At 48.9% G+C, this 288358-nt stretch overlaps 1 protein-coding gene and 2 long non-coding RNA genes across 5 annotated transcripts; 2 read left to right on the forward strand and 1 right to left on the reverse strand.

The window, feature by feature from the left end:
- Nucleotides 1–5080: 5080 nt before the first annotated feature.
- On the reverse strand, nucleotides 5081–206462 carry COL13A1 (collagen type XIII alpha 1 chain). Of its 2 annotated transcripts, XM_029060872.2 has the most exons (42): nucleotides 205729–206462; nucleotides 190874–190943; nucleotides 154188–154195; nucleotides 149506–149532; nucleotides 145804–145839; nucleotides 142659–142685; nucleotides 136101–136151; nucleotides 124441–124476; nucleotides 120446–120472; nucleotides 119583–119609; nucleotides 111795–111821; nucleotides 111662–111688; nucleotides 110918–110944; nucleotides 109098–109154; nucleotides 103425–103541; nucleotides 102680–102721; nucleotides 100364–100390; nucleotides 99836–99871; nucleotides 76865–76909; nucleotides 74372–74404; nucleotides 73743–73769; nucleotides 65054–65107; nucleotides 64597–64683; nucleotides 63169–63222; nucleotides 61868–61912; nucleotides 61024–61092; nucleotides 59813–59836; nucleotides 58022–58084; nucleotides 57275–57319; nucleotides 56112–56264; nucleotides 52813–52902; nucleotides 52171–52215; nucleotides 51092–51133; nucleotides 49867–49893; nucleotides 44844–44924; nucleotides 40196–40231; nucleotides 37447–37500; nucleotides 35558–35611; nucleotides 33314–33349; nucleotides 27067–27153; nucleotides 20458–20496; nucleotides 5081–5805 (listed from the first exon to the last, which is right to left on the reverse strand). In XM_029060872.2, exons 1-42 carry the CDS (start codon nucleotides 205999–206001, stop codon nucleotides 5773–5775), a joined length of 2265 nt encoding a protein of 754 aa, XP_028916705.1. In that variant the 5' UTR covers nucleotides 206002–206462; the 3' UTR covers nucleotides 5081–5772. The 2 variants fall into 2 exon arrangements, with proteins under 2 accessions (XP_028916705.1, XP_028916706.1); XM_029060873.2 differs by lacking the exon at nucleotides 109098–109154.
- LOC114810189 lies at nucleotides 94877–100640 on the forward strand. Of its 2 annotated transcripts, none has more exons than XR_003757911.2 (3): nucleotides 94877–95108; nucleotides 98314–98367; nucleotides 99707–100640. It is a non-coding gene; the product is annotated as an uncharacterized LOC114810189 (long non-coding RNA). The 2 variants fall into 2 exon arrangements; XR_003757912.2 differs by having other exon boundaries at nucleotides 100313–100640.
- LOC120638287 lies at nucleotides 144290–147029 on the forward strand. The gene is made up of 2 exons (XR_005659869.1): nucleotides 144290–144431; nucleotides 146715–147029. It is a non-coding gene; the product is annotated as an uncharacterized LOC120638287 (long non-coding RNA).
- Nucleotides 206463–288358: the final 81896 nt, after the last annotated feature.

Consider the following 288358-nt stretch of genomic DNA (forward strand, 5'->3'; position numbering starts at 1 on the left):
TGGGATTGGGGATTAGGTTCTAGACCCATGTCTGTGCCAATTTGTGGGTAAATTATTAAACACCTCTGGGCTCAGTTCTCTCATCTGCAAAAGAGAGACAATAGTACCTACCTTTCTCTACTGCTTAGAATTGCTTGAGGCTAAAATGAGGTAATTGATGTAAAAACATCCTGGAAAAATTAAATCACTATTCAAATTAAAGCCCTTATTTTTTGGCAAGCTAGTAATAATGGTAATAATAGCACTGTAATACGCACTGGGGTAATAAAAATAATCATAATAATGTTGGTATTTGTTAAGCACCTACTATGTGCAGAGCACTGCTCTAAGCGCTGGGGCAGATACAGGGTCATCAGATTGTCCTACGTGAGGCTCACAGTCTTAATCCCCATTTTACAGATGAGGTAACTGAGGCACAGAGAAGTCAAGTGACTTGCCCATAGTCACACAGCTGACAAGTGGCAGAGCCGGGATTCGAACCCATGACCTCTGACTCCCAAGCCCGGGCTCTTTACCCTGAGCCACGCTAGAATCAAGATAATTAGCTCCCATATGGTGGCTCATAGTCTAAGTAGGTGGGAGAATGGAATTAAATCCCAATTTTGTAGATGAGGGAACTGAGGCACAAAAGTTAAGTGACTTGCCCAAGGTCACACAGCAGGCAAGTGATAGAGCCGGGATGAAAACCCCGATCCTCTATCAGACCCATGTTCCTTCCACCAGGCCACACTGCTTTGCCAGATGAAAATATAGAGTTGTAGGTCTGAAATTACCCAGGAGAGAGAGAGAGAGAGAAAAGATAACCAAAGAAGCACCTAGTATCACAAAAGAAGTTTCAAAGATACATCAAATTTCTTTCATAGGAACTCAGTTGTTGAAGCAAAATGTTTCTCTATTTCTACTAAAAAAATGTTGAATTAGTTGAAGTGAGTCAAAAGGGAGTAGAAAATAATCTTGTCAATAATAATAAAAAAGATATATTACTGCACTTACAATATCAAGATACCACAAATGGGAAGATTAAAATATCTGATATTAAAGAGAACAACATCCAGACAAGTAGAAAAATTGTATAAAGATTTAAAAAAAAATCTCAGAAATGAGTTGACTGTAAGAGACCTATAAGTCCCATTACAGCATCTCTGTGGTAACAACATTTAAATAGAACATTTAAATATTTCACATTATATATGCACAACACAATTTGGTAAAAAATAAAGATGCAAAAATCAAGGAAACCAGATACAAAAAACCATAATTGCTTCAATAAATAATCCTCCTGATGGGAACTATGTTACTACTTCCACCTTTTGGTACTAAAGGGCTGAGTTATTCATTCACAAACAATTAAAGCATTTGTATAGTTTTCATACTAAAGGAGTGTGCTTACCGGTTTTCCTAGATGTTGTGATGTGAACTCCCAAATAGATGGTTCTATGAATTAGTATTTGATATAAAGTAGATATTTCTGTACAGCTGTTGGATCAGAAGCAGTGTTACAGCTGTAATTACAGTATAACCTTAACAAGCTTCCAGAACTTCTCAGATCTGAATAATATATTTTAGGGAGTAGAAACAAATGAAATTCTTGAAATTACCCTTTTGTTTTCTGCTTTGGCCAAGGAATTTTTTATTTCCCTGAGCCTCCCCCCCCTTTAAGTGACAAGAACCCCAATAAAGTTCTCCTTCCAGTCAGTGGGACTTTGCCCCTGAGAGAGAGTTGGTGATATGACCTTGAATGCCTATCCCCTGCAGAATAAACTCTTGAGGAATCTGTCTAGGAAACCAGTTTCATAAGAACTGGTTTGGGCCAGCCAAATCAGGGGGCATTTTGGGAAACTCAAAAGGAGAAGGAAGTAAAACCCTTCTACTATTTTCCCCATCTGGGGAGTTGTTTGACCAAAAATCGGACTCTTTCCGGTGATCATTTGAGTTGTTAGATTTTCCCCAAGCACAAAGGACTAGATATTAGTGGAAGTCACCATGTATTGAGCCTCCTCAGTGAAGAGGCCACACAGTAGAGCTGTCATTCAATTTGAAGTTGATCAATTGGAGATCGGCCCTCATAGACGATGCTTTACAGAAACACTGTCAGGAACATCCTCTGCACCCAGAGGATTTCCAACCTTATTTGGTCAACTGAAAAAACTCACACCATCCCTCCCACCTACTTCTTGACTTCTGTAATCTTAATGAAATAAATGATCCTAGAATGCCCATGAGATAGAGTCCATCTTTATACTGATCAGGTGCCTCTTGACTGTTCAAGACACCCAAATGTCATTTTCCAGTTTTGGATGATTATTCAGATAAAGCAACACCATGCTTAGGGAGATTGTAATATCCTAGGCAAAGATGGTAGGTTTTCGAACTCTAAAATCAATTATCTTGTGAGGGACATTTAGTGTGCTGTGTTATCTATCAAGAACTGCATATTTTCCAGCTATCCTTAAGTTTAAATCAATCTGTGCCCCTCTGGAAAATCTCATAATACCCAGAGGCCCATTTTTAAGAATCCATCACTCAAAAAGATGTGAAGGAAAAATATGTAGGGAGGAACACTTATTGAAGCAGTTTGTTATGATGTTATTATAGAAAAACAAATGGAATTATCACAAAATGGCACTCCACATTCCTTACTCCATCCATGTTGGAGACAGATTTATGAGGCAGCACTCAAAAGAGAACCACACACTTAGATTATCTTTACTCATTTTTTCTTCTCAATATGCCCACAGAGCTAATAACCGACATGCCAAAAGTTCCTCTTTAAGGAAGGTTTTGATCATCACATCTCGTTGAAATAGTTAACACCAGGTGAGGGAGTCTTGTGAACTCTTATGTTATAGGAATACAATTTGAAGCTCTCAGCTATAAGGCCCAAAATAACTTGAAGTAGAAGGTACTGTATACTGTTACAGTAGGGCAAGAGAGAGAAAGCCTAGCGTGTCATACAGTGGCGTGATTGGATATGGGTCGAAATTCTAAAACAAATACACAGCATACTACTTTACAGAAGTATAATAAGAGAAATAACACAGCTGTGGAAAGAGCACATTTAAAGTCTGCAATAAAAAGACCGAATGACTCTTTTACCAGAAACCAAGTTATTGTACAAATAGATAACTGAAATAGAAGAGCTTGGAACCTCCACTTAATATATAGAATTCTAAAAACTGGAGGTTTTGCTTCTAGAAGGAAAAAAAAAATGACATAGCCCTGGCTGAAGCTTGCTTGGAAACTTTGATTTGATCAAGGTGCCAGATTGCAGAGTGAGGAAAGAAAGAGGAAAGTGGTGCAAAAAGAAACAGCTACGTGAATACAACAGGAAAAGGAATCCTAGGAAAGCATAAAGATAGTACAGAGGTAAAGGGAAGGAATATAAAGTGGAAAAATTTCAAAAGGAGAGGAAAAAAAGAAAGGAAGCATGGAGAATAGAAGCAGAAGTAGGGATAAGAAATGGCAATCCATTTTTCCCAAGTTCTTAATCAGATTGAATTCCCATGCAGTGAAGCACTGTATCCAGGAACCAGAATGGAGAAAATTCCCAGATAATCTATTTGAATGCTATTAATTGATGCAATCTTTGAGAGTTTGTTGCCTCAGCATCCAGCTCACTGCTCTCAATGGGTGACTTGGGCTAGGTGATTCCTTTATATTCAATGTACCAATTTAATTAATGAGAAGCACCCGGGAAAGGAAGGACTAAGTGAGCTTGGGAGGGAGTATTTGTAATGTCCACATTCCCAAAGCCCTAAAAAAAGTGTCCAAAGAAAAATTCAACGATTTGAAAAATTTAAAAAAACCAAAACAAATTCAAAAACAAACTACCACATCCAAAAGACACTAACAGAAAAAACATCAGAACACTTCCAAACTATATAGATCATTTTTTTTTTTCATAAAAAAGGCACACTGCCTGCAGTTCTGGTCAGTATTTTTATACTAAAAATAATCACAAACAAATGAAAAACAAAATAAATTAACCCTTTCACCCACCTGGATTTCCTCCAGAAAACTCTTTTCCCCTGTGCTGAAACATAACACTTGAATTTCCCCCACAGATATGAAATCAGGCTAAAAGTGAGATGTTCCTTATTTTAAAAGGACAAACAAGATCTGCTCTAAAGGCATAAAGAAAGAATAGGCAAAATGCAGAAAGTAGGCAAACAGGTATAACTACCACCATCTTCTTTGTTGATTTAAGTTAGCAAATACATGATTTATTTTGAATGGAGGAAAGAGAAGCTATCTAAAAGCAAATGAAGCTTACCTCCAGCCATTTATTTCTTTCCAGTACAGTGGTAGCTTATCTTCCTTTTGAAAGGTGCAAATGTAACACACCTGTACTTCCACTTGGCCCCTGATTGCAGCATGGTTTAATAGAAAGAACCTGTGTGTACCTCAATCTGGATTTTAGTCCTAGCTGTGGTGCTGTCCTTTGTAAAGTTGCTTATCTTCTTTGTGCTCCATTTTTCCCATGTGTAAAATAGAACTAATGTTTGTTTCTCCCCTCCTCATGGGGATGAGGTGAGGATAAAGAAATCCCACGTGTAAACATTTTGGAAAAACAAAATCACTGTAAAATTCAAGGAGGTATTACAATATGATTACAAGCACTTAGTACAGTGCTCTGAAAACAGAAAGAGCGCAATAAATACCACTCATCGATTACAATGTTTCAGACTTCTTCATTTGCTTGCTAAGTCTACCAAACTATAGAAACATTATGAATCATCAGCTTGTGTTTGCAAGTGTCCACTTCTGCAATCTAAGTGTTTTGGTAAGATCGATGAAGTTTCAGTTCCAGATCAATAGCGGTGTCTTAAAATAAAATGTAAAATTATTTAAAGATCTACCAAAGATGCTGGATTTTGGATTTCCAAAACTGATCGGTGACTGGGAGATTCCTAGCTCCTGAACTTTTATATTTATCCCATAAAAGGAAGGCCCTGATTTGATTACCTCTCAAAAATAAGAAACCGCAATGCTCTCGGTGGAAAACCACGTTGGATTTTTGAGAAGATGGAAAAGATATTCCTGAAGCCATTGAGAGCCAACTAAAGTAATATGAAGTGCTGGCCCTCAGGAACCCCAGGTGTGATCTCAGCGGTGCTAAGCAACTACCAATGGACAAGGACTTTTATCTCATTCCCCAGGGTGTGTTTCACCTGCTTTGAAATTTCCGCAGGAAAAAATACCCTCTGCCTTTCTCTTTTGTCTTATGTCCTTTGGGAGGTTCAAGGTGGTGAAAGGGTTAAGGATGGAATCATCAAAGGAAATGGACGGAAGTTTGTAGGAACCGATCGCTGAGGACATGCCCCCGCTCCTCACAATTAGAGAAAAAACCCCCCAACAACCCTCTTTTCACTAATGAGGCAAATGTTCAAAAATGAACAGGCCCTCAGGTAACGAAAGAGTCCAGTGGTGTTTCTACCGCTCGCTGATGGGGCTGCCAGGAAGCAAGACAGAAGAAGCTTCTTGGATCCGATAAAGGGTCACTGAAAATGACCCAAAATGAGGAGAGACACTCTTGAAGTGTCCCTCTTGAAGTCTGCTCTGATCCCGGAAGGAAAGCACCAGAAAAACCCTCCAACTCATGGCTACGCCTCACCTGGCATCGTGCTAGCATGCTCACCCCCCCCCAAGTAGGCTCTTCCATGGAGTTCACAGCCAAGGATCGTCTCTGGGCTCCCAAAACATCTCCGGGGCAGGCCCATCTTCTCCATTCACCGCTGTGGTCGTTTCTCAACGCTTCTCTGCCCGCTTGTCTCACTTTTTGGCTATCAGCCATGGAGTCTGGCCCTTGAGGTGGCAGATAAGATGGTCAGGTTTGAACGTGGATCCTCACTGGTCTTAGCCGCACTAGCCCTGATTTACGGTCCTCTGTAATTTTTAGCATGTTCTTTAGTCTGTCTCTTAAGCCTCCCTCTTTTTCTCAACAAACCACCTTATACCTTTGATTCATGCTTAACCTTCGCCCTGCTGTTGGGATAGAAGCGTGTCCCAGGAGTCATTTTCCAGGGAAGACATTATTCTAAGGGCATGGCATATTACATCAGCCTCGTCCGGCCATAAGCCGGAAGAGCTGTACCGAGTTTGCGGCAGGCCTCCCTAGCCTAGAAAATTCGGCCGGATTCCCGGGGCTCATTGATGAAGAAGTTTTGAACAGGACAAAGGGAACCAAGATATTTTACTTTCAAGAATAACCTCTTTCTCCCTGACTGAAGACCTGCACCTTGTCCGTGGTATTGTCCCTCATCACTCGTGATTTTTCTTTTCGCTTGCTTGTCAACTCTGAGAAGCTCTTAAAACCTGACATTCGAGATTCATAATTATCCGTTCCCCAGCCTCCCACCCCACCTTCCGTAGTCTAAAAGCCCTCCAAGTCGAAATGTAGAAGTAGCTGTTTTAAGGTGGAAATGAGGCAAAATTTTACAAGGATAACGGAACGGGGCACTATGACTAACTTCTTCTGGCGAGACACCATAGGTTTGGGGAGTCGTACATTTGAGTACTGCCTCAATTCAACTGTTCTCCCGAGGGCAGGCAGGAAAGTTGGAATGTAGGGAGGGGAACGAAGAATTTGATCCAGAAATTCCATAGCAGGGGGCTGGGAATCCAACTAATGTTCCTGAAGGCGAAGGAAACAAAAATGTTCCAAGCTGGCAGGACCAGATTTAGGTTATATGTTTCTTGGATGAATCCAAAGAGCCTCAGGGGCTTCTGCTTGTTAAAATAACAAGTCAAAAGGGGTGAGACAACTTATGGGAAGGAGAACCTACAAGTGGAAATTCAGACTTTTGTCCTTTCTTTTGGGAAAAGTTAAGCGCCTACTATACGCCAGGCACTTTACTAAGTGCTGGGTAGATACAAGCTAATCAGGTTGGACTCAGTCCATGTCTCACATGGGGCTCACAGTCTTAATCCCCATTTTACAGATGATAACAGAGGCACAGAGACTCTCCTAAGTGACTCTCCTAAGCTCACACAGCAGTCAAGTGGTGGAGCCAGGATTAGAACCCAGGACCATCTGACTCTCAGGCCTGTGCTCTATCCACTAGGGCATGCTTCTTCTCAGGAGCCTCTTTCAGGTGGTAGGGGACTTCACTGACCTAATTATCTTGTTTCTACCCCAGTGCTTAGTACAGTGCCTGGCACATAGTAAGCACTTAATAAATGCCATGAATAATAATAATAATGTTGGTATTTCTTAAGCGCTTACTATGTGCAGAGCACTGTGCTAAGCACTGGGGAAGATAGAGGGTAATCAGGTTGTCCCACGTGAGGCTCACAGTCTTAATCCCTATTTTACAGATGAGGTAACTGAGGCACAGAGAAGTGAAGTGACTTGCCCACAGTCACACAGCCGACAAGTGGCAGAGGTGGGATTCGAACCCAGACCTCTCTCAAGCCCGTGTTCTTTCCACTGAGCCACGCTGCTTCTCTATGGCATTTCAAGGTAGTAGTACTCTGACTATAGGAGAGTAGACAATCTCCAGTGATTCTGTTAAACCTCTCTCCTTTCCTGAGACCGCTGTTCTCCAAAGCTTGCATACATTCCCTGGGTGCTGCATGACAGGGCCTATCGATTTATCTCCCCCAAATTTATCCATTTAGAAATGGGTTAGGCCATAAACACTATATCAAGATCCTTGGAAAGAGAGCGTCTCCTATTCTATTTTCACAAAGAGCAGGGTTTTAGCTTTGTATCAGTACTAAAGAGTGCACACTCACACAGCCTTGCGATGCAAAGTTCATGCAGAAAAAAGACCACACCACACAGTATGGCTGTTCACAGGAATTCAGAAAGCAGACATCTGTGATTCCCTTAGGAAGTGCCCGGGCTGGGTATTTAATTACAGCTTTTTAGTTTTTTTAAAGGGTGGAAACACTTGGATTTGTTCTCTCAAAATAAATAGAAATGATTCCCCAGTCTCACCAATGGAGCCAAAAATTACCTCTGGTCTGTCTTCCCCACGGTTCACTCCTCAAGAGCAGAAATCATATGTATCAAATCTGCTGTACTCTCCTAAGTTCTTCTTACAGCTCTCTGCACACAGTAAGTGCTTAGTGAATACCACTAATTAATTGATTGATTGACATGAGTCCAGTATGACCGGGAAAGGTCACATTAATCAAAGGTTACGTTAGTCATCACCGTAAAGTAGCCGATGAGAGAGGCACCTCATCCTGTTCTGAAAGAGGAAGCTGCTGCTGCTATTTCCTGTGAAGGGAGTAACACTCAACCCCAACTACCTCCTGGAGGAGAATCACAATTCTGCTCCCTGCCTCTATTAATATTGATAATAATAATAATGATTGTATTTAAGTGCTTACTATGTGCCAGGCACTGTACTAAGCACTGGGCTGGATACAAGCAAACTGGGTTGGACAAAGTTCCTGTCCTACATGGGCCTTACAGTCTTAATCTCTATTTTACAGTTGAGGCAACTGAGGCACAGAGAAGCGAAGTGATTTGCCCAGGATCACGCAGCAGACAGTGGCAGATGTGGAATTAGAACCCAGCTCCTAACTCAAAGGCTCTATCCACGTGATTGAGGTATGTGAGAAATTCACCAATCCCACCACTGAATCACAGGTCAGGACTTTCTTCTGGGCGATTTTTTCAAGCCAGGCGCTCGCCTACCTTCTGGTGAGTAAAGACCATAGAGAGAAGTTGCCGTTCCCCTCGGGGTGACTAGGAGAGAGGTATTTGGCAATGATTTCCCACCCAAAGGAAAGGGGTGGTTTCCAGTCTCATATTCATGAGCAGCCTCAGGTTTCTGGACTTTTCTAGACACATAGAAACATCGTGGCCTAGTGGATAGAGCCCAGACCTAGGAGACTGAAGGACCTGTGTTTGAATTCCAGCTTCACCACTTGTCTGCTCGTGCTACCTTGGATAAGACACTTCGCTTCTCCGTGCCTCAGTTATCTTATCTGTAAAATGGGGACTAAGTCTGTGAACCCTAGGTGGGACATGGATTGTGTCCAACCTGATTATTTTGGCACATAATAATAATGGCAGTTATGGTATTTGTGAAGCACTTACTATGTACCAGACACTGTACTAAACGCTTGGGTGGATACAAGAAAATCGGATGGACACAGTCCCTTGCGTCTCAATCCCCATTTTACAGATGAGGTAACCGAGGCACAGATAATTAATTATAGCATTTGCTAAGCTCTTACTATATTCCAGACACTGTATTAAGCCCTGGGGTGGATACAAGCAAATTGGGTTGGACACAGTTCCTGTTCCGCATGGGGCTCACAGTCTCAATCCCCATTTTACAGTTGAAATCACTGAGGCACAGAGAATTGAAATGACTTGCCCAGGTCACATCAGCGGACCAGTGGCAGAGCCGGGATTAGAACCTATGACCTCTGACTCCCAGTCCGTGGTCTATCCACTATGCCACGTTGCTTCAATGGATAGTAATAATAATAATAATGTTGGTATTTGTTAAGCGCTTACTATGTGCAGAACACGGTTCTAAGCGCTGGGGTAGACACAAGCGAATCAGGTTGTCCCACGTGGGGCTCCCAGTCTTCATCTCCATTTTACAGATGAGGGAACTGAGGCCCAGAGAAGTGAAGTGACTTGCCCAGTCACACAGCTGACAAGTGGCGAAGCCGGGATTCGAACCCATGACCTCTGACTGCAAAGCCCGTGCTCTTTCCACTGAGCCACGCTGAGCTCATAGTAAGTGCTTAATGAAAACCATTAAAAAAATGGTCCAAGTCTGATCGGGGTTCATTTTGAAGAGCGGAAAAGCTCTTCAAAGCGGGGTTTTAGCAAAGTTTCCCACAGCATATTGCCTTATAAAATTCTGCCAAGGCCCTCTTTAGTGGACAGAACTGTGAGGGGGCAAGCAACATTTCTTTCAGTTTCCTTCAGTTAGGCAGTTTCATAAATGTGAAACTCAGGAGGATCTTAAAGCGATCACTGAATCTAGAAGTTTTTAAATAGCTGTCGTACTTAATCAGAGTTGTACTTGGAAGGAAGGAAGTTTACTGTACTAATTTCCCTTCCATTTGCATAGAAAAAGATGAATTCTCATTATCGGAGAAAGTAGCATACTCCTATAAACCCCATAAATCAGGGCCAGCAGCACTGCCATTATTGCGCCTCAGATGGAACTGTGATTAAAAATTACCAGACAACCTCAGAACCTGCAGACTTTTCTGTGCAGAGTGGAGCCAGTGTTGAGGAAAAGGAGCCTAACGAGAAAGCTTGCCTCGGTCTCCCTAAACACGAAAATCTCTTTTCTGCCGTCGGCAAGGGTAGGCAGTGTGGAAGAACACGCTCGGACTGCTGCCATGAAAATGAACACTCGCTCATGAGTTTGAGGGAAATCTGGGAGACCCTAAAGACTGGAAGCAAATTAGACAGTGGGTTCTGCCTTTTTTATCCTTTTTCTTTGTGTGTGTGTGTGTGTGTATGTGTCTGTGTGTATCTGTGTGGTTTTTGTGCAGGAGGGTTGCCGGGTGGGACACCTGGTGTGTTTGCTGCAGGCAGATCCTTGTGAACCTTGAGTATGGGGACCTAGGAAGCCAGAGGACGGGGACCGATGAGATGGGTTAATGTGCTGCCGAATTGTACTTTCCAAGTGCTTAGTACAGTGCTCTGCACACAGTAAGCGCTCAATAAATACGATTGAATGAATGAATGTGGTTGGGGCCAATGGTCAGTTTAAACAACTGAATGAGGTACATTGCCCGGCTGTTTCCACTGAAGCACTGTGGAGCATGGCCTAATTCTGAGATTCTAAGCTCTATGTTGGGCCGAGAGGGTCTGATCTGATTATGCTCCATGTCCCCGAGCACGTAACACGGTGTTTCGACACATAATAAATCCCAGAGTTATTATTCCACTTGATCGGAAGCTTGTCAGATTGCAAACTCCTTGTGGATTGGGAATGGGTATTTTCTGCTGTATTCTTAATCAATCGGTGGCATTTACTGAACACTTACTGTGTGCAGAGCACTGCACTAAGCACTTGGGAGAGATCGACGCAAGAATGAAGTTGGTTGACTCATTCAGTGTTACCCTCGGGAGAAGCTCAAAGAATATCAGCGATTGATTTGAAACGGGCCCAAGGAGTAGGTCGGTTAGTTCAATCATCAGAAGCATCATGGTTGGCACATTCTATTTTTAATAATGAAAATCCACATCATTTAAAATGTTCTGTTTCGCTCCTGCCGTGAACCTCCATATTTATCGGGGCGCAGGGTCCAACTGCCGCCTGGAGGCAGGGCAGTCCCTGATAGCACCGTAACACGTTAATAATTTATTAAGCTCCAATACTTAACAGGTGTGCACAAATATCATGCAAATATGACAGCTGTACTCGCAAACAAATAAGAAGCATATCGTGAACAAAGAATTATACAAAAAAATTCCTTGGAAATAGAAAAGGGAAACTTTCTGTATTTTCTGTACAAAAAATGTCAAGGGCTCTTTTGGGATCATCTATAAAATGCATCATAACTTCTGGCATTTAAAAAAGAGGGAACTGTATAAAAATAAATATTCTATGTACAAACACACACAGGCCAATCCCAGGTTAGAAGCATCACTGCAAAAGAAAACATAAATTTGAATTAGTTTCATGGGGTTTTGGAAGGTTTTTCTAGAGTCCGGGGAGGAAACCGGGCCACATTCTGTAATATGAAAACACTTTCAGCCAGGAGAGGGGAAGGATAATATTCGTTCACCAGCTTATCCCGTCGGCTCATATATGTTTGTTCCAACTCTGACTTTATATCGGTTTCTATAAGCTTACTCTTTACGTATTATGTTTGGCAATTTGGATCCATTTGTCTTATCAGACTGTAAGCCCCTCAGTGTAGGAACTTCATCTTTTACTTCAGTGTATATTTGCAAGTGTCTAGTACAGTGCTCTGCACACAGTAGATGATGATGATTATGGTATTTGTTAAATGTTTACAATGTATCGTGCGCTATTCTAAGCTCTGAGGTAGATCCAAGCTCATCATATTGGACAAAGCCCCATCCCCCATGGGACTCACAGTCTTAATCCCCATTTTACAACTGAGGTAACTGAGGCACAGAGAACTGAAGTGACTTGCTCAAGGTCACACAGCAGATAAGTGGTGGAGCTGGGATTAGAACCCAGGTCTTCTGAATCCCAGGCCTGGGCTTTATTCCCTAGGTCACGCTGCTTCTCTAGCTAAGCAGTTGCTTAGATTATTATCCATCTCCCATTTTATCAAGAAGAAACTCCTCATCACTGATTCCAAGGCCCTTCTCCCGATCTTTCATAACAACTCTCTTTACCAGCTTCTTCCCGGTTTGCACTCTTCCCTCCCAGCAAGTTCGTCTTCTAACTGTTCCTCACTCTCAACTCTTGCCTCTGATTCGTTGCTCACACTGCTGGCCTGGAACTTTTTCCCCTTCCAAATCCCCCCAGACCACAGCTCTCCCCATCTTCAAAGCCCTCCTAAAATCCCATCTTCTCCAGGAAGTTTGGCCTGATTAATGGAAAATAATAATAATAACTGTGGCGTTTGCTAAGCCCTTACTATGTGCCAGGTGCTACATTCATTCATTTAATTGTATTTATTGAGCACTTACTGTGTGCAGAGCACTGTACCAAATGCTTGGAATGTACAATTCGGAAACAGATAGAGACAATTCCTGCCCAACAATGGGCTCACAGTCTAAGTGCAGGGGTGGATAAAAATAAATCGGGTTGGACACAGTCCCTGTCCTACGTGGGGCTCACGCAGTAATAACTCAACACCCATCCTTAGCACTTATTTATTTTATTCCTAATTCTGGCCCTCGTGTCTTTTTTTATACATTCATTTAATTATTTCATACTGCTGTATTTGTACTACTTCCTTCTATATGCTTGTTGTTCTTCCTGTTTTCTCTGCTTATAAATGCATTCATTCATTCAATCGTATTTACTGAGTGCTTACTTTGCGCAGAACACTTTACTAAACGATTGGAAAGTACAATTCAGCAACAGATGGAGACGGTCCCTACCCAACAACGGGCTCACGTGTCCATCTCTCCTTATAGACTGTAAACTCCTTGCGGGCAGAAGCATGTATCTTGTTTCTGCTGTACGTACTGATTTGTTTAATCCAGTGTTTAGCACTTAGGCAGTCAATCCATGGATGGATTGACTGAAGATGAGCCTTTGATTTTTAGTCCTGAAGATGCTCAAAAGCCCTTGCTTGCCTTTGGAGTGATACTGTAGTAATATTTATGCATGGGAAACGTCTTGGTTTTTCAATGATGAGACTCAGGGTAAAGACACCGAGCCAGCCCTCTGGAGCTTTGCATACATTTTTGCAATGTTCACAGCCTCTGTAGTGTGCTGTTTTGTTTATAAAATGGCGGGCTTTGTTTTCATAAAACACCCGAGCTATTTGTTTTAACGGAACTTTACGAACCACAGAAGCGACTATTAAAAAAGCTTACCGAGTAATAAAGGCTCCTGAATATTTATTTTTCATTTTTAAAGGTCCCCGCACATGGGGGCTGCTAGAGTTTTGCCTCTAGAGCCCATGGCTGCGAGACACATCCTTGGACTGCCTTTGCTTCCCCAACACTCTCCCGCCCATCCCCAACACCAGAAAATTATCTTTTTCCCCCCCAAATTGTAATTACTGCAGGAACTGGGGAGGTGGGACGAGGAGGCATAACCCCTTTAGATGAATCATCATTCTCAGAAGGTTAACCAACCAAGTCAGCCACCGGGAGCGGGCTCAGACTAAACTCCATTTTTCCTCAACCTCCACTCCTTTCTGCAGCATTGCTATTTTATTGCTATTGTTTTTAAGTTTATTGCTATTGCTCTCGTCTGTCCGTCTCCCCCGATTAGACCGTAAGCCCGTCGAAGGGCAGGGACCGTCTCTATCTGTTACCGATTTGTACATTCCAAGCGCTTAGTACAGTGCTCTGCACATAGTAAGCGCTCAATAAATACTATTGAATGAATCACTCTGACTTGCTCCCTTTGGCTCCTCCCCCCTCCCAGCCCCAAAGCACTTATGTACCTATCTGTAATTTTATTTATCTGTAACGATGTCTGTCTTCCACATTCTAGACTGAGAGCTCGTTGTAGTCAGGGAATGTCACCGTTTACTGTTGTACTTTCCCACGCGTTTAGTATAGTGCTCTGCATATAGTAAGCACTCAATAAATACGAATGAATGAATTAATTGATGAATAACGTACTGTGGTTGGAAGGGTTCTAGGGTGTACTTCCTCAAATAGCTTCAACCGCTTCTCTAGGAAATCGCTAGGACTAATAACAAACTGGCTCATGGGCTTTGAGTTTTTTGAAAGAAACGAATGTGACTGGAACTGTGTGCGGTCAACATCTGATCATCTGCCAGGGTACTGTCCACTTAGTGGATTCTCCGCTCTTGATTTCTAAGGTCCCATCAGCTGCTGATCACCAGAGACCCAGGTCTTCTCCCCTTTGAATCATCTCTTGGTTTGAAGGCCACTTCTCCCCTCATTAACTCTATTAATTGAGATCTGTATATCTAAAGAAAATAAAAACTTGTCTCAGAAATTTGAGAGAGAAGAAGGCTGGTTTTCTCTGTCTGTCTAAGAGGTTTGAAATGGTGTCCGACTATGGTTTCACAGAGACAGAATAGAAGCAGCGTGGCTCAGTGGAAAGAGCACGGGCTTTGGAGTCAGGGCTCATGAGTTCGAATCCCAGCTCTGCCACTTGTCGGCTGTGTGACTGTGGGCAAGTCACTTAACTTCTCTGTGCCTCAGTTCCCTCATCTGTAAAATGGGGATTAAGACTGTGAGCCCCACGTGGGACGACCTGATTCCCCTATGTCTACCCCAGCGCTTAGAACAGTGCTCGGCACATAGTAAGCGCTTAACAAATGCCAACATTATTATTAAGAGCTTGTCTTCTAATAATCAATCTATTAATAGTATGTACTGAGCACTTACTGTGTGCAGAGCGCTGAACTGAGCTCTTGGGAGAATTCAAGGCAGCGTGCCTTGTGCAGAGAGCGTGGGCCTAAGAGTCAGAAGGACCTGGGTTCTAATCCAAACTCTGCCACTTGTCTGTCGTGTGACCTTGGGCAAATCACTTTACTTCTCTGTGCCTCAGTTACCTCATCTATAAAGTGGGGATTAAGACTGTGGGCCCCACCTGGGACAGGGACTGTGTCCAACCTGATTGGCTTGTATTCACCCCAGAGTTCCATACAGTGTGTGGCACATTGCTTGACCTCTCTGTGCCTCAGTTCCCTCATCTGTATAATGGGGACGAAGACTCTGAGCCCCACGTGGGACATCCTGATTACCTTGAATCTTCCCCGGCTCTTAGAAAAGTGCTCGGTACATAGTAAGCGTTTAATAAATGCCATCGTTAATATTAAGTGCTTAATATCACAACAGAGTAGAAGTGGTAGACATGTTCCCTGTCCACAAGGAGGTTACAGTCAATACTTGTGCTTTGTATATGTTTTAATAACACTCACACATGGATGCAGTCTACCCCTCTGGGGTGTTATCTTCAAACAAGAAACAGCTGTGTGTGAGTGTGTGTGTATGTAAGTAATGGAACGTGAGCCCGAGTTTTGTCAATTTTAGTGATGATGGGCCACTTTACTGCAAGGGTTCATGGGTTCAATATACGCTATCACAAATAATAGGCTCTCATGGCCCTCCGTCTTTTAGGGAGGATCTATAGGCACTTCGGATTGTAGCTGAAGCACGAAACAACCTTTATTTAATGGAATATCGAAAAGAGAAATTGATATGGCTGAATTACATCCCATTTGTTCTGTGAGGATTAATAACAGCTAATTTTAGTATGTAGAAAGTGCTGTTTTGGGTTCCTTGGCAGGAAGTTCCTGCTGAATAGGTTAAAACTAAATGCTGACACCTTAGCCTGGGCCCTGTGTGGAATGGGGAATGGGAGGCATAAACTCTGGCTTCATCTGGGGGAGGACTCAGTATCCTCTGCACTGACCCCCTGGGGCAGTGGGAGGGTGAGGGTGGAGGTCGGGGAGGGTAGGATGAGATATTCAACCTGATCTAGCACCTGGTGAAACGTACCATCTGGGGGAAGGGCGGCTGCCGTGTACACAGTTCACGTGCACACAGGGTGATTGACGTGCTTAGGGGCACTAACGGCAATGTGTCCTTTTAGGGCTCGTATTGTCTGCCGTGTGACCTTGGGTAAATCACTTGGCTTCTCTATGCCTCAGTTACCTCATCTGTAAAATGGAGATTGAGATTCCTACATGGGAATGATTTGCTTGAAATAATGATAATAATTATGGTATTTATGTTCTTACTCTGTACCGAGCACTATTCTAAGCACTGGGGTAGAAACAAGGTAATCAGGTGGGGGCTCACAGTCTTAATCCCCATTTTACAGATGAGGGCACTGAGACCCAGAGAAGTTAAGTGGCTTGTCCAAGGTCACACAGTAGACAAGTGGCGGGGCTGGGATTAGAACCCACATCCTCTGACTCCCAAGCCTGTACTCCTTCCACTAAGCCACGCTGCTTCTCTAGCCACTCCAGTGCCTGGAACAGTGTCCGGCACAGAGCAAGCACTTAACAAATACCACGATCATTATTTATTGTTATTATTATCATCTGTAAAATTGGGATTGAGACTGTGAGCCCTACACAGGACAGGGACCCAACCCAATTTGCTTGTATCCGCCCCAGCTCTTGGTGCAGGGCCTGGCATATAGTAAATGCTTACCAAGTATCACATTTTTTTTTTTTTCGTGAGCCCTGTGGTGGATTGGATTGTCTCCAGGACCCAGAAACCAGGGCTCAAACTCCTGGCGATTCGGCAGAGCTTGGAAAAACCAGTTGGACAAGTTCCCCGAATTTGGAGCACCCTTTGGGGAAAGTGGGGTCATTTCATTGAATTGTTCCAGGATCCTCGGGCTGCCAAGGGGACCACCCCATGCTCCAGTCCCGTGTCTTTGTGAGAGCCATCGGTGGCAGAAGCTTCTCCAGCCTGCTGGTCAATCCATCATACGTATTGAGAGCTTACTGTGTGCAGAGCACTGTACTAAGCACTTGGGAGAGTAGACTTTAGACTGTAAGCTCATTGTGGGCAGGGAATGTGTCTGTTTATTGTTGTATTGTACTTTCCCAAGCGCAGAAGCAGTGTGGCTGAGTGGAAAGAGCCCAGGCTTGGGAGTCAAAGGTCATGGGTTCTAATCCCAGCTCCGCCACTCAACTGTGTGACTTTGGGGAAGTCATTTAACTTCTCTGTGCCTCAGTTCCCTCCTCTGGAAAATGGGGATGATGACTGTGAGCCCCACGTGGGACAACCTGATGCCCTTGTATCTATCCCAGCGCTTAGAACAGTGCTCGGCGCATAGTAAGTGCTTAACAAATACCATTATTATTATTATTATTATTACAGTGATGTACACACAGTAAGTGCTCAAAATAAATACGATTAAATGAATGGATACATTTCCTGCCCACGACGAGCTTACATTCCCTCCCCAGATGAGCTCCCTGCTTTAATAGCACAATTGGGAAGCCTCTGTGCCCCCTTACACAGTTCAGGGGTGAGTTTGTGCACCCCAGGAGCCCCAGATGAAGAGCTAGTTATAGTCTACTCTCCCAAGTGCTTAGTACAGTGCTTTGCACACAGTAAGCTCTCAATAAATGTGACTGAATGAATGAATCTCCTGTGAGTTAGCTGGAAGGGAGTCTCATATGTCCTTGTGTGTTTATTACAAAAGGAAACAATTTATTCTGACTGTGTCTAATCAGAGATATTTAAATGTGTCTGGTTTAAAGGCCGAGTCCTTTACTAGTGTTAGGGTTTGCTTCTGCCCCCTTCACTCCATGGAAACCGCCCTCTCTAAAGTCACCAATAACCTCCTTCTTGTTAAATCCCTCTCTATTCCATCCTAATCTTCCTCCACCTCTCAGCTGCCTTTGACACCGTGGACCAACCCCCCTCTCCTTGAAACCTTATCTAACCATGGCTTCATGGACACTGTCCTCTCCTAGTTCTCCTCAGCTATCTGGCCACTCCTTCTCAGTCTTCTCTGCAGGTTCTTCCTCTGCCTTCCACCCTCTAACTGTGGGAGTCCCTCAAGGCTCAGTGCTGGGTCCTCTTCTAGTCTCCATCCACTCCCTTGGAGAACTCATTCGCTCTCACAGCTTCAACTACCATCTCTACATGGATAATTCCCCAAATTGCCTCTCTAGCCTTGACCTGTGTCCTTCTCTGCCGTCTCCTGCCTTCAGGATATCGCTACCCGGATTTCCTGCTGACACCTCAAATTGAACATGTCCAAACGGAAGTCTGCATCTTCCCATCCAAACCCTGTCCTGCCCCTGACTTTTCCAACACTTTCGACAGCCCCACCATCCTCACTGTCTCACAAGCCCATAACCTTGTATTACTCTTGACTCATCTCTCTCACTCAACCCACATATTCAATCTGTCACCGAATCCTTTCGGTTCTACATTCACAACCTCGCTAAAATCTGCCCTTTCCCCTCCATCCAAAATGCTACTTCACTGATCCAAGCACTTCTCGTACCCCTTCTAGATTACCGCATGAGCCTCCTCGCTGGTGTCCCCGCCTCCCGTCTCTCCATGCTTCCGTTCTTACTTTACTCTGCTGTCTAGATCTTTTTTTTTAAAAAAAGTTCCGTCCACATATCCCCATTCCTTAAGAACTTCCAGCGTTTGCCCATCCACCTCCGAATCACACAGAAACTTCTTACCATCCTCTCTTAAGCACTCAACCAGCTAATCCCCTCCTGACAATAATAATAATTTTGGTATTTTTTAAGTGCTATATCTGCCAGGCACTGTGCTAAGTGCTGGGGTGGATACAAGCAAACTGGGTTGGACACAGTCCTTGTCCCACGTGGGGCTCACAGTCTCAATCCCCATTTTGCAGATGAGAGAAGTGAAGTGACGTGTGGGGCTCACAGTCTCAAACCCCATTTTACAGATGAGGGAAGTGAAGTGACTCGCTCAAGCTCACTCAGCAGACAAGTGGAGGACCTGGAATTAGAACCCATGACCTTCTGACTCCCAGGCTGGCTCTCTATCCAGTACACCACGCTATCTTACCTCAACAATCTCCTACTACAACCCAACCCACCTGTTTTTTTCTTCCAGTGCCAATTTATTCACTGTTCCTCGATCTTGTCTATCTCACCACTGACCTCCCTCTGGCCTGGAACTTCCTCCCGCTTCATTTCCCGCAGACCACCACTCTCCCTTCCCTCAAAGCCCTGTTAAAATCACATCTCTTAGGAAAGACCTTCCCCAACTAAGTCCTCATTTCTTCTGCATCCCTATGCACTTGGATCTGTACCCTTTAAGGACTCGGTATTCACCTTACCCTCAGCCCCACAGCACATATGTACATCCCCAAAATTTATCTCAACATTCGTCTCCCCACTCTAGACTGTGAGCTCGTTGTGGGCAGGAAATGTGTCTGTTTATTGTTATATTGTACTCTCCTAAGCTTGTGGACTCCACACAGAGTAAGCACTCAATCGATGCTATCGATTAATCGATCGATTGATTGTTTGTGTAAACCTGGACAAACCAGAGCTCTGTTTTGGCCTCTGGCTCTAGCGTGGCAGGCAGCAGTGAGAGCAGTTCGGTCAGGGTCCTTGGCTCCCCAGGGCAAGAGATTGAGAGTATGTTCCCCTTGCCCTTCTATTTGCCCCCTTTATTCACCCCCCCCTCAGCCCCTCAGCACTTATGACCATATCCATATCCATAATTTATATACTTATATTAACATCTGCCTCCCCTTCTAGACCGTATGCTCGCTGTGGGAAGGGAACGTGACTACCAACTTTGTTATACTGTTATGTTGTACTCTCCCAAGTGCTTAGTACAGTGCTCTGCACACAGTAAGAGCTCAATAAATACGACTGAATGATCGACGCATAGGGGACACGTTACCAACAGAAACGATCGTCCCCTCTTCTTTACTGGACAGGGAGCCGAGAACCCTTCATGATTCTCTTGATCCCATGACAACGACATGTCAAAAAGACCAGAGGAGGTTCTTGTCTGGAGTGGTTGTTTGGAAATGTAGGGGAGAGAGCGTGGTTCAGTGGAGAGAGCACGGGCTTGGGAGTCAGCGGTCATGGGTTCGAATGCCGGCTCTGCCACTTGTCAGCTGTGTGACTGTGGGCAAGTCACTTAACTTCACTGTGACTCAGTTACCTCATCTGTCAAATGGGGATTAAGACTGTGAGCCTCATGTGGGACAACCTGATTACCCTGTATCTATCCCAGTGCTTAGAACAGTGCTCTGCACATAGTAAACGCTAAACAAATACCAACATTATTATTATTATTATTAATAAATGTATTTCATTTTTTAACCCCTGACATTGTTAGAAAGACAAACACATATGTAAAAATGCAGCCAAAGCACTAATGTATCCCAACTCTCCAGAGCATTTTACCTTATTCCAGCATCCCTGAACTGGCAAGCCATCTTCTCCCTACGTCAGAGGAATAAAGCAGAAAGACCTCAGAACCTTAGATGGATATATAGCAGGAAGATGGGAAAACTAATAAAGCAATCATGAGCATTTCAAGTCTTGCTTAGACTGGAAAATCCACGCGGGAAAGGGACCATGTCTGACTAATTAACTTGTACCCACTCCAGCGCTTAGAACAGTGTTCGACACATAATAAGCGCCCGACAAATACCGTAAAAAAGGCCCGATCGGGGCTGATGACTATCCCAGATATATCTTTGTGAGTATGCGTATAGGTTTGTACACATGTTGCTTTCTTCTTGCTTCCTCTTTTATGCCTCGGTTTTCTGACAGGGAGTTACTGTCACCTTTCCCCTGTTCAAAGTCAGACACCCCAAATCCTTTAGCAAGACACATCAGCCTCTGCTAAGGGTCGCAGGAGACATCTAGCTGTCCTGGATTTTTCACCACCTTAATGCCTCCAATCCTCCCTCCCTCTGTCATCTCATGCCTCCTTCCCCTTTCCAGGGTAGCAGGGGCCGAGGGAGGGCATGGGATCCGGGAACTGTAGCCCCAGAGATGACAGTAGGAGATGGATGACTGCAGAAGTGCCATGGAACCCAAGAGCCATGGGAGAAGCTGCCATTTCCAAGTGGTCAAAAGTCACACACCTTGCCTTCTTCTCCCATGACCCCTTTCCTACTTCCCCAGAAACCATCCCAAAAGGGGTGGAGCACCCCTTCCAAACCATTTTTGGTTGGGAGCAAATCCAACACATGGAGAACAATCTGGGGGCACTTTCTGTTCTTCTTACTGGGGTGGAGTGGATGTGCATATAGGTCACTCGTCTGAGAAGAAATCCCTGTTTCAGCCCATTACTATCTTTGATTCAACTAGGCACACCACAGTGGGCTCCTGAACGGAGAAGGTGCACATGCAAGAGGGATGAATCAAAGATGGAGGCACCCCCCAAAATTATTGGGAACATTCAGGGAATATTCTTACATCACCTTCATTGAGCTACCAATACAGGAAAGTACTTACATTGCCTTTGATGAATTCAGAGTAGAGCTGGAGGTGGGGGATGGGAGTTATGCATGTAAAAACCTGGTTCGGCTTTATAATTAAGATGCAGCTAGGTCTCCTTGAAAGAAGGGAATCTGACAATTCCAATTTTAGGTGAGGCAAAGTGCAAGGATGTGGTGACGCTGCCTCATGGCTGGGCCGTGTATCACAACTCTAAAGCCCTGGGAAGTCCAAGTCTCTCAATTTACTGACAAGGGATTCAACCCATTTAGAATGTGCTCACTCAGAAAAGGAACAAGGTCTAGAGTTCATGTCTTCCTAGGATGAGTAATGGTGTATAAGAAAGTGGGCTCATATTTCGGTATGAATTCCAGAGTCGCCGTGTGAATATGCCTACCGGTTCTGTTATATTGTACTCCCCCAAGAGCTTAGTACAGTGCACTCAATACAGTATGCACTCAATACAGTGCACTCAAGACAGTAAGCACTCAATAACTATGATTGATTGATGTCCGTTTATTGTTCTACTGTACTCTCCCAAGAGCTTAGTACAGTGGTCTGCACACAATTAGTGCTCATTAAATACGATCGACTGACTGATTAAATCCACTTCCTGTCGGGAAGCAGGAAATGCTCTGTAGAGTTACTTTTAGTTGATTCTGTGCATTATCTGCAAGAGACTGCTTTTTTAAAACACCTCTTTGGCCGTGAGCTCGTCTCCTTCCCAACTTATTCCGCCACCGAGGCCCTTTCATCTACCTCCAGGCACCATTGATCTCGGGGCATCTAAGTCCTCTTCACCCAGTCAGAGCTAGAGAAGCAGCGTGGCTCAGTGGAAAGAGCACGGGCTTTGGAGTCAGGGCTCATGAGTTCGAATCCCAGCTCTGCCACTTGTCGGCTGTGTGACTGTGGGCAAGTCACTTAACTTCTCTGTGCCTCAGTTCCCTCATCTGTAAAATGGGGATTAAGACTGTGAGCCCCACGTGGGACGACCTGATTCCCCTATGTCTACCCCAGCGCTTAGAACAGTGCTCGGCACATAGTAAGCGCTTGCTTAACAAATACCAACATTATTATTATCCCATGCTGACCACAGGGGATTCAAGCTCCCATCCCGATTTTGCACTATTCATTCATTCAATCATATTTATTCAGAGCTTACACTGTACTAAGCACTTGGGAGAGTATAATATAACAATAAAAGGACACATTTCCATTATTTGCAACACGGCTCCCTCCATTGGCAAGAAAATAAGAGTTGTATTATTTTGAATGAAATGTCAAGCCAGGGTACTAGCGATACGATCTATGCTCCGAAACCACCAGTGTTTGCGTCAACCTTTGGATACTGGTTTAGAAGCCTCAGAGGGTCTCTCTGTGGGAAGATATCTGGCTTTTCAGGTGAATGAACTGGTCGGTTCCCAAATGCAAGAATTCAAGTAACCATTGGGGTATTGACAAGTTTTACCCAAAATATAATTAGACTTGAGCCTCTCTTGTCCTCACTGCAGCTGCTTTAAATGAGTTTTCTTTGTAGTTTTGAAATCGTGGGACTGAATCGTGCCCTAGTAAGAAGAGTGAACAATGTCCTCACACAGATGCAGCGTGGGAGGAAAAGGGCAAACATTCTTAAACCATCATCTTCAATAACACTTCATTTAAAAGGGTGTATTTTATTGTTGAAATGGGTAGAGCTTCCAGAATAAGATAAACACTTTTAAATGAAATGTTATTTGAGATGAGCGTTTAAGAACCCAATCATTTCCTTGGGGAGTTTTTCAGGGGTGGGGTAAAATCATTTTCCAGAGATTTCCCTTCCCCACCTTTCACATTTCTAGGGTTGTGGAAATTAAGTGCCACAGACCCTTCAACAAGGAATGGAGCCCTCTGGCAAGATGGGAGTTCCCATTGGTACACACTGGACGGGAGGCATGAAGAGTGTAGTGCAGTTCAGAGGGAAATGGAAAGTTACGGGTATGTGAAAGGAGCAGGAAGATCGAGAGCTATGATTTGCAGACCCAGAAGCTCATGGGAGGAGATTGGATGATGGGAGGAGTTTAGGGCAGGCCAATTTTGCAGAGGATAGGAGAATCTTGCTGATCATTAATGGGAAGGAGCTGGGTTCAGAAGAGTCCATGTTTGAAAAACGTCAGTGGCTTGACTGCATGCACGTTGCTTAGGAGACTGGGAAATCAGTATTTCAGCATGCTGGGGGAAAGAAACAAACTTCATTCAACATTCCTACTGTTGTTTGGGTGTGAGAAGACAGTGGATTGGATTAGAGAGGCAGTATGGCCTGGTGGAAAGAGCACGAGCCTGGGAGTCAGAAATCCTGGGTTCTAATCCCGGCTCTGTCGATCGCTCGCTGGGTGACCTCGGGCAAGTTACTTAACTTCTCTGTGCCTCAGTTTCCTCAGCTGTAAAATGGGGATTAAATACCTAGTGTCCCTCCTACTTCCACTATGAGCCCCATGTGGGACAGGGACTGTGTCTCACTCGATTAACTTCTATCTACCCAGCACTTAAAACAGTGCTTGACACATAGTAAGCCTTTAACAAACGTAATAATAACAACAACGACATCAGTAACAATAATAGATTATTCCTTATGCTTTTCAAGGGATTGAGAGAAATCTCCTTGCAGGTCATACTTAGAAGTGCCCTTGAGAGAGCAATCGCTGTGGATTTGGGAGATAATTAACTTTTCCCCATAGCTCCTTTGGGAAATAGTATGACCTAGTGTAAAGAGCATGTTTCTGGCAGTCAGAGGATCTGGGTTCTAATCCTGGCTCTGCCACGGTCTGCTGTGTGACCATGGGCAAGTCACTTAACTTCTCTGCACCTCATTTTTCTCACCTGTGAAAGGGGGATTAAATCCTACTCCCTCCTACTTTGACTGTCAGCTCCATGTGGAACAGGGACTGCCTCCAACCTAATTATGTTGTACCCACCCCAGTGCTTAGAAAAGTGCACACAGGAAGCGCTTAACAAGTACCATAATTATTAATTATAATTATTATTACTTTCTTTGAAGATAAACACCATCACTTATGCTGCATGTTTGAACTCTGATATCAGGAGGGGCAAGATTTCCGCCTGAATCTACTCACGGTCTATGAGAAACATATTCTCTATTGTGCTCTCCCGTGTGCTCTGCACACTGTAAGCACTCAATAAATACCATTAAATACCTGATTGCATACCTGCAAATGGGGGAAATGAAAAGGGAAAAGAGCCGAAGACTCTTAGAAGACTATCGTATGCCAAGCTGGGATATGTGGTGCCAGGCCAGAGTTGGCAGTTTGGGTCTACTCATGAGGAGGGCATAATTAAATCCCTCCATCGTCATCCTACTTTTCCCATATCTGCTCTCCTCGAGTGTCTCACATCCTCCAAATCTCCTCTTACCCTAACCTGTTAGGGTCTCTTCTGTCCCCTCCATCCGCAGGACCTGTGATGGTTTTTCAGGAGGGCAAATGCTGTTGAGTAAGGATGGCTGAGAGGCCTTTCAAAGAAGATTCTTTAAATAATAGAAGGCCTCTTGGAGTCTGGGACAAGAGTCATTTGTAACCCACGTGCTTTAACCACCTGATAGGACTGGTGGCAAACTTACCCTAGGCCCTGCTCTTCTAGTTTTTTATGGACTTTGTTAAGCGCTTACTCTGTGCTAGGCACCACACTAAATACTGAGGTAGATACAAGATAATCAGGTTGGACACAATCCCTGCCCAACACAGTTGGGGAGGGGAGAGATAGGTCATCCGAGCTTGTGAGGAAAGGGAGAGGGGAGGAATGAAACCTGGAAGGGAAATCCCAGAACAACCGAAGATTCAAATTAACAGTAAATACTATTGGTTGATTTTTTAAATGGTATTTTTAAGCGCTTACTATGTGACAGGCACTGTACTAAATGCTGAGATAAATACATGCTAAACAGGTTGTAGACAGTCCAAGTCCCACATGGGGCTCACAGTCTTCATCCTCATTTTACAGATGGGGTAACGGAGGCACAGAGAAGTGAAGTTATTTGCCCAAGATCACACCACAGACAAGTGGCAGAGCTGGGATTAGGACTCAGGTTCTTTTGATCCGGCCCATACTCTATCCGCTAGGCCATGTTGCTTCTCTAGCTGGCCTATCAGTCCCCTGTACAAGGCAAAAGTGACCAGACTACTTCCCAGGTTCTGGAGCTTGGATTGATGCTACATCTCCTGGCCAGGAGATTTCGTCAAAAATGGGGGCAATGAAGTGTCTCTTTTTCAAATGGAGGGAGGTGGGCAGCTAGGAGTATTTTAGCAAATTAGATCTCATGGCCCGGAAGGGGAAGGAAGGAGCGCACTTGCATAAAGATTATTGGTATTGGCTGGGCATCTGTGGGGCGGGGAAGTTGGGAAAGAGAAAATGGTAGTTTGAAGTAATGAGTGACAGACAGAGTAACAGGCTAAGGGTCGTTGCCTGGAGCAGGCAGGGACAGAAGCACAGGAAAATGGGATCATGCAGGGCGTATCGGGAACAAGCCCACAAAAGCAAACAGAACCAGGCAGGAAAGGGAAGGAATTGTCATACCAATGGGCACGGGGCATCCAATCCGTCCAGCCCTGGTAACCCCGGCTCCCCTTTCTCTCCTTTAAAACCTCGATGTCCCTGTTCACGAAATCAACCACGATGATTATTCTGGTCAAGACCTGTCAGCTCTGTCCCATGAAAGGAGAGGAGAGACCCCGGTGCTCCCCCTGCACGGCCACAGGACTCTCCAGCCACAACTCCGGCGGCCTCCACGTAGATGATTTTCCACTTGTTGGCTTCACCAACCTGCGGCAACCATTTCTGCTGACTTGGAGAGTTTCCACTCTGAACCTTCTGGGGCTAAGATTAAGAAAGCTCCTTTCGATGCCCAATTTCTCTCCCCAGTGAACAACATTTTCAGCAGGAAAAACCCTTCCGGGGGGGACTGAGATTTGTTACCTCAGGAGATCTTGTTATGCTTTGACCTCCTATTCTCTAGTGAGAGAGAATGTCATTTCTGGTCTGCTGCAGAGGTTAACGGAGGTATCTCGTGTTTGGAGGGGCGAGTGTACTGAAATGCCCCAGCCGCTTCACTGACTGCACTCTGCTCCAGAGTTGCACATAATAAGGGCTCAATAAATACAATTGATTGATTGAGACAGGTCATCTGGGGAGCCCAGCCCCACTGACCTGGGCCATGGCTGGCTCAAGACTCCTCCAGGGCATCAGAGGTCTCAAAGAAACAAAGAAGGAAATATTGGCTCTAACTTTGGGCATAAACAACATGCCCTGTTTCTAAAATTGAACCCCTAACTGGGGGACACAGATCCCATTCCTCTTAATTCCGTATTCCTAAACACCTTCAAAATGCCCAGATCTGGGGGTGGGGTGGGGTGGGGGCTGTTGTAACTTTAAAGCCCATTGAAAGCACTCGGGAGTTCCTTGGCACGCCACCGAATCATCAGTCTAACCATCACCCCACATATCGGATTAAAGTTTTCCTTCTTTCTTTCCACGTTGCAAACCTTAAAACAATACATTTGAGAAATCAGAACATACCAATGGACAGGGGGCATCTAATCCAGGCGCTCCTTGGTCTCCCTTATCCCCTTTAGGCCCCCTAGAGCCTTTCTTCCCCCTCTCCCCCTGCAAATAATAGTTAAGTCCGAGAAAAAAAAAAACATCAAAACTTTAGGATCATCCATTTTATAAAGGTCAGAAACAGAAAAAAAAAATTTTAAACTGCCAACAAAATGTTTTGAAAAAAATGGATTCTACCAATTTGAAAATTTTCTCTGCGGCCTGACCCTCGAGAATGTGACCAGAAGGGGCTACAGAAATCAGGTCAGTGGTATTGGTTTTGTGTTTCTGCTAGGCAGGGGTACCAAGGTCATGGGAAAATGGTCATTCTACCTCATGTTACTGGGAGGTTGTCCCTGGGCAAAGTATTCCACAGGCTTTGGACTATAAACATGGTCCTTCTTTCTTCCCTTGAGGGCTGCCCTTTAGATGTTTTGCTCCAAACTGTGGTCCATCCCTAAAGATATTTTGCTCCAAACTGTGGTCCATCCCTAATGGGCCCTATCACGCTTTTTTATGTGGACGGGAGATAGCTACTTTGGAAAGCAGCATGGTCTAGTGGAAAGAGCATGGGCCTGGGAGTCAGAGGACAACTGTAATTTATTTATATAAACATCTGTATTCCCCCTCTAGACTGTAAGCTCGGGTGAGTAGGGAATGTATTCATTCAATACTATTTATTGAGCGCTTACTATGTGCAGAGCACTGTACTAGGCGCTTGGAATGTACAAATCGGTAACAGATAGAGACAGTCCCTGACCTTTGACGGGCTTACGGTCTAATCGGGGGAGACGGACAAGAACAATAGCAATAAATAGGATCGAGGGGATGAACATCTCATTAAAACAATAGCAAATAAATAGAATCAACGTGATGTACATCTCATTAACAAAATAGGGTCCAATTCTGTTATATTGTATTCTCCCAAGTGCTCAGGACAGTGCTCCGCACACAGTAAGTGCTCAATAAATACCACTGATGGATTGGTTGACACGCGTCCTAATTTCAGCTCTGCCACTAGTGTGTCCTGATGGTGTGGAGCGTCACCCATCCCCATGAGCAGGAAATAAAGCTCATCTGATAGATGCACAGTGCCTAGCACAACATTTAAATATATTTTCTCTAACTAGTTTGGGACATTTTAATACTTTCTCTAGGAGAGATGAAAATATTCCTATCCACAGGAGTGTGATTTCTATGTATTAACCTTTTACTTTCACCAAATTTAAGTAGAAACTCTGACCATCTACACCACAGTGTGTCTGATTTGGAGAAAAATCTACTGCTATGTTGATGGATCATCCTTTCTGATGCTATTAATGATTTAGGTGGAAGTGACAGTACCCATGAGGGAATCTGATTTAGTGTCTAGTTGCTCAGGGTTAGAGGGTGCAGATAAAAATCAAGCAGCGCAGGTTTGAGGGGGAGGAAAAAGGAAAAGAAAAACTGGGTAAAAAATACATTTTAAGGTTGAAAAAATGGGAGAAGGGTTAACTGGGAAAAGCCACCCAGGGTTTAAGGCTGGGATGGAAAAGAGGATAATCCAGGAAAAAAGAGAAGGTTTTAGGCATATAAAAGGAGGAGGGAAGACTCGGATGATAAAGGCAGACAGGAGGATGGGATAAGGGGACAAGGTGCACCTGTAGGGGTAAAGAACACAGACATTCCCCACGCCTCTCCATGTTCCCAAACTAAGGAGAAAGAGCAGACAGAGCATTTATAAAGATGACGGGGTTCAGTTCCAATGCAGGAATCCGAGCTTTATCAGTTGGGTAGTTCACGGCGGCTTACTCCTTGGCAAACGCACCAGTTGCCTGGAATTTTCCTAATTCCTCCAGGGACTCAGCCTATCATCCCCCCTGAAGTTGGGTCAAAGGCTGCACTCACCAAAAAATTTCCCAGAGCATTGAAAGATTTTTGTCCTTCCCCTCCTCCAGTCACCGTGGGACCCACGAACCTGGTCACACCGAATGATGTCATGTTTGCTGTTTGTAACGCCTGGCTCTGTTTTGGCCACCTTGTCTCTTGCTCTTCGGAAAGATTCTGCTCAAAAACAGTCATTCCTTTTGTGGAGAACGAGCAGTGCACCATGTTGGTCTATCTTCTGCAGTTGATCCCCAGTTTTCAGCTGGGGCTTTGTTTTACCACGTCTTTAAAATATTTTCTCTGTCCTCCTTATTTTCAGTTTCCTAGGTTCAGTGCTCTATATGACACTTATTTGTTTTGCTTTATTTTATCGCTGTCTCCCCCTTCTAGACTGTGAGCCCGTTGTTGGGTAGGGATTGTCTCTATCTGTTGCCAAATTGTACTTTCCAAGCGCTTAATACAGCGCTCTGCACACAGTAGCCGCTCAGTAAATACGACTGAATGAATTTGGGTATCCTGCTGTTGTTCATCCCCCCACGCATTTCCTCAGAGCAAAGCTGTGTTTAGAGCTAAGAAGATGACTTAGTTCCAGAACTTGACTGGTTGTGATCCCCGTCTTGCCATGCGATGTCACGTTTAGCTCATAAATGGCACCGATGGGACTGCCCAGTGAGTCGGATTTGGCACCCGTGTACAGTCCAGCTTTCACAGTGCTGGCCTTCTTGATTCAGTTTTCTACTTCCTTGTCTACCACTGCGTCGTTGGTCAGTGTGTTGTCTAGGTGACATGATTCTGTGTCAGCATTTAGCTCCGTGCTGCCCGAATAAATGTTTGGTTGTATATAAGGGTGACACATTATATCATCTCGGTTTTCCTTCAGACGGATCATCAGCCCATAACGCCTGGCTGTTTCGATAGAGCGGTTTACAATCCTCTGCATGTCTTCTTGGGTGTGTGCCTCTGGGTTGCAGTCATAATAATAATGTTGGTATTTGTTAAGCACTTACTATGTGCAGAGCACTGTTCTGAGCGCTGGGGTAGATACAGGGTCACCAGGTGGTCCCACGTGGGGCTCACAGTTAATCCTCGTTTTACAGATGAGGGAACTGAGGCCCAGAGATGTGAAGTGACTTGCCCACAGTCACACAGCTGACAAGTGGCAAGTGGCAGTCATCTCCTCACAGCAATTCTAGAATGATTGTCTCTAGGACTCCTGATTCCGTTCCAAGACGGTTGGGTTGGGAGAATTTCTCAGAAGTACGGAAGCGTATTCTAACACCTGCTCCGAGATCTCTTGCTGCACCTCCCAGCATGCTGACATAAACTGGTGGGACTGGAGTCAACTATGCACCCACTCATTCATTCATTCAATCATATTTATTGAGCGCTTACTGTGTGCAGAGCACTGTACTGAACGCTTGGGAGAATACAATAGAATAATCAGACCTGTTTTACTGCGTTGGCAATGATGAATACCGCAGACTTTCTAGCGGGAAGGTGCCGCAGACTGTTTAGTGGGAAGAGTCCCCTCCAAAATGACTTTCCTAGAGCAGTCTTGACATCTAACCTACATTGCAGGAATTCTGGCATCCATCACATTCTGTCTATAAGAGTTTAAGAACTGAGGTCTTCATACTGTCCATTTCATGGTGACATGAAGAACTCTCAGAGTTCCTGTGAATTGTCTTTGGCAGCCAAATTTGACAAGCAGCATGGCTTAGTGGAAAGAGCACGGGCTTGGGAATCTGAGGTCGTGGGTTCTAATCCCAGCTCCGCCACTTGTCTGCTGTGTGACCTTGGGCAAGTCACTTAACTTTTCTGTGCCTCAGTTCCCTCATCTGTAAAATGGGGATAAAGACTGTGCGTTCCACGTGGGACAACCTGATTACCTTGTTGCTACTCCAGTGCTTAGAACAGTGCTTGGCATATAGTAAGCTCTTAACAAAAACCATTATTATTATTATTAATTTCCAGTTCCCCAGTATTCTGGTCATATCAAATCTGGTCATATTTGGTCTTCTTTGCACTTGGATCCATGACCTTTGGACATTTGATATCTGCCTCACCTCCAACCCACAACACTTATGTACATATCTTTAAATTATATATTATAAATGACATTTATTCGTATTAACATCCATCTCCTCTTCTAGACTGTAAGCTCGTTACGGGCAGGGTATGTGACTGCTGATTCTGTTGTACTGCACTCTTCCAAGAGCTTAGTACAGTAATCTGCCCATAGTAAACACTCAATAAATACCATTGATTGGTTGGGGAAAACTGGCGATTAAGTAAATTAAGTAAAGCTATAGGAGGGAGCCATGGGGGCAAGGGAAGATTTTTTTTTTAGGATAAAGGATACTCTCCCAAGTGTTTAGTACAGTCCTCGGCCCATTGTAAGCACTCAATAAATACCACTGATTGATTGATTGATGGATCAAATGTTTCATAAGGTCTATGAAAACTGGGTAGAGGTCTCTGTGCTGATCTGGGTCTGCCGCGTAGCAAGGATCAAGTCCGCTGTGACACGTTGCAGTCTGAAACCACCTCGTGATTGCAGAAACATTCCGTCAATGCTGTTTTTGCATAATCCAGAAGTATTATTGATAGGATCTCTCCGGCAGTGCGAAATGCCTCCATCACCATCTCGAGCCGATCCTTTGGCTTTCTTCTTGAAGATGGCGATGGAATTGCAGAGGTGGTATGCATTTCTTCCGTGGACCAAAGGTTGAGGAAGAGTTTAAACTTCAGTGCTGAAGCAGGATGTTCCCCTGCTCTCGTAGAGCCCAGCAGGTTCGCTGTCGGATCCGGATCCTTCTCCATTTTTCATGGTTCTGACTGCTGTGGTGAATTCCCTAGTAGTTTCCACCACCATATGCCCTAGGAGAAAGTCTCGATTTCTCCGCCTGCAGTTAAACTTTGAGAGGATAAATGAGGACTGCAGCGCATTCTGTGGTGAAGAGCCAAGTCGCCATGCTCCTGTCAGGATTTTAATTCATCATTTTATGGTAGGAAGAATCCCCTCCAAGAGGGCTTCCCTAGAGCGGCCTAAACATCCAACCTATATCCAGGGAATTCTGGCGTCAAACACACTCTATTTATAAGGGTTGAAGAACTGCGTTTCTCCTACCGGCCGCTTCATGTGTTTTGAAGCTTTCTTGCAGACGAGGACAATCCTTTAAGAAGTTTCCTGAACGGACAAGTCTTCTGAACAGGTAAGGAAGGAGATGACAGCTGGGTCATCCGATTATTCTTAGAAAGCAGGAAACAGAGACACCCAGTGACCAACAGAAGGCTGGTATTTGATTCCGGAAAGCTCCTTGCCTGTGAAATGATTGAATTCTTTCCAGGATTCCCTAGAGTTTACTCTTTTCCACCACTAAGTAATCCATTCTTAATTTGTTCGCTGGAGGGAAAATCTCAGACTGACTCTTTCAGCGGGTTATAGGGAACATTTTCCAGAGGAACTGCCAAGTGATCTGCTAGTTCATTAATCCAAATTGCTCCAAATTCAGTGCTTCTAACCCTCCACTCTACCCTTGCCTCTGCCTCTTGTTTGGACAGTCAAATCTTGGTAGACCAAACCTGTCTACTTTTGCAGGACCCAAAGGACTCGGCCTCTTCCATGAACAAAAACCAAACTGACAAAGCTCTAAGACCGTGGTTACGCTTTTATTAATAAAAGGAAGAAAGACGAACGCAAGTCTTAAGAAATGAAAGTTACAGGAGAAAAATTAGCTGGTGGAATGAGCCCATCTCTCGGGAATCATGATTTTGTAAGATAAGCGCTTTTAATCTCACATCAATGAAAAAAGGGGAACTTTCTCCCCGGGCTGAGATGGATTCTGAAGATTTAGTTGAACTAGGAAGGGAGAGGGTTAAAGAGGCATTTCTGGAAAAAACTGCAATGATTGCCAGGTACAGATAGATCCTCGATTCATGCTTCCATACTAGCTATCATTAATTTTAAGCCAAATACGTAGAGCATGAGCAGGAGTCAATAAGCTTCAATGGATGATGATAGCGTTTGACTAGTTTAGTAATAGATTCAAAGATATACTGTCAGGAAGGGGAACATTTTCAGCGCAATACAGAGAGAGTAGACACATAACTACTGCTAATGGACCATTAATGTGAGGGTTAATTGCCGAATCTCCGTGTCACACTAAAAATGCACCCTTTATTATGACTCAACTCCTTCTGCACAGTACATGATACTGCATGGCACTGTAAGACCCTTTCATTTAGAATGATTTATTGGGTAAATCATTTCTGATCTGTGTAGGTCATTTGGAACATCATTCCACCTCATCATGAAGACATTAGTAACCAAATAAAAGAAGCGCAGAGGCCGACTCACCCGGTTTCCTTTGTCACCCGGTGGTCCATGTAAACCCTGCAATAAATGAGAGAGGCGCAAACATATTAAAAAGAAAACTTGGAATGGAAATGGCTGCTTGGTGCGGAGGTGTTTTTATTGACATTCACTGACTAGATCTGTGAGACGGAGGACAATCTAATTATTCCCATTCCTCAGAAGGAAAAGCAAGGTACAGATTGTTGCAGTGAAGTAATTCTGTACTCATTCGATGAGTCGGGGCAAAGCTGAGAATACAACCTTTGCCTCCTAACACAGCCCCTTCATTATGCTCTCATTATGGAACGAAGCAGTCAAATCGATTAATAATTGGTCCTTAGAGTGTATTTACAAGGAGCAAAATGCATCACTAGGAAAGGAATGACTTAGTCAACAACTACATACCACACAGTCAATTCTACTATTCTAATATCAGAAGCTGCACGAGAAGCAGCCTGGTGTAACGGATAGAGCGCGGGCCTGGGAGCCTTTAATCCCAGCTCCGCCACTTGTCTGCTGTGTGACCTTGGGCAGATCACTTCACTTCTCTGTACCTCACTTCCCTCATCTGGAAAATGGGGATCTGAGACTGCGAGCCCCATGTGGGACAGGTAACTGAGTCCAACCCGATTTGCTTGTATCCACCCTAGAGCTTAGTACAGTACCGGGCACGTTATCATTATTATTATTAATAAACCATGTGCAATATGGCCTGCACTAATTTCCATATGACAAAGTTACCTTATGGACACAATTGCTGGGTGAGTGTAGATGCACTCTCTGTGGCTGATAGGAAATAATAAACATGACATAGGCTCTTTGGTCCTTCTGAGGACAGCTTTGGGAATCAAGAGTTCTCATCTCATTAATTCCCTTTGCGTCTTTGGGGAACTCACTGACCTCTGCATCTGTGCTTTTGTATAAAGCATGAATAAATCACGACAGACTTATCTTCCCTAGGTACCGTAAGGATTGAACAATCGATGTTTGGGGAAACTGCCCTGCCATTGGAAAACAGAAGTCCTAAGCGGTGTCAGGCAGAAACCTGTCCACTCGCAAATGAGCAGCACTGGGGAAGCAGATTTATCACTGAAAAAATCAAACTGACTCAGGGCGGGTCTGTATGCACGGGCCTGTCTAGAGAGGTCGATCACGCCTTACCAGAGTCCAATAAAAGTCAGTGTGCGCTCAGGTTGACAGTTCCTTTTTAAGAGCACCGATTTGTAAAATGGGGATGGGCTATAATAATAATAATAAGAATGATGTTGGTATTTGTTAAGCGCTTACTATGTGCAGAGCATTGTTCTAAGCACTGGGGTAGATACTGGGTAATCGGGTCGTCCCGCGCGAGGCTCGCGGTCAATCCCCATTTTACAGATGAGGTAACTGAGGCACAGAGAAGTGAAGTGACTCGCCCACAGTCACACAGCTGCCAAGTGGCAGAGCGGGGATTCGAACCCATGACCTCTGACTCCCAAGCCCGGGCTGTTTCCTCTGAGCTACGCTGCTTCTCTATGGCCAGGATGATCAGGAGGAAGCCTCCATGATGTAGTGACGGGGCCTAGAGGAAAGAGCACGGGCCTGATCCTGACTCCTCCACTTATCTGCTGGGCGACCTCGGTCAAGTCACTTAATAATAATAATAATAATAATTGTGATATTTGTTAAGCGCGTACCATGTGCCATGTACCGTACTAAGCACTGAGGTGGAAACAAGCAAATCAGGTTGGGCAGAGTCCCTGTCCCACATGGGGCTCACAGTCTCACTCCCCATTTTACAGATGAGGTAACTGAGGCCCAGAGAAGTGAAGTGACTTGCCCAAGGTCACAAAGCAGACAAGTGGAGAGCCGGGATTAGAACCCAGGTCCTTCTGACTCTCAAGACCGGGCTTCCGTGCTCCCCCAGGACCGTGTCTTTTCTACTCATTTGGGCCTCGGTTCCTTCATCTGCAAAATGGGGAGTCAACCCTATTCTCCCTCCTACTTGAGACTGTGAACTCCGCGTGGGACCCGATTAGCCTGCACCTACCCCGGCAATCGGCATATAGTAAGCACTTAAATACTATTATTACTTTCGCCCTACAGCTTTCAGTTACATAGTCTGGGATTCTCTCTTTTCTAAGCCCGAGTCTCGCTGTGAACGGTTCTGTGGCAGCAACAGCATTTTGTTCACAGCATTTTCTTCTGCTCTCAAGTCTCTACCTGGGGCCAAGAGACCGAGGGAGAGCCGGAAGCCGCCACACTTACAGGAAGTCCTGCCGCTCCTGTTGGTCCAGTGGTCCCAGGATCTCCTTTACTGCCCTGAAACAGTGACCAGCCAAAATATAATACTGTCAGTCTGTCTCATTCCAATTTTCTTACAAAATACCCAAAGCCACCTCAGCACCAGAACCAACCTCTCAGTTAGTTCCAGAAACTAGCCATCATTCTATCATTCATACGAAACAAAGGTATTTACTGAGTGCTCACTGTGTGAGGAGCACTGCACTAACTGTGGATGAGCGTACAAAAATTGGTAGACACGTTCCCTGCCCTCAAGGAGTTTACAGTCTGTACTGGGAGAGAGACATTAGAATAGACTAGGGATAGGGCAAAAAATAGATCGACCACACAATCAATGGTATTTACTGAGCCCTTATTGTGTTCAGAGCACTGTAGTAAGCACTTAGGAGAGGACAAAGTAGCAGAGTTGGCAGACATGTTCCCTGCCCACAGGGAGATTACAGAGGGGGAGACAGACATTAAAATAAATTACAAATATGTGCATAAGTGCTATGGGGCTGAGGGTGGGGCGAATGTCAAGTACTTACAGGGTACAAATCCTAGTATTCATTCAATCGTATTTATTGAGCACTTACTGTGTGCGGAGCACTGTACTAAGCACTTGAAAAGCACAATTAAGCAACAGATAGAGAAAAATCTCTACCCGACAAGTGCAAGGGTGATACAGAAGGCGAAGGGAGTAGAGGAAATGAGGGCTTAGCTGGGGGAAGGCCTCTCAGAGGAGATGACATTCATTCAATAGTATTTATTGAGCACCTACTACGTGCAGAGCACCGTACTAAGCGCTTGGAGCGTACAATTCGGCAACAGAGACAATCCCTGCCCAGTAACGGGCTCACAGTCTAAATCGGGCAGACGGCAAAGCAAAACAGAACCAAATAAAACAGGCAGTCTAGTGCATGTGATTTTAATAAGTCGTCGAACATGAAGGGGGAGGGAGTTCCAGACCAGAAGGAGGGCACGGGCAAGGGGTCGGTGGTAGGATAGATGAGTCGAAGTACAGAGACTAGGTTGCCATCAGAGAAGCAGAATGGGTGGGTGGGGTTATAGTAGGAGATCAGCAAGATGAAAAAGGAGGGGGTGAGCAGATTAAATGATCTGTTGCTCTACTGTCCTCTCCCAAGTGCTTAGTACAGTGTTTCGGACTAAGAGCTCAAAAAATACGACTGATTGATTGACTGGATGACTTGAAGCCGTTGGTGAGGAGTTTCTATTTGATGTGGAGGTGGATGGGCATCCACTGCTAAGGGCTTACCGATGACCGCTAACGATCCGACCACCATCAGAAAATCTTCCCAGATCTGGCCCTGTAAATCATACGTTTCTTTTTCTGTTGTTCAAATGCCTTTGATTCTTTTACAGTCTGGGCTTCTGTACCTTGTGCTTTCAGTTTCCTTGCAATGCGTGGGACTTGGATTGCAGCTGCCTGGACAGCCTCCCGTTCCTTTCCTTGTTACTATTCCCAGTCCCTCACAGAGTTCCTGAACACAGTAGGCTCCCATTGATTTCATCGGATAGCCCGACCAACTCTTCATTCAATCAAATGACTACTTGATTGCCCGACTGCCTGAATAATTGCTCGATAGACTCAGTGCCCGCCTGACTGACTTGCCAGCACTTAGTACAGTGCTCTGCACACTAAGCGCTCAATAAATACCGATGATGATGATGATGGTGATGACTCTCTGCCTGTCTGTTGGACTAGCTGTGTCCTGATGCCTGCTGGTGTAATTAACTGACCAAATTTTTTCTGGCTCTCGCTAGCCAAATCTGATTCAAGCCGCTGGGGGCAAGGTAGGGGTGGTTACGGTAGGGGAAACGGGGCACGGAGGGCAGATACATGATATACTTACCCTCTCTCCTTTTGGTCCTGCTGGACCTGGAACTCCAATTGGTCCTGGAGTGCCCTAAGATATTTGAAAAAAAAAAGAGAAAGACAATTTCATGAATCTGTTTCTTCCTAGAAGCTCCCTCAGAGCCGTGGAACAGCATGGCACCTGGAGGAGAAATCAGAGCCAAGGAAAAGGAAAATCTGGTGACATAAGGAGTCGTCGTCTGCCTACAATTTTCAGGGTTGGCAAAGCCAGGCAGATGTTCAATTAGGCAATTTCCTGGTTGGCGGGTGGGGGGTTCGTTTCTGGGGCTGGGACCAGAGCGACAACCCCTAGGGGCAGCCGGATTTCTGGAAATTGAACGCTTTTGTTTTCACAACCCCTTGCCAAGCTGAAAACTGTAGGAGGGAAAAAGGTAAATGAGTTCATTTTCCTCAAGCACTAAAGAGGAAGTTCGGTGGGGCCAAAGTGAAAGAGCCTTGGCACCTCGCTGGTGGGCCCCTCTGCATGCATATTGACAGGTCACCATGCCACAAAGACCGACGCAGAAGCACGTAGCCCGTGCAGCCCGAACATTCATTGCTAGCTACCCTTCAGCTCCACCCTCTCCCCCGTCGACACCAGCCTAGCCCGGATGGGAAAAAGGGAGGCCGGAGGGCTTTCACATTCAGATACGCCTCTTGCCGTCTTGGGTCAGAGCTTGGTAAATCGCCCAGTCAACTGTCCGAGCGTTTCCATGAGTACAGGACAAGGGGGACTCCTTCTAACCCTCTAAGCCAGGGCCCGGGCAGTCGGAAATGGAGTTGCCTAGATACCGAAGCACCGGAGGCTACGGGGGTAATTAAACCTCACTGTTACCAACGTGTCTTTCGACAAGGGAATAGCTACCTTGTTCCATCTCTATTTCGGAGCTAAAGGCCGAAGCATATCTGGGGGCAGGGTTTCTGTCTCAGGAGTCAGTGAGGGGGGCGGTGCAAGGAGGGGACGGGGTATTATTACAGGTTAGAAAAAAAAAAATCCACCCTCCACTCTAGCTACCTCTCTTGCACGTGTTACTGGGATTTTGTGGATTTTTTTTGAGAGCCTCTCATCAATCAAAATATTTATTGAGCGCTTACTCTGTGCAAAACACTGCACTCAGCGCTTGGGAGAGTACAACTGAATTAGAAGATGCATCCCCTGCCCATAACAAGCTTATAGTCTAGAGACTCTGATTCCCGTGATCTTCTCTGTCTTCTGCATGCGTTCGCCCAGACAAATTCTGGCCGCTCACACCTTCTCATAATTTAAAACTCACATGGCGTCTTGGTCCTCGAAAGGCCAGTGGAAGGTCTGAGTTAACGGAAATCCGGGGACTTGAGTAACTCAGTAGGGAAAGAGGGATAGGATTCCGGTCTTTGGCAGCCAACAATGGGACCCCATGAAAAGAACAGGAAGTTCTCCATGTTGCATCCAGCAGAGTACAAAGACAAAGGAGAACTTTCCATCCAGTGTTTTTCTGATTTGAGGCCTTGCTCCAGGGAATGCTTCGGATGCTCTCCGACAGAAGCAGCGTGGCCTAGTGGAAAGAGCCCAGACCTTAAGAGTCAGAGGACCTGGGTTCTAATCCTGGTTCCACCACATGTTTGCTCTGTGACCTTGGGTAAGTCGTTTCACTTCTCTGTGCCTCATTTCCCTCATCTGCAAAATGGGGATACAATGCCTATTCTCCCTTTTACTGTGAGCCCCATGAGGGACCTGATAACCGTGTACACACCCCAGTGCTTAGAAGAGTGTCTGGCACATAGCAAGTGCTTAACAAGTATCATTATTATTATTATTGTTATACAGAGCTACCCTCAGGCAGATATTACAGCTGCAGGTGCCTTCTGGAACCCGTTAACCCTTGCTAGTGAGGTGCTATTGATGCTGAAGTAGAAGTTATTTCAAGTAGAGTCTCTCTGTCTCTTTTTTTATGGTATGTGTTAAGTGCTTACTATGTACCAGACACTGTATTAAATGCTGGGGTACATAAAGCTCATCAGATTGGACACGGTCCATGTCCCACGTGGGGCTAACAATCTAAATCCCAGAGAAGTAAAGTGCCTTGCCCCAGGTCACGCAGCAGACAAGTGATGGGAGTCGGAATTAGAACCCACATCCTCTAACTCCCGGGCCCCTGCTCTATCCACTAGGCCATGCTGCTTCTCTACTGAAGCAGCGTCCTCTAAATCACCTGTCATTTCACAAGATCCCGCCCCTTTCCGGCCGCACACACATAAAATCTCGCCTTAGAAGACAGGTCGATTGCCGCACAGGACTTCCACGGGGAATGATGAGACGGACACAGCTCACAGTATGAGGACAAAAGTACATAGCATAATGGGGACATACAGACGTTTCAGCTAACACTGCTTGGGATGGGGGGAAGTCAGAGAGGCTCCGAGAGGCGTCAGCCATTCTGGGTCAAGGTGTTATTCCCAGGAGGGCACGATGGCTCTCCAAAATGGCTCCCAAAGCCTAAACCCACAAATGCAATTGTTCCGTCTCAGTTTCGGCTCCTGCGTGGCCCCTGATTTAGAGTCTGAACTGAGGCCACTTCAAAAAAGAGTTATGAAATCGGCCAGCATGCTTTGGGAGAGAGCCCCTGTGAACTTAGTTCCCCGACTCCTGTCTTGCAGTGGGGGGATAGGAGGTGATTTCTACCGTAAATGAGGGTTCGGGAGGAGGGGAGGGGACAGACAAGGCGAATCACGGTATTAGGCCGGAGAAATGGAGAAATGACACTCACCGGTGACCCAGGCCTGCCGTCCAAACCTGAAGCACCCTGGACAGACGGGAACAGATTAACAAAAGGAAGGAAGGAAGAGACGGGAGGGCGGGGCAGGAAGGGGTGGGGAGGAAGGGAAAGGAGGGGAAGAGGTGAGTGAAGCAGTGACTTCAGACAAACATAATGCTTGCAATAAAACAAAATGAAAAAATAAGCACTGGAGGACAGGTGACGATATTTACATGGAAACCAACAAAAACATGGAGACACTGACGGCAGCTGCAGCTACAGCTAACTGGTGGCTTGGACTCCACCGGATTTGAGGCCAACCCGGTCGTCTTAGAAACCGGGCAAGATACTGGTCTATTTCTTCTCCGGGCCAGGGGACTCCACCCTTGTTGAAAGATTCTGTACAGATTGGGCCAGTAGAAGTCCATCAGAAGGGTCATTTTCTTTCCTACTCACTAGCAAGAAGTCAGGAGAAAAGGTAAGGAAGGGCCCGTGGCCTAGGAAGATATCGCTCAGCATTCCTAATGAGTTAGAGAGAAATTTGGAGAACTTCAGCTCAAAGAAGGCGGGGAGACGGATCGGTTTCCAATCTGACCTTGCTTAAAACCTGTTCATTTGCTGAGGTATGTCAGTTCTACATTTTTACTTCCCGTGCTGTCAAAAATCGATAGTCAAACGGGACGCAAGTGGAATTCTGAAAGAGAAGCTGTTCTGGAGATGGGGTCTCGGGTGACGCCCCTTCTCCAGAGCTCCTGGAGACATCGGTCTTTGTATGGATTCTCTCCGGGAACTAGAAGAGAAGAGTTTTGGCTAGCGCAAGCCAGAAAAAAAACCTTGAAAAGGAGGAGGGTTTTTACCATGCGACACACACTACTGTTTTTGAATATCAAGGGCATCCTGCTTGAGGCTTGCCCTGCTGACAGCCACTAAGCCTGAACAGGGGAAAGTGGATGCTTGTTTGAAAACAAAAATTCGGGCAGAAGTCACGGTTCTTAAAGAACTCTTTTTCAACTGAATGAAAGCTTTTTGTTCCAAGTTTGCACAAAAAGGATGAGAACTGATTGAAGGGGTTCAGGGAGCATTTAATTGGCTGTTACACTGTGCTCTTTTTTATGTCTCCTGATTAGCCTAAGATTCTTCCTGATTGGCTACTGTAGCAGCCCACGACAGGAGGTTCGGAGCTATGACGGTAATAATAATTGTGGTATTTGTTAAGGGTCAAGCACCGTATTAGTTTTGTGGAATTCAGACCCTGCCCCACATGGTTCTGCCCTGCCCCAGTCACCGTCCCACACGGCAGAGGAGCAGCATGGCCTAACGGACAGAGCACGGGCCTGGGAGTCAGGTCATCGGTTCTAATCTCGGCTCTGCCACTTGTCTGTTCTGTGACGCTGGGCGAGTCACTTCACTTCTCTGTGCCTCGGTTACCTCATCCGTAAAATGGGGATTAAGACTGTGAGCCCCATGTGGGACAGGCGCCGTGTCCAATCCAATTTGCTTGTATTCTGCACAGCGCTTAATAATAATAATGATGGTATTTGTTAAGAGCTTACCATATGCCAGACACCGTGTTAAGCACTGGGGTGGATACAGACTAATTGCGTTGGACACAGTCCCTGCACCACATGGAGCCCCCAGTCTCAATCTCCAACAGATGAGACCACCGAGGAACAGAGAAAAGAAGTGACTTACCCAAGGTCACACAGCAGACAGGTGGGGGAGCCAGGATTAGAACCCATGACCTTCTGACTCACATGCACATGAGAAGCAGCGGGGCTCAGTGGAAAGAGCACGGGCTTGGGAGTCAGAGGTCACGGGTTCGAATCCCGGCTCGGCCACCTGTCAGCTGATGACTGTGGGCAAGTCACTTCACTTCTCGGTGCCTCAGTTCCCTCATCTGTAAAATGGGGATTAAGACTGTGAGCCCCACGTGGGACAACCTGATTCCTCTGTGTCTACCCCAGCGCTTAGAACAGTGCTCGGCACATAGTAAGCGCTTAACAAATACCAACATTATTATTGTTATTACATAGTAAGCGCTTAACAAATACCACAGTTATTATTACAGTCAAAGGGGGTAGGAGAGAATAGGAATTTAATTCCCTTTTCAAGGATGAGGAAATCGAGGCAGAGAAAAGCGAAGTGACTTGCCCAAGGTCACGCACGGCAGGGAAGTGGCGGAGCTGAGATCAGACCCCAAGACTCCTGACCCCCAGTCCTGTGCCCTATCCACAGGACTCGCTATTCTCTATTTGTCGCACTGCAAAAATGAAGTGAATCAGTGTTAAGTTGTTACGGACCCCTCCGGGTCTAGCCAGCGGTGTTCTTAGCTGGTTGGGTGGGGGTTCCGAGGGCCCTTATCTCCCTTGCTGTCACCACTGCGGAACAAGGAGCGTGCCTTTACTGAGCCTGGCATGCAGCAGTTGGAGGCAAGGAGCTAAAACAGTAGCCAGGGTGAAATGAGGTGGCACCTAGCTGCTGCCTCTCACTCAAAACGGTTTCCGGTCTCCAGCTCAGGGGAACTAAGCGGAATGCAGGCCCGGCCACTGGCCCGAAAGGGGCTGAATTTCCACGGGCTTCCAGGGAAGTCTGTGCGATTGAATTTGCGGGGCATCTCTCACTCTACTTTTCCACTCGGCCCCGCAGCTCCTTCCTTCCTGGTTCACTCTTGGACTATCGCTCCCCAGGCCGGGAAAGGGCCCACGGACCCGGCTACCTCCTGCAAGATCACTTCGTCGTTCGGGTCCTCAGCCACACGCGGGGGCTACGAAGAGGGACTCTCATCAAGACAGTCATCCCCTAAATTTGTATGGCGTTTATCTCCAAAGGCCCTCACACACTGTCTGGGTGCGCTCTCCTCTCCGACTGAGGTAGGGAAGGGCAGATCACGGCTCCATTTTGCCAGCGAGGCAACGGGACTGTGAATGTGCCTCTCTTTGCAGGTTACCATTATCATCATCAGCAAGTATATTTATTGAGTGCTTGCCGTGAGCAGAACACTGTACTAAGCACTTGGGAGAGTACAATACAACAGAATTGGTAGGCACGTTCCCTACCCTCAAAGGTAGAGGGGGAGACAGCCTATCTATCCTATCAAGAGGTTATCAGGGCTACGTTCCTATCAAGAGGATTCTTCCTCAAATGGAGTGTGGGAAGGTGCTCTGCTTCCATGTTATTATAGTGCACTCTCCCAAGTGTTTAGGATAGTGCTTTGCACACAGTAAGCGCTCAATAAACACAATTGAATGAATGAATCGTCCCAGTGTCAAAAATAAGTTTGAGCAGAAACTTCCCTCGATGGATCTTTCGCATCCACTTCCGTTTTCGACTTTTCATTCCATGGCATTTATAGAGTGTAGAATACGGGACTGTATAATGCCCAGTTCTATAATGTATAATGTCCACTCCCTCCGCTTGGGAAAGTATAATGCAATAGTTTTGGTAGACAAGATCCCTGCCCGCAAGAAGCTTACAGTCTATTCGTCCTCGTATCCACCTGTCCATTCTCTTTTTCCTCCTTCTGATTGATTTTGTGTCTGTCTCCCCGACCTGACTGTAAGCCCCTTGAGGGCCGGAAGCATGTCTTCCAACTCTATTGTTCTGCCAAGCACCGAATGCAGTGCTGTGCACATTGTAGGCACTCAGTAGATACTACTGTTTGGAGAAAAAGTATCATGCTCCAAAAAGAAAAATTGCTCTGGGTTAATAAAATGAGCAGTGGAAATTGTTGTTCTGGTCCTGAACGGGGAGGGGGACCCGTGGCCATCCCCACTCCAACCCTGCCATATCGCCAAGCGGGAACGGCAGATGCTGTCCGTCGCGTGACTTCTAGTGATGCACGGCTAATTTTTCTACACGTCACTGTTTATCTTTATTGATGCTCATGCCAGGAATGCCCTCCAACACAAGCAACAGACCAGTCTAGTGAATTTGGCTTAAAAAAATATACCAAACAGATCAAAAGAATTTCACCCTAAGAACAGGGAGGGTGGATGAAATGTGGAAAACCAACTGGAATCAACAGAGAAATTGTGTTAGCATCTGCGCTGCTGGATACCGGTCTGAAAATAGAACCTGTTCTCGGAGAACCTATAGGGTGTTTACTGTCGTTCCTCTTAAGGTGGGCAGTCAGGCTGTGCCAAGTGAAATTAGCTCTTTTTCCATGAATCTTGGAGAGATTCCCTTTTTGGATCAATGTCACCTTAGAGGATCCAGACTTGGCCTAGATGCTTCTGGGCTCCTCTCAGAGCTTTTGGAGTTGAGCTCTGGCATGCCCCGCACGAATGAAACCTTGCCCAGGGCCTACTGCAAGCCTGGGGCCCAGTGAGCCAACAAGATGGAATCCATTATAACCACTCAGACCTAGAGAGCTGGGAATCAAGGAAGTCCGGGTACCCAAATACCTGCTTCTAAACACCTCAGTCTTGACACCCCTTCATGGTTTTGAATCTATCATCAATCCATCAATGGTATTTATTGAGCGCTATGTGCAGAGCACTGTACTAAGCACTTGGGAGAGTACGGTATTTCAGAGTTAGGTCCTTCGTTGGTTTTTCAGTACAGCAGCCTTTTTCTTTCCCTCTGGGTCCCTTCTCGTGGCAGCGTCCAGACTGGTGCCCTGGCCTGGCTCCCAATTTCCTCTGGATCCTTGGATACTTACAGGCAATCCCAATGGACCTCGGTCTCCTTTCTCTCCCTGGGTGCCCTTCTCCCCTTTCGCTCCATCAAGTCCGGCTTCCCCCTGAAAGAGAGATGAATCAGGACCCCCCAGTCCCACAGGCCCAGTTCTCTAAACAGTTCACCCTTGGAGTTGACGCTGGCAGGGTGGTCCAGAGGGCTGGGGGATTTTGTAGTCCCATGCGCTAATTTCAGCTCTACCGCTGCTGAAGGCCAGAGACTGCAATCTGGGGACCTTTTTTTCAGTGAGCGGTCTGAGATGGCCGCAGGGGCTGGATCAAACTGTGGAGGAGTCCCCGGGACTCTGATTTACCTAGAACAGATAGTAGTGATAGGTGCGTGGGTGGGTGGGGATGTCACGTTAGCCAACAACACACTGATGTCTGGTTAAAGTCAGCATTGCCTCCGTTTGCTCAGGTGAAAAAGGAGGCGCCGGGCCTCTGGTTCAAAATGTTTGCAAGAATAAGAATATTAATGATTAATAATAACAATCATAATAATAATGATTAAGTGCTCATTATGTGCTAAGCACTGTACCAAATAATCAGATCCCACGCTGGGCTCACAGTCTCAGTCGGACGGAGCTCAAGTAACGGATCCCCATTTTGCCGACGAGAGAACTGAGACCCAGAGAAGTTAAGTGACTCGCCCAAGGTGACAGAGGAGACAAGTGGCGGAGCTGGGATCAGAACCCAGGTCCTTTGACTCCCAGACCCGTGGTCTTTCCGCTAGGCCATGCTGCTTTCCCTTGTACGAATCCTTTAGACCTCTGTGTTTCTGTAGATGGGTTGATTTTCTATGGATCTTTCTTGCTGCTAGTAAATTTGATTGCATTTATGGCGTAGTGGATAGACCCTGGGCCTGGAAGTCAGAAGGTCATGGGTTCTAATCCCGGTTCTGCCGTCTGTCCACTGTGTGTGACCTTGGACAAGTCACTTCACTTCTCTGGGCCTCGGTCACCTCATCTGTAAAATGGGGGACTGAGTCTGGGACAGGGACTGTGTCAACCTGATCTGCTTGTATCCACCCCAGCGCTGCATAGAGCGCCTAGCAACTGGTAAGCACTTAAATACCGCAATTATTATTATTATTACCATGTTTGCTCCCCATAGAGAGGCACTTCTAGGAGTAGAGCCCTGAGAATCAGACTGTCTGGTGAAATACCAGATACAGGCCCCACTAATCTCAGAGGTACATGGGGTGGGGTGGAGCAGGGCAGAAGCAGTACGGGGCCAAACAACCACAGGGAAAAGGGGACCCCTACTTGGCCACAGTGAGTCTTCCTCTGCTTTAATCTTTTTTTAAAATGGTATTTGTTAATCTCTTAACCATGTTATAGGCACTGTATTAAGCACCGAGGTAGATACAAGATAATCAAGTTGGACACAGTCCCCGTCCCACTTTGGGATCAGTCTTAACGATAATAATAGTAATGATGGCATTTGTACGCGCTTACTGTGTGCCAAGCGCTGTTCTATGCGCTAGGGGGGATGCAAGGTAATCAGGTTGTCCCACGTGGGGCTCACAGTCTTCATCCCCATTTTACAGATGAGGGAACTGCGGCACAGAGAAGTCAAGTGACTTGCCCAAAATCACCCAGCTGGTAAGTGGCAGAGCTGGGATCAGAACCCATGACCTCTGAGTCCCAGGCCCGTGCTCTTTCCACTGAGCCATGCTGCTTCTCATTTTACAGATTCCCATTTTACAAATGAGGTAACTGAGGCACAGAAGTTAAGTGACTTATCCCAGGTCACACAGCAGACAAGTGGTGGAGCGGGATTAGAACCCTGGTTCACTGACTCCCAGGCCGGTGCTCTTTCCACGAGGCAACACTGCTTCTCGAGGCCACGTTGCTTCTCGATCCCAAGTATTATGGATTGATTGTTGAGAGGCTACGGCACAAAGCTGGAGTAACGGCATCACAGTGGGGAAACCCAGAGCCGTAGGGGTAGGGGCAGAGAGAAGCAGTGTGGCCTAGTGGAAAGAGCACAGATCTGGGAGTCAGAGGACCTGGGTTCTAATCCCAGCTCCGTTACTCGTCTGTTGTGTAACCTTGGGCAAGCCACTTAAGCCCCATGTTGGCAGGGATCGTCTCTAGTGCTGAACTGTACTTTCCAAGCGCTTAGTACAGTGCTCTGCACACAGTAAGTGCTCAATAAATACGACTGAATGAATGAACTTCATTTCTCTGAGCCTCAGTTACCTCATCCGTAAAACGGGGATTCATTCTTTCAATCGTATTTATTGAGGGCTTACTGTGTGCAGAGTCCGTACAGGGCGCTTAGCACAGTGATTGACTGTGATTAAGTACAGGGAGTAAGACAGTGAGCCCTAACAGGCCAGCGATTAAGGACAGAGTCCGGCTACAGTTCACGGTTAGAACACAACATTTTCAGGGAGGTGGACTATCGCTCACTGCATTAATCAATCAATAGTATTTACTGAGTGCTTATTGTGTGCAGAGCTCTGTACTAAGCACTTGGGAGAGTACAATACCACAGAATTGGTAGACGGAGTAGATATTTCCCTGCACACAATAATTGCTCAAAAAATACGATCGAATACGACATGTTTTCTGCCCACAACGAGCAAGGGTGGCCAGCTTCTGTGTCTGAAGAGATTGTGTCCAACATGATTAGCTTCTATCTCAGTGCTTAGTAAGCGCTTAAACAAATACCATTAAAAAAAAATCCTCCAATTGGGCTGGGAGAGTTGCTGGGTATTGAAGATAAGAAGAAGAATTGAGGAGCAGAAATTCGTCTACTTCTGGGGCCAAGAGCTGAAGCCGCAGACTTCTTGCCGCAGAATTGTTTCTTCTCAGCTGGAATAAAGCTGCGTCAGGTAATATGAGCTAAACTCCATTTAGTGATTAATGGAGAAGGGAGGGCGAGGGTGCAATTCCTCTGTTCCTTCTTTGGGTCAAGCTTGTACCTTAGAGGTCTGGAACTTCGCCCCAAAGCCCAGGGTCTGTGCTCATAATAATTATAATAGTGTTGGTATTCGTTAAGCACTTACTATGTGCAGGGCACTGTTCTAGGTGCCGGGGTAGACACAGGGTCATCAGGTTGTCCCACGTGAGGCTCACGGTTAATCCCCATTTTACAGATGAGGTCAATGAGGCACAGAGAAGTTAAGTGACTTGCCCACAGTCAACCAGCTGCCAAGTGGCAGAGCCGGGATTCGAACCCATGACGGCCGACTCCCAGGCCCGGGCCCTTTCCACTGACCCACGCTGCTCATGGGACTTGGACTCTGTGGGACGGCACCCTCTCCTCTGAACAAATGAAATCCTGCGAGGGGCTTACGGCAAGCCTGGGCCCAGGTCATAATTGTGGTATTTGTTAAGCGCTTATTATGTGCCAAGCACATAGGGCTGGGGGTAAAGACAAGATATTCAGGTTGGACACATTCCCTGTCCCACGTACGGCCTCACGGACTTAATCCCTGTACTTAATCACAGTCTTAATCACTGTACTAAGCACCTTATACAGGGCTCTGCAGTACAGATGAGGGAACTGAAGTGACTTGCCCGGGGTTACTCAGCAGAGAAGTGGCAGAGCCGGGATTAGAACCCAGATCCTTTGGACTCCAATGCCTGTGCTCTTATCTACTACTCCACGTTGCTTCATACCCACAAGCTGGCCACCCTTGCTTGTTGTGGGCAGGGAACATGTCTACTCAGTCAATCGTATTTTTTGAGCACTTACTATGGGCAGGGAACGCAGTTGTACTCTCCCAAGTGCTTAGTACAGTGCTCTGCACACAGAAAACACTCAATAAATACTAGTGATTGATTAATACAATGAGCGATAGTCCACCTCCCCGAAAACATTGTGTTCTAACAGCGATCTGTAGCCAGACTCTGTCCTTCGTCACTGGCCCGGTGCTCGGTCTTTGCTGTCTCTTGTTTTTCTTCTTAACCACCTAGGTCAGCCCTCTGGCCACAGATGGGACTCAAAACTAATCGGCCAGCTGCCACTCTCATGGGATGACCAAGAACTACCCGTGAGGATACTATATGCTGAGACGCACTGTGACACCGTGGACTCGCACCCGTGTGGAGAGAACGAGATGACATCTCCTCCTCACCAGTAGCTTTAAAGCCCTCCATCACCTTGCCCCCTCCTACCTCACCTCGCTTTTCTCCTTCTACAACCCAGACCGCATACTTCGCTCCCTGGTGCTAACCTTCTCGCCGTGCCTCCATCTCTCCCGTCTCACCGCTGACCCCCGGCCCATGTCCTGCCTCTGGCCTGGAACGCTCTCCCATCCTCAAATCTGAGAGAAAATTACTCTTCCCCTCACCTTCAAAGCCTTATTGAAGGCACATCTCCTCCAAGAGGTCTTCCCACACTAAGCCCCACTTTTCCTCATCTCCCACTCCCTTTTGCTTCGCCCTGACTTGCTTCCTTTCCCCTTCCCCCCTCCCAGCCCCACAACACTTATGTATATACCTGTGATTTGATTTATTCGTATCGATGTCTGTCTCGCCCCTCTAGACTGTGAGCTCGTTGTGGGCGGGGACTGTTGCTGTACACTGTTGAATCATACTTTCCCAATGCTTAGTATAATGCTCTGCGCACCTTAAACACTTAATATGATTGAATGAATGAGAGAACATCACGCAGAAACCTCTGTGGAGGACCACCTGAACCTTGGGCATTTTTCCAGGGGTACCCCCGATGCCTTACTTGTTCTGGAGTTCTTGCCTCCCCCCTTCCCAGGCTCCCCGTTAACATGAACATCGCTTTCGAGCTGCGGAACTAGGGGGCAGAAGCTGAGCCAGAGTCCGGGTGCAGAAAATACCAGATGTATAGGAGTCCCAGGGCCATACTGGTGCCGGACACAGAGCGTTGCCTGAAATCTGGACTCCCTGCTATGAAAATGGATGAATGGCCACCCTAAGTCCACATGAAGTGTGACATCCGTTTCCATTTCCTGACAGGAGAGAGGCGGGACTGTAGGAAACTGCTCTTTGGACGAGAGAACAAAAGTAAGTGTCTTACCTTTGGTCCGGGAACACCTTGGAGACCCTGCATTTGGAACCAGAAACAGAGAATATTGATGTTGCATTTCTGAGACATCAGATCCCCCTTCAACTCTGCCTCGTCCAGCTCTGGTCCAGAGCCCGATTGCTTGCTCTGTGACCCTGGGCAAGTCATTTGAATTCTCTGTGCCTCGGTTTTCTCGACTGTAAAATGGGGATTTCAATACTTGCCTCTCCCTCTAAACTGTAAGCTCACTGTGGGCAAGGAACATCTTTACCACCTAAATTGTACTCTCCCAAGCCCTTAGTACAGTGCTCTGCATACAGTAAGTATGACTGATGGATTGATCCGTTGCAAATAGTCAGCCGACCCAACGAAAGGTGGGCACACAGATCGAATCTAGTCACTGCCGGGTTCTGTGTGAGATTTTTTTACATTAATGTCTGTTTTCTCCCTCTAAACCGTGGGCTCACTGTGGGCAGGAATGTATCTACTTCTCTGTGCCTCAGTTACCTCATCTGGAAAAATGGGGATTAAAAAATGTGAGCCCCATGAGGGACGATCTGATTACCCTGTATCTCTCCCAGTGCTTAGAGCAGTGCTCTGCACATAGTAAGCGCTTAACATATACCATAATTATTATTATCTCTTTGTTGTTATATTTTACTCTCCCAAGTGCTTAGTACAGCCCTTTGCACACAGTAGGCGCTCAATAAATACGATTGAAAGAATGAGTGAATGAATTAATGAATAAAGAATCCCGAGGCCACGGAGAGGGGAGTATTTTAAGGTGGAGGCTTGGAAAGTCCGAAGCAAGAGGGGCTTGTTTCAAATAGGCCTCTGTTTTAACCTTGGTTTCCTAGCCAACTTGTTAGCAGGAGAAGAGGATGGGGAGGATCAGATAGCCCTGGGGCAAAGGGTTAAATAAATGTCTGGGCTGGGCTGTTCCAGACGAGCCCCTGCAGTGTGGGAGAGCAGGCTTCCCTCGATCCTGATCCAACGGACCACATTCCACGGAAACGTCACCACGTAGCTATGCAACAGTGGGGCCAGGATTCCTCCACCGGGTTCACTCGCCGCTCACGCCACGATCCACAGCGAGTTGGGAGAGTGGGGATCTGGGGGGTGGGCGGGGATGGGTGGGAGGGGTGTCCCCCCAACAGGGACGGGCTCGTAGCAGATCAAGAGGTGACAGGGACTTCGCTGCAGCTAGGCTGGGCCCGAGGAAGCGAGCGGAACTTACTGCAGGTCCTGGGGGGCCTTCCGGCCCTGGGGGCCCAGATATCTGAAACGCAAAAGGGGAAGGTCAGGGGAGTGAAAAACGCTCCTGTCAGTACACCCCCTTGAAGCGGAGCCCAAAGAAAGCGATAGGAGCCGGGATTGTTCTGCTTCAGAAGAGGAGAGGCCGTATGACGCAAAGCAAAGCAAAGCGAATGAACTGGTTGCGTGCCGTTCCGCCAATGGACTGCGATTGCAGCAGGAAGGATTTCCATGGAAAGATTAAGTCCCAAAATGGAAACCAAGGAAAACATTCTGATTGGAAGAGAGTATGATCAATGGGCTGGGTTACCATTAGTAGATGGTGCTGGGGAGATTTCCATCTCTCGTATATATCTGCAATTTAATATCGGTCTCCCCCTCTAAGCTGTAAGGTCCTTGGGGTCAGGGAATATTTCCATCAACTCTGTGCCACTGTACGGACTGTGAGCCCGTCATTGTCTCTATCTGTTGCCTAATTGTACATTCCAAGCGCTTAGTACAGAGCCCTGCACATAGTACGCGCTCAATAAATACTATTGAATGAATGAATGAATGAATGATTAAGCACTTACCAGAGAATCAGCATGGTCTAACGGATAAAGCACGGGCCTGGGTGTTAATTCTGGCTCCGCTACTTGTCTGATGTGGGACTTTGGGCAAGTCACTTCACTCATTTGTACAGGGACTGTGTCCAACCTGATTAGCTTGTATCTACCTCAGCGCTTAGTAGAGTACTTGGCACATAGTAAGCACTTAACTAATACCATAAAAAAGGCCACTGATTAATTGATTGATTGAATGAGGTGAAAAGCAGGTAGGGGAGAACCATCGTGGCCAGGTGAGGTTTCTTCTTACGGCTTTTGTGAGTCTGAACCCACTAGAGAAGTAAGACTTTGGGAGCTGTGAAACCCTGGATCTAAGAACCATGAGTTTCTTTTTGTCCTAGGGCAACTGTGGGATTGGAGGATGGATTCCTCAACACTGCAGGGATACAGACCCTGTTAGGATCTCGAGACCTGTGGATGTCCCTGTTGTACAAAGATATGGGGCGATGCAACCTACCGGTGCTCCTGCGTCCCCCTTCTCTCCAACTTCTCCCTTCTCTCCCTGTGAACACAACAACACCCCGGGGTAAATTTCAGCAGCCTCGAACACCCGACATCACTGGCCACTTTCTTAACAGTGAGCTCTAATTTCAGAGGTCCTTTAGAGGGGAGAGAGAGAGAGCGGTTGGTTATTGGAGAGGCAGATCAACTGGCAACCAAAATTTCTTTCAATACATACCTCGGGCAAGTCATTTAACTCCCTTCGAGACTGTAAGCTGGTAGTGGGCAGGGAACATGGCTAGTCAGTCCATCGTATTCATTGAGTGCCTACTGCGTACGGAGCCCTACCAACTCTGTATTGTACTTTCCCAAGTGCTTAGTACAGTGCTCTGCACACAGTAAACTCTCAATAAATACACTAGACTGATTGATTAAAGTGAGCGATGGTCCGTCTCCGTGAAAATACTGTGTTTTATCAGTAGTCTGGACCCAGACTCAATTCTTAATCACTGCCCTGTTGCTCAGTCTTTGCTTTGGAACCAGGACTTGGAACTTGAAATGAGGTTAGCGGTCTTTCTCCAGAAAGCGGTATCCCCGGTCCTGGCCTGACCAATGCCCACCATGGGGTGAATACATAGTCTTGGTTAGATGCTCTTACTGTAAATCCCGGGAGGCCGATTGGGCCTGGCAATCCAGGAAGTCCTGGTATCCCTTGATCTCCTTTCTCTCCAGTTGGACCATCAAGCCCCTACAAAGCAGCAAAGGCCTCTGGTTAGTGAAACACTAGGTTGTTAGGCCCAAGGGATGATGGGCATAATGACTCCCGGGAGTCTACGGCTGTCAGTCCGTCGATCAGTCAATCGAATTTATTGAGCGCTTACAGGTGTGCAAGCATCACTGTATGAAGTGCTGGGGAGAGTACGCTACAATGATAAACAGACTTGTCCCTTGCCCACAGCGAGCTTACAGTCTAGAGGGGGAGACAGGCATTAATATAAATCGATAAATTGCAGTTGCAAATTCCAGTTGTGGGCATAATTGTAGCCTACCTCCCCACAGCTGTTTGGTTGGGGAATTCCAGCCTCATAACAGCCAATCCAGGTTTTAATAATTACCTCTTTGAAGCCTGCCTGCCACTCTCAAGCTCTATCCTGCTTGCATCCCTCAAAAGCCCATCCCGATCTTCACGTTCACAATGTCAAATTGGTACCTTTACAATCAAATACACTGAGGCACAGGGTAAAGTAAAATGCTGAAGGTCATACAGAAAGTTATGAGAAAATCCAGGATTACTTTTTAGCTTCTGGTCCCTAGTTTAATGGAACAAGAAAATAGCAGCGTGGCTCAGTGGAAAGAGCATGGGCTTTGGAGTCAGGGGTCATGAGTTCGACTCCCAGCTCTGCCACTTGTCGGCTGTGTGACTGTGGGCGAGTCACTTCACTTCTCTGTGCCTCAGTTACCTCATCTGTAAAATGGAGATTAAGACTGTGAGCCCCACGTGGGACAACCTGATTCCCCTATGTCTACCCCAGCGCTTAGAACAGTGCTCTGCACATAGTAAGCGCTTAACAAATATCATTGAAAAAAATAACAATCCCGGATCAGAAATAATAATAATAATAATAATGTTGGTATTTGTTAAGCGCTTATGTATGTATGCCAGGCACCATGCAAAGCTCTGGGCCAGGTATAAGCTAATCAGGTTGGACACAGTCAATGTCCCACAGGGGGCTCACAGTCTTAATCCCAATTTTATAGATGAGCTAACTGAGGCACAGAGAAGTGAAGTGACTTCCTCCAAGTCACACAGCAAACAAGGAGTGGAACTGCGATTAGAACCCAAGTCCTTCTGACTCTCAGCCCCCTGCTCTACTAGGCCATGCTGCTTCTCATAAGGGTATAAACTAGTGGGCTCAGACATAAACGACCTTTTTCCTTCTACTTAGACGGTGAACCCCATGCAGGACAGAGACTGCGTTCAACCTAATTCACTTATATCTACCCCAGCGATCAGAACAGCGTTTGACACATCGTAAGCGCTTAAATACCATAAAAAGAAATAAAACCGTCTCCTCCGAACTTTTCCATCACAGTTGATAACAGCACTATCGTCTCAGTCTCTGAGCCCCAGAACCTCAGCATTATCCTTGACTCTTCCTTCTCTTTCAATCCCCATATAGGGAAGCAGCGTGGTTCAGTGGAAAGAGCCTGGGCTTCGGAGTCAGAGGTCATGAGTTCGACTCCCTCCTCTGCCACTTGCCAGCTGTGTGACTGTGGGCGAGTCACTTCACTTCTCTTTGCCTCAGTTACCTCATCTGTAAAATGGGGATTAACTGTAAGCCTCACGTGGGACAACCTGATTACCCTGTATCTACCCCAGCGCTTAGAACGGTGCTCTGCACATAGTAAGCGCTTAACAAATACCAACATTATTATTATTATTATTAATAAACCCTGCCAGTTGTTTTTCTTCAACGTTTCCAGGATCTGCCCTTTCCCCTCCACCCAAACAACCCCTACCTCTGGTCAGGTTCTCATCATACCCCGGCTTGACTAGTGCACCAGCCTCCTTGCCGGCCTCTCTGCCTCTAATCTCTCCCCTCTCCAGGCCATACTGTGCTGTTTGGGTCATTTTTCTAAGATGTCACTCTGCACACATCTCCCTGCTCTTCAACAATCTCAAATCAAGCAGAAAAGTCTGACCATTGACTTACCAATGGTCAGCTTCAAAGCACTCGATCAACTCTCTCCTTCCTACTTATCTACTCGCTTCTCCCACCTCACAGGCCTTGTTGCTTTCAAGTCTACCTACTCCCTCTGTCTCACTCTTATCTCTTCCTCCACCAAACTAGGGCTGTAGCCCCATGTAGGACAGGGACTGTGTCTGAAGTGATTAATTCGTATTTAAAACAGTGCTTGACTCATAGTAAGGGCTTAAGAAATGCCATTAAAAAAAACCACAGCAAACCCCCCCCCCCTTACACCTGTCCCCTTCCCTGGCTTTCCCTTCCCCTTCAAATGTGACAGACCACGGCTTTTCCCATTTATAAAAGCTTTTTTGAAATAACACCTGCTTCAGAAGCCTTCCCCAATTAAATTCTAATGTCCCCAGTTTATAATACCTCAACTTTCACTTTAACACCACCTAAGAACTTTTATATTCATAACTTACTGTAGCATTCATGTACAAATCTTTGAACTGCTACTTCTTCCCATATGCAATTTATTTGTCTGTCTCCTCTGCTAGACTGCAAACTCCTTGAGAGCAGGGAATGCGACTATTGATTTTTTTAATTATGGTATTTGTTAAGCACTTAATACGTGCCAGGTACTGTACTAAGCATTGGGGTAGACTGGTTGGACATAGCCCACGTTCCACATAGGGGTCATAGTCTTAATCCTCATTTTGCAGATGAGGTAATGAGGAACCGAGAAGCTACTTGCTCTAGGTCACACAGCGAAGTGGCGGAGCCAGGATTCGAACCCAGGTTGTCTGACTCCCAGGCCTGCTTTTTCCACTAGACCACGCTGCATCTCATTCTACTCTAATGTTCCAAGTGCTTAGTACAGTGCAATGCACACAACTGACACTCCAAAAATACTAAGTGACAGACTGAAAGAAAGGAATAAGTGATGGAGGATTGTGGAAGCGGTCTTCTATTTTTGGTTTCGGCTATCTGGTGTTCAGTGGCAGTAGGAGTTTGAGAGGCTATAGTGTTTCTTTCCCCTCCAAGTGCTCTTATTTACACATTTGTAATTTATATTAATGTCTGTCTCCCTCTCTAAGCTGTAAGCTCATCGTGGGCAGGGAATGTGTCTATTTATTGTTGTATTCTCCTAAGCGTTTCGTTTAGTGCCCTGCACACAGTAAGCATTCGATAAATATTATTGACTCATGGACTGACTGCTGGAAACACACATCGAAGCACCTTCACCGTGCCCTCTCCCATTACTCACCGGTGAGCCAACCTGTCCTGCCTCCCCTTTCTCTCCCTTCACTCCAGGGTTGCCCAGATGACCATTTTCTCCTTTCATCCCTGGAGGTCCTTCCTTTCCTGGAGGCCCTTGGGGCCCAGGGGGTCCCCCCTCTCCTGATTTGCCCCGAGGTCCCTAGAACAAAAGACAACCAGCATTTTAGCTCAACCAATTGGGAAAACAATAAAAGGAAGGCACATATCCACGATCCACTTTCGATCCACTTTAGGAGAGACACGATCCCTTTTACCACAGGTCTTGGGTCCCACAGATTGTGAAGATAACCAGATGGGATACTTTGTTCACATGGTTTTCTACTGTGTGTTTTTTTAATGGTACTTGTTAAGCATTTACTATATGCCAGACACTGCACTAAGCTCTCCGGTAGATATAAGGTAATCGGGAGGGCCCACAGTCCCCTGTCCACATGGGGCTAACAGCCGAAATCTGAAGTGGAGGATTTAATCTTCATTTTACAGATGTGGTACCTAAGGTATGGAAAAGTGAAGTGACTTGCCCAAAGTGACTCAGCAGACAAGTGGTGGAGCTGGGATTAGAACCCAGGTCCAGTCCTCTGACCCCAAGACCCGTGCTCTTTCCACTAGGTCAGGCTGCTCCTAAAGTAGCTCTGAGGAGAGAAGGAATGGGGACCTGGTATGAGGTAAGAAGGTGGATCCAGTCTAGCTCAGCTTGCTGTGACCTTTCGAGGATCAGTCTGGAGGATCCCCGGGAAGCTGGCTGTGTGGGGGACATTCCAAGAGGTGAGTTTTACTAGACCTGGCTCAGAGAATCAAGGGCTGGAACAGATTCCTGATTTCATAGGGTTAGGAAAGGGAAGGGAGCATCGACCAACTCTGCTTTTAAGTATTCTTCCCAAGCACTCAGTACAGTGTTTCTGCACACATTAAGAGCTCTATAAATACCGGGTGATGAATTTCTTCAGCTACGTCTGATTTGGGACCACAGAGGCCCATTTAGGATCTATTTGGCTGAACTGGAATTCACAATGCCACCCTGGTCCAGAAACCCTCCCTCCTACCCCCTCAATGCTCCCACAAATGAGGGTCCCTCCCCTGATGCCCAACCCAGCTATGGTCTCTGGTTTGCTAAAACCCAGGAAAACGCAAAGGAGATTTCCTTCTTACCTTCTCCCCATCATGCCCCGGAGGCCCCGGCAAACCGATTTCACCCTACAGGACAAAAGAGAGACCGTTTTCTAAAACTCCCTTTCCTGTTATCTTTGTAGGGAATGTGTCAGCGCATGTTACATGTTCCGGGAAAATTGCCCCCAGAGAAAGAAACTGGAGACCCTGCCCCAGGGATTAGTAGTGGAGACCCCCTGGAGCCTGGAAACAACTGTGATAGGAGGTGATGCCTTCCAAAATTTCCATGGAGAATGAGGCCGTTTGCTCCGACCGCAGGAACTCTCCTCCTACGGGAACCAGGAGATGCTGCAGATGGTAGGTCCGGGAGGTTCTTCTGAGATTAAACTAACTCACAGCAAAAGACTGGGGCACTACCTAGGGTGGGCTTGGGTCCAACTATGTCCTCCACGGGGGTGGGCATTATGGGAGGGGTGAGACACTTAGGGGAAGCAGGACAGCCTAAGAGACATACCAGGAGGAGAAAAAATGATTGTACAAGGACCAGGGGATTTCTACTTTGGGAAGATTTATAGGGCCCGTGGGAAATGCCAAAAGATTTACTAAAATCCAAGGACTCTGGAATCTGGGGAAACTAGAGAAAAGGGAGGGCTTCCAGTCTATTAAAGGGTGGGGAGGAGGTGGGGAGCAGGAAAAGGAAAAAGAAGAGGAAAAGGAGAAGGAAGAAGGGGGCTGGCTTACAGTCATTTTGTTCTGAGAGATCTTTCGACGATTAGAGGAAAGTTTTACCTTCTGTCCGGGGGTCCCTGGGGATCCAGGTGGTCCTGGTTGCCCTGGGAGACCAGGAGGACCCTAGGAGCAAGGAGATGTATCTTAAGGAAAGTCAGGAGGCTTTGTTGGAACTAAGGAGCATGGAAAGATGAGGTGATTTGGAGAAAGTGTTCTTGGGAAGCTTACAAGGGGAAAAAACTATTCAGTACAGGAGAGGGCTCAAGAGTGTTTCAAGGACAAGGTCCAAGGAGGGCCACAGTACCTACCAATACATCACTGGCAGAAAGGGGATGGGATCAGGGTGGTTGAGGTGGAGTCAGGGATGATTGGGGCTGGGGGTCTAGAAAGGGTGTTGGGCTGAGTTTTACATCCTGGAGATCTCAAGGACTGTGAGGAACTGGTCTGGTCAGGACTTGCCAGGGAAGCTACTTTTGCCAGCTACCCTCTGGCCCCAGCTGTAGATCAACATAAAAAAGTAAATTCGACCATAAGGAGAGGGCTCACTCTGGGTCCTGGGGGGTTCTTTCTAGCTAGTCTAAAACTGGTCAGGAATATAGAATTTCAAATGATTACTTCCCTTTGCTCAACATTTGAAGGTGGATTTTACCAGGACAAATTGCACTTTAGTGCAAGCTGATCCTTTCAGAGTCATAAATTTCCCAGAAGAAATCTGGAACCCCATTAAGGCCATGCGAGTGGTTGCGCTGAATGGGTTCAGAGGCTGGCATTTCCCCTGTTAGGGGAAAGGGCCTGGGTTATACAACAGAAAGTACTCTTATCATCTTGTTACATGGACAGGATTAATTTTACAAGACCCACGGGGAAAGAGAGGGTGCTTGGGGCACCCGTGTATCTGATCAGATACATTGACTGTAAGCTCACTGTGGGCAGGGAATGTGTCTGCTATATTGCTCTGTTGCACTCACCCAAGTGCTTAGTACAGTGCTCTGCACACAGTAAGTGTTTGATAAATATGATTGACTGACATTAAAGAGCAGGTACTCAGGCACTAATGTACCTGATCAGATACACGAGTGTAAGCTGGCTGTGGGCAGAGAATCTGTTTATTATATTGTTTTATTGTACTCTCCCAAGCGCTTAATTCAGTGCTCTGCACACAGTAAGCACTTGATAAATATGATGACTGATTGACAGTAAAGAACAGATGCTTGGGGCATAGAGAATATATTTGGGGCCTCAATGGGCCTGATGTAAAAAAACATGTCCTCGAGGCACCAATATATAACTAATACCTAACAAATCCACCTGCTAGCTGTGAGCTGGGAACATTTCAACAGAGTGTGTTGTATTTTACTCTCCCAAGCACTTAGTACAGTGCTCTGCACACAGTAAGTACTCAATAAATACCAATGACTGATTGTCTTGATTCTATTTATTGCTCTTGATTCTATTTACTGCTAATGCTCTTGTCTGTCCGTCTCCCCCGATTAGACTGTAAGCCCGTCAAAGGGCAGGGACTGTCTCTATCTGTTACCGATTTGTACATTCCAAGCGCTTAGTACAGTGCTCTGCACATAGTAAGCGCTCAATAAATACTATTGAATGAATGAATGAATGATATGGACAGGGCTAGAGAATCTCCCTGTCTTACATTCAGACCACATTCCTGTTCACACCACCTTGGTAAATTACAGGAACTCAACACCGTCTGTTCGCTTCCCTTCACCCCCATCTGGGGGGGGGAAGCTAACCCTAAAGGGTGTGTTCTCTCCTCCTTCTGACTCGCCCGCACCCCACACGTCTCCCTAATGGGGTAAGCGAAATGGTCAGTGACAAGCGTGGACTCACCATCAGAGCCAGGGTGCGGATTTCCTGAAAAATCAACAATCACAAAGTCAACCTGGGTGCAAAATCAACCATCATCAACTTCCAAAACACCCAGCAGTGATGTGTGCTGAAGGAGCTGCCTCCACGGAGGTGGGAGGTGCTAGACTGATGTAGGAGAAGAGTTGGGGGTACAAGCTAAAGGTGGGACTACAGACTGATGTGTTTCTGGGCAGCGAAAATAATTATAATTGCGGCATTTGTGTTTTAAGCACTTGCTCTGCGCCAAGCACTGTACTAAGTATGGGGGTAGATACAAGATATTATTATGGTATTTAAGTGCTTACTATGTGCAAAGCACTGTTCTAAGTGCCGGGGGAGAGTCAAGGTAATCAGGGGCTCACATGAGGGGCTCACAGTCTTAATCCCCATTTTCCAGATGAGGTAACTGAGGCACAGAGAAGTTAAGTGACTTGTCCAAAGTCACACAGCTGACAAGTGGCAGACCGGGCTTAGAATCCACAACCTGACTCCTAAACCCGTGCTCTTTCCACTGAGCCATGCTGCGTCTCTAGCAGCAAGATATTCAGATCGGACCCAGGTCCCGTCGCACATGGACCACCCAGTTTAAATAGAGGGAGTAAGATTTAATCCCCGTTTTACAGATGAGGAAACTGGGGTACAGAGAAGGTCACACAGCAGACGAGTACAAGAACCGCTATTATTAATTATTGTTATTATTATTATTAAGTGGCAGAGTCAGGATTAGAACTCAGGTCTTACGACTCCCAGGCCTGTTCTTTTTCCACGAGGCCGTGCTGCTTCCCTGGGACAGGGTCAGCTGTCTGCAGTTAGCACCATTCCACTCCTCTTCACTCCACTTAGGCCGGTGCCCTGGGTAATGCCCCTCCCCACCCCCCAGGCCCCTAACCACATTGGCATTCATCGACCATCTCCAGTGGAAGACGGGGTTCCGATAAGCATAAAAAGTCAAGGTGTTCCGAGCTGACCCAGGAGCTGGGCTGGCTCTCGGGTACCGGTTTTACAAAGGAGCAGCTCCTCAATCTTTTGGGTTCCTTCCGGGGTGCCCTCCCTAGCCCCCTCCCTTCTCCTTCCTGGACTCTCGTGTCCCCGGCTCATGAGGTCCTCGGCTTAGGGAGCAAAAAAGACTCAGTCCACTGGGGGATAAGGACTGAAAAGCAATTGCGGCGCTGGCCACGGGAAAGGAAACCCACCTGGAGAGCTTCATTGATGTTGCCGTTGTAATCCACCATTTCTCCTTTGCCTGGATCTCCCTTGGAGCCCTGCGAAGCACATTAGATCTCCAGTCAGGCCCGGCTCATCCCCAGATGGGCTGGAGTGGCCCAGTGCCTGGTCCTGCAGTGGGAATGGATCCCAACTGGGTGTGGCAATAACAGGAGGAGTGACTTGGATGTTAAGGAGGTGAAATCTCACTGCTGCCTACCAGGGCATGAGAAGGACAATGTGTCGGGATCAAATCCCTAACTGGCTGCCCACGAGACGACTGAACTGGATTTTATCTCTAGGGGAGAGTGTTGGGAGAGAATTTCCAGAAGTCCAGGGGCGGGAGCCAGGACAATGCAGGGGACATTGCTCACCAGCCCCTTGGATTCAGGGATCGCGTCCTCCCACTCTAGTACTCTCAATACTCTGCACACTGTGAAGACTCATTAAATAACACCGATTGCTCGACTCTCCTGAAACCCCTCCCTCTGGTAGCCCCTAATCTTGATCTACAAGGGAGAACTTCTTTCTTTCTACACCTACAGGCGTGCTTCACTCCCCTCCTGCCCCACAGCTGCCCGGTCTGAACTTTACAGAGTGATCAAGCTCTGCCGAGAATCTCCACCTGGAAAATCAGAGGGGATCCCGAGGTCCTAGGGCTGGCCCTGTGGACGAGAGAGGCGGGAGGCACAGGGGATTTGGAGAGAGCAGAGGCAGCGTCCTGAAGCTGGCTATAAGGGCTGCAGTTTGGGATTCCTCTTCCAAAGGTGCCTATTTGGTGCTTCAAACATCAATCTAGAGCAGGAAGGCCCTGATTAGGGGGTGTGGACTCACCTTTAGGCCAGGAGGTCCCTGTTCTCCCGATGCTCCCGGTTCCCCCTGGGCCAGAGAAAGGAGAGAAGGTTGTGGATGATTAGAAGAGATGCTCAATTCCCTGAAGGACAACACATGAGTAAACATTTTACCAAACCACCCCCCTTCCCAACACAGCCTATGCTTTGCCAGGGGAGTGTCTGAAAGGGCTGTATCACCCAAATCATCATCATCGGTGGTATGTACTGAGCACTTACTGTGGGCAGAGCACTGTACTAAGCGCTTGGGATAGTAAAATTCAACAGAGTTGGTGGACGCATCCCCTGCCTGCAACTAGCTTGCAGTCCAAATCACTGCTTTATGATGTTGGGCAAGTCACTTTAATTCTCTGGACCTCATTTTCCTCAACTGCAAAATGGAGATGAGATGCCTGCTCTCCTTACCTAATGATGACACTTACCTGCTGTTAAATGCTTTATTGTGTTCTAAGCACCGGGCGTATATACAAATAAATCATGGCTGGGCCTCTGTCTCTATCCCAACATAAGGCTCACTGCCTAAATAGGAGGGAGGCCAGGTATTGAATCACCATTTACGGATGAGGAAACTGAGATACAGAGAAGCGAAGTGAATTGCCCAAGGTCCCACAGCAAGTAATTGGCAGACGAGGGATTAGAATCCAGGTCCTCTGCCTCCCACTAGACTGTGCTGCTTTTCAGATTTAGGGCCAGGGCTTTATCCGATTATCTGGTACTCGTTCCAGTGTTTCATTGAGAAACAGCATGGCTTAGTGAGAAGCAGCGGTGGCCTTAGTGGAAATAGCACGGGCTTGGGAGTGAGAGGTGATGGGTTCTAATCCCGGCTCCGCCACTTGTCAACTGTGTGACTTTGGGCAAGTCACTTAACTTCTCTGCGCCTCAGTTGCCTCATCTGTAAAATGGGGATTAAAGCTGTGAGCCCCACGTGGGACAACCCGATCACCTTGTATCCCCCCAGCGCTTAGAACAGTGCTTTGCACATAGTAAGCGCTTAACAAACACCACCATTATTATTATTATGTATGATCCTTGGTAAGCGCTCACTGAATATTGTAACTAGATAAGAATGCCACAAGTAACTAAAATCACCAGTCTAATAAGAGTCACCAAGCACAGATCGAAGGCAACGGGGCCTCACCTTGTATCAACCGACTCCATGCGTCTGCATAGTAAGCGTTCAATAAATACCATCGATTGATTGTTAAGGCAGGTTCCAGCCTCTACCCTGAGGCATTAGGTCTGCATCTGAACTACTTAAATTTTCTGCCCCTGGTTCCTCTGTACCTTTTGTCCCTGGAATCCTGGGGTTCCCGCTTGGCCGGATTGGCCAGCTTCTCCCTGGAAAAACAAGAAGGCTCTGAGTGGGACCGAGGCAGAATTGCTCAGGCTTGGGGTTGGGCTGAGTGGAAGGCATAGACAGGCAGTTCTAATGGACCTTGTTTGCTGCTGCCTGTTTTCTTGCTGAGGGATTTGGGGTGACAGCTTCTCTGGACCTCAGTTTCTCATTTGTCAGATGGGGACTCAGTACCCCGCGGGAAGGGATTGTCTCTATTGTTGGTCCAAGTGCTTAGAACAGTGCTCTGCACACAATAAACGCCCAATAAATACGACCGAATGAGTGAATAAATGAGCAAGCAAGGTGGTGGGCTCACGGTTCATTCGTTCATTTATTCAGTTACATTTATTGAGCACTTACTCTGTGCAGAGTCCTGTACTAAGCGCTAGGGAGAGTACAATATAACAACAGACACGATCCCTGCCCACGAGTTTACAGTCTAGTGGGAGAGACAGCGTGGCTCAGTGGAAAGAGCCTGGGCTTCGGACTCATAGGTCATGGGTTCGACTCCCAGCTCTGCCACTTGTCAGCTGTGTGACTGTGGGCACGTCACTTCACTTCTCTGGGCCTCAGTTCCCTCGTCTGTAAAATGGGGATTAAGACTGTGAGCCTCACGTGGGACAACCTGATGACCCTGTATGTACCCCAGCGCTTAGAGCAGTGCTCTGCACATAGTAAGCGCTTAACAGATACCAACATTATTATTATTATTATAAATAAATTAGAGATATGAACATAAGTGTTGTGGGGCGGGCGGGGGATGAAACTGATGAGAAATGAGCCATTGAACTTCCTGAAAATAAAAGAGTGAGAGAGGCTGGAGAGTCAATCAAAGCCCATCATGGGGGAAGAGGCCACAGGTGAGTGGCTACTACTTCTGACCTGACTCATATTAGTGTCCTAATAACCCAGAAAACCTGGCTCACCAGTCTTTGAGGGATCAGGGCTCCTCAGAAAATAATTTTAAAAAGGAAGTCCCCACGGGGGTAGGGTGCAGGGGAGGGAGGAAAACAGTCCCTGGGGTCACAAACACCCCATGGAGTTCCTGTGGTATTTACTCTTGTCCCTGCCTTTTCATGTTATTTTTCTCTTTTTGAGTTATTTAATCTTCCCTTAATATATCCATTGCCGACCCTCTTAAACCTTATTCTCCTACTGTGATTTCCTTCAGGACCAGGGACCATGTCTAATTATCTTCCATTTCCCAGTGCCTAGTACATAGCTCTGCACAGAGCAGGTGCTTCAAAACAACAATTATTCCTACTATTACTACTACCCCAGGAAAAGAAGTTCAGGCAGAACGAAGGGGAAGCCTTTCGTTCCAGCCCCGATCCCCTCCCCGAGCCTGCCCGCCACATCCACGGGGGGTCACGAACCTTTGGTCCCGGGGGGCCGGGTAAGCCTGGGGGGCCGGGTTCCCTTTGGCCTAGTCCAATGGCGTTGCCGGCATCTCCCTTCTCTCCCTGTGGACGAAACAGAGTCACCCGTCCAGAAACTGGAGGAGAAGGAGGAGGAGGCAGTGGGCGAGTTTTCCGAGGGAACCAGACCCTCTGCTGAAGGTTTGGACCCCAAACAACTCATTCTTTACTTCACAGAGGCACTTCCGTTGCTCCGGTTCAGGCCTTAAGCCAACCCAGAACTTCCATTTTCTGGAGATTCTGGCCACCCCCTCCCATTACCATTCCCTCCATCCCCTCCACCCTCCGGGAAAGCCTCTCCCGCCCATCCCGTGCCCAGGGAGAGTACGGCAACGGACCCTCGACCTGTGTGCCAGCAGAGAGGTCCATGCCCTGGGGCTGGATTCCAAGGGGGAACAGGTAAATGGTTACACACCTTCTGCCCCACGTATCCAGGAAGTCCAGGGAGGCCAGAGCTTCCTTTTTCACCCTGTGGGAGGAATACAGACTTCTAGTAAGAGTCGGGGACCATGAGGTCTTAGCAGAAGGGCTGTCTTGGACCTCTCCAGTGTTCCACCGGACCCCTCCCACACTCTCCCCTGGTTTAGCAGTTCGGCCTTATAACTGGCACACCGCATACAATTTCCGGGCGTCTCCTCGCCTTTTCATTTTCAGCTGCCGGCTTTTCAATCCGACTCTCGTCCCGCGAACACGAACGCCTTCCCGTTTTTCCTTCCTTTCATTCATTCATTTAATCGTATTTATTGAGCGCTTGCTATGGACAGAGCACTGTACTAAGCGCTCGGCATGTACAATTCGGAAAAAGAGAGAGACAATCCCTGCCCAGTGACGGGCCCACGGTCTAAACGGGGGAAAAATTGAGCGCTTACTATGGGTAGAGCACTGTACTAAGCGCTTTTCCCACAAGGGGCTCACAATCTCAATCTCCATTTTAAAGATTAAGTAACTGAGGCACAGAGAAGTAAGTAACTTGTTCAAGGTCACACAGCAGACAAGTGGCAGAGTCTGGATTAGAACCCATGACCTTCTGACTCCCAGGCTCATGCTCTATCCACTCTGCCATGCTGCTTTTCTTAACCCCTCTTTTCCCTGGCTCCTTTGTCTTTTGGGACTCTGCGCGACCCGACCCCCATGAGATCTTAATTTTGTCTCTCTGCAGCCTCTTTGCTTGGGCAGATACACGGCTACTTTCACATGCCACTATTTTCACAGTGCCCAAAAAACAAGGGTTTTGGAGTGGGCTATCTACCTTGGCAAACCTGCAGAGAAAAGACATCATCATCAATGGCATTTATTGAGCGCTTCCTATGTGCGAAGCACCGAACTAAGCGCTTAGGAGAGTACCACCCAACAGAGTTGGTAGATAGGTTCCCTGCCCACAGTGAGCTTACCGTCTAGAGGGACAGATCTTCATTTAAATAAATCATTTATAATATACATTAAAAAAATTTATACATAGGTGCTTTGGGGTTGAGGGTGTGACAAATATCAGACGTCCAAGGTCAGAGATCCAAATGCATAGGGGAAGGGGAAGAGAGCCAGGAAAAAGAGGGGTTAACTGGGGATCCTCTTGGAGGACATGTGACTTCAAGAGGACAGTCAGCTAGTGAACAAGGGTGCAGGAAAGATGCCAGCCAAAAGAATCCATCCTAGGAAGGTATCTTGAACAAATCCCTTTAGCCTCTCTAGAATCGATCAGTGGTATTTGAGAAGCAGTGTGGCAGAGAAGCAGCATGGCTCGGCGGAAAGAACCTGGGCTTGCGAGTCAAGAGGTCATGAGTTCGAATCCTAGCTCTGCCACTTGTCAGCTGTGTGACTGTGGGCAAGTCACTTCACTTCTCCGGGCCTCAGTTCCCTCATCTGTAAAATGGGGATTAACCGTGAGTCGCACGTGGGACAACCTGATTATCCTGTGTCTTCCCCAGCGCTTAGAACAGTGAGATTAGACTGTAAGCCCGTCAAAGGGCAGGGACTGTCTCTCTCTCTCCTACCGATTTGTACATTCCAAGCGCTTAGTACAGTGCTCTGCACATAGTAAGCGCTCAATAAATATTATTGAATGAGTGCTCTGCACATAGTAAGCACTTAAATACCAATATTATTATTACATTATTTATTGAGTGCTTGGGACAGTACAATGTAACAGAGTTGGTAGGCACGCTCTTTGCCCACAATTATCTGTGAGCCCATTGTTGGGCAGGGATTGTCTCTATCTGTTGCTGAATTGTACATTCCAAGCGCTTAGCACAGTGCTCTGCATATGGTAAGTGCTCAATAAATACGATTGAATGAAAGTAGATTATAGTCTAGAGGGGGAAAGGTAGGCTGCGAACCCCTTGTGGGACAGGGGTTGTGTCTGACCTTTCATTCATTCATTCATTCACTCATTCAATAGTATTTATTGAGCGCTTACTATGTGCAGAGCACTGTACTAAGCGCTTGGAATGTACAATTCGGCAACAGATAGAGGCAATCCCTGCCCACTGACGGGCTTACGGTCTAATCGGGGGAGACTCTTGTACCTACCCCCGCACTTAGGACAGTGCTTGACACATAGTAAGTGCTTAACAAAGACCATGGTTACTGTTATTATTATTATTATTACTATATTATTATACCATGATTTTTCTGGAGTCAACGTCCCTCCGAGTAGGCTTTGCCTCCTGCTGGTAGTTTTGGGGAAGTAATGGTGCTCGATTGAGGAGAAAGAGTAGATATTGCTGCCAGACACTTTGTATCAATCAGTCGTATTTATGCATTCATTCGATCATATTTATTGCACGCTTACTGTGTGCAGAGCATGTCCTGAGCTCTTGAAAGAATACAATATAACAATATAACAGACGCATTCCCTGCCCACAGCGAGCATAGGGTCCAGAGGGATTCCTACCTTTCCCTAGTTCCTGCTCATCACCCAAATCTCCACACGCACATGCCCTAGGCAGAGCTCTTTAACTGACTCTATGCCAGATGGGAAACCTGCCGGGAGAGCAGGGAGGACTGTGGACGTTGAAGGGGGGAGAAGAGAGTGGAACACGTTTTCTGCCATCCGGTCAGTCCTGTAGACTCCTTCGCTATTTTCCGAGGATGGATTTTTTAAAATGGAATTGGTTAAACTCTAACTGTGGGTCAAGCGCTGTCCCAAGCACTGGGGTAGATACAAGTTGATGAGATCTAGCGAAACAAGCTTTCTGCCGTCCGGTCGGTCCTGTAGACTCCTTCGCTATTTTCCGAGGATGGATTTTTTAAAATGGTATTTGTTAAACTCTAACTGCGGGTCAAGCGCTGTCCTAAGCACTGGGGTAGAAACAAGTTGATCGGATCTGAGACAGTCTTTCCCCCAACTGTTTTTTTAATGGTATTTGTTAAACTCTTGCTACATATCAAGCACTGTTCTAAGCACTGGGGTAGATAAAGGGCAGTCAGGTCCAAGACAATCCCATCACCCCTTTTCGGTGGTATTTTTTAAGTGATGATGACGATGATGGTATTTGTTAAGTGCTTACTATGTGCCAAGCACTGTTCTAAGCGCTGGGGTAGATAGAAGCAGCGTGGCTCAGTGGAAAGAGCACGGGCTTTGGAGTCAGGGCTCATGAGTTCGAATCCCAGCTCCGCTACTTGTCGGCTGTGTGACTGTGGGCGAGTCACTTAACTTCTCTGTGCCTCAGTTCCCTCATCTGTAAAATGGGGATTAAGACTGTGAGCCCCACGTGGGACAACCTGATTCCCCTATGTCTACCCCAGCGCTTAGAACAGTGCTTGGCACATAGTAAGCGCTTAACAAATACCAACATTATTATTATTACAAGGGAATTAGGTTGTCCCACTAGGGGCTCACGGTCTTAATCCCTATTTTCCAGATGAGGTAACTGAGGCACAGAGAAGTTAAGTGACTGGCCCAAAGTCACACAGCTGTTAAGTGACGGAGCTGGGATTAGAACCCACAACCTCTGAGTCCCAATCCCGGGCGCCTTCCCCTAAGCCATGCTGCTTCTCTGATTGAGCACTGTTCTAAGCACTGGGGTAGATACAAGAAAAATCAAGTCCGAGACAGTCCTTTTTTTAAAAAAAATTTAAATGGTATTTGTTAAGCATTTACTATGTGACAGGTACAGTACTAAGCACTGGGGTAGATACAAGATATTCAGGTTGTTCACAGTCCCTGTCCCATCTGGAGTTCATAGTCTTAATCCCCATTTTATGGTTGAGGTAACTGAGGTCTAGTCTTTGTCTCTTGGACCTTTTTAACGTCTTTTTCTTTCATGACCGTGTCCAGTCCTCTCCCCTGCCTATAGTTTGGACTGTGAGCCTCTGAGGGACAGGGTCCACGTCTAATTCCCATCTGTGAATTCTTTCCCACTGCTTAGTACAGTGCTCTGCACACAGAAAGTGCTTAGACTGTGAGCCCGTCACTGGGCAGGGATTGTCTCTATCTGTTGCCGAACTGAACATTCCAAGCCCTTAGTACAGTGCTCTGCACATAGTAGATACTCTATAAATACTACTGAATGAATGAGGCCCAGAGAAGTAAAGAGACTGCCCAAGGTCACACAGCAGACATGTGGTGGAGCTGGGATTAGAACCAGGTCCTTCTGACTCCCGGGGTCTATCCCTACCCCTGCTCTATCCGTTAGGCGATGCTGCTTCGCACGTGGGACTCACAGTCAAATGAGGAGGGAGAACAGCTAGTGAATTCCCACTTTGTAGTGGAGGAAACTGAGGCACAGAGAGGTTAAGTGACTTGCCCCAAACCACAGAGCAGTCTAGTAGCGGATTCAGGATTAGAACCCAGGTCCTCTGACTCCCAGGCCTGTGCTCTCTCCACTAGGCCACAAAATCTCCAAGCGTTGAGCTCTTCTCTGACAACGACTATACCTCTAATAATGATAATGTTGGTGTTTGTTAAGCGCTTACTATGTGCCGAGCACTGTTCTAAGCGCCGGGGTAGATACAGGGTAATCAGGTTGTCCCACGTGAGGCTCGCAGTTAATCCCCATTTTACCGATGAGGTCACTGAGGCACAGAGAAGTGAAGTGACTTGCCCACAGTCACACGGCTGACAAGTGGCAGAGCCGGGATTCAAACTCATGACCTCTGACTCCCAAGCCCGGGATCTTTCCACTGAGCCACACTGCTTCCTTCTCAATAGGGGGAGGAAGACCATTTCCCTGACATTCATGCTTCCTATTCTTGTTCTCTGGGAAATAATCTAGGATATCCACCTGCTCCATCCACATCCTCTTCTGGGACCAGGAAATTATTCTGGGGGCAGCTCGGGGCCACGCAGTTGTAGTGGGACGGGGCGGGGGATTTAATCCAAGTGCTGGGTCGTACTTTCATTCAATCGTGTTTTTTCATTCAGTCGTATTTATTGAGAGTTTACTGTGTGCAGGGCACTTTCCAGGTGCTTAGTACGGTGCTCTGCACACAGTAAGTGCTCAGTAAATACAGTTGAATGCATTGAAGGAATGCTTATTTAAGCTCTTGGCACACGCTAAGTACTCAAGAAAAAAACACTGATTGATCGATTGATTGATTTTAGATTGTGAGTCCCCTGAGGTATAGGGACCACATCTAATTCCCACCTCAGTATTCTCTCCCAGCGCTTAGTACAGTGCTCTGCCTGCATTAAGCACTTAATAAATTTTATTATTACGACTGATGGGTCCAGAGTGGTGCCCAAGGTGACTGTCCTGCCTATGGTTGAGGAGTTTTCCTAGATCGGAAACTGAGCCCTAATGCAGGATCTTCCAGCCGGTGGTCTGGCAGAGATTGCCTGTTCCCTAATCTCCTCCCCCATCTTCTATTTCTGGGTTCCTCCCCTGATTCTGGTGCTCCTAAACCAGCTAGGAGATCAAGGTCAGCAAGGTTCGGGTGGAGAGGGATGCCGAGGTCAAAAAGAACAGAGGAGAGAGAGACAATCAAGAAATGACTACCCCGAGTTAGCAGCGGTTAAATTATACTAAAAAAGCTACATGACCCTAGATTTGCAGTCTAGGCAGGTACGTGCAAATTATATGCGAGAGACAGGCAAAATCACAGGTCTTTGTCACTAATTGTCGTCTCTGATGGACCAGCACTGTGTTTCTCACAGAGGAGCAGGGTAGAGAAAGAGCGTGCAGCAACCCTGCCAACGGGCCCTGGACCAATCATGCAACCCTTACCTTCATCACCCGCACTGCTGCCTTCCCCCCCACAACCCCAAACTGTTGCATTTTGTGAGATCCCTGACTCAAGCACTTAGTACGGCGCTCTGTGCACAATAAGCTTTCAATAATTACGATCGATTGACTGATTGATTGGTTCACCCGTATCTATCAACCGAAAGAGTAGCTCCTCCGTCCCTAGAGTCTTCGGCTAAATGGGACCCCCAGAACTTCTCTAACTCGTCTGAGCCAATAGACCAGTTGGAACCTTCTACCCCAGAAAATCGCTATGTGAAACTGCTAACCGGAAGGCAGATAGATGATGGGAGTTTTCCAATCTTTTCCCTTCTGGTGAAGCAGCCTGAAGGCTGGGAAAGGAGAGACCAAGTGGAGCAGCATGGAGCTTATGAATGCTGCAAGTTCATTGTGGGCAGGGAAAATATCTGTTTATTGTTATATTGTACTCTCTCAAGTGCTGAGTTCAGCGGTCTGCACACAGTAAGCGTTCAATAAATACGATTGATTGACTGTGTACCCCCTGGGCCAATAGCCGCTTGGTCACTTATCCCCTCTCCCTTCCTTCCCGGCCTCTTCCCCCTCCCACCAGTCACCACTCTTCCCAATCTAAATAGGAAGAGCCCTGGATCCCCTCTAGACTGTAAGCTCGTGTTATGCTGTACGCTCCCATGCACTCGGCAGAGGGCTCTGCACACAGTACGCGCTTGTTAAACGTGATCGATTCACTGATTGGATCTGAACTCCGGCCTTATACGGGACTTGGGGATTGTACCGCATTCTCCCAAGCACCCAGCTCAGTGCTCTCCACCTAGCAAGCGCTCAATAAATACCATTGCTTACTTGACCGATCGATTAATTGAACTGTAACTGGGCATGTGGAGAGGAGCCGGGGACAGGAGGGTTCGTGAGCTCACGGGAGGACACATCGTTTCCTTCCGCGCTCTGCTTCCAGCCCCGGCAATAAATAGCTTTTGAGGAAGCCAGGTAATGCTAATCCCAAGGTATGGAAACATCTCTGATGTCAACGCCCCCAATCCTGGGCCAGGCTTCAGTTTCCGCCTCCCCTTGCTCACTCGCATGCTCGCCCGCCAAGCACACGGGGTGGGGGCCGGGTGGGGGGCCCCAGCAGCAGAAGCAGCTGAACCCCACGGCAGGCAGACAGGCAGGGGAGGCCAGTGGAAGGTGGCGATAAGGGGGCAGGCCAAAGCCATCCACGGGAGCCACATCTGAACAAACGCACTCGGAATCCGTATCCTACCCTCTGGCCCCTTTTCCCTGGCAAACCTGGGGGCCCCGCCATGCCCGCCGTGCCGGGATCTCCCTTGCGGGGAAGAAGAGACAGCTGTCAGTCACCAGAAGAGAAGAGGGGAAGAGGCAAGAGGGGAAGGGGAGGAAGGCGGAGAGACGGGCATCCATTTGAAAGTCAGAAAAGCGAGGACAACTCAAACCAAGGGGCACAGAAATTCAAATAACTTCTTTCCAGAAGCCCGAACCGAGGGTAGGTGGCTCGAACTTTCTCTGGAGGTGATTTGAAGAGCCTCCATGGGTAAAGACTGGTCACCTTGGGGCCATCCCTGATATCTATCACCACCAAAGGGACTGGTGAGAGATAAGAAGGGAGGGGCAGCTCCTCCAGGATCCTTTTTGGGGTGGGAGCTGGCAGCCCTACTTATGGCCCCTCCGGTGGGAATAATAATAATAATAATGTTGGTATTTGTTAAGCGCTTACTATGTGCAGAGCACTGTTCTCAGCGCTGGGGGAGATACAGGGTAATCAGGTTGTCCCACGTGAGGCTCACAGTTAACCCCCATTTTACAGATGAGGTAACTGAGGCCCAGAGAAGTGAAGTGACTTGCCCACGGTCACACAGCTGACAAGGGGCAGAGCCGGAACAACCGGCATGTGGACCCTTCTGTTCTAGTGGAGGCTTGGGCAGACCAGAATGCAAGATCAGCCTCGCCACCCGGGATCTGGACAAGCTAGCCTCCTGGGCATCCCACCCAGAACCGCCCCCCATCCCACCGTGGTTTCCTCCAAGATGGCCTCTTGGTATGGGTCAGGCCCGCCTAGTGGTTCGCCAGGTCGGGCTGTCGGAGGAGTTAACCGTGTCTCTCCCAAATTTATTCTCCAGAACCAAGGGCAGAGCATTCTCTTTGGACTGGATTTTGTTTTTTCCCTTCTGGAACCGGGTTCCAGACCCCTGGAAGGCACCAACCCTAACATCCAAGATTATTTTGCATACCCTCTAGAGGAATGCAGAGATGCTCACTAATAGCCAAAGCACCATGGGTCTAATGACAATCTAGAGACTATAGGGAGAGAGGGGTGAGGGAGCGGGAAGGAAAGAGGAAGGGAAGGAGGAAAGAGAGGGAAGAAGGGAGAGGGAGGGCGGAAGGAGAAAGAAGAAAGGAGTGAGGAAGGGAAGGAAGAAAGTGGGAGGGAGGGGAGACAAAGAGACAAAAAGAGAAAGGGAGTGAGAGGGAGAGATAGGGAGAGAGAGATGACGAGAATGGGAGAGACGGAGTGAAGGGTGGGTGGAGAGAAAAACGAGAGTTTTTTTGACTAAAGAGAGAGCGTTCCTCAGGATTAAGAGAGAATGGGAGTGAAAGCGAGAGACAGAGAGAGTAGGAGAGTGGCGGAAGGGGGAAGGAGAGAGAGAGAGAGAGAGAAACAAGAGTTTCTTGACCATGGAGAGGATTCCTCAGGATTAAGAGGCAATTAAGTGTCATGTAAAATTGTAGTTGCAACTCAGCCATGGCCCAGGCAAGGGCAAAGGGAAGATATTTACGGCTCACAAATACCCAGCAGGTTTATCACGGAACCTTTCCTGGTGCCTTTCCGAGCTTGTTCTTGGCCCCAGGAGCTCTCTGAAAAGGCCAGGAGTAAAACGACACCGCCGAAAAATGAAGCAGCCAGAAATATTCTCTCAGCATCCATACCTTTGTTCCTGGAGTCCCCGGCTCACCCTGCGTAGGGAAAAGATGGGGGAGAAAAGAATGAAATAGGGAAAAGAAACCTAGTAAGTCCCTATCCATCAAGCCTCTTCTAGAAAGCCTTGTTCTAAACTATTTTGTTTTCTAAGACTGACCTTGGACCCTGAGCAAAACAATTTTAGGTTTCTTATTCATCCTCTTACCCAGGCTTGCAAAAAAATCTCTTATCCGTGGACCCTGTAACAATTTCTGCCTGAGGAATGGTTAAAAAGCCAGTTTCAATTCTTCTACTATTTATTAGAAACTTCCTAAAGGAGGAGTGAGTGTTGACTATTATTATTATTATTTATTTAGTCATTTATTTTTTGGTTTGGGGAAGTAGGGGCTGTTGGGGCTAGTAAACCTTTAATTCTTACTTGTGAGGCTGATTTCATCATCATTGATTTAAATGTCCAATGATGACCATGGTTACTTCACAGTCCAGAAATGGAATTACTGGCAGAAAGTCCCCTGGTTGTTTCTACCTCGTGGCTCTTCCTGCTCCTCCTTCCACTAATCAATTCAAATCCTGGCTCTGCCTTGCTTCCACCCTACCATCCTGTCCCAAACAGGATGGATTTCAGTGTCAAACTGACCTTCATCCCTGCAGCAGCTGTTCCGGGAGATCCCTGAGAAAGAGAAAAGAGAGGGACTCTTATTTAGACTGTAAGCTCCTTGTGGACAGGCATAGAGTTTAGTGTCCCAAGCACTTAGTACATTCTCTATACACAATAAACACTCCATAAATACCACTGATTCATTGACTTGGGAGGATAAGGAAAATCCTTCTCTGGGAGAGACACCAGGGTTCGAGTTTGTGTAGGTGGGTTTGCGGGTTGGGGGGAAGCGGGGAAGGGGAATCTATCTGTTCTTTGGGCAAGACAACTTTGGTCCTCCTTCTCCGTCCTTGTCTTTTATATGATTTTGTGTTCTTAGTGTTTTTATTTTTTCATTACCTGTCTGCCTCAGTCCCTTTTCCCCCTGTATTCTTAGACTGTGAGAGTAAGGGACTTCGTCTAATTCTCATCCATGCAGTCAGTCAATCGTAATTATTGAGCTCTGTGTGCAGGGCACCGTACCAAGCGCTTAGGAGAGTACAATATAACAATGAACAGACACATTCCCTGTCCACAACGGGCTTACAGTCTAGAGAAGAGAACAGTCTCTTTCCCACTGCCCTGTAGAGTGCTTCCACAGACAGCCAGGACAAAATGCTTATTTTGTGCAGGGAATGTGTCTGTTTATTGTTTTCTTGAACTCTCCCAAGCACCTAGTATAGTGCTTTGCGCACAGTAAGTGCTCAATAAAGACAATTGAATTGCATTAATGAATATTACTACTACGATCACTTCCCCACTCTGATGCTCTGGAAGGTCAGGGTGGTCCCGGCTAATAAGAGAAATGATGCTCCCTGCCCATAGTAACTCCTTGAAAGTAGGGGCCATTGACCCAATAAAAGCACTCTAGGTCCACAGGAGAAAGAAATCACCTCCCCCACCCGATGACCATCCCTTCAGCCCAGCCAAGCTGTGGAACCTAATCCCCGGACAGCCGCGTCAAGGGTAGTTATTGGCCTGCTTGGCGGGCGCTCCTGCGGGTGCTATTTAGTTTCTTGTGGAAGGCCCAGGGCTTCTGAAATCTCAACGAGAGATACTGAGCCCCGTGCTGGGTCCTGGCCCGGTCCCCGGATCCCGGGGTGAGAGGGGGACGGGCTAGCCAAGCCAATGGGGCAGCAGGGAGGAGTTGGGGGGAGGGTCGGGGGCAAAGGGAAGGCGGGCAGAGGGGAGGGAGGGCAAGGCGGTTGGCTACCTGGGAGATCTGGGGAGCTGGGAGTAGCAGAAGACAGGGTGAGGGAGGTCAAGTTATAATAAAAATAATAATAATGGGGTATTTGTTTAGCACTTACGATGTACCAGGCACTGTACTAAGCGCTGGGGAGGAGACAAGCACTTCGGGTTGGACCCAGTCCCTGTCCCACATGGGGCTCACAGTCTCAAAGGCCACTTTACAGACGAGATAACTGAGGCACAGAGAAGTGAAATGACCCACCCAAGGTCACAGAGCAGACAAGTGGCAGAGCTGGGATTAGAGCCCAGGCCCTTCTGACTCCCAGGCTCATCCTCTATCCACTACACCATGCTGGTCAGACCCCAACAGTGGGGGTGGGGGGGAAGGCAAAGTAGTTAATAGCCAATACAGCACCGGAAGGATCTAGTGTAGGAACGTAGGAGAGCGAGAAGGACGCTGAAATCTCTGAAGTAAAAAATCCGAGAGGAAGGTTAAAAATGAACAAATAATGAGGGAACATGCAAAAAGAGTGGCTCCGAAGCCCAGAGGGCAGAGGCCCGGTGGGACTCGGTAAGAAGGAGGAGATAGTTTAAAGAAGCTTTCTTTTTAGGTATTTGCTAAGCGCTTACTATGTGCCAGCCACTGTACTAAGTGCTAGGGTAAGATTGTTTGGACAAAGTCCTAGTCCCACATGGGGCTCGCAGTCTTCTTTCTCCCTCCCCCCGCTCATCCAGAGCCTCCCTGGAGGGAAATCCCCACACTTAATAATAATAATAATAATAATGATAATGTTGGTATTTTTTAAGCGCTCCCTAGGTGCCGAGCACTGTTCTAAGCGCCGGGGTAAACACAGGGGAATCGGGTCGTCCCACGTGGGCCTCACAGTCTTAATCCCCATTTTACAGATGAGGGAACTGAGGCACCGAGAAGTGAAGTGACTTGCCCAAAATCACACAGCTGACAAGCGGCCGAGCCGGGATTCAAACCCATGACCTCTGACTCCAGAGCCCGTGCTCTTTCCACTGAAGAACCTGTGCCTCAGCGATGAGAAATTCCCCTCCAAGGCAGGAGTCCCGCTGCTCACTGGACAGCCCCCGTCCCCAGACCCTGAGCCATGTCAATTTGAGAGAGGAGGGAGAAGGATAGAGAACGGGGAGAAAGAGGATGCTCTTTGTACCAGAAAGCAGCCTAGGCTGGCTCAGAGAGAGCAGCCCAGAGGAGGTTTAGCGTGAACCTCCGGTTTTGGGCAGGGAGGGAAGGAAGGCAGAGACACACGACTCAGTCCAATCATGGTGGAGTACCTTGGCTCCATGCTTTCCCGGGATCCCTGGCATGCCCCTCTCCCCCTGGAGCAAGAAATGAAAGCAAAAAAAGTAAGAACTGAGCAACTGAGCAATCCTTCCATTGCCCAGGGGCATCTCATCGATGGCTGGTTGGGAAATTCCTTTTAGATCATCAGCTCCATGAGGGACCCTGTAATAATAATAATTATAATTACAATGATAATAGTGGTATCTGTTAAGCAGTTACTAGGCGGCAGGCACTGTCCTAAGCACTGGGGTGGATGCAAGTAAATCAGGTTGGACACAGTCTCCGTCCAACACGGGGCTTACAGTCTTAATTCCCATATTCCAGTTGAGGTAACTGAGGCACAGAAGTGATTAGACTTACCCAAGGTCACGCAGAAGACAAGGGTTGGAGCCAGGATTAGAACTCAGGTCCATCTGACTCCCAGGCCAGTGTGCTCTATCCACTAGGCCTTAGGTACGACTAGTCGGTGGTGCTCCGTCCACACTAGAGATCGACTGAAGACCGCTCTCTGACAGTTGTCTCCCAAATGGCAGTGTTTCCAAATTCCTGTGACCTGACCCCCGCTCCACTGGGAGCTCACCAGGTAACTAACTCACCAGCTGGGAAACTCAAATTTGCGGGACCCTCAGCTTTTCCAGAACCCCTGTCCACCCCAACAAGGTGAGTTGGCGGAGGCCTGTGCGCTCTCCAGGACCCCAGATTTGGATTCAGAACCTCGCACAGGAAATCCACCTGGAGAGGGCAACCATCCACAAGAGCGGCAAAGAGAGCACCTCCACGGAGGCTGCTTTTTTTTCTATAATATTTAAGTGCTTAGTATGTGCCAGGCAGTTTTCTAAGTGCTGGGGTAGATATAAGATAATATCAGGCCGGGCACAGTCCCTGTCCCACACGGGGCTCCCAATCTTAATCCCCATTTTACAGATGAGGTAACCGAGGCACAGAAAAGTGAGGTGATTTGCCCAAGGTCACACAGAAGACAATGGTGGAGCAAGGACTAGAACGCAGGTCCTCAGGCCCGTGCCGTAGCCACTAGGACACGCTGCTTGCCTGGAATCCATCCTTAATAATAATGTTGGTATTTGTTAAGCGCTTACTAGGTGCAGAGCACTGTTCTAAGGAATCTGTTGCCAGAGTCCTCATTTTGCACCCACAGTTTCTCCCCCTCTGCTGATCAATCAATCAATCATATTTATCGAGCACTGACTGTATGCAGAGCACTGTATTAAGTGCTTTGGAGAATACAATTTAACAATAAATAGCCGCATTCCCTGCCCGTAATGAGCTTACGGACTAAAGGGCGAGACAGACATTAATAGAAATAAATTACTGACATATAAATAAGTGCTGTGGGACTGAAAGGGGGGGGATTAATAAAAGGAGCAAGTCAGAGAAATGCGGAAAAGGGTGGGAGGAGAGGAAATGAGGGCTTAGTCAGGGAAGGCCTCTTGGAGGAGGAGATGTGCCTTCGATAAGGCTTTGAAGGATGGGGAGAGTCATCGTCTGTGGGAGATGAAGATAGAGGGCATTCCAGGCTCTGGATTCTAAATATTTTGTGGGAAGGGACCGTCGCAGGGGGCTCTGTTGTTTTGTACTCTCCCAAGTGCTTAGTGCAGTGCTCTCCACACAGTAAGCACTCAATAAGTTCCACTGATCGATTGATAGATTGATTGACTGTTTAGATGAATGGCCCTAACGAAATGAGGAACCTTGGCTCTCAAACTATGGCCTCTCTGCAGTCGGGTCTGGGAGACAGGTCAGTGAAGGTTTCCCAAGCCGCATTCATAAACAAATCCTTACGCCAAAGCAATAATAATAATAGTAACGGTTCGGTGCTTACTGTGTGCCAAGCACTGAACTAAGCTCTGGGGTAGATGAAAGATACTCAGGGTGGACACAGTCGCTGTCCCTCACTGGGCTCACGGTCAAAGCGGGAGGAAGAACAAATACTGAATCTCTATTTTACAGATGAGGAAACTGAGGCACAGAAGTGGTGACGTGCACCAAATCACACAGCTGGCATGACTCCCGGGCCTGGGCTTTTCCCAGTAGTGATATATGATAATTATATATACAATACAATACCATATATTATATTTATAGTAATGATAACTCTTATTAGAGCATGGGCCTGGGAATCAGAAGGTCACGGGTTCTAACCCTGGCTCTGCCACTCGTCTGCTCTGTGACCTTGGACAAGTCACTTCACTTCTCTGGGCCTCAGTTCCCTCATCTGTAAAATGGAGATGGAGACTGTGAGCCCCACGTGGGACAGGAACTGTGTCCAGCCTTATTTGCTAGTATCCACCCCGGCGCTTAGTAAGATGCCTGGCACGTAGGCACTTAACAAATGCCAGTATCATGTGACTATAATTGCGTCGGACACAGTCCCTGTCCCACGTGGGGCTCCCAGCCTCAATTCAAATTTGACGGATGAGGTAACTGAGGCCCAGAGAGGTTAAGTGACCCGCCTGAGGTCACACAGTGGACGGGTGGCGGTGTGGGGACTCCCAGGCCTGTACGCTCTCTACTAGGCCGTGCTGCTTCCATCTCTCAGGACCCAGACTGTCCCGTGACTGCCTCTCCGTGGCTCAGTGGAAAGAGCACGGGCTTTGGAGTCAGGGGTCATGAGTTCGAATCCCAACTCTGCCACTTGACAGCCGTGTGACTGTGGGCAAGTCACTTCACTTCTCTGTGCCTCAGTTCCCTCACCTGTAAAGTGGGGATGAAGACCGTGAGCCCCACGTGGGGGACAGCCCGATTCCCCTGCGTCTACCCCAGCGCTTAGATCAGTGCTCTGCACGTGGTAAGCGCTTAACGGATACCAACATTATTATTATTATTATTCTCCCTTCTGATGATGGGAAAGTTTTCTCAGACGCTGAAGCTCAGCATCTTCCTGGAGTCCCCTGACAGCTCAGGCCTGGAACGCAAGGTTCGGAACCGGCCCTTTTCTCTTGAAAAGGCTGCAACTTTCCAAAGGCAGAGTCAACTTGCCAACAGGCAGTGGGCCCAGTGGACTTTCGGGGAAAACTCTGGGGAGTCAGAGAGGCACTGAGCCCCCCGACTTCTTGGGGACGGAGGTTTCCGCTCAAGTGGGGCGACTGGCATAGAGTAGATGCCCCGTTTATGGTTTGGCCGCAGGACCAAGTAGTCACACGTCTGCAGAGGGCAGCACAGGACTTCAGTCTGAGCCTCCGCACTTCAACCATCACTTCAGCCCCATTCAATAATAATAATAATGTTGGCATTTGTTAAGCGCTTACTACGTGCAGAGCACTGTTCTAAGCGCTGGGGGAGACGCAGGGGAATCGGGCCGTCCCCCGTGAGGCTCACAGTCTTAATCCCCCTTTTGCAGATGAGGTAACTGAGGCACAGAGAAGTGAAGTGACTTGCCCACGGTCACACAGCTAAGTGGCAGAGCCCGGAGTCGAACTCATGACTTCTGACTCCGAAGCCCTGGCTCTTTCCAACTGAGCCACGCTGCTTCCGTTTACTGAGCGCATACTCTGTGCTCAGCACTGTACTAGGCGCTTAGGAGAATAGGGTACAACCCGTTCCCTCACCACAGAGAGTTTAAGTGGTTACTGTGTGCCGAGCTCTGTACCGAGCTCCTGGGGGAGATGCGAGAGAAGCTTGGTGGCAAGAGCACGGGTTTGGGAGGCAGAGGAAGTGGGTTCTAATCCCAGCTCCGCCACCTGTCTGCTGCGTGGCCTTGGGCGACTCACTTCACTTCTCTGGGCCTCAGTGACCTCATCTGTAAAATGGGGATTAAGACTGTGAACCCCACGTGGGACACCCTGATTACCTTGAATCTGCCCCAGTGGTGAGAACAGTGCTTGGCACATAGTAAACCCTTAACAAACACCATTATTATTACTATTATTATTGTTATTATTAATAACTCTGACACAGGTCTAATGTAACATGAGGCTCACAGTATAACTAGAAGGGGAACATGTATTTAATCCCCATTTTACAGATGAGGAAATGAGAATGAGGCACAGAGAAGTCAATGACTCGCCCAGGGTCACACAGCAGGCAAACGGCAGAGCTGGGATTAGAACTCAGGTCCTCTGACTCCCAGGTCTGTGATCTAGTCACTAAAACTTACTGCTTTATACCTCAGATCTTCTCCCTTTCCTATCCCAAGTCTCTCCAGTCTTTCTCCAGCCACTAGATCAGACAGCCCCAGCCCTGACCAGTTTTCTAAAACGAGAATGACTGTTGTCACTGATATTTAAAACGTTCCTCAGAAGGTATGAGCTCCCTCACTTTAACCCTCTTCCGTCACCCTTCTAGAAAATGATCTCCCTTCCTAAATACAACTAGGGACTGTCTCTATCTGTTACCGATTTGTACATTCCAAGCGCTTAGGACAGTGCTCTGCCCATAGTAAGCGCTCAATAAATACTACTGAATGAATGAACCTCACCAGGGCAATTCAGGAGATTATTCAGGCCCTTGACTCCTCTTCTCCCTCCCTATTTTTGCTTACTTTCTGGACTCGAAGGAAGGACATGGGAAGAGCCCTAAAAGTCACGTCAGTCAGGAGCTCTGGGCAAGGTTTTTTGGGAGAAAATGAGTGGATTAGAGACTGTATATATAGTCCTCATTGACAGGAAACACGTCTACCAATTCTGTAGTGGTTTTTTTAATGATATTTGTTCAAGTACTTGCTCTACGCCAGGCACTGTACTAAGAGCTGGGGCAGACACCAGCTAATCAGATTGGACATAGTCCACGTCCCACATACGGGCGTCACGATCAATCCCCATTTTACAGTTGAGGCACAGAGAAGGGACGTGAATTGCCCAAGATCACACAGCAGACACGGGGCGGAGCCGGGGTTAGAATCCAAGTCCTTCTGACTCCCGGGCCCAAGTTCTATCCACTAGGTCATGGTATTTCTCAGATGTTGCATTGCTGCGTTGTCCTCTCCCAAACACTTAGTACAGTGCTCTGCACACAGTAAGAGCTGAATAAATAACACTGATCGATAATGAGGCTTTTGAATTTCTGGCATATTTTGATTTTGTCTGTTACCCCAGTCAGTCAATCAACCAATCAACCCCATTCCCTCTTTCCTTTAGATCATCAAACATTGGGGTACACTTTGCTCCCTAAACTTTGCTTCTTGGAAGCCCCGGGAAATGGGAGTGTTTCTGGAGCCTTCTGTCTCTCCTCCCACAAAGAGATGATTTCTAATGATAATGATAAAAATAATACTGGCCACTCTGGCATTTAAGTGCTTACTATGTACCAGTGATTGTTTTAAGCCCTGCGGTACATATAAGATTATCATTTCCCCCAGCCTAAGTAGGAGGGAGAACAGATAATGAATCTCCATTTTGCAGATAAGGAAACTGAGGCTCAGAGAAGTTAAGTGATTTGCCCAAGGTCACACAGCAAGTAAGTAGCAGAGCTGGAGTTATAACCCAGGCCCTCTGACTCCCAGGTCTGTGCTCTTTCCACTGGGTAACACTGCTTCTCACATCTCCCACCTCTCACCCATCACCTTCCTCGGAGAAGGAAGAATGAATCATCACACTGGCTTGCGGCCAAGTTTGGGTTTGTCTGGGTTTTAAGGAACATTGCTCTCCACCCCCTCGCCCCCTCCTACCTCTCCTCCCTTCTCTCTTCCTACTGCCCGCCCCGCACGCTCCGCTCCTCCGCCGCTCACCTCCTCACCACCCCCCCGGTCAGGTCTGTCCCGCCGTCGACCCCTGGCCCACGTCCTCCCGCGGTCCCGGAACGGCCTCCCTCCTCACCTCCGCCAAACTGACTCTCTTCCCCTCTTCAAAGCCCTACTGAGAGCTCACCTCCTCCAGGAGGCCATCCCACACTGAGCTTCCCCTTTTCCCTCTGCTGCCTCTCTTCTCCCCCTTCACCTCCCCTCAGCTAAGCCCCCTTTCCCCCCCTCTCGCTCTGCTCCTCCCCCTCTCCCTTCCCCTCCGCCCTGTGCTCATTTGTATATATTTTTATTACCCTATTCATTTTGTTAATGAGGGGTACATCCCCTCGATCTTATTTATCATGATTTTGTTGTCTCGTTCTTGTCCGTTTCCCCCGATTAGACCGTGAGCCCGTCGGTGTCTCTATCTGTTGCCGAATTGGACATTCCAATGCTTAGTACAGTGCTCTGCACAGAGTAAGCGCTCAATAAGTACTATTGAATGAACGAATCAACATTGAGCCACATTCTCCCCTTGCAGAGATACCTGTGTCCCCCCAAAGCTAACGAGGAAAGACTCCTCCTTCCTTTCCCTTCTTTTACGGCCAGAATAGCCAATCACTGCAGAGAAGAAAGGCAGCGTGGCCAAATGGAAGGAGCACGAGACTGGGAGTCGGGAGACTTGGTTTCCAATCCCAGCTCTGTCACAGATCTGCTGTGCTACCTTTGATGTGCCATTCATTCGATAGTATTTATTTATAGTATTTACTGAGTGCTTACTATGTGCACAGCACTGTACTAAGCGCTTGGAATGGACAAATCGGCAACAGATAAGAGACAGTCCCTGCCCTCTGACGGGCTCACGGTCTAATCGGGGGAGACGGGCAGACGAGAACGACGGCGATGAATAGAGTCGAGGGGAAGAACGTCTCATAAAAACAATGGCAAATAAATAGAATCAGGGGGATGTACATCTCATTAAACAAAATAAATAGGGTGACGAAGATATATACAGTCGAGCGGATGAGTACCGTGCCGAGGGGGTGGGATGGGAGAGGGGGAGGAGCAGAGGGAAAGGGGGGAGAAGAGGGTTTAGCTGCGGAGAGGTGAAGGGGGGGCGGTAGAGGGAGTAGAGGGAGAAGGGGAGCTCAGTCTGGGAAGGCCTCTCGGAGGAGGTGAGCTTTAAGTAGGGCTTCGAAGAGGGGAAGAGAGTGAGTTTGGCGGAGGTGAGGAGGGAGGGCGTTCCGGGACCGCGGGAGGACGCGGTCCTGGGGTCGACGGCGGGACGGGCGAGACCGAGGGACGGCGAGGAGGTGGGCGGCGGAGGAGCGGAGCGTGCGGGGGCGGCGGTAGAAAGAGAGAAGGGAGGAGAGGTAGGGAGGGGCGAGGTGACGGAGAGCCTCGAAGCCTAGAGTGAGGAGTTTCTGTTTGGAGCGGAGGTCGACGGGCAACCACTGGAGGTGTTTAAGAAGGGGAGTGACGGGCCCGGGTCGTTTCTGCGGGAAGATGAGCCGGGAAGCGGAGTGAAGAATAGACCGGAGCGGGGCGAGAGAGGAGGAAGGGAGGTCGGAGAGAAGGGTGACACGGTAGTCTAGCCGGGATATTACGAGAGCCCGTAGCAGTGAGGTAGCCGTTTGGGTGGAGAGGAGAGGGCGGATCTTGGCGATATTATAAACATGTAACCGAAAGTCTGTTTCCTCACATGTAAAATGGGGATCAGACATCTAGTCTGTCTCTCTCTTTGACTGTGAGCCCTAGGTGGTACGGGCAACTGTAACTGATTTGATTCTCTTGATTTTGCCCCAGCTCATAGTCCAGGGTTTGGCAACTATTAAGCTCTTAATAATAATGTTGGTATTTGTTAAGCGCTTACTATGTGCAGAGCACTGTTCTAAGCGCTGGGGGAGATACAGGGTCATCAGGTTGGCCCACGTGAGGCTCACAGTTGATCCCCATTTTACAGATGAGGTATCTGAGGCCCAGAGAAGTGAAGTGACTTGCCCACGGTCACACAGCTGACCAGGGGCGGAGCCGGGATTCGAACCCATGATCTCTGACTCCGAAGCCCAGGATGTTTCCACTGAGCCACGCTGCTTAATAAACAGCGTTATTATTATTATTACTTGGAGGAATCCCCAGGGGCATCCCCTGGAGCCATCTACGGGGAGTGACACGACTGTCCTTGGTCCATGTCCCGCGACAGAACTGCCAGGGGCCCACGGCTACGGGTCCTTTCCCAAATGTCACGTCTCACAGGTCCAGATGGGAATGAATCAGAGGAGGGGCCTCAACAATAATTAATAATAATTGTGGTATTTATTAAGCGCCTGCTAGGTGCTGGACGCTGGACTAAGCTCTGGGGTAGACACAAGCTGATCAGGTCGGACACAGTCCCTGTCCCTCACGGGGCTCACAGGCTTAATCCCCATTTCGCGGATGAGGAGTGGAGAAGTGGAGTGACTCGCCCAAGGTGACGCAGAAGACATGTGGCAGAGGCAGGATTAGAACCCACGACCTTCTGACTCCCAGGCCCGTGCTCTATCCACCAGGCCACGCTGCTTCTCGAATATAACAGAATTGGTAGACACGTTCCCTGCCCACAACGAGCTTACAGTCTAGGGAGAAGTGCCCAAGGTCCCACGGCAGGCAAACGGCAGAATCAGGATCAGAACCTGGGTCTCCTGCCTTCCAGTCCTGTGCTCTTTCCACTAGGCCACGCTGCTTCCCATTAAAAAATCAGAGACGTGCCCCAGTGAGGACTCAGATGTCTAAACCCTGCTGTCCCGCTGAGCTGAGGCCCGGAGTGGGCGGAAAGATCAGTCGGAGCCCAACGGAAAGCCCCTAGTTGAGGTACTTAGCCTGGAGCAGCAATTCGGACGGGATCACACTGACTCACCCTTCTCCGGTGGAAGAGGAAGGGCCGGGGTCGGGGACTGTGGGAGGGAGAGAAGGAGGTGGAGAAGAGCCCTCTAAGAGGCCTCGGTTTTATAGCGAGAACGACAAGAGCAGATTGTTTTGACGCGGAGCCCAAGTGAGGAGCGGCCGGGCTGTTTTTCAGTTGGTTCACACTGTTTTTCCTTTAGAAGCGCCTACATTCCATCTCTCCGCTCTGTTCCTGGTCCAAGGGCTTAATGGGGCCGAGGAGGAGTTTTACTCAGCTCTCAGGTTTTTAAATCAAGGCAGCATGGCTTAGCAGGAAGGCCTGGGGGTCAGAGGACGTGGGTTCTAATCCACTTGCCTGCTGTGTGACCTTGGACAACTCTCTCGACTTCTCTGGGCCTCAGTTTCCTCATCTAGACTGGAAATTTCCCCCTCTAGACTGTAAGGTTGCTGTGGGCGGGGGTTGGGTCTGTTTATTGTTATATTCTACTCTCCCAAGTGCTTAGTACGATGCTCTGCACACAGTAAGCACTCAAATATGACTGACTTACTGACTCATCTGCAAAATAGAGTTTCAGTGCCTGTTCTCCAGACCGTGAGCCCCGTGTGGGACAAAGACTGTGTCTGACCAAATTAACTTGCATCTACTCAAGCGCTTAGTACAGTGGTTTGGTATTTAGTAAGTGTTTAATAAATACTATTAATATTATCTCTGTTTGATTTAATATGACACTGAGGAGTTCCCAGCCTGGGAGTCCTCACCAAAGACATCAGCTGGGGGAAGGAATTGGGATCTGGTAATTTTGGCTTTCAATATAGAAGATGAATCAAAATTTGATCGATCCATTCTTGAGTTCCGCCTGGGCAGGTGCCGAGAGCAGTAGAACTAAAGCTAAGGTCGGATGGATTGGAATCATTATTGTTATTATTGTGGTATTCATTAAGCATTCATTATCATCACTGATGGTATTAATTGAGTGTTTATCGTGTGCAGAGCACTGTACTAAATGCCTGGGAGAATACAACATGACACTTCGAAGCCCATATCATTCGCCTCTACCACCCACTCCAGTTACTTGTCGCCGTCATCTACCGCCCTCCCGGTCCCACCTCCGACTTCTTCAACCACCTTGACCCCTTTCTCACCTTCCTCCTCTCCTTCTCTCTGCCCACTCTGATCCTCGGAGACTTGAACATCCATACGGATGTACCCGACGACTCCTCTGCCGCCCGCCCGCTATCCCTCCTCGACTCTGCCGACCTCCTCCTCCACCATACCGCGCCCACTCACCGACTCGGTCACGCCCTCGATCTCGTCATCTCCTACCGCTGCACTATCTCCTCCCTCACCAACTCTGAAATCCCTCTCTCTGACCATAACCTTCTCACCTGCCTCATCTCTCACACTCCCTCCCCCTGCAAATCTTCGCTACTGCCCCACAGAGACCTCCGCTCTCTCGATCCCATCCGTCTTTCCAATAGCATCTCTCCTCACCTCGCCGCCCTGTCCTCTCTTCCCACTCTCGACGATCAGGTCTCCGCTCTCAACTCCACCCTCTCTACTCATCTCGACTCTCTCGCCCCCCTTTCCCTCCGCCGCTCTCGCTCCGCTAACCCACAGCCCCGGATCACCTCCTCCGTCCGCCTCCTACGCTCCTATGCTCGAGCTGCTGAGCGCCGCTGGCGAAAGTCCAAGCACCGAGCCGACCTCACACACTTCAAATTTATCCTTTCCTGCCTTAACTCTGCCCTCTCCTCCGCCAGGCAAAGCTTCTTCTCCTCCCTCATCGACACCCATGCCCGTCACCCCCGCCGATTGTTCCGGACCTTTAACTCTCTCCTTAGGCCCCCTGTTCCTCCCCCTCCCCCATCTCTCACCCCTAATGATCTGGCCACCTATTTCCTCACGAAAATCAACACGATCGGGTCTGAGCTCCCCAAAGTCACCCCTCCGCCTCTCCCCTCCCCCCCAACGACCCCCTCCCCTACTTTCCCATCCTTCCCTGCAGTATCCTCAGAGGAGATCTCCTCCCTCCTCGCAAGTGCCACCCCCTCCACCTGCGCCTCGGACCCCGTTCCCTCTCACCTTCTTAAAACCGTCGCCCCTGCCCTCCTCCCTTCCTTAACTTCTATTTTTAACCACTCGATCTCCAAGGGCTCCTTCCCCTCTGCCTTCAAACACGCCCACGTCTCCCCCATCCTAAAAAAACCCGCTCTTGACCCCACTTCCCCCTCCAGTTATCGTCCTATCTCCCTACTACCCTTCCTTTCCAAAATCTTAGAACGAGTCGTCTACGATCGATGCCTAGAATTCCTTAACTCCCATTCTCTCCTAGACCCCCTCCGATCTGGCTTCCGTCCCCTCCACTCTACCGAGACCGCTCTCTCTAAGGTCACCCGTGACCTCCTTCTTGCCAAATCCAATGGCTCCTACTCCATTCTGATCCTCCTTGACCTCTCTGCCGCCTTTGACACTGTCGACCATCCCCTCCTCCTCCATACCTTATCTCACCTTGGCTTCACGGACTCTGTCCTCTCCCGGTTCTCCTCTTACCTCTCTGGCCGATCATTCTCGGTCTCCTACGCCGGAGCCTCCTCCCCCTCCCATCCTTTAACTGTTGGAGTTCCTCAAGGGTCAGTTCTCGGCCCTCTTCTGTTCTCCATTTACACTCACTCCCTCGGTGAACTCATCCGCTCTCACGGCTTATGACTACCATCTCTACGCAGATGACACGCAGATCTACATCTCCGCCCCTGTCCTCTCCCCCTCCCTTCAGGCTCGCATCTCCTCCCGCCTCCGGGACGTCTCCACCTGGATGTCGGCCCGCCACCTAAAACTCAACATGAGCAAGACTGAGCTCCTCATCTTCCCTCCCGAGCCCGGTCCGCTCCCAGACTTCTCCGTCACCGTGGATGGCACGACCGTCCTTCCCGTCCCGCAGGCCCGCAATCTCGGTGTCATCCTTGACTCGTCCCTCTCGTTCACCCCACACATCCTATCCGTTACCGAGACCTGCCGGTTTCACCTCTACAATATCGCCAAGATCCGCCCTTTCCTCTCCACCCAAACGGCTACCTTACTATTGCGGGCTCTCGTTATATCCCGGCTAGACTACTGTGTCAGCCTTCTCTCTGACCTCCCTTCCTCCTCTCTCGCCCCGCTCCGGTCTATTCTTCACTCCGCTGCCCGGCTCATCTTCCCGCAGAAACGATCTGGGCATGTCACTCCCCTTCTTAAACAACTCCAGTGGTTGCCCATCGACCTCCGCTCCAAACAAAAAGTCCTCACTCTAGGCTTCAAGGCTCTCCATCACCTTGCCCCTTCCTACCTCTCCTCCCTTCTCTCCTTCTACCGCCCACCCCGCACGCTCCGCTCCTCCGCCGCCCACCTCCTCGCCGTCCCTCGGTCTCGCCTATCCCGCCGTCGACCCCCGGGTCACGTCCTCCCGCGGTCCCGGAACGCCCTCCCTCCTCACCTCCGCCAAACTGATTCTCTTTCCCTCTTCAAAACCTTACTTAAAAATCACCTCCTCCAAGAGGCCTTCCCAGACTGAGCTCCTCTTCCCCCTCTACTCCCTCTGCCATCCCCCCTTTACCTCTCCGCAGCTAAAGCCTCATTTTCCCCTTTTCCCTCTGCTCCTCCACCTCTCCCTTCCCATCCCCACAGCACCGTACTCGTCCGCTCGACTGTATATATTTTCGTTACCCTATTTATTTTGTTAATGAATTGTACATCGCCTCGATTCTATTTAGTCGCCATTGTTTTTACGAGATGTTCTTCCCCTTGACGCTGTTTAGTGCCATTGTTCTCGTCTGTCCGTCTCCCCCGATTAGACTGTAAGCCCGTCAAACGGCAGGGACTGTCTCTATCTGTTGCCGACTTGTTCATCCCAAGCGCTTAGTACAGTGCTCTGCACATAGTAAGCGCTCAATAAATACTATTGAATGAATGAATGAATGAATGACAGAGTTAATAGACACGTTCCCGGTCTACAACAAGCTTATAGTCTAGAGAGATTTATTGCATATCAAGCAGTTTATTATGTGTCAAGCACCATTCTAAGCACTGGGGTAGATATAAGCTAATCAAGTCGGACACGGTCCCTCTCCCACGTGGGGCTCATGGTCTAAGCAAGAGGGAGAACGGGTATTGAATCCCCAGTTTCCAGATGCAGATCTACTTCGAGTTCCCTAATGGCCCTATCCATTCATTCAATAGTATTTATTGAGCGCTTACTATGTGCAGAGCACTGTACTAAGCACTTGGAACGTACAATCTGGCAACAGATAGAGACAATCCCTGCCCATAGACGGGCTTACGGTCGACCCTATTCAGACTGATTCTTAGAGCTGAGACACCCTATTTATTTTGTACATCACCCTGATTCTATTTATTTGCCATTGTTTTTATGAGATGTTCTTCCCCTCAATTCTATTCATTGCCATTGTTCGTCTGCCTGTCTCCCCCGATTAGTCTGTAAACCCATCATAGGGCAAGGATTGTCTCTATCTGTTGCCGATACGTACATTCCAAGTGCTTAGTACAGTGCTCTGCACATAGTAAGCGCTCAATAAATACTATTGAATGAATGAACGAATACTCTCCATTCTCTTAAAGGCCAAATGATAAACCATCAAGTCACCGACCCCTCCCCGTCCCCCCAGACCGTAAGCTCATTATGGGCAGGGAATATGTCTATTATTCTACTGTACTCTCCCAGGTCCTTAGCATAGTGCTATGTACACAGTAAGCACTCAATAAATATGACTGAATGAAAGAATGAAATCACAGTCACTGATTTCCAAGCTTCATCTCAGCATCAAAGCATCTCCTTCCCACCTTCCTCTTGCCAGGGTTATCTCCACCCCTGCAACCCCCCGTCTCATAAGCCTGTGACTTCGGCATTATCCTTGACTCATCTCTCTCTAAAATGTAAGCTCCTCGTGGGCAGGGAACGCGTATACTCTGCTGCTGTACTTCAACTCTGTCGGGTTGTTCTCTCCCAAGCACTTAGAACAGTGCTCTCCACACAGTAAATATTAATCAATCCATCCATCCATCAGTCGTATTTATTTGAAGCTTACCGTGTACAAAGCGCTTGGGAAAGTACAATGTAGCAATATAACAGCCAAATTCCCTGCCCACAATGAGCTTACAGTCTAGAGCGACTGTAATATCGAAATCAATGGTATTTATTAAGCGTTGCTGTGTCTGAAACACTGTATTAGCATTTGGTAAAGTACAATACAGTCAAGTTGGTAGTCACGTTGCCTGCCCACGACAAGCTTGCAGTCTAGAGGGAGAGACAGTCATGAATATAAATAATTTATAATAATATATAATTTAGAGACATTAGTGCTTGGTGTTGAGGGTGGGGTGAATATCAAATGCCCAAAAGTCAAAGTGAGGTCTCAATAAATACCATGAATTGATCTTTCTCATTCAATCACCCGATCAGCAAATTTTCTCTGTTCTACCTTCACAGCATCGCTAATACCCACCCTCTCCATCCAAACCACTCCCGTACAGTTTCAAGCACTTATCCCATCGCACCTCGACTAGCGTGTCAGCCTCCTCGCTGATCACCCGGCCTCTGGTCTCTCCCCACCCTGACTCTTACTTGGCAAGCAATGAAGTCTTTCCACTCCACAAGAACCTCCAGTGGTTACCCATTTACCTCTGCATCAAACAAAAACTCCTTACCGTCGGCTTTAAAACATTCAATCGGCTCACACCCTCCTGGCTAAACTCACTGATTTCTTATTATAACCCAGCCCTCACACTTTGCTCCCCTAACACCTTCCGAATCCTGTACCTCCATCTCATCTATCTCACTGCCCATCCCTTGCCCACATCCTCCCTCTGACCTGGAATTCCCTCCCCCTTCATTTATGACAGACCATCACTCTCCCCACCTAAAAAGCCTTAGTAAAATCCCATCTCCTCCAAGAGGCCTTCCTCGACTAAGTCTTCGTTTCCCCTCCTCCTTCTATGTCACCTTTGCACTTGAATCTGCACTTAAACGCTTGATGTTCACCCCACCCTCAGCCCCACAGCATTTATATACATTTTCAGAGTTTATTTTAATGTCCATCCCCCTTACTAGACTGTAAGCTCCTTGTGGGCAGAACTGTTCTATTGTATTCTCCTAAGCGCTTAGCACAGAGTAAGCACTCAATAAATACCATTGCTTGATTGACTGATTGTCAGGAGTCAAGTGATCAGAGAGAAAACACCCACCTTAGTGGTGTCCGCAGGTCACACCAGAAGAGTTTTGCAACAGAGAATCTTTTTCGTTGAGCCGGTGGTGGGAGGGGAGTAGGGAGGGTTGGGAGGGGAGGGGAGGGGGCAGGGGGGTGTCAATCACCATGTTCTTTTGTGGGGAAGACCATTCCTCCCCCTCCCATTCACCTCTGATCCTTCATCATTAACAACAAAGAGCAGGAGGGGAAAGGCCTAAAGGAAGTTTGGGAGGCCTAAATGACCTTGGGCAAGTCAATTTACTTCTCTGTGTCTCCGTTTCCCCATCTATAAGTTGGGGATTAAATTGCTCTTCTCCCTCCCCCTTAGACTACGAGTCCCAGAGACAGACTGTGTCAGTTCTGACTGCATCTACCTTAGCACAGTGTTCGACATATGATAAGCACTTAATAAATATTGCAATTATTATTAAGTGAAAGAGCTCTCCGGTGAGGGGTCAGATGATAACAATAATGATTATAATAATGATGGTATTTATTAAGCACCTACTATGTGTCAAGCACTGCACGTGGCTCAGTGGAAAGAGCCCGGGCTAGGGAGTCAGAGATCATGGGTTCGAATCCCGGCTCTGCCAGCTGTGTGACTGTGGGCAGGTCACTTAACTTCTTTGTGCCTCAGTTACCTCATCTATAAAATGGGGATTAACTGTGAGCCTCACGTGGGACAACCTGATTACCCTGTATCTTCCCCAGCGCTTAGAACAGTGCTCTGCACATAGTATTCATTCAATAGTATTTAATATTTAATTCAAGAGTAAGCGCTTAACAAATACCAACATCATCATCATCATCATCACTGGGGTAGGTACATGATAATCAGGTTGGACAGGGCCCCGTCCTACATGAGGCTCACAGTCTAAGTGGGAGGGAGAACAGGTATTAAATCCTTATTTTACAGTTGAGAAAACTGAGGCACAGAGACGTTAAGTGACTTGCCTAAGGTCACAAAGCAGGCAAGTGGTGGAGCTGGAATTAGAACTCAGGTCCTCTGGCTCTCAGGCCTGTACCCTTTCCACTAGGCCATGCCGATTACTCCTCCTGCTCATCAGGCCTTAGAGGGAACCCTCCTTCTATCACTACTGAGGTTGAGAATTTGTGCCTTTATTATTCAAGAATCACTAATAATAACAACAGTAAGAATTACATTATTTGACAACTGTGTGCCAGGCACTGTACTAAGTGCTGTGGTGGATACACGCAAATTGGGTTGGACACAGTCCCTGGTCCCATGTGAGGCTCACAGTCTCGATCTCCGCTTTACAGATGAGAAAATTGCGGCCCAGGGAAGTTAAGTGACTTTCACAGTCACATAGCAGACAAGGGACGGAGCTGGGATTAGAACTCAGGTCCTTCTGGCTCCCGGGCCCTCCCTCTATCCGCTACACCACGCTGCTTCTTTGCTGCTATCCAACCCACCATGAGGCAGGTCCCCCATTTCGCTCATCGGTGAATTGAGGGCCAAGAAAGTGATGGAGTAAAGCTCTCCAGCAATCCAGAAGTTTATACTCCTCTCCCAATCACGTCACGTCCAGCTGCTTATCACGACATATCACTGAGTTGCTCTCATTGAAAGGGGAAACATCAGTAGGGTCAATCATTGAAATATCGGGGATCCCAGACCTGGAAGGGACCATCGTCCCTCAACTCTAATCCTAACCCAAATCCACTGCCCAACTTCAGCCCGATGCATTTTTGTAGGCTGATTTTTGTCAGAGACGGAGTTTAGACTTCCCACGTAAGCTCACTGTGGATGGGGAAAGTATCTGTTATATTGTTATACTGTACTCTCCCAAGTGCATAGCACGTGTACACAGTAAGCGCTCAGTAAATACAGTTGATCGACCGACCGTCTGATGAAGCGTGCTTGCCGATGCTTAACCTTCAGTTGTTTGGTTTCTGGTGATTCATCATCAGAAAGGTGCATGATACAGGATTCCACCTACCAGACCACATCCCTAATAGTGGCTGCGGGGCTGCTCAACTCCCTCTACATTCCAGGGACCACTTGTAAGCTTTTTAATGCTACCTGGGTCACTAAAGGTTAGGGGGGTTGCCATGGTGCTGTTTCATCTCCTACTGGCAGCTCATCTTTGAACTGAAGTGCACCTCTTCTATTATAGTTAGGTTCTACGGAACACTGAGGGCAGCGAAGCCTAAGAAGCAGCGTGTCCTGGTGGAAAGATCACGGGTCTGGGCATCAAAGGATTTGGGTTCTAATCCCAGTTCTGCCACTTGTCTCCTGCATCATCTTGGGCCAGTCATTTAACTTCTCTGTGCTGCAGTTACCTCATCTATAAAATGGGGATTAAGACTGGGAGCTCTATGTGGGACAGAGACTGGGTCCAACCTGATTATCTATTATTTACCCCACCGCTTAGTACAGTGTCCGGCATGTAGTAAGTACTTCACAATTACCCTAAGAGAAGGGCAGTGACCACAGGAGAGAATTGGCTAGCTGTGTTAGGCAGCTCTCAGATCTCAGTGTCACCCATAAAATCCATCTTTGAATTACCTTCAGATGGTCCAGTCCCAAAGCCCTTGGTGCTACATTTCATTAAAACACACAGCACACACTCTCGGGCTTAAATATCGTACCTGTGTCAACAGTTAGCGATCAAAGCTTACAAACTACCCCGGTTTCAAGATACGTACTGTATTTAAAATTTACAATCTGACAATACCCTTTGAGCCTCATGAAAGCCGGCCAGGGCCGTAATGTATTAAACACACCATACGTCCCGTAACATGTTTGAAAAAGTTCGGCATTGTACATATTAATCAAATAGATAACACATGGACGGAGAGTTCTAGTGGCTGGCAAGATGGGATTGGCTGGGCCCGGAATCGGGGGCTAGAAGACCGAAGCGTGCCAAACCCCACCTTTGATCTCCCAGAATTGAAGGGGATCTGTCGTGTCCGCTAACCAGCCTTTGTGAGGAAAACCCCCAACCCGGTTCCCATCAAACGCAGAGATGTAACAACTCATTAGCCAACTTCACAGACAGAGAAATGCTTTTGGTAAGAGTCAAATTCCACCCAACGAAGGAAGGTGGCTTTTTCTGTTTGAGCGCCTAAAGGCTGGGGCAGAGGGAGCCTGTCTGGGGGCAATCCAACCACATGTGGATAATCCATCAACAAACCACAGAATTCACGTCCATTGTTCTCTTCTACTATGGCATTTAGAACACCGAGGACGTCAAACCACATTCTGCCTGTTCCCTCCCTTTCATCCTCATCGAATCCGACTCTCTCTGTCCTGGAAGGGAAAATAAATACTAACCCACCTCTCTTTGCTCATGCCTAACCTCGTGCCTGGAGGAGAGAGGCCTTAAGAGAGGAAACATAAAAACAGAAATGCTGAATTTGGTAAAGGAGCTGGATCTTGGAAGGAAACGACGGATAAAGTTTTCCTGACCTCGGTGAGTACGTCACCTCAGTAGGCTTCCCCTTCTGCTATGCTTGGGTCGCCTAAGGCTATTGGTTCAAAGGTGGGCACCGGCCCGACTTTGGCTATTTTATTCATCCTCACCTCGCACGATCCTGTCCTCTGCTCTGCTCAGCAGCAATTCTCCCTTATTGACTCCCATGTCCACTGCCTTCACTACCCATTCTAGACCTTAAACTTCCTCCAGAAATCCCCAGTGCCATCATCCCCCCTCCTCTTCCCCGCTGATGACTCTGCAAACCACTTTTCTGATAAAAATCAACCCCATCTGGTCCCAGATCTCCCCTTCCCCACCCCGGCTCTCTCTCACCGTCACATCCACACTCTTATCCTTCTGAGTCGTCGCTCAGATCAATCCATTCAGTCATATTTATTGAGCGCTTACTATGTGCAGAGCACTGTACTAAGCACTTGGAATGTACAATTCAGCAAAGATCACTCACCTGCTTTCACCTTCACTCGCACCTCTGACTCCATCCCTTCTCACCTAATAAAAACATCTGCACCCATTCTTCCCTCCCTGACCGATGATAATAATAATGATATCATATATATTCTTGTTGGTATTTGTTAAGCGCTTACTACGTGCAGAGCATTGGTCTAAGCGCTGGGGGAGATACGGGGTTATCAGGTTGTCCCACGTGAGGCTCACAGTCTTAATCCCCATTTGACAGATGGGGGAACTGAGACCCAGAGAAGTGAAGTGACTTGCCCACAGTCACACAGCTGCCAAGTGGCAGAGCCGGGATTCGAACCCATGACCTCTGCCTCCCAAGCCCATGCTCTTTCCACCGAGCCATGCTGCTTCTCTAATAATGCTGATTATGACGACGATGGCATTTGTTAAACACTTTCTATGCTTTCAAAGCACTGTACTAAGCGCTGGAGTATACATGATGCAATCAGGTTGGACACAGTCCCTGTTTCACTTGAGGCTCCCCCACCTAACTTTCCCATCACAATCAGTCAATTGTATTTATTGAGTCCTTACTGTGCGCAGAGCACTGTACTAAGCACTTGGGAGAGTACAATATAATAATATAACAGGCACATCCCCTGCCCACAGTGAGCTAACAGTCTACAGGGGGAGGCAGACATTAATATAAATAAATAAATAGTTGACCCCACCACCATCCTTCCAGTTTCCCGAGCCCGTAACCTTGGCATTATCTTTGACTCCCGCCTCTTCTACGATCCCCACATTCAGTCTGTCGATAAATCCTCCCCCTTCTTCCTACTAAACATTTCCAGAATCCACCCCTTCCTCTCCATCCAAAAAGCCACCAAGCTGGCCACTTGTCATCTTCTGGCTCCACAGCTGCATCAGCCTTGTGTCTGCTAATTCTGTTGTACTCTCCCAAGTGCTTAGTACAGTGCTCTGCATGTAGTTAAGCGCTCAGTAGATATCACCCAACGATCGATTAGCTTCCTCGCTGGCCTCGTACCTCAGCCTGCTGCCCAGATCGATTTTCATCAAACATCATTCTGCACTCATCTCCCCGCTCCTCAGAAACCTCCAATCGTGGCCCGTTCCCCTCTACGTCAAGCAGAAATTCCTGGTTATTGGCTTCAAGGCATCCAATCGGCCATTTTCCTCTTACTTATCCACTCTCTTCTCTTACCAACCCTTCAGCAGGCAGGCTCTATTCTTCCCCCGCCAATTTTCCGCGCCTACTTCTCATCTCTCTGGCTGCCAATCTCTCCCTTACATCCTCCCTTTTGCCCGGAACGCCCTCCCCAGCGCCTTCAGCCGACCACCATTTTCCCCATCTTCAAAGCCTTTCTGAAGAAGAAGTCGCATGGCCCAGTGGATAGAGCATGAGGCCGGGAGTCAGAAGACCTGGGTTCTAATCCCTGCTCTGCTACTTGTCTGCTGTGTGACCTTGGGCAAGTCACTTCCCTGTGCCCTCGTTACCTCATCTGTAAAATCGGGATTAAGACTGGGAGCCCCATGTGGACATGGACTGTGTTCAACCTGATTAGCTTGTGTCTACCCCAGCACTTAGTACAGCACCTGGCACGTAATAAACGCTTAACAAATACCATTAAACAAAAAAAGCACATGTCTTCCAGAAGCCCTTCCTTGATTAATTTCTCATCTCCCCCATCCTATAACCCCCATAAAACATCACTTCAGGCCTTCTGTGCCATCTAAGCACTGGGATACTCACTTCCCATCCCACTCCCATAGCTTTTATGAATTTATATACTCTACTATTTCCTCCTATCTCTAATCTATTTTAGCGTCTGTCTCCTTCCACTAGATTGCAAAATCCAAGAGAGCAAAGATCATACCTACTAATTTTACTGTACTCTCCCGAGGGCTTAGTACAGTGCTCTGCACACAGTAAGTGCTTGAAAATACGACGGTTAGATAGATCGATTAGCTCACAATCAAGACAGAGTTAATTTGTAGAAAAATAGAGTCCACCTGGGACCTTGCACATCAATCTAATGACATGATTACTATCAATCTGGGCCTAGTTCCGGTAAAAATTTCTAATCTGGGTTTGAAACGAACTCAGTAACCAAAAGGTGGGCTTTTTCGGATGGGTATGGGCATGACTGGTCTGGCCAGCTTCAGTTCCCCACCGCGGCTAATCCATGACTACATCCCATTCAAACCTCAAAGGAACACCTGTCTTTTGGGGGGTGAAGAGAATAGGAGTTCCTCGATTTGGAGCTCGGTGCAATAAATACCACTGATGGATCGGCTGAGGAGACCAGCCAGATCCTTTGCCGGCTGCGGGAGACACATCTGCTTTCACCTGGATCGCACGCCCACCTGCTCCCACATCAGGGACTGCCAGCGTCTCGGCCTGCTGTGAAGCCTCACTGCTGTCGGACGGAGCAGGCTTGGGTCGCTAATGGGAAAACCGACAGTTTGCTGAACCGGAGGCTGTAAATTTTGTGCGTCCGGACGAACGGATGGAGGTCCACAGGGCCTATAATTTTCCCTTCCTGACGTAACACAAACTGCTCAGTTTATGCAGAACTAATTAAAGAGCTCTCAGGTCTGGCCGTGTCACCCACCCAGAGGCCATAAAACAACGTGGTGACGGCAGACTGGCCTTTTCCAGCCCGCGAGGAATGCGCTTCTCTTTCTTTTTACCCCCTTTCGAACTTTCTCCCTCCCCGTTTCCGCTTCTTGACTTTTCCCTTTTCCATCCCCTCTCCAGTTAGGCCGGAAGAGTGCTGACGGGCCACGGAAAATATCAGCGGGTTCAAGAGAGGTCAGTACTAGTCAGTACTACTATACTGCTATTATAACTACTAAACTACTACTAGTAATAATGATTGCGGTATTTGTTAAGCACTTACTATGTGCCGGGCACTCGTCTGCTGTGTGACCTTGGGCAACTAACTTTACTTCTCTGTACCTCAGTCACCTCATCTGTAAAATGGAGATTAAGACTGGTAGCCCCGTGTTGGACGGGGACGGCGTCCAACACAGTTTGCTTGTACCCACTCCGGCACTTAGTACAGTGCCTGGCACATAGTAAGTGCTTAACAAATACCACAATTATTATTATTAAAACCCACAGGAACTGAGGAATCGGGTAGGGGGTTGGCTGCTTCTCACCAAGGGTGGCTTTGCCAAGATGGTGCAGTGCCCCAAGACCGCCCCCTCCAAAGTTTCTGACTTTTACCACTTTTGATATTTGGGAAATGTTGAATTTTCATCAGTTTTTCTTTTTGCTTCAGTTACATTCCTGTCGTACTGTGGGTCTGTGCCCCCACCCATTTAGACAATGGTGGGTCAGAGACTGGATGGTAATTGATTTTCATGTAATCGCTCCGGGGCTTAGCGAACTCTTGTACTAATTAACGCTTCGCACGTGATCAGATCTCAGTCAATGTTAGAAGTCCTAGTAATGATAATAGCAACAAGAAACAGCATGGTCTAGTAGATAGTGCACGGGCCTGAGTCGGAAGGACCTGGGTTCTAATCCCAGCTCTGCCCCTTGTCTGCTGTGTGATCTTGGGCAAGTCGTTTAACTTCTCTGGGCTTTAGTTATGCTTCATCTTTAAAATGGGGATTAAGACTGTGAGCTCTATGTGGGACAGGGACCGTGCCCAACCTGATTATTTTGTATATCTACCCCAGTGCTTAGTACAGTGCCTGGCACGTAGCAAGTGCTTAACAAGTACCTTAAAAAAATGACGATGACAACAGCAATCATCATCATCATCATCATCATCATACTCCTGTTTCCACTGTCAGAGAGGGAATTCTGGGCTGGGGGAGTGGGGTCTGTTCCATTGGTCGGTTCCATTCTGCAGAGTCTTCCCTTTGTATTGAATAATAATAATTAGCAATAATTGTGGTACTTGTTAAGCACTTCCTACGTGCCAGACACTATACTAAGCGCTGTGGAGAATACAAGCAAATCAGGTCGGACACAGTCCGTGTCCCACATGGGGCTCACAGGCTTAATCCCCATTTTGCAGATGAGGGAAGTGAGGAACAGAGAAGTTAAGTGACTTGCCCAGGGTCACACAGCGGACAAGTGGCAGAACAGGGATTAGAACCACGTCCTCTGACTCCCAAGTCTGTGCTTTTTCCACTAGGCCACGTATTTCTCGAGTCCCCCACGGTCACCCTGTATCATCGGCTGTGCTCCAGTACATGTCACCCCGCCCTTCAGCATTGACATCAAGCATCCCTCATCCCGTTGCCCCAGTGCCCTTCCTTCTTACCTTCCGTCCGTGGACGCCCTGGATCCCAGGGTCTCCCTGCAACAGCAGAGAAAAGAACCTCAAGCAATATTCCAAGGAGAAACGGCAACACGCGCCCTTTCCCCCAAAAGGCTGAGGGGCGGCTCCATGCTGGACCACCCAGCTTTTGCTTCCTTCGGCGTGATTTGCTCTGAACCCGAGGGCTCGATTTCTGTGTGCCCGGGGAGTCCTCACGGGTAGCCCCCCCTGGATCCCGGGACAATGCCTCGCAAAAGCAAAGCAGTTTTACCAGGTAGATTGTAGCCCGGAACCATGCCTGAGAAGATGATAAGATTTTCAGGTGGAGGTCAACCTGGTCCCCAGCCTCAGACCGAGAGAGGAAAGGGTTGGTAACGGCGGCGGGGAGGGGGGCGATAGCCGGACTGAAAATCGTACTCGAAGCCAACGGCCCCATTCTCATCCCACGAGCTCGGCCCTGGCCTCCCTTCCTCTCCACAGTCCCGCACCCAGCCCGAGCTGAACACCTGGATTCCTGGAGTTGAATCTCACCTTTGGTCCTGGAGGCCCAGGTAAGCCCTGAAATGACAGCAAGAAGGGTTGATTAGTAGAGTTTCATGACCTCGGTGCTTTTGGACAGCTATGGCGGGGAGTTGCTGATTGGGGTGGAATGGGTTAAGATAGAGAAAACCGGTTGCCTGCGGCTACAGGGTCTCCCACAGGTTTCCGGAAACCCTAGAGGTGCCTCTGAAGGGGGTCTCGCTTGAGCCAAAGCATGTTCACTTTGGATCCGAACCCTCAGATTAGGGAACTGGAATCCTCCTAGCACTCATCTCCCTCTTGCCTGCTCTGCTTGCCTCAGTTCCTTCTCTAAAACTTCGGACATCTTCAGAAGCAAGAGGTCCATGGCTGAAAAACCTCAAAACCCTCCAGTGGTTGCCAATCAACCTTTGCATGAAGCTCCTCACTCTTGGCCTCAAAGCTCTCCATCCCCTCGCCCCCTCCTACCTCACCTCCCTTCTCTCCTTCTACATCCCACCATGTACACTGCGTTCCTCCGCCGCTAACCTCCTCACTGTGCCTCGTTCTCGCCTGTCCCACCGTCGACCCCTGGCCCATGTCCAACCACTGACCTGGAATGGCCTCCCTTCTCAAATCTGCCAAACTAACTCTTTTCCCCTCTTTAAAGCCCTACTGAGAGCTCGCCTCCTCCAGGTGGCCTTCCCGGATCGAGCCCTCCCTTTCCATCTGCCCCTCCTCCCCTCCCGTTCCCCCTCCTCCCTCCCTCTGCTCTTCCCCCTTCCCTTCCCCACAGCACTTGTGTGTATTTGTATACATTATTTATTCTTGTCCTTTATTAATGATGTGTATATATCTATGATTCTGTTTATCTATTTTGATGGTACTGATGCCTGATTACTTGTTTCGTTTTGCTGTCCGCCTCCCCCTTTTAGAGCGTGAGCCCATTGTTGGGCAGGGATTGTCTCTATCTGTTGCCGAATTTTACATCCCAAGCGCTTAGTACAGTGCTCTGCACACAGTAAGCGCTCCATAAATACAACTGAATGAATGAACGAATGAAGGGTTTTCCAAGAAGAATAAACTAGCCAAGGGTCCACTCACATTGGAGAGGTAAGTCCCCTCCTCTCTGAGTCTGGTGAGATTCTTCCTGGAAAGATGAAGACTCTACCAGCCACATATGGCTTAGTGGAAATAGTACACGCCAGGGAGTCAGAGGACATGGGTTCTAATCCCAGCTCCACCGCTCTCCTTACTGTGTGACCTCAGGCGAGTCACTTCACTTCTCTGCACCTCAGTTGTCTCATTCCAGAAAGGGGGATGAAATACCTGTTCTACCACCCCCTTAGATTACGAGCCCCAAGGTGGGCTGACGTCTGTGTCTGGTTTGCAATGTCTAAGTCCCGGTGCTTAGTACAGTAAAATAAGCACTTATGAAATACCACTATAATTATTATTTCCTCATCTCGAAGTCTGAGATAGCTAGGCCCCGACAAAACTATTCCCAATGAATTGTTCTTCTCCAATATCAGCTCAGCATTTTGTACCAACTTAGCACTCCTGCTTACTTTCTTACTTACCGTTTTGCATCCTCTTCTATCTTAGCACATTTTCATCCTATTCGTAAATAACTAGGCATCAGGCCCCTCCTCCCCTCCGTTTTCCCCTCTTAGATTGTAAACTCGTTCTGGGTGGGTTTCGTATCTCCTGCATCTATGATGGTCTTCCAAGCACTTAGTTCAGAGCTTGGCAATCTGTAGGTGCTCAATAAATACTGTTGATCTTAGACAGTGCTAGGATCAATCACTGTACTAAACACTTGGGAAAGTACAATACAGTCGAATTGGGAAGAGGAACAAAAGGAGCTGGAGGTGACTGAACAAGCTGGGGTTGGAAGGAGGGTTGGAAGGTCATAGATATGGGAAACCAGAAGGTCAAGGGCTTGGAAAACTTAGTCAACTCTCCCTCTTCCCACTTAGGGAAATAGGCATGGTATAAATATGGCCCTGATCATGGCTCAGTGGAAAGAGTACGGGCTTGGGAGTCAGAGGTCATGAGTTCGAATCCCGGCTCTGCCACTTGTCAGCTGTGTGACTGTGGGCAACTCACTTCACTTCTCTGTGCCTCAGTTACCTCATCTGGGGATTAACTGTGAGCCTCACGGGGGACAACCTGATTACCCTGTATCTACCCCAGCGCTTAGAACAGTGCTCTGCCCATAGTAAGCGCTTAACAAATACCAACATTATTATTATCAGAGTCCCTTCCGTTCCCCAGATTCTAGGATTCCATGCCTGCCATCGCAACCCTGAAACAGCTCAGAGGGCCCAGAAACTGACGCCCACTTACCTTTCCATCTTTGCCCGGCTTCCCCGGTTCTCCTGCTCTGCCCTGTGGCAGGAAAGAAACCTTTCACATGTTACGGAGATCCTGGGACCCTGATCCTTCCCACCCACGTCCCCTCCCCCTCGATCACCAGTGTGCCAATGGACTGATTTTTTGACTGGGCCTCGGGACTCAGACGAGACGCCACTTCCTTCCAAGGTGTTCTGGGGGAGGGGGGGAGGCTTTTTTTAGTCCCCTTTCTGCTGAGGCCAGCATAGTGGCAGGCTGACTGTTACTTCCTGCCTAACCTGGCATGTGGCAAGGCCCGGAGCAGGGGAAATGACACTCCTGCCAGTCAGCCTCCAACACATGCTTTCATAGCAATTAACTGGACAAGCCAAGAGGCTGGTTTCTGAGGCAAATGGTCTGTCTTCCCCATCCCCCACACCTCACCCTGTCTCCTATTCTGGAGTTCTGCTGGACAGCCAGGTATTCTGGAACCTGTGCTGAGCCTACAGAGGGAGTGCTCACAGACATCCTATTGCCTATCTGGTCTGGCCGGAGTGAGCCAGATTGACCTTTCCCTTGCCTTGGCCCCATCCTGGCTAGGCAGGGCTGTTCCCGACTCCAGGTTTCCCCCAGTGCCAAGGAGAGGGCGTTGGTTCCTCCTGCTTATCCCGGGGTCAGAGTCTGCAGGGACATTTCCAGGGGGAATCCTGAGGGGATGGGCATCAGGAGGGAAGGAGATGGACAGAAAAAAGACACTCACGGGGGGCCCGACTGGCCCCGGCTGTCCGGGGTTCCCCAGAGGTCCCATCGGTCCAGAGGGCCCGGGAGGCCCGGGTGGTCCTGGTGGTCCCTGGATGCCCGCCTGCCCCTGTTCACCCTGGGAATTGAGGAAACAAGCAGTCATCTGAAGGCAGCACCACGGCAGCTATTGAGCCAGTGCTGCGCCATGCACCCGGGGAGCGAGCCCCAGCCCACCCATCAGATGAGGATGAGGACGTCGGTGACGGTGACGATGATGAATGCGATGGTGGTGACGGTGAGGAGGGCGGCGGTCATGCAGTGGGCGGTGGCACAGGGAGAAGAGAGCCAAGGAAATCAAGAGAGCAGGCTACGGTGATCACTAGGGCCTTGGACAGGAGAAGTTTCCAGAAACTGGCCTGGGGGACCGGCACTTGATCCCCGGAATCCCCTAAACACCATCTGCCCAGGCAGCGGTCCAGACCCCTGGCAGCCTGAATCCGGATCATGGCCGGGGGCAGTTCCATCCGCTCAGTGGAAGGGGAGGAAGAGGGCCGCTTGATGGATATTCAAGTATGTGTATACTCACGTGCACGTATACATTCACACGTATGTGTGCAGGGGGGTCCCACTGTGCCACAGATACTATCCCAGAGGCAGCTGGGGCCCAAAAGGACTCTTATCTCGCCCAGGGGAGCAGTGGAAATGCAGAGATTTGGATGTAATAATTACTGTTCCATGGTCTCTGGGGAGATGGGCCTCACGCCCCAAGCAGCCTAGTCACTTCCTGCTGCTTTCTGGTAACCCCGACCTCAGATTGGACCCTTTTACCTGACCAGCTGAGCCACTGAGTTCTCCGCCCCCTCTGGAAGCAGTTCAGTGAACCAAGGGAGAATCCCGGCACGCCACCCACATTCCCGGAGTCATCAGAGGACACAAGCCCTTTGGGAACCTCTAAGAGCTTCCTCCCACCCAACCTCCCCCGAGTCGTTACGACGACCTCGATGCCAACCTGGGAGAGAGGCACCTGGCTCGAAGCGGAGCGGGGCTCAGGGAAGGCAGGGGCTGAGATAGTGCCCAGCCCCCTCGGGTAACCTCCCCATGATAGGTAACATTAGCTTCAGCTTTGGCACAGGCTGTAGGACCTGTCTCTTTCTAACCAACAGGGATTGCAAGGGAGAGCTGGGGTGAGGCAGGTAGCCAAGTCCCGGCAACGTTGGAAAGACGAATCAGGTTACGTCCACGTGGGGCTGTGAACTCTCCAGGTGAAGGCTCTCTACAGGCAGATTCAAGGAGTTTTGGGGTAATAATAATAATGATGTTGGCATTTGTTAAGCGCTTACTATGTGCAGAGCACTGTTCTAAGCGCTGGGGGAGATACAGGGGAATCAGGTTGTCCCACGTGAGGCTCACAGTCTTCATCCCCATTTTACAGATGAGGTCACTGAGGCACAGAGAAGTGAAGTGACTTGCCCACAGTCACACAGCTGACAAGCGGCAGAGCGGGGATTCGAACCCACGATCTCTGACTCCCAAGCCCGAGCTCTTTCCGCTGAGCCACGCTGCTTCTCTACCATCATTAACAACTTGTTGTGCCACTGCAGACCCGCTTCTCTTTTTAACCACAGACCGAAGATGCACATGGCACGTGCAGATGAAATGCGTGTTTGTTTCTAGAAGGAAATTTTTAGAACGAGGCCGGCCCCTCTTTAGCCAATAATTCCAGCTGCCCTGGAATATTTGGTTTCTTTAGGCGACAGTGGTGGCTCCCAGGATAGGGTGGTTTGGCTCATTCCCTTCTCTGTGGGCTTCTCCCCCCACCCGTTCCCAAGGAAGCACCGGGGCTGCAGGATCGGAAGGGATTTTGAAGAATCCACTGGAGGACGCCCTGAAGGATGAGGTGGAAGAGAGTGCTCCAGAACCGAGCCAGGGTGGATGTCTGGGGAGGGAGGAGAGGGTGGTACGAAGGGTCTGGAATCTCCCTGGCACCTCCCTCACCCAGCAGAGTCTGTGAGCTTGCATCCGCGCTTAGTGCTGAATGATGCTTAAATGAATACCTCCAGCCCACAAAGGCCCTCTGGGCTCTGTAATGGGTATGGCCCAGCGCGAGGTCAGATAACACGCTTATCCGATGTGGCTGGAGTTTTAGCCTTTGATTGCAGCTATTTTACTGTTCTGTTGGACACTCATTAGCTGCCTGGTTATTCAGAAGAAAGATCCACGCCCAGGATGCAGTGGAAATGGCATCCGGAGCGACGGTCGTATCCAAAATCAGGACTGCTTTGTTCCATTTCAGCCACCCTGTCTCCTCTGGACAGTGAGTGCCAAAGAGCGGGTCCTATTATAATTATGGTACTAAATGCTTACTATTTGTCCAGGGCTGAGGGGGATGCAGGTTAATCGTCCTGGACCAGTCCCTGTACCACATGGAGTTCAAAGTCTAATTAGGAGGGAGAACATTTTACAGATGAGGGAACTGAGGCACAGAGAAGCTAAGTGACTTGCCCAAGGTCACACAACAGATACGTGGCAGAGCCGGGATCAAAACCCGGGGCCTCTGATTCCCAGCCCTGGGTTCTATCAACCTTTTAGGTAGATTGAGCTACTGCCGCGGCAACCAGTTACCACCCCCCACCCCGACTCCTGCCCCCCGGCTTTAGTGAGAGGCTCCATCCTGTGACACCCTTTGACACCACTGCCCTGGCATCCCTGCCCACCCCCGACCCTTCCCTCCGACACTTTGCTCTTCACCTTTCTCGCTCTTAAAGTCACAGTTAATTTCCCTGGACTGATTCTTGACTCTTGCCACCCACACAACCCTCCCGACTCGAGGGCCCCAGGCTTTGCCAGTATCCTTCAGAAACCCCTCCCTCGGGATGCCCAGGATGCACAGCACAGGCAAGGAAGAGAAAGCATCTACCTGGAAGGTGCGTCTTTTAATGACTGGGGGCGGAGCCAGTCGCACTGAATTGAGGAGAGGCAACAGCTGGAGAAGAAGACCGAGGATCAAAGGGTGAAGGCCGAAGGCCACAGGCAGAAGGGTGTTAAGAGTCACAGAAGGGCAGATCAATCAAGAAAAATCGGTGGGGAGGAGGAGAGAGAAAGAGAGAGAGACAGAGAGAGATTGAGATTAACGAGAATAAATCACAGTGGAGAGGTAGAAGTGAAGGGTTTTGAGGAGGATCACTTTCCTGTAGGGGACCACCGGGCAAACCTCAGTGCTCTGCTGCGGGTAATATTTATCAACCCTTTCCTGGCTGTGCTCATCAATATCTTTCTGTTTCCTCCCTTAAAACCCTTCTCTTTCCCTCCTTCCAGCCTATCTGAATTCTCCCCGGAACTTCCACCCAACCTTGCCCTCTTGCCCCATATGGGGGCCATCCCTCCGTACCGAATTCCCAGACTAAAAGGGGATTCTCCCCCTTGTTTGGCTGGGTGATCCTGGCCTGCTCAGCTCCAGCAATCAACTTTGAACTCAGATCTCCTGGGCGCAGAGTAAAATCCAGCTCAATCATCCCTTTTGGTCCAGCCCCATCGTCTTCCTTTTTTTCCCCTCTCTCCAAGACATCTGCATTTGGGGAGAGACTGACTGAGCCCAGTTATACCGGGATTGATTCCTGCTTCTCAGTATCAGTTTATTATTTTTATCAATAATAATCATAGCCATAATGGTATTTTTAAAGTCTGGACTACGTACCAAGTACTGCATTAAGCACTTGGGTAGATACAAGATAATCAGGTGGAACATGTCCCCGAGTGGCTGGCTGGCTGACTGACTTAGCTGGCTGTCTGACCGATGGACGGGCTGACTATTGAATGACTGATTGCCTGGCTGGCTGATTGATTTATTGACCGACTGGCTGTCTGTCTGAGGCCTGACTGGCTGGCTGGTTGGCTGACTGCCTGATTTACTGACGGACTAGTGACTGACTGCCTGGTTGGCTAATTATCGACTGACGGAATGGCTGGCTGACTGACTGGCTGGATGGCTGGCCAGCTGGCTGGTTTACTGACTACTGACCATCTGGCTGGCTGACTGGTTTACTGATTGACTGACTGACTGGCTGGATGACTGACTGATGGACTGACTATTGACTGCTGTTGACTGACCGTTTGGCTGACTGACTGGCAGGATGATAAGTTGACTAGCTTGCTGATTTACTGTTGACTGGCTGACTGACTGGTTTACTGACTTTGTGCCTCAGTTCCCTTATCTGTAAAATGGGGATTAAGACCGTGAGCCCCACCTGGGATATCCCGATTACCTTGTATCTATGCCAATGCTTAGAACAGTGCACATAGTAAGCCCTTAACAAATACCATTATTATTATTGATGGCTGGCCGGCTAACTGATGGACTGACTACTGACTGGTTGAAAGACTGGACGACTGGCTTCCGCATCAGATTCCGCACTCCAAGCAGAGAGGTTTACCCCCGGGTCTCCTCAGGAGAGCGGTCCCATGTTTCCCCACCCTTCGGACGTGGCTCTGCTGGAGCCAAGGACCCCGCCTTGCTGTAAAGTGAACACGTCATCCCAGTATTGCACCACCATGGCCCTGCCCTTCCTCGGGTTTAAACGGAGGGCACTGCTTGAGGTTAACCAGTCCAGGGAGGGACCACGATCAACAGCAGATTGTGGGATGGGAAGGCTATTAAGGTGTCGTTGAATTTCGCGAGGGACCTAAATTGATATTTTACACTGCTCTGGCTTTGTGGGTGTAAAAACATGAGAAGATGAAAGGCCAAAATTCACCCCTGTTGGGAAGGTTGGTGGGACCCATGTCCCAGAGGAGCACAGGGCAGAGAGGCAGCAGGGAACGAGGGTGAGTGAATTCCCCGTGACTTGGGTCAGTTTGATTGGACTCCAAGCAGTGGGGCTCCTTCTCCCCTGGATAAATCTTTCCAGCAGCGGTGGCAGGGAAAGGGGAAGGTGGGAGATGATAACCCTGCCGTTCGTGTGCCAGAACAATCTCTGCTAAGGTCTGGGTTCTCCTGCTAGTCAAGATCTTTGAGGGCACTACTTACTCTAGTGGACTGCACGTTTGGTGCTCTGCATGCAAGAAGCACTCAATAAATACCGTCGATTGCTGGATCGATAGAGTGAGTGCAATGAGAAGGAAATAGAAGCGGAGGTGGGGTCGCTTTGAACCTTTTCCTAGTGACTGCAATCTGGGGAAATCCATGGGGAGTGCTGGAGGGATGGGAAGGAAATCGGGGGGAAGAATCAAGTGATGTCATGACCTGGAACCTACTCAGTTGGTCATTACTTGGGATAAACTGGGCTGGGGAGGGAAGGGAGTGAGTGTGTGTGTGTGGGTATTTGTGTGTGCCGGTCTGTGTGTGTTTACACACTAAAAGCTCTGAGGACTTTCCTCACGTTCTTGTGGTAGGGCAGTGACTTCTCTCATTTCACCTTGACCTGTGCCTGGATTGACCTTTTTGTCCAGTCAGTCAGGTCTGGGTCCTCACTGATTGGAGGAGAAGGACATTCCTAGATAGTTCCACTACCTCCAGGCCCCACAGACTTACAGGAATTGATCTTGCTCTTTCCTCCTTCTCCCGCTTCTTCCCTAGGCTCCTCCCCAACCCCCGACGCAACTCCCTCTCCCCACCGCCCCTCTGCGGGCCAGGAAACGTGCAATGTTGGATCGTTCACAGCGAGGCGGGGTCAGGCCCGGCCGCGGGCCCACAAACCTTCAGGGTTAGGATCTGGTTGGAGCGCAGGGCTGCCAGAGTACTGCTGAGGGAGTCCTAGCAGGGAGGACATTGGAGACACAGCAACACAGAGCACAGTCAAAAAGGGGTAGCCACCACACGTGGAGGCGTCGACCGGTTTTCTCGATTTCACCTCAGCCCCACCCCCTACCCCTTCAGCGGTCTGGGCCACCCACTGACTCCTAGGGCTGAGAGGGGGGAGAGCCCCAGGGGGGTAAGACCTGAGGAGACCCCAGCTTTCGACCCCTCCCCCGGAAACACCCCTTTCCTCAGCCTCTGTAGACCCCGAGATGGGGAGTCCCCGGAAAAGGGACCGTCCAACTGAACGGTTGCCAAGCGGATGCTGCTCTCCCTATTCAATCTTCAACAGAGATGCAGTTTGAAGGGGAGGATGGTAGGGACTTAGCTTCCTGAGTTGGGAATTGGAGGGAGGGATGGAAGGATGGAGTGAATCTGGAGCGTGTTTGGGTGCACCCGCATGGGTGTGTACCCACATGAGTGTATGGGGCCTGAGGGGGTCTTTCTTCATGCTCTCGGATCAGGACAGTCTCTCCTCCCAGTTCACCTTGACCTACGAAAGCTGGGTATGGAGCTAAGACCATCCCAGAGCCCAGACTTCAGCTGGGGCAATCACTGCCGGCCTTCTTTCGTCTTACCCTTTCTTTCTCTGTTACTTTTTTTTAAAGCGTAACAATCGTGTGAGCCGACCCTTCTAAATAAACATAGCTGACCTTCTATTATGGTAACGGGGCCGGAACCCACGCCACCCCCCTGCCCCCATCCTCCCCACCCCCCGGCCCCCTGCCACATGCTCCCTGAACTCACACCATTCACATGCCACTAACAGGTGGACTCTCTCTCTACCCAGCCTTCCCACCAGAGCCACCATACCCCTCATGCAGTCTGGGGCCAGAGCCCAAATCTAACTGTCTAGGGACTTCTCTAAAAACGCCTCCCCTCGCCATTCCCCCGCCCCCACTCCTCCTTTGGCCGAGGGGATGGGTTCCGGCCCCCAGGGAATTATCAGGGCAAAGGACTGTTTCTAGTTTTGGTTTGGGCCCCGATTGGATTCCATACGGGTAATCTCTGCTCACCAGCACACACCCATTCACTAAGCCCCCATGATCTGCTCTCCCTGCCCCTGTCAGCAGCGCATGCCTCAAAGGACAGGAATAACAGAGAAGCAAGTGTGCGTGAGGGAGTGTGTGTATATATATGTGTGTGTGTGTCCATCTAGCAGGTAGGCAGGGAGATGCCTTTATCCTAAATCCACCGAGTGATCACTTCTATAAACATAATTCCTCTCCACCGCGGGGACAGCATCTACCAACTCTATTGTACTCTCCCGGGGGCTTACCACAGTGCTCTGCACTCAGTAAGTGCTCAGCAAATACCATCCATTGATTGACTGATGGGGAGCCGGGGCTAAGCAGTAAAAAGGGGTCCCCTATGTGGCAGAGGGGAGGCGTTCCTCTGGCCACCTCATCCGTGCCTGGGCTCCAACGGTAGATGGGGATGGGAAGGTTCGGTGTTCTTGTCCTCCTGGTACAGCTTTGACTCGACCCACTTGGGTCACTGGGGGTGGAGGTGAGGGTTGTGGGGGGAGTGTTGGGGTACGCTCAGTCCTGGACTCCCACCCTAGAGAGACATCTCCCCTTTGCATAGCAGGCTGCGGGCCTCACCCCTCCCTACTGCAGGGAGGAGCAGAGTACCGGACCCTCCTGCCAACACGGGAAGGAAAGGTCAGCCCCAAGGATGGACAGGAAGTTCTAAGGAGAAGAAGAGAGAGATACGCTTACCCTGTGCGGGTAGTCCCCACATTGACCCTGGGAAAGGAAAAGGAAAGAGAAGAGATTGGTGGGATGCGGTCACCTCCTTGTGGCTTGACAATTTAATGAGCCAGCTTCCCCCCTCAAGCAATAGACACTGCACAAAGCCTGTCCTTGCCCTGGGTCACAAGGACAGAGCAAACAATTGCCTTCCTAGTTCCTGGCATCAGAAGTGTGCAAGCCCCTTGAGCTCTCCCTGACTTATGCTTGCTGCATCTCTGGGACTCCTTTTCCCTATGCCGACAGCTTCAGCAGTCCTCGGCTCATTTTCCCTGGCTGGAGATACATTCTGGAGGGCATCAGGATATCTCTGTCTCTGTCTCTCTCTCTCTCTCTCTATTCCCCCTCCCCTCTTCTTTTCTCTCTCTCTTATCCTCTCTGTCAGGGTGGTAGTTTCTTTGGACCACTTTCAGGCATTTAGGGCTCCCCTACAGGGGACTCTAATCAAGGCCTTGAGGAATCACTGTTTTTAAATGTTGGACTCACCAAAAAAGCCCAGTGTGATACCTGGAGAACCCGCTGACTCGCAGTTAGGAAAGCCTTGTTTGGGGCGGCAAACTGGCCTAATCTAATTGGGCAGGGGATTCCCTGCCAGAAAACCAATAAGAGACGGCAGGACATCATGCTTTGGTCATTTCTCTACCCGTGAGCTGGTTTTATATTTCTTTTGAAAAAAAAAAAAAAGAAAGCCTGGAAAACCACCATCAGAGTTACCTTTTCTCCTTTTTGTCCTGGTAGTCCCTGCAAAGAAATGGATTAGAAAGTAAGTAAACAGGAAGCAGAACGCACCTCCGACCCACCGCCCACCAGAGTTGGCTTGAAAAAGCTGGTCAATTACGAGACTCACCGGTTGCCCCTTGGAACCAGTTATGCCCTAGGGGGAGAAATGGACACACAGTTCAATTGTAGAAAAGGGCGGGCATTCAAAACCGAGAGAAATAGAAAGCTCCAGAGAGGATGATCCTGTTACTCTTGAGGGAGATAGAGTGAAAGGTTTTCTGGACATTTCTCTGAATCCTTTGGAGTAACAAAGAAGGAGAACGTTCTCTGCAAAGAAGTGGATGCCTCGCTCTGCTCTTGGGGCCTTGATTTTTCCCTGTTGATACGTAGATTTCAGAGGGACCGCTGGCTGGGATGTGTGACAGATTTCTGTGAAAGAATCCAGCCCATGTGACCCATGGTCAGAATTGGACCTTTTCCCTTTCAAAGGTCCTTCCCCAACCCTTTCCTGTGTCTCTAATTGGCCCAAACCACTGGAGGTCTCTCAGCTTTCCTCTTATTTTCCTGAGAAATGCCAAATACTTATAGGCAGTGAGTCAGGTTCTGCATATCAAACTGGTTGACCAGCCGGCTTTGGACACACTGGACAGCTTTATTATTATCAGTATTATCATCATTATATTTATTAAGGTTTTACTATGTGGCAAACACCGTATTATGCGCTGAAGAAGGTACAAGATAATCAGGTTGGGCACAGCCCTTGCCCCACATGGGATTCACCGTGTAAGAGGGAGGGAGTAGGGTTTGACCCCCATTTTACAGATGAGGAAATCGAGGCACGGACAAGTTAAGCGACTTGCCCGAGGTCACACAGCAGACAAGTGGCGGAGCTGGGAATCAAGCCCAGGTCCTCTGACTCCCAGATCTGTGCTCTTTCCACGTTGCAGCTTCCCATATGGAGCAGGTTAACAGGGAAGGGAAAAGAGTTTGGAGAAAAGAGACAGCATGGGAAAAAGGAAAGGAGGAGGAGAGACGAGGGGGAGGGAGAAGTGGGGGAGAGAGCGGAGGAGGTAGACAATAAACAGGGAAAGACAATCACCTTGCACAGTGGTGTTGAATTAACGGTTCCAGGCCTTCATGCCAAGCCAAACAGGAGTCTAATTGCTCGGCAGCCTGTCCTATTTTGATAGATTACGATGAGGAAGACAAGGGGCCGGGGGAGGGAGACAGAAAACTTTATTTTGGCTCAAGGCGCAATGAGCTAGTATCTTCCTTTCCCTTTCTGTTGGCTCTCGCACCCACGACCGCGTGCACGCTGCAAGACGTTGCAGCGAAAGAGGGGAGACCGACCGGAGAGAGTCTGGGTAGAGGCAGAGGTGGGTCCTTCAGGGAAGAACGTGTCTCATGGGGATTCTTTTCTTGAAGGCGAAGGAGCGGGGGGGGCACCAGGGGGTAGAGGGAAGAGGCTAAGGCCCTGGGGAAGCGGGCGAGGCTCTGGGGAGGGTGTTCAGCCCAGCGTTTAGCTGAGGATTCTTTCCTTCACAACACCCAGCTGTGGTCCTGCACGTCAGGGGCAGTGAACAACGGGGACTCATTCAATAGTATTTACTGAGCGCTTACTATGTGCAGAGGACTGTGCTAAGCGCTTGGAATGCTTCCAGCTGTGGCCTAGTGTATCAAGCACCGGCCAGGGAGATGGACTTAGATTCTAATCCTGGCTCTGCCATTTGTCTGCTGTGTGACCCTGGGTAAGTCACTTAACTTCTCTGTGCCTCAGTTACCTCATCTGTAAAATGTGGGTGAAGATTGTGCGCCCTATGTGAGAAAGAGACTGCCCAACCCGCTTTTCTTGTATCCTGTGAGCCCCACGTGGGACAACCTGATTCCCTTGTGTCTCCCCCAGTGCTTGGAACAGTGCTCTGCACACAGTAAGCGCTTAACAAATACCAACATTATTATTATCATTATTATCCCAGTGCTTACTATAGCATCTGGCACAGAGTAAGTGTTTAACAAATACCACAGTTATTATTATTGTTCCAGCGGTAAAGTGCTATTTATTGAGCCTCTACAGAGCGTTCAGTACGGTACAAAGCATCTGGGAAAGCATAAGCAAGCCAAAGACCCATTCCTGTACTTCACACTCTCCCAAGCGCTCAGTACACTGGTCTGCACATAGCTACCTGATCAATAAATACCATTGGTTAATTGATTAATTCCTGCCCACAAGGAGCTTATACAATCGTGGCTCAGCGGAAGGAGCATGGGCTTTGGAGTCAGAGGTCATGGGTTCGAATCCCAGCTCTGCCACTTGTCAGCTGGGTGACTGTGGGCAAGTCACTTCACTTCTCGGTGCCTCAGTTCCCTCATCTGTAAAATGGGGATTCAGACTGTGAGCCCCACGTGGGACAACCTGATTCCCCTGTGTCTACCCCAGCGCTTAGAACAGTGCTCTGCGTATAGTAAGCGCTTAACAAATACCAACATTGTTATTATTAATAATGGAGGAGACTGGCAAACAAAATATTTATAAATAGCACAAGTAGAAGTAAATAAGATCAGATAAGGAGAGGGATAGATACAGTCCAGGTGAAAAATCAGAATGAATCAGAACAAATAATTGAATACATGTAAATCTTGAGCATGGTATAAATGCATCTGTACTCGGGATTGCGGCTTGGTTTGATATGATTTGAGGTGTTGGGAATAAATTGAGAAGTTTTACTGAAGGAGGAGGGATATTAAGAGGGTAAGGCTAAGGTCGACGAGAAGCAGCGTGGCACAGTGGAAAGAGCACGGGCTTGGGAGTCAGAGGTGGTGGGTTCTAATCCCGACTTCGCCACCGATCAGCCGGGTGACCTTGGGCAAGTCACTTGACTTCTCTGTGCCTCAGTGACTTCATCTGTAAAATGGGGATGAAGACTGTGATCCCCCACGTGGGACACCCTGATGACCCTGTACCTACCCCCGCGCTTAAAGCAGTGCTCGGCACATAGTAAGCGCTTAACAAATGCTATCGTTATTGCTATTATTACCCCCTCTCAGGCCTGCGCCTGGAGAGTTTCCAGTCCTCTACCGGTCTTCACTATGGGAGGGAGAGTCAAGCAGAAGCGTAGCCATTCCATCCCTAGCTTGGGCAGTGGCTAGCGAGTGGAAGGCAATCTGCTACGAGTCAAAACTCACCCGTGCTGGGCAGCAGCAGTATGGGAGAGAGTCGAGGGTGGGGATTCGAGTTTACTGCATGGAAGGAGGCCATGGCAAACCACTTCCATGTTTTTACCATGAAAACTCCCTGGATCCACTACCAGAACGATTGCAGATGGAGGTGGGGCGTCCTGGGAGAGATGCGTCCATGGCGTCACTATGGGTCGGAGACGACTTGACGGCATGAGACAAGACGAGAAGGCTAAGACGAGGACATCTGGGGGAAGGAATGGAGTTCTAGAGTGAGAGAATAATCGGACGAAGGGGTCCGGGTGTGAGTGAGTCCAGGGCCGGGTACAGTTGGAAGGTGAGAATGGGAGGAGCAAACAACTCAAGCTGGCGGATGGCCCTGAAGCCAATGGAAAATAATAATAATAATGTCGGTATCTGTTAAGCGCTTACTATGTGCAGAGCACTGTTCTAAGCGCCGGGGTAGATACAGGGTAATCAGGTTGTCCCACGTGAGGCTCACAGTCTTAATCCCCATTTTACAGATATGGGAACTGAGGCACAGAGAAGTGAAGCGACTTGCCCGCAGTCACCCGGCTGTCAAGTGGCAGAGACGGGATTTGAACCCGTGACCTCTGACTCCCAAGCCCGGGCTCGTTCCACTGAGCCACGCTGCTTTTGTTTGATGCGGAGGGAGATGGGCATTCCTTGGAGATTTTCGAGGATTTAAAAAAATATTTGTAAGGTGCTTACTAAAAGCTGGGGTAGGTACAAGATAATCAGGTTGGACATGGTCCCTATCCCACATGGGGCTCATAATCTAAATTCCCAATTTACAGAAGAGGTAACAGAGACACAGAGAAGTTAAGTGGTTTGCCCGAGGTCAAAGAGCCGACGAGTGGCAGATCCGGGATTAGAACCCAGGCCCTTCGGATTACCAGGTCTGTGCTTTCTCCACTAGGCCGAGCTGCTTCTCAATGGAGGAATGGAGAGTTGCAGGCTGAATAAAGTTTCTGGAAGACGATCCGAAGAGCAGTATAATAATAACAATGGTAGCATTTGTTAAGCACTTACTGTGTGCCAAGCAATGTTCTAAGTGCTGGAATAGATACAGAGTAATCAGGGTGTCCCTCGAGTCAGAGGTCATGGGTTCGAATCCCACTCTGCCACTTGTCAGCTGTGTGACCGTGGGCGAGTCACTTAGCTTCTCTGCGCCTCAGTTACCTCATCTGTAAAATGGGGATTAACTGGGAGCCTCACGTGGGACAACCTGATCACCCTGTGTCTATCCCAGTGCTTAGAACAGTGCTCTGCACATAGTAAGCGCTTACCAAATACCAACATTATTATTAATCCCCATTTTACAGATGAGGTGACTGAGGCACAGAGAAGTTAAGTGACTTGCCCAAAGTCACACAGCTGATAAGTGGCGGAGTCAGGATTAGAACTCACGACCTGACTCCCAAGCCCGTGTTCTTTCCATTAAGCCATGCTGCTTCTCTGTGGTGTGAGGCCTGAAGGGGGAGATGCTAGCGGCAGGGAGATCAGCGAGGGGGTCAATATAATAGTGTTGGTATTTGTTAGGCACTTACTATGTGCACAGCACTGTTCTAAGCGCTGCGGGAGACACGGGGTCATCGGGTCGCCCCACGTGAGGCTCACAGTTAACCCCCATTTTCCAGATGAGGTCACTGAGGCCCAGAGAAGTGAAGTGACTCGCCCACGGTCCCACAGCTGACAAGTGGCAGAGCCGGGACTCGAACCCACGACCCCTGACTCCGAAGCCCGGCCTCTTTCCACTGAGCCACGCTGCTTCCAAAATGCCAGTCCAATCGTGTTATGACAAGAGCTCGAAACCGGGCGATAACGGCTTAGGTGAAGAGGAAGAGACGGATCTGGGAGAGGCTTTAGAGGAAGACTTGCCTGGATTTAGCCATCTGAGAGTTGAATTCGAGAGCTGAAACAGTGTGGAATTGAGTAGGAGTCCGGAATCGTACAGGGATAGGGACAGGGAGGATAGTGGTGTAACTGACAGAGTTGCCAAACTGGGGAGAAGCAGAGGATTAAGGGGAGAAGGCGAGAAGTTCAGCTTTCGGCTGGAGTCCCTGCTTACCTGTGAAATCGGGAGCAACGGACATTAAAGACATTCTGGTCTTTGCTCATGACCAGAAACTGCGTCAGTGGGTCAGAACCTGGACCTTCCCTTCCCCAGAATGCTTTGATTCCTTATCAAGCACTGGTATTTTTATCGTGCGCAGAGAACTGTAGGGAGCTCTTGGGAAAGTATGATACGACGGAGTGGGTAAACACCGTACCAGTCGTGGTGTCCGTACAAACTAAACAGCATCGCTTAGTGGACAGAGGATGGGCCTGGGAGTCAGGAGGTCATGGGATCTAATCCCGGCTCCGCCACATGTCCCCTGTGTGACCCGGGGCAAGTCGCTTGACTTCTCTGGCCCTCAGTTCCCTCATCTGTAAAATGGGGATTTAGAATGTGAGCCTTAATAATAATAATAATGATAATAATGTTGGTATTTGTTAAGCGCTTACTACGTGCCGAGCACTGTTCTGAGCGCTGGGGGAGATACAGGGTCATCAGGTTGTCCCACGTGAGGCTCCCAGTTGATCTCCATTTTCCAGATGAGGTAACTGAGGCCCAGAGAAGTGAAGTGACTCGCCCACAGTCACCCAGCTGACAGGTGGCAGAGCTGGGATTCGAACTCATGACCTCTGACTCCCAAGCCCGGGCTCTTTCCACTGAGCCACGCTGCATCTGTAAAATGGGGATTTAGAGTGTGAGCCTTAGGTTGGGCAGGGGACGATGTTCAACCTGGCTACCTTATTATAACTATTCCAGCGATTAGAACAGCGCTGGGCACATAGTAAGTGCTTAACAAGTACTATTATTATTATTAATTATCATTACAGAGAAGAGCTTACAGTCCACTGGGCTACACTTCCCAGTCCCAGCCTCTTACAGATGGGGATTAAGACAGCGAGCCCCATTTGGAGTGTGTCTATCCTTGTGCTCAGACGCAAAGAACAGTGCTTGGCACATAGTAAGTGCTTAATAAATGCCATTATTATTACTGTTGTTATTTTAGATGCCTGCCAGTTCTCCAGCCAAAGCCGGCAAGCCCTTAATACCAACCTGCACACGGCGTGTCTGCGGATGCAGATCATCCTGATAATTCATATTCCTATTGCCTAGCTATTTCTGGGAGATGTTTTCCTGGCCTAAAGTAACTGGATAATTGAGCCCTGGGTTCTAATCCCGGCTCCTCCATTTACCCGCTGTGTGACCTTGGGGAAGTCACTTCGCTTCTCTGTGCCTCAGTTCCCTCATCTGCAAAATGGGGATTCAATCCTGTTTTCCCTCCTACTTAGACTGTGAACCCCATGTGAGACCTGAATATCTTGCCTCTACCCAGTGCTTAGTACAGTGCTCGGCACTTAATATCACAAGTCTTATTAGTAGTATTATTGAGAAACACTGTGGCTTAGAGGAAAAAGCTCGGGCCCGGGAGTCAGAAGATCTGGGTTCTATTTCTGGCTCCACTGCTTGACAGCCCTTTGACCTTGGGAAAGTCACTTCATTTCTCTTTGCCTCAGTGATCCCATCTGCAAATGGGAATTAAAGCTGTGAGTCCCATGTGGGACAAGAACTGAGTCCAACCTGTTTATCTTGTATCTATCCCAGAGCTTAGTACAGTGCACGGAACATAGTAAGCATTTAACAAATACCACAGGAAAGTAATCATAATAATCATGTTGATATTTGTTAAGCGTTTACTACGTGCAGAGCACTGTTCTAAGCGCTGGGGTAGACACAGGGTCATCGGGTCGTCCCACGTGAGGCTCACGGTTGATCCCCATTTTACAGATGAGGTCACTGAGGCCCAGAGAAGTGCAGTGACTCGCCCACAGTCACACAGCTGACAAGTGGCAGAGCCGGGAGTCGAACCCATGACCTCTGACTCCGAAGCCCGGGCTCTTTCCGCTGAGTAGCATATTTTTAGGCCTCTATCACCTGGATAATGTTCATCTGTAGAGTGATATCCTGAGCATCTTTGAGTGACTGGCCTGGGGAAGACTTCTGCATTGTGATCCGGCTATGTAAATCCCCAAACCAGGTCCTCTCCCTCCTCTCTCCTACCTAGTTCCCTCAGAAGAATGGGTGGAGGGAAATGTTGTTTTTCTCTTGCAGCCACCCAAGACCACTGATTAGAACGCCGTGACCATCCTTCCCAGAAATGCTGGCTTCTGAGCATACAGCAGGCAGGAGAAAATTCCAGCCCCCGTGGTCGGCTCTGAGCCAGACCTGGAGCGGCTGGAAACGCGAGGCGGTGATATCCAAGAAACCCCAGCTGGGTCATTGAGGAGAGGGAGTTTGAGGGTTTAATGCACTTCATTCAGATATGTCCACAACTGCTGCGGGGCTGGGAACGGGGAGGAATCAAGGGAGCGAGTCAGGGCAATGCAGAAGGGAGTGGGAGAAGAAGAAAGGAAGGCTTAGTCTGGGAAGGCCTCTTGGAGGAGATGTGCCTTCCCTCAAGCTTTGAAGATGGGGAGAGTAATCGTCGGATTTGAGGAGGAGGGAATCTGATTTCCTTCATTCACAAGCACTCGGCCTTTCTGGAGAGGCCGAAACACTTTCTGAGACTCCCCATGTCCTCCCTGTCAGAGGATTAGAGATCAATCCACTCCTCAGCTCAAATCAGTCTGTCTCATCCCCATCCCGGCAGAGATAACGAGAGCTTACCATGTCTCCCTTTGGCCCGGGGTAACCCTGAAAGAAAAACAGTGAAGTGTTCAGCAAAGATTGTTCTCAAACCCATAGGTTCTCTTCCATATCCCCTCAGGCATCGAGTCCCTCGCTCCCCCGTGGCCTAAAAATTCTAGTGTATCTTCTCTCACCCCTCTTTCCTGCCACTCGGAGAACGTGGAAGTATCTGGGAGGGTGAATGCTTATGCAGTGGCTGGGGTTCATCTTGTTGGCTCTAAACTTGGGAGCTCAAGTGGCAACCTTTGGGGTCGGGGGTACTCCAGACTTGGGGGGCATCTCACAGGCTCCAACAGAAGTTTTTATCCCCGCATCCCCTGCGGCCCCCAGTTTGAGAACTAGGAATATTCATATATTTACCGAGTGTTTACTGAGTGCAGAGCACTGTACTAAGCGCGTGGGAGAGTACAATAGAACAATAAACAGACACATTCCCTGCCCACAACAAGCTTACAGTCTAGAGTGGGAGAAAGACAATAATATAAATAAATTTACATTAACATGCAGATATGTACATAAGTGGTGAGGAGCTGTGAGCGGGGACGGATAAAGGGAGCAAGTCAGGGCGACGCAGAAGGGAGTGGGAGAAGAGGAAAGGAGGGCTTAGTCAGGGAAGGCCTCTTGGAGGAGATGTGCCTTCAGTAAGGCTTTGATGAGGGGGAGTGTAATTGTCTGTCAGATATGAGGAGGGAGGGAATCTGAGTTCCTTTCAGACCTTTGCCCTGATTTTGCAAAACAAAGTCCTCCAGAGACAAGGGGCTAGAGATGGGGTAGGGAGCCAGAGAGCACGGGGATCGGGTCTTAGAGGAGAGGAGTCATCTGTGGGGAGAAGGGACACTCACCGGCTTGCCGTCCAGACCAATTGGTCCCTGAAAAAGGAAAGTCACAGGCATAAGGGACTGAACATAGAGTCCAGAATACCATTTGTTAGGTTACACCGGATTAAAACACTGGTCCTCCCAGCCCTCTGCCGCGTCTCCAACCGACAACGTAATGGACAAAGCAATCGTGTGATGGCTGCCTTTCTTGACATCCCTCCTCCCAGTTAGGAATGGAATTTCTTACAACCTCAACTTTCCCCTCTACATCCCGACCTTTGTTTCTAGTAAGCCATTCTGGACCTCTTGTTTATGAATTCGTCCAAACACCTCCTGAACCTGCTGGTATTTTAGGCTCCTCGGCTTCCTGTGGGAACCAATTCCATATGCTTTTACCACCCGCCGAGTGAAGACTCGCTTCCTTTTGTTTGTCTGAACCTTCCACCTTCAAGCTCCAGCGGGTGCCCCCCTGCCCCGGCGTTGTGGGATTAGGCGAGCGACAATTCCCATGTCGGCCCCGCCCACCCCCATCCTGATTTTCATCAACCTCAATCCGGTTCAACCCTTCTCAGCCTGCATCTTCCCTGGATGAAGAGTTCTAACCTTTCAGCCTTTCTTCATGCTCCTGCAGGTTTCTCCCCACTTTCCCCATGCCCCCAAACCCTGGGAGGTTGACCTACAGGATTCAGAGAGAGCCTCTCCTCTTGACCGACCTCTGAAAGCCAAGAGGAAAAGAAAGGAAGGGCCAAGAGAGAGCATGAGTGAAGAGTGAAGTATCCCCCCATGCCCCAGGATCCCGGTGACCTGGGAGAGGTAGGCTCTGCTTCACTCTGATGTGGCACAGAAGCAGATGGGTCATTTACTAAATCGATCATATTTATTGAGGGCTTACTGCGCGCAGAGCACTGTACCGAGCGCTTGGGAGAGCACCAAGAAGCAGCGTGGCCCAGGGGATAAAGCACGGGCCTGGGAGTCAGAAGGACCTAGGTTCTAATTCATTCAATAGTATTTATTCAATAGTATTCACTGAGCGCTTACTATGTGCAGAGCACCGTACTAAGCGCTTGGAATGAACAAGTCGGCCACAGACAGAGACGGTCCCTGCCGTTCGACGGGCTTACGGTCTAATCCTGGCTCTGCCACGTGTCTGCCGTATGACCTTCGGCAAGTGACTTCACTTCTCTGTGCCTCAGTTCCCTCGTCTGTAAAATGGGGGTTAAGACCGTGAGCTCCATGTGGGACAGGGACCGTGTCCAACCTGATTGGCTTGTACCTACCCCAGTGATTAGAACAGTGCTTGACACATAGTAAGTGCTTAACAAATACCAACAGTATTATTTTTATTATTACAAGACATCAGAGTAGGTAGACACATTCCCCGCCCACAAGGAACTTTCAGGCTGCGATCCACTCCGGAGGGCCATTTCTGTCTCAAGTCTTTAGCAGGCCAAGGGACCCAGGTGAGACCAGATTGGTTTTAGGGCTGACCTGAGACTGGATGAGAATGGGTCCCCAAAACTGGTCCTCGGGCAGATCCCGCCCCCCCCAAGGCATTCCCAGAAGCTGATAAGGTGTCCCCTGGGTCTTTAGGTCTGGGATGGTGCCGTTGGCTGACTAATATATCTAATCAGCTATTCTTCTGTCTGCATAAGAGAAGCAGCGTGGCTCAGTGGAAAGAGCCTGGGCTTGGGAGTCACAGGTCATGAGTTCGCATCCCGGCTCTGCCACTTGTCAGCTGGGTGACTGTGGGCGAGGCCCTTCACTTCTCTGTGCCTCAGTTAGCTCATCGGTAAAATGGGGATTAACTGTGAGCCTCACGTGGGACAACCCGATGACCCTGTATCTACTCCAGCGCTTAGAACAGTGCTCTGCACACAGTAAGCGCTTAACAAATACCGACATTATTATTCACTCCCAAGATTCTCGTTCCTCGTCCATGCCGTGGTCCTGTAGGAAGGATCTATAGAAAATGGGCGTGGAGAAAGGGATAGGAGGGAGTAGTCTGCCTATGGGATCACTGCCCAGCTGATTCACCCTAGCCAAGTACCTCCTAGGGGCTGTCCAGCTGCCATTTTATTGATGCCCCTGGAGCTCTGCTGTGTGGTCTGGGATAAGTCTTCCCCACTGTCCTCATCCCCACCTTCATTCCAGGTTTTCAGGGGAGAGGATATCTCCCTTTGGATCAGGCAGGTAGGGAACTCAGTGACTACTGCTAAGAGTGAGCTTTGGGATCTTGAGTCTAGCCCAACCCCCGCGTCCCTGAGAGTCGGCGTCCCTGAGAGTCGGTCTTGCTCTGAGAGGAAGCACGGACCCTGCCTTGGCAGAGGACCCAAAACAACTCCAATTTCCTCCAAAGAAACCCACCCATCTACCTCCCAAAGTTCCTAAAGGGGGTTACTGGAGAGAGAAGTGGGGAAAGGGTGGGGGAAGGAGAGAGGAAAGCACTTGCCCCAGAGAAGCAGCGTGGCTTAGCGGATAAAGCACGGGCCTGGGAGTCAGAAGGAGCTGGGTTCTAATTCCACTGAGCGTGGCTCAGTGGAAAGAGCCCGGGCTTGGGAGCCAGAGGTCATGGGTTCAGATCCCAGCTCTGCCATTTGTCAGCTGTGTGACTGTGGGCAAGTCACTTCACTTCTCCTTGCCTCAGTGACCTCATCCGTAAATTGGGGATGAAGACCGTGAGCCTCACGTGGGACAACCTGATTACCCTGTATCTACCCCGGCGCTTACAACAGTGCTCTGCACATAGTAAGTGCTTAACAAATGCCAACATTATTATTGAGAAGCAGCGTGGCTCAGTGGCAAGAGCCTGGGCTTGGGAGCCAGAGGTCGTGGGTTCAAATCCCGGCTCTGCCACTCGTCAGCTGTGTGACTGTGGGCAAGTCACTTAATTTGTCACTTAACTTCTCTTTGCCTCAGTTCCCTCATCTGTAAAATGGGGATTAAGACTGTGAGCCTCACGTGGGACAACCTGATTACCCTGTATCTACCCCGGCGCTTACAACAGTGCTCTGCACATAGTAAGTGCTTAACAAATACCAACATTATTATTTTTATGTCTGCTGTGTGACCCTGGGCAAATCACTTCACTTCTCTGGGCCTGAGTTTCCTCATCTGTAAAATGGGGATAAGAATGCGAGCCCCATGTGGGACAGGGACTGTGTCCGACCTGATTTACCTGTATCTATCCCAGTGTTTAGAACAGTGCTCTGCACATAGTAATTGCTTAACAAATACCAACAATATTATTATTATTTTTATGTCTGCTGTGTGACCCTGGGCAAATCACTTCACTTCTCTGGGCCTGAGTTTCCTCATCTGTAAAATGGGGATAAGAATGCGAGCCCCATGTGGGACAGGGACTGTGTCCGACCCGATTAACGTATATCTACCCCAGCTCTTAGAACAGTGTTTGACATATAGTAAGCGCTAAACACGTACCATTATTATTATTATTAGGGGGAAGGTTGAGGGGGAGAGGAGAGGGCCATGAGGATTCTCAGATTGCTCGCCCCCCCTGCCAAACTTGAGGAGATTTAGTTATTCCTTACATCAGCAAGCTCCTGCCCGCCTCAGCCACTCGACATACAGTTGGGTCAGGAGTGGAGTCCCCCACACTGAATCCCAGGTGAATCTCCCAGACTCTGTTATTATAATGTCACGCCGTAGTCCTGACTTCAGCCTGGTATTCCACTTAATGGAACCTGGCGATTTCCCTTTTTTTCCCCCGTCGACCCTTAAAATAGTTTTTTTGAAACAATCCAGGCCTGGCTTTGGGTTATTCGCTTTTTGGTGTTTTTCGAGAGTGGGAAATAGGGTATTTCATTTCTTCTAAAAAAAAAAAGAGAGCCATGAAAGGCAAAAGAGGAAGCGGCCTCAGGAAGCCCTTCCAGTGATCTCGCCCAGCTCAGGAAGGGAAGGCAGAGAAAGCCTCCAGTTAGGAGGTAGGAGCTGGTGCTGGGAATCACAAGGACTGACACAGAGCAATGCAAGGAGCTGGTACATCAATAATTCTCACTTACCGGAAATCCGGGAAAACCTCTTGTGCCGGGCTGGCCCTAAAAAGGACGAGAAGGAGAGCGAAAGTGAGATAGAGACCGGGCCAAAGTAGGTTTAAGAGGAAGAGCTGGGCTTTCTGGTGACCTCAGTCCTCCACAGATAGGCCTCGCGGTTTCCTGCTCACCAAACGACAACCCTGGATCAGATGTAGAGCGGAATCATCAAGACAGTGACTGCAAATAGAATAGAATGATCAGGGAGCGTCTATGTGCGTCTCTCACTCACACACTCTCACGCACTCTCCCTCTCACTTTCTTCTCACTTTAAACTCGAGGGGGAAGAAGGCAGCCCTGACCGGAGCATCTGAAATTGGGTTGGCAGGGAGGGCAGTGGAAGTAAGCATTTCCTTTGGAGATCTGGGATGCTAAAGACTTTTCAGCCAGGGCCTAAGTTTGTTGAATGGGATGTCCTCACCTGGAAACCCGCAGGGAGGCATGATGAGAAGGTTTAATCTAGGGCTGATGGTGAGGGAGCAAAAACCAAGATGTCATCAAAATCTCCAACAGTTTCGTTTCTGAATGCTATCGGACCTACTAGGGTTCCTCCTTAGAAAATGAATTTAGAGGATAGACAGCCCAGATGAAATTTGAAGTTGTTTCTGAGGTGATTTAAACTAATAGCTCCTCTCCTTTTTTTTCCCTGTGGCATCTGTTAAGTGCTTACTATGTGCCAGGCATTGTACTAAGCACTGGGATTAGAGCTCACCTCCTCCAAGAGGCCTTCCCAGACTGAGCTCCCCCTTTTCCCTCTGCTCCCCCTCTACCCTCCCTTCACCTCTCCGCAGCTAAACCCTCTTCTCCCCCTTTTCCCTCTGCTCCTCCCCCTCTCCCTTCCCCTCCCCTCAGCACCGTACTCGTCCGCTCAACTGTATATATCTTCATCGCCCTATTTATTTTGTTAATGAGATGTACATCACCTTGACTCTATTTGCTATTGTTTTAATGAGATGTTCATCCCCTCGATTCTATTTATTGCTATTGTTTTGTCTGTCCGTCTCCCCCGATTAGACTGTAAGCCCATCAGAGGGCAGAGACTGTCTCTATCTGTTACCTATTTGTACATTCCAAGCGCTTAGTACAGTGCTCTGCACATAGTAAGCGTTCAATAAATACTATTGAATGAATGAATAGATACACGCTAATCAGGTGGATCGCAGTCCACGTCCCACATGGGGTTCACAGTCTTAATCCCCATTTTACAGATGAGTTTACTGACGCTCAGAAAAGTTAAGCGATTTGCCCAAGGGCACACAGCAGACAGTTGGTGGAGGCAGGATTACAACCCAGGGCTTCTGACTCCCAGATTCACTCACTATCTACTAGGCCACGCTGCTTCTCTTCTCTGACTGACTTCCCTTTCCCAGCATCAATTCTGCACTTTGGATCTGAGATCTGAACCGGAAAATAACTGTTGTATTTAAGTGCTTACTACTTGTCAAATGCTGTACTAAGTGCTGGAGTAAATGCAAGATAAGTTCCACCTGGGGCTCACAGTCTAAGTAGGAGGGAGACCAGGTATTGAATCCCCATTTTGCAGATCTACATCTCCGCCCCGTCCTCTCCCCCTCCCTTCAGGCTCGCATCTCCTCCCGCCTCCGGGACGTCTCCACCCGGATGTCGGCCCGCCACCTAAAACTCAACATGAGCAAGACCGAGCTCCTCATCTTCCCTCCCGAACCCGGTCCTCTCCCAGACTTCTCTATCACCGTGGATGGCACGACCGTCCTTCCCGTCTCTCGGGCCCGCAATCTCGGTGTCATCCTTGACTCGTCCCTCTCGTTCACCCCACACATCCTATCCGTTACCGAGACCTGCCGGTTTCACCTCTACAATATCGCCAAGATCCGCCCTTTCCTCTCCACCCAAACGGCTACCTTACTATTACGGGCTCTCGTTATATCCCGGCTAGACTACCGTGTCAGCCTTCTCTCTGACCTCCCTTCCTCCTCTCTCGCCCCGCTCCAGTCTATTCTTCACTCCGCCGCCCGGCTCATCTTCCCGCAGAAACGATCCGGGCATGTCACTCCCCTTCTTAAACAACTCCAGTGGTTGCCTATCGACCTCCGCTCCAAACAAAAAGTCCTCACTCTAGGCTTCGAGGCTCTCCATCACCTTGCCCCTTCCTACCTCTCCTCCCTTCTCTCTTTCTACCGCCCACCCCGCACGCTCCGCTCCTCCGCCGCCCACCTCCTCGCCGTCCCTCCGTCTCGCCTATCCCGCCGTCGACCCCCGGGTCACGTCCTCCCGCGGTCCTGGAACGCCCTCCCTCCTCACCTCCGCCAAACTGATTCTCTTTCCCTCTTCAAAACCCTACTTAAAAATCACCTCCTCCAAGAGGCGTTCCCAGACTGAGCTCCTCTTCCCCCTCTACTCCCTCTGCCATCCCCCCTTTACCTCTCCGCAGCTTAAGCCTCATTTTCCCCTTTTCCCTCTGCTCCTCCACCTCTCCCTTCCCATCCCCACAGCACTGTACTCGTCCGCTCGACTGTATATATTTTCGTTACCCTATTTATTTTGTTAATGAATTGTACATCGCCTCGATTCTATTTAGTCGCCATCGGTTTTTACGAGATGTTCTTCCCCTTGACGCTGTTTATCGCCATCGTTCTCGTCTGTCCGTCTCCCCCGATTAGACTGTAAGCCCGTCAAACGGCAGGGACTGTCTCTATCTGTTGCCGACTTGTTCATCCCAAGCGCTTAGTACAGTGCTCTGCACATAGTAAGCGCTCAATAAATACTATTGAATGAATGAATGAAGAAGAGGCATCCGGGGTCCAGAGAAGTTAAGTGACTTGCCCAAAGTCACACCGCAGACAAGTGGGTGGAGAAGGGACCGAGTTCCTGACTCTCAGGCCCGTGCTCTTTCCACTAGGTCATGCTGCTATTCATTGTTGACCCAGAGAGGGTTTCCACTGGGCCACACTGCGGAACTGGATGGGCCGCAGCCGTTTTTAATGGGTTAGGGAAACCAGTCTGTCCGTCGCAGATTCCACCAAGTACAAGCAATTAGTCCTAGAGGGTATCGGAGACACAACTAGCCTTCAAGCCACGAGATCTCTCGCCCAGCATCCTATAGGTCTTATTTGCAGTCACCACTCCCTGTGATTTATCTGGAGACAGACTGGAATCTAGTAGGCCGGAACTTCAACCAGGATCTCGGTCGGCAGTTTCTATTTTTCAGGCTACAGTGAGGGTCATACGGCCAATACGTTTCCCTCTCGTCCTCTCCCAGACCCTTCCCGTTAGATGCTTCTGTGAAACAGCTTGGCTTAGTGGACAGAGCACAGGCCCGGGACTCAGAAGGACCTGGGTTCTAATCCAGGCTTCACCACGTGTCTGTTGTCTGACCCGAGGCAAGTCACTGCACTTCACTGGCCTTCGGTGAAAACTATCCAAACATCCAACTATCATCTCTACACATATGACACCCAAATCTACATCTTCTCCCCTGTTCTCTCACCCTCCCTCCAGGCTCGTTTCTCCTCCTGCCTGCAGGATATCTCCACCTGGATGTCTGCCAGCCAACTCAACATGTCCAAGACTGAGCTCCTTATCTTCCCTCCCAAACCCTGTCCTCTCCCTGATCTCCCTTTCACTGTGGAAGGCACTACCATCCTTCCTGTCTCACAGGCCCGCAACCTTGGTGTCATCTTTGACTCTGTTCTCTCATTCACCCCACACATCCAATCCGTCAGCAAAACCTGCTGGTCTCACCTTCACAATATCACCAAGCTCCGCCCTTTCCTCTCCATCCAAACGGCTATCGTGCCGGTACAAGCTCTCATAATAACCCGACTGGATTATTGTGTCAGCTCTCTGATCTCCCATCCTCCTGTCTCTTCCCGCTCCAGTCTATTCTTCATTCCGCTGCCCAGATCATCTTTCTACGGAAATGTTCTGGGCATGTCACTCCCCTCCTCCAAAACCTCCAGTGGTTGCCTATCAACCTCCGCACGAAACAGAAACTCCTCACTCTTGGCTTCAAAGCTGTCCATCACCTTGCCCCCTCCTACCTCACCTCCCTTCTCTCCTTCTACAGCCCACCCCGTACACTCCGTTCCTCTGCCGCCGCTAACCTCCTCATGGTCCCTCGTTCGTGCCTGTCCCGCCGTCGACCCCCTGGCCCACATCCTACCGCTGACCTGGAATGCCCTCCCTCCTCACATCTGCCAATCTAACTCTTCCCCTCCTCAAAGCCCTATTGAGAGCTCATCTCCTCCAGGAGGCTTTCCCAGACTGAGCTCCCCCTTTCCCTCTGCTCCTCTTCCCCTCCCAATTCCCCCTTCCCCTCCCCACGGCACTTGTGCATAATTGCATATATTATTTATTACTCTATTTATTTTGTTAATGATGTGTATATATCTATGATTCTATTTATCTTGATAATATTGACGCGACTACTTGAAGCAGCGTGGCTCAGTGGAAAGAGCACGGGCTTTGGAGTCAGGGCTCATGAGTTCGAATCCCAGCTCTGCCACTTGTCGGCTGTGTGACTGTGGGCGAGTCACTTAACGTCTCTGTGCCTCAGTTCCCTCATCTGTAAAAAATGGGGATTAAGACTGTGAGCCCCACGTGGGACAACCTGATTCCCCTATGTCTACCCCAGCGCTTAGAACAGTGCTCGGCACATAGTAAGCGTTTATCAAATACCAACATTATTATTATTATTACTTATTTTGTATAATTTTGTTGTCTCTCTCCCCCTTCTAGACTGTGGGCCCGTTGTTGGGCAGGGATTGTCTCTATCTGTTGATGAATTGTACATGCCAAGCGCTTAGTCCGGCGCTCTGCACAGAGTAAGCGCTCAAAAATACGATTGAATGAATGAACGAGTCCTACCCGGGGCTCAAGGTCTTCATCCCCATTTTATAGATAAGAGAACTGAGGCAAGAGAAGTGAAGTGACTTGCCCAAGGTCGCACAGCAGACAAGCGGAGGAGCTGGGATTAGAATTCAGGCCCTTTTGCCTCCCTCGCCCATGAACTATCCATCAGGCCACACCGCTTCTCAGTTGGCGAATTCCAAAAGTCTCTGGGAACGCCTGCGAGCTCAACCGCAGTTCTCAGCTGTCCCAAATTTTACACAGCAGAGAGCCATGGAAGAGGGTGGAGGGGAAGGATTTATGGGGCCAGGTTTACCCAGAGCCATTTCTTATGTTATGCTACCTGCCGGGGGGCATGAAATATTCCCAGTGACAGGGCAGATTTGCAAGCTCCCGCCCAGGTCAGTGTCTGTGTGGCTTCCTTCCCAGCTCAGGAGGCTCCCGGGACCCTTGAGCAGGGCGGAGTCCGGTCTCTCTGGCTTTGGAGGGTGTGAACCCAGCCACTTCACAGCATTTTCCTGGGGCCGGAGCAGAGATAAGTTATAAATTCCAGGATCTGCCCAGGGCAGGCTTCCAAACGGGTGAGAAGGGAGGGCAACCCATTCATAAATCAAAATCAAAATCCCATTCAGGCCTCTCCCATGGCCAAGTGAGTGCTAAGAATAGGGTCAAGGAGAAAACCCGGAAACGGTGCACGTTGGCCTCTAATATCTTTCTTGTAAACTTTCGACTCCTCGTGTCGGCGCCCGGCCGAAGGAAAAGTTCATAAGCAGAAGATTCCAAGAGCCCCTTCCCCTTCCCCGATATTGTTTATACTGAACATATAATCACACGATTCGCAACCTGATAGAGACTCTTCAATCAGCATGATGCATCTCTCTTCCTCAAGGGGCTGAAAGAGGTTTCGAACGAAAGGAAACTCTCCCTGACAGAGTGCTCACCCTTGCCCCAGAGGCTACAGGGAAATGGCCAAGACACTGATCCACAGTGAGGTGCCATGCTGGCGTCTTCCTCCTTTCCTCCTTGGGGCCCTGTGGTCAACGGATCGAGAGGAAGGGTGGTATCCCGGCCAGAGCACGGGCTGTGGGCGTCAGAAGACCTGAGCTCTATTCCTGTCTCTCCTCAAGAGTCTTGACTTGCTTCCTTTCCCTAGGCCCTGAGAGATAACTGGCCTTCAGAGCCAAAGGCCGTTCTCATGGGGATGGGAGCGAGGCAGAGGAAAGCAGCCTCCGTGGAGTGGAATCATCATAAAAAAACACAATTCTTTGTTCCGGGAAGGAAGCCAAGCGGTTTTTATATTTTGTACGTGGCATCTGAGTTCTACTTTATGTTTCCATGAACACATGGGTCATAGTCACGTGTATGTCCTGTCCCGGTTCTCCTCCTGTCTCTCTGGGCCGTTCATTCTCAGTCTCCTTCGTGGGCTCCTCCTCCCCGTCTCATCCCCTAACTGTAGGGGCTTCTCAAGGGTCAGTTCTTGGTCCCCTTCTATTCTTCATCTATACTCAGTCCCCTGGTGAACTCATTCGCTCCCACGGCTTCAACTACCATCTCTGCATGGATGATACCCAAATCTCCTCTCCTGTTCTCTCTCCCTCCCTCCAGGCTCGCATCTCCTCCTGCCTTCAGAACATCTCTACTTGGATGTCCTCCCGCCTCCTAAAACTCAACATATCCAAGGCGGAGCTCCTTATCTTCCCTCCCAAACCCCGTCCTCCCCCTGACCTATCCGTTACTGCGCTACCATCCTTCCCGTCTCACAAGCCTGCAACCTTGGTGTCGTCCTCGACTCCTCTCTCTCATTCACCCCACATATTCAATCTGTCACCAAAACCCGCCGGTCTCAACTTCACAACATCGCCAGTATCCATCCTTTCCTCTCCATCCAAACCGCCGCCACATTAGTACAATCACTCATCCTATCCCAACTGGATGACTGCATCAGCCTCCTTTCTGACCTCCCAACCTCCTCTCTCTCCCCACTTCAGTCCATACTTCATTCTGCTGCCTGGATTATCTTTCTACGGAAAGGATCTGGGCATATCACCCTGCTCCTCAAAAATTATCCGGTGGTTGCCTATCAACCTCCATATCAAGCCCAAACTCGTCACTATTGGCTTCAAAGCTTTCCATCATCTTGCCCCCTCCTACTTCACCTCCCTTCTCTCTTCTAAATCCCAGCCCGCACACTCCGCTCCTCTGGTGCCGCTAACCTTCTCACTGTGCCTCGTTCTCAACTGTTCCGCTATCAACCCCTGGCCCACGTCGTACCTCTAGCCTGGAATACTCTCCCTCCTCAAATCCACCAAGCAATCACACTTCCCCACTTCAAAGCCCTACAGAAGGCTCATCTCTTCCAAGAGACCTTTCTAGACTAAACCTCCCTTTTCTTCGGCTCCCCCTCCCCTCCCCATCGTCCCGACTCGCTCCCTCCTCCCAACCCCATAGCACTTGTGTATATATATACATGTATATAATTCTATTTATTTACGTTAATGCCGGTTTACTTGTTTTGATAAGTATATCTCTAATTATATTTATTTATATTGATGCTGTTGAGGCCGGTTTATTTGTTTTGATGTCTGTCTCCCCCCTTCTAGACTATAAGTCTGTGTGGGCAGGGATTGTCTCTCTTTATTGCTGAATTTTACTTTCCAAGTGCTTACTACAGTACTCTGCACACAGTAAGCGCTCAATAATTGAATGATTGATTGAATGAATTTATGAGTATACGTATACCCACCCACATATACATTCTTGTTATTGTCATTATTATCATTACATTTGTTAAGCACTTACTGTGTGCCGAGCACTGCTCTAAATGCTGGGGTAGATACTAGATAATCAGGTTGGACACAGTCCTTGTCCCACATAGTGCTCACAGACTAAGTAGGAAGGAGCGCTTAGTTAGGGCCTGGCACATAGTAGGCACCTTACAAATACCATAATAACAACAACAATAATAATAATAATTGAATCCCCATTTTACAGTTGAGGAAACTGAGACACAGAGAAATGAAATGACTCGCCAAAGGTCAACGAACAAGTGGTAGAGCTGGAATTAGAACCCAGGTCCTCTGACTCCCAGCCCAGTGCTCTTTACACTAGGCCACGCTGCTATATTTAGTTGTCCTGGGTACTCGCAAAAGATACTACTGACAGTGAAAATCACCTTTCGGTGCAGGTGAGACCAAACAGCGAATGGAGAAACTGCATTACATCCACGAAAAGACCGTCCAAGGATTTGGATGGTGAAGATGGATCACTGGGCCCAGCTTCTGCCAAATGGAGAGGCCGTAGCTTCTTTCCCTGCTGGAGGAGGGTGACTAGGATGCTTAATGTGCTCCTTCCTAGAAGTCAGTTCTGAGAAAGAGAACTTGGCTACAGATAAAATTGGGTCCAGTCTGACCTCCGAATGCCCGGTCTGCACTCGGTAAATATTGGTGATGATAATGATACAGAGTAAGCACTTTACAAATAACATTTTTTTATAAATGATATGCTTTGGCCATAGCCAAGAAATTAACTCGTGCAAATCATGTGACTGCCATATTGAAACAGTCTTCCAGCCCTACCAAGACAGAAAGGCAGCAAAGGCATGAACTGGAATCGGATCTAACGAGTCTGTAGCCCTTAAGGAATCTTATTGGGTCACGCTTTATTGCTCAGAGCTGACTTATTCTTGTACTTATTTAGCATTCACTAGGTGCCAAGCATTGTTTAAGCACTGGGGTGGATACAAATTCATCAGGTTGGCTCAGTCCCCGTCCCACATGGGACTCACAGTCTAAGTAGGAGAGAGTAAGACTGAATTACAGATTTTACAGATGAGGTAACTGAGGCTGAGACATTAAATGACTTGCCCAAGGCCACAGAGCAGACGAGTGGCAGAGCCGGGATTAGAACCCAGGTCCTCTGACTCTCAGGTCTGTGCTCTTTCCATTAGGCCACACTGCTTCCATGAATGCACACGTAAAGCATCCTAGTCACCCTTCAAACTCGGCTGACCACCCTCCATCAGGGAAAAGAGATGTGGCCTCTCCATTTGGCAGAGGCTCACATCCCTGGCTCATTGTGGGCAGGGAATGCGTCATATTGTGTGGTACTCTGCCAAGTCCTTTGTAAAAATGCTCTGCACACAGTAAGCACTCAATAAATACGATCGATTGATTGATTGCTTAGCCATCCATCTTCATCAGCAAAACCTTGCCCTTCAGGACAGGGAAATTTCAAGATCCCGGAAGCGGCGTGGCTCAGTGGAAAGAGCACGGGCTTTGGAGGCAGAGGTCATGGGTTCGAATCCCGGCTCCGCCATTTGTCAGCTGTGTGACTGTGGGCAAGTCACTTCACTTCTCTGTGCCTCAGTTACCTCATCTGTAAAATGGGGGTTAAGGCCGTGAGCCCCACGTGGGACAACCTGATTCCCCTGTGTCTACCCCAGCGCTTAGAACAGTGCTCTGCACATAGTAAGTGCTTAACAAATACCAACATTATTATTACTATTATTCTTTCAATGACACCTTGATTTGGCTCCCAGCTGTCATGCTCCATGCTTAATCCTGAGTCCTCTATACCGTAAGCTGACTGTGGGCAGGTAATGTGTCTGTGATGCTATACTGTACTCTCCCAAGTGCTTAGTACAGTGCTCTGCACACAGTAAGCACTCAATAAATACAACCGACTGACTGACTGACGTAATTCCAGCCTCCTAAACCACACTGCTGTTCTGCAAGTCTCAGGCATCATCCTACAGCTGATTCCAGGAGTATCCTAAGAAAATAGCCAATCCCATTCAGGGGGAGAATCTGAGCAACCTAAGCCTTAGCTGGCTACCCCGTGCTTCCCTCACCTACCTGTCAGAGAAACCCAGGAGTGCCACACGTCCCCACCTTCTTTATGGGCAGCTTTTCCTAACCTATCTGGCTTCCTGCTGCCCACACTGATTGCCGCTGACAGATGAGCTGTAGCGTCCTGGCTCCAACAACTTCAGTCAATAAAAAATACCGTCCGCTCTTGGCCACCAATAGACTGGAAACCACTGTCTTCCCGAAGGCCGGCAAGCCCGCGATTGTTTCCCCTATGGTTTAACCATTTATCAAACTCTGAAGAGTGAAGGGCAGGTGGCCCCACAAACGGGCTGAGCTGTTTCTCATTAGCAACACTTATTTGGGGGCTTTTGTAGCTAAGAAGAAAACCAGATGTTACCCCTAGTCCAGGCTGCCAGGGTCTTACCCCACTTGACCTTGACTTTTTAATGGCAAACAGAAGTCTCCTATCCATCCTCCACTTCTTTCTGAAGAGAGATGGATGCTGATTTCCACGGGAGGGAGAAGTGTCCACAGGGAAGAGAGTGTTGCTGGCTGTCTTGCTCCTGCTCTTGTCAAAATTCCGGGAGTTCCGAGGCAGTGAACGCAAGTCAGCGGCTCTCCTGCTTAGACTGTAAGCCCCACGTGGGACAGGGATTGTGCCTGACCTAATTTACTTGTACCTACCCCAGCGCTTAGATCAGCATTTGACACATAGTAAGTGTTGAACAAATACCGTAAAAAAAAAAAAATGAGTTGCAGGCTCTTGCCATCTGGGCGTTTCCAGCACAGGCATCGGTTCCCTAAGAACATTTCTTACCTAACAGAAAGTTTCTTTCTGCATCTTGGAAATTCAGTCACAACCTGAGGTATATGAGACTGAGGGATTATAGCAGTCAGCGCCCATAGCTTTCATATGCTAAGGTAAAGATCACTGTGGAAAACCTGCAACCCAGCTCTTAGAACAGTGCCCGGCACATAGTAAGTGCTAACAAATACGATTATTATTATTATTATTAAAAAGTACCAGTCATTGGCAAATGCTTTCCCTGAGACAATCTAACTGTAGCCCATGGCTACCTCCAACTTTGTGAAATTGTTTCTGGAAGAATGGAATTGCTTCTCTTGGAGAAAAATGAGCTCTCTAAGATCAGGGCAGAAGTTTTGCTGTTGCCTGGGCTCTCTAGACCTCTTTAAACCGAGGATCAGGAAGCAGCATGGCTTAGTGGATCGATCATCGACCTGGGAGTCAGAGGGCCTTGGGTTCTAATCCCGACTCCACCACTTGCCTGTTGTATGACCTTTGGAAAATCATTCCACTTCTCCATATCTCAGTTTTGCATATCACATCTGCAAAATGGGGATTAAGACTGTGAGCTCCATGTGGGACAGGGACTGTGCCCAACCTGATTAGCTGTACCTACCCCAGTGCTTAGAACTGGGCTCGATACAGAGAAAGTGCTTAAATACCATCGGTATTATTATTATTATGACCCGTGGATCAATGGGTGAGAACTGGGATGAATGGGAACGGTAGAAGCACCAAACTAAAGAACCTACCCTGGAGTCAGTGAGCCTCAAATGAGCCTCACTAGCCCATCAAGCCCCCTCCAGAGCCAAAGGTGGGTCTTCAAAAGGGCAGGGTCCAGGTGCTCAGTGTTGTTCAACTCCTAGCCAGCCTTTAGGTTTTTTAATGGTATTTGTTGAGCGCTTAGTATGTGCCAGGTCTCTGGCAGGAAGGAGGGGGACCACCAACCACTGGAGTTTCAGGGCTGAAGGATTCATCCTTCTGAATGCCAGCAACAGGCCATAATTTGGTTATATTTAGACAAGGAGTTTTCTTTCACAACAGAGACCATCTGGCCCCAACTGCAAACCACCTCACATGTGGTGGCCGCTCCTGCCAAAAGGACAGCGGTGACACGGTCTCCCACTTGGTCTCTTGGGGTAATTTGCCCACATCCCACCATGATCCAAAATAGAGAGAAAATCACTTACAGGAGGGCCGCGTGGACCTATAATGGACATCCCCGCATCTCCTGGGGCTCCCTGTTGAGAGACATGGGGGGAGAGGGAGAGAGAGCAAGGACGGGAGGCAAGAACAGATGAGGGAAAAAGAAGAGCAGAAAGAATGACACTGGGAAGGGCGGAAAGGGGAGGAGGAAAGGGAGAAGATGGAGAGAGAGAGAGAGAGAGAGGAAGATGGAGAGAGAGGGAGAAATGTAGGGAAATAAAGGGAGTGAGATGGTGAAACAAGAGGAGAGGTAGAAAGTAAAGAAGAGAGAGAAATGGAGGATTATAGTGTGACAGCCAAAGGCAGTGAATAAGATGTGAGGTTGGGATTTAACAAAGATGTTTCAGCCAGAGAATAAGAGAGAGGAATTTGGAGAGAAAGGAGATGTCAATCAGCAATGTTCATATGCTCAAGACCCCTTGGTTACAACACATCACCTTGACCCAAGCTGCGTCCTTGAGCCTTTCCCCTCCCCAACCCCCAGCCTGACTGCTACCCTTCCATCTTCCTGAGAGCTGCGGAAGGCTCAAGGGCTAGTCCTGCCCCACAGAACCGGGCGGGGAAGTCCCGGGCCTGGCCCCTGCAGCTCAACCAATAATGGGGCATGTCACTGAGAACAAGGAGCGAGGAAAATGTTTTCACAGCGGTGGATGGGAGGGGATGTCAAAGAGAATCTTCAAAAGCCACCCTAGGCCACCTCTTGCTGTAGTCTCTAGCAGATAGCCTCAGCTGGAGAAGTGTGGCTTTTCCCAGTTCTGTTCCTTCCTTGCTTTCTCAGCTGTTCCCCCAGCGAAACGCATCGTAGTGTATCCAGTCTGACTATCCAGCTGCATGATTTGGGACCCCTGCGGATCGGTATTCCCGCCTCCTAAGCCTCTTTTCTTCTAAACAAACAACTTCAGGGCTAACTCCACAAGTGTTTAAGGTCACCCTCCTCCCAGGTCAAAAAGTCCCTCCGTTTCACGGCTTTCGGCGAAGGAGCTCCTAGCTCACATTAAAGTGGGGATAAGAGAGCAGGGGTAGTCGGGTAGGGGGTAAATACACTTTAAAACTTTAAAACATTTTAAAACTGAGAAGCAGCGTGGCCTAACGGATGAAGCACGGGCCTGGGAGTCAGGAGCACCTGGGTTCTGATCCCAGCTCCGCCACTTGTTGGCTGTGTGAACTGGGGCAAACCGCTTCACTTCTCTGGTCCTGTTACCTCATCTATAAAATGGGGATTAAGATTATGAATTCCATGAGGGACAGGGACCGTGTTCCAACCTGATTAGTTTTGTATCTACCCCAAGTACTTAGTACAATGCCTGGCACACACTAAGCACCTAACAAGTACCATAAAACATGCACAAGAAACCGTAAAGGCTGGCTGGGAGTTGAATAACACCGAGCAGCCCTGATCTTCCCAAGAACCCGAGGTTTACAACCAAACTTCAGCCTACTGCGTCAGAGCTGGAACAGTGACCCCCCTTATCGAAGGAAAAGATGAGAAGGCATCCAGAAATGGTTTAGAACTGGGTGGGATCGGGGTGGGGGGCAGGTGGCAGGGGGAACGGGAGAGAGGAACCAGGTGAGAAGGGGAGATCATTAAGCTGAATGTGTTTCTTTGCCAGTGGGGCACCATAGTCACCTACTTAAAAATAACAATAATAATGATGTGCCAAGAACTGTTCTAAGCACTGCAGTAGATACAAGGTGATCAGGTTGTCCCACGCGGGGCTCACAGTCTTAATCCCCATTTTACAGATGAGGTAACCAAGGTGCAGAGAAGTTAATAATAATAACAATGTTGGTATTTATAAAGCGCTTACTATGTGCAGAGCACTGTTCTAAGCACTGGGGTAGATACAGGGACATCAGGTTGTCCCATGTGAGGCTCACAGTTAATCCCCATTTTACAGATGAGGGAACTGAAGCACAGACAAGTTAAGTGGCTTGCCCGAGGTCACACATCAGACAGTGTGTGCTCAGACACATCAGACATCAGACACATCAGACATCAGGCAGAGCTGGGATTAGAACCCACAACCTCTGACTCCCAAGCCCGGGTTCTTTCCAGTAGGCCACACTGCGCTGCTTCACCTACTTCACTATGGGCAGAGACAGCAGCAGCTGTGGCATCCCATCTGTGACCCAGGCCAGGTAGTAGAGGCCAAGGTCAAAGTGTGAATCTAAACAAGCTCTCACAAAAAATAATATTTTCGGTATTTGTTGAGGGCTTACTATGGGCCAAGCACTGTACTAAACTTTGGGGTAATCACAAGATAATCAGATCCCATGCTGAGCTCACAGTCCAAACAGGAGGGAGAATCCCCATTTTTTAGATGGGGGAACTGAGGAACAGAGAAGTTAAGTGACTTGCCCAAGGTCACCCAGCAGGCGAGTGGTGGAACCAGGGTTAGAGCCCAGATCCTCTGACTTCCAGGTCCATGCTCTTCTCACTAGCCAGTGCCGCTTTTCACGGAGGCTAACTCAACGTTCGAGGTGGCCACCCCTCCTCGAGCCCCCAGTGGGACAGAAGCAAACCCCTGCAGTAGTTCTAGAATTAACATGACTCCTGAGTTGTTTCCAATAAGACCAAATCTCGTATAGATGGGTGGGAGAAGGACGGGGAAGGCATCTCTTGAACCACTACACTCTAAGTGCTTACTAATTCTACAGTACTCTTCCAAGTGCTTAGTACAGTGCTCTGCACAAAGCAGGTGCTCAATGAGAAGCAGCGTGGCTTAGTGGAAAGAGCGCGGGCTTGGGAGTCAGAGGTCTTGGGTTCTAATCCCGGCTCCGCCACTTGTCAGCTGTGTGTCTTTGGGCAAATCACTTAACTTCTCTGCTCCTCAGTTCATTCATTCAGTAGCATTTATTGAGCGCTTACTACGTGCAGAGCACTGTACTGAGTGTTTGCAATGTACAATTCGGCAACAGATAGAGACAATCCCTGCCTATTGCCGGGCTTACAGTCTCAGTTACCTCATCTGTAACATGGGGATTAAGACCGTGAGCCCCACATGGGACCTGATAACCTCGTATCTACCCCAGTGCTTAGAAGAGTGCTCGGCACATAGTAAGAGCTTAACAAATACCGTTATTATTATTATTAATATTATAGACAATGGCTTGAACACAGCATGATTTCAGTTGAGCGGGGCCCCCGGATCTATATTGCCCTGAGGGAAAGGAGGAGCAGATTATGAAGAGGTGCAGGCACTTTGGAGAGGAAGCTGGGGGAAGAGGGATGTTGTGTGTGTGTGGGGGGGGGGGGGGGTGGGTGTGTGTGAAAGAGAGAGAGAGAGAGAGAGAGAGCGGGAAGAGAGCTCTTTGGAACAGTTAACCTTAAACAAAGTGGAGTGGAGTAATTTCGGAAATGGCTTGGAGAATTACTTTTCATGAAGGAGAAAACTGAGAAAGTTGGATAAATAAACTCTGGGCCAACCAAGGAAAACTCCAGTTAGTTTGTAACTACTTCAGGAGCAAGAGCTGGCTCTACAAAGTGAAGAGGACAGCACACCGGTTTCCTGAGCAGTGGAAATTTCCCAACTATTTGGCTCTGGAAGCAGCACGAGCCGGGGATGAGCTGGACCTACCGAAAGGCCTTCTCATCCACCTTGATCGGCAAATGCTGAACTTCAGAAGTGGCCTGAGCCTCCTGGTGTCTGGTCCCCTGAGTCCCACTATGGCTCCGGGGATGCTGTGGGGGCTAGCTGGAGAAGCTCCAGGGAAGTACAAGTAGGATGGAAAATGGACCAAAGGAACCCTTGAGGAAAAGGGGCTGGAGAGAAGCAACGCCCAGCTTTCCAAGAAAGCTATGGGCCATCTCTGGTCCCGATGACTGCGTGGGATGGGGTCTGTCTGTGGGCAAGCGGGCAATCCCGCCAGAGGTACCCGGGGCTCAGGCTCATTGGAGAGTGGCAGAGTCCTCACTGGCCAGGAGGGCCAATCTTGAATTGAAATGACGTGAGTTACTTCAAGCATTCTTCTCTATCAAGTCCTCTCCACTCAGAGTTGGTACCAAATAGTACCTTGAATTTAAGAAGTCCTTTCTTCAAGGAAACCAAAGCATATCCTTTACCACCCTGCCTTCCTCTTCTCAACTTCCCTGAACTGAATTTTCCTCTCCATTTTACGGATGAGGAGACCAAGTCCCAGAGCGGGGGACTGACTTTGTTGAGGTCATGCAATGAATCAGAGGTGGGATTGGGCCTAGAGTCCAGTTTCCTGCTTTATGGCCCACAGTTCCTCTCACCTGACTGCCCTCCAGCCTGAAAGGACTCACTTCCACCATTCTGGAATACTTCTGTGTCCTCAGAAGCCTACTGTGCCGTTTCCCATGGAGCCTGACGCTCAAGTGGAGCAGACAGGACGGCTTTTCTTGTCTTAATCTCCTTGGCAAGGGTTTCCTCTCACAGTGAGGGAAACTGGGTCATCAGAGTTTCTAAACATGACAGTCTCCGCCTCGGCTAGGGGCAGCCTTCCAGACCTGCCATTGTGAACAGCAGAACGGGTTGGCGAAAGCTCCCGCCCCTCCCCCGTTCAGATGGGCCTCATATCTCCCGTTGCAAGTGAGAGGGGTCAAACATGGAAAATGGAGGAGGCTGCAGGCCTTGTTCCAGCTCCCCAAGGATGATGCCATATGTCTGCCTCTGGAATCAGGCCTTGCTGAAGTGCCAACATCTGAACTGTCCACGGAGTTGGAGCGGGCTTCTCTCGTCCTAGCTCCCCGTGCACATCTTTGAAGATGGCAAGTGAAGCCCAACTTGTGGGATGGGGAAAGGCAGCAGGAGACCTTGTGGAGAGAGACCAGGAACAGGAAAGACCAGCTGGAAGCCCCGAGCTGTGGTGCCCCGTCTGGGATACCGGCACTTACACTGTTAGTAAACCGGGACAGACAAAACAAAATCAACGAGTTGGGGTGCCTGGGTGGGCAGAGACAGTGGAAAGGTCTCGTGACTGGGGCCTCGAGAGCAGGTGGGGATGAGGCTGGGTCTCCCAACCAGGTTGGATCTGGGCAGGCCAAATGATTTTTTCTGTGGGGATAATTCCACAGTGGGCCCAAATCTACCTGGAAACAACCAATATCAAGCGCTAAGCTTGACCCCAAGGGGACTGCCTGAATTTTGGCGGACGGACTCATTTTGACTTTTCATTCATTCATTCATTCACTCGTATTTATTGAGCAGTTACTGTGTGTAGAGCACTGTACTAAGCTCTTGGAAAGTACAATTCAGCAATAGAGACAATCCCTGCCCACAACGGGCTTACAGTCTAGGAGGGAGGAGACAGACATCAAAACACGTAAACAGGCATCAGTAGCATCAATATAAATAAGTAGAATTATAGATCTATACACATCAAAACAAGTAAACAGGCATTAATATAAATAAATAGAATTATAGATATGTACATATATACAGCCGCTCTGAGTCACACCTGAAGACTTTCCAGTAGTCTACCAGTCTTGGCTATGGGAGGGAGAGTAAAGCAGAGGCCTGTCCATTCCTTTCCTACCTCGGGCAGTGGATAGCAAGCAGAAAGCAATCTGATACAAGTCAAAACTCACCCATGCTGGGCAGCAGCGACATGGGAGAGACCCGAGGGTGGAGACTCGGGTTTACTGCGCGGAAGGCGGCAGTGGTAAATCGCTTCCGGGTTTTTACCAAGAAAACTCTATGGATTCACTACCAGAACGATTGCAGATGGAGAGCGGACATTCTGGGAGAGATGTGTCCGTGGTGTCGTTATGGGCTGGAAACGAATCGACGGCATAAGGCAAGACACATATAAGCAAGTGCTTTGGGCGGGGAGGAAGTCCTGGCTCCTTACTCTGTGGCCCCTGGGACACTTTCAGGGGGTCCCTAGAGCTCAGTCAGGCTGGCTACACAGAGAGGGAGAAATCCCGATATCCCTGGCTGTGTAGTATAGTTGCCGGTTGGGTAGAGGGAGGGACCTTAGCCTAGGAAATCTACCTGTCCGAACCAACCTTACCCAATCATTTTCACTTTCAAACAGACCCTTGTATCACTTACCCCCCAAAAAACCCCACCCTTCCCTCGGCCCTACCGCACTTCCCAGCTGTCACTCCGTCCCCATCTCCGGCTTAACAAACCCTTCCACACTGACATACAGTACAAACTTCAAATCCCATTCGCCGGTTCATTCAATTCAGTCAATCGTATTTATTGAGCGCTTACTGTATGTACTGTACTACATGTTTGGGAGAGTACGATACAACAATAAACAGACACATTCCTTGACCTCAACGAGCTTACGGTCTAGAGAGGGAGACAGACAATATAAATAGACAAAATTACAGATAAAGGTTCGCTGGCCCCAAGTTGAGTATTACTGGGGGTAAGGCATTTATGGCTATCTATGACACTTCTTCCATCTACCCCAATCCATAGAGTGGATTATGAAGACCAGGTCTAAGGATTCATCCCCGCTTTCCCTCCTCCCTCCACTTCCCCAACTCTCTTTGTTTCTGAGAGGTGGGAAAGGAGGGTGGGGAGAGGGAGATCGGAGAAAGAAGGAGCTAGAAAGAGCTGACTCACCTTCTCTCCGGGTTGCCCCTTTAGTCCCTGGGTCAGTTACATCAGCCACAACCCCATGCAAAAGGAAGAGGGAGAGAAAGAGAGAGGAGAGAGAGAGAGAGAGAGAGAAAGGGGGAGAGAGAGATTGAGAAACACACATAGGAATCAGCATAAGGACTAAATCAAAAATGCCCAACCGCCAACAATACAGGATGAAACAAACAAGGTAATGTTGCGTGCCCCGTTTCACGTCCAAACAAGCTCTAAACCACGGCTCTGCCTCTCCTATTCCCGGCTTCTCTCCCTCACTGCAGCCCACCAGCATTGCCTGGCTTTGAAATTCTTGCTCTGGATTCCTGCTAGTGGTGGAGGGGCCTGAACTGGACCAAAATGCAGGTCAGAGAAGGGCAAATGAGGATGAATAAAAATGGAGACCGCCACTCCACAGAAGTGGAAGTCTAGGAGTGTGGGTGTAAGCTCACTGTGGGCAGGGAATGTATCTACCAACTCTGTTATAGTGCACGCTCTTAAATGCTTAGTACAGTGCTCTGCACACAGTAAATGATGAATAAATATGAATGACGGATATATATATATATCCATCATTTATTCATATATGTTTAATTGTACGTTCAGTTATTTTTTACTACTCTCATGTACATTTTTATGTCTGTCTCTGCCATTAGGATGTAAGCTTCAAGTTCCCTGCCACTTCCCTATTTTGTCCCCTCCAGTGTTTAAGTAATAATAATAATATTGATGGCATTTGTTAAGCGCTTACTATGTGCAAAGCATTGTACTAAGCGCTGGGGAGGATACAAGGTACAGTCCAGTGCTCCTACTGGGTGCTCTGTAAATGCTGTTATAAGAAGTGCTCCTACTGCCTCCATGTACAATTTGAATGTAGAAGGGATAATCAATCCCAATCAATCCTTCCTATCTGAGAAAGGCTGACTGAGGGAATGTATCTACCAACTCTGTTGTATTGTATTCACCCAGGTGCTCAGTACAGTGCTTCGCACATAGTAAGCGCTCAATAAATACCATCGGTGATAAGGATGAAAGAAGTCAGAGGTGCCAGCTCTTGTCACCAGGTCAATCAGCAAGAGAAAAGTGTCAGGAGGGGACTCTACTAGCTGGGCAAGACCACTGGGCCAGGAAACCATGAGGCCAGCAGGATATGCTTGCTGTCAAAGCGGGCAGCCAAGTGGAACGATGAGCTGGCCAAGCAGGTGGCACGGCTTTGGAGGATTCCAGAGGGACACATAGGTGCCAGCTCCGTGGGGGCAATCAGGGCAATGCCCCGGGCTTACAGCTGTGGAGACATAGCGTTTGTTTTCACCCGCAGCTGTGTGGGCTAATCCCAGGAGTCGGACAAAATCCGTGCGTTTGCTGCCAAGTGGGGCTGAAGAGGATTTGAGGGCAGGGATAGTGTCTATTTACCCTATCGTACTCTCCCAAGTACTCAGTACAGTGCTCTGCACACAGTAAGCATTCTATAAATAGCACTAATTGATCAAATTGCTGAATTTCTAAGGGGGGTCGGAAAGTCCCCAAATTGTGCTTTTCTGATCCATTAGCTCTTTGAAGTTGCCTGTCTTTCCAAGCCCCACTCTGTCTCTCTCTTCCCCCAAACCTCTCCTTCTTGTCACCCTATACTCCAAATGAAAAATTAGGACCACTGGACAGTGGTTAAGAAGGAGCAACAGGAAGGTCTCCAGAGAAAGGGAAGAATCCTCATCTCTACCACTACATGCCGGAGAATCAATTCTCAAGAACAGTGCTTGGCACCTAGTAAGCACTTAACAAATACATAATTATCATTATTCTTATTATCCAGTGGGTATGCCCAGGGAGCTAGCTCAGCAGGAGGCTGGCAGAACTCAGCCAAGGCGATCGCTCTGGATCCTGCAGAAGGGGATTGGGGAGGGATGGCGTGGAGGGGAGGGGTGGGTGAGCGACCCAGGCTTCTAGGTCATTTTCTGCCCACCCCCTCCCTATCCGGGAGAAGGGCGGGAAAGGAGAGAGAGGCTTCTACTCTCCAACAATTATTGAGCACTTACTGTGTGCAGAGCACATACTAAGTGCTTGGAAGAGAGTGCTATACAACAGAATTAACAGACCCGATCCCTCCCCCTGGTGATTTGATTCATTGGGTCAGGGCTCTCCAAGCAAGAACTTCACCCCACTTTGGTCCCTGGCAAGCTGCCTGCCTTAACTCCCTCTGCCAGGCCTGGATGAGATTTTTTTTGGATTATTTTTAGCCCCAGGACATCCAGAATCTCAGGGATCTGTGCTAAATGCAGCGGCTCCTCACTTACCTTCCCTCCCCAACCCTAAATGCCATGCACAGTGGGGATGAGCACATAGAGGAGGCTGCAAGCACTCAGTCGGCTGCCAGCAGCAGAGCAGGTCAGATCTCAGAGGGCAAGCCAAACGAGGAATAAGGGTGAGTCTGCGGCCAGGGCCGGGCGTGTGTGGAGAGGACAGTGGAGCAAGGAAGAGGCTGCCTCCTTCTCGGGGCAGCGTTCGAAGTCAGAGAATGATCAGAGGAGTGATGGAGAGAAGGAAGGACCCTCATGGGAGTAGGGTTATCACCATGGTGGCCACTGCTGCATTGGTCATATCTGATCTTGGGGGCCCAATGGAGCCAGGTGTGGGCAGTGAGGCTGGGCACAACGTGGACCCACAAGGGACTGGTTGAGGTAGCCGGGAGCCTGGGGTGTCGGAAGTATCAAAGGCGGCACCAGAGGCCAAATGTACCCTTGGTTTGTCACTGTGGACATGGGGGATGAGCAGCGCATTGGAAGCAAGTGCCTTCTCTGAGGAGAAACTCCTCTTCCTGGAAAAACTCTCTCCTCACAGTCCTCATCTTATGCTCTGCCTTTCTGTTTCTCTTGAGAAATGTCTCTGCTCTCATCCTCCTCACAGGCTTAACTGTAGGCTTGGAGGCCGCTGGTCCAGGTTGGAGGTCAGGGGGATGGGAACCAGGACACTATCACCCTGGAAACATGGCCCGGGGTCATGGGGCCCTCCCCCAGTCTGACCCCACAAGCAGGTTAAGGAGAAGTGGGGAGGAGGTTTCCCTTCTCTTGGATCAGGGGTGAGGCCGGAGCAGTGGGGAGAAGCAGGCATGTGACACAGGCAGAACACAACTAGAACTCACCATTCGTCCCGGGATCCCAAGGCCACCTTTCTCTCCCTGACAATTAAGGCAAAAATCAGATGGGAGGTGGACACAGGCCAGAACACATTCTCAATGCAGAGTTCTACACGGGCACATTAACCAAGTGATAGAACATAGAAAGATTTCACTTAGGCCCCAGTGAACTGGATATTTCAGGCAAAAACGCCTCAGAAACCCCACCTGCATAGTATTCCTGAATCATGTGCACTTCATGTACACTTCTGGGTCAGAATCATCTAAATAATTTGCACATGTAAGATGGGAGAAAGCCACAGAAGAAAGCTTGAAGATGTGTTGTGTGCACAGACCCTCTGTTTATTCAGCTATTTCACATATGGATGGATCTGAGGACGTTCACGTACATCTAGAGAGAAACACTCCCGTGGCTTTTTTTTTTTCTTGTTTTAATGATATCTGTTAAGTGCTTACTATGTACCAGGCACTATATGAAGGGCTGGGGTAGAGACAAGATCATCAGATTAGATATCAGTCCCTTACCCCCATAGGGCCATAGTCTTAATCTCCATTTTACAGGTAAGGTAACCGAGGCACAGAGGAGTCAAATGACTTGCCCCAGATCACACACAGCAGAGAAGTGGCACAGTCGGAATTAGAACCCATATCCTTTGACTCCCAGGCCTGCCGTTCTACATCCATGGGCTTGAATCCTGAGAAAAATAATCAACCCTCTGCTTGTCAGCTGTGTGACCTTGGGCAAGTCACTTAACTTCCCTGTGCCTCAGTTCCCTCATCTATAAAGTGGGGATGAAGACTGTGAGCCCTACGTGGGACAACCTGATGACCTTGTACCTACCCCAGTGCTTAGACCAGTGCTTGGCACATAGTAAGCACTTACCAAATACCAACATTATCGTTATTATGTTCTACAGACTCTTCTGAAACAGCACCTGGGGGCTCCTTATTGTACAGATGGGGAAAACTGCTTGAAGGGGGAGAACCCCAAGGAGAGAGAGCAACTCCTCCAGAAAGCATCGCCACCAACAGCCCAACCAAGAAAAAGGGATGGAAAAGGCGATGCCCGTCTGGGGCGGCGTTGACTCACAACAGCTCGAAGAAAGCGGCTTTGACTGTTAGCCAGGGTTGACATAGTCCCCTTCTGGAAATATGCTTACCACTTTTTTTTTCCTTGTGTAAAAGAACATTTTTTGCGAGCCCATGAATGCAACCCTTGTTCTCCCTGGGAATGGATTGGAGTTCTTTGTTAGCTTGGAAAAAGGCAAATGATGAGTCCAATGTGGTTGGCGAGAGATGGTATCCAAACTTGTGTCTCTGACAGGTTAATGGCAGTTGCGGAGGTTGAAGTGCTACGAAGGCCGTGATACCATTCCCTCGAACCACAGAGGCGGCCCCGGGGCATCGGCTTGCTGGCACCCAAGATGTCCACCCGCATCAGCCTCTTGCTTGGGCGTGATATTTCATGATGCGAGTTTGGGGATTTTTAATTTATTTTTAAAACGAATGCTCTTTACAGCCTCAGCCATAAAACCCTAGAGTCAGGCCCAGGCCTGAATTAGTTAACAGAACTACGTGCCGGATCTGCTGTGTTGTGGATCTCACCCTAAATGATTTTTAAAGATGGCTCTGGTAGGGGAACAGAAATCTGCCCACGTCCATTCTGCTCATCGGTTGATTCGTCGGAGTTTCCTGGAGCAAATTCTAAATATTTCCCCGGATGATTTCCCCTGGAGCCCTCGCCCCTGTTTTGAAGGGCAGGGATTCTTAGCTTTGATCTAGTAGTGCAGCGGTTCAGTTGGGTCAGAGATGGGAACAACTACAGGGCAGGGCAGTGTCGATTTTAGCGTTCGGTGCTACTCTCCCTTTTAGAAAAGCAGCATGGCCTAGTAGAAAGCACACAGGCCTGAGAGGCAGAGGAATTGAGTTCTAATCCTGACACCTGCTGCGTCACTCGGGGCAAGTCACTTAACTTCTCTGTGCCTCAGTTCCCTTGTGGGGTTTTAATACTTCTTCTCCCCCCCTACTTAGACTGTGAGTCCCATGGGGGACCTGATTATCTTGTAATTGCTCCAGTGCTTAGTCCAGTGCTCGGCACATAGTAAACGCTTAACGAATACCGCGATTATCGTTGCAGTAGAGGGAAGTCCAAATGAATGCTAAATTTGTAAGCTCCTCCCACTGGACTGTAAGCTCCTTGAAGGCAGGGATCGTACCCACCAACTCTACTGTGTTTTCCTCTCCTAAGGGCTTAATCCAATGCTCTGCACTTAGTAAGTTCTCGACCTACACCACCGATCGATTGATAGGTGGGTTTCCTTGGAGGGTAGAAGGCTATTATCCCACACGCCACTGACTGCTACAAAACCCTACAGCAGGTGTTATTAGATCCTAGCTTAACTGCCAGCAATCTGAGAGGCTGGTTCGGCCTCAGATGGAAAAACTGGCCCTCGCGCTATACTCTGCCAGGATTCCCTCAGGAACCAGCCCAGAAGGTGGATTAAAACGACACACAGAATCTGCCCTGAACAGTTCTCTCTGTCACTGCCCGGTTTCTGGGGCAGATGGATGGAGTTTTTTTGAAGCTGGATACTGACCGGTGACTCTGTGGAAATCCATGAGGATAAGTGTGGTACGAGAGGAAAGAGACTTATACATTGAACAAAGAGATCTCAGCCGCAAGGAAAAACTCCTTAGCCGTGACACGGAGACTAAACGAGGGGACGGGGAACAAGTCGAAAGAGGTGAGTCTCCATTCCTGGATGCCATTTAATCAAAAATATGCAAGCAACCACTGGAAACACAGCATGGCCTATTGGAAAGAACACGGCCTGAGAGTTAGAGGACCAGGGTTCTAATCCTGACTCTACCGCTCGTTTGCTGGGAGACCTTGAGCAAGTCACTTAACTTCTCTGTTCTTCAGTTACCACATCTGTAAAATGGGGATTAAGACAGAACCCTATGAGGGCCAAGGACTGAGTCCAAACTGATTATTTTGCGTCCACCCCAGTGCTTAGTACAGTACCTGGCACATAGTAAACACTCAACAAATACCATAAAAAAGTAATCCGACCATCTCTTCCGATTAGACACTTCCAGGCCTGGAGATGGGGGATGGTTTTTGGGGGAGGGGGCGGGGCAGCCTGGAATAGATGAATTCTAGAGGTTCCTTTAAGTTCTACGATCCTCTTGAGGTATCATCACTCTTTTACATCCATCCTCTCTGGTTATGAGCAGCATCAGCCTTTAAGAAAATCCCTAATTTTTAGGGCCCCGACCACATGCCCTTTCTACTCCGAGCACAGAGGAGACATGTTAGCAGCAATGAACACTGTCTGATGAAGAAATAACTGGCACCTATCCTGATGAGGGCCTTTACTTATTCTAGAGACTGTCTCCCCACCGACAGCCACTCTAAGTAGACACTGGCGAAGTCTCATCAGATCTCAGCCATGTTAAAATACACCACAGGTCCAGGGTCTTTTCTGAAAGGGCCTTCGGAAAAAGGCTGAAGAGGTTGGTGCGGTGAAGGAAGACAAAGGATATGGTTGGAGCCACAACCTCTTGGGTCACTTTCCTCCCTTCTCACAGGGAAGGGTCTGCTGTCTCCGTGGAAGACAGAAAACGGAGTGAGAGCTAGAGAAAAAAAAGGGGGGGGGGGGGAGAGAGGGAGGCGGCAAAGAAATCAAAGATAAAAAAGCTACTCACCGGAAGTCCAGGTCTTCCTGTGGGACCCTGAAATAAATCCCCCCAAAGGAGCAATATCAGTATGAAGGCAGGTCGACGAAGCAAGTCCAAGAAGCAAGTCAGACGAAAGGATTGGAAATTAAAACACGGTGGCATGATTAAAGCTGTTCCTTTCCCTTCCAATTCCTGCAGCTGCCCTGGGTTGGAGCTCTTTCTGCTCATGTGGGGAGGGGTGGGGTCAGAGCATCCTGGGCTGGGGGCTTGGGTCATCTTTCTTCAGGGCTCTGCCTGGTGGCCTCTGTAGCTTGGGTGGGGAGCAGGGGGTCAGATTCCCAAAGCTCTAAAAGGGGCCTACATTGTTGTCTCTTAATGTCACCACTTCAGGCTCTCAGGCTGATGCTCCACTGCCCACTTCTCTAGAGAAATGGGCACGAGAGGCCAGAAATCTCTTCCAAAGCTTCTTGTCTTATCTTCTTGCCTACAAAAGGCTTAATGGGGAAGGGGCATCTTTCATGGCAAAATAAGATAGCACCTTCTCTTTCCTCCCTAACCCAGTCGCCGAGACTGACCAGATTCTCAGGACTTGAAGGGTCCCTCAAGAGGTCACTTAAACCAGACTAACCCCGAGTCAGAAGCATTTCCAGGGTCATTCGGAAACGAGTGTCCCGACCATGAAAGGCAGGCACTGGATCACGTGGGTTAGAAACTCTGGATGTGTCTATCAACTCTGTTATATTGTAGTTTCCTAAATCAATCAATCAGTGGTATTTACTGAATGCTTATCATGTGCAGAGCACCGTACTAAGCGCTTAGCAGAGTACAATACAACAGAAGTAATGGTCACGTTCCCTGTCCACAATGAGCTTCCAAGTAATAATAATAATAATTATGGAGTGTGTTAAGTACTTAATAATAATGTTGGTATTTGTTAAGCGCTTACTATGTGCACAGCACTGTTCTAAGTGCTGGGGTAGATACAGGGTAATCAGGATGTCCCACGTGAGGCTCACAGTTAATCCCCATTTTACGGATGAGGGAACTGAGGCCCAGAGAAGTGAAGTGACTTGCCCACAGTCACACTGCTGACAAGTGGCGGAGCCGGGATTAGAACCCATGACCTCTGACTCCCAAGCCCGGGCTCTTTCCACTGAGCCACGCCGCTTACTGTGCGCTTAGCCCTGAGGTGGATACAAGCAAATCGGGTTGGACACGGTCCCGATTCCCATTTTAAAGATGAAGTAACTGAGGCACCGAGAAGTGAAGTGACTTGCCCTACACGTGGCAGAGCTGGGATTAGAACCCGAGGCCTTCTGACTCCCAGGCCCATGCTCTATCCACTAGGCCATGCTGCTTCTCTGACCTAAGAGAAGCTGAACTGTACTAAGCACTTGGGAGAGTGTACTAGATCAGAGTCGGGAGGACACGTTCCCTGACCGCCACGAGCTTATAGTCTAGAAGTGAGTGGCGTCAGTCTGGATGGTGAGGTAACAGCGGATACAAGCAAGGTACCAGAAGAGAACGCCAGGTGAGCGCTGAGCTGTGACAGACAGCCTGATGGACGAGAAGCTCCTTGTGTGGAGGGGAAAGCAGCGTTGACTAATGGAAAGACCCCGGGCCTGGGAGTCAGAGGACTCGGGTTCCAATCCCAGCACCGCACCTGCCTGCTGTGTGACCCTGGGCAAGTCACCTTGCTTAAGGGACGCTTCGTACAGTGCTCTGCACACAGTAAGCTCTCGTTAAAAAAGATTGATTAATCCAGCTGGGCAGTAAGCGAGTCCCGCTGAAACGCACTGATTTACGATCCTGGCCATAGCTGCTGCCTGCCCCTAAGTCCTCTCCCCCTCCCGCAGTCAGAACGTCGGGCAGGACTCCCACACGCCCTCCGAGGGAGACGGATGCCTCTCCCTGACCTGTGCTGAGACACAGGTCTCCCCCTTTGAAAGCTTTATTGAAGACACATCTCCTCCAAGAGGCCTTCCCTGACCAAGCCCTCTTTTCTTCTTCTCCCACTCCCTTCTGCGTCGCCCTGGCTTGCTCCCTTTATTCATCCTCCCTCCCAGCCCCACAGCACCTGTGTACATATTGGTAATTTAAAAAATCATATTGTCTGTCTCTCCCTCTAGGCTGCAAGTTCGTTGTTGACAGGGAATGTATCTATGTTATTATTCCATTGTGCACGCCCAAGAGCTTAGTACAGTGCTCTGCACATTGTAAGTGCTCAATAAATATGATTAACTAACTGAGGTTTGCAGACGGGTGTCAGAGCTCAGAACAACTAAAATTTGTTCTAGCCACTCATGGGGGAGATGGGTGGGAGACAGTGAAAGCTTCTGTTGCACTGCGACAAGGAAAGGGAAATAAGCATATTTTCAGCAGGTGGCCCTGCAAAGCTCTTCTGATGCAGAGTTTATTCTGGAAAATTGATGAGAGTGCCCCGATCCCCCACCCGAAGCCCTCCATTATGAATTACGTCTTTTCATTTCAGTCTGATTTATCCGATCTCAACGTGATTTATCCGTCAGGCAAACCAAGCACGTTTCTCGGCATGGGTTCAATTTGCCGTCCAGACAGCACGTGGAATGTCAAGGAACGGTCCTCATTAAAATGGGAAGGTCTTGTCTCCGGGTTGTATATCAAAAGACAAAATAAATATTGAGGTTTTTCTCCCTAAAAGAGGGGATTTGCACATTCTTGCTGTTTTCAATAAGGCTCAGTGGTGAGTGCCATTTTGCCAATTCTGATAAAACCTGACGCCGGAATGTTTGGCCTTTCAATTCCCTTTATAGAGACCCTAAATGGCCTTTGTGTCTTTTGTTGCCATATCAAAATTGTGTTTCTCAAAAAGACATCGCTACTGTATTCCAGTGTATCAATTTATTCCAAGGAGATGCTGCCCCTTGGTCTCTCTTAAGCTTCTTTCTTCTGATACAACCCCCCAGAGGCCTCTTAGTAACTTGAGTGGATGGAAAGAGTCATTCCTATGGTAATTTATCCACTTTCTCCAAGGTCTAACTTGATTATTTAAACTCTTTTTATCTGTCCAAACTTAGTAGGCTAAGACAGAAGCTGCCCACATAAATTCTCTCAGAAAATGACACTTGCCCAACCACCTTCAGACCTCTCCTCACTTTCCCCCATCTCTAAGCCACACGAGGTTCAATTTAGAGACTCGCACACCCAACAGTCATAAGTGAGGGAAACAGCATGACCTAATGGAAAGAGCATGGGCCCGGGAGTCAGAAAGTCATGGGTTCTAATCCCAGCTCCACCACTGGTCTGTTCTGTGACCTTGGACAAGTTACCTTTAACACCTCTGTGCCTCAGTTGCCTTATCTGTAAAACGGGGATTAAGACTGTGAGCCCCATGTGGGAAATTGACTGTGTCCAACTTGATTAGCTCGCATCTAGCACAGTGTTGAGTACAGCCCTTAGTACGGTGCTTACCACAGCGCCTGGCACATAGTAAGTGCTTAACCAGTATCATTTAAAAAGCATTAAAAAACCAGACAGAAAACATATCTTGTTTGCAACAAGCGGGTGCAACCCAAGCTACAGATCTTTCCCCGGGTCCTTCCACTGGGCAAAGGGAGTCTTTATCAAATGGCGTAGTGGGATTTGGGGATTTAAAAGCAACGTGTGACTTTGTGACTGATGGAGGGAGCCTGGGAATCGGAGGGCCTGGTTTCTAATCCTGATCCCTCCACTTGCCTTCTGTTTGAACTTGGGCAAATCACTGAATTTCTTTGTGCTTCAGTTTCCTCATCTATAAAATGGGAATTAAATCTACTCCCTCCTATTTCGACCTTGAGCCCCATATGGGAAAGGAGCTATGAGCAACCCTATTATCTTGTATTCAGCCCAGTGCTTAGTATAGTGTTTGGCACATAGTAAGTGCTTAACAAGTATTATTATTATTATACTTCTCCCAGGTGATAAGAACAGGAAAGTCTGGCTCTCCACCTCAAGGAACTTATAAAAAAATAAATTGGCACCCTCTTTTCCATTCTAAGATTCAGCAGCATATCATGGGACCAAGGGCTATGACTTCTGCGGCGTGGCTCAGTGGAAAGAGCACGGGCTTGGGAGTCAGAGGTCATGGGTTCGAATTCTGACTCTGCCACTTGTCAGCTGTGTGACTGTTGGGCAAGTCACTTCACTTCTCTGTGCCTCAGTTACCTCATCTGTAAAATGGGGATTAAGACTGTGAGCCTCACGTGGGACAACCTGATTACCCTGTATCTAACCCCGCCCTTTAAACAGCGCTCTGCACATAGTAAGCGCTTAACAAATACCAACGTTATTATTATTATTCTACTTCTGTTGTACGTTCCTATGCATCCACTTCAGGGCTCCACACTCGGCAGGAGCCTAGACCAGCGTCCTGCACTCAGTAGGAATCCAATTCAGGGCTTTCAATTCCCTGTAGGCATCAGTTCAGTGCTCTGCACACAGTAGCTGTCCAGGACAGTGTCCTGCACACAGTACGTGCTCAGCCGATTCTACTGAAGGTGATGAAGATGATGGACCCAGGTGAAGTGCTTGGTTCCGAAGTGGTTCCGAAAGCCTCTCTCTACTCCTGAGGGGATCGTCTGCTGGAGATCTGCCTTCCCGTTCGCTGACCCCCCCACCTCAGGACCCCGTTACCGTCAAAGACATCAGAACAGTCACGATCATGCTTGGGAAATCAGGGCTTCTGTACTTACAGGAGGTCCTACGGGAAAGAGGAGGAGAGAGCACCAGTCAGCAGCGTCTCTGTGAACAAAATGAGAACTCGAAAAAGAGAAAGCCCTGGCTGTCCACCAGCCCTGGGGGAGAGTTTCCAAAAGTAATCAACTGCAAAAAGACTTCCAGGTCCAGGGCCACTTCCCTCACCTGCTTCCATCCCACCCACCCATCTCTACCTTCCTTCCTCCTGCATAATGCTGGAGGAAGAAGTCCCAGCAGTAAATACTCTTTTAGTTTCCCTACTGCAAAGAGTCCATTAAAAAGCAAACAAAAATGAGGGGAGGAAAGGTAGGGTATAAAGGACTAATTGTCTAAATAGGTCTGGGACATTAAAGGCCAGTCTTTGCACATGCTCAAAGTGATCTCATGTTGCCCTTTTAAGCCACACATGGACGAATTTCAGCCACCATAAATGATGTCTTCTTGGAGTTTGAAAGATGAGTGTGAGTGTGTGAATATGTCTGTTATATCCTTGATCTTCCTCCCACTAACACTATTTACGAATAATTTTTTGCCTGCATGCTTATGAGATTGCAGGATCCTCAAATAATAATAATAATGATGATGATGATGACGATGATGATAGTATTTAAGTGCTTACTATATGCCAAGCACTGTTCTAAGCACTGGGGTAGATATAAGGTAATCAGGTTTTCCCACATGGGGCTCCCAGTCTTCATACCCATTTTACATAAGATGAAACTGAGGCACAGAGAAGTTATGAGACTTACCCAAGGTCACACAGCAGACAAGTGGCAGAGCCGGGATTAGAACCCATGACTCCCAAGCCCGAGCTCTTTCCACTGAACCGCGCTGCAGGGAGTGGGTGTCTTCCTTCTGCTTAAAATCTCTCCCAAGTTCTTAGCACAGTACTCCACACTCAGTAAATGCTCATTTAATATAACTGATTGATAATGTGTCTAAATTTCAATAAGTTGAGGGTATGTGGCTACTTGTTTTTTAATAGCATTTACCGGGGGGGCCTACTCACATTAGATGCTTGGGAAAATACAATACGAGAAAAGGTCACGATCCCCGCTCTTGAGGAACATACAATGGAATGGGAGACAGGCACAGTATTCATACATTGTGTTCCTGAAGCGGGAGGAGGAAGAAAAACACAGAGACAATTGGTAACAGCAGGAGCAGAGAAATATAAATAAATGAAGGAACAAATTCCTGGCATACGTAAATTGCTATCTACCTCCATGCTAAGGAAGGCTGTTGGGAAGATACGTGGTGGTCTAGTAATTAGTTGGGGAAGCTCTACAGGAAGAGGTGGGTTTTCTGGAGGGCTTTGAAGATGGCTGTGATCTGTGTCAGTATTTATTTTCATGGCTGTATTACAACCTCCTTTTCTCATTTTCCCTCTCTCCCTCGTTCTCTGTTCTATCTCCGGCCTGTTTCCTCCCCTGCCCCCCCACTCCTTTCCCTTCCATTCTATCTGCTTCAGCGAGGTTGACCTCACTCTGAAGCTGAGGGAGAGGAGGAAAAAAGATGGGGAAATTAAAGACATTTCTGCTGAACATGAGTCACCAGACCCAGAAGGCACGTTTGAATCCCAGCTGGATGCAACGTGCCTGTTCTGAGGTTCTAGTGACCCGCTGCCTCTGACTCCACAGCTCCTGTTACCGATTCTTTCATGTTCCGCCAATAAAGGATCCTCGTGTTTTCTTTCTCCGCTGACTTTCCTCAAGCCCTTTTCCTTCTTTCCTCCTCTGTCTACCGGTTCCCTGCCTCCGCCCCCAAGCCCTATCCAGGAGATGGGCCTGGAGGGAGAGGTCTCGGCCTGGCCCTCAGAGACCTCGGAGACGGATGTCCCGCTTTAGGGGAAGAAAAGATTGCTCCTGGAGGCAGCGACCGGCTCGGGAGTGGATATCAGCATGAGCCAGAGCTGGGCTGTACCCAGCAGGGGCCTGGAATCTATTTCCATCTTGCTCCAGGTTGAGGTGGGCTGGGGGCAGTTAGGGGTGGTAGACCGGGAACTTCGGGGAGTACGGGTGTGGGTGGAGCGGAGGAAGAGTGTGGTCTCTGAAGGAGGTCTCCCCCATATTCCACTTCCTGGCACTGGGTTGGGAACCAAGCGGGACAGGCTTGGATGGATGGATGGTTCATTCATTCATTCCCTCATTCATTCAGCATAGTGAAAAGAGCATGAGCCTGGGAGCCAGAAGGACCTGGGCTCTAATTCCGGCTCCACCACTTGTCTGCTATGCGACCTTGGGCAAATCGCTTACCTTCTCTGTGCCTCAGTTACCTCATCTGTAAAATGGGGATTAAGACTTTTAGCCCCAAGTGGAACAGGGACCGTGTCCAATCTGGTTAACTTGCATCTACTGCAGCACTTAGAATTGTGCTTGACACATAGTAAACGCTTAACAAATACCATCATCACCGTTAACTCATCGCTCACCTCTTTGAGCTGTTATGATGGCTTAGTTTGCCCTAGCTGAAATCATTTGCTTAGTATGGCGCTCTGCACACAGTAAGCGCCCAATAAGTACGATTGATTGATGGATTGATTTAGAAAGGTTGGTGCAGTGCAGCTGATGAACGTCGGGACCGCTGGACTGTGCAAAACCTGAGTCTCCTGGTCACTCAGCTGGGAGGGGGTCGGGAGAGGGGTACACATCTCTCCACCCTCTTTACAAAGTGACTCGGAAGATTCACGTCAGAAAGATAGCAGCCACTGGACGGGACTCAATTCTCTCTTCCCTCTCCACGGACGTCCCATCTTGTACCACATCCCGTCAGGTTAGCTGACCGATCTGTGATTGCTCTAGAAGAGGCTTTACAAAGTTAAATGCTCCGTTTTTCAAGTTTTCTTTGGATGGATTTCAACCCTATTAGCAAAGGAGGGTCAGGGTGGGGACAGGGTGACGATGCCCTCTTCCACCCCCAGACCACTCCCCCTCCCTGGAGACCACCCAGGTGTCCCCACCCTACTGTCCTTGGGGTCCAGGTTCAGGAGCCCATTGGGTAGGGATGCCAGACCGCCGTGGGACCTCTGTGATTTCTTTGTCTGTTCTCAAAGCCACAGGCTTGGGGCTGCTGCTGCTTGGCAAGCACCTCTGCTCCCGCCCCTGGAAGCAGCTGGGAAACTGACGTTGAGATTGTAGTGAGGCCTGCCAGGCCCCTGTCATCGGCCCTGGATGCGCTTGAGCTATCACTTCGCAGCAGTCTGCCCTCCCTCTCTCCCCTTCACCCTCTTCCCTTGACCCTTCAATAGACTCCCATGGGCCACCCCCACCAACGAGAAGCAGTGTGGCCTAACGGATAGGATACGGGCCTGGAAGTCGGAAGGACCTGGGTTCTAATCCCAGCGCTGCCACTTGTCTGCTGCTTGGTCTTCAGCAAGTCACTTCACTTCTCTGCACTTCACTTTCCTCATCTGTAAAATGGGGATTACCTGTGAGTCCCATGTGGGATGTGGATTGTTTCCCACCTGATGATCTTGCACCTACCCCAGCATTTAGTACAGTGCCTGGCTTCACAAATATCCATTAGAAAACAAAACAAAACATGTAACACCTGGCTCACCGGCTGCAACCCAAACAGGGCTGTACCCCTGCGGCTCATAGGAATGAAGAAGAGGGCTTGTGAGCTGGAGCTGCTGGCAAGGAGCACTTCTCCACTGAGGAGCAGCCCCACAGAAATTATTTAATCATTTAGGGAAGCAGCATGGCATAGTGGATGCCATGGGAGTCGGAAGAACCTGGGTTCTAATCCCAGCTCTGCCGCTTGTCGGCTGTGTGACCCTGGGCAAGTCATTTCACTTCTCTGTGCCTTAGTAACCTCATCTATAAAATGGGGATTACGACTGGGAGCCCCATGTGGGACAGAAACTGTGTCCAACCTGATTACTTTGTATTTACCCCAGTGCTTAGAACAGCGCTCTGACACATAGTAAGCCCTTAAAAAATACCATCATTATTATTCAGCGAAACTTCCCCTGCTAGACTTTGAGCTCCTTGTGGACAGGGAACCTGTCTACCAACTCTACTGTGTGATACTTTCCCAAGCATTTAGTAACGTCTTCTGCACACAGTAAGCACTCAAATACCATCAATTGACTTACAGATCCAAAGATATTTTCTTTTCAAATACACGGAGTTGCAGCTGGCTTCTGCCCAGATGTAAGGCCGTTGTGGGCAGGGAATGTCTCTCTTTAATGCTGCATTGTACTCTCCAAGCACTTAGAATAGTGCTTTGCACAGAGTAAGTGCTCAACAAATACGACTGAATGAATCCCCTTTCTCAGGTCTGTGGACCTTGCAACTCTTAAAGTGGGAGTGCTCAGGACACTTCACCTAAAACCTCTCGGCTACCATTGGGCAGCTCCAAACTTCCACCCCCTTGGGCTGATTGACCCGGTCGCCTGACTGGGCCAAACCAGTCTAGAAGCATCCCTGTAATCATTCATTCATTCAATCGTATTTATTGAGCGCTCACTGTGTGCCGAGCACTGTACTTAGCACTTGGAAAGTACAATTTGGCAACAGAGACAATCGCTACCCAACAACGAGCTCACAGTCTAGAAGAGGGGAAATCCAAGGGTTCAGGTGCTGGTGTCCTGATCGGCCTCAGGAACCTTTCATCCTGGAGAGGATTTGGAACTCAGCCCGGGCACTGGAGCCCAAACCCTGGAGTTCCAGTGGAGATAACAGGCAGAAAGAGGAGATCTCCTGTGACTGAAGCGAGACAGTGTTCCCACTTTATATTTGACGATCGTCAGGGTCACTGGGTCAGCATTAGGTTTCCGGGCCCAGGATTGGTACCTGGAACCAATCAATCAGTCAATCAGTTGTATTTATTGAGCACTTATTGAATGAAGAGCAATATACTAAGTGCTTGGGAGAGTACAAAGCCTTACCATTGGTTTTAAAGCACTTAATCAGCTCGCCCCACCCTACCTCACTAATCTCCTACTACAGCCCAGCCTGCTCACTCTGCTTCTCTAGCACCAGTTTACTCACTGTGCCCTGATCTCATCTATCTCTCTGCTGACCCATTTCTCATGTTTTCCCCCTAGCCTGGAACTCCCTCTCCTTTCACATACACCTGCCCACCACTCTCTCCACCTTCAAAGCATTAACTAAGGTCATATCTCCTTCAAGAGACCTTCTCCGATTAATCCCTCTTTTCCCCAGCTCGCTCTCCCTTCTGCATCATCTATGCACCTCAATCTCTGACCTGGGTTTACATGATATTCTCCCCACCTACAACTCCGCAGCACTTATGTACATATCTTTAAATTATATATTATTCATTACTTACTCATATTAGTGTCTGTCTCCCCCTCTGGACTGTAAACTTGTTTGTTATGGGAAGGGAACGTGTCTGCTAATTCTGTTGTACTCTCCCAAGCACTTTAAACAGCGCTCTGCAGATAGTAAGCTCTCAATAAATACAACTGTCTGCTTGAATACAGCAGAGTTGGTAGACGCGTTCCCGGCTCACAGTGAGCTGACAGTAAGAGAAGAGACATGGGGAGGCAGCACGGTTGATGCAGATGTTTCGTGGATGCCTTGATTCTGCTCATCAAGTCCCACACTTAGTGACCTTGCAAGCCAAACTAGAGAATTTCCCAGTTTCTTTTTCCCATTAAAGTGTTCTGAACCCTACTTACTGACTGCCTGTGGTGGATTTAAAGAAAACTTGCTCCTGGCACCTTTTCTCCACCTCACTGGATGCGTTCCGTGGGCCAGGGGAAGACACGTTCCCAAGCTTGGAAACCGACGGCAGCCAGCGAGGCGGTTGCCGGTTGAACCCAGGCGCCTGCCCACCAGACTGGATGGGGGAATTAGCACAGTTTGAAGCTTCCACGCCAACCTTGAACCAATCTTATCTGAGTCCGGATAAGCCCTCCTTGTTTCCCATTTCCTTGGGCCCCCCCCAGCCCTTCCTGGTTGGGCCAGAATTAGAAGAGGAAAAGCAGGAACTCTTGGGAGAGAGTCAATTTGTAGGATTAATTGTGGTATTTTTTAAGCACTTATTATGTGCCGAGCACACCTTTCCTCATCTCCCGCTTCCTTCTGTGTCACCCTGACTTGCTCCCTTTGCCCTTCTCCCCCATCCCAGCCCCACAGCACTTAGGAACATATCGGTAATTTTATTTGTATTGAAATCTGCCTCCCCCCATCTAGACTGTAAGCTTGTTGTGGGCAGGGAATGCGTCCGTTTATTGTTGTATTGTACTCTCCCAAGCACTTAGTACAGTACACTGTACACGATAAGTGCTCAATAAATACGATTGAATTAATGAATGAATATAAGATAATCAGGTCCCACACGCGACTCAAAGTCTAAGCAGGAGGGAGAATGGGCATCGAATCCCCATTTTGCAGATGAGAGAACTGAGGAACAGAGAAGTTAAGTGATTTGCCCAAGGTCACACAACGGGTAAGTGATAGAGCTGGGATTAGAAACCTGATTCTCTGACCCCCAGGCTCTTGCTCCTTCCACCAGACCACGCTGCTTCCAGAAGTTGGCAAGCCCGACTTTGAAGACTGTGGTGCTTGGTGTCTCTCCTGGCTCACAAGGGCCTCAATATGCCTCAGAGTCACTTTCCTGTGGCCTCCCATTGGACAGATGGATCAACTCCCTCCCTTCCTCCTCATATCCAACAGTGAGTTCCCTCCACCCTTCAAAGCTTTATTAAAAGCAAACCTCCTCCAAGAAGCCTTCTCTAAGCCCTCTTTTCCTCTTCCACTCCCTTCTGAGTCACCCTGACTTGCTCCCTTCATTCATTAATGCCTTTGTCCCCCCCTAGACTGTAAGCTTGTTGTGATATATTGTTTGTTATATTGTTATATTGCACTCTCCCAAGCACTTAGTACAGTGCTCTGCACACAGTAAGCTTTCAACTGACTGACTGAGGTGAGCAAGTGGGTGCTGAGGCCTTTCCATCTGTGCCCTTTACCAACAGGCCATGTACTGGTTTTTTTTGTTTTATTTTTGCAGTGATACTTTTGAAGCACTTACTGTGAGTGTTAAATACTATCCTAAGCCCTGGTACAGATGCAAATGAATTAGGTTGGATACAGTCCCTGCCCGTATGGGGCTTACATTCTAAACAGGAGGGAGAATAGGAGAACCGAGGCATGGAGAGGGTAAGTGACTTGCCCAAGGTCACACTGGAGATCAGAGGTGGAGCCAGGATTAGTACCCAGGTCCTCTGACTCTCAGGCCCGTGCTCTTTCCACCAGGCCATTCTGCTTCTGCTCTGATTTATTTAGCTGGATTAAGACAAGTGTCTATGTCCTGCTCAAATCTATCACAAGGAACCACCATCCTTTGAAATGATCTGGGCAGTATATTCTTAAACTACTTCATCTAGTTCTGCACTCTATCCCTTCATCCAGCGCTTAGAACAGTGCTTGGCACATAGTAAGCGCTTAACAAATGCCAGTATTATTATTCCCAGCTTGAGCCCCCAGATTAATAATAATAATTGTGATATTGGTTAAGCGCTTACTATGTGCCAGGCATTGTACTAAGCACTGGGGCAGATACAAGCAAATTGGGTTGGACATAGTCCCTGTCCCACATGGGGCTCACAGTCTTAATCTCCATTTTGCAGATGAAGTAACTGAGGTGCAGGGAAGTTAAATGACTTGCCCAAGGTCACTTGCAAAGCAACAGGTGGCAGAGGTGGGATTAGAACTCAGGTCCTACTGACTCCTAAGCCCATGCTCTATCACTAAGCCATGCTGCTTCCCTTCTACCCGGCTTGGAACGGTTTCAGTCCAGGCCGTGAACTGATCCGCCAGGGAGGGGGCAGAGGGCGTCCGAGTCGTTCGCCAAGGGATCCAGTTACTCGCTGACATTCAGGCCGCTGACCACCGACACCTAGCCAGCTTGTCCTTGCCATCCTGTGATGAAATCCCTACTAAAAATGTCAACGGGAGATCGATCGACCTTACTCAGCACCTCCAGCCCACAGTCTCCTGTTATCGTCATTATCATCTTATAGGTGGCCAAATGGGAGTCCCCGAGGGGGCTGAGGTAACTGGCCAAGGACAGCAATAATAACTGAAGCATTGATTAGGCACTTGATGTGTGCCAGGCACTGTGCTGAGCGCTGGAGAAGATACAGTGCAAGCAGATTAGACCCAATCCCTGTCCTACTTGGGGATCGTAGTCTATGAGACCGTCAAAGTCCACTGGGGTGATAAAGGACCAGCTCTGAATTGTCTCACGCATCAACATGGCACTTAGCGTAGTGATTGATACCGGGTAATAATAATGATAATAATAATTCTGGTATTTAAGTGCTTACTACGTGCCAGGCACCGTCTAAGCACCGAGGTGGACCCAAGCAAATCAGGTTAGACACAATCCTGTCCCATGTGGGGCCCACAGTCTCAATCCCCATTTTACAGATGGGGTAACTGCGTGGCTCAGTGGAAAGAGCGTGCGCTTCGGAGTCAGAGATCAAGGGTTCTAATCCCGGCTCCGCCGCTAGTCAGCGGTGTGACCTTGGGCAAGTCACTTAACTTCTCTGGGTCTCAGTTACCTCATCTGTCAAATGGGGATTAAAATTGTGAGCCCCACGTGGGACAAACTGATCACCTTGTATCCCCCGGCGCTTAGAACGGCGCTTTGCACATAGTAAGTGCTTAACAAATACCACCATTTATTTTTATTTAACTGAGGCACAGAAAATGAAATAACTTGCTCAAGTCACACAGCAGACAAGTGGTGGAGCTGGGATTAGAACCCATGACCTTCTGAGTCTCAGGCCTGTGCTCTACCCACTACACCGTGCTGTAGTTACTCCATAATATAATCAGTCATAATAGTGATGATAATAATGGCATTTGTTAAGCGCTTACTATGTGCCAAGCACTCTTCAAAGTGCTGGGGTAGGTACACGGTAATCAGGTAGGACACAGTCCCTGTCCCACATGGGGTTCACAGTTTTCATCCCCAGATGAGGTACAGATGAGGTAAATGAAGCACAGAGAAGTGAAGTGTTGTCCCAGGTGACACAGCAGACATGAGGCAGAATTAGGATTAGAACCCACAACCTCTGACTTCCAGGTCGGGGCTCTTTCCACTAGGCCATACATGATAGGGAGGAGGGGGAGGAGAGGAAAGAAGGAAGGTGAGGTTAAGCAGGAGAAATAAGATTATCTAGTCTTATTGACATTTCATTTTCAACATTTCAAAGTAGGCTGAGGCACATTAGAAAACTCACTGGAAAGAGCCCGGGCTTGGGAGTCAGAGGTCGTGGGTTCGAATCCCGGCTCTGCCACTTGTCGGCTGTGTGAGTATGGGCGAGTGACTTAACTTCTCTGGGCCTCAGTGACCTCATCTGTAAAATGGGGATTAACTGTGAGCCTCACGTGGAACAACCTGATGACCCTGTATCTACCCCAGCGCTTAGAACAGTGCTCTGCACGTAGTAAGCGCTTAACAAATACCAACATTATTAAAAAAACACCCCCTTCAGGAGATCTTCCCTGATTGATCTCTCCACTCTCTGCCAGTCTCTCAGCCTCCTCGGCAATCAGTAAATCATTGTATGACATTTATTGAGCATATATGTTGTGTAGAGCACTAGACTAAGCACATGGGAGAATATAATAGAGAGAAAAGACATGATCACTGCCCACAAGGAGTTTATAGTCGAACAATTCATGCCTTTGTCCATTTGTTACTAATTAGTTTCTCCACTTGTGCATTAATTCTATCTACTTATTCTCATCTAGTAATAGTGTTTTAGCATTCACTCGGTATGGCATACGGTACTTGGCCCTTGGGAAGAGCAGAATAAAGACGTGACCCATTCCCTGCCTACAAGGAGATTATACTCTAATAGGGGAGACACTCATAAAATTATTTACAAGTAGTGTAGCCCAAATAAATAATAAATTATTATTAAAAATGAATCACATTGTATAAATTGTATTTCATGGTACTTATTTAACAAAAATATATTCATTAATTTTGTCTGCTCCCCTCCTCCATTACATTATGAGCAGCTTCTCACGGGCAAGAAGAACATCTTCAAATTCTACTACATCCCCCTCTTGTTATCTACGACTATGTCTTGTACATTGCACAGCCTCGGTCCCTGCTTTCGTTGATCATGATGATGTTGATGTGGGTTTTAATCCCGGCTCTACTAACTGCCTGCCGTGTGATCTTGGCCAAGTCACTGACCTTCTCCCTACCTCGGTTTCCTCATCCAAAATGGAGATTCAATACCTGTTCTCTTTCTCCTCTGGGCTCTGAGCCCCATGTGGGACAGAGATAGCGTCCAAACGGATAAACTTGCATTTTATCCCAGGGTTCAGTAAAGTACTTGGCACCTAGTAAGTGCCTAACAAATACGATAATGATAATAATAATAGTAATAGTAGATTGGCCCAATCTGTTCAGCTTTCAATCTCCATGAGGCTCAAATAGGAGGAAGAGGGCACGGAGTTTCTGGAAGATGTGGGGAAAGCCATAGACGGCCTGGGGCTGGCTCTGTTTTTCCCTAGCTGTGGAGTTGGGAGATCCCTGAATTAGTTGCTTTCAGGCTCATCAGAGGAAGCAGGTTGGGGCAAAAGGAGCAAGAGAAAAGAAGAGACATGTGGCCAAGCCCCAAGCTTGGGCAGCTCGGACGACACAGATCCCTCAGGGGAGGAGGGTGCAAGGGCTCTTTGAGGGCAAGACCAGAGCGAGGTCAGTTATGGGCGCAGCAGGAATTCCCCTGGCCAGGCCGGAGGACCTGTCTGGTGAAGACTCGGGCTTCCCAAGAAGTGCTTATCCCTCCCAGCGGGATCTCTCTTTCCCACAGAAGCCGGGGCTGATTTTTTAATTAAGGAGAAGAGGAGGCTTTCTCAGCACGGGAGCTGAGGGTAACCCAAACCCGAGAGGCCCTGCACGGCAGGAATGGGGCCCATGTGTTCCCAAGCATCTTCCTGTCCTCCCAGTCCTTCTCTCAGAATCCTCTCCCCGAGAGCCCTCACTGACCCAACCAGCTGCAAGAGCCCGAGGGTGAGGGTTGTAGGGGGAGAGAGAGGGGTGGTGGGGTGGTGGGAGAGTTTGGGTCCCTTTAGAGGAAATAGCTGGGTGGTCTTTGAAATCCACTCTCAGACTGAGGCAATGTCAAAATATAATAAACAAGGCCTGCCTACCCCTTTTGCCCTCTCAGCTGGACAGGTTCCAGTTTGACTGATACAATCTTTCCCTTTAAAGGCACTGGGGAGGGATTTATGGATATCCAGCTCCCCCATCTTGACCGCTGACCACCCCTTCCCACCTTTACCCTCCAGTGGGTGGGGAAGGATGGGGCAAAGAGGGAATCTGCCGCCTGCTGTCCTTGCCCCACCCCCTCTGGGAATCCTGATTCAACCCAATTTACCTGTAACCACCTTAGAACTTAGTACAGTGCCTGGCACAAACTGAGCATTTAATTCCCCCGCCCCCCAGCCTGTACGTTCTTTGTGGGCAGGGAATGTCTGTTTATTGTTGTACTGAACTCTCCCAAGTTCTTTCTACAGTGCTCTGCACAAAGTGCTCAATAAATACGATGGAATGAATGAATACCACAATTATTATTATTAATAATTATTAATCATCCCCACCCCGTATTCTCCCGATCAGGGTCAGGGGCCCAGCCACTTTCCAGAAGACAGAAGCAGCAGAGACTGAAAACTGATAAGAGAAAAGAGGTTCCAGGCCAGGACTGAGGCCTACTGGGGGAAAGATTGGCATAGCTGGTATCTCTGGACCAGTGTCAACCCCTACCCTTGTCCTTCTTTCCCCACCCTCTTCTATTTGCCTCCCCTCACTCTTCTTCTCTCCTTCCTTCCCCCCCCCCAACTTCCTCTCTTTCCTTCCCCTCCCTGCCTTCTTTTCTTCCTTCCCATCTCTTCCCCTGCCCTCCTGACCTTCTCTCCTTCCTTCCCCATCCCTTCTCCCCTCCCCACCCCTTCCTTCCCTATCTCCCTTTCCTCCTCAGCACTTCCCTCCTTCCTTCCTTCCTTCCCTCCTCCCCTCCCCACCCCTTCCTTCCCTTCTCTCCCACGTCAAAAGTCTCACGGTGGCCACCTCTTTAGTGAAGATTCATAGACTCCATGGCCTCTGAACTTTGCTATACGACTTTGGGGAAGAAACGCCCATGACTGAACCCCTGTTAACCATCTGTCTCCCCCTCTAGACTGCAAGCACCTTATGGGCAGGGAATGTGCCTGCTGATACTGTTCTATTGTGCTCTCCCAACTACTTAGTACAGTGCTCTGCACATAGTAAGTGCTGAATAAATATCACTGATTGATCGATTGCTTGGTTGAGAACCCCTATGGAGTGGGGAGAAGAAACTTGTCACGGGTAAAGGTGCATCCTCCACATAATTAGAAGCTAAAATGGTTATTTATATTATTCCACGCACGCTACTGAAATCAAAGGGAATAGAAGGGAGACGTCCAGTAGAGATCCAGATCTTCAGGCCCACTGTGATGTCGGATTTGAATTTGTCCTATCGGAGCTTTTTCACTCCTGGGTTAGTGTTTGTTTTCACGACTGCTTTTCTACCTCGAGCCCCACCAAATAAACAGGCAGAATACCCCATGTACAAGGGCTAAGGTGGAGCTCAAGCACCATGTATAAGGGCAGGATAGGGAAGGGGATCATGGGGGTGGGAAGGAGTGAGGAGGGGACAGAAGAGAGATGGATGCATGGACAGGGAGGGATCTCGTGAGTAGTGACTCCTGCTTTGACAGAACGCACCTGTCCTGCCCTTATAAAATCCCTGTCCCTCAGCATCCCCATTCTTTCCTGTCTAGAACAGTGCGGCCTAGTAGAAAGAGCCCGGGCCCAGGAGTCGGCGGGCCTGAATTCTAGTCCTGGCTCTGCCAATTTTTTTCTTCTTATTTACTGAGTACTTGCTGTATGCAGGCCACTATACTAAGCACTTGGGAGAATACAACAGAATGACAGATACATTCCCTGACCACAACGAGCTTACAGTCTAGATGATGTAAATACACTTGCAACTTGCCTGCTGTGTGCACTTGGGCAAGTCACTTAACTTGTCTCTGCCTTAGTTTCCTTTCCTGTAAAATGGGGATTAAATATCCATTCTCCCTGCTGCTTAGACTCTGAGCCCCATGTAGTACAGGGACTGTGGCCAACCTGATAATAATAATAATTATGGGATCTGTTAAGCGCTTATATGTTCCAGGAACTCTATTAAGTGCTGGGGTGGGTACAAGCAAATCAGTTTGGACATTATCCCTGTCCCACATAAGGTTCATAGTCTTAATCTTCATTTTACAGATGAAGTAACTGAGGCACGGAGAAGTGAAGTGACTTGCCTAAGGTCACACAGCAGACAAGTGGCAGACCTGGCATTAGAACCCAGGTCCTTCTGACTCCCAGGCCCGTGCTCTATCCACTAGGCCACGCTGCTTCTGTGTCTACCGCTGCACTTAGTATTGATTGGCACATATTTAAGCACGGAACAAGTCCGGCAATTATTGTTATTGTTGATCAGGAGATTCAAGGGCAGGTTTGAGGCCAGATCAGCTTTGGCCAGACACAACCCTGGTAATCTTTTTACCTGGATGACATAGAAAAACAGGTAGGGAGACACACTCACACCCACCCACCCACACCCACCATGCACAAATAAAGAGGAGGACAGAGCTTGGTAGAATGATGAAAGATGGGAAAGTCAGAACAGCGGAAGCAGAAGGAGTAGTTAGGGAAGCAGCAAGTCCTGCAGCAAGGCCTAGGGGAGAGAGCTCAGGCCTGGGAGTCAGAAGGACCCGGGGTCTAACCCAGCTCTGCCACTTGTCTGCTATGTGACCTTGGACAAGTCACTTCACTTCTCTGTACCTCAGTCATCTCATTTGCAAAATTGAAATAAAGACTGGAAGCCCCATGTGGGACATGGATTGAGTCCAAATAGGTTGCCTTGTATCTACCCCAGAGCTTAGAACAGTGCCTGATCCATAGTAAATGCTTAACAAATACCATAAAAACAAAGAAACAAAAAACAGAGAGACACAAAGAGACAGACCTAGAAGACCAACGTGTCTGTCGCAAGCTGAGACTTTTCTGCTCTGTTCCCTTACTGGATTATGGCTCTCAATAGGAAATCGTAGCTAAAGATGACTTGGGACAGGGATAAACTCTGCCTCTGTTTCCATTCAGAGAGGTTTGGATGAAGGCAAGCCAGAGGATGCCAGAGGAGTGAATTCTGCTTCATTCATTCGTTCAGTCATATTTATTGAGCACTTCCTGTGTGCAAAGCACTGTACTAAACACTGGAGGGCCCAAATACGTCTGGAGTTAAGCTTCCATTCTCAGTGTTAACGGACCATTGAGACAACGCCGCTCCTTTAAGAAGGACCAGTGGTGAGAAAGGCAGCCTAGGGGAGGAAGGTTAAAATGATTAAGTGGTGCTAACACATTTAGGATGTGAAAGAAGTATTTTCTTGGCCATCCATCAAAGGAAGGATCGAATGTTCCTGAACTTGGAAGGAGGAGAAGAGGGGGAAGGAAAGAAGGACTGAGGGAGGGGGAGGGAGGAGGGTGTAATATGTCTGTCTCTCTCTGTCTCTGTCTCTCTCTGTCTCACCCACTTACAAACCCCCATTAAGGAAATGGCCTGGCAGCTGGACTGAAAGGTGATCTAGAGGAAGAAAGAGGCATCAGTCCTCTTCCTGTTGATCAGTGCGTTGGGACACCCTTTAGATAGCAGCCTAGACAGAGCCTTCCCCAGTGTCCTCCCCACACCTGCCATGTGGCATCCTCTCAGGCCTGAGATGCCAGGCCCTGGGGCTGCTCAGAGTGGCTGAAACTGAACCTGGCGACAAACAGGACACTCAGAATCCCACGTCCCTCTTTTCACTCATTCATTCAGTCATATTTATTGAGTGCTTACCGTGTGCAGGGCACTGTTCTGTTTGGGAAAGTACGATGCAACAATAAAGAGTGATATTCCCTGCCCGCGAGCTTACAGTCTAGAGACTGTAAACTCTTTGGTGGGGGGAAAGTTTCTTCAACCTTGATAGGAAAACGCCAGGCCCCGGGGGCTATTCAGAGAAGCTGAGTCGGAACCAGGCCACAAACAGGAAACTCAGAATCCCAAGTCCCCTTTTGTCCGAGAAGGTTTTTTCAAACTTGACTTGGAAAATCCTCCATGAAAGATTGTTTCTCTCCTGTGGTCCAGAGGCTCCACCCTTTCAAATGGTTGACAGGGGGCTGCTGGCCCCCACCGTGCCTTTCCCCTGTAATCAATGGAATTTCTTGAGTGCTTGCTGTGTGCAGAACACTGTACTGAACTAAGCATTTGGGAGAGTGTAATACAGTAGAGCGGTAGGCATGATCCCTGCCCACGAGAAGCTGGGACGATCTTCGTTCATTCATTCAATTCCTTGAACCGTATTTATTAAGCACTTAACTGTGTGCAGAGCACTGAATTAAGTGCTTGGGAAAGTACGATACAACAATAAACAGTGACATTTCCTGCCCACAATGAGCTCACAGTCTAGACTGGGGGAGAAAGACATCAATACAAGTAAATAAAATTACAGATATGTAAATAAGTGCTTTAGGGATGGAAGTGGGAAAGAACGAGGGGATAAATAAAATTACAGATATGTACATAAATGCTTTGGGGCTGGGAGGGGGAAAGAGCAAAGGGAGCAAATCAGGGTGACGCAGAAGGAAGCGGGAGATGAGGAAAAGTGGGGGCTTAGTCTGGGAAGGCCTCTTGGAGGAGATGTGCCTTCAATAAGGCTTTGAAGTGGGAGTAAGCGTCTGTAGGAATGGAGGAGGGAGGGTGTTCCAGGCCAGAGGCAGGATGTGGGTTAAGGGTGGGCAGCGAGTTGAGGCACAGTGAGAAGTTTAGCACTAGAGGAGCCAAGTGCACACGACTGGATTGTAGAAGGAGAGAAGCAAGGTAAGGTAGGAGGGGGCAAGGTGATGGACTCCTTTAAAGCCAACGGAGAGGAGTTCCCACACTGTGCCCAATCTCACTGCAGTGACATCATCAGCATCCAACTCTGCCGGGTGTCAAAAAAACTTGAGGCTCTCTAAGACTGTAAGCTCGCTGTGGGCAGGGAATGTGTCTACCGACTCTGTTCTTATATTGGACTCTCCCAAGTGCTTAGAACAGTGCTCTGCACACAGTAAGTGCTCAATAAACACCACTGATTGATAGGCTGGTTCACAGATTGACTCTGCCAACTGTCCAGCCTGTTAGAACAATCGCTGCTCCACTCCTCCTCATGCCCTTCACCACCACCACATCACCATCTTCATCATCCCCAGAGCTGCCATTCACAGGGATATGTATTAAGGGTCTTCTCTAAACACAGAAAAAATGAGATTCCTGCCCTCAGGGAAACCTGTTTTCAAATCATATTTGCTAAGCGCTTACTATGTGCCAGGCACTGTACTAAGCACTGGGGTAGATACAAGCTAATTAGATTGGACACAGTCCATGTACCACATGGGGTTCACTGCCTTTAGTCCAATGGGGAGACGACAAACACACTGGGTGAACATACAGTTAGAGAAGATGCATAAGCTGAGGTGGAAATGACAACCCACATACGCAGCGTGGCTCAGTGAAAAGAGCCCGGGCTTGGGAGTCAGAGGTCATGGGTTCAAATCCCAGCTCTGCCACTCGACAGCTGTGTGACTGCGGGCAAGTCACTTAACTTCTCTGTGCCTCAGTTACCTCATCCGTAAAATGGGGACTAACTGTGAGCCTCACGTGGGACAACCTGATGACCCTGTATCTACCCCAGCGCTTAGAACAGTGCTCTGCACATAGTAAGTGCTTAACGAATATCAACATTATTATTATATACTGTATATAGACACCCCTCATCTATTTCTAGCAATTACTACCATTCATGAATATTGACAGGCTATCACCAATGCTATTTATTGAGTACTTACTATGGGCAGAGCACTGTACTAGGCACTTGGGAGAGTACAATACAACAGAGTCGGCAGACATGTTCCCTGCACATAAAGAACTAATAGTCTAAAGAGACAGGCAATAATATCAATTAATAATTTATAATATATATAATTTAAAGATACGAATCCTACTAAATTTTCATGAACAGAGACTTTTCAGTGAAACTCACAAACACACACTGATAAAGTCCCTGATAGGAGGACCCCATCTTCAAATACAAACCACAGTTGTGTGTAAATCTATTTCTATATGTTTGTGCTTCTTTGGATATGTCTATCTGGAGAGATATGTTGCCTGTCTTTTTGGTCTCCTCTATTAGAGTGGAAGGACCACAAAAGAACCTGTCCATTGTCTAACACAAATTCCGAATCCCCAGGAAATAATTCAGGACTACCTGCCTGGTGGGTGCTCCAGAAACACTTGTTCTATACACAATAAGCACTCCATAAGTATGATTGATTGATTGACTGATGGATTGATTGTTGACTGAGCTGCCAGATGGAAAGTGTGAGAGATGAAGTTGCAAGGACCAGTGTTGGGAAGGAATCGGCCTTTCAAAAAGTAATTTCCTGATCCAGAAACCTCAGAAGCTGAAAGCGGCTCCAGAGAAGCAGCGTGGCTCAGTGGATAGAGCCCGGGCTTGGGAGTCAGAGGTCAGGGGTTCTAATCCTGGCTCTGCCACTTATCTGCTGTGGGACCTTGGGCAAGTCACCTAACTTCTCTGTGCCTCAGTTACCTCATCTGGAAAATGGGGATAAAAATAAATGGTGGTATTTGTTAAGCGCTTACTATGTGCAGAGCACCGTTCTAAGCGCTGGGGGATACAAGGTGATCAGGTTGTCCCACGTGGGGCTCACAGTTTTAATCCCCATTTTACAGATGAGGTAACTGGGGCCCAGAGAAGTTAAGTGACTTGCTCAAAGTCACACAGCTGGCAAGCGGCAGAGCCGGAATTCTGTGAGCCCCAGGTGGGGCAACCTGATCACCTTGTATCTACCCAGCGCTTAGAACAGTGCTTGGCACATAGGAAGCGCTTAACAAACACCACCATTATTTATTATTATTATTACCCAACGCTTAGAACAGTGCTCGGCACATAGTAAGCGCTTAACAAATACCAACTTTATTATTATTATTACTGATAAGCGAGACCAGCCCCCACAAAGTGGATTCTGACCACCGAGACCAGTCCCCAAAGTGGGTTCTGACAACCGAGACCAGCCCCCACAAAGTGGATTCTGACAACCGAGACCAGTCCCAAAAGTGGGTTCTGACAACCGAGACCAGCCCCCAAACTGGGTTCTGACAACTGAAACTGGCCCTAGAATTGGGTTCTGCCAACTGAGACTAGCCCTGAGAAGTGAGTTTTGACAACAAACTCTTTGAAATGCGGCCACCTCTGAACCAACCCTAGCAGGCCCCAAACCTAAGAAGGCTGAAGGCCTACAATATGGGGTCTCAGGGGCAACTCCGCTCCTATCATGACCCCGCTTTGAACGCCCTCACTCCACTCATCAAGCCAGGAGCTGTATTGTCATCAGACTCCTTCCCTGCGACAAGACACAATCTGCTCTTACTCTTTAGCTTCTTTTTGGCTGGTGGAGCAGGGCTGTACACCCCAGTTGGGACATATAAACAGTTTATCCTCCAGGGCTAGCTGTAGCACCAGGTGGTGGGGCGGTTTTAACCTTGCTTTGATTAAGACCCATCACATTGTAAGCACCTCTCTCTGGTGTAAACACATGAGCCAGACATCTGCCTGGAGCCCCCAGCTGCAAACCCCCTCTCCACCCAGCGCCAACCCCTACCTGCCCCTGTCTGCCAACCTGTTTGCCTGCCCTCAGTTTCTAGACAGAGTGAGAAACTGTGCCTGGGAGCCAGAAGGACCTGGGCTCTGCCATCTGTCTGCTGTGTGACCTTGGACAAGTCACTCCACTTCTCTGTGCCTCAATTACCTCATCTGTAAAATGAGGATTAGGACTGTGAGCCCCATGTGGGACATGGACCGTGTCCAACCTGATTACCTTATATCTACCTCAGTGCTTAGTATAGTACAAGGCAAATGCCATTAAAAAATGAAAGATGGAAAACAAGCGAATGTTCCTCCTACGCCACCCGAGTTCCCTTTTTTGGTAATTTCTTCCTAAATATTTGCAAAGATGCACTCGTTATTCTTGCTTTAACTTTTTTGAAACAAATGATGCTTCTTAAAACACTGGTCGACTACAGGCAGGTCAGAGTTCAGGGGCAACGTAAGGATAGCCGGAGGCGAAAAGACTCCGGGACCTGAGGCAAGTTTCAGTTCCTAATTCTTACGGGAAGTCAACTGGTCAAAAACTGTAACAAGACGATTAAGGGATAAAAATGAATAAAATGGCAAATTAAGCTATGCCTTCATTCCTTTAACTCATTTCTGAGGATGTTTTGGCTCTCTCAGTTCGTCTGTGACTCTGGCAAAAATTTTGCGGGGGATTTTAGTAGCAGTAATAATATTTGCTAAGCATTTACTTCGGGCAGAGCACTGTATTAAGCGCTGGAGAGAATACCCAGGTGGGAATTAGACATGGTCCCTGTCCCTCGAAGGCTCACAATTTAAGATTAACTGTCAGGCAGGGCACTGGTCCCGTGATGGTAGAGAATTCTGTATTTATGGATTGGAGATCCAAATACCTAGCTCAACTAGAAATCTTGGACCTATGCACTTCTGTGTCCGTAACCCCTAAGAACTTTGATACTAACTCCTCCCCACCCCTCAACAGCAACTTCTTATACTCTGCCATTTCTCCTATTTGTAATTTATTTAAGTATCTGTTTCCCCTACTAATCTGTAAGCTCCTTGAGGGCAGAGATTGTGTCTACCGACTTTAGTGCCTTGTACTTTCCCAAATGTTTAGTATAGTGCTCTGCACACAATAAGTGCTCAATAAACACCATCGATTTACTGAGCTTCCTGAATCATGACACCCACATTTTCTCCATACCAACTATAATAATTTTAACCCTTCCTTCTTGATTGGCTTAAGACAGTCTCACCTGGGTAGTCCAGAGGCCTCCCTGGAATTAAACAAGGGATAATCAAAGAGAAGCAATCAAACAATGATAATTATTGAGCTCGTCAGTTCAGGAAAACCTGTAGATGTTCCCTATGGTGGCCATGGCCCCTTCACACACTCGTCCTGCAGGAGGCTCCTCTCCAGCCCAGAGAAAATGGTTTCGCGACAAGCTGGCAAATGGCCCTTCCCTAGCCCTATCCTTGTCTTCCCCCCCTGTTTGGAACTCCCTTCCTCTTCCCATCCACCAGACTACCACTCTTCCCATCTTCAAAGCAGCACGGTGAGTGGAAAGAGAATGGGCCCGGTAGTCAGAAGACCTGGATTCTAATCCCGGCTCTGACACTTGTCTGCTGTGTGACCATGGGCAAGTCACTACACTTCTTTGGACCTCAGTTACCTCATCTGCAAAATGGATGTTCAATATCTTTTCTCCCTCCTACCTAGACTGGGACTCCCATATGGGACCTGATTATCTTGTATCTACCCCGGTGCTTGGCGCATAGTAAGCACTTAACAGATACCATTATTATTATGATTTAAATCACATCTCCTCCAGGAAACCTTCCCTGACTAATCGCTCATTTCCCTATGCTACTTCCCTCTCTACTTGAATTCACGAACCTCAAGTACTTAGGTACTTGTACTTTCCCAAGGGCTTAGTACAGTGCTCTGTACCCAGTAAGCACTCAATAAATATGACTGAATGAATGAATCCTTGTACTGGGTAGCCTTCCCTACCTGCAATTTATTTTAGTATTTGACCTGCTAGATTGTAAATCAATTAATCAATAAATTGTATTTATTAATAAGAAGAAGAAGAAGAATTGCGGTGTTTGTTAAGAGCTTGCTGTGTGCAGAGCACTTTCCTAAGTGCTTGGGAGAGTACAATATAACAGAGATGGTGGACACGTTCCCTGCCCACAGTGAGTTGACAGTCTAGAGGGGGAAACAGATATTAATATAAATTAATGAATTACGGTACGTACTTAAGTGTTGTGGGGCTGAGGGAGGGGTGAATAAAGGGTGCAAACGATGATGATGGTATTTGTTAAGCGCTTCCTATGTGCCAGGCGCTGTTCTAAGCGCTCCAAGAGGAGGGGTAACACAGAAGGGAGGGGTAGAAGAGGAGTTGAGGGCCTAGTTGGGGAAGACCTCTTGGAGGAGTTGTGTCTTTAATCAGGCTCTGAAGGTGAGGAGAGTGATCACGTGTCGGATATGAAGGGGGAGGATGCTCCAGGCCAGAGGCAGGATGTGGATGAGAGGTCGGCCTGGAGATGGACAAGATCGAGGTACAGCGAGCAGCTTAGCATTCGAGAAGTGTAGTGCGTGGGTTGGGTTGAAGTCGGAAATCAGGGAGGTAAGATAGAAGGGGGCAAGGTGAGTAAGGCAAGGGGGCATGTACTTTAAACTCCTTGAGGGCAAGGGACTGTCTACTTACTCTATTCTACTCTCCCAAGAGCTCAGTACAGTGTTCTGCACATGGTAAGTGCCCAGTAAATACTACCGATTGATTGACTGCCCACTGGCTCAGGCCCATTTAATAATCAGGGACCCAAATGGGAGTCTGTCAGAGGGCCCCACCTCCCTTTACCTCTTGACTCACTTTTGGGGAAGTGAGGAGGGGGTTGAGGGTGGGGAGGGGGAAGGCACCTTTCTTTGCAGATCACTAAGGGCCCATGGCTCTAAAATGGGAAGGCTTGGAAACAAAATGATTGCTTTTGCACAGAAGCAGCGTGGCTCAGTGGAAAGAGCCCGGGCTTGGGAGCCAGAGGTCATGGGTTTGAATCCCGGCTCTGCCACTTGTCAACTGTGTGACTGTGGGCAAGTCACTTCACTTCTCTATGCCTCAGTTCCCTCATCTGTAAAATGGGGATTAACTGTGAGCCTCAGGTGGGACAACCTGATGACCCTGCATCTACCCCAGTGCTTAGAACAGTGCTCTGCACAAAGTAAGTGCTTAACAAATATCAACATTATTATTATTATTTTTCAAGGAGAAAGGTTTAAATGGGACTGTGAGTATTTCCAGGTGTGAATGAGCCATGGGGCTGTTAAAAACACAAATTTAGGTCTGTACCCATGACTGCTAAGACCCGTTTAGAGGATCCCTTCGGGACGTCCACGTGAGGGAGCAATATTATCAACCCTATTTTAAGGGCGAGGTACTTGAGAGGAGCAGCATGGCCTAGTGGAAAATGCACGGGACTAGGAGTCATAAGACCTGAGTTTTAATCCCGGTTTGGTCGCTTGCCTGCCAGGTGACCTTGGACGAGTCATTTAACTTCTCTGTGCCTCAGTTTCCTCATCTGTAATGGGGATTAAATATCTGGTTTCCCTCTCCCATAGACTGTAAGCTCCTTGTGGACAGGGACTTAGAACCATCTGATGATTTTGTATCTACTCCAAGGTAGCTCATAGCTTAAGAAATACCACAATTCTTCTTCTTCTTATTAATATATGACTAGATATGATGCAATATTAGCTGCCAGGGAGGCAGCTGGGGCATCACAGCATGTATAAACTTAATTTTAAAAACTTTCTCACAAATAGCCCCTCTCAGTCCATAACTCTCAACTCCTCATGGGACACATATTGAGTGCCAAACTGGCCAAACCAAACAAGCTCTGCTAATTAAAACAGCCCACAGCTCTAGACTGTAAGCTTGTTTTGGGCTCGAAACTTGTCTCCAACTCTGAGCGTGGCCTAGTGGATAGGGCACAGGCCTGGGAGTCAGAAGGGCCTGGGTTCTAATCCCGGTTCCGCCACTTGACTGCTGTGTGATCTTGGGAAAGTCATTTTGCTCCTCTGCGTCTCAGTTACCTCATCTGTAAAATGAGTATTAAGACTGTGAGCCCTCGTCCTCCGCTGTCCTGGAACGCCCTCCCTCCTCATCTCCGTCAAACTGACTCTCTTCCCCTCTTCAAAGCCCTACAGAGAGCTCACCTCCTCCAAGAGGCCTTCCCACACTGAGCTTCCTCTGATCCCTCTGCTGCCTCTCTGGCCCCCCCCTTCACCTCCCCTCAGCTAAGCCCCCTTTCCCCCCTTTCCCTCTGCTTCTCCCCCCTCCCTTCCCCTCCCCTCAGCACTGTGCTCATATATATTATATATTTTTTGTATATATTTTTACTACCCTTTTTATTTTGTTAATGAGGTGTCCATCCCCTTGATTCTATTTATCGCGATTAAGTTGTCTTGTTTTTGTCCGTCTGTCTCCCCCGATCAGACCGTAAGCCGTCAGTGGGCAAGGATTGTCCCTATACGTTGCCGAACTGTACATTCCAAGCGCTTAGTCCAGCGCTCTGCACATAGTAAGCGCTCAATAAATACTATCGAATGAATTGAACGAATGAAATGTTGGACCCGGACTGTGTCCAACTTGATCAGCTTGCAGTGTGTGGCACATAGTAAGTGCTTAGCAAATACCATAGAAAGAGTCAACTCCGCTGTGTTGTACTCTCCCAAGAGTTTGGGTACAGTGCCCAGCTCTCAGTAAGCACTCAGTAAATACAGATCGACTGCTCGACTGATTGACCCATCGCGTCCTAAACAGTCCCCACAGCAGCCGCCCCCTCAAGCAGCCCCACACAAGAATCCCGATGCAAATCTCCCCTGGTTCAGGCTGGGCAGATGGAAGGGGAGGGGAGAGCAGGGGGCATTTTTGCATTTTTCAGGGGGAAATAGGAGCTGTCCCCATTCTTGAGGTCTGCAAATCCTTTAAACCCAACCCTCCTTTCGTGGCCTTAGGAGATGAACCGAGTAGATGCCTGGAGACCGAAAGTGTGTTGTGGAGCGGTGTAAGGCAGCCATGCGGCCATCTATTTATACACACGAAGCTCTCTATGACAACATGAGAGTGGAGGGGCACAGCCCCCTCTCCCACCCCACCCTCACCCTTCTAAGGCTGCTGGCCTCTGGTGTCTGAGCACTGGAATGATGTGTGACGAGCGAGCGTGGCTGTGTGGGAATGACAGAGGGGACGAGAGTGTCATTTTACAAACTATGCCCGGCACTTCTCTGTGGCCCCAGGCCAGGCAAACTGACAAATCACACTTCCTCTCCACCCTGGGGTTTAAAGACACAGATTTTTTTTCTGGGATCTACCCCAGCCCCTCCTCCATCTCACCTCCTCTCCTCCACGACAGCTCTCAATCATCAATCGATCGATCAATGGCATTTAGGGAGAGGATAGTAATACTTCTTAAGCACTTACTGTGCGCCCAACACTGTTCTAAGCGCTGGGGTGGATACCAGTTCATCAGGTAGGACACATGGGGCTCACAGTCTTAATCAGCGTGGCTCCGTGGAAGGAGCCCGGGCTTGGGAGTCAGAGGTCATGGGTTCGAATCCCGGCTCTGCCACTTGTCAGCTGGGTGACTGTGGGCGAGTCACTTCACTTCTCTGTGCCTCAGTTACCTCATCTGCAAAATGGGGATGAAGACTGGGAGCCTCACGTGGGACAACCTGATGACCCTGGACCTCCCCCGGCGCTTAGAACAGTGCTCTGCACATAGTAAGCGCTTAACAAATACCAACATTATTATTAATTGCCGTTTTCCAGATGTACATTCCAAGCGCTTAGTACAGTGCTCTGCACATAGTAAGTGCTCAATAAATACTACCGAATGAATGAGGGGCTGAGGCTCAGAGAGGTAACTTGCCGAAGGTCACACTGCAGACATGTGGCCGAGCGGGGATTAGAACCCAGGTCCTTCTGACTCCCAGGCTCGTGCTCTATCCACTAACCCATGTTGCTCCTTACTGTGTAAGCTTCTTATGGGCGGGGAACGTGTCTGCTTACTCTGTCGTACTGTATTTTCCCAAACGCTTAAGACAGTGCTCTGCACATAGTAAGCACTCCATTCATTCCATGGTTCAGTGGAAAGAGCCTGGGCTTCGGAGTCAGAGGTCTTGGGTTCGACTTCCGGCTCTGCCACTTGTCAGCTGTGTGACTGTGGGCGAGTCACTTCACTTCTCTGGGCCTCAGTGACCTCATCTGTAAAATGGGGATTAACTGTGAGCCTCACGTGAGACAACCTGATGACCCTGTATCTCCCCCAGCGCTTAGAACAGTGCTCTGCACATAGTAAGCGCTTAACAAATACCAACATTATCACTGAGCGCTTATTGTGTGCAAACACTGTACTAAGCATTTGGTAAAGTACGATACAACAATAAACAGACACCTGCTCATAAATACCATTGATTAAGCCACTGCAGAGCATTATGCCAAGTGTTTGGGAGACGACAATACAGTAGGGCTGAGGAGATGGGAACCCTGCTCTTTTGGAGCTTAAAGCAGCATGACATAGTGGGTAGAGCACGGGTCAGAAGGTCACGGGTTCTAATCCCGGCTCCGCCACATGTCTGCTGCGTGACCTTCTGGAGTCACTTCACTGGGCCTCAGTTACCTCATCTGTAAAATGGGGATTGAGATTGTGAGCTTCAAGTGGGACAGGGACTGTGTCCAACCTGATTTGTTTGAATCCACCCCAGCACTTACAGTGCACACAGTAAGCACTTAACAAATACCATAATTATTATTACAGTCTACTGGGGGTGGGGCGCAGGGGGTGGGCATTAAAATGATGCTCTCTGGGGCCCCCAGGTTAAATGCTCGGAGTTGTGTGGGCCCCATGGCCTGCTCTTCTCTGCACCACTAACTGAAATGGCCACTGACAGAATGGCCCTGTAGATATGGGATGACAGGATGTCACAGGCTGAACTGTGACACATGAGCCATGTTGCAGAATTATGCAGGAGGCTACCTGAACTTCAAGCATGTCTGGCTACTAACTAATCCCCAGTTAGTTACTAGTTATGCGACCCCCTGAGGTTCAAAGCCTTATTAAAAGCACATCCCCCTCTATTCCCCCTTTATTCACCCCTCCCTAAGACCCACATATGTACATATCCATAATTTATTTATATTAATGTCTCATCGTGGGCATGGAACATGTCTACCAACCCTGTTATATTGTACTCTCCCAAGTGCTTGGTAGAGTGGACAGCTAACAGTAAGCACTCCTTAAATACCATTAATTGATTAATTAATTGAGTGGGGAAGGGGGCTGTCCCCTCACCCTTTTCCCAGAGCCACGGCCTCCCTTCCTCAGGTGTGTGTTTACATGAGCGCTGCTTCCTAGTTGTGGAACTTGGCCTCGGGAGGCCAGGTGGAAGAAGGCTGGATGCTGAAAATGGGAATACTAGATGGGCAGGCACCCAGTGCCATACCTGTTCCAGACAAGGGACAGACCAGAGGAAAATCAGACCTCTCAATATGAAACCGGTTGACCATTTACTGGTATCTACCCCACTGTGAGTGGGTAGGGCATGAGTTTGGGAGTCAGAAGACCTGGGTTCTAATCCCAGCTCCTCCACTTGGCTGCTGTGTGACCATGGGCAAGTCACTCAACTTCTCTTTGCCGCAGTTACCTCATCTGTAAAATGGGAATTAAAAATGTGAGCACCATGTGGGGCCTGGACTATGTCTGACCTGATTATCTTTTATCTACCCCAGCTTAGAACAGTGTCTGACACACAGTAAGCACTTATCAAATACCATTTAAAAAAAACCCCTCCACCAGGAGGCCTCGATAGATCCAACGGGGAGGGCCTGGGTCCCTGTGTCTCTTGGAATAATGATAATAGTAATAATAATAGTCATAGCAGTGGCATTTTTTCAGCACTTACTACATGCCAAGTATTATATTAAGGGCAGGGATAGACACCGATGAGGTCACGACCATCTGATTTACTAAAATCACATCTCCTCCAAAGGGTCTTTCCTAACTAAAGCCCTCACTTCAATCAATCAATTGCCTTTGCTGAGAGCTTACTATGTGCACTGTAGTAAGCACTTGGAAGAGCACAATAAGACAGAATTAGCAGATGTATTCCCTGCCCTATCGAGCTTACCTCCCATCTGTGTCACCTATGCACGGTGATGCCCCTGAAGTACTTTGATATTCACCCCTCCCCCAGCCCCACAGCACTTATATACATACCCATCTGGAATTTATTTTAATGTCTCCCTCCCTCTCTAGTCTACAAGCTCTTTGTGGCAAGGATGATCTCTACCTACTCTGTTGTACTGTACTCTGTCAAGTGCTTAGTACAGTGCTCTGTACACAGTAAGGGCTCGATAAATACCACAGATTGATCGACTGCGATCGGACACAGTCTCTGTCCCACGTGGGACTCGGGGCCTTCCTCACCAACAGAGCAAACTTCGAGCTCCCACTAAAGTCATGACTCCAGTTGGCCCAAGTCCCAGAATGCGTTGCATGACACAAGCGGCACACCCAGGGGGAGGAGTGGGGAAGGGGCAATTGGGAGAAGGACAAAGGGGCAGGGTGGTCAGGTAATCTGGTCTGGCATCTGTGAAAGGATGAGGCAAAGTGCCAGTCCCACTGTATTTCATGCTGCTGCAAGGCGAAGTGAGGATTTCTTCTCTTTCAACAGTGAAAGGTAAAGGACACACACCCACGATTCAGTCTTCCTCCCCAACACCTCCATCCCTACCCCTGACCCCCTACCGGGATCTCTGCCTAAAAAAACTGAGGCTGGGCAGGGCAAGGTTCCTGTCTTTTTCCCTTCTTTCCAGGTTAGGGTTTCTAAACTTCAAATAAGCTGGGAAACACCAAAACCTCTGAAAGCGGGGAGCGACTCAGAGGCCAGGATCTTCTTAGTACTAAGCAATCAATCAATCATATTCATTGAGCATTTATAGCGTGCACAACACTGTACTACACACTTCCCTGCTCACGGTGAGCTTAATTAATTATGGCATTTGGTAAGCATTTACTATGTGCCCAGCACTGTTCTAAGTGCTGGGGAAGATACAAGGTTATCAGGTTGTCCCTCGTGGGGCTCACAGTCTTCACCCCCATTTTACAGATGAGGGAACTGAGGCCCAGGGAAATGAAGTGACTCGCTCAAAGTCACACAACTGACAAGTGGTGGAGCCAGGATTAGAACCCATAATCTCTGACTCCCAAGCCCGATCCCTTTCCACTGAACCACGCTGTTTATAGCCTGGAAATTCTCAACAATATATAGCAATATGACAGCTGATAGACTCTCCTCCTCCAAAACCCCCAGTGGTTGCCTATCAACCTTCCCATGAAGCAAAAACTCCTCACTAATGGCTTCCAAGCTGTCCATCCCCTCGCCCCCTCCTACCTCACCTCCCTTCTCTCCCTCTACAGCCCACCCCGCACGCTCCGCTCCTCTGCCGCCCTGCCGCCCACCTCCTCACCGTCCCCCGTTCTCGCCTGTCCCGCTATCGACCCCTGGGCCACGTCCTCCCGCGGTCCCGGAACGCCCTCCCTCCTCACCTCCGCCAAACTGACTCTCTTCCCCTCTTCAAAGCCCTACTGAGAGCTCACCTCCTCCAGGAGGCCTTCCCACACTGAGCCCTTCCTTTCCCTCTGCCCCTCCTCCCCTCCCCATTCCCCCTCCTCCCTCCCTCTGCTCTACCCCCTTCCCCTCCCCACAGCACTTGGGTATATTTGTATATATTATTTATTACTCTGTTATTAATGATGTGTATATATCTATAATTCGATTTGTCTATTTTGATGGTATTGATGCCTGTCTACTTGTTTTGTTTTGTTGACTGTCTCCCCCTTTTAGACTGTGAGCCTGTTGTTGGGCAAGGATTGTCTCTATCCATTGCCGAATTGTACATTTCAAGCGCTTAGTACAGTGCTCTGCACACAGTAAGCGCTCAATAAATACGATTGAATGAATGAATGAACATGTGCCTTGTCCTCAAGACGTTTACAGTCTAGAAGAACATCATAACACACACACACACACACACACACAGAGACAGCCCATCTAGACTGTAAACTTGTTATGGACAGGGGATGAGTATGTTAATTCCGTTGTAGTACACTCTCCCAAAAGCTTAGTACACTGCTCTGCACATAGTAAGCACTCAATAAATATGATTGATTGATTGATTGATTAGGCAAGGGAGCTCTGTTAATCCTACAAGGTCACATCACTTTCATACATTTCCCAAGTCTCATCCCTCACTTTCTGCGGCCGGTTGACAGGGGAGGATGTGGCCGGGAGAGAAATGGAGAATCCGGCTGTCCAGGCCAGTTGGCTTTTCCCAAGACCAGGTGACACAATCTGAATGTCCTCCTTTGCCCTGGATAAATTCAATGAGATCCTTATTTATCGCCCTTAAACTGAAAGGATCCCAGCTGTGTCCCTGCCAGGAGGCATGGGTTAATATCTTCCCAGCCCAAAACAGCTGAGGAAAAGTGTAAAGGAAATGGCTTTTTCCCTCTAATGGATGAGAAACCCCGAGGCTTGCATAGCACTAGGGTTAAGTATCTTGCTAACAGAGATTCAAGCTAGAGGAAATGGCTTTAAATTGCCCCAAGAAAGAGTTCAGATGATGTGGGGGTGGAGCAGCTTTTGTAGGGGGACAAACTGAAAGGATTAGGATTCTTCAGTCTGGAAAGATAAAGCTGAGAGGCAACGTGATTAAAGTTTTCAAAAATTCTGAAGCTTGTGGTCAAGATGAGCGTGGAATTATTGTGCATCTACTAGCAGAAAGTGAAGAAAACCTGAAGGGCTTATTATTAAAAGTTAAGGAATAGAGCGAAAAGATGGGCCTATATGTGAATGTAAAGAAAACAAAGATCATGACAACTGGAAGTTTTAACACATTTGTAGTGGACCGAGAGAAGATTGAAATAGTTGACAATTTTACTCTCCCGGTTTCAATAATCAATAATAAAGGAACTAGTATCCAAGAAATACGCCGAAGATTAATGTTAGGAAGACTTGCTATGAAGAGCCTGGAAAAAGTCTTGCAATGTGCTGATATAACAGTTGCCACAGAAATACAAATTGTCAGTGCTATGGTGTTTCCAGTGACAGTGTATGGATCTGAAAGCTGGACAGTGAAAAAACAGAATAATAATAATGTTGGTATTTGTTAAGCGCTTACTATGTGCAGAGCACTGTTCTAAGCGCTGGGGTAGATACAGGGTAAACAGGTTGTCCCAGGTGAGGCTCACAGTTAATCCCCATTTTACAGATAAGGCAACTGGGGCACAGAGAAGTGAAGTGACTTGACCACATTGACACAGCTGACAAGAGGCAGAGGTGGGATTCGAACCCATGACCTCTGACTCCCAAGCCTGGGCTCTTTCCACTGAGCCACGCTGCTTCTCTGAACATCTATTCTTTTGAAACAGAGGCAGAGGTGGGATTCGAACCCATGACCTCTGACTCCCAAGCCTGGGCTCTTTCCACTGAGCCACGCTGCTTCTCTGAACATCTATTCTTTTGAAACGTGGTGTTGGAGAAGGCTTTTGCGAATACCATGGACTGTCCGAAAAACAAACAAATGGGTTTAGGAGCAAATTAAACGAAGTGGTCTTTGCAAGGCCAAATGACTTAGATTAGCATATTTTGGACATATAATCGAGAGGACTAATTCTCTGGAGAAGACACTAACGCTAGGAAATGTCCAGAGAAAATGTGGAAGAGGCAGAATGGCAGCTAGATGGATAGAGACCACAACGACGATAACGGAAGAGCTATTAGAAAGGTTGCAGATTATGGCAGAGGACAGGATGTTCTGGAGAAAGTATATCCGTGGAGTCGCTATGAAGCGGAAACGACTCGACGGCACATAATAATAACTCTCCCTGAGCAGGGTGAGGGGATGCACAATGCAGAAGGCATTTAATAAAAGGCAATGTTTTTTCACCCAGAAGGTGATGAGCGCATCACCTAAAATTTCAGCAGATTCAAGAGAGGTGTGGCTAAATTCACTGATCCCTCAAATTTAGCTTGTCTTGAAACAGAACTCATCACCTTCCCACCCAACCCTTGTCCTCCCCATGACTTTCCCATTACTCTACGCAGCACCACTATCCTCCTCGATTCACAAGCGGTGTGGAGAAGCAGCATGGTCTGGTGGAAAGAGCATGGGCCGGGGAGTCGGAGAACCTGGGTTCTAATCCTGGTCCTGCCCGATGCCTGCTGCGTGACCTTGGAAAAGTCACTTAACTTCACTGGGCCTCAGTTACCTCATCTGTAAAATGAAGATTAAAACTGTGAGCCCCATGTGGGACACGGACCATATCCAACCTGATAATCTCGTATCTACCCCAGTGCTTATTTACTTACAGGGCCTGGCACATAGTAAGTGCTTAACAGATGCTATAAAAAAACCAAAAACAATAACAAAAAAAAATGACCAGCTCATAACCTTGGCGTTGCCCTCAACTCATCTCTTTCACTCAACCCACATATTCAATCTGTCACCAAATTCTGTCAAGTCTACCTTCACAACATCACTAAAATCCACTCTTTCTTCTTCACCAAGCACTTATCAAATCCCACTGTGGTTACTGCATCAATCTCCTCGCTGACCCCCCTGCCTCCTAATATCAGTCCATACTTCCACTCTACTGCCTGGATCAGCTTTCTTCAAAACCATTCCATCCAGTTTATCCCACTCCTCAAGAAACTCCAGCGGTTGCCCGCCCACCTCTGCATCAATCTGAACCTCCTTACCCTACGACTTAAAGCACTCAATCACCTTGCCCTACTTTACATCTCTGATTTTCTACTACAACTCAGCCCACTCACTTTCACTCCTTTAACACCAACCTACTCACTATACTTCATTCTTGCCTGTCTTGCCACAGACCTCTGGCCCACATCCTGCCTCTGGCCTGGAACTTCCTCCCTCTTCATATCTGATAGATATGATCACACTCCCTAATTTCAAAGCCTTATTAAAGGTCCAACTCCTCCAAAAGGCATTCCCCTACTAAACAGCCATTTCCCTACCTCTCCCTCCTGCTTTGCTCTTGACCACTTGTACCCTGAAAAAGCAGCGTGGCTTAGTGGATAGAGCACGGACCTGGGAGTCAGAAGGACCCAGGTTCGAATCCCGGCTCCAGCACTTCATTCATTCCTTCAGTTGTATTTATTAAGCACTCACTCTGTGCCGAGCACTGTACTAAGCACTTGGGAAAGTACAGTATCACAATAAACGGTGATATTTCCTGCCCACAATGAGCTCACAGTTTAGAAGGGGAGGAGACAGACATCGAATCAAATAACTAAAATTGCAGATATGTATATAAGTGCTGTGGGGCTGGAGTTGGAGGGGGGAGCAAAGGGAGCAAGTCAGGGAAATGCAGAAGGAAGTGGGAGATGAGGAAAAGTGGGGCTTAGTCTGGGAAGGCCTCTTGGAGGAGATGGGCCTTCAGTAAGGCTCTGAAGGAGGGGAGAGTAATTGTTGGATCTGAGGCGGGAGGATGTTCCGAGCCAGAGGCAGGATGTGGAGCAGGGGTCAGGGCCAGGGGTCGGTGGCGAGACGGGCGAAATGGAGGCAGAGTGAGAAGGTTAGCACCAGCGGAGCCAAGTATGTGGGCTGGGTTGTAGAAGGAGAGAAGGGAGGTGAGGTAGGAGGGGGCAAAGTGATGGAGGGCTTTAAAGCCAATGGTGAGGAGTTTCTGTTTGATACGGAGGGGGATGGGCAACCACTGGAGATTTTTGAGATGGGGGGCTGACATGTCCTGAAGGTGTGACCTTGGGCAAGTCATTTAATTTCTCTGTGCCTCAGTTATCTCATCTGTAGAATGGGGATTAAAAGTGTGAGCCCCACATGGGGCTTGTCACATAGGAAGCACTTAAGTACCATAATTATAATTATTATTCACCCCATTTTCAGGTCCACAGAAATTAAGTACATATCTGTAGTTTATTTTCATGTCTATCTTCCCCTCTAGACTGTCAGTTCCTTGTGAGCAGGGAACGTGTCTACTCACTCTCTTATACTGTACTCTCCCAAGCAGTTAGTACAGTGTTGTGCACATAGTAAGTGCTCAATAAATATGATTGATTAGATGAGTGATCCATAATGGATCGCCAGAGAGAAATTAAGGGTGTTAAATCACCCGTTCCTTATTGGGAGGATGGGATTTCCAGGACCAGCACCATCATTTCGTTTCTCCCTACACGCTGTTGTCACCGCTCTACACTGAACACTGGGTTGGGTGGATCAGTGGTCTGACCCAGGCTGGCCCTGAGCCTGCTGGCGGGTCTGAGTCCATGAAAAGCCCCAATCTGAGCCAAGGTGCCCCGCAGTTACCCAGCCAACCTACCCCACAGTAACCCAGCCCAGAAAGGGAGTCCCAGCTAATAATCTTTGGCATGGAAAAGAAAGAAAAATAAGGCCCAACTCATCACTCCCTATTTTCTTTAAGCAACATACAATTTTCAAAATGGCCAGACGTCAGCATCAGCGTTCAGGGACTCCACCCAGCTCAAGATTGCCTGTCTCGAGGAGAAACTTCCCAGGCTGAGAAACCTGCACTGCCCCTAGTCTTGCGTGTACATAAGAACGAGGGCTGAGATCCAGCCTTACCATTCTTCCCGTGAGAGCCCAGGGAGCTATTTTTCATGCATCTGTAACCCCCGCCTCCCCTCCCTCAGGCTTGGCATCCTTTAATTTTGCAAGCCACTTCTTCTCACCCTTTCACACCCCGACACCTGTGACCCTTCACTAATTAGCCGGGACCTGGAACATCCTGAATCAAGACTATCAACTCTGCCTCACTCTTCCTTCAGTGAGCCGGGCAGGGGGCGAAAGCAGCACGTGTCCACAGACGTCATCCTACAGATTTATTTTGGGTGGGATGCGGCGGGAAGGATTGATGGCCCAGTTGGGTTGGACAGGGGGAGGGAGGCAGGTCCTCACCCATGATTACGGGGTTCAAACCCCTAGAACCACTCATGAGAGGCCACAGACGCTCCCAGACGGACACACGCCCTCCTCCCTCTCCTGGCTCCTGAGTCCAACCCGCCCTCAGATGCCTCTGGCAGAGGGACAAGGCACGAGTTCTACGTTCTCAGCTCCGACTGTGGCTGGCCAGGGTGGTTGGGGTGATTATGTGCTTCTTCACTGTGCTCGAATAGCGGGAGCGGACCCGGACTCAAGACAGATGATACAGTTTAGAAACAAGAACAGGAGGAATGAATCATGCACGTCGAATGAGCTCTAATCCCAGGGCCCGGGAGGCTTCCACCTCTTCCCTGCCCCTGCTGAAGGCTGGCAGGCTCCGGCACAGTCAGTAAGTCAGTAAATCGTATTTATTGAGAGCTTACTGTGTGCAGCGGGACAGGGACCGCGTCCGACCTGACTTGTATCTACCTCGGCATTTTCTGCAGTGTCTACACATGGCAAGTGTTTAACGAAGAGTAATTCCACTCTTTCAACTCGCCTCTGGACTGAGCTCAGGAACCCCAAACTGCAGACCCAGCCAGGCCTCCAAGCACTTAACCCCTAAACAACAATGTAACAGAAGCGTTCAGGAAACCCAAGTAGAGAAATGGGAAAGCTGACCCAAAAATCAATCAAAGGCATTTTATGAGCGCTTATTGTATGCAGGGAACTCTATTAAGTGCTTGGGAGAATACAATACCACAGAGTTCATAGACATCCTGTCCACAAAGGAGGCTTCAGTCTAGAAGAAGGGTCTTCTTCCAAAGTAGCCAACTCTTTCTGACTTTGCTGAGGGAAATAAATCAGGCAAATGGCCATCTGGCTTGGGAAGCCAGTTATAAACCTTGTGAGCAGAGTCTACCAACTATGTTGTATTGAACTCTCCCAAGTGCTTAGTATGGTGTCCTGAATACAGTAAGAGCTCAATAAATACCATTGATTGATGGACTTATACTGGACAAAGCAGTATTGACCTGGCACATCCCCTTGGTGCATAGCTAAGGAATTAGATCCTTTTCAGTGCGGTGTTCCTTCTCCCGCAGCGCCTGCTACCAGGTGCCCCTGCTTAGATATTGCGCTGGGCTGCACTCTGATTCGGCACAGGGATGCTAAAGTTCTGGAGAAAGGCAGACCTTCGGGGGTTCCCAATCAATCACTCGTATTAATTGAGTGCTTGCTGTGTACGTTCATTCATTCAATCATACTTATTGAGTGCTTACTGTGTGCAGAGCGCTGTACTAAGCACTTGGGAGAGTACAATGGAATGAAGTTGGTAGGCATACTCCTTTTGCACTGGAGCTTACAGTTTAGAGGGGAAGAAAGACGTTAATATAAATGAATATCAGATAAATGAATATCAGACTTGCCACCTGTCAGCTGTGTGACTGTGGGCAAGTCACTTAACTTCTCTGGGCCTCAGTTACCTCATCTGTAAAATGGGGATTAACTGTGAGCCTCACGTGGAACAACCTGATGACCCTGTATCTACCCCAGCGCTTAGAACAGTGCTCTGCACATAGTAAGCGCTTAACAAATACCAACATTATATGTTCAGAAGTACATAGGTACATATGTGTTAATTATCCAGGGGGAAGGTTCTAGGATTGTGGGAAGTCTGCATTCTTCCAAAAATGAGACCCATGACATGATCAAATTAATGCTGGATGTCCATAGTATCACGTATGACATCACGGACATCTCCCTGTCCAGCGTCAGCAAGGAACTTCAGTTCCCGCCCCAAATCTGGCCCCTCTCGTGTCATCCAGCCTCTGTGAGCATTGAGGCCAGAGGATCTGTACATTCCAAGCGCTTAGTACAGTGCTCTGCACATAGTAAGCGCTCAATAAATACTATTGAATGAATGAATGAATGAATTCCAGGGCCGAGCAGCCTCTGCTGATTTCCTTTCCGTATCTCAATGGGATTTATGGGGTGCATACCGTGTGCTGACTGTCCTAAATGTTTCAGAGAGTACAACGGAGGTGGTAGACCCATTCCTTGCCCACAGGGAGTTTACAGTCTAGGACTCTTCTAGTGGGGAATCCAACACAGTCAACCTCTGCAGAACCCTGCCACCCATTCCTCGGAGGGTAGACTTGATCTTGTCCTTGAGATCATTCCCTATTCCTTTAGATTCCTATTTAATGGAACCCCTAGGCTAGCTGTGGGGCTCCATCTCAGGACTGAACTTGAAGGCCTGGCTGGGTCTGCAGTTTGGGGGTCCTTAGCTCCGTCCAGACGCGGGTTGAGAGAATGGAATCACTCTTCGTTAAACACTGACCACGTGTAGGCACCGTACAAAATGCTGAGGTAGATACAATCTTATCAGGTTGGACACAGTCCCTGTCTCACATAGTCTTAATCCCCCTTTTACCGTGGGATTAAGGTAACTGAAGGATATGGTAACTGAAGCACTGACAGATGAAGTGACTTGCCCAAGGTCACGCAGCAGACATAATAATAATGCTGGTATTTAAGTGCTTACTACGTGCCAAGCACTGTTCTAAGCACTGGGGTAGATACAAGGTAATCAGGTTGTCCCACGTAGGGCTCACAGTCTTCATCCCCCAATTTACAGATGAGGTAACTGAGGCACCGAAGTGAAGTGACTTGCCCAAGGTCACACAGGTGACAAGCGGCGGAGCCGGGATTAGAACCCATGACCTCTGGCTCCCAAGCCCGGGCTCCTTCCACGGAACCACGCCGCTTCTACTCTACCCACTGAATAAATACCCAACAAGCCTCCACACAGCTGATTTTCCTCTCTTGAGTGTTCCCTGATCCTCATATGCAAAAGGCTGTAGAAATCCTATAATCCGAAGTGGTAATCGTGAACACGCCAGATCGCCCACGAGATGCGTAAACAATTGCCGCTGCTGCTCGGACCCTGGTGTTCCTTACCTGCTGGACAGCTACATCTCTGGGAGGTATCCCGGATTTCCCGTTGTCTGGGCAGGTGAAGCTTTAATTTCTGCAAGGAACAGTGAAAGAAAAAGGGGGGTCATTTCTCGATCCGGGGAGGTGGTGGAGCGGGGAATGAGGAGCGGGAGGGTTCTGGTTCCGGCCCACCTTCGACCCTCGGTCCTCCGACGGTTTCAGAGGAAGTGGACAGGCGAACGGTACCTTAGGAGACTGTGGCCCCTCCGTTTGGGCAACCCTTAGAAGATGCCCAACTAGTTGTAGAAGCAGCGTGGCTCAGTGGAAAGAGCCCGGGCTTGGGAGTCAGGAGGTCACGGGTTCCAATGCCAGATCTGCCACTTGTCAACTGTGTGACTGTGGGCAAGTCACTTCACTTCTCTGTGCCTCAGTTCCCTCATCTGGAAAATGGGGATTAAAACTGTGAGCCCCACGTGGGACAACCTGATCACCCTGTATCTATCCCAGCGCTTAGAACAGTGCTCTGCCCCTAGTAAGCGCTTAACAAATGCCAACGTTATTGTTAGTTGTCCCTCCCACAGGCAAGTAACTTGCTCAGGGAGACAGGGCCTCAGCAGTCTTTGGTTTCCGGGCAGAACAAGAAGTGCCCACTCTGTGAGGTGATCGGGGGGATGCCAGCCATGGTGAATAGGTGAAGCCCTTTGGGCTCAATTCCCAGCCTTATTTATCCCAAGACCAAGGCATTTCTGAGCGGAACTGCAGAGACCCAAATCCTGCCTTTCCGACCCACTACCTTTTCAAAGCCTTCCTGCCCCTCCCAAATTCCATCTCATATGCTCTCCTGATCCCGTCTCACTCACACTGAACAGTTGGAGACTCTGGTCAGACCAGTGGAATTTCTTTTTTTTTAATAACGGGAGAGGTAGGAAGTTCTTAGAAAGCGGCATGGCCTAATGGACAGTGTCTGAGGACCTGAGAGTCAGAGGATCTGGGTTCTAATCCTGACTCTGCCACTTGTCTGCTGTGTGACTTTGGGCAAGTCACTTCATTTCCTCCGTTCCTCAGTTACCTCTTCCGTAAAATGGGGATTAAGACTGTGAGCCCCAGGAGGGACGTGCACTACGTCCCTTTATCTACCCCAGTGCTTAATACATTTCATTCATTCATTCGATCATATTTATTGAGCGCTTACTGTGTGCAGAGCACTGTCCTAAGCGCTTGGAATGTACAATTTGGCAACGTGGCACAGAGTAACCACTTAATAACAATGTTGGTATTTGTTAAGCGCTTACTATGCGTAGAGCACTGTTCTAAGCGCTGGGGTAGATATAGGGTAATCAGGTTGTCCCACGTGAGGCTCACAGTAAATCCCCATTTTACAGAAATTTAACAAATACCATCAAAAAAAAACCAAACTGCAGAGCCAAGTAAACGACGGTTCTCCCAGCCTGGAGAATAAAAGCAAACCGGGCAAACCAGCAGCCTTCCTGCCCTTCCCCTATTTAGGCAGCTCTGGGGCCTCGTGGCATCCTCCGCTCAATCAAGCCGGAGGGCCCGAAGAAGACAGCAATGCTGAAACATCAGATGGGCATGATCTCCTGCTATTAAAATACCTGTATCAGTATCAAAGAGAAAATGTGAGTCGACCACTTATTCCTTACTGAGAATCCCGACTCTGCTACCATGTGGGTTTTTGTTCAGGGGTCTGGTTGGTTCCAAGTTGATGCCAAGACAAGCCACCAGCCTCCCTTAAAGGAGCCAACCTCTGTTTAGATTCGCAGGCTGTTAAAGATGGGAGCTAGCCTCAGGGCAATCAGTTCACAGGTGCCTGTTAAAGGAAAGAGAAAGGTGAAGAAAGTGGAAAAATGCAAGAAGTTGCGGCAGAGGGGACCTGAGGTGAACTAATCAATCCATCAGTGGTATATAATAAGCATTTACTGTGTGCAGAGCACTATACTGGGGAGAATATAATACGATAGAGGAGACACACAAGATCTCGGCCCTCAGGGAGCTTGTAATCTTAGATAGATGAATATTTCAAGATAAACTCAAAAACATAAAAAGAAGAAAAGAGAAAGGGGACCATGGGTTGGAAGAAGAGTAGGATTCCTCCTTCCTTCCCTCCTATCCAGGGGCTTTTCCAGGATATCCCATTTTATCCTTAGACCATTCCTGGGGAAGCAGCAGAGAACAGCTACCGGTGCCCTAATTTAACAGAGAAGAAAAGTGAGGGCCGGAGGTGGTCACCCACGATCCAGCAACGATCCAGGAGAGGAATCCAGGTCACATAATAACAATAAAGATGGTGATGATGACGATAATAACATTGTTAAGCACTTAATAGCGACAAACCCTCTACTAAGCACTGGGGTAGATATAAGTAGGGTGGTATTAGAGGAGCGACCTACCCTGTGGGCGGGGTTGTAGTAAAGAGAATAAGTGAGGTAAGTTAGAAGGGGGCAAGGGGATTGAGCGCTTTAAAGCCGATGATAAGGAGCTTCTGATTGATGCAGAAGTGGAAGGGACACCACTGGAGGTTCTTGAAGAGTGGGGAAACATGAATTGAATGTTTTTTGAGAAAAATGATCTGGGAAACAGAGGGAAGTATGGACTTGAGTAGGGTGAGACAGGAGGCAGGGAGGTCAGCAAGGAAACCTCCTTAAAGCAGTAATCGAGGCAGGGTAGGATAAGTGTTTGGATGAACATGGTGGCAATTTGAATGGAGTGGCAAAGGTAGATTTTTAAGCATCTGGGGAAAGTTGGAGAGACAGGATTTGGTGAGATAGAATATGTGGGTGGAATGAGAGAGATGAGTGGAGGTTAACGCCAATGCTAAGAAAGGCCTGATAGCAGGAGGGGCCCCAGCTGGAACTAGGAAAGAGAAATCTCCCAGCTCAACCAGGTGAAAAGTCCATTAACAGGTAGTTGCCAAAGAGGGTTGGAATTTGTATTTCAGATGCCCCCCAAAGTTTCTGTCTCATACCTCCAAATACCACAGCTGGGAGTTAGACTCCAATCGACAAAGATTCTCCAAAAATCCTTTTATGGCCATTATCCATCCTGATCTCCCAATCAATCAATCAATTGTATTTATAGAGTGATTACTGTGTGTGGAGCACTGCACTGTGTGCTTGGGAGACGTGGCTTAGTGGAAAGAGCACGGGCTTGGGAGTCAGAGGTCGTGGGTTCCAATTCCAGGATCCGCCACTTGTCAGCTGTGTGACTTTGGGCAAGTCGCTAAACTTCTCTGTGCCTCAGTTACCTCATCTGTAAAATGGGGATGAAGACTGTGAGCCCCACGTGGGACAACCTGATTACCTGGGGCATCTACCCCAGCGCTTAGAACAGCGCTTGGCACATAGTAAGCGCTTAACAAATACCATCATTAACAATATAACCAAGTTGGTAGACACATTCCCTGCCACAGCAAGCTTCAATTTCCCCATCAAAAAGAAATGCCATGGCCTGGAATCAGCTTCTGAAAATGGATCACCTGGATGGCATCAAGATTCCTTTCCTTCTACCTGTCTTCTTTTTTATTATGGTATTTGTTAAGCGCTTATTTTATGCCAGGCACCGTACTAAGTCCTGGGGTAGAGATAAGACAATCAGGCCAGATACCCCAGCGCTTAGAACAGTGCTCGGCACATAGTAAGCGCTTAACAAATACCAACATATATATATATATATACATAGTCCATGTCCCACCGGGGGCCCACAGTCTTAATCGCCATTTTATAGACGAGGTAACTGAGGCACAGAGATGTGAAGTGACTTGCCCACACAGCTGACAAGTGGTTGAGCCAGGATTAGAACTCAGGTCCTTCTGACTCCCAGGCCTTGTGCTCTATCCACTAGGACACGCTGCTTACGACGTGCAGAGCACTGTAGTAAGCGCTTGGGAGAACACAGTTAACAGAGTTGGTAGATCCGTTCCCTGCCTACAAGGAGCTTACAGTCTAGAGGAGGAGACAGACATTAAAATAAATTATGGATATGTACAAAAGTGCTGTGAGGTGAATTGCTCCCTTTGTTCTTCCCACCTCCCAGGCCCACGGCACTTAAGTACATAACTGTAATTTTTCTTATATATAATATCTGTCTCCCCTGCTCTAGACTGCAAGCTCTTGTGGGCAGGGAATGTGTCTTTTTATTGTTGTATTGTGCTCATCCAAGTGCCTAGTACAGTTCTCCGCACACAGTTATCGCTCAATAAATTTGAATGAATGAATGAATAAAGGGTACAAGGTAAACAATCCCCTTTCTCCATGTTTAATTCCTTTAAAGAGAAGCAGCGTGGCTCAGTGGAAAGAGCTCAGGCTCGGGAGTCAGAGGTCATGGGTTCGAATTCCGGCTCTGCCATTTGGCAGCTGTGTGACTGTGGGCAAGTCACTTAATTTCTCTGTGCCTCAGTTCCCTCATCTGTAAAATGGGGATTAAGACTGTGAGCATCATGTGGGACAACCTGATTACCCAGAGATTAGAACAGTGCTCTGCACATAGTAAGCGCTTAACAAATACCAACATAATTATTATTATTATTAAACTGAACACATCCATCCCCTCCTGGTTGGTCTTTTGCTCCTCAGGAGATCCATACTCCACTTGGACCAGGCTGTCACCTACATAAATGCATTTCAGAGATCGGGGCAACCCCTGTAGATAACCTTCACCCTGTCCCGCTAACTACCCAGGGTTGGACTGCCAGCAAGGACCGTGACTCACGGGAATCACTGGCTTCAAATTTCACGCGTGCAATGGACATTTTGGCTACCTACTTCCTCCTGGTGGTTAATGTGCTCCGAGAGTATGGACCGTTGGGAAGGAGGAAGGGCCGGAGTCATTCTGGAGGCTGCTCCCAGAGGCTGGCTGCCAGAGCTGGGATTGCTCAGCTAAGCGCTTAGTACAGTGTTCAGCGCTTAGTACAATGCTCTGTAATAATAATAATGGTGGTATTTGTTAAGTGCTTACTATGGGCCAAGCACCGTTCTAACCACTGGGAAGTTACGGGATTATCAGGTTGTCCCACGTGGGGCTCGCTTTTCACAGATGAGGTAACCGAGGCACGGAGAAGTGAAGTGACTTGCCCAAAGTCACACAGCAGACAAGTGGCAGAGACGGGATTAGAACCTATGACCTCTGACTCTCAAGCCCGGACTCTTTCCACTGAACCACGATGCTTGGCTGTTCTAAGCACTTAACTCCTTTAATGCCAACCTTCTCACCGTACCTCAATCTTGTCTATCTGCCGTGACCTCTCATCAGCATCCTGCCTCTTTCCTGGGACGCCCTGCCTCTTCATATCTGACACACAATGATTCTCCCCACCTTCAAAGCCTTACTGAAGGTTCATCTCCTGCAAGAAGCCTTCTCTGACTAAACCCTCCTTTCCTTTTCTCCCACTCCCTTCTGCGCCACCTTGACTTGCTCCCTTTATTCAACCGCCCTCCCAGCCCCACAGCACTTATGTACATATCTGTAATTTTATTTATTTACATTAATGTCTGTCTCCCCCTCTAGACTGTAAGCTCATTATGGGCAAGGAATCTGTCTGTTGTATTGTTTTATTTTACTCTCCCCAGAGCTTAGTATAGTTTTCTGAACACAGTAAGTGCTCAATAATTCCAACTGACTGACTGGCTGACAAGTAGGGTGGATCTGTGGATCAGCAGAAGGGAAGAAGAGAATCCTTAGATCAAAATGAAGATGGGACATAAGGCTCTTGGTGTCCCCTGGGACAAAGGGACTGGGAATTCATGCAGCTCCCTTAAGCGGAGCACCTCAGCCCTCCCTAAGGAGAGGAGAAGGTTTTGTCCCCAATCCTGAGCTGCACCTTTTCTCCCTGCCAACCCAGATCCCCACGAGAAACAGGGACGAGCACGGGCCCGGGAGTCGGAAGGACCTGGCTTCTGAGACCGGCTCTCCACATGTCTGCTGTGGAACCTTAGGCAAGTCACTTCACTTCTCTGTGCCTCAGTTATTTCATCTATCAAACGAGGATAAGAGTGTGAGCCCCATGTGGGACAGGACTGACACACAGTGCAAATGGAGGCGGTCCAACGACGGGCATCGTGCCCCATCTACCCGATGATTGGCACAGTTCCCGGGTGTCCAGGGAGCCAGCCTGGTACTCTCAGGAGGCTCTGGGGCTGGGGCAGGGCTGTTTCATTCAGTTTAAAAGACATTTCAGGTGGTGGAGGGAGACGGGAGGGCGGGAGGGTGACCCCCATGCTTGTCTTTCATTCAGCTCGGTGTTTCAGAAAACCCACAGTTCCCTTTTGAGCAGGGAGGGCGGAGAAACCCCTGAGGCCTTGGCAGGAGAAGCTGAGGCCAGATGCTATGGAAACCTGTGAAGGAAAAAGAGTTTCAGTGTCCCCTCGGTGGGCTGGGTCTGCCTGTGAACGCCAACGCTTCCACCCATTCATGGTTTTCATTCCATTCCTCTTTGAAGCCCTAGAGGCAACTTCGCTATGACAGGCAACTGCATCCCCTACCCCCAGTCTCTTTCCCAAACAGGGAGGGCAGTGGATTTAGACCCCTGAGAAGGTCTTCTTCAAATAAAAGCTGCCTGGGTGGGAAAGGAGGGAGGTGCTGCCAGTGATTGGAAGATTTGTGGTCTCAGGGACAGGAAATGAAGATTGGAGAAATGGGTTTGGCTATCTTCAGCGATTTGGTGACGTTATGGGAAAATGTCCACCTGCTCATCTCTGTACTGAACCAGAATCCGGGCTCTCCATTTCCCATTGTGGAATGGAGACCCCGGGGACCCCAGAAGACTCCATGCAGAGACCTCTCTCACTCTTTTGGTCTCTAAAAGAAGCAGTATGATCTAGTGGAAAGATCCCGGGCCTGGAAATCAGAGGACCCAGGTTCTAATGCGGCTCCACTACTAGCCTGCTGGATGACACTGGGCAAGCCACTTTACTTATCGTTTTATTTTACAGTATTTGTTAAATGCTGTGTGCCACGCACTGTATTAAGTTATGGGGTAGGTATGAGCTAAACAGGTTGGACCCAATCCATGTCCCACACGGCTCACAGTCTTACTCTCCATTTGACAGGTAAGGTAACTGAGGCACAGACAAGTTAAGTGACTTGTCCAAGGTCATACAGCAGACAAGTGGTAGAGCTGGGATTAGAAGCCAGGTCCTTTGACTCCCAGGACCGTACTCTACCTACTAGGCCACGCTGCTTCTCAAGGCGCTTCTTTGTGTCTCAGTTTGTGCTCTCGGTGCCTCACTAAATTGTAAGCGCCTTGAGGGTAGGGTTCATATCTACCCACCTCTACTGTATTTGTACTTCCCCAAGCACCTAATATAGTTCTCCTCACAGAGCTAACGTTCAATAAATGCAACTGATCCATCGAAGTACCGGTGGTATAATTCTGAATGTTATCTCAACTAGGACACGTGGAAGTGGTAGAGGGGCTGCGAAACTTTGCGGGCTACTAAAACTCTCAGAGGGCTGATAGACTTTATAAATCTATCTGCAAGGCTAAAGAATTCATCTCAGGTTTGTTCAATCACAACCTCAAGGGATAAATGCACTCCCAGTTTAGGTAACTGTGGTGTCCATGTACCCGCATGTTCTGACTCTAAGCTTTTCATGAGCAGGGAACGTGTCTATTTATTGTTATATTGTAGTCCCCCAAGCAATTAGTACAGTGCTTTGCATAAAGTAAGCACTCAATAAGTACCATTGAATGAATGAAGGAAAACTGATTTGCAGTCCATTGAGTCTGTGCGGTGGTGAAATACAGCTCCCCTCTAGACTGTAAGCTCCTTGTGGGCAGGGAACGTGTCTCTCAACTCTGTTATACTGTACTCTCCCAAGTGCTTAGTACAGTGCTCTGCACGTGCTAAGCTCCCACTAAATGATTTTTTATGGTATCTGTTAAGCGTTTACTATGCGTCAAACCCTGTTCTAAGCACTGGGGTAGGTACAAGTTAATTAGGTCGGACACGGTCCCTGTTCGATGATTGATTGATTGGCCCGTCACCTCTCTTTTAGGGTAGTTATCTAGCAATAGCTACCCAGAAAATGCAGCCAGCTCCCAGATACATAAATTAAATGGTTCCACCTGACCCAACTGGTCCATGCCCACACCTGTTCCTCTTTCTTCCTTAGAGTGTTTTTCATGAAAAAGAAATGGGGCAAGTACTCTTTAAGAGTTCATCTCTGTCTCTCCACCTCTCCCCTATTTCTCCATTCTGACAGATTCCCCAGAAGCTGGAGCCGTCTTTTGATTTCCTTCATTTGTGGCCTCGTGACACACACACACACACACACACACAAAATCACAGCTGGAAAAGTCATTAACGTCAAAAAATCAAGGGGGAGACAGCAATCCACCCGAAAGGATATGGTACAAAGGGGCATGAAAAGTGAGCAAAGGGTGAACGTGCCTTGGGCTTGGTAGTTCTATAATCAGCACTCTCTCTGCTGGTCCCCTTCCTTATTCTCTCATCAAACGTTTAATCAATCAGTGGTATTTACTGAGCACTTACGGTGTGCAGAGCACTGGACTAACACTTGGGAGGGTGCACTGTAGCAGAGTTAGACACATTCCCTGCCCAAAAGATCTTAAAGTCTGGAGCCTCTCCCTCTTTTCTGTCTTTTTCATCCTAATTTCCACCCCTTTTCCATTTCCATCATGTTCCTCTCTTTCCTAAATCATTCTGATAGCGGTCTCTTTTTCATCTTGGTCTCATGCTCTCTCCCTCACTCCCCTCTGTTCTTCTTCTTATCCCACACGAAGGTCATATTCCCTCTTGGATTCCTCTGATCTTCCAACTCTCTCCCTCTCTTCCCAGCTCTCTCTCTCCTCACTTCCGGATCTCTAGTAGCTGGGGTAACGATGACTCTTGGAAAAGGCAGCGATCAGGGGTTTCAGTCTCTACACCTACATTGTACACGGTTTCTGAATTAGATCTGCTGGACGAGGATGAAATGCTCTGATGCTTTCCCACAACTATGACCTTTCCTGTGCCTTCTTCCCCTTTCCCCCCCAATTCCCTACCCCAGGGGTTTCCTCTGAGTAACCTCCAGCCTTGGGGTTATTCACCTCTGGTCCATTTTAGCGTTGCCTCGGCGGTTCCCAAATGGGGTTCTGGAGACCTCAGGATGTTCTAAAGCAAACTTTCAGAGTGTTCTCACTCTGAGCTTTAGTCTCTCAGAATTCCCTCCCTCCTCTGTGGGCTCCCAGGGGAAGTGATTTGGAGGAGAAGCTGGACCTTCTCCCCCAGGATCGCCTCAGTATTAGCGGTTGTTGTAGTAAATAGCAGCAACATCAGCATATATCGAGTACCTATTTGGTGTGATGCACTCTACTAGATGCTTGGGAAATATAGACTAAAGAAGTGACACATGCCCTGCTCACAAGACGCGTACTTGCTAATGGGGGAGACAAATGACAATATTCAGAACCAGAGTGGTTCAGAATGAATAATAATATTTGTGGCATTTGTTAAGCACTTACAACGTTGCCAGGCACTGTTCTAAGTGCTGGGGTGAGACGAGGTAATCGCGATGGGCACCGTCCCTGTCCCACAGAGGGCTCACAATCTTCATCCCCATTTTACAGATGAAACTAACTGAGGCACAGAAAAGTGAAGTGACTTGCCCAGCATCACACCGCAGACAGGGGCAGAGCAGGGATTAGAACCCAGGTCCTTTTGGCTCCCAGGCTTGTGCTCTATCTGCTCCCCTACGGCTCAATACATAATACTAAATTCGAGAAGCAGCGTGGCTCAGCGGAAAGAGCACGGGCTTTGGAGTCAGAGGTTCTGGGTTCGAATCCCGGCTCGGCCACTTGTCAGCCGCGTGACTTTGGGCAAGTCACTTAACTTCTCAGTGCCTCGGTTACCTCATCTGTGAAATGGGGATCAAGACTGTGAGCCCCACGTGGGACAACCTGATTCCCCTTTGTCTACCCCAGTGCTTAGAACAGTGTTCGGCACATAGTAAGCGCTTAACAAATACCAACATTATTATTATTACTAAATAAATAATTGAGCTACGGCAGGGGCGAGGAACGGTGGCTTCACTCCACCCCCCCCCCCACTCCCATATATCCAGGAAGACAATCTCCTCCTCTGCCCCTATGGGGTTGGTGTTGATTATTATCCCCACAGATGTTTTCCAAGGGACCGTGATCCCTTGCCTCTCCCTCCCCACCTCCCTGCTTGAGGTACGTCCCAAAGGATGCCACTAAGCTAAAAGTTTTAGGAGGCACCACCATCCCCATCCCCTGTAAGGCCAGCTGGACTCTGGGATTCTTGGGCTCGGATAACTCTATTCCAAACCTTTCCCCATCCCAGGAGCCCCCGTTGGGGAATCCTGTGGCTGGTGACTCCGGCTGGTCCCGACTAGAATTTCCTTCCGACTGTGTTTTCCTGGGAATGCATTGTAGGAACCTGCTCACGGAGTCACGGGGGCTGTAGGAGCGGCCTCTGATGTGTCACTTTGGAAATCCCAGTCCGACCTATCGTTCAACCAATACTGAGCGCTTCCTCTCCGCAGAGCACCGTGCTAAGCCCTTGGGACTCAGAGTTAGTAGCCACGATCCCTCAGAGACCTTCCAATCTTAGTGGGAGAAACAGACACTAAAATAAGTCACAGGTCGGGGAAGGAAGACGATTGAAAGAGCCATTCTGAAGTGCTGTGGGGGTAAGGCATCTTAAATATGGCCCACTAATTCATTCACCAATTCATTCATTCAATTGTATTTATTGAGCACTTACCGTGTGCAAAGCACTGCATTAAGTGCTTGGGAAAGAACAATACAACAAGAAACAGACACGTTTCCTGCCCACGACAGTCCCACCTGCCCCTTTCCTGAAAAAGCACGGAAGGTTTCTCTGTCGGTTCCAGGTCCCCTGCTAGAGGATTCAGCACAAACGCTTCCCCCCGGCTACAGACCAAGCACCCGCATCACTGTTGGCAAAGCTGGGACCTCTTGACCTCAAGTTTGAGCCCGTACTGGGAACGGAGCAAGTTTTTCCCAAGTTTGGAGGCTTTCGGCCTTCCTACTCCTAGTGCGAGCAGTGTGATTCACGCCCAGTTGCCTTTTCCCCACCCTGGCACAATATAGCCATAAAAGTCATGCAGCTCAGGAAAGTTGGGGGGAAGCGGAGGATCTGTCACGGAGAGATGGGCCTTGGGGACCAATTCTGCCCTCAGGACTCTGGGCCCGGCGCCCGCCACGGCCCAGCAGACACCGGCTGCCTCTCTTAAGTCAGAGGCTGAGCTGGGTGACGTGAGTTGGCACCGGGGTACGGAGCCAAGTTCTGAACCGGCTCCTGGGATTCCAAATGCCATCACTTTTCCCCTTCCCGCAGACACATCCACACCTCACCCGATGCCACCCTGGATAGGCCGTGGGTCAGGTCGAGGGCCGGGATGGGGAAGGGAAACGGGATTCAGGCCTCAGCTGGGAGGCCGGAAGGAGCGGGGTGCATGGGGGGTCATTTGAGTTTCTGCTTCTGACTGAGGGACTAAGCTGAAGCAATAAACTTCCTGCCCCGCAGCCTCAGTTTCCCCACCTAGGCCTGAACGGACTCACGGCCTAGTAGAAGAGAGCACCCTCCTGGGAGCCAGATAATCCGAGTTCTAATCAATTGAGCGCTTACTGTGTGTCGTGGGGCTGAGCGACGCAGGAGGGAATGGAAAAAGAGGAAATAAGGAAAGGTTTAGTTAGGGAATCCCAGCTCCTCCACTTGGCTACTGTGTGACCTTGGGCAAATTACTTAATTTCCTCAACTGTAAAATGGGGATTAAATACCTCTTGTCCCCCTCTTTTTAACTATGAGCCCCATGGGGGACAGGGATTGTTTTGGACCTGATCACCTTATATCTACCACAGTGGTTGGCATGTAGTAAGTGCTTGACAAATACCACAATTATCAGTGATAATAATAATAATTCTGGTATTTGTTAAGCACTTACTATGTGCCAGGCACTCTACTAAGCTCTGGGGTGGATGCAAGCAAATTGGGTTGGATGCAGTCCCTTTCTCCCGCGGGGCTCACAGTCTTAATCCTCATTTTACAGTCGAGGAAACTGAGGCACAGAGAAATGAGGTGACTTGCCTAAGGTCACACAGCAGACAGGTGACGGAGCCAGGATTAGAACCCATGACCTTCTGACTCCCAGGCCCGTGCTCTATCCACTACACCATGCTGTCTTTAGACCGTGAGCCCCTTGTTGGGCGGGGATCGTCTCTTATCTGCTGCGAATTGTACATTCCAAGCTCTCAGCATAGAGCACCGCACACAACGTTTATTAAGCTTTTACAGTGTGCTAAATAAACCCTGGGAAGATGACAAGAAAGCCCATTGAGACAAAGTCCTTGACCCACAAGGAGCTCACAGGCAGAAGGTGAGGATGGGCATATAAAACAATAATACAGTGCAGACCACAATTCGGGCAAGTAAAATGGCCAACCATTACAAACACCGGAATGTCCTTTTGACTGTAACCCCGTCAAAGGGCAGGGACCGTCTCTATCTGTTGCCGATTTGTCCATTCCAAGCGCTCAGTACAGTGCTCTGCACGTAGTAAGCGCTCAATAAATACTATTGAATGACTGACTGAATGAATGAATACGACCGAATGAATGAATTATGAGGGGGTGTGAGGGTGGATAATGGAAACTTCGCAGACAAAGCTCACAAGTGCTGAAGAACAGAGCGCTATATTAAAACTCTCCCAGCTAGTTTAAATTTGCCACCGGAGCCTCTTCTTTTGACACTTGAACAGATGTCCCGGATTGTGCCAGGGCACCCTAGGTGAATCTCCGATCCCCCCAGAGCTGATTTTTCCCCACTGTTGGGAGAATGGGCACTTTCTCCCTCTCCCCCATCCCCCCCCCCCCCCCCCCAGCCCACACCAAACTGTGACTTAAGTCAGCCCGTTTGGAGCTCCGGGCTCCAGAAAATAATAATAATTGTGGTATTTGTTTCCCCAGTCAGTCATTCGTATTTATCGAGCGCTTACTGTGTGCAGAGCACTGTACTGAGCGCTTGGGAGAGTACGACAGTGCTCGGGAGAGTACACTTCAACAATAAAGGGACACTTTCCCTGCACACAACCAGCTTACAATCTGGGAGGGGGAGACTGGTGCTTAGTATGGGTCGATCACTGTTCTCAGCAGTTGTATGTTCATTCATTCATCCAATGGTATTTACTGAGCGCTCACTATGTGCAGAGCACTGTACTAAGCGCTTGGAACGGACGATTCGGCAACTGATAGAGACCATCCCTGCCCAGTAACGGGCTCACGGTCTACGGGGTCGGACACCGTCCCTCTCCCACGCGGGGCTCGCAGTGGGATTCGTTAAGCGCCTCTTAGGTGCCAAGCACTGTCCTGAGAGCTGGGTAGATACCAGATCATCAGGTCCCACGTGGGGCTCGCCGTCCAAGTAGGCGGGAGAGCCGGTACTGAACGCCCATTTTACAGATGAGGAAACTGAGGCCCGGAGAAGTTAAGCTAAAATGACACCGCAGGCGAGGGGCGGAATCTGGATTAGAACCCGGGTGTTCCGATTCCCGGGCCCCTCCTGTTCCTACCGGGCCACAGGCAGGGGCCAGTGTTCATGATGATAATAACGTCGGTATCCGTTAAGCGCTTACTTTGTGCCAAGCACTGTTCTAAGCGCTGGGGGAGATCCAAGGCAGTCGGGTGGTCCCTCGTGGGGCTCACAGTCTTCATCCCCATTTGCCAGACGAGGTAACCGAGGCCCAGAGCAGTGACGTGACTTGCCCCAGGTCTCACGACCGCTGACTCCCAAGCCCGGGCTCTTTCCACTCAGCCATCAGCAGGTCCCACGAGGGGCTCGCGGTCCAAAGTAGGAGGGAGAGCCGGTACTGAACGCCCAATCGACAGATGAGGAAACCGAGGCAGGGAGAAGTTAAGCTAAAAATGACAGCGCGGGCGAGTGGTGGAGTCTGGATTGGAGTCCAGGTGTTCCCGATTCCCAGGCCCCTCCTCTTCCTACCGGACCACAAGCCTTCATTCATTCGAACGCATTTCCTAAGCGCTTACTATAATAACGTTGGTATTTGATAAGCGCTTACTATGTGCCGAGCACTGTTCTAAGCGCCGGGGGAGACCCAGGGTCATCAGGTGGGCCCACGTGAGGCTCACAGTTAATCCCCATTTTCCGGATGAGGTCACTGAGGCCCAGAGAAGTGAAGTGACTGGCCCACAGCCTCGCACAGCTGACAAGTGGCCGAGGCGGTGCGGGGCACTGTGCTAAGCGCTTGGAACGTCCAGTTCGGCAACCGATAGAGACGATCCCGGCTCTGCCACTTAGCTGTGTGACTGTGGGCCGGTCGCTTAACTTCTCCGTGCCTCAGTTCCCTCATCTGTAAAATGGGGGGGGGGTGTCCTCGCGTGGGCCAGCGTGGCTCAGTGGAAAGAGCCCGGGCTTTGGAGTCCGGGGTCATGAGTTCGAATCCCGGCCCCGCCACTCGTCCGCCGTGTGACGGTGGGCAAGTCGCTTCACTTCTCTGGGCCTCGGTGACCTCATCTGGAAAATGGGGATCAAGACCGTGAGCCCCACGGGGGACAACCTGATTCCCCTGTGTCTCCCCCAGCGCTTAGGACAGTGCTCTGCACACAGTCAGCGCTTCACCAATGCCACCGTTATTATTATGACCCTGTCTCTCCCCCAGCGCTTAGGACAGTGCTCTGCACATAGTAAGCGCTTCACAAATACCGACATTTGTGACGGTGACGGGCTCACGGGCAGAGACTCGAGGGTCTGGGGGGGGGGGGAGGGGGGGTCTCCGAAGTTGGGGAGTCGGAGGGCGGGGAAGGGGCGAAACTTTCAAGAGGTGAGGAGGGCAGGAGGAGAAAGACGACGGAGGGGACCGACCTCATCCAGCAGCTGGTTCACTCGTCCCAAAATAGCCGTCTCCATCTGGTCTGCGGGCAGCCAGGGCGATCGCTGGGCTTCCAACTGCGAAACCCTGGACTGCAGGTCTGAGGTCCTGAAGTAGACGAGGAGGCTCAGCACCAGAGCAAACCAGGACACCCCGAAGAGCGCACAGCTCAGCAGGAGCGGCACCCCCAAACGTCGCCCTTCCTCGGCCGGTCCTTTGCCCGGCCCGCCGGGGTGGGCACCTGCCCGGCCCGCGGCCTCCACCATCCTGGGCAGCGACGGAGAAATAAATAGAATAAATAAAACGGCCGGAGGCGGCTGGACACCTCTCCTTCCCGCGGGAGGGAGCGTGGAAAAATAAAAAAACCCCAAATCAAACGGGCGGGGGCGAAGATTGGGATAAGGACGAGGCCAGAGAGCCACACCGAGAGGCGACGAGGGAAAGAGTCCCGGCCGCTAAAGGAGAAAAAGCTCTTTAAAAGCAGAGTTGCCCCTCCAGTGGAAAAGGCCTGTCTTCGCTCTTGGCTTTCGCTCTCTCTGGAGGGAAAGGGTGGGGATGGGGCGGGGGGGGGGGCCGGGGTTCCCCTGGTGGGTTTGTCCGGCTCAGTCCCGGGGTGGACGAGAGGAGGGGTCCGTCCCCAACGGCTCCATGAGACGAAACTGCCGCGGCCGCTCCCGGTGTCTCCTGTAACCCGACACACCGGCTCTCCGCTCCGGGGATCGGATGAGAGGGCCCGGCCGGCTTCCCGAGATCCCTGGACCCCGCCCCCTCCCCACGCCCCCTGACCCTTGACCCACCCCCTCCTCCCCCCCCACCCCGGCCTCTGACCCCCCCCTCCCTATCCCCCCCCCCATCCCCTTCCCATCCCCCCAGCATCCCAACCGATCTTCCTGGCTCTCCAAATGTTGGCACTGTAGGGGGGCTTTCCCTAGCGCTTAGTGCAGTGCTCTGCACACAGTAAGCGCCTCCTGAATGCGATTGGATTGACGAATGCGGGAAGGTCGACGGGGAGTTATTTACCGGGCTATTTATTTATTGCTGACGGGCCTGGATCCGGCTACCGGATTGCAGATGGAGGAGGGGTCTTCTGGGAGAGGGGAGAATAAGGGCGACGGTATTTGGTGAGCGCCTACTATGTGCCATGCACTGTTCTAAGCGCCGGAATGTGTCCGCGGGGTCGCTATGGGTGGCGTAAGACATGTATGCCTGCATCCTTGCGTGCCCGCAAAGCGGTTGGGAGGGAGGGCCGTGAGGGGAAGGGGGGGGGGGGGGTGTGTGGAGGGGGAGGGTCGCACCTCTGATCCCCTGCCCCTTTTCCCTTTGAAGTGACCCCGAGCTGAGTTATTTATAGCAGCAGGAAAGGGATTGGGAAGTGGAGAGGGGATTCAGCCCAGCCTTCCCCTGCCTTCTGGTTCCCGCCGCCCAGGGGATAGGGACTGACGGGGCAGGGGGTTAGATAGAAAGTACCCCCTCCCCCCGCCCCCCAACACCGCCACACAAACACACACACACCCTGGCAGTCCCAGGACAGGATGACAGTCACCCACAAGTCTGCTTCTTCCACCCTCAGGATCAAGGGACAGCAGAGCAGGGACAGGAGAAGGGGACGAGACAGGGCAGGGTCTCCCCTCCGTCTAGACTGTAAGCTTGTTGTGGGCAGGGAATGTGTCTGTTTATGGTTGTGTTGTACTCTCCCAAGCGCTTAGTACAGTGGTCGGCACACAGTAATCGCTCAATAAATACGATTGAGGGAATGACAAAGACAAGAGGCAGAGACAGAGACGGGGAAGGGAGACAGAGCAGGGTCTCTCCATCTGGACTGTAAGCCTGTTGTGGGAAGGGAATGTAAGCTCACTGTGGGCAGGGAATGCGTCTGTTTATTGTTGTGTTGTACTCTCCCAGGCGCTTGGTACAGTGCTCTGCACATATTAAGCACTCAATAAATACGACTGAATGAATGACAGAGACAAGGGACGTGGCCAGGGCCCGAACAGGGCTAGAGCAGGGAGGCGAGGACAGAGACAAGGACAGGCAGAGGGAAAGGAGAGAGGACAGAGGCAAAGATAGGTCTTCCCCATCTAAGCCCACATGTCCGCAACTCCTCCCTTCTGCATCAACCTTGCTGTTGGATTTGTACCCTTTATTCAGCCCACCCCACAACACTACGTATATATCCATAGCATTTATTTATATTTACGTGCTTCCCGACTGTAAGCTCCTCGTAGGCAGGGAACATGCCTCCCATCACTGTCGTATGGTACTCTCCCAATAAGTGCTCAATAAATGCGATGAATTTGCTTTATTGACTGACAGGGACAGGGGCAGAGGCAGGAATGGAAACAGGGGCGAGGATGAGGACAGGGGCGGGGACAGGGAGGTGAGGGAATAGAATGGGAGGAGGCAGAGTCCCGGAGAATCGTGTCCCCCTGGTCTTCCCAACGGACCATGCTCAGGAGGTTTGTACACATGCCATTTCTCTAGTCTGCCTCTGGCTTCCCCATCCCAATCCGGTTGACTTTTTGAGGGAGTGAGGAAGAAAAGGAAGGAGAAGATCTCTGTTCCCAGTTGACTAGGGTGGTGGGGGGCAGGGGGGAAGGGGGAAGGAAATGGGGCCAGAGGTAAGAAGGGTGGATGTGTCCCTCCCAGCTTTAAAGGGTCTTCTCCCCTCCCCGTGCGCCCTCCTCACCTCAGCACTAGAGAAAGGGTAGCCTTTGTCCTTGTTCCTTTGGAAATGCGCCTCTTGCAGCTGCATTCATTCATTCAATTTATCGAGCACTTGCTGAGTGCAGAGGACTGTACTAGGCTCTTGGGAGAGTACAACGATAAACAAATACTTTCCCTGCCCACAAAGAGACAGACATCAATACAAATAAGTAAATTACAGATACGTATGTAAGTGCTGTGGGGCTGGGAGCGGGGAAGACCAAAGGGAGCCACTCGGGGCTACATAGAAGGGCGTGAGAGAAGAGGAAAGGAGAGGCTTATTTTGGGAGGGCCTCTTGGAGGAGATGCGACCTCGGTAAGGCTTTGAAGGAGGGGAGAGTCACTGTCGGTCTGATTTAAGGAGCGAGGGTGTCCCAGCCAGAGGCAGGATTTCAGCTAGGGGTCATAGGCAAGAGGGAGGCACAGTGAGAAGGTTTGCATTAGAAGAGCGAAGCCTGAGGCCTGAGTTGTAGAAGGAGAGTAGAGAGGTGAGGTAGGAGGGGGCATTAAAACCAATGATGAGTGTTTTGTCTGATGTCGACGGGCAACCACTGGACTTTTTTGAGGAGCTGGGTGACAGGTCCTGAGTGTTTTTGCAGAAAAGTGATCCGGGCAGCAGAGTGAAGTACTGACTGTAGCGGGAAGAGACGGGAGTCTGGGAGGTCAGCAAGGAGGCTGATGCTGTAGCCAGACAGGATAAGATGAGTGATTGTGTAAAAGTGGTAACAGTAGACTGTGTGAGCCCGTCATTGGGCAGGGATTGTCTCTATCTGTTGCTGAACTGGACGTTCCAAGTGCTTAGAACAGTGCTCTGCACATAGTAAGTGCTCAATAAATGCTATTGAATGAATGAATGAGGGGATGGAGAGGAAAGAGCGGATCTTAGCTGTGTCTTTTTGTGATTCCCTAAGGCAGAGAGTTCCTGGGGAGCAGGAGGAGGGAAGGGGACATGGGGCCCTGCTCCCCATCCCTCCCTTCATTTCTCCAACCTCTGACTCCTCCCTCATGCCTTCCGCTGAGAGTTGACTCTGGACCTGAGACCCATGGGACAGAGAGCCCTGGACAGGTTGGGGCAGAGGCCACCCCAAGACTAGAGGGCAGAGCAGACCGAAGCCGGGCAGACCGCAGCCAAGCAGGCCACAGCCGAGCAGACAGCAGCGGAGCAGGCTGCAACTCAGCTGGCCACGGACAAACAGTCTGCGGCGGAGCAGGACGCAGCCGAGTAGGCTGCACTGAGCAGGCCACAGTGGAGCAGGCCACGGCTGAACAGTTTTCAAAGAGCAGGCCACAGACGAGCAGGGTTAAGCATTCTACAGCTTGACTTCCCACCCAGGGGGTGGGGGGGCTCAGAAGAACTCAGAGGCCATGGAAGAAGCAGAAATCTTCTCTGGGCTCTGGAGAAAAGGCCAAGAGCACTAAACTGTCGAGCGCTTACTGTGTGCAGAACACTGTACAAAGCACCTGGGAAAGTACAACCACAAACGGTGACATTCCCCCCGCCCACAACGAGCTCACAAGTCTAGGGGAGGGGAGACAGACATCAATACAAATAAATAAAATTACAGATATGTACACAGATGCTGTGGGACCGGGATGGGGGAAGAGCAAAGGGATAAATAAAATTACAGACAGACCGGCCCTTTGATACGGATATTTACCGAGCATTTACCGTACTAAACGTCTGGGAGGGTACAAGAGAACAGAGTTGGTGAACACGTTCCCTGCCCGCGATGAGCTCGCGGTCTATAATAAACCTTCATGGACTCGAAGCCTTATAATAATGTTGGCCTTTTTAAGCGCTTACTAGGTGCCGAGCACCGTTCTAAGCGCTGGGGGAGATACGGGGTCATCAGGTTGTCCCACGTGGGGCTCGCACACTTTTAATCCCCCTTTTCCAGATGAGGGAACTGAGGCCCAGAGAAGTGAAGCGACTCGCCCACAGTCACCCAGCTGACAAGTGGCAGAGCCGGGAGTCGAACTCATGACCTCCGACTCCGAAGCCCGGGCTCTTTCCGCTGAGCCACGCTGATACGAAGTCTCCACTCAGTCACTATCTATTGAGCACTTACAATGTGCAGAACGCTGTTCGAAGCACCTGGGAGAATACCGTCTACCCGAGTGGGTAGACACTTTCCCTGCCCTCGGCCCCATCGGTTTGGTCCAGCCCGCTCTCCATTAGCGCAACAGGCATTGTCTCCTTTCCACGTTCCTCAGGGGAGCCGAGGGAGTCGGGAGGACGAAGGGATCCGAGGATGAGGGAGTCTCTCTCCCAGGAACAAGGTGGGAGTTAAAGGATACGAAACCTTAACTCAAAGGGTCTCGAAGCGTGGAAGTTTTCCGATCGGCGATAAGGTCTGACCACGAGGGGGAGTAGAAGGGTTTCTTCTCTTTGCGTGAAGTGGGTGAACTCTTTAGTGTCTCCCCGACTCTGCCTCCGACGGATGGACTTTTTATTCATGGTATTTAAGCCCTTACTGTGTGCCAGACCCCGTACTAAAGGCCGGGCTAGATACCGGTTAATCAGGTTGGTCACCGTCCTTGTCCCACGAAGGGCTCACCATCTTAATCCCCCTTTCAACCCAGGCCCAGAGACGCTAAGGGACTCGCAGACGCGACGGAGCCGCATTTAGAAGCCAGTCCCTTCCGACTCCCGGACTCGTGTTCTTTGTGATTTTGAAGTCTTGCTGATTTGAAGGGGAATCCAAGTGACCTGGGGTAGGACGTTCCCTCTGGTCATTCCCGCCGACTCCAGTGCCCTGACGGATTTCAGCGGACACCTGATTAGGAATGGACCTACCTAGGCAATCTTAGAGGTCGGGGTGGTTATGATACCTGGGACTTAATGACCTTTAAGGTGATGTTTGACTGTGACCTAAGAGCAGGGGACAAGTGGGGGAGAAAGAGGAAGGAAAAGCGAGGCGGCGTGGGGTAGGGGAGAGGCAAGGGTTTGGATTGGAGGGAGAAAAGGTTTGGGATGGGGGGAGGCAAGCATTGGGATGAAGGGAGGCATGGGTTGGGATGGGGGGGTGAGATGAGGGTCAGGATCGGGGGGATGACGAAGGTTGAGATTGGAGAGAGGTAAGCGTCGAGATGGGAGTGGCAATAAGCGTTGGGACGGGGAAGACCAGGTTGGGATGGGGGAGAGAAACACCGGGGTAGGGGAGGCAACTGTTGGGTTGGGGGGATGGCAAGGTTTGGGATTGGAGGATGACAAGCAGAGGGATGGGGGAGAGGCAAGGGTTGGAACTGAAGAGAGACGAGGGTCGGGACGGGAGTGGTGACACGGGTTGGGATGGGGAGAGACAAGGGTTGAGATTGGGGGAGACAAGCAATGGGATGGGGGAGAGACAAGTGTTGGATGGGGAAGATGAGGGTTGGGATGGGAAGAGATAAGGATTGGGATGGATAAGAGGCAAGGAATGTGGGAGAGACAGTGGTTGGGATGGGGGTGGTAACGATCTTTGGGATGGGGGAGACAAGGGGTGGGATTAGAGGAAGACAACTATTGGGATGGGGAGAGACAGGGGTCGGGATGGCGGAGAGGACAAGGACATGGGTGAAGGTGGTTGAGCCAGCATCCCAATCCCTCCCCCCACCTCAGACCAGACCTGCACACCCAGGTGGGCCATACCCCTCGGGGTCGATCCCCTGAGACCATCTTCCTGAAACTTCCATGTTTGAGGTGAACCTTCCACATGCCATTGACCAGGCCTTTCCGGCAGGAATGGAGCCCCAGAGAGAAAAGCAGTTCGCCTTCTCCCCAACCCCATCCCCATCAGGGGCCCCGGAGCAGCAGGAGGAAGACCCGTTCCTGACCAGTGAGAGGAAGACCTGTTTCCCACCTAGGGCTGGGCCCCCCGGCCAGTCCCACCACGTCCCCGCTTCTTCCTCTCGCGGGGTGGGGACAGGGGGCATGTTTGTAGAGCGGGTCTGGACTCCCGGTAGTCCGGCCTCTGTTTCTCGGAACGGCTTCCCTGCCGTGTCAGTGCTCGATTGGCTGTTTGCTCCATTCCACGATTTGGACTTTCAACAGTTATTCATTTCATCTGGGCCAGCGAGGCCCGCGTCTGACTCTGGGGTTTCCTTGGCATGGGGGGGGAAGCGGCATCGGGTGGGCAGGGAAGGAGCTCCCCGCGGGTGCCCAGGGATGGTCCCTGGGAGCCTGGACTCCCCCTCTGGCACCCCCCGCCCCATCATACCCTTCCGCGGCGGCCACTCCGGGCCCACCGTACAGCACGGGGGGGGGGGGGTCCTCCGGCAGGGCCGGAAAGCGATCCCCGAGCTCTGGGCGGCGGAGGGATTGCTGCGGCGGTTGGGGGGAGTGGGGGAGAGGGGGAGGCTGGGGGAGTCTCTCCTCCTTCCTTCCTGCAGCCCTTCCCACCCCCAAGGGGAGTGGAGCCAGACCGACTCAAAGTGAGCACATTTTTCTGGGGTCAAAGTGCAGTGAGGAAGGGGCCTTCTCAGGCGCACATACGCACACGCGCATATACCCAGACTAGACAGACACAGACATTCGCGGACCTACACACACACACGCAAACACACATGTGCCCCCAAACAGAGACAGACAGAGATACGCATAAACAGACAGATACACGTGAACAGATACACTCGCACATTAACACGCACAGACAGAAAAGCAGACACGCACCCAGGCCGCCCCCTCACAGACCATCCCACCTTCAGGTGCACAGATGCACACAGGCTGCGCCCAGCCTCTGCTGTCAGAGTCGCCCCGAGGGGGCTGGGTCTCACGGGTTCCCCCACGCTGGGAACAATTTGGCTAGGGGCATTTCAGCCTGGTAGTGGCAGCTGCCCCGAGGAAGAAGAAGAAGAGGAGGAAGAAAAAGAAGAGGAGGAGGAAGCTGGGCAGCTCCATTTTTCCAGCCCCGTTCCCGCTGCTGTGCTTGTGAATTAATCTGGTGGCAAACGAATCCCCCTCCTCTGAGAACAGGCTGAAAATGGGACCCCAGTGGTCCTGCCAAAGGTTTTTTGTCTGCCAAGATGGAACCCCAAGTCTGTGACTATCTTCATTCATTCGATTGTATTTATGAGCGCTTACTGTGGGCAGAGCACTGTACTAAGCGCTTGGAACGGACAGTTCGGCAACAGATAGAGACAATCCCTGCCCAGTGACGGGCTCGCAGTCTAGGAGGGGGAGACAGTCAACGAAACAAAACAAGTAGACAGGCAGCGATAGCGTCAAAATAGATAAATAGAATTATAGATATATACATCATTAATAAAATAAATAGAATAATATGTACAAATAGACACAAGTGCTGCGGGGCGGGCAAGGGGGTAGAGCAGAGGGAGGGAGTCGGGGCAATGGGGAGGGGAGGAGGAGCAGAGGGAAAAGGGGGTTCAGTCTGGGAAGACCTCCTGGAGGAGATGGGCTCTCAGCAGGACTTTGAAGGGGGGAAGAGAGCTAGTCCTAAGGCAGGGTGTGTTGCTGAGCGGGAATTGCCTCGCTCCTGCTATCAATCTCCCTTTTGTATGAGCCATAAAGTTAAACAAATCCACCTCCAGACACGGGGAGAGAAATTTATATATGCATGTGGAGTCCCAGCGTCGTCTCGGGAGAGTTGCCTTGCTCCGTCTTCTGATAGAGATCCGGCAGTGCAGACGCAAGCGCCGGCTGAGTGACTTTATAAATGGCTTTTCCTGCTTCCCCCGCCCCGGCAGCTCCCTCGCTGGGTCAGAGGGGCGGTGGGCTAGGGGAGCCTCTCTCCAGTGGATGAGGGCTGCTCAGACTCTGGATAAGCACGGGAGGGTCTTTGTATTTTGATCAGAGAAGCAGTGCGGTCTAGTGGATAGAGCGCAGGTCTGACATTCAGAAGGATCTGGGTTCTAAACCCGACTCCGCCACTTTTCTGCTGGGTGGCCTTGGCCAAGTCACTTCACGTCTCTGTGCCTCAGTTACCTGGTCTGCAAAATAGGGATTGAGACTGAGAGTCCCACATGGGCCAGGGACCGTGTCCAACCCGATTTGCTCGCATCCACCCCAGCACTTAGTACAGTGCCTGGAACATAGTAAGTGCTTAATAAATACCATAATTATTATTATCATCGAATACATTAAAAATACACACGAAAACAGTTCCGCTGTGAGTTCGTCGCAGGCAGGGAATGTATCTACTAAGGCCATTCGTTCATTCAACCGTATTTATTGAGCGCTTACTATGTGCAGAGCACTGTACTAAGCGCTTGGAATGGACAATTCGGCAACAGATAGAGACGATCCCTGCCCAACAACGGGCTCGCAGTCTAAACGGGATTGTATTGTACCCACCCAAGTGCTTAGTACAGTGCTCTGTAAACAGTAAGCACTCAATAAATGCCACTGACTCACCCATGCTCCCCTGTCAAGATCACATCTGGAGAGTTTCCAGGACTCTACCAGTCTCAACTACGGGAGGGAGAGTCACGTAGAGGCCCACCCATGCCATTCCTAGCTTGGACAGTGGCTAGCGAGTGGAAGACAATGTGCTCTAAGTCAAAACTCACCTGTGCTGGGCAGCAGCGGCACGGGGGAGAGACAAGAGCGAAGACTCAAGTTTAATAATGTTGGTATCCGTTAAGCGCTTCCTATGTGCCGAGCACTGTTCTAAGCGCTGGGGTAGACACAGGGGAATCAGGTTGTCCCACGTGGGGCTCACGGTCTTCACCCCCATTTTACAGATGAGGTGACTGAGGCCCAGAGAAGTGAAGCGACTTGCCCACAGTCACACAGCTGGCAAGTGGCAGAGCCGGGATTCAAACCCACGACCTCTGACTCCAAAGCCCGTGCTCTTTCCACTGAGCCACGCTGCTTCTCGCGGAAGGAGGCAACGGTAAACTACTTCCGGATTTTTACCAAGAAAACTCTCTGGATACACTACCAGAATGATTGCGGGCGGAGGTGGGGCGTTCGGGGAGAGACGTGTCCGTGGCGTCGCTCTGGATCGGAGACGACTCGACAGCGTAAGACAAGAGAAGGTTCTCCCAAGTGCTCAGTACAGTGCTCCGCACACAGTAAGAGCTCGGTAAGTATGATGGCGGACCTCCCTGAGTATGGCAGCCTGATCTGGTACCGGAGGCTTTGGCATTATGGGAGAAATGGGCCCAGTGCTCAGTGACTCCTTAGGCTCAGCTGAGCACCTTGTTCAGCTGGGTCGCATCTCAAACCACTTGCTCTTTCGGAGGGAGCCAGGAGCTAGGAGCTGAGGGCTGGGAACTGGGGGTCAGAAGGAGCCGTGGCTCAGTGGAAAGAGCGCGGGCTTGAGAGTCAGAGGTCATGGGTTCGAATCTCTGCTCCGCCCCTTATCAGCTGTGTGACTGTGGACAAGTCACTTCACTTCTCCGGGCCTCAGTTCCCTCATCTGTAAAATGGGGATTAGGACTGTGAGCCTCACGTGGGACAACCTGATTACCCTGTATCTACCCCAGGGCTTAGAAACAGTGCTCTGCACACAGAAAGCACTTAACAAATACCAACATTATTATTATTAGCTTGGGTAGGGAGCCGGGAGTTGGGAACCGAGATCCAGGAGTCAGGAATTGGGACTTGGAGGGCAGAGTCAGGAACTTGGGGGGGGGGGGGGAGGTTAGGATAATAATAATAATAATAATGTTGGTATTTGTTAAGCGCTTACTATGTGCCGAGCACTGTTCTAAGCGCTGGGGTAGACATAGGGGAATCAGGTTGTCCCACGTGGGGCTCACAGTCTTAATCCCCATTTTACAGATGAGGGAACTGAGGCACGGAGAAGTTAAGTGACTTGCCCACAGTCACACAGCCGACAAGTGGCAGAGCTGGGATTCGAACACATGAGCCCTGACTCCAAAGCCCGTGCTCTTTCCACTGAGCCACGCTGCTTCTCCTGGAGCAGGATCCGGGAGCCAGAATTTAAGCGGGGACGGGAGGAAGGAGCTGGGAGCTGGGAGCCGGGAGCTGGGAGCCGGAGGGCGGAGTCAGAATCTGGGGGGTGGTCGGGAGTTGGGAGCCAGAATTTGGGGGGTTTGAGAGCTGGTAGTGGGAGCTGGGGTGGTCAGGAACTAGAAGCTAGGGGACCGGGAACCGGGGAATCGGGAGCCCGGAGCCAGGAGGAGCTGGGAGCTTGGAGTAGGGAGCCAGGAGTTTGAAACTGGAGGGTGAGGATTGGGAGCTGGGAGAGTCAGGAGCCAGGAGCCCGGAGCTGGGGGACCAGGATCTGGGAGTCAGGAGCTGGGAGTTGGGAGCTGGGAGCCAGGAGCCAGCGGTTGGGAGCCAGAAACCAGGACCTGGGAGCCAGGAGCTGGGAGCCAAGAGCTAGGGGGGCCAGGAGCTAGGAGTTGGGAGTTGAAGGGTGGGAGTTGGAAGTTGGGAGCTGGTAGCCAGGTGCTGGGAGCCAGGAACCAGGAGCCGGGAGCCGGGAGACTGGGAGCTGGGAGTCAGGAGCCGGAACCAGGGGTCTGGCCGGAACGATGTTCCCGGAAACCAAGTTACAGGACGTTTTTTCCTAAGGAATTGTTTCTTTATTTAGGTCAATTCTTAAGTGGAGAAAAAAACTGGACCCGATTTCCCTTCCCCGCCCCCACTTCCCTTCCCCCGTCTCCCCACGGCCCCACCGGCCCCGTCCGCAAATGAGGGGGGTCTTGCTTTGCTTGAGTGATCCGTTGCTGACATTAACTAGCCGTCGACATCCCGGGCTATTGTAAATATATTAACTCAAGCCTTTCGTTGGGTTTATTAGGCTCGGGGACAACATCTGGAAACAGATGTTGTCTCTGAGATGAAGCAAAAGTTAAAAAAAAAAAATAATAATAATAAAAAGGAAAGAAAGAGCAGACAGAGAGCCAAGCCCGAGAGCCAGCCCTCTGGGGCAGGAGAAACGTGCCGAGTGGTGGGTTAAGGACCGCGGCTGGACGCTCTTCACGATTCCCCACGGCCTAGGTGGAGGGGGTTGGGGGCAGGGGGCTACGAGGAAGCCGGGTGGCCCCCAGCTGTTGACAGAGACACTGGCTGCGATGGACAGACCTCTCCAAAGGAGATTGGGAGCCTCCCCCCAACCTGCCTTGACCCTGGATAATAATAATGATATTGATAATAACGAGGGTATTTGGCATGTCGGGCTCCCAGTCTCAATCCCCGTCTTACAGATGAGGTAACTGAGATGCGGAGAAGTAAAGTGAGTCGTCCAAGGTCACACAGCAGATAAGCGGCAGGGCTGGGATTAGAACCCATGACCTCCTGACTCCCAGGTCCATGCTCTATCCACTAGGCCGGGCTGCTCGGATGAGACACCCCCACGTTGCTGTCTTCGGAAACTCCCTCAACTCCTTTCCTGCTGACTATATCGGAAGCTCCTCGAGGGCAGGGGCCGCTGTTAGCAGAAACCGTCAACCTCCCGGCCCTCAGGAAGCAGCAGTGTGTTGACGAGAAAGATTACCAGCCCCTCCTCCTGTTGCTAGTCTCCTGGCATTGGTAACAATAATAATAATAATAATAATAATAACTGTGGTATTTAAGCGCTGACTATGTTCCAGGCACTGTTCTAAGTACAGGGGTAGATACAAGTTTATCAGGTTGGACACAGCCCCTGTTCCACAAGGGGCTCACGGTCCCAATCCTCATTTGACAGAGGAGGTGACTGAGGCACAGAGAAGTGAAGTGACTTGTCCAAGGTCACAGAGCAGACACGTGGCAAGGCCAGGTTTAGAACTCATGACCATCTGACCTCCAGGCCCGTTGGTGGGCGGGGGTGTGAGGCTGCGAGGGGGAGAGGAGGAGGAGGTGGATGAAAGGGAGGAGGAGGAGGAGGGTATCACTTTTATTCTTAATGAAAACCTTCCTCGCCAGAGCCTGATTTCTTTCAGGTCCACAGGCCGGCGCTAAATGCCGCGGATGAAGTGAGTGTTTCGATGAACCGCCCGGACCATTAGATCAGATGAAAGTTCACGACTTGGGACTAAGATCGTCGTAGGCGGGGACCATTTCTACCACTCTCCCAAGTGCTTACTACAGTGCTCAACACACAGTGCTCAATAACGATTGATAGATCGTCACCTGAAATGGTCCTCACACAGATCAGAGTTCGGGAGTCTGGGAGACAGGCTGTGGGAGGCGGATGAGGAGAGAATCCCTTGGTCCCCATCCCGCTGCACCACTGAACGTTCAGGAATTTCCCAGGAGCCCTGGTAGTTGCCCCTACTTTTCAGAGCTTGGGAGGAAGAGATGCGGCTCTGCCAAACTGAAACCACTCTCCCCTCTGCAGGCATCACCTCATCCTCAGAACCCCCAATCCTGCAAGCTTTCTCAGCGTCTGGTATCGGTGGGGATAGGCTCTCCATCACCTTGCCCCTTCCTACCTCTCCTCCCTTCTCTCTTTCTACCGCCCACCCCTCACGCTCCGCTCCTCCGCCGCCCACCTCCTCGCCGTCCCCCGGTCTCGCCCGTCCCGCCGTCGACCCCCGGGCCGCGTCCTGCCGCGGTCCAGGAACGCCCTCCCTCCTCACCTCCGCCAGACTGATTCTCTTCCCCTCTTCGAAACCCTACTTAAAACTCACCTCCTCCGAGAGGCCTTCCCAGACTGAGCTCCTCTTCTCCCTCTACTCCCTCTACCGCCCCCCCCTTCACCTCTCCGCAGCTTAACCCTCTTCTCCCCCCATCTCCCTCTGCTCCTCCCCCTCTCCCTTCCCATCCCCTCGGCACCGTACTCGTCCGCTCGACTGTCTATATTTTCATCACCCTATTTATTCTGTCAAGGAGATGTACGTCGCCTCGATTCTATTCAGTCGCCATCGGTTTTTACGAGACGTTCTTCCCCTCGACTCTATCTATCGCCGTCGTTCTCGTCCGTCCGTCTCCCCCGATCGGACCGTGAGCCCGTCGAACGGCGGGGACCGTCTCTATCTGTTGCCGACTTGTTCGTCCCAAGAGCTTAGTTCAGTGCTCTGCACATAGTAAGCGCTCAATAAATACTATTGAATGAATGAATGAATTTGCCTTCCTGGATGCCAACCCCATCTCGTCTGAGACGACTTGGGTCCATCCAGCCACTTTCAAGTCCCCATCTCCCAGCTCTGGGGCCCGGGAGCAATAATGATAATGATAATGTTGGTATTTAAGCGCTTACTATGTGCAGAGAACTGTTCTAAGCGCTGGGGGAGATACAGGGTCATCAGGTTGTCCCACGTGAGGCTCATAGTTAACCCCCATTTTTACCTGCTCACGTTTTACCAATCAATCAATCAATCCGTGGTATTTATTGGGCGCTTACCACGTGCAGAGCACGGTTTGGGAGAGGCCAGTTCAAGTGTTGGTAGACCCATCCCCTGCCCACCGGGAACTTACAGTCTAATGGGGAGACAGACATTCAAATAAATTACAGTCTCTAGATTGAAAGCTCGTTATGGGCAGGGAACAGGTCTGCTGATCCTGTTGTGTTGTATGCCCCTAACGGCTTAGTACAGGGCTCTGCACATAGTAAGTGCTCAATAAAGACCATTGTTTGATTGATTAAAATTACAAATAACATATTTTAAGTGTTGCGGAGCTGAGAGTGGGGTAACTCTCAAGTGCTTAAAGGGCACAGATCCAATAGGTGTGATAGGTGACTTCCTTGATCAGGGTGGGAATGATTGCAGCTGCCTCTACTATGTAAAGATAATTATAATCATAATCGTAACAATAATAATAACGTTGGTATTTGTTAAGGGCTTACTATGTGCAGAGCACTGTTCTAAGCGCTGGGGGAGATACAGGCTAATCAGGTTGTCCCACGTGAGGCTCACAGTGTTAATACCCATTTTCCAGATGAGGTAACCGAGGCCCAGAGAAGTTAAGTGACTGGCCTACAGTCACACAGCTGACAAGTGGCAGCTGTAATATGTAATAATGTAATAAGCTGTAAATAATGGCATGTACTGAGCATTTACGGGGGACCAAGCTCTGTGCGAAGCACTAGGGTAGATCCAAGGTAATCACACTAGGAAATAACACAGGGATAACATTAGTTAGGTTTGACATTAACTATACAAATGAATAAAAATCGTGGTATTGGTTAAGCGCTTACTGTGTGCCAAGCACTGTGCTGTGCAGCGGGGGTAAGTACAGATAGAAAAGCTGAGGCCTAGGGAGAAGCCACAACTATGTGGGTCAAACAGCAAGAAGTTGGATACAACCACTCTATCCTGACCTTTGTGTTGTCAGAGAGAGAATAATAATAATGTTGGTATTTGTTAAGCGCTTACTATGTGCAGAGCACTGTTCTAAGCACTGGGGGAGATACGGGGTCATCAGATTGTCCCACGTGAGGCTCACAGTCTTCATCCCCATTTTACAGACGAGGTCACTGAGGCCCAGAGAAGTGAAGTGACTTGCCCGCAGTCACCCAGCTGACAAGCGGCAGAGCCGGGATTCGATCCCATGACCTCTGACTCCCAAGCCCGGGCTCTTTCCACTGAGCCACGCTGCTTTGGGGATGAGGGGTAGCCAGGGCCCTCTCGGTCACTCAGAGTGGCCAGAGCCCAGTGAACTTCTGCTAACTCGGACCCTCGACCCCAGACGTGATCCTAATCTCCCTCCTCCTACCTCTCTGCTCCGGTCAGAACAGCCCTGCTTCTCTGGAAGGGCTCAGGAAAGCTAGAAGCACCGACGCGTCCCTCTCCTGACGAGCAAAAATTTGGAACGAGGAAACTAACGGCAGAAAAGCCAGATCTGTCTCAGCGTAGGAGAGACCATATTAACTCCAGATACTTCTTAAGTCTATGCTTCATACATTTAAAAAAATAAACACGTGTAACGTCAATGACGGAAAGTTGTTTTAAACAGTCTCCTGTCCTTTCTCCTCGCCAAAGAGAATTAAGGAAGATAAATTGAACTTTTCATCCAGAGAATAATCCAAACAGCTAAAGAAGTTTTCTTTCCTTTTTTTTTCCCCCAGCACATAGAGATCCCCAAGAGTTAAGTGGTGAGCATTTTCAGGTCTGTTTTATCTGGGTTAGGAAAGTGAAACGGGCCTGAAATTCCACTCAGGAAATGGATAGCAATCCACTCGCTGGTCTACACAGACATCAGATACTCCAGGTCCAAATTCAACTGAAGCCCCTGGGACCTGGAGCACAATTCGCATGTGCTGGGAAGGCCAAGATTCCAGGTGGATCAATGGCGTTCACATCCCGTGACTCTTGGACAAATATTCTGGACACTTGTATTCCGTCACCTTGTCTCCGCTTACCTTACTGATTTCCTACAGCAACCCGGTCTGTACACTTTGCCCCTCTAAAGCCAACCTATCCACTGGACCTCAATCTCATCTATCTACCACCAACCCCTTTTCCACTTCCTGCCTCTGGCCTGGAACCCCCTCTCCCTCTTTATAGCCTTATTAGTAATACCGATGGCATTCGTTATGCATTCATTCCAGGCACTGTCACTAAACGACGGGGTGGATCCGAGCAAATCGAGGTGGACACAAGTGGGGCTCACAGTCTCAATCCCCGTTTTACAGATGAGGTAACTGAGGCACAGAGAAGTGAAGTGACTTGCTTAAAATCACTTTTCCGCTAAGAGGTCTTCCCCAGTTAAAACCTTATTTCCCCTAATCCCTCTCCCTTCTGCATCTCCCGTGGACTTGGATCTGTGTCCTTTAAGCCCTTCATATTCACCCAGCCCCATTCCCATAGCACGTATGTACAAGCACATAGTAAGCGCTCAATAAATACTATTGAATGAATGAATGAATATACAGAGTTGATTTTGTTGTCTGTCTCTCCCTCTAGATTGTAATATCTTAGACTGATAACTCGGGCAATGCCTCCTGTGAACAATAAGAGAAGGGGCGGGATCTTCCTTTGGACCCCAATCCCTGGTTCCACCCAAGGCTTTCTTTTTTTTTTTTTTGATGGTATTTATTAAGTGCTTACTATGTGCCAGGCAATGTTCTAAGCACTGGGGTAGATTCGAGCTAGTCAGGTTGGACAGTCCATGTCCCACATGGGGCTCACAGCCTTAATCCTCATTTTGCCCATGAGGTAACTGAGGCACAGAGAAGTGAGGTGACTTCCCCAAGGTCACACAGCAGACAGGTGGAGGAGCCGGCACTAGAACCCAGGTCCTTCTGACTCCCAGGCCTGGGCTCTTTCCACTAGGCCAAGCGGCTTCTCATTTTGACCCCCACGTGCAGCGGTGTCTCACGCACCCTCTTGCAACGGCCCTCTCCCCAGCTCTCTGTAACCACTCCATCAGTGGTATTTATTGAGCGCTCACTGTGTGCAGAGCAGTGTACTAAGAGCTCGGGAGAGTGTAATACAACTGAGCGGGTAAACACGTTTCCTGCCCACCAGAAGAAGCAGACCGACCCCAGGCCCTGTTTCGGGCTGGAAGGGTCATGGTGCTTGAGGGAAGGGGTGGTCCGGAAGGCGGTGTCCCTACAATTCAGCATCTGACTTCACTTGGGGGACTGGAGGCTATATTTTTAATAATACTAATAATCGTTCCAGCCACCGCCCTAAACGCTGGGTTGGATACCAGCAGATCGGGCTCATTCATTCAAATTGTTTTTTGAGCGCTTACTATGTGCAGAGCACTGTACCAAGCGCTTGGATTGTACAATTGGGCAACAGATAGAGACAATCCCTGCCCAGTGACGGGCTCACAGCCTAATCGGGGGAGACAGACGGCAGAGGAAAACAGAACAAAACAAAAACAAGACATTAGCAAGATAAATAGAATCAGGGGGACGTACACCTCATTAACGAAATAAATCGGGTGATAAATAATATACACAAATGAACACAGTGCTGAGGGGAGCGGAAGGGAGAGGGGGAGGTGCAGAGGGTGGGGAGGAGGGGAGGAGGAGCAGAGGGAAAGGGGGCTCAGTCTGGGAAGGCCTCTTGGAGGAGGTGAGCTCTCAGTAGGGTTGGACACAGTCCCTGTCTCACATGGGGTTCACTGTCTCAATCCCCATTTTACAGATAAGGTGACTGAGGCATGGAGAAGTGAAGTGACTTGCCCAAGATCACAGAGCCGAATGCCCAGTGTAATGAAGGGAGATGGGTGGGGAGGGGGTCCGGGCATTACCACTGGCCATGGTACTGTACTACTACTACTAATGATGATGATGGTACTTGTTAAGCGCTTACTGTGTGCCAAACACTGAACTAAGCACTGGGGTAGATACAAGGTTGTCAGGTGGTCCCACGTGGGGCTCACAATCTTAATTCCCGTTTTACAGATGAGGTAACTGAGACACGGAAAAGTGAAGCGATCTGCCCAAAGTCACACAGCTGACAAGTGGTGGCGCCGGGATTAGAACCCACAACCTCTGACTCCCAATCCCGTGCTCTGTCCACTGAGCCACGCTGCTTCTCTTCTGGAGGCATCCAGTCCCTAGAAGCAGCGTGGCTCAGTGGAAAGAGCCCGGGCTTGGGAGTCAGAGGTCGTGGGTTCTAATCCCAGCTCTGCCGCTTATCAGCTGTGTGACTTTGGGCAAGTCACTTCACTTCTCTGGACCTCAGTTACCTCATCTGTTAAAATGGGGATGAAGACTGTGAGCCCCACATGGGAAAACCTAATTACCTCGTATCTCTCCAGCGCTTAGAATAGTGCTTGGCACTAAGTAAGCGCTTAACAAATACCAACATCATTATTATTATCATTATTACTATTATTATTACCGCTGTGAAAATACCACCAGGGATCCTGGAGTATAAGGTTAGGTCTGGGGCCTTGTGAGGCTGCGTGAGTTGTTTTCGAGTACCTCGGGGCCACTGTGGTGAGCGAGATAGTGGAATGGATCATTTCAGAAGACCACTGGAGACCACAGCCTTTTAAGGAGACGAAGAATAAAATAAACTGAAGGTCACAACCCTGTTAGTCCAGAAAGGAATATGTCAAGGACATTATTGCTGGGAAAGTAAGGTTTGCCTTTCTTATACGCATCCCGGGGGAACATCTTTTGCTTTATTTCATATTTCCACCCTAGTTTTTCCTCAAATGGCTAATGCGCTGTAGGCTCTTTTTCATTCCCTCTCCGCAGCCTCTTCTCACCAGCTAGCTAAGTGGAACTCCGCAGAGGTGGTCTTTTTACTATATTTAAGCCTACGGGATCCAACTGCCCTGTGTCCTACTGACCTCCAGCTCCACCCCGTCTTCCTCTCTGCCTTTCGGTTTCCCCTGCCTTCTCTCTTTCCATTTCTCTCTTTTCTCAGCCTTCTTACCCCTAGTACCACAGCCTCTCAGTGTCTCTTTGCCCCTCCGCACCCAATATAGCTCAACAGTCTCTATGCCTCAGTACATAGATTCCTCCCAGGTGTGCTTATCGGTAGTCATTTTTCAAGAGCTGTCCTTCCCTGGTGGGAGTCAGTCAATCAATCAATCAATCATATACATTGAGCACTGACCGTGTGCAGAGCGTGAGCTCAGAGTCTAGAGTAGGAGACAGACATTAATATAGATAAATGAATTCGAGATATGTATATATGTCCTGGGGACCGGGGGTCAGGGGAGGGAAGAAAGGGAGCAAATCAGGGTGACGTAGAAGGGATTGGGAGAAGAAGAAAGGAGGGTTTAGGCAGGGAAGGCCTCTTGGAGGAGATGGGCCTTCATTGAGGCTTTGGAGGTGGAGAGTGCAAATTGTCTGTTGGATACGAAGAGGAAGGGCGTTTCAGGCAGGACATGGCTGAGAGGTCGGTGGCGAGATAGAGGAGATCGAGGTACAGTGAGTAGGTTGGTGTTAGAGGAGCGATGTGTGGGGGCTGGGTTGTAGTGGGAGAAGAGTTAGGTGAGGTAGGAGGGAGCAGAGTGATTGAATGCTTTAAAGTGGCCTCCGTCTTGGCCATGAGGAAGCTGGAGACGGAAGAAAATCCCCGTGAATGAATCATTTTCGAAAAGCCAGGAAAGTATTTTGAAAAGCCAACTTAGCACGTATATAGCTGAATAACGTACCCCAGGGTACAGAGAGGGCGTAGGGGGGTAGAGCCAGAGTGCCATTTCAAGGATGATGGTGAAGAATGCTGGAGAAGTGGGCATCTCTGCCTCCACTTGCCCTGGGGTTACTGCATCCTTGCCCCTCTCCAAATGGGTGAGAGTTGAGAGTCACTGGTCTCCAGCCCACCCGGACAACTCAGTTTGGTCTGGTCCTCCGGTGGCAGAGAACTGGAACTTGGAGATCCCTCTAGGGGTACCACGCTCATGGCCGAGGAAGCGGGGGAACCGGCGCCGAGGCCCACGCGGTGCACCGCACACCTGGCAGCCTGGCCAGCCGCGCACACGGGAGAAGCATACCCATAATTTATTGATTTTATTCATGTCCACCTCCCGCTCTAGACTGTGAGCTCGCTGTGGGCAGGGATTCTCTCCATCAACTCTGTTATACTGGGCAGTCCCAAGCACAGTGGTCCCCAAACAGAAAGAGCCAAATGAATATAAACAATAACTATAATAGTAATAATTGCATCTGTTAAGCGCTTACTGCGTGCAAGGCACTGTACTAAGTGCTGGGGTGGATACAAGCAAATCGGGTTGGACACAGTCCCAGTCCCCTGTGGGGCTCACAGTCTCAATCCCCATTTTCCAGATGAGTTAAGTGAGGCCCAGGGAAGTAAAGTGACTCGTCCAAGGTCGCACACCAGACAAGAGGTAGAGCCGGCGTTAGAACCCAGGTCCGTCTGACTCTCGGGCCCGCGCCCTATCTACTGGGCCTCGCTGTGAGTGAGGCGTGTGTCATGACCCGACGGTGGGCTGGGGGCGAGGATCAGAAATGGTCAGCAGTGGACAGGAGGGTCAGCTGTAGAACTTGTTCCAGTTTCAGTCGCTCCTTGTGGGAAACTGGAGCGTGGGCCGATCTTGCCTCACGGCACGGTTGGGCGGCCGGGTAGAAACGGACTGACCTTCGCCTGACAGTTACAGGGTGCCGTGAGAATGAACTGAGGAAGGAGTAGAGCGTGTTCTTTCCGAGGCGGACTCACTTGGCTCTCGAGTGGGAAAAACCAAGGGAAACCAAAGTGGGTGCTGCCCCGGGCATCTCCTCACGCTCTGTGGGTTTCTCCCCGGCGGCTGTTTTCAATCCCCTGAGGGATCAGGGTTCCATCTGTCCTCCCCCTCCACCGCCCCACCTCGAGTGCGTCAGCAGCAGGAGCTGGAACTCTAGCTGAAGCTGGACCGAGGGCTCGGAGCGAAGGCTGGAAGGAGATTCCGGCCGGCTCGGTGCAGTGGAAGTCTAAGGGTCTAGTGATGATGATGATAATGCGAATCGTGTCATTTCTTGAGTGCTTACTATGTGCCAGGCACTGCGCTAAACGCTGGAGTGGATACAAGCGAACTGGGTTGGACACGGTCCCTGTCCCACATATGCCGCTCACCGTCTTAATCCCCATTTCACAGATGAGGCAACTGAGGTACAGAGCGGTTTAGTGACTTGACCAAGGTCACACAGCGGACAGATAGGGGTGTCAGGATTAGAACCCAGGTGCTTCTGGCTCCCAGGCTCATGCTCCGATCCACTGGGCCACGCACACAGTGTTCGTTCATTCTTTCATTCATTCAATCATATTTATTGAGCGCTTACTGTGTGAAGAGCACTATACTGAGCGCTCGGGAGAGTACAATAAAACGGTAAGCAGATACGTTCCCTGCCCCCAACGAGCTTACGGTCTAAAGAGATTTAGTCAGCGGGCACAGTACCCGCTGTCACAAACGATCTTATCCCCATTTTATAGATGAGGAAAATGGAGGCCCAGGAAGGCTAAGGGACTTATCCAATGTCGTACAGCAGAGCTGAGACTAGAACCCAAGTCTCCTAACCCCAGGGCTGTGTACTTTCTTCTAAGCCACGCTGCTGCAAAACTCTGGGGAAAAAATACGCAGGAGAAACTAGATACGGTTCCTGGACCTTTGGGAGCCCCAAACTAAGAAAAATGGAAGGAGGGGCACGTTCAGCCCACGTCTCCCCACTCCTCTAAGAACCTCCGGGAGTTGCTCATCCAACTTCCCATCAAACGAAAACTCCTCATCATTGGCTTTAAAGTCGTCAATCCCCTCGCCCCCTCCTACCTCACCTCGCTACTCTCCTTCTACATCCCGGCCCGCACGCTTCACACCCCTACTGCTCACTCACCTCACTGATCTACTATAATAATGATGACGGTAACTGTTAAGCGTTTACTGTGTGCCGAGCACTGTTCTACGCGCTGGGATAGATACAAGGTTATCGGGTTGTCCCACGTGGGGCTTAATCCCCATTCTACAGATGAGGTAACCGAGGCACAGAGAAGTGAAGTGACTTGCCCGAAGTCACACAGCTGACAAGTGGCGGAGCCTGGAACCATAGCCCAACCCACAGACTTCACTTCTCTACCGCCACAGGGTGAAGCAGCATGGCCCAGTGGATAGAGCGTGGGCCTGGGAGTCAGAAGATCATGGGTTCTAATCCTGGCTCTGCCACCTGTCTGCTGTGTGACCTTGGGCAAGTCACTTCACTTCTCTGTGCCTCGGTTACCTCATTTGTAAAATGGGGATTGAGCCGATGAGCCCCACGTGGGACGAGGGACTGTGTCTGACCCGATTTGCTTGCATCCACCCCAGTGCTTAATACAGTGCCTGGCACGTAGTGAGCACTTAACAAATACCATAAAGCACCATTATTACATAGTAAAACACTCAATATAGACTATAGATTGATCGATTGATTGAATGGGGTATCCAGAGTGGATACCAGAAATTGATTTACTGCTGGACGATATGTCCAGTTGGGATTGGGGTCGTGCTGACCCCTGTCTGGGTCAGCTGTGTGACTGTGGGCAAGTCACTTCACTTCTCTGTGCCTCAGGTCCCTCGTCTGTAAAATGGGGATGAAGACTGTGAGCCTTACGTGGGACAACCTGATGACCCTGTACCTCCCCTGGTGCTTAGAACGGTGCTCTGTACATAGTCAGCGCTTAACAAATACCGACATTATTATTATCGTTATTCTCCTGAGACCAAACTTGAGCAAGATGCCCGCTACGGGAAAAGGGGTGGGGTAAGGACTCCCCATCACACCCGGCAGTGCCCAGAGATGATGACCGCACCTCCGGGTCACGTAACGAAGACCTTGTGGCCCATCCTGAGGGGGAACGAGCCCGTAGAAGTTCACCAACCATCAGTTGCCCCCTTCCGTCCCTCCAGACTCCCAGGGCTGGCAATGAGCAGGGCCAATAGAAAGGAAAGCAGTCGGTCGATCGTATTTACTGAGCGCTTACTGTCTGCAAAGCACTGTACAGAGCACATGGGGGAGTACAGTATAATAATATAACGGATACATTTCCTGCCCACAGTGAGCTTACAGTCGGGAGGGACTGTACGGTCTAGAACAGGCCCCTGAGGGTAGTCAGGGCCAGCAGGGAGATCTGAGGGCAAGTGGCTGGCGGACACCAGAAGGTCTTGGGAATTTAGGAGCTGCATAAAGCCTGAAGCTGATGAAAGAACATGGAGTTTATTGCTATTGTTCTCGTCTGTCCGTCTCCCCCGATCAGACCGTAAGCCCGTCGAAGGGCAGGGACTGTCTCTATCTGTTACCGATCTGTACATTCCAAGCGCTTAGCACAGTGCTCTGCACAGAGTAAGCGCTCAATAAATACTATTGAATGAATGAATGAGTTGGACAGGAAAACAGACCCAAAGGCCCATTTACGTCACCTGTCAAAACGGGGACGAAGACTGTGAGCCCCAAGTGGGACATAGACTGTGTCCAACCTGACTACCTTGCGTCTATCCCAGTGCTTAGCACTGGCCTGGCAATAGTAAACACTTAAAAAATACCATTTAAAAAAAAAGCTGGAGGCCAGCAGCCAGGAAGGAGCCCTGACCTGTCACCTGCTTTATAAATTCTCATCTTCCCTCCCCGTTGGACTTCTCCCTGCGAATGACCCACCAGAACCTGAAGCTCAGTATGATGGAACACAACTTCTTCACCGTCCTCCTAAACCTTTGCCTCCTCCTAACTTTCTCAGTCTGCTCGACCGGCACCACCATCTTCCTGGCCCCAGGTGTTCACAGCCTTGGTGTCATCTTTGACTCCTCTCTGCCTTTATCACCTCATGTTCAGTCTGTTGCTAAATGCTGCTGGTTTCCCTCCACAGGGCATTTCTCAGATCCTCTCTTTGGATGTCTCCATCCAAATGGCCCTCATTCAAGTCCTGGCTGAATAGCCCCCCCTCCGCTCTCTCCCGCACTAGTTCCTTTTCAGTCCGGGAATACCTCTCTCCACCCACCGCGGCCTCTCTGATTCTGGTCCTGAACTCCCTCCCCGTCACATCCGACCGACCATCAGTCTCCTCGCTTTCAGAGACTTCTTAAAATTGCATCTCCTTCAAGAGGTCTTCCCTGACTAAGCCATCATTTCCCTGACTAAGCCCTCATATCCTCATTGAGAAGCAGCGTGGCTCAGTGGAAAGATCCCGGGCTTGGGAGTGGGTTTGAATCCCGGCTCTGCCACTTGTCAGCTGGGTGACTGTGGGCAAGTCACTTAACTTCTCTGTGCCTCAGTGACCTCATCTGTAAAATGGGGACTAAGACTGTGAGCCTCACGTTGGACAACCTGATTACCCTGTATCTACCCCAGCGCTTAGAACAGTGCTCTGCACATAGTAAGCGCTTAACAAATATCAACATTATTATATCCCCTACTTCCGCTCCTTTCTGCATTGCCCTTAAATTTGAATTTGCACCCTTCATTCCCCCGACCCCGAGCCCCACAGCACTTATGTACATACTCATAAATTTATTTTAAGGTCTCTCTACCCATCTAAACTAGAAGCTCCTTGTAGGCAGGGAACAAGTCTACCAACTCTGTTATACTGTACTGTCCTAAGCATTTAATGTAATGCTGTGCACACAGTAAGCGCTCAGTAAATACCACTGATTGATTAGATCATCTTCCTAAAATGCTGTTCAGACCACACGACTCCTCTCCTCAGAAACTCCGATGGTTACCTATTTCACTCCGCATCAAATAGAAACTCCGTATTACTAGATGCAAGACTAATCAATCACTCGGTCAATCAGTGGTATTCATTAAGTGTTACTGTGAGCAGAGCGCTGTTTTTTTCATTTATAATTATAATTATGGTATTTATTAAGTGCCCACTATGTGCCAGGCACTGTACTAACCTCTGGGGTGGGTACGAGCAAATCAGGTTGAACCGAGTCCCTGTTCCACACAGGGCTGACTGTTTCGATTTTACAGATGAGGTAACTGAGGCACAGAGAAGTGAAGTGATTTGCCCAAGGTCAAACGGCAGACAAGTGGCAGAGCTGGGATTAGAACCCGTGACCTTCTGTCTCCCAGGCCCCTGCTCTATTCACTACGCCATGCTGCTTCTCCAATAATAATTGTGGTATTTGCTAAGCGCTTACTATGTGCCAGGCACTGTACTAAGTGCTGCGATTGATGCAAGCAAATCAGATCGGACACAGTCACTGTCCCATTTGGGATTCAGGGCCTCACTCCCCATTTTCCGGATGAGGTACCTGAGGCCCAGAGAAGTGAAGTGACTTGCCCGAGGTCACACAGCAGACAAGGGGCAGAGCCAGGATTAGAACCCATGACCTTCTGACTCCCAGGTCCATGCTCTATCCACTCCACTTTGAGAGAGCGATAATCTCTCTGGTATTTGTTAAGCACCTACCATATGCCATGCAATATAATAGAGAAGCAGCGTGGCTCAGTGGAAAGAGCACAGGCTTGGGAGTCAGAGGTCATGGGTTCGAATCCCACCTCGGCCACTTCTCAGCTGTGTGACTGTGGACAAGTCACTTGACTTCTCTGTGCCTCAGTTACCTCATCTGTAAAATGGGGATTAAGATTGTGAGCCTCACGTGGGACAATCTGATGACATTGTATCTACCCCAGCACTTAGAACAGTGCTCTGCACATAGTAAGCGCTTAACAAATAACAACATTATTATACACTAATATTTTCTATTAATAAAATATATTACATACTAATGATAAATTATATATTAATATTAGTATTAACGATAATAATGATGGTATCTGTTAAGCGCTTACTATGTGCAGAGCACTGTTCTAAACTATACTAAGCCCTGGGGTAGATACAAGATAATCAGTTTGGATACAGTCCCTGTTCCACAAGAGGCTCACAGTTAAAGTAGAAGGGAACAGAATTTAATTCTCATTTCGGAGATGAGAAAAGTGAGGCACAGAGAAGTTAAGTCATCTGACTTAGGTCACAGAGCAGGCAAGTAGAGGTGCTGGGATTAGAATCCAGGTCCTTCTGACTCCTAGCCGGGGCGTTTTCCACTTGCCCGTCCGGCTTCCCAGTACGAGTACGATACAGGAGAGTTGGTAAACTCGAATTCTGCCCACAGAGAGTTCGCTGTCTACAGTCTCCACCAGTTCTTTATTATCTATCGGCTCTGTTCTCCTGCTACAATCCCAGCTCACGATCTTCGCTACTCACAAATTCATTTTTTAATCTCTACTCTCCCGTCTCCGACTCACAGATGTGGCATTTGTTGAGGGCTTACTATGTCCCAAGCGCTGTACGTAGCACTGGGGTTGATACAGTAAAATCAAATCGGACACAGTCCCTGCCCCGCGTGGGGCTCACGGTCTTGGAACAGGTATCTCACTCCCATTTTTAGAGATGAGGAAACTGAGGCCCAGAGAAGTGAAGTGCCCTGCCCAAGATCACATAGCAGGCAACTTGTAGAGGCAGGATTAAAACCCAGGTCTCCTGACTCGCAGACTTGTGCTCTTTCCACTAGATCATGCTATGATTTGCTGTAAATTCCTCCCAGATCCAGTTTAGTTCTCTGACCACAGAGAATACTTGCTAAATTAAACATGCCCTTCCTTTTGCCTGGAACTGCTCTCCACTACCCTCAAGCAGGTCCTTTCCCAACTTCAAAACCACCGAAAAAGCCATCTTCTCCGAGACGCTTTCTGGGACTAATCCCTTTCCCTTGATCGTGTCAGTCATCAGCTACCTGTAGCATTTATTATGTGCATCCTCTAGACTGTGAGCGCCTTTTGGGCAGAGAATGCGTCTACCAACTCTGTTGTACTCTCCCAAGCGCTTAGTACAGTGCTCTGCACACAGTAAGTGCTCAGTAAATATCGATTGGTATGTTTGCTTATAAAATCCATTTATCTGTTTATTTTTTGCCGACTTTTGTTGTTACCAGTTGCGTCAGCTTTCCTTCCTTATCCCTCTTTATCTTAGATCCACGAGAAGCAGCATGGCCCAGTGGAAAGATCATGAACCTGGGAGTCAGAAGGACCTGGGTTCTGATCCCCGCTCTGCCACATGTCTACTGCGTGACCTTGGACATGTCACTTAACTTCTCTGGGCCTCAGTCACCTCATCTGTAAATGGGGATTAGGAGTGGGAGCCCCTTGTGGGACAAGGATTGGGTCCGACCTGATTTGCTTGTATCTATCCCAGCCCTTAGTACAGTGCCTGGCACATAGCATGCGTTCAACAAATAGCGTTATTACTATTATTATAATTATTATCTGTAAAAGAGGGATTAAGACCGCGAGCCCCATGTGGAATGGGGACTCTGACCAACCTGATCAGTTTGTGTCTACCCCAGTGCTTAGTACAGTGCCCGGCGCATATTAAGCACTCAACAAATACGATAAAGAAGAAGATGTCCTCTGCCTCTACCTACCTTCTCTATTAGTCTGTAAACTCAAGGACTGGAACTGGGACTTTCACTTTTACTATATTCTCCCAAACACCTAGAATTCCACCCACCAGGTGCCTAGTCAAGTGCTCTGCTCCCTTTAGGCCCTCAGTACAGTGCCCTAAACATAGTAGGCATTCAGTACAGTACTCTGCACATAGGAAGGACACAATAAATACTTATGATAATGAAGATGATGATGATGATGATGATGACAACGTTGATCAGATCGGGATGGAGAGAGCCAGGAATCCCCGTTTGTCCAACAAAGTTGGGATCTATGCCATTTGTTATACGAAACTCAATTGTCTCATCATTTTTATATGAAAGAATGTCCCCTGTAGAATATTACAGTATTGCATATGCAGCTTTCCAATCCTTCTGCTTTTTAACAGGCACAGGGAGAAAACACAGAACGTCAAACCTCCAAAAAAAAATTCCAGCCAACTTGTGATTAAAAAAAAAAAATCTGTTTAGCATTTGACCAACACATAGCTCTCTAAGTCAGAGTTGAGTCAATCCGTCAGCAACTGTTTCTCGGTCTTTCAGAGTGTAGAGCTCTCCTCACAATGAGTTCGTAGCAGTAGACAAGACAGGGAGTCACCGATTTGTCCATTCCAAGCGCTTAGTACAGGGCTCTGCACATAGTAAGCGCTCAATAAATACCATTGAATGAATGAATGAATAAATACTACTGAATGAATGAATGAACTAATGGTAAACAACAAAGGCAATGGTAAGACCAAGGGAGCAGGATGAGTCCTGGATTCTGTGGACAGTGATGATGGTGATGATGAAGGAGGCCGGAGGGAATGGGGAAGGGTTTGGGAAGTGATCTGCTTGTCCTCAAGGTGGATGGATCGGGAATTCAGATCTGGGTCCTGGTAAACTCTGGGAATATCAGAGCTAATTTTTCTCCCCATACCTTCATTCGTGTTTCCATCCATTATCTCTCCACAAAATCCCCATCCTCCCTTCCTCCCCTCCTGCCCCTTCTCTGTGTAAACAGAGGATCCCGTTGACCAAACCACAGATCGGGGGACCCAGCTGCTCAGCCCCTCCAGATGCGGCTTGTTTTTCCTCTCTCGTGGCCTCACCTGGTTTAAACCCTACATCCGCTGCCCAGGGCAGTGGGAGGTAGACGGGTCGGCCGTCTCGGCCACATGCACCTCCCTTCTTGACCCCTCTCGAGTGCCTGTATTGGCCGAGGAGGGCACGTCCCATCATTCTGTGCATAATCCTCTAGAGGGTCACTTTGGTGGCCCACGCAGACCTGGGCAATGGTGTAGGCCAATTTGGAACCCCCTAGGAGCAAGAGAAGCAGGTCGGACACAGTCCCCATCCCACACGGGCCTCAGAGGGAGGAAAAAACCAGGTATATCCCCATTTTACAGTCAGGCAACGTGTCTACCAACTCTGTTATAATGTGCTCTCCCAAGCTCTCAGTACAGTGCTCTGCACACAGTAAGCACTTAGTACGTATGATTGATTGATGAGGAAACTGAGGCTCAGAGCAGGTCAGGGGAAGAGCCAGGACTAAAACCCTAATCACCTGACTCCCAGTCCAGGGGGTTTTCTACTAAGGCACATGTTGTGTCACTTTCCCCTGGATATGGAGCCAGTGACACCTCATCAGCCTCGTGGGGAGGTGGTTCTCTGGACCCTACTCATAGGACTGGACGTTATTGCTCTCTCTGTCTCACCAGGCTGGCAACCCTTGCACCCTGAACACTTCACCGCCCGGATCATTTTTCTAAAAAATGTTCAGTCCGCGTCTCCCCACTCCTCAAAACCCTTCAGTGGTTGCCCATCCACCTCCGCATCAGACAGATACTCGGCACCGTCAATTTAAAGGTGCTAACACCCCTTACCCACATCCTCTCTCTGGCTTGGAACTCCCTCCCCGCTTCCCTAGGGCCTTAGACCAATGTATCGGTCACCAAAAGTGGATCCAATCAAAAGGGGCACTATAACTCTGTTTTTTAATTTTGTTAATGGTGTTTGTTTAGCACTCACTATGTGCCAAGCACTGTACTAAGCTCTGGGGTAGATACAAGGTTGTCAGGTTGGGCACAATCCCTGTCCCTCATGAGGCTCACAGTCTTAACCCCTGTTGTACAGATGAGGTAACTGAGGCTCAAAGAAATGAAGTGACTTGCTCAAAGTCGTACGGTAGACAAGGGGCAGAGCAGAGATTAGAATCCAGTTGCTTTTGAGTCCCAGGCCTATGTTCTATTCACTAGGTTATATTGCTTCTCTGTTATAATGCACTCTCCCAAGTGGGTTCTGTACACAGTAAGTGCTCAATAAATCGGATCGATTGATCTTAATGTATTTCTTATGGGCTGGAATACTTGGTGTCTTTGTGTGTACTTGTGTGTGCCTTGTGTATATACCCATGTATCTGTGAATGCGGTGTGGTCTAGCGGATAGGGCACTGGCCTGGGCGTCAGCAGGACCTGGGTTCTATTCCTGACTCCACCACTCGCCTCTGTGTGACCTGGGGCAAGTCACTTGACTTCTCTATACCTCCATTACCTCATCTGTAAAATGAGGATTAAGACCGTGAACCCCATGTGGTTCATGGAAGACGTCCAACCTGATTAACTTGTATCTACCACCAAGCCTTAGGACCCGGCCCTTAATGATCACTTAACGAGCACCACTGAAAAAACTGCCTCTCTTCCTCCAATGCACAGTCTCTCTGAACTTCCAGGAGGGTCTGAAATTAACTGAACCCAGAAGCCATTCCGTCCTGGCAGCCCCCCACCTTCGCGCTCCCCTAGCCCATTTGCTCCTCCCCGCTTTCCACCTCGCTCTCTGCCAGCTTGACGCCCCACTCCACAGCTATCCCCCCGAGGTCCGGCGGGTCGGCCGGGGGCCGTGCCCACGGGGCCCTGGCAGTGCCATTGGTCGGCACTCCCGCGGTTTTGGCTGGAGGAGCGAGCAAAAGAAGGAAGCGGCGGAGGCAGGGAGAGCAGGAAGCAGGCTCCCCTCCCCCCAGCTCCCCTCACCATAACACAGACGGCGTATGAGAGATCCGGGCCGTCGGGATAGAAGGGAGCGAGCCAGGCCAGGAAATTGAAAACAACTTTCGGTCCAAACTTCCTCTACCTCTAACGTTGAGCCCCCGACTAACCGCTCCTTCTCGTCCTCCCAGGCAAAGCCCGGGGCACACAGCAGCTGGCGGAGCACGGGGAGGCTGATGCAAAATCCAGGCCCCCTTGTCTTGGAGGAGGATGGCTAATGGAGGGGAGTCATTTTCGATTACCTTCGGAATGCCTCACGGAGGGAAACTCAAGAGGGAGGGGTGGGAGGGGTTGGGATTGATACAGTCCCTTTGCAGCGGCACGACTGCTTTCACCCCGGCCTTCGATTCCAAACTTAGTAGCTCCCCAAAGCCTCTTAAGACCAGAGAAGGTGTGGCATGCGTTATTTTCCTCCTCCTTCCCCTCCGGCTCTTCTCCTTTCTTCTTCTCCCTCTCCTCCTTCTCCTTACCTTGTATTGGCTCTCAGATGGGCCCCTCGGAAAGGCCCCTTGATATCTTACCTGAACGTAAGCTCGCTGAGGGCAGGGAACATGTCTACCAACCCTGTTGTAATGTACTGTTTATATTGTAGGGAAGCAGCCTGGTCTAGTGGCTAGAGCATGGGCCTGGGAATTAGAAAGACCTGGGTTCTAATCCCTGTTCCACCACCTGTCCACTTGTCACCACTTGTGACCTTGGGCAAGTCATTTAACTTCCTTGTGCCTCAGTTGCCTCAATCTGTAAAATGGGGATTAAGACTGTGAGCCCCATGTGGGACAGGGACTGTGTCCAACCCAATCTGTTTGCATCTACCCTAGCATTTAGTACAGTGCCTGGCACATAGTAAGCTCTTAAAAAATACAACTATTATTATTACTGTCTGCTGTGTGAAACTTGGGCAAATCATTTAACTTCTCTGTGCCTCAGTTCTCTCATCTGTAAAATGGGAATTAAGATTGTGAGGAGGCCCATGTGGGACCGGGACTGTGTCCAACCTAATTTGCTTGTATCTATCCTAGTGGTTAGTACAGTGCCTGGCACATAGTAAGCACTTAAAAAAATACCACAACTATTATTATTATTGTCTATGTAAACCTTGGGTAAGTCACTGAACTTCTCTGTGCCTCAGTTCCCTCATCCCCTTATAAAATGGGGATTAAGACTGTGAACCTCCTGTCGGGCAGGGACTGTGTCCAACCAAATTTCCTCGTACCTACCCTAGTGCTTGGTACAGTGCCTGGCACACAGTAAGCACAGAACATGCACCACGGTTATTATTATTAATACTCTCCCAAGTGCTTAGTAGGAACAGTACCGCTCAGTAAATGTCATTGAACAATTTACTGATTTTGTGGAAAGCCATCTTCAATGTAGATCCAGGCACGGGGCCAGATCATAGATCATAGCCCTGCTGCCCTGTCTCTCTCACCAAGAGCCGTTGTTCACTGTTGTATTTTCTCCCACCACTGGCCTCCACCAAGGAGCCTCGGAAATATTCATCTGAACTCGGGGGACCGAGGTACCGGGGTTTACCCAGCCCCATTGAGTCTATTTGTTGGGATCAAATTCTTTCCCCCAGATTTAGGGGTTGGGAAGATGAAGTGGAAAATCCACTTCAAAATATGTGGAGACAAGGGTTTAGGACGAGAGAGTCTGGGGAAGGCATTCGGAAGAACACGGAGCCTAAGGCGCGCTCAACACCATACCGCTCAGCGTCATGTTGCTCTTCATCAAATGCCTGCTCTGTAACGCGATGACAACAAAGGGACATCATTTTTGCGGAAATCCACCTCAGACCTTCCAAATCTACCTGACCCTAGAACATTTCTCTGGGGCACCCTGACCATCCCCCCCAACCCCAAACCATGACAGTTTACCTGAGCTAGTGTCCCCCCTTCCCAGGACTGTCCGAACACGGGCGCTGTTTCCGGGTCACGGAACTCAGCGGCGGGCATCGCGGCGAAGGGATGCTTGAAGCTAAAAATATGAATGTTGATGTAAAGAGGGTTGGTGCCAAACTCACGCTAAGCAGGGCACGGACCAGTTGAAAAGCAGACTGCTATAAAACCAGATGCCAGGCCACCCTTCTAGGGACCAGTGTTTTCCCTTGGGGCAGGTGTTCTGGGCAGACTGACGACGTGCCGCCTAACGAACTTACCATTCCACTCCTCTACCTTCTCCTGAAGTCATGGGTCACTTCACCGTCACGATCCACCAGAAAGGGTGCGGTTTTCCTTTTAAGGGCACCGGAGCGCCGCCCATTGGGCAGACCCCAATGGACGGACTGAACAAACACTCACTCTGACCAAAGAATCCCAGTTGGATATGCACGCGTGTGCCAGATCGAGTGGCTCACCTGGGCTGAATGTGATGTCACCAGGCCCGGTGGGGGTAATTACTGCATTATCTCCAATCAGACTGGCCGTACTGGGCTTTGGACCCCATCTACGTCTGCAGAATATTTTTGTTTATGCAGCTTTCTTTGGATATATTGGTTTTCAATGCCTTTAATGCTTTTTTTGTGTGAAAATGTCCATGATATTGAGCTTTTGGTCTAGACTGGAAGCTTACTGTCGGCGGGGAACATGTCTACCAACTGTCTTACGCTGTACTCTTCCGAGCTGTCCACAAGGAGCTTACGGTCTAGAAGGGGGAGGCAGATATTAAAATAAATTACAGATAGGGGAATAGTAGAGTATAAGGATATAAACGTAAGTGCTGTAGGGGTGGCTTGAGTATCAAAATACCTAAGGGGTACAGAAACAAGTGCATAAGTGATGCAGGGGGAGGGCGGGTAAGGGAAAATGAGGGGTTAGTCAAGGAAAGCCTCTAGAAGGAGATGTGCTTAGCACAGTGCTAGGTACATAGTAATACCACAGTTATTAAATGAAAACTACGGGATCTTCAAGATTTACATTTTAGAAAATGAAGTCACAGCTACCCACCCCCTACCTCTTTTTTCCCCTACTCAGTTTCCATTTATAGTTGTAACACTGGTCTGATCTCTCTGGGTAATTGATCGTCAATCGGTTTGTTGTATTGTGCTTTCTGAATAGAAGCTAACACTGCATAGAGGTCAGAAACCCTTCATTCTCTGGAAATTCTACAACATGGTAGTGCAAAGTGAACCAGTGTAAAAGAAATGCGGTTTTAAATAGAAAAAGGGGAATTAGGTTCCAGTATTCTTCTGCTTCTACCAAAAGCAGGTATTCGTCTATGCAAAACCATTTATCAATCAGTTAATCAGTGGTATTTACTGAGCTCTTACTGAGTGCAGAGCACTGTACTAAGCAACTTGAGAGAGTACAACAGGGTTGGTAGATGTTCTGTGCCATAGGAGCTTACATTCTAGAGGAGGGGACAAATATTAAAATAAATTCCGGTTTAGGACATAGGTTCTGAGGGAGTGAAGGAGACATGGATGTTGTATTTATCCCTATAGTATCCATGAAACTTTAGGAAACAAATGTCAACAACAGCTTGGCATATTTATCGATCCATCAGAGATCTAGTTTGGGATGTCTGAAATAATTCCCAGACGGAAGAAGCTCAGTGCCCAAGTTCCATAGCTGCAAACTATGTACCACACTGGGTACGGTGAATCAAAAAAATGCACAAAAGGTCGAAGTACCTGTAGAGTTCAACATTCCCAGGCAGCTCTCCAGGAGGCTCTCTGTGGTCAGGGATCATTTCTACCAACTCTGCTGCATGGTACTTTCACAAAGTCTCCGTATAGTGCTCCGCACCTAGTAAGTGCTCCTCGATTCTATTGATCTTGACGATGTTGTCTTGTTTTTGTTTTGTTCAGTTCTGCTTTGCTGTCTCCCCCGTTTAGACTGTGAGCCCGTCACTGGGCGGGAATCGTCTCTCTCCGTTGCCGAATTGTACGTTCCAAGCGCTTAGTACAGTGCTAGGCACATAGTAAGGGCTCAATAAATACGACTGAATGAATAAATACCACCGAGCGATCGACTGACATTCAGCTAGCTCCTTCTCCACTTCCTTGCTTTTTTACCTCAACTTCCCTTGTCCCCATGGTCCTTCTCCCATCCAGATCTGCCGTCTCCCCACATTCACCATGTCAAACAACAAGAACCAGGCAGGTTTTACGTATCAGGGGAATTAGATGAAAACTAAACAGGCAAGGTTTTTTAAAAAAACAGGGAGACGTGAGGGGAGGGAGGGTGCTTCCTGCTGAAGCTTGAGAGCGCGTCCCCGTCCCAGCTCCAGTTTCACAATTTTCTAGGCACACTGCTTCTCCCTCCACCTCCTTCGATTCCAATTACGGCACCTCTTCCCTCATCCCTCAGGGAAGGGTCAGGCCTCTCCCTCTCACTCCCTCGATGGGAGACCCAAGACCCCTGACCCTGGTTTGTGATCCGATTTCCAAGCGAGGGTAGGCATGAGAAATCCTCCGGCTGCCCACTCCTCACGCAGTGCTCAGCGCTGGGTGGTTGCTTCGCCCAGAGTGCTCAGAGTTGGCTTGGTGTTCTTCCCCCCCACAGCCGGGCTTGATGTTCCCCCCTCAGTGCTCAGACCTGGGCTGGCTACTCCCCAGACAAGGCTCGGAGCCGAACTGACTGCTTCCCCACAGTGCTCGGAGCCAGGTCAGTGGTCCCCCGACGGTGCTCGGAGCTGGGACGGGCTGATTCTTCCACAGTGCTCAACGCCCGCTTGGTGTTCCCTGCACAGTGCTCAGAACTGGGCTGGTAGCTTCATCACAGTGCTTGTAGCCGGCCTGATGTTACCCGAGCCCGACTCAGAGTCGGGCTGATTGCTTCCCCCCCAGTGCTCAGGGTCGGTGTTCCCCTCCCAGTCCTCGGAGCCGAGCCGGCTGCCCCCCGCACGGTCCTCGGGGCCGGGCTGCCTGCTTCCCCGCCAGGATCGCCTCGTAGAAAAAGCACGGGCCCGGGAGTCGGGAGGACCTGAGTTCTAATCCCAGATCCGTCACTTGTCCGCTGCGTGACCTCGGGCAAGTCACTTCACTTCTCTGTGCCTCAGTCGCCTCATCTGTAAAATGGGGATTAAGACTGTGAACCCCGTGTGGGACAGGGACTGTATCCGATCTGATTATCTTGTATCTACCCCAGTGCTTAGTACAGTCCCTGGCACATAGTAGGTACCTAACAAATACCACTCAAAAAAAAAGACGACAAAAGACCTGATAATAATAACAACACCACTTGTGGTATTTAAGTACTTACTATGTGTCAGGCACTGTAATAATAATAATAATAATAATGTTGGTATTTGTTAAGCGCTTACTATGTGCAGAGCACTGTTCTAAGCGCTGGGGTAATCATTCATTCTGGGAAGACTTATATGACATAGGTCTAAGCTTCATCACCGAACGCAAACTCTCCGGCCACGATAAGGCATCGATTCATAGAAGAGTTCACTCTCTTGCTCGTCTTCATTTCCAGACCACCCCCCCCGCCCCGCCCCGATCTCCCCGACCACGATGCTCCTGACTTTATGGTCACCGCTGGACACCGAGAGGCCGTCCTGCATGGGTGGGAGCGCTGGCCAGATGGATGTGGGGGTTGGAACCTGGCCTTCTGGGGACCCCGGAGCCACGACGAGTGAGTGGAGTTCTACGGCCGAGCCGGAGGGACGGGATTTCTCAGGTCGGAGGGGAACACCGGGCCGAAGGCAGGCAGGGAAGATGGCTCCCTTTCGCCGGTAGCCCCGGGCGCGTATCTGGGAGAGGCCCGCCAGCTCGGTGGACGTTGGCGGCGGAGCCGACTCCAATCAAGCAGGTGCAGTCCCTCGGAAGGAGCTGTGGCGGGGAGGCCCGGGCTCCGTCCAGGACGCGAGGAAACGCAGCTGCTCTCCCGGCCACATCCTCCAGCTGGAGCTTGGAATAACATCAGTGGAACCGGGAACACAAACAAGGAGCGTTCTCCTGCCCTCGGGTGAGCAGCATTCCCCCGTTGCCGCCTGCTGCTCGAGCAGAGCGGGACTACTGTCCGAAACGGCACAGCACAGTGGATAGAGTATTGGCCTGGGAGTCAAAAGGTCATGGGTTCTAATTCTGCTTCTGCCACTCATCTGTTGCATGGCCTGGGGCAAGTCTCTTCACTTCTTTGCCCATCATCTTTAAAATAGGGATGAAGACTAAGAGTCCCAAGTGAGACAGGGTCTGTGTCCAACCCAGTTTGCCTGTATCCACCCCAGTACTTATGGGAAGCAGCGTGGCTCAGTGGAAAAGAGCACGGGCTTCGGAGTCAGAGATCATGGGATCGACTCCCGGCTCTGCCACTTGTCAGCTGTGTGACTTTGGGCAAGTCACTTCACTTCTCGGTGCCTCAGTGACCTCATCTGTAAAATGGGGATGAAGACTGTGAGCCCCACGTGGGACGACCTGATTCCCTTGTGACTACCCCAGCGCTTAGAACGGTGCTCTGCACATAGTAAGCGCTTAACAAATACCAACATTATTATTATTATTATTATCGAGTGATCGAAGTCAGAGACTCAAGTTTTTATTCATTCATTCATTCGTATTTATTGAGCGCTGTGTGCAGAGCACTGTACTAAGTGCTTGAAAATAATGTTAAGCACTTACTATGTGCCAAGCACTGTTCTAAGCGCTAGGGTAGATACAAGGTAATCAGGTCGACCCAAGTGGGGCTCACAGTCCTAATCCCCATTTTATAGAGGTGGTAACTGAGGCACAGAGAAATGTGAGGCACACATCTGACAAGTGGCGGAGTCGGGATTGGCACCCACGACCTATGACTCCCGAGCCGGTGCTCTTTCCACTGTCCCGCTATTTCTCATAATAACTAGTATTTATTAAGCGCTTACTATGTGCCAGGCACTGTATGCTGAGCGCTGGGGTGGATACAAGGAAATCGGGTTGGACATAGTCCCTGTCCTGCATGGGGCTCACAGTCTTAATCCCCATTTTACAGATGAGGCAACCGAGGCACAGAGAAGTGAAGAGGCTCGCCCAAGGCCACGCAGCAGAGAAGTGGTGAAGCCGGGGTTACTGCACAGAAGAAGGAAATGGACCATCACTTTCATATCTTTACCGAGCAAACTTTGGATTCACATACCAGAGATGACTTGATGGCGGAAGATGGGACGTTTTGCAGAGTTGGGTTTCATGGAGTCGCTATGGGTCAGAAATGACTCGACTGCATTTGAAGAAGAAAAGAGAGAAAGATGATGTCTCGGAGCCAGCTGTAAACGTCAGGAAAAAACCAGACCATAAAGTAAGGAAACAGAATGGCCTGGTGGATAGAGCAAGGGCCTGGGAGTCAGAAGGACCTAGGTTCTAATCCTACCTCCGCCGCTTGTCTGCTGAGTGGCCTTGGGCCAGTCACCTCACTTCTCTGTGCCTCAATTACCTCCCATGTAAAATGGGGATTAAGACTGTGAGCCCCATGTGGGATAGTCTGTCTCCCCCGCTTAGACTGTGAACCTATTTTTGGGCAGGGATTGTCTCTCTCTGTTGCCGAATTGTACTTTCCAAGCGCTTAGTACAGTGCTTTGCACACAGTAAGCGCTCAATAAATACGATTAAATGAAATAAATGATAGGCACTGTGTCCAACCCGATTGGCTTGTTTCTACCCCAACGCTTAGGACAGTGCCTGGCACACAGTAAACATTTTACAAGTACAATTAAAAAGGAAAAAAGAAGAGGCCCTTGGAGTACCTGTGGATCCCAGAATGGAAGAGACTCCCCCAGTCAATCAATTGTATTTATTGAGTGCTTACTGTGCGCAGAGCACTGTACCAAGCGCTTGGGAGAGTACAATATACAGCGCTGGTAGTCAGTGTAGCCTAGTGGATAGAGCACGGACCTGGGAGTCAGAGGACTCGGGTTCCAATCCCAGCTCTGACATTCACCTGTGCAAATCACTTAAAAAAAAAAAAGGTGGCATTTGTTAAGCGCTTACTATGTGCCGAGCACTGTTCTAAGCGCTGGGGTAGACACAGGGGAATCAGGTTGTCCCACGTGGGGCTCACAGTTTTAATCCCCATTTTACAGATGAGGGAACTGAGGCACAGAGAAGTTAAGTGACTTGCCCAAAGTCACGCAGCTGGCAACGGGCGGAGCCGGGATTCGAACCCATGAACTCTGACTCCCGAGCCCGGGCTGTTTCCACTACATCACGCTGCTTAACATCTCTGGGTCTCAGTTCCCTCATCTGCAAAATGGGGATTCAATACCTAGTCTCCCTACTGCTTAAACTGTGAATCCCATGTGGGACCAGATTATCTTTCATCCACCCCAGTGTAGGGCTCACACTTTTAATCCTCATTTCACAGATGAAATAATGGAGACACAGAGACGTTAAGTGACAGGCCCAAGGTCACACAGCTGACAGGAATTAGAACCCACATTCTTCTGACTCCCAGGTCCATACTTTATCCACTAGGCCGAGCTGCTTCTCCCCCACAGCCCTTCACTTCCTTCTCCAGCCAGGCCCTCGCTGCGGGAGAGGTTGATTCCCCCCGATTAGACTACGAGCCCTATCCGTTGCCGAATGGTACATTCCAAGCGCTTAGTACGGCGCTCTGCACATAGTAAGCGCTCAATAAATACTGTTGAATAAATGAATGAAGGAAAGAACGACCACTGAATCAGGCACTGTTCTGGGTCCAGTCCTGTGGATCGGCAAATAGCGGCAGAGTCTAATTGCTGAGGAAGTTCAGCCGTTGGCGGTGATGACTTGCTCAGCCAGCTTTACAATATTTCCTTCACTCCTTCACCAGCCCAGCCATAGCCTCTGGACTCTTTGTGCCAGCCCACAGAGAAGCAGCGTGGCTCAGTGGAAAGAGCCCGGGCTGGGGAGTCACAGGTCACGGGTTCGAATCCCGGCTCTGCCACTTGGCAGCTGTGTGACTGCGGGCAAGTCACTTCACTTCTCTGTGCCTCAGTCACCTCATCTGTTAAATGGGGATGAAGACTGTGAGCCTCACGTGGGACAACGTGATGACCCCGTCTCTCCCCCAGCGCTTCGAACAGTGCTCTGCACATAGTAAGCGCTTAACAAATACCAACATTATTATTATTATCTTCCTGCTGGAAGATTCGGAGAGGAAAAATCAATGAGACTGGCATTCTTGACCACTAGCGTAAATCACCATTTGTCCAAGGAGAATGGATGACTGTCCACCTGTCAGGCTGACTTAACAGGAGGAAAATGTTTTCAGGTCATGAGATACCTCTGTGGTCCCTTGCTAGGGCAGCTATCTTCGGATAACGTGAGAACAGGCCTTCTATCCAACTCCAAGGAAAGGACATTTGTGGGGCGGAAAAGATGGCGCCATCCTGGCTGTTTCCGTTGGACTGGTCCCTTCTATCTCGGCAGTGAGAAGCGGCATGGCTTAATGGATAGAGTCAGGAGGATCTGGGTTCTAATCCCGGCTCTGCCGCTTGTCGGGGCAAGTCACCTCTCTTAGTTACCTCATCTGTAAAATCGGGATTCAGACTGTGAGTCCTCTGTGGGACAGAGACCGTGTCCAGCTCAATTACCTCGTATCTACTCCAGGGGTTATTACAGTGCCTGGCACACAGTAAGCACTTAACAAATACCACAATTATTAATTATTGTTGAGGGTAATCGATAGGCAGACTGCTGACCCCCGACTATCTGCTTACCTGAAGGACTGTTGAGTAGGAGAGTGAGGCTGGTGAGCGCAGACTTCTTCTCAGGATGTTTACCATCCAAGGCAAGGTTTCCCTGGGAACGGAACTCCTTGTCCCATAAACAGGACAGTCTTGTGGAAACTGAGGGGGGAAGTCATTCTGGGGACAAACATTCTCACCTGTCTCACCACCGCACCGAGTAACACCTCCAAGCTATAAATCAGCTCTGGAGCCAACCCGTTTCGGGGAAGCAGCATGGCCTAGTGGATAAAGCGTGGGCCTGGGAGTCAGAGGATCTGGGTTCTAATCCCAGATCTGCCACGTGTCTGTTGTGCGACTTTGGGCAACTCACTTCATTTCTCTGTGCTTCTGTTCCCTCATCTGTGAAGCGGGGATTAAGACTGCGAGCCCCATGTGGGATATGACATGATCTGCACACACTAAGTGCTCAATAAATTGACCTACTGGCGGGAAAGCAGTGGTTTTCCACGATGAGGTCTAGCCCCTCCATTCGCTGTCCTCTGAGAGCTAGAGGAGTCCCCGCTGAGAGGGGGAGAGGCTGTTCCCAAACCCAAGGTGATTAGCAATTCTCTGGCCAGCCAAGTGCCTACAAATATGTGAAGCCCTGGGTGTCAGGGGGATTGAAATATCACGCCTCTCCGTGGGGCTGGGGGGAGGAAAGGGAACAGAGGGTCTGAGCATCTGTTCTTTTCAAACCATCGGAGAATAACACCACAGATCTGCATTTTTCAGGGCCCCTATGTGCGACCATCCTGCCTAACAGCCTCCTCTGATGGGGAGATCTACTGGGGATGGGTTGGGCATCCAGCTGTGCTGATTAATGAGACGCCAGGTTTCCCGGGGCTGCTTGCTCAAGGACAGCAGTTCTGATGTTCAGCTGGAATTCTTTTCACCCGATCTTCCCATGGCTCAGTGGCTCCTGGGTCAGTCAGTCAGTCTTATTTAATGAGCACTTACCGTGTGCAGAACACCCTACTAAGAGCTTGGGAGAGCACGACAATAAACAGATAATAATAATAATGGTGGTATTTGTTAAGCACTTACTATGAGCAAAGCACTGTCCTAAGCGGTGGGGGGATACAAGGTGATCAAGTTGTCCCACGTGGGCTCACAGTCTTCATCCTGATTTTACAGATGAGGTTACCGAGGCCCAGAGAAGCGAAGTGACTTGCCCAAAGTCACTCAGCTGACAAGTGGCGGAGCCGGGATTAGAACCCATGACCTCTGACTCCCAAGCCTGGGCTCTTTCCACTGAGCCATGCCGCTTCTCTAAAAAATGCAGTTAAGATAGTAATGGAGGTTATCTGGGCAACTCTACAAAGTTTAATTCTATCTGTCAGAGATTCCTTCTCTCACATAAACACACACAAACACAGTACATAATAATAACGATGGTATCTGTTAAGCGTTTACTATGTTCCATGCACTGTTCTAAGTGCTGGGAGGGGTTACAAGGTAATCAGGTTGTCCCACATGGGGCTCACGGTCTTAATCCCCATTTGACAGATGAGGGAACTGAGAGGCACAGAGAAGTTGTGACTTACTCAAAATCACACAGCTGACTAGTGGCACAGTGGGATTAGAACCCATGACTTCTGACTCCCGAGCCTGAGCTCTTTCCACTGAACCCTGCCCGCAGTGAGCTTACAATCTAGAAGGGGGGAGACAGGCAGTAATATAAATAAATTATCTCCAGCTGGAACTCTTTCCACGCGATCTTTCCACAGCTCAGTGGCTTGTGGGTGTCAGCCAGTCAGTCGGATTTATTCAGCGCTTACTGGGTACAGAGCTCTGTACTAAAAGCTTGAGAGAGTTCGATACAACAATAAACAGACCCATACCCTGCCCGCATTGAGCTTTCGGTCTAGAAGGGGGAGACAGGTATTAATATAAATAAATTACAGATTGACATAAGTGCTGGGGGGCTGGGAGGGGGGATGAAAAAAGCTCACCCCAGTTCCCCAACCCAGACCTAGAGGGGGTGAGCTTTTGGGGAACTTGGGAAGGCTGCTCTTCTTTGGAAGATTCTCCCCGGCTCCAAGACCGTATCAAATAGCATTTAATAAGCACTGTCTGTTTGCAGAACACTCTACTATGTACTTGGGAGAGTACAACGTAACAGGAGATTTTTTTATGGTATCTGTCAGGCGCCGTACTAAGCTCTGGGGTAGATTCAAGGTAATCGGGTTGGACACAGTCTTCGTCCCACGTGGGGCTCCCAGTCTTAATCCCCCTATTACAGATGAGGTCACTGAGGCACGGAGAAGTGAAGAGACTTGTCCATGGGTTACATGACTTGCTCAGGGTCACATGGCAGACAGGTGGAGGAGCCAGGAACAGACCTCAGGTCTTTCTGTCTTCCAGGCTCGTGCTCTATCCATTAGGCTACGCTGCTTCTTAGGGTTGGTAGACATGTTCCCCGCCCACTGTGAGCTTAGTGTCTAGAGGCTCCAGGGTCCCAGCTCCTGCAGAACTCGGTTTGGCTTGAACTTTCTTTACACAAATCAATCAATCAATCACTCAATGGCATGTACTGAGTGTTTAACGTACTAAGTCCTTAGGGGAGCCAAATGTAAAGAGTTGGTAGACGTGATCCCTATCCTCAAGGAGCTTACGGTCTAGAGCTGGAGATAGTCATTAAAATAAAGTCATGATAGCGAAAGCCACAGGGTATAAGTATTTCAGTTCCTTCTGGGCAATTCCTTTCTCCCCTAGGCCATCCTGATCCCAACACTCAGCAACTTGGGGACTGATTGTTATATTATACTCTCCTCTGCTCACACTGAGTACTCAATAAATACAATTGAATGAGTGGATGAATGAATAAAATCACCACTTGCACCGTTAAAGTGGTGGGATGTCAGCTGCCTCTCTACCCGCTAGACTCAACGAAATTAAAAAAAACTGACTCCGACCCTTTCTTTTGGCTTAGTACTATATAACCAGTTTTTTTGTGTGTTTGGAGAAGACACTAGTGAAATTCACCTGTGAGTGGCTCAACAGGCCAATGCAGGCCCCACATCCTGGCCAAGCAGTACACACAGAAAGGCGGTTCCTTGTTCTGTTGTCATGTTTAAGCATTCGTAGTGCCTGGTGCTATTTTCTCTTCATTTTTTCAATGGATTTGTTAAGTGCTTACGACGTGCCGGCACAGTACCGAGCACTAGGGTAGATTCAGGGTAATCAAGTTGTTCACCCTCCGGGTCTCACATAGGGCTCACAGTTTTAATCCCTATCTTACAGATGAAGTAACCGAGGCACAGAAAAGTGGAGTGACTTTCCAAAGGTCACACAGCAGGCAAATGACAGGGCCAGGAATAGATCCCAGGTCCTCTGACTCCAAGTTCCATGCTGTTTCAACTGGGCCATGTTGCTTCTCTTTTGCTTCCTTGTTTCTGGTTCCTTTTGATAACAGTTTGCCATGCAGGTCAGGTACAGTGGCTGGGGCAGAGTAAGTGCTCAACAAATACCATTAAAAGCAAAAAAAAAAAGCCCTATCATCACCCATCAACTCCTAGTTGTCCTCTATGTTCCAACTTTCTTGATCCGGTTTTCGACTTCCTTGTCTATCACTGTATTCGTTCATTCATTCATTCAATCAATCGTATTTATTGAGTGCTTACTGTGTGCAGAGCACTGTACTAATTACTTGGAAAGTACAGTACAGCAATAGAGAAAATCCCTACCCACAACAGGCTTACAGTCTAAAGTGGGAGAGAAAGACAAGTAAACAGACATCAGTATAAATAAAGAGATATAAACATACATCCATGAGTACCGCGGGGTCGGTGGGGAGAGAAAAGGGAGAGAGTCGAGGTGACAAGGAAGGGAAAGGGGAGCTGAGGAAAATGGGGTGGAGTGTGGGAACTCAGAGGACAAGCACCTTCAGTAGGGATTTGAAGAGGAGAAGAGTGATTGTTCGGCAGATTTGAGGAGGGAGGGCATTCCAGGCCAGAGGAAGGACGTTGGCCAGGGGTCGACGGTGAGAGAGGAGAGAACGAAGCACAGATTGAAGGTTAGCACCAGAGGAGTGGAGTGTGCGGGCTAGGACGTAGAAGGAGAGAAGGAAGGTGAAGTCAGAGGGGGCAAGGTGATGGACAGCTTCGAAGCCAATAGTGAGGAGTTTTTGTCTGATACGGAGGTAACCGCTGGAGATTTTTGAGGAGGGGGATGAAATGCCCGCAACGTTTCTGTAGAAAGATAATCCGGGCAGCGGAGTGAAGTATGGACCGAAGTGGGGAGAGGCAGGCGGTTGGGAGATCAGCAAGGAGGTTGATGCACTGTTGGCCAGCGTGCCATCTAGGCGACAGTAGTCTATATTGCCAAAACTCGTTGGGGGCAGAGAGCGTGTCCACCAACTCTGTTGGGGTGGACGCTCCCCGAGCTCTCAGTAAAGTGCTCTGCACACAGTAAGTGCTCAATAAATATGATTGATTGGTAGATATGAGTTTTTTAATGGCATCTGTGGCATTTGCTAAGAGCGTACTATGTTACAGGCACTACCGAGTGCCTGGGTAGATAGAGGCTAATCAGGTTGGACACAGTCCCGGTTTCACATGGGGCTCACAGTCTTAATCCCCATTTTACAGATGAGATAACTGGGGTGCAGAAAAGTGAACTGACTTACCCAAGGTCATACAACAGACAAGTAGCAGAGCTGGGATTAGAACTCAGGTCCTTTTGACTCCCAGGCTCGTGCTCTATCCACTAGCCTACGTTGTGTGTATAATTCCCTTGGTGAAATCTGATACAACATCTCAAATTTTCTGTTGGCGTATTGGCAGCCTGTAGCGTCTGGCTGATTTGATGAAGTGGTCTACGGTGGATTACGTATCTTCTTGTGGGTGGGCTTCTAGGGTGCAGTCTTCCGGGTACAGTGATTCTGTTTCCAGGACTTTGAACGATTCTCAAAGTCTGTTGAGGTGGAAGAGTGTCCCAGAGTTGGAAACTGCATTCTAACACCTGCATCCAAATCTCTTTTTGCCACCTCCAGTATGGCTGCATAGAATAAATTGAAAAAGTCCGGCCTGCTACGCATCTCTGCTTTATTCGGTTGGTTTCTTCTTTGTTTTTGGTATTTACTCTGTGTTCAACAGTGATTTAAGCACTGGGGTCTTGTCTCGCCTTACGCTGTCATTTCTGACCCTTAGCAATTCCACGGACACACCTCTCCCAGAACACCCCACCCATCTACAGTCGTTCTGGTAGTGTATCCATAGAGTTTTCTTGGTAAAAATTTAGACGCGGTTCACCGTAGCCACTTTCCGCGCAGTAAACTTGAGTCTCTGCCCTCGACTTCACCTCTCCTCAGCTAAGCCCTCTTTTCTCCCCTTTCCCTCTGCTCCTCCCCCTCTCCCTTCCCCTCCCCTCAGCACTGTACTCGTCCGCTCAGCTGTATATATTTTCATCACCCTATTTATTTCGTTAATGAGATGTACATCACCTTGATTCTATTTATTTGCTATTGTTTTAATGAGATGTTCATCACCTCGATTTCATTTATTGCCATTGTTCTCGTCTGTCTGTCTCCCCCGATTAGACCGTAAGCCCGTCAAAGGGCAGGGACTGTCTCTATCTGTTGCCGATTTGTACATTCCAAGCGCTTAGTGCAGTGCTCTGCACGTAGTAAGCCCTCAATAAATACTATTAAATGAATGAATGACTCTCTCCCATGCTGTGGCTGCCCAGCACAGGTGAGTTTTGACTTGTAGCAGATTGCCTTCCACTCCCTAGCTCGGAATGGAATGGATATTCCTCTGCTCGACTCTCCCTCCTTTAGCCGAGATGGTAGAGTACTGGAAACTCTCCAGGTGGGATCTGAGAGGGGAAACACTGGGATAGATACAAGTTAATCAGTTTGGACTCAATCCCTCTCCCATATGGAGGGAGGAGGATTTAATCCCCATTTTCCAGATGAGGTAAAGTGATTTGCCCAGGGTTACACAGAAAGCCACTGCGATCCTCAGCGCAGTACAGTGGTCTGCACACAGTAAATGTTCAATAAATACAATTAACTGACTGACTCTGACCCGATCAGCCATGTTCATGAAGTAGTCCCAGAATCATGTTGAACTTTTCAGGGAAGTCAAATTTCCTTAGCCTTACCAGATTACAGATCTATGAGGCAGTATCGGATGGTTTGGTAAGGTCTCTGCAAACTTCTCCGCACCTCTCCTGCATCTGACACGCAGCAAGGTTCGTGTCAAATACAAATAATGTTATTATCATTATATTATGTTATTCATGCATTCATTTAGCCAGTCGTATTTATTAAGGGCTTACTGTGTGCCAAGCGCTGTACTAAGTGCTTGGGAGAGTACAATATAACAACAGACACATTCCCTGCCCACAACAAGCTATATATTGAAGCAGAATGACCTAGTGGATAGAGCACAGTCCTGAGCACCAGAAGGACCTGGTTCTAATCCCATCTCCTCCACTTTTCTGCAGTGTGACCCTGGGCACGTCACTTAACTTCCCTGTGCCTCAGTTACCTCATCTATAAATGAGAATTAAGACTGTGAGCCCGACGTGGGGCATGGACTGTGTCCAGCCTGATTAACTTGTATTTACCCCAGCACTTAGCACAGTGCCTGGCACAATAAGTGCCTGGCTTAATAAATACCCTAAAAATACTAAAAGTGATCATCATTATTATCATTATTTCATCTGGGCCATGCTGTGGTCTGAAGCCACACTATGATTCCGAGAGCATCTGGTGACTAGTATCCTTTAGCAGCCGGTCCAGGAAACTCTGGCTAGGATCTGAATAGCAATAAAAAATAATAATGTGGCTCAGTAATTGATCTGATAGGATCCTTTTGCTTTTCTTCTTGAAGATGTTGATGAGAGCGGCATCTTCGAGATCCTGTGGCATTCCTTCAGTTGAGGAAGAATTTATGCAAATGCTTAAGCAGGGTGACCCCTTCCGTGTTTAGGGAGATCTCAGCAGGCGGGGAGGGCTTTTCTATTTTTCATGTCTCTGACATCTCCAGTCGTTGGTAGCGTGATATATCTCTTTTTTTAAAATGGTATTTCTTAAGCGCTGATTATGTGCCAGGCACTCTTCTAGGCTCTGGACACACTGTTCTAAGCATCTTCACGTAGGAGGAGGTTTTACGTGTTTTGTGAAGGCTAGTTTTCAATAATAGGTGTGTTGAGGAGGTTGTTAAAGTGTTCTTGTCATCTCTTTAGGTTTCCTTGCTCATTCCTGATGAAATTGGAGCCACCTCCACTCTTCAGAGGTAGAGTCTGAACGGGGCTGTATAATGTCTTTAGTGAAGTGTAGAAGTGTTTGGTTTTTGTGGCTGTCTGCAGAACCCTGGATCTCTTCCTCTTTGGCATCCCACCACCTGTCATGCTTGTTTCTAAATGTGGTCTGTAAATCATGTCACAGATTTCTGAAAGCCTCATTTCTCTCTCAGTCCTCGGGTGCTACCCCAGAAAGCAGCTGGGCACACCAAAGCCCCTCCGTCCTCTCTATAGACTAAGTGACTCTACCCCGGGACCGCACTCGGACAGGGGCAAGGAGGCTCAGAGGGGGAGTTGGGCATGTTTTCCAACCACTTCTTCTGATGAGATTCCCCGAGGATGGATTCGGAGAAACACAGGAGCAGAGAAAGAGGGATTCCGGGAAATTTTTGAACATTGAAGTGATTTTAGACCCGCCTTGCAGGTAGTTTTGAATGAGCTTCCAGCCTGCCAATTTTCTACCACATCTGCCCTAGTGACATGTAACTAAGGGTGATGCCCTAAGAAAATACAGTAGGCAGGCTTCCTTACAGTCAGTGAGGCTTAAAGGAACCATTCTGACTTGAAGTCCTCCTTACTTCCATTCCTGGCCCGGCTCTGCTAAGGACTTGTGGGATTTTGAATGAATCATTAACCTCTCTGGGCTCTAATCAATGAAGCCAAACCCATACTCAAAACCACTCTTCCATCCCACAGAGCTACGATGCTGATCCAAAAACATAGCAGATATCCTGGGGTTTTGAGTTCTCTGGAAGAAACCAAGGTATTGCTTTGCAAGAATATTCTAAACCCTTGGGGCCTTCCCTGCTCTGAACCAGCAAATCTACCATTCATTCAACCACTGGTATTTATTGAGCACTTACTGGGCACAGAGCACTATACCAACCGGTCGGGAGAGTACAAGAATAGATTGTAAGCTCTATGTGGGCGGAGAATGTGTCTGTTATATTGTACGCTCCCAAGCGCTTAGTACAAGTGCTGTGCACACAATAAATGCTCAGTAAATACAAGTGACTGACTACAAAAACAGAAGAAAGAATCCCTGTACTCAAGGATCTTACAATCATTCTAAGGCCTGTACACCTCTCTGGGTGGTTTAGGCTACTCATCGGCCCATTTTTAATAACAATAAACATTATTTATTATTTACTATGCAGCAAGCACTATTCTAAGTGCTGGGTAGATACAAGGTAATCAGGTTGGACACAGTCACTGTTCCACATGAGGCTCACAGTCTTAATCCCCATTATACAGGTGAGGGAACTGAGGCACAGAGAAGTGAAGAGACTTGCACAAGGTCACACAGAAGACAAGTGGTGGAGCTGGGATTAGAACCCATGACCTCTGACTCTCAGGCCCGTGCTCTCTCCATTAAGCCACGCTGTTTTCATTTTTCTCCAGCCCCTGGGGCACCGAACGGCACCGGACTCTGGGATCTGGGCGGTTTGAAACAAACTCATCCAGACCGGCTTGCTGCTGAATCCCAGCACTCCAGACAAGGAAAATCAAACTGCACTGCGGATATCTCTCTCCCTCCCTCCGCCTCCCGCCCACCGGGTAGGTCTGCTGGGCCCCAGTATGTGCTTTGGGTTCCCGGGTTTAATGCGCAGCAGAGCGAAGCCACTCTCTTTAGGGGGAAAAAAACCAACAAACGAGTCTAAGTGGAGCTGGAGTCATGCCACCTTTTAATACTGGAAAGCTGGAGACCATCAGCGGCAGGGAAGGAAGGATGGGGAGGACACCACCATGTCAAGGCTTTTTACGCTACTGAAATTGAAAATTCAAAACTTGGAAATTGCCCTGTTTTCTGCATCGGTTGTGCTTTTTCCACTCGGCCGACACGATCTCTCTTCTTCCTCCCCCACGCTCCCCCACCCCCGCTCCTCCACCTCCAGACTCTGACTAGTAATAGTAGAACAGTAGAATAGTAGAACAGTGCTCTGCACATAATAAGCGCTTAACAAATACCAACATTATTATTAGTAGTAGTAGTAATAGTAGCAATCGTAGTAATAATAGTTATAGCATTTATTAAGTGCTTACTGTGTGCACAGCACTGTACTAAGGACTGGGAAGAGTATACAAGGGTGGGAATTAGACGTGGTACCTGACTCCGGGGGGGGGGGTTGCACAATCCAAAAGTTTAAGTGAGGAGAAGGGATTGGAGACAGACACAGTAGGAGTGATGAAACATTAAAACGCAACAGAACACACAGAATAGGCTCAAAGTCTTGGCGGGGATGGAGGAGACCGAGGGCACGGCAGGAGCAAACCGGGAGTAGGGAGCCTCTTAGCAGTGGGGGTGGGCAGTGGTTACCACAGTGTTTTTTTCTGGGCAAAGGAGTCAAAGGCAAGCTTTGGAAGCCATTTCAGTGCCGCCCCTAATAATAGTAATGATAATTGTACTATTTGTTAAGCTCTTACTATGTGCTAGGCACTGTACTAAGTGCTGGGCGGGGGGAGGGAAGCAAATCGGTTTGGATACGGTCCCGGTTCATTCATTCATTCAATCATATTTTTTAAATACTTACTGTGTGCAGGGCACCGTACTAAGCGTTTGGGAAAGAAGGAAAGAACAATACTACAATAAACAGTGACAATCCCTGCCCACAACGAGCTCACCTATCCCACATGGTCTTAATCCCCATTTTACAGATGAGGTTACTGAGGTACCGAGAAGTGAAGTGACTTGCTCAAGGTCACATAGTAGACAAGCAGTGGAGTCAGGATTAGAACCCAAGTCCTTCTGTCTCCTGGGCCTGTACTCTATCCACTGGTCCACGGGGCTTCTCAGTACACCTTTTAGCTACAGCTAGTTATCCTTAGACTATGAGCCCCAGGTGAGAGGGGGGACTGTATAATAATACTGGTATTTGTTAAGCCCTTACTATGTGTCAAGCACTGTTCTAAGCACTGGGGTAGATACGAGGTAATCAGGTTGTCCCAAGTGGGGCTCCAAGTCTTCATCCCCATTTTGCAGATGAGGAAACTGAAGCACAGAGAAGTTAACTGACTTGCCCAAGGTCACAAAGCAGACTAATAATAATGTTGGTATTTGTTAAGCGCTTACTATGTGCAAAGCACTGTTCTAAGTGCTGGGGGATACAAGGTGATCACATTGTCCCGCATGGGGCTCACAGTCTTCATCCCCATTTTACAGATGAGGGAACTGAGGCATAGAGAAGTTAAGTGACTTGCCCAAGGTCACAAAGCAGAATAGTGGCAGAGCCGGCACGTCCTCTGAATCCCAAGCCTGTGCTCTTGCCACAAAGCCACGCTGCTTCCCTAATCTGATTACCTTGTATCTACCCCAGTGCTTACTAAATAACAAGCACTTAACAAATTTCATTATTATTATTATTATCATTATCATAATCATCATCTAATCAGGCACTACCTTTCAGCTTATCGCCTTAAACGCTTTGATAACCATGTCACCCCCAGCCCCGCAAAACTGATGTATTTAGCCTTTTACTGTACTGTTTCCCCTAGCTGTAATTTATTTTAATATCTGTCTCCCCCATTAGATTGGAAGCTCTATGAAGGAAAGGATCACGTCTACCAAGGCTATTGTACTCTTCCAAGCATTTAGTACAGGGCTATGTACACAGTAAGCACTCATTAAATACCACTGCCTGATCAAAAACAATGAAAGTGGACAGAAATCTATAACTTTCTTCCCTCCTTAATGTCTCATCTCTCTAATCCCTTCCGGAAACCTCAGGGGAAGAGTGTGAAGCAGCTGCTTCGTCAGCCTACGCCAACGCTCTATAGGGTCGTCTAGCCGGGGGAACTGAAAAGCGCAGTTACAGTGCGATTCTAAGCCAATGCCTGGCCCAGAAGCTGGAATTACCACCTTGCTTTGGGTCAGTATCCCCTCCAGGCCTCACCCCGGTCTCTGATGATATTGTTCCAATTTTCTTGGGGATATTTTCCCCTCGCCGCTTGGATTGGCTGACTGACTGACTGCCTCCACCGAGGATCCCCTTCTCCCACCGTGCTCTGCAGTCTAAGTAGGAAGTTGAAGCCCGGAGCCCCAGTTTGGCCCAAAACTCCGGGCTTAGGCCCCATTTTCCCCGCATTTCAGACCTCGGCCGCACAGTTTCTCTTCAGGATGAAAACAATGCTTTTTCAGACTTGGCTGGAACTCAAATGATTCTTTTAAAGAGAAGACCCAGCCCAGTAAACAAATAAAAGTCTAGAAAGGATACGTCCATTTGGTTCCATGGTAGCAGGGGGCCGGGGAGGTGGCTCATCACTCACTCTCTAGCTTGCTCTTTCCCAAGCCTTGACCTACCCCTGAAACCTCGTGTTTGAGGCTGAGTGGTGGAGAGGTGATTTAGGAGAGAAGTAGAAAGTCAGGTACTAACTCCCCCACATACGGGCAATTACATCCCAAGTGCCTCCCTTCTGACTCCTTGGCTTGGTTTCGCTCCATTTCCAGGACAGTTAAACCAATCAGCTTTCCCAAGTTGCCTCCCACACACCCATGAATTTGTCATGTCCATGAGCTCCCAGTGCTTCCAGAAACATTATCCCTTCCCTACTATACGGAGAGGGAGGCTAGCACCAAGCAAGCGGGAGATTCTCCCCGACGTAAGGTCAGGTGGCCAAGCTCTCCTTGCTTGACCTTGGGTGAAGAGGCACTATTGTTCTGGGAATGATTTTGCACCGGGGCCGCTGAAGGCTGGCGGGAGGAAGAAGCGGTATAGCCTGGTGGATAGAGCACGGACCTGGGAGTCAGAAGGACTTGGTTCTAATCCCAGCTCCACCAGATGCCTGCTGTGTGACCTTGGGTTTGTCACTTCTCTTCTCTGTCTGTTACCTCAGCTGTGAAACGGTGATTAGGATTGTGAGCCCTATGCGGGACAGGGCCTATAGTACCTGATACTATTAAAAAGAAGTCTTTACCTCAGGGAGGATAAAATCCCAGGCACCTTCCTCTTTACACTGTTTCGAGAGTTGGGTGATGGGGATAAATTAGGCTAGCTCTCAGAATATTCAGCCTCAGAAAGACCACCCAGAATACAGGTTCTCAGTAAGAACCACCTCAAAGGATAGACTTGACAAAACTTTATTCCTTCCTGTTGATTTATGCTTTTCCTTTGCTGTCAACTAGGCTCCTTCCCTTCACCATCTTAATAACAATAATAATTATAATAATGATGACCTCTGTTAAGTGCTCACTATGTACCAGGCACTGTACCGAGTGCTGGGTTGGATATGAGCGAATCGAGTTAGACACGGTCCCTGCCCCACGTGGGGCTCACAGTCTAAGTCGGAGGGACAACTGATACTGAATCCCCATTTTACAGATGAGGTAACTGAAGCGGAGAGAAGTGAAGTGACTTGCCCAAGGTCACACACCAGACAAGTGCATTAGAACCCATGTCCTTCTGACTCCCGGGCTCGCGCTCTAGCCACTGCGCCATACTCCTTGCCCTGGTAACATGTAGCTACCTTGCAGAAACTCTGCCCGCCATGTTCGCAAAATGAAGGAGATCGTCCCTAGAAGTTTAGGAGGGAAGGCCACTATGGGACCTTTCCTAATCCACTACATCAAATGAGCTCAGCAAGAACCTTAAAGTCCCTAAAGATATTTTTCTAAACCGTAAAAACACACTCATTCCTTTAAGGTTTCGGAGCACAGGTAAGACCTTAGTGGTATCTTACTACGGGCTGAGGTAGAAACAACAGCAAATCAGACTCGGTCCCCGTGTTACATGGGGTCACAGTTTAAGGGAGAAGAAGAACAGATATTTAATCCCCACTTTAAAGATGAGGAAAGTGAGGAACAGAGGAGTTAAGTGACTTGCCCAAGGTCACATAGCAGGCAAGTAGATGATTCTAATCCCAGCTCTGCCAATGGCTTGTTGTGTCCTTGGACAAGTCTCTTAACTTAGAGAAGCAGCGTGGCTCAGTGGAAAGAGCACGGGCTTGGGAGTCAGAGGTCGTGGGTTCGAATCCCAGATCTGCCACTTGGCAGCTGGGTGACTGTGGGCAAGACACTTACTACTCTGTGCCTCAGTTCCCTCATCTGTAAAATGGGGATTAAGACTGTGAGCCTCACATGGGACAACCTGATTACCCTGTATCAACCCCAGCGCTTAGAACAGTGCTCTGCACATAATAAGCGCATAACAAATACCAATATCATTATTATTAACTTCTCTGCTTCTCAGTTACCTGTTCTCTCTCCTGCTTAGACTGCGAGACCCATGAGAGACAGGGACCGTGTCTGACTTTATCAGCTTATACCTACCCCAGCGCTTGGAACAGTGTTTGACACAGCAGTAAGCGCTTAACAAATACCATTTTAAAAAAAAAGTAGCAGAGCCAGAATTAGAACCCAGGTCTTCTGACTCCTGGCCCCGTGCTCTTTACACTAGGCTATGCTTCTTCGTTAATAAAAACTTCTCTTACGGTCAATTAATTGCCACCTGATAGAGGATCCCAAAATAACACTTGATGGAGATTCTGTGGGAAGTAGTGACAGAGGGGAGGGGTGTGTGTGTGTGTTGGGGGGGTGGGGAGGTGGGCGAGGGATAGGAATCGTCATTCTTCACGAAAGCAAGTGGGCAATTGCTGCCCAGATAGATTGTTCCCCTCACCTGGGGTCATCCGGCCAATTCTCATTTCTTTCAGTTCCCAAAACAACATTTCTTCTCTGAGGCTTATTTCAAATTAGAAAAGTCGGGGAAGGACATCAGTGGAAAATTGGGAAACGAGAGAGAGCCAGGACCTTCTCTCCCAGTTGGAAAAGATCAGGCCTATTTTGAGATTGAGTGACATTCTCGTGCCTTCCAACTGCTAGCCCGGCCCTGCCAAGTTACCAGCTGCGGACCGGATGGCTTCTCCGAGACGCCCTCCGCTTCCGGGGAAAGGCCGGAAGGGAAAATCGGAGCTTCCCGGAGCTGCCGGTCTCTTTCCCCACCGGGGCTTGAGGCCCGCGTTATCCCGCCGCTCCTAATGACTCCAAGCTGTTTGGCCCCAGGAGTGGCCTCACCAAACCTCAGCTGCCAGCGTACCGGCGTTGCAGAGGCTCACGGAAAGACCTCGTGTGGGCCCACCGTGATTGGAGTGAGCAGCAGCGTGGGCTAGTGAACAGAGCATAGGCCTAGGAGTCAGAAGGATCTGGGTTCTAATCCTGACTCCCCATTTGTCTGCTGGGGGACCTTGGGCAAGTTATGTCACTTCTCTGAGTCACCTCAGTAAAATAGGGATTAAGATTGTGAGCCATATGTGGGACATGGTCTGAGTCCAACCTGACTAGCTTGTATAATAATAATAATGTTGGTATTTGTTAAGCACTCGCTATGTGCAGAGCACTGTTCTAAGCGCTGGGGTAGATACAGGGGAATCAGGTTGTCCCACGTGAGGCTCACAGTGAATCCCCATTTTACAGATGAGGTCACTGAGGCACAGAGAAGTGAAATGACTCGCCCACAGTCACACAGCTGACAAGTGGCAGAGCCGGGAGTCGAACCCATGACCTCTGACTCCGAAGCCCGGGCTCTTTCCACTGAGCCACGCTGCTACCCCAGTGCTTAGTAGAGTGCCTGGTGCCTAGTGAGTGCTTAATAATACCGTAAAAAAAATTTTTTTAAAAAAACCGCTAGTCACTTGGAAGAGCAGAATGAAAGAGTTGGGCTTCTTTGCCTGGATTGGAAATGGCACCCCTATTTCCTGCTGAGAAAGGCAACTTATACACTCAGATAAGGGATGGGAAGATGTCGTGTGGCTCAGAGTGGCTTGAAGATGCTCAATCCAGATCCTATGGGCGGAGCGCTAGAACGTGGGCTGAGACTTCAGAAAGAACCCCGGGCTGTCAATTCAAAGAAGCTTTTGAAGCTGGAAGGAGTAGCAGGGACAAGAGGAGAAATGAACAGACCTCAAGTCTGAACTGGGAAACAACATAGTTGAGAAGTAACATGACCTAGTGAGAAGCTGCCCCGTCTAGTTAGAAAGAACATGGGCCTGAGAATCAGACCACCTGGGGTCTAATCCCAGCTCTGCCAATTGCTGGCTGTGTGACCTTGGGCAAGTCTCTTAACTTTCCGTGCCTCAGCTTACCTGTACAATGGGAATTAAATCCTCCTCCCTCCAGTTTAGACTGTGAACTCCATGCGGGACAGGTATCTGTGTCCAACCTGATAAACTTGCATCTAAGTATGTAGAACAGTGCTTGTCACATAGTAAGCACTAAAAGGATACCATAAGGAAAAAAAATGGAAAGGTTGGGGATGTCAAGGGAATGTTTGAATTGTAGTTAGTTCCTCTTTAGAGGTTGGATGGCCAGGGTGACAGGCACTGTAGTTTGTCCCAGTGGGCCGCGACTACTGCTGGAAATAGAATGCTGGGCTGGACGAAGCTTGGCTCTGACCTGGAAGGGATATCAGAGAGATGGTTCGCTGGAGGCAGAGACCGGGGGAGACCCAGATATCCAGTGCCGTGGCACCTCTTCCAGTACGGATCTAACAGGAGTCTAGCCAAACAGAATCTAGCCAAACTAGGGCTCCCCCAAGGATGAAGAGGAAGAGGAAGTTACAGAAATTAAAATAAAATGTAAAAAGCACATGGTAGATTGCAAGGATCATCTCTCTGGAGGATAATCTCTTAGGGGTCCTGCAGTCCCGCAGACAGACTGAGCAGAAGGGTCAGTCATATAGGGGCCGGGAATGGGGTTCTGCCAAGGAGAGGGACTCCGCTTCCACAAACCTCCTCAAATTCCACTTCCTTCAATCAGCCTTGTCTGATTAATTCCCAACATTCTGAGTCGCATCAACCCGACAGCCATCTCCAGCACTTAACATATTTATTTAAGCACATCGTCTGCACCTATGCACACTGTATATATACATATTCAATTGTACATTCAATTATTTATTCTGATTCCACTATCTGTAAACATTTTCATTTCTGCCTACCCTGTTAGCATGTAAGCTCCTCGTGGGCAGGCTTTTAGCAGACAAAAAAGCAGAGCAAAGCAAAACAAAGCAGCTGCCTCAATTCAACTCCAGAGGCACCTGCTCACTAATGATGGGAAAAGAAACACTTCCTGTGTTCATTAGAAGGGATTGGAAGGATGGGACTTTTAGGGAAGAATATTTTTGATCTCTGTTCACTTCCATTTTCCGATCCACCAAACTCATCACCAGACATCCTTTCAGATTGACTGGCTGCCTTTCCCAAGGGCTTAGTATAGTGTATAATACCCAATGGGTGCTTAATAATACAAATAATAATAATAATGATTTGTATTAAGCATTTACTATGAGCCAAACACTGTATTCAGAATGGGTTACTTACCAGATAATGAAGTCAGACAGTTTCTAGCCTACATAGGACTCACAGTCTAAGGAGGAGGGAGAATTCTTAGTTGAATCCCATTTTAATAATAATAATAATAATAATGTTGGTATTTGTTAAGCGCTTACTATGTGCAGAGCACTGTTCTAAGCGCTGGGGTGGACACAGGGGAATCAGGTTGTCCCACATGGGGCTCACAGTCTTCATCCCCATTTTACAGGTGAGGGAACTGAGGCACAGAGAAGTTAAGTGACTTGCCCACAGTCACACAACTGACAAGTGGCAGAGCTGGGATTCGAACTCATGACCTCTGACTCCAAAGCCCAGGCTCTTTCCACTGAGCCACGCTGCTTTTACAGATGAGGAAGCCGAGGATCTGAGAGGATAAGTGACTTGCCAAGGTCACAAAGTAGGTAAGTTGAGGAATCAGGATTAGAACTACCGTTCCTTGTCTACCGGGTCTATAATGATAATGATGTGGTATTTGTTAAGCGCTTACTATGTGCAGAGCACCGTTCTAAGTGCTGGGGTAGATACAGGGTAATCGGGTTGTCCCACGTGAGGCTCAGAGTCAATCCCCATTTTACAGATGAGGTAACCGAGGCACAGAGAAGTGAAGTGACTTGCCCACAGTCACTCAGTTGACAAGTGGCAGATCTGGCATTGGAACCCGTGACCTCCGACTCCCAAGCCCGGGCTCTTTCCACTGAACCAAGCTGCTTCTATGCTCTTTCCACTAGGCCACAATAAATGCTGGTATTTCTACTTCTACTATTTCTACTGCTGTTACTAAAGAAGTCAGACATCATGGGTTCAAATCCCGGCTCCGCCGCTTGTCAGCTGTGTGACTTTGGGCACGTCACTTAACTTCTCTGTGCCTCAGTTACCTCAACTGTAAAATGGCCATTAAGCCTGTGAGCCCCACGTGGGACAACCTGATCACCTTGTATCCTCTCAGCACTTAGAACAGTGCTTTGCACATCGTAAGTGCTCAACAAATGCCATTATTATTATTATGTCTATACTACTTTGTAAGGTCTCTGAGGGGAGGGATCATATTTTTCGTACTGTACTCTCTCAAGCGCTTAGTATAGAGTACAGTGCTCTGTCCTCAAAAACCATTCAATAAATGCCACTGAATTGTGCTGACCAGTGCTCCTAAAATGCTACTGTCCATAATGATTGTCCCCTTGATTACAGATAAAATCTGCCTCCTCCTCCCCGGAGCATTCACCAACTTGAAGCAGCCTGGCCTAGTGGGTAGAGCAGGGACCTGGGAGTCAGAAAGACCTAGGTTCTAATCCCACTTCCGCCACCTGTCAGCTGTGTGACTGTGGGCAAGTCACTTAACTTCTCTGTGCCTCAGTTACCTCATCTGTAAAATGGGGATGAAGACTGTGAGCCTCACGTGGGACAACCTGATGACCCTGTATCTACCCCAGCGCTTAGAACAGCGCTCTGCACTTAGTAAGCGCTTAACAAATACCAACATTATTGTCTGTTGTATAGCCTTGGACAAGTCACTTAACTTCTCTGTGCCTCAGTTCCCTTATCTGTAAAATGGGGATTAAACATGGGACGGATTCTGTTCAACCTGGTTAGCTGGTATCTACCCCAGGGCTTAACACAGTGCCTGGCACATAGTAAGCACTTAAGCACCCTGAGAAAAACCAACAAAAAACTAACTCTGCTCTTCTAGAAATCATTCCTCCTGTCTGCCCTTCATCTCCCCCATCCTTGTGTATCTCTCTACTCAGCTGAAGTTGTCTGAGGGCATGTTTATGTTTCTTTCCCTTGCATTTATTTGCATTTGTCCTGTCTCCCCCATTGGATAGTGAGCTCTTCCAGGGCATATACCGTGTCTGGTTGATTTTCTGCCATTCTTCCCAGCATCTAGTGCAGAGCCTCAGCCCGTAGCGGGGACCCAATCAGCATTACTTTCTGCCTGACCTACGAACCTTGAATATGGTCTTTGGGGAGCAGATTTGGAGTTGGAGCCCAGTCTAAACAGGCAAGGAGTCAGGTCTGTGGGGCAAAAGTGTCTGGACCCAAACCTGTCAAGCCAGACAAAGCCAAAACTAGCAACCCCCCCCCCCAAAAAACAGTCCTCTCTCCACTCTTCCTGGTGCCCCACGCTGAAACTGAGCACATCTCGCGATTTCTCAATTTCTTGGCTGCCTGGCAAATGGTTGACGCCCTTCGGATGAACCGGCTGGCCACGAGGCAGAACATGCAGGCCCAGATAAAGAGGGCTGTGAGGAGGTGCCATCTGCTTAGCCAAGATGAGGAGGGAAGAAAACGGGCAGGGCTGGAGGGAGGGTTTGGAAAGCAGAGCTTCTTGCCAGAGAAGTCAATTCATTTCCTGACTCCTTGGACCAAGTCTGGAGCAGTGCTGGCCCCAGGAACTAAAGTCTTCCAGTCTCGGTACAATAATAATAATTATTATTATGGTATTTATTAAGCACTTACTATGTGCAGAGCACTGTTCTAAGCGCTGGGGTAGATACAGGGTAATCAGATTGTCCCACGTGAGGCTCCATTTTTACAGATAAGGGTAACTGAGGCACAGAGAAGTGAAGTGACTTGCCCAAGGTCACACAACAGACAAGTGGCGGAGCCGGGATTAGAACCCACGACCTCTGATTCCCAAGCCCGGGCTCTTTCCACTAGGCCACGTTACAAGATGTCAAGGGTGGAGTGGGGGAAGTCCAGAAGGACCAGCCGGCAGTCCTGCCCTCTAAACCCTCCACCTCTCCCACTCACCCAACCTCAAAGTGCTGGTTGCCCAGGCCACTGACTGCTTGCCTTGGCCCCCCCCCAGACCAGCTGTGACAGACTGCACTTGCCCCAGGCGCTAAAATGTCCAGGTAGGGCACTGTGTAGTCAAGAGGAGTTCTCAGTCTGAGCTCAGCTGACTTCACAGGGACTGTTCTGTTTGGGATTGGATCCCATGTGGCCGAGGGGGCTGACCCATGTTGGGAAAAGGGAAGCTCCTGGAGGGGAGGGGGCCCACTCTGCTAAAGCTCTCTTTGCCACCCATTAAACACCAAAGTCAAGGGCTATAACACTGGGGAGGGGGTGAAAGAGGGGTCAGAATTTGAGATAGAGCATGGCCTAGTGGAAAAAGCGTAAGACCGGGAGTCAGGAGGCCTGAGTTCTAAGCTCAGCTCTTCCACCGGCTTTCTGTGGGATCTTGAACAAGTTGCTTAACTTCTTTGGGCCTGCCTCCCCTTTGGGACGGGGACTGTGTCTGTACATACCCCAGGGTTTCGTACAGTGCTCAGCACAAAGTAAGTGCTGAACAATTTCTGTAATTATTTATTACAGTGATTTTTAATGGCATTTTTTATGGCATTTGTTAAGCACCTACTATGTGCCAGGCACTGTTCTAAGCGCTGGGGTAGATACAAGCTAATCAGGTTGGACAGAGTCCCTGTCCCACATGGGGCTCGCTGTCTTAATCACCATTTTAGAGATGAGAAAACTGAGGCCCAGAGAAGTAAAGTGACTTATCCAGAGAAGCAGCGTGGCTCAGTGGAAAGAGCACGGGCTTGGGAGTCCGAGGTCATGGGTTCGAATCCCGGCTCTGCCACTTGTTAGCTGTGTGACCGTGGGCAAGTCACTTAACTTCTCTGTGCCTCAGTTACCTCATCTGTAAAATGGGGATTAAGACTGTGAGCCCCACGTGGGACAAGCTGATTCCCCTGTGTCTACCTCAGCGCTTAGAACAGTGCTCTGCACATAGTAAGCGCTTAACAAACACCAACATCATCATCAAGGTCACACAGCAGACGTGTGGCAGAGCTGACATTAGGACCCGGGTCCTTCCGACTCCCAGGCCCGTGTTCTATCCACTAGGCCAAGCCGCTTCTCTAAGACTATTTAGTCAGGCAGTCAATCATATTTACGGAGTGCTTACCAGGTGCAGAGCACTGTGCCAAGCCCTTGGGAGTAAAATACAACCATAAACAGACACATTCCTTGCCCACAGAGAGCTTCTACCTTGCCATTTCCCCCTACCCTGACCCCCACTCCCACTGGAAAACAGGGGCCTGGTTATCTGAGAACCCCTGCTTTATGACAGTTACAGCCTTTTGGGGTGCACCAGAGAGTGGGGCAGACTGTGATCCGACAGAGGCGAGGCTTAAGAGAGGAGCAAGTCACGAGTTTCCCGGCAGGATTGTTGCAAGACGCCCGAGTAATGGGGCAGTTCTTCCAGGGGTCAGTGCTGGTTCCACATAAGAAAGCCGCTTCCAGGCTCAGGAAGCCCATTAGAAAATGGAGACTTAACGCTGACCAGATGGGATGCCAAGTTGCCAGGAGGCAGGTTGGGACAGGTTGAAGAGGGGATCTGTCCTGCAAAAAGCCCGAGGGGACCTCCCCTCCACCAGGACCTCAGGGCAAGCTCCATCTGGGGAGAAGGAAATGGGAGATTGCAAATCTTCCTCTCTCCAGAAAGAGTATGAGATTGGCAGGGGAGCGGAGAGGGCTACTGGGACCAGACTCACTCTCCGACCAGCCCAATCTCACAGGAAAAGAGGAGAAAAGGGGCACATTTCCAGAAATAGGGTTTGGGGAATGCCCTGGGCCTTGGGGCCTGTCATCTCCCCAGATCTCTGATCTTCATTCACTCAATCATATTTATTCATTCAATTGTATTTATTATTAATAATAATGATTACGGTATTTGTTAAGCACGTACTACGTGCCAAGCACCGTTCTAAGTGCCGGGGTAAATACAAGGTAATCAGGTTGTCCCACGTGGGGCTCACACTCTTAATCCCCATTTTACAGGTGAGGTAATTGGGGCACAGAGAAGTTAAGTGACCTGCCCAAGGTCACTCAGCAGACAAGTGGTGGAGCTGGGATTAGAATCTACATCCTCTGACTCCCAAGCCCATGCTCTTTCCACTAAGCCATGCTGCTGTGGGCAGAGCACTGTATTAAGTGCTTGTGAGAGTACAATATCATAGTAAACAGATACATTCCCTGCCCACAATGAGCTTACAGTCTAGAGAGGAGACAGACATTAAAGTAAATAAATTACAGATATGTACATAAGTGCTGTGGGATTAATATCACCAAGATCCACCCTTTCCTCTCCATCCAAACTGCTATCGTGCTGGTACAAGCTCTCATAATATCCCGACTGGATTATTGTGTCAGCCTCCTCTCTGATCTCACTTCCTCCTGTCTCTCCTCACTCCAGTCTATTCTTCATTCCGCTGCCCGGATCATCTTCCTTCAGTAATGCTCTGGGCCTGTCACTCCCCTCAAAACCCTCCAGCGGTTGCCTATCAACCTTCACACGAAACAAAAACTCCTCACTCTCGGTTTCAAAGCTCTCCATCACCTTGCCCCCTCCTACCTCTCCTCCCTTCTCTCTTTCTAATGCCCACCCCGAGCGCTCCGCTCCTCTGCCGCTCACCTCCTCACCGTCCCCCGTTCTCGCCTGTCCCGCCGTCGACCCCCGGCCCCCATCCTCCCGCTGTCCTGGAATGCCCTTCCTCCTCACCTCCGCCAAACTAACTCGCTTCCCCTCTTCAAAGCCCTACTGAGAGCTCACGTCCCCAGGAGGCCTTTCTAGACTGAGCCCCCCTTTTCCCTCTGCTCCTCCTCCCCTCCCCTTCCCTCTTCCCCTTCCCCTCAGCACAGTGCCTATTTGTATATATTATTTATTACCCTATTTATTTTGTTAATGAGGTGTATATCTTCATGATTCTATTTATCTTGATGAGGCTGTTTTGTTTTGCTTTGCTGTCTGTCTCCCCCGATTAGACTGTTGAGCCCGTTATTGGGCAGGGATTGTCTCTATCTTGTTGCCTAATGGTACATTCCAAGCACTTAGTACGGTGCTCTGCACATAGGAAGCACTCAATAAATACTATTGAATGAATGAATGAACGAGGCAGGGGTGAATGAAGGCAGAAGTCAGGGTGACGCAGAAGGGAGAGGAAGAAGAGGGAAGCAGGGATTAGTCAGGGAAGGCCTCTTGGACGAGATGCTCCTTCATTAAGGCTTTGAAGGGGGAGAGAGTAATTGGCTGTTAATTACTATTTAGTTAGAATGAACGATGCCCCGCCACCTCAAGCCCAACTGGAGCGATCCCTAATCAAGCAAGGGACCTGTGCTTTGGGCATTCAGGGCAGTGCCCCCAGCCCACAGGACGGTCTCCATAATATATCTCAGCATGGCTCAGTGAAAAGAGCACGGGCTTGGGAGTTAGAGGTCATGGGTTCGAGTCTCAGCTCCGCCACTTGTCAGCTGTGTGGCTGTGGGCAAGTCACTTAACTTCTCGGTGCCTCAGTTACCTCACCTGTAAAATGGGGATTAAAACTGTGAGCCCCACATGGGACAACCTGATCACCTTGTATCCCCCAGCGTTTAGAACAGTGCTTTGCACACAGTAAGCGCTCAACAAATAGCACCATTTATTTTATTTATATCTCAACAGCGCTCTTTGGAAAATGCCCAGCACTGAGAGCATAACATCAGGGTAAGGTGACCAGAAATCCTCCTTTGGTTGGGGCCATCCCGATTGGAGAAGGGGAGGTTCTGTCCCATGTTCCAGCAGGCCTGAAACCCCTAAACCCCTTCCTGGCACCCCCCGATTTCCCCTCAGAATCCTTCCAACTTCCTGTACCTTCACTGCTTGGGCAGAACCGTTGTGGACAGGTATCAGTGGGCGGCCACAAAGAGCAAGGGGTGACGGGGTGGGAGCAGCATTCCGGCCCCGAGCCCCACAGAAGAGGGAAGGAAAACCATGACTGTTCCTTCCCCTATCCTTATCTCTCCCCTTTTTCTCCTTATTTCTTTCTTCCGTTCTCAGTTCCCCCCTCTATTTTGCCTCTTTCCTTTCTTCCCACTCCCTCTCTGGTCCTGCTTCAACCGGGCCATGCCCCACTACAGGGCACTGCTCCTTCTTCCACTGAAATTCTGGTCATCTTAGGCCATCTGAGCCAGGAAATACTTGGCAGGGGACTGAAGCAAAGTAGGACTGCTATGGTCCAAGATATAGATGGCATGGATCTGAGCTGCGATATGGGAGTGGGGGAGAAATTAAATAGGAAAAGTAGTCTGAATTCACCCTCAGGACCCCCACAGAAGCATGCTGGGCTATCTTAGGTGCTTGGTATTTACTCACACGCCTCCATCTAAGCTTCTGTAGGACCATCCAACTGTCTCCCAGGAGACAATCAAGTCGTGGACTTTTCTCACCATTGCTGGGTCTTCTGTTCCCTGTTTATTCCTCTCTTTTCCTCGTGATTACCCCGTTTCCTCCTTCTCCAGTCCTCCCCTGTCTCTCTCCTTCAATCAGTCATTCAATTGGTAATTTATTAAGCGCTTATTCAGTGCAAACCACTGCACCGAGCCTTTCGAGGCAGTACAGCGGAGGCAAGACACATGCCTTTTCCCTCAAAGAGCTCACAATCCACAGGAAAGACAGACCAAAACTATTTATAAATAATATGCATAAGACAATTTAGTTTGAAGTGGTTCAAATGTATCAGGATGTAGCAGATTAAGCAATCAAATATGTAAACAGAAATCCAAATAAATGTATACATTGTAACCTAGTGGAAAGAGCATGGGCCTGGCACTCGGGAGACCTGGATTCTAGTCCTGACTCCACCTCTTCTCTACTGTGTGACTTGGGCAAGTCATTAAACTTCTCTGAGCTTCAGTTTTCTCATCTGTGAAACAGGGATTAAATGCCTGTTCTCCCTTCCCCTTAGACCGTAAATCCCGTCTAAATTCCAGGTCTCAGTGTCTTGCCTAGCCACACTGTAAGCGCTTAACAAACACCACCCTTGCTGGATAGCGAACCGGCCTGAGAATTAGATGGACCTGGGTTCTATTCCCATCTTTGCCATCTGTCTGCTGGCTGACCTTGGGCAAGTCACTTCACTTTTCTGCGACTCAGTTACCTCAGCCGTAAAAGGGGGATTAAGACTGTGAGCCTCATGTGAAACAGGGACCGTGTCCAACCTGAATAGCTGGTGTCCACCACAGCACTTAGTACAGTGCTTGACACACAGTAAGTGTTTAACAAACACTATTAAAAAAATTGGTAAAGGTGCCTTTTATGTTGCTATAACTAGGGCATTGTGAATTATTCCAGGAAGACTTGCCGGAGGAGATGGGATACTAGGAAAGCTTTAGCTGCAGACGCCTTCTTCTACCTTATCTTTCTTACCAATTCTGTTTTCTCTGCTCCCTCCGCTACTAACAGTTTCTGACGTTTGTCCCAGCAAGAGTCCTCTTCCTTGCTACTCTTCCAGCCAAAGCAGCTGGCCCCCAAATCCTCTCATTCATTCAATCATTCATTCAATCGTATTTAATGAGCGCTTACTGTGTGCAAAGCACTGTACTAAGCCCTTGGAAAGGACAATTCAGCAATAAAGAGAGACAATCCCTGCTCACACTGGGCTTACATTCTGGGAGGGAAGAAGAGGAGAGACATCAAAACAAGTAAACAGGCATCAATATAAATAAATAGAATTATAGATATATACACATCAAAACAAGTAAACAAGCATCGATATAAATAGAATTATAGATATATACACCTCAAAACAAGTAAACAGCATCAATGTGAATAAATAGAATTCTAGATACGTACAAATATACTCAAGTGCTGTGGGGCAGGGAGAGGTGGGTAGAGCAAAGGGAGCGAGTTGGGGTGATGCAGAGGAGAGGGGAGCTGAGAAAAAGGGGGGCTTAGACTGGGAAGGCCTCTTGGAGGAGGTGACCCTTCAGTAGGCCTTCGAAGAGTGGAAGTGTGATTGGCAGATTGGAGGAGGGAGGGCAATCCAGGCCAGAGGTAGAACGTTTGCCAGTGGTTGACGCCAGGACAGGCAAGAGAGAGGCACCGAGGGAAGGTGAGCACCAGAGGAGCGGAGTGTGTGGGTTGGGTTGGAGAAGGAGAGAAGGGAGGTGAGGTAAGAAGAGGCAAGGGGATAGAGAGCTTTGAAGCCAACAGGGAGGAATTTTTGTTTGATATGGAGGTCAGTAGACAATGACTGGAGATTTTTGAGGAGGAGGGTGACATGCCCAGAACGTTTCTGTAGAAAGATAACCCGGGCAGCAGGGTGAAGTATGAAGACTGAAGTGGGGAGAGACAGGAGGTTGGGAGGTCAGAAAGGAGGCTGATGCAGTAATCCAGTCGGGATATGATGAGGGATGGTACCAACAAGGCAGCCGTTTGGACGGAGAGGAAAGAGGGGATCTTGGCGACGTTGCGAGGGTGAGGCAGCATGGTGTAGTGGATAGAACACGGGCCTGGGAGTCAGAAGGTCATGGGTTCTAATCCCGGCTCTGCCATTTGTCTACTGTGTGACCTAGGGCAAATCACTTCACTTCTCTGTCACTCAGTACCTCATCTGTAAAATGGGGAGGGAGACTGTGAGCCCCATCTGGGGCAAGGACTGTGTCCACCCCAAATTATTTGTGTCCAGCGCTTAGTAGAGTGCTCTCCTCTTTTCGCTGCAGTCTCTGGTTCCTGGGCCCACGCACATAACTCGTCGTTAGACCTTCCTGTGCCTTACAAGCCATAACATGCTGGTACAGACCTTATACTATCAGCGATACAGAGTAACCACTGGCTGCTATTACTTCCAATTTACAAATAGGGAAGATGGACGTACCTGCCACAGGCAACCACTGAGACCATGCCAAAGTGAGGAATAGAATCCATTTCACCAACAATGAGGCCACGGTGGGACTTTGATCCAAGGGGATCCATGTTCCTCCCAGAGGATTCACACAGAGTTTCCACCATTGGATATTTTTGTTTTTTAATGGTAATTATTAAGTGCTTAGTATGTGTTGAACGCTGTTCTAAGCGCTGGGGTAGAAACAAGTTAATATGGGCAGATACAGTCACTGTCCCATGTGGGGCTCACGGTCCAAAGCTCCAAGCAGGAGGGAGGGTGTGAAGGAGAGAGTTTAGACAAGCGAGATAAGCATGAGGCACAGTGAGTAGCGTGCCATGAAAGGAGCAAAGTGCACACCTGGAGGGAGAACAGGCATTGAATCCCCATTTAACAGATGAGGAAATTGAGGCCCAGAGAAATGAAGTGACTTGCCCAAGGTCACACAGCGGACAAGTGGTAGAGCCGGGATTAGAACCCAGACAACTGGCTCCCAGGCCCGTGCTTTATCCACTAGTCTACGCTGTCGTCTCTCGGATTATCACATTGGGTTTCCTCCTTCACAATATAAGCCAGAAGGGGTTCACTGTATTGCAACAGACTAGATCCATTCTGCACAGGGTGAACGCTCAATAAATAGCATTGATCGATACCTCGACCTCTGCCACTGGCTGTGTTGGCAAAGAACTTTGTTTGGGTTGTCTCCTTAACCAGGTGAAGAAGGGAATGAGTTAATCGATCAACAGGGTTTCTCGAGGACTTACTGGGTACAGAGCAGTGTAGTAAATCCTTGGGAGGGTACAACGGAACTGGAAGACGCGAACCTGGCCCTAAGGGAGCGTACGCCCTTCAAATGACTATAGCCAGAAACCTCCTATAAACTTTCTCTCTCTAAGGAAATCACTATCTCAAGAAGCAATCGATCAATCAATCACATATAGTTCTTGAGCATTTACTGTGCGTACAACCCCGTGATTGGAAACCTACACTATAGCATTATACCAGAGTTAGACACATTCCCTGTCTACAATAAGCTTACAGTCTAGAGAGGGAGACAGACATTAATATAAATAAATTACAGAAATGTACATAAGTGCTGTGGGGCTGGGGGTTGGTGGGTGTGAATAAAGGGAGCGGGAGAAAAGGAAATCAGGGCTTATTCAGAGAAGCCCTATCCTTTCACCCCTTCTCCATTCTCCCACCTCAAGAGGTTACACTGGGTTCTAGAGTCTGTAATCTGGAAACATTCTAGGTTTCTAGATGGGCTGTGGAGAAACACATCTTCAAATACATCACTTTTCTGGTTCTTTCTAAGGGCCAAGAGCAGGAACCCAGGTTAGAAAGGACCCTAGGAGGGAATCGGATGAGCCTAGAGAGACGGGGTTGAGCGGTGAGCTTGCCAGTGGCCAAATTCATCAGAAGTCTAAAACTTCTTCTTCTTTAGCCTCGTGCTAAAAACCCCAGCCACCGTCGATCCTTCCCAGGAATCACTACAATAAATCGCGGGCCTGGGGTTCGGACAGTGATCCCACCCGCACTCCCCACTCTGCGTCCTCCTCTAGGAGCTGTTGGAACCCCGCCTCTGGCCGCTGGGATCTCCCTCCCCCAACCCAAACGTTCCCAACAAGGGCAGTAATCGAGTTATAAATATAGAGGGGGTTTGGGATCTCGCCATGTGTTTTCACTTCAGCCGCACAGCAGATATTTCCTGGCATCTGGGTTCAATTGTGGAAAGAGAGGGCTGGTGGAGGAGGAGACAAATCAAAGCAGTCCAGTCTCTCCTGTCCCACTGGGGCGGGCGCTGGTCTCGGATCCACCGTCGACGCTGAGGACGGGACAGCCTTCCTGGGAACCCAGAGGGACTGGACTGGTCCAGCGAAGTTCTCAAAATATGGGGATAATTGTGGTGGGGAAATGAGCAAACAATGGCATTCGGTAATTACAAAATAAATACAAAAATAAAGCAGGGGTGAGTTCAAGGAGCTCCGGGATCTTGGTTTGGGCTGGGGGAGGGGGGGATTTTATGGTGGTAGAAACTGGCTCCTGACTGTCGGAGGCTCGTGAATAAACCAAGCCTCCTGCGGAATCGACCCACCGAGGGGCTGAAGGCTTTCACCGATTAATGTCTTAGAGGCCTGCAAATGCCCCAAGTCTCCCTGGCAATACAGTAGCTTGGCTGGGCTGGCCTGTCTTTTTGCCCCTCTGAGAGCTCACTGGCTGGACCTCGGAGATTATTTGAGCAAACCTGTGGTTCAGTGGCCGGAGTGCAGGCCTCTGGGAGTCAGAAGGACTTGGGTTCTAATCCTGACCTCACCGCTTATCTGCTGTGTGAACTCGGGCAAATCAGTGCACTTCTCTGCGCCTCATTTACCTCATCTGGAAAATGGGGATTAAGACAGTGAGCCCTATGTGGGACAGGGACTATGTCCAACCCAGTTACTTATATCTACCCTTGTTCTTAGTACAGCATCAGGCACTTAGTAAGCGCTTAACAAATACCACAGTTATGGTGTTAATATTATTAGGAATGAAAGACTTTTATTTGATCAAATGTACTTTTTCCCCCTTATATATTGCTCCCGAGATTGCAAAGCTAGCAGAGACTGGTTCCTCCACTCTTTAGTCTACATCAATGCAGGTGCCATCTGGGAATCTGGTTCTAACCTTCCTCTCTTGGTAAAATTAACCGAAAGCACCCAGACGTAAGGATGGGTGTCCTACTTTGTGTGGCCCAGTCTCATCCTTACTATCCTGCAATTGGAAAGGTACCAACTTCCTTCAGGCTAAACGTGGAGCCCCTTTTCTGTTCTGCCCTCAGGAAATATAATCATCACTCTTACTGTCCCCCTAAAATAACCCCCCTACCTCGTTGGCCATTCCTATCTCTTTGGGGCTAAGATGCTCTGGGAAAATCTCCTCCTCAGGCTTCCTTTTGAGTTTAAAAGTGTTCAGTTAATTTAAAATAACATCAGGGGTCGTTGACCTATGCGGGATTAGAACCTGTGATGCCACAGAGTCACTTTGATTTGAAGCCACCTCCAATCAAAACAGAGAGGATGGGGCTCTGAAGCCAAGACGACGTCGAACCCCTCTTCCAGGCCCTACTGAGAGCTCACCTCCTCCAGGAGGCCTTCCCAGACTGAGCCCTCCCTTTCCCTCTGCCCGTCCTCCCCTCTCCATTGCCCCTCCCTCCCTCTGCTCTCACCCTTTCCCCTCCCCACAGTAATATTTATTACTCTTTTATTAGTGATGTGTATATATCTTTGATACTATTTATCTACTTTGATGGTCTTGATGCCTACTTGTTTTGTTTTGCTGTCTGTCTCCCCCTTTTAGACCGTGAGTCCATTGTTGGGCAGGGATTGTCTCTACCCGGTGCCGAATTGTACATTCCAAGCGCTTAGTACAGTGCTCTGGACACAGTAAGCGCTCAATAAAAACGATTGAATGAATGATTGAATGAAAGAGAGCCGTGGTATCCAGTCGCGTGGCCATTGGCCTAGAATCAGGGGAGACTTGCCTTTTCTCTCCACTCTTGAGAATACCTACTTTGCAAAGGCATGTGGTGAAAGGGACTGATTTCACTGATTTTCCTTCCATTACCCGATCGGGAGAGGATGGTCTGGTAGCATATGCTGGCAACCGACAGGGTCTCTGTACTTATTTGAGAGACTGATTTAGGCAGTAAAGAGCCTAGATCTGTCCAGGCCCCAGATGTCCCAGTAGGGTAATTGGGTCTGAAAGCAAAGCCTTCGGGTTGGAAACATTTCTATCGTTAACTTGTTCTCTGAAGGTTCAAGCACAGTTCTGGCTTTCCCCTGCAATACTAAAAGTGGCTCGCTTTTCAGATGGAACCAGGGCTTCCTTCTCTCTAAGTCTCTCTCCCTTTCGCTCATACTCTCCTCTCTCACTCTTGCTCTCGCTCTCTCTTCATTAACAGTGGGAAGTCATAAAACAAATCTTTGGAGTTCACTGGAAACCGTTTAACTAGAGAAGCAGCTTGGACTAGTGGAAAGAGCACGGGTCTGGCGGTCAGAGGACTTGGGCTCTAATTTCCACTCCGCCATCTACCCGCTGTATGACTTTGGGCAAATCACTTAACTTCTCTGTAAAATGGGGATTCGATACCACTTCTTCCTCCTACTTAGATTGTGAGCCCCACGTGGGACGGGGACTATGTCTGATCTGATTAGCGTGTACCTTCCCCAGCACCTAGAACAGTGCTTGACATATGAGTGCTTAACAAGTACTATTATTATTATTATTATTATCATTATTATTCAATTGTAATAGATGGCTGCCAGGGACTAGCCATCAGACTGGATTCCTCTAGAATTCCCCTGGAATCCTGCTTAACTTACCCTTAAATCTAGGGTTGGCATTTATTGAACACTTACTGTGCAGAGCACTGTACTAAGTGCTTGGGAGAATCCAATATAACAGAGTTATATGTAATGCAATTTAAAACCCTACCCTCTTTGACATCTAAGCATTGCATTCATTCATTCATTAAGTCGTATTTATTGAGCACTTACTGTGTGCAGAGCACTGTACTAAGTGCTTGGAAGTACAATTCAGCAAAAAATAGAGGCAAAACCTGCCCACAACGGGCTCACAGTCTAGAAACGAGCATTGCATCACCATCCTCATCACCTATAGTATGGACTGAGCATCTACTGCATGCAAAGACCGTACTAGATAATAACGTTGGTATTTGTTAAGCGCTTACTATGTGCAGAGCACTGTTCTAAGCGCTGGGGGAGATACAGGGTCATCAGGTCGTCCCACGTGAGGCTCACAGTTAATCCCCATTTTACAGATGAGGTCACTGAGGCACAGAGAAGTGAAGTGACTCGCCCACGGTCACACAGCTGACAAGTGGCAGAGCCGGGAGTCGAACCCATGACCTCTGACTCCGAAGCCCAGGCTCTTTCCACTGAGCCACGATGCTTCCCATGACGCTAGATACTAGATGCTTGGGAGACATAAAAAGAAGTGAGAAACGTGACGGCTACACTACCAGAACGATCGCAGATGGAGGTGGGGTGTTCTGGGAGAGATGCTTCCACGGCGGCGCTATGGGTCAGAGACGACATGGCATAAGATAACAACAGGAAACTTGATATTTGTCCTTCAAGGACCTTGCCATTTATTGAAAGAGAAAAGCAGACACAAATTGCCAAATGCACAGTAGAATATTATGTCTTTAATCATAATAAGCACCGTGAAAACATAAATTATTTAACTAACAAGCACATGAATAATGAGATGGCATGACTAGGTAAGTGGGGATAAATCAGGAACTGCCCCTTTGAGGAAGTGGCTTCTGGGGGCAAGGAGGGCTTTGAAAGAGGAGAGGGATGAAATTGGAGAAAGTACACCAGGCATACTTAGACTGCGAGCCCCATATGGGACAGTGACTGTATCAACCCATTTAACACGAATCCACCCCAGCGCTTAGAACAGTGCTGGACACACAGCAAGCAATGCTCTTTCCACTAGGCCACACTGCTTCCCAGGATATGTTGGACTCTTGGATTTTCAGTCAAATTCAAATCCCAGCTCGGCCACTTGTCAGCTGTGTGACTGTGGGCAAGTCACTTAACTTGTCTGTGCCTCAGTTACCTCATCTGTAAAATGGGGATGAAGACTATGAGCCCCACGTGGGACAACCTGATTACCCTGTATCTACCCCAGCACTTAGAACAGTGCTCTGCACATAGTAAGTGCTTAACAAATACCAACATTATTATTATTATTATTAAATTATTGGCCAAAGTGTGACTGGATTTCCATTTTTGGACCCTGTGTCAAGGCAGTGGTCCATTCAGTCCCCCAGTGGACTCAGGACATTTGTAAGAACACTGACAATAATAGTTCCAAGCTCTGTATTACCAACTACTTCCAGGAATCTTTTTAAAGAGGACCAGGCTTTGAAGGCTGATATTTTATATAGTCCAGCCGGTTTATCTACCTTGAATAAATCCTATCAATCAATTAACCCATCGATTGTATTCATTGAGCTCTTAATGGGTGTCAAGAATTGTACTAAGTGCTTGGGAGAATCCAATATAATAGATCAATCAATCTATTGTATTTACTGAGCTCTTACAGTGTGCCAAATTTGTAAAAAGTACTTAGGACAAAACATTATAATAGGTTAATGAATCAATCAATCCATGATATTCCTTGAACACTTACTGTGTGCAGAGCACTTTATAGAGTACAACAGAGGTGATTAGAAGGTTCTCTACCCTCAGTGAGCTTACAGCCTAGAGGGGAAGACAGATATTAATATAAATGAAAAGATTATGGATATGTACCTAAGGGTTGAGTGCCTGAGGCTGGGGTGAATACCAAGTTCCCCAAGGGCACAGATCTAAGTGCCACGATGATACAGAAAGGAGAGGGAGTGTGGGAAAGAGGGCTTAATCGGATTAATACAGTTGGTAGACACAAAATGAACACCCACCACTTGCTTGGACAATCGATGATATCGGTTTGAAAAATCCTTCTGTAGCCTCCCTACTCTTTTGAGGGTTAATCAATCATATTTATTGAGCACTCACTGTGTGCAGATCACAGTACTAAGCGCTTGGGAGAGTACAATTTAACAGAGTTTGTTCCCTGCCCACAAAGAACTTACAGTCTGGGGGGAGAATCTAGAGGAGGAAAATCTAGAGGGGTTAATCGCATCATACACTTCCCAACAACTGTTGCCATGATGGTTTTCAGATAGTGCCTTGCTCCTGAAAACATCTTCATCTCTCTCCCTCAACTCTGTCTCTCTTTCTCCCCCCCACCTTCTCTTCCTTTCTCCCTCCCTCTCCCTCTCTTCCCCGGCCCCCACTTCTCCATCTATCTGTCTCTCTCCGTCTCTCTTGTCCTTCTACTCTCTCCTTTACGCACATGACCATCCTATGTACAGTCACCTTCATTTTGGGGGGTGAGGGGGAGAAAGTCTTTCTTCTGTTCTGAATATCAAAAAGCCTGAGCCCTTATGAGTGAAATATGCTTGGAATTAGCAGTCCAATCCCAGCACTAGATCAAACAAGTGTCCTTCCTGGGAGCAATTGCCAGGTTAATGAGGTCCCAGGCTGACCCTGGTGTGCCTGGTCTGTCGAGGAGAATTTGGGGTCACTGCTGAGGCTTCCACCCCGCCCAGATGCCGGGATAATGGGAGCAAGAGGGAGGGCGATTCGAGGAGAAGGAGCAGAGGTGGGCTGGGCTTGAGAGATGTCCACCATAGCCTCCAGCTCTGTTGTATTGTATACTCTCCCAGGTGCTTAGGGAGGTGCTCTGCACACAGTAAGTGCTCAAAAAATACCACTGATTGATTGGTTACCAACAATCTCTGCCACATGGACCTCCCTTTATTCATTCAATAGTATTTATTGAGCGCTTACTATGTGCAGAGCACTGTACTAAGCGCTTGGAACGAACAAGTCGGCAACAGATAGAGACGGTCCCCGCCGTCTGACGGGCTCACAGTCCCATCGGGGGAGACGGACGGACGAGAACGACGGCGACAGATAGAGTCGAGGGGAAGAACGTCTCGTAAAAACCGATGGCGACTGAAAAGAATCGAGGCGACGTACATCTCGTTGACAGAATAAATAGGGCGATGAAAATATAGACAGTCGAGCGGACGAGTACGGTGCCGAGGGGATGGGAAGGGAGAGGGGGAGGAGCAGAGGGAGATGGGGGGAGAAGAGGGTTTAGCTGCGGAGAGGTGAAGGGGGGGCGGGAGAGGGAGTAGAGGGAGAAGAGGAGCTCGGTCTGGGAAGGCCTCTCGGAGGAGGTGAGTTTTAAGTAGAGTTTTGAAGAGGGGAAGAGAATCAGTCTGGCGGAGGTGAGGAGGGAGGGCGTTCCGGGACCGCGGGAGGACGCGGCCCGGGGGTCGACGGCGGGACGGGCGAGACCGGGGGACGGCGAGGAGGTGGGCGGCGGAGGAGCGGAGCGTGCGGGGTGGGCGGTGGAATGAGAGAAGGGAGGAGAGGTAGGGAGGGGCAAGGTGACGGAGAGCCTCGAAGCCTAGAGTGAGGAGTTTCTGTTTGGAGCGGAGGTCGACGGGCAACCACTGGAGTTGTTTAAGAAGGGGAGTGACAGGCCCGGATCGTTTCTGCGGGAAGATGAGCCAGGTAGCGGAGTGAAGAATAGACCGGAGCGGGGCGAGAGAGGAGGAAGGGAGGTCGGAGAGAAGGCCGACACGGTAGTCTAGCCGGGATATAACGAGAGCCCGTAGCGGTAAGGGAGCCGTCTGGGTGGAGAGGAGAGGGCGGAACTCGGCGATATCGTAAAGGTGAAACCGGCAGGTCTCGGTGACGGATAGGACGCGCGGGGTGAACGAGAGAGACGAGTCGAGGATGACACCGAGATCGCGGGCCCGAGAGACGGGAAGGACGGTCGTGCCGTCCACGGCGATAGGGAAGTCTGGGAGAGGACCGGGTTCGGGAGGGAAGATGAGGAGCTCGGTCTCGCTCACGTCGAGTTTTAGGCGGCGGGCCGACATCCGGGCGGAGACGTCCCGGAGGCGGGAGGAGATGCGAGCCTGAAGGGAGGGGGAGAGGACGGGGGCGGAGATGTAGATCTGCGTGTCATCTGCGTAGAGATGGTAGTCGAAGCCGTGAGAGCGGATGAGTTCACCAAGGGAGCTGATAACAATAGGGAAGCAGCATGGCCTAGTGGATAAAGCAGAGATCTGGGAGCCAGAGGAACTGGTTTCTAATTCTGGCTCTGCCATGTGCCTGCTGTGTGATCTCGGACAAGTTGCTTAACTTCTCTGTACCTCAGTTTCCTCAACTGTATTCCACCTGATTAACTTGCTTCTACCTCAGTGCTTACATCAGGGTTAGAGACATAGTTGTGCTTAACAAATACATTAAAAAAGTTGTGGTTTTTGTTAAGCCTTCATTATGCACCCTTTTCTAAATGCTCCGTACGAATAAAAATAAATAAATTGTGGTATTTGTTAAGCGCTTACTATGTGCAAAGCACTGTTCTAAGCGCTGGGGGATACAAGACGATCAGGTTGTCCCACGTGGGGCTCACAGTTTTAATCCCCATTTGACAGATGAGGTAACTGAGGCACAGAGAAGTGAAGTGACTTGCCCAAGGTCACACCGCTGACTAGCGGCGGAGCCGGGATTAGAACCCGTGACCTCTGACTCCCAAGCCCGGGCTGTTTCCACTGAGCCACGCTGATCTGATACAAGATATCAGATCAGACACAGTCACTGTCCCACGTGAGGCTGCTGTAGATACCGGGTATCTGACACAAGATATCGGACCAGACACAACTACGGTCCCATGCGAGGCTCACAGTTTAAGGAGGAGAGAGAACAGATACCGAATCCCCATTCGAGAGTTGAGGACACTGAGTCCCAGAGAAGGTAAGTGCTAACAGCTACTTAAGTAGCAACTCACACACTTCACTCTGCTTCCCAGATCGTTTTTCTAAAAAAAGTTCAGTCCACGTCTCCCCTGTCTTCAAGATCCCCCAGTTGTTGCCCATCCGCCTCCGCATCCAACGGAAACTCCTTACCCTCGGCTTTAAAGCTCTCAAACGGCTTGCCCCCTCCTACCTTACCTCTCTGACCTCTTATTATAGTCCAGCCTGCACACTTGGTTCTTCTATCTCTGTCTTACTCACCGTGCCTCGTTCTCATCTATCTCACCGCCGACCCCTTTCCCACACCCTCGCTCTGGCCTGGAATTCCCTCCCCCTCCATATACGCAAGACCACCGTGCTCTCCACCTTCAAAGTCTTATTCAAGTCCTATCTTCTCCAAGAGGCCTTCCCCAATTAAGCCCTCTTATCCCCAACTCCCTCTCTCTTCTCCATCATCAGTGCACTTGGATCTGTGACCTTTGGGGAATTTGCTATTCACCCTGCCCTCAGTCTCACAACATTTGTGTACGTATCGATAAATTATTCACTTATAATAATGTCTGTCTCCCCCTCTAGACACTAAGCTTGTTTTGGGCAGGGAACATATCTATCAAGTCGATTGTATTGTACTTTTCCAGGCACTTAGTACGGTGTTCTTCACACTGTAAGCACTCAATAAATACCATTGACTGATCGATTAAGTATCTTGTCAAAGGGCACATAGCAGGCAAGTAGCGGAGAATGGGGATTAGAACTCAGGACTCGCTGCTTCACCATCCAGAATCCAGTTTTTCACTGGACTGCAGATACCCTCCCTGCTTGAGTCAGACCTGTAGCAAATGTCCCTTTACTCAAGAGACGAAACTCTATTTATTCTGAGCTGCAGATGTACTTTCCTAAAGGGTATCCTGGGCTTTCACCTGTGGTTCCTTCCCTTCTGGACGCCCCATCTCTATTTCACATCTGTCTCTTGCCAAGGCAGGAATGTTCACACCACTCCTTTAGCAACCCATCAGGGTGCGATAACTTTTCTTTTTTTCCGGGTTAGGGGTGGTGGGGAGAGGTCAGGATTATTCTTCATCGGTTCTCATTCTCTAGGGTCTTTCGGTGTGTTGGTGGTCACTCTGAGCTTAGTGTTTTCACCGAGAGGCACACAGCAGATGAATTTACCTAAGACCCAGAATCGGTTAACCATTTAAAAGGCCTCGCGGCTACTGTAAGTCACTTTGACCGAGTCATTGACAGCTCTAGATCCCTGAAGGGAGCCCGGAGAGATTAGGACAACAAGATGGTTCCTTTAGGCTAATACTGGAGAAAGAGTACAGGACTGGGAGTCAGGAGACTTGGGTTCTAGTCCCCCATCTAGTCCCCCACCAGCCTGCTGTGTGACCCTGCGGAAATCACTTACCTGTTCTGGACCTCAGTTCCCCATCTGGAAAGGGATAAGATACTTGGTCGTTCTACATTTTAGATCATTAGCCCCAAGTGGGATATAAACTGTACCTAATCATATTGATAACTGTGGAATTTGTTAAGCCCTTACTATGTGCCAAGCACTGTACTACGGGTTGGGGTAAATACAAGTTAGTAAGGTCAGAAACAGTTCCCGCCTCACGGAGGGCTCGCAGTCTAAGGGGGAGGGAAAACAGGCACTGAATCTCCATTTTACATTTGAGGAAACTGAGGCCCAGAGAAATAAGTGACTTGCTCAAAGTCACACAGCAGGTAACTGATGGAGCTGGGTTTAGAACCCAGGTCCTTTGACTCCCAGGCATGGGCTCTTTCCACTAGGCTACGTATCTGATTTGACTATCCAGTGTTTAGAACAGCGCTCCAGTGCTCGTCACATAATAAGCGCTGAACCAATACTATCATTTATTTATTATCTTGTAATTACTTCCTTATCTAGGACAGTGCTTGGCACAAAATGAGCCCTTGATAAATATTTTGATTACTAACTTCGTTTATTGATTTATTAATAATAGCTGGAAGGGCAGAGCCCTGAGACCTGTGCTGGATCTTTGGCATCTTTTAGATTGAGTCGTGGCAGGCAATAAAGGGTGGGCCGAGCAGGTCTGTAGTAGGGACAGCATGGCAGGCGGGAAGGAGCTGAATTTCATTCTCCAGCATGGCACATTGGATAGAGCATGGGCCTGGAAGTCAGAAGGTCATGGGTTCTAATCCCTGCTCCACCACTTGTCTGCTGTGTAACCTTGGGCCATTCACTTCACTTCTCTTGTTACAGTTAATGTTGGTATTTGTTAAGCGCTTACTATGAGCAGAGCACTGTTCTAAGCGCTGGGGGAGTACAGGGTCATCAGGTTGTCCCACGTGAGGCTCACAATCTTCATCCCCATTTTACAGATGAGGTAACTGAGGCACAGAGAAGTGAAGTAACTTGCCCAAGGTCACACAGCTGACAAGCGTTGGAGCGGGGGAGCAGTTACCTCATCTATAAATGGAGGATTAAGACTGTGAGCCCAAATGGGACAGGGACTAGCCCGATTTATTTATATGCTGCCCAGTGCTTAGTCCAGTGCCCGGCACATAGTAAGCGCTTAACAAATACCACGATAATTATTACTCTCCAAAACCCCCTCTGTCCTCCGTTGCTGACAAGCTCTCACATCGGGAGGACACATTTCAGCTCCAGAGAGTGGGATTTATTCACTGAATCATATTTATTGAGCACTTACTGTGCGCAGAGCACTGTAGCGTGGCTCAGCGGAAAGAGCCCGGGCTTGGGAGTCCGAGGTCATGGGTTCGACTCCCGGCTCTGCCACTTGTCAGCTGTGTGACGGTGGGCAAGTCACTTCACTTCTCTGGGCCTCAGTTACCTCATCTGTAAAATGGGGATGAAGACTGTGAGCCTCACGTGGGACAACCTGATGACCCTGTATCTCCTCCAGCGCTTAGAACAGTGCTCTGCACATAGTAAGCGCTTAACAAATACATTATTATTAAGCACTTGGGAGAGTCCAAGACAACAATAAACAGACACATTCCCTGCCCACACCAAGTTTAGAATCTAGATGATCAGTGTGCAGCCACCCCCACCCTTCCCAGCTCCTCTCCCAGGCCTCAGGTCCCTAAAGTCTGGACGTGGCCTAAGAGCAGGAGCTGTTCCCTTGTGGGAAACCAAGATTTGGAAAGGATCAACAAAAAAGGCAGGGAGAGGCAGAACGGCACATCTTTCCCCAACCCGGCTGCACCCAATCCTGAAAACCTAGCCTGTAAGGCTGAAGCTCTGTCAGGCAAGCTGACACTCCTCAGGACCTCGGCGTCTGATTTCAATGTCACAAGTGTAAAGAGAGTTTATTTCTCTGCTATATCTGGATTTAGCGGGAGGGTAATGTTTGTGGGAGAAGGTTTATCCGATGCTTGTTCCCGTGTTGCTTGTATATACGGCTTCCATTCCTCTAGGGGCTGAGAGTAAACAAATCCATCTTGCTTTATATGGCTCAGCGGGAGTGTTGCTTGGACTGTAAATAACTAGACACTGGTAGCCCAATAGCCCATTTTCCGCTCCTGCTCGCTCCCCAGCCCGCTGAGGCCATCAAGAGCAGAGGGAACGGCTACCATCTCCCCATCTCAGCCTCCTGGGCCCATATTTCTTTTCCTGGGGCATCAATCTGATTATGTCACCGCCCTCCCTGACGCTAAGGGGAAGCAGCGTGGCTCAGTGGAAAAGAGCCGGGGCTTCGGAGTCAGAGGTCATGAGTTCGACTCCCGGCTCTGCCACTTGGCAGCTGCGTGACTGTGGGCCAGTCACTTCACTTCTCTGTGCCTCAGTTACCGCATCTGTAAAATGGGGATGAAGACTGTGAGCCTCACGTGGGACAACCTCATTCCCCTGTATCTCCCCCAGCGCTTAGAACAGTGCTCTGCACATAGTAAGCGTTTAACAAATACCAACATTATTACCACAGGAAAACTCCCGGTCTTTAGGAGTCTCCTGCTTCAGTCTTATTCACACGCTCTGCTCCAGCATAGTATCATCTCTTAGAATAATAATAACTATAACTGTGACATTTGCTAAACACTTACTATGTGCCAAGCACTGTACTTTAAATGTCCTGGGTTAGATACACGGTAATAAGACTGGACACGGTCCCTGTCCCTAATGGGGCTAACAGTCCAAGGGGGAGGCAGAAGAGAGATTTTATCTTCATTTTACAGACTAGGAAACTGAGGTACAAAGACCTCAAGTGACTTGCCAAAGGTTACACAGGAGGTAAGTGGTGGTGAAGAATCTCACTCCCTAGCATTCAGTGCAGTGGTTTGCACACAGTAAGTGTTCAATGAACATGATTGATTGATTTTGATTTTTTCTTTGGTATTTGTTAAGCATTCACTATGCATCAAGCACTATTCTAAGCACTGCGGAAGATACAAGTTAATCAGGTTGGATACACTCCCTGTCTCACATGGGGCTCACAGTCAAGTAGGGAAGAGAACAGGTATTAAATCCCCATTTTACAGATGAAGAAACTGAAGCACCTCTAGATTGTGAGCTCACTGTGGACAGGGAATACGTCTACTTACTCTGCTGTCCTCTCCCAAGCATCTTCTGCACATAGTAAGCACTCAGTCAATACCACTTATTGAGTGGTGGATTGATACCCTGTCATTTATTTACCACATCTGGTCTATTTCTAAGTCTTGCTAGTTCTACCTCTATAATATTTTGCAGATCTTCCCCTTCCTTCTCCTCCTTATCAACACCCACTGGTTCCAGTCCTTATAATAATAATAATGGCATTTGTTAAGCGCTTCCTATGTGCCAGGCTCTGTTCTAAGTGCTGGGGTAGACACAAGATATTCGGATTGGACCCAATCCCTGTCCTACAGAGGGCTCAGAGTCTTATCTCCCTCTGGCTGGATTACTGAAACACCTTTGCTGGGCTCCTCCTTCTGTCTATCCTCCATATAGGTGCTCACATTATCTTTTTAAAGCCTGATATCTCCCTTCTCAGTGTCCTCAATTAACAGAAGACAGACAATCCTAACCACTGGATTCAGGGATTTCTATCAGCATTTCCTTTCATCAGTTGTACTTATTGAGCACTTACTCTGTGCCGAGCACTATATTAAGCCCTTGGGAGAATACATTGTAACAGAGTTGATAGACATGTTCCCTGCCCACAGAGTTCCTTCTTATTTATCTACTCACTTCTCCTTCTACATGCCAGCTCGCACTCTGCTCCTCCCTAGCAAGCCTCAACCCTAGCTCTTAGCCCTCCTCCTCCCCATTGCTCATGTCTTTTCCTACACCTGAAACACTCTCTCCTTTTAGCTCTGCCAAACTACAGTTCTTCCCTCCTTCAAAATCTTAGAAATCCACCTCCTCTGGGAGGCATTCCCTGATTGACCCTCCCACCCTTCGAGGTGTACCTTCCCATCAGCTGCTTCTGCGGTTATTTTTATTTGTTCATTTATGCACCTGTTTTTATAATTGATATCTTTACTGTCTTCTTTTAGCTATTACTTATTCATCAACTTATGTCTATTGACTGCCCTCTTAGACTGTAAATTCCTGGAGGGCAGGGCCCTATTTCTTTTATTTCTTTCATATATTCCATCAATGCCTTGTACCATGTTCTGCACACCAAAGGTGCTCAATAAATGCTGACTGATATTACTACTGATATTCATTGCACTCTTTTTAAAATAATCTACCCCAAACCCTTCTTGATGCTTTCCCCAATTAATTTGGGGAAGTAATGTTGCCTAGTGGATAGAACATGGGCCTGGGAGTCATATTCTCTGTGCCTCAGTTACCTCATCTGTAAAATGGGGATGAAGACTGTGAGCCCCATGGGGGACAGAGACTCTGTCCAACCTGATTAGCTTCTATTTACCCCAGCACTTAATACAGTGCCTGGCACATAGTAAGCACTTAACAAATACCATAAAAAAAACCCCAACAACACATGACTTGAGTCTCTAGCCACTTCTTGGCTCTGGAGAATATCTCGCTACATTTTCTATCTGTTGCATGTGTTAAAAGTTTCCTTTACATTTTTTGGCTTCTGTCTCTTGTACTTATGAATTTTTTTTCAGCTACCCAATCAGTATCCTGTCTAAAGATACCCAGAGAGACAAGGATGTGGAAAATCAAATCAGAAGGTGAGGAAAAGATGGACAGAAGGAGTTTGGTGGCAAAGAGGCAGCCAGCTTCATATGACGTGACAGGCTTTAAAGTGACCTTTGTGCGTAATCTTTTATGTGGCTGTGAGACCTGGTTTCAGTGCAACACAACTTTGCTGCCTAGGCTTCGTTGGGAGAACGGATGACTGCAGGATACCCAACCAGCTTCTATATGGAGAACTGAAAGGGTACAAACAGGAAAGACTGAACAAACCTATTAAAATTCCAGTGAAGGCTAGATTCAAACAATGTGGTCAAGCAGAGGGCAGCTAGGAGACCATAGAAGCAGACAGACTGGTGGGTGGGCACCGGTCAGCAGAGGCTTCGTGTCCTATTAGCTGGGCCAATGGACCAGGTTCACTCCTCTCGCACTACCCACTGGTCCTGATGAACCAGAAGGACTGCTGTCTTCTGTGGCGTCGCAGGCATTCAAGTGTGCGTGGCCGATCACAGACTCCATCTCTTCCCCCACATAGCTCAGCACAGTGAAACAGCCCATCACCTCCGACGGCACCGAAGGGTCTGTGGGACGACCTTCCAAATGGATTTCACGTCATGGGCTGTGTCTTTTAGTGTTAGTCTGTTTAATCAACAAGCTATGGTTTCTGCAAAAAGTATGGTGAGGAGAGTCCAGAGGGAGCTCCGTGCATTCGGGAGGAAATGCCAAAGGGTTTATTTCCTGCCTGTCAAAGACTGCCCTGTTTCAAAATCTGTAAAGTATTAAGTGGCTCCAAAGACTTCCTTCTTTGGAGCAAAGCACCTCTCTTCTCATCCCTCTTGCCTTTCCTAGGACAGTGAGGCTGAAATGTCTCTCAACATGAGAACTTGATGGCCCCTGGATAAGGTGACCGGATG

Source organism: Ornithorhynchus anatinus, chromosome 3, assembly GCF_004115215.2.
Source record: "Ornithorhynchus anatinus isolate Pmale09 chromosome 3, mOrnAna1.pri.v4, whole genome shotgun sequence".
NCBI lineage: Eukaryota > Metazoa > Chordata > Mammalia > Monotremata > Ornithorhynchidae > Ornithorhynchus > Ornithorhynchus anatinus.

Excerpts from the sequence above, each read along its gene's own strand:
- COL13A1 (XM_029060872.2), bottom strand. The coding sequence starts at position 206,001 with ATGGTGGAGGCCGCGGGCCGGGCAGGTGCCCACCCCGGCGGGCCGGGC. Across the intron at positions 100,391-102,679 it reads AGCCGGGCAAAGATGGAAAG|GGCTTACCTGGGCCTCCAGG; the intron begins GTAAGTGGGCGT and ends CTGTCATTTCAG. Across the intron at positions 40,232-44,843 it reads GAGGTCCATTGGGATTGCCT|GGTGCTTCAGGTTTGGACGG; the intron begins GTAAGTATCCAA and ends CCGTCTGTCCAG.